The sequence below is a fragment of the Arvicanthis niloticus genome, chromosome 14 (genome assembly GCF_011762505.2).
Source record: "Arvicanthis niloticus isolate mArvNil1 chromosome 14, mArvNil1.pat.X, whole genome shotgun sequence".
Taxonomy (NCBI): Eukaryota; Metazoa; Chordata; class Mammalia; order Rodentia; family Muridae; genus Arvicanthis; species Arvicanthis niloticus.
In genome coordinates, this window is record NC_047671.1 from 12,525,631 (window position 1) to 12,802,500 (window position 276,870).

General features: G+C 41.5%; 5 protein-coding genes, 1 long non-coding RNA gene and 1 other non-coding gene across 34 annotated transcripts in view; 3 read left to right on the forward strand and 4 right to left on the reverse strand.

The window, feature by feature from the left end:
• Positions 1 to 6,768: 6,768 nt before the first annotated feature.
• Positions 6,769 to 85,589, reverse strand: Pias2 (protein inhibitor of activated STAT 2). Of its 20 annotated transcripts, none has more exons than XM_076912421.1 (15): positions 85,370 to 85,567; positions 60,014 to 60,033; positions 58,463 to 58,937; positions 47,958 to 48,042; positions 41,875 to 41,925; positions 41,675 to 41,765; positions 34,892 to 35,026; positions 32,790 to 32,895; positions 31,942 to 32,015; positions 28,762 to 28,922; positions 28,139 to 28,272; positions 26,394 to 26,565; positions 17,640 to 17,779; positions 12,504 to 12,541; positions 6,769 to 10,026 (listed from the first exon to the last, which is right to left on the reverse strand). In XM_076912421.1, exons 3-15 carry the CDS (start codon positions 58,932 to 58,934, stop codon positions 9,844 to 9,846), a joined length of 1,842 nt encoding a protein of 613 aa, XP_076768536.1. In that variant the 5' UTR covers positions 58,935 to 58,937; positions 60,014 to 60,033; positions 85,370 to 85,567; the 3' UTR covers positions 6,769 to 9,843. The 20 variants fall into 20 exon arrangements, with proteins under 20 accessions (XP_076768536.1, XP_076768534.1, XP_076768532.1 ...); XM_076912419.1 differs by having other exon boundaries at positions 60,003 to 60,033; XM_076912417.1 differs by lacking the exon at positions 60,014 to 60,033 and adding an exon at positions 69,189 to 69,297.
• A 19,685-nt stretch (positions 85,590 to 105,274) lies between these two features.
• Katnal2 (katanin catalytic subunit A1 like 2) lies at positions 105,275 to 173,694 on the forward strand. 8 transcript variants are annotated; one of them, XM_034518264.2, is made up of 16 exons: positions 105,275 to 105,412; positions 131,039 to 131,109; positions 132,014 to 132,180; positions 133,589 to 133,631; positions 138,439 to 138,553; positions 139,468 to 139,566; positions 143,055 to 143,153; positions 143,356 to 143,433; positions 146,376 to 146,474; positions 148,665 to 148,728; positions 148,891 to 149,009; positions 153,802 to 153,893; positions 156,970 to 157,080; positions 171,049 to 171,211; positions 172,512 to 172,614; positions 173,318 to 173,694. In XM_034518264.2, the coding sequence occupies exons 1-16, from the start codon at positions 105,362 to 105,364 to the stop codon at positions 173,455 to 173,457; spliced, it is 1,614 nt and encodes a 537-aa protein (XP_034374155.1). In that variant the 5' UTR covers positions 105,275 to 105,361; the 3' UTR covers positions 173,458 to 173,694. The 8 variants fall into 8 exon arrangements, with proteins under 8 accessions (XP_034374155.1, XP_076768546.1, XP_076768551.1 ...); XM_076912431.1 differs by having other exon boundaries at positions 133,592 to 133,631; XM_076912432.1 differs by lacking the exon at positions 105,275 to 105,412 and adding an exon at positions 106,830 to 107,130.
• A 6,661-nt stretch (positions 173,695 to 180,355) lies between these two features.
• On the reverse strand, positions 180,356 to 212,057 carry Hdhd2 (haloacid dehalogenase like hydrolase domain containing 2). Of its 2 annotated transcripts, XM_034518154.2 has the most exons (7): positions 211,952 to 212,057; positions 203,239 to 203,349; positions 199,259 to 199,467; positions 195,545 to 195,629; positions 186,397 to 186,613; positions 184,143 to 184,206; positions 180,356 to 181,187 (listed from the first exon to the last, which is right to left on the reverse strand). In XM_034518154.2, the coding sequence occupies exons 2-7, from the start codon at positions 203,337 to 203,339 to the stop codon at positions 181,084 to 181,086; spliced, it is 780 nt and encodes a 259-aa protein (XP_034374045.1). In that variant the 5' UTR covers positions 203,340 to 203,349; positions 211,952 to 212,057; the 3' UTR covers positions 180,356 to 181,083. The 2 variants fall into 2 exon arrangements, with proteins under 2 accessions (XP_034374045.1, XP_076768552.1); XM_076912437.1 differs by lacking the exon at positions 180,356 to 181,187 and having other exon boundaries at positions 184,142 to 184,319.
• LOC117720257 (small nucleolar RNA SNORA40) lies at positions 200,956 to 201,080 on the forward strand. The gene has a single exon (XR_004608279.1). It is a non-coding gene; the product is annotated as a small nucleolar RNA SNORA40 (small nucleolar RNA).
• On the forward strand, positions 211,972 to 213,759 carry LOC143434264 (uncharacterized). The gene is made up of 2 exons (XR_013103608.1): positions 211,972 to 212,111; positions 213,305 to 213,759. It is a non-coding gene; the product is annotated as an uncharacterized LOC143434264 (long non-coding RNA).
• Positions 213,760 to 215,945: 2,186 nt separating this feature from the next.
• Positions 215,946 to 226,858, reverse strand: Ier3ip1 (immediate early response 3 interacting protein 1). Its single transcript, XM_034518155.2, has 3 exons — positions 226,663 to 226,858; positions 217,133 to 217,234; positions 215,946 to 216,146 (listed from the first exon to the last, which is right to left on the reverse strand). Exons 1-3 carry the CDS (start codon positions 226,751 to 226,753, stop codon positions 216,091 to 216,093), a joined length of 249 nt encoding a protein of 82 aa, XP_034374046.1. The 5' UTR covers positions 226,754 to 226,858; the 3' UTR covers positions 215,946 to 216,090.
• An 18,684-nt stretch (positions 226,859 to 245,542) lies between these two features.
• The window catches only part of Skor2 (SKI family transcriptional corepressor 2), a 40,996-nt gene continuing 9,668 nt past the window's right edge, over positions 245,543 to 276,870 (reverse strand). Inside the window, exons 5-9 of the mRNA XM_034518419.2 lie at positions 266,381 to 266,446; positions 265,901 to 265,999; positions 259,194 to 259,261; positions 252,083 to 252,148; positions 245,543 to 246,147 (exon numbers count right to left, since the gene is read on the reverse strand). Of these exons, the coding sequence (XP_034374310.1) occupies positions 252,086 to 252,148; positions 259,194 to 259,261; positions 265,901 to 265,999; positions 266,381 to 266,446 (296 nt within the window). The 3' untranslated portion in view covers positions 245,543 to 246,147; positions 252,083 to 252,085. The remainder of the gene's footprint in view (positions 246,148 to 252,082; positions 252,149 to 259,193; positions 259,262 to 265,900; positions 266,000 to 266,380; positions 266,447 to 276,870) is intronic.

Genomic DNA, 276,870 nt, shown 5'->3' on the forward strand with positions numbered 1-276,870 from the left:
AAGAAACTTTTGTGTAAACACCTCACTAAATTTGATTTTTTTTTTTCTGTTTTAGAAAAGTTAGAGCAACTTAAAGAAGTAAGGATTTATTCTGGTTCTCATTTCCAGGGGTATGTCATCATTATCAGGTTAGGCATGGAGGCCAAACCAACTGCTGGTCACCCATCAGGAAATGAAGGATGACGAACGAATGCCGTTCTCAGCTTGCTTGCTCCGTTTCACTTGGTCTGGGATCTGAGCACATGGACTGGACTAGCTAAATGATTCCTAAGAAATGCCCCTGGCACTGTGATTTGTTTGCACACCAATTCTAAATCGTATCTTTCACTCCCACTCTCTGAGGAATAAAGGAAAAGCAATTGGTGGGGTTAACGTCAAGTTACTAAAACAAAGTGCAGTCGGGTTAAAATAAAAATTAGTAAAATGTAGTAAGTCTATTACCTGAAAAACATAAATTTATATTGAATCACACCAATAAGCAGTTTAAAACCAGGTTGCTTTTAAATTTGAGGTCCAAATAAATACAACTGACATGTACTTTGGTACACTGGATCTCTTATCAGCTTTTGCTGCCTCGCTGCTGTATCAGTTTAGATGCATTCATAGTCCTCATGAAAGTAGAAAATAATATTTGGGCTAAATTAAAGGACAGGTAAGTGAGCGCCATTTATTACAACCAAGACTCTAGAATCCATTATTTGTTAGCCACTTCTCCAAGAGAATAGCTTTTAATAGTTGCTGAATACTAACTTAGTATTTTTACATGTGTTTCCATTTCATTCTTAAAAATGACAAGGCCCCCTGTGCTGAACAGTTTTATGTCAGCTTGATACAAGCCATTGTCATGTGAGAAGAGGGAATCTCAATTAAGAAAATGCCTCAATAAGATCAGGCTGTAGGCCAGCCTGTAGGTTATTTTCTTAATTTGTGATTGATGAGAGAGGGCCCAGCCCATTGTGGATGCTGTAACCTCTGGGCTGGTAGTCCTGTGCTCTATAAGCAAGCAGGCTGAGCAAGCCATGAGGAGCAAGCCAGTAAGCAGCACCCCTCTATGACCTCTGCATCAGCTCCTGCCTCCAGGTTCTTTCCCTGCTTCAATTTCTGTCCTGACTTCCCTTGATGAACTGTGATGTGGAAGTGTAAGTTAAATAAACTCTTTCCTCCCCACAAGTTTCTTTGGTCACGGTGTTTTATCACAGCAATAGTAACCCTAACCAGAAACAAAGACTCTATAAACCCCACTTTACACAACGAACCTGAGTCACAGGGTAACTACCTTTGCAAATATCTCAAATGACAGAGGAATCCTTCAAACCCAGATAAGCTGGCAAAAAAGTATACACCACACCAATACCATATATTTTGAGGTATAGAACATATACTTTCAGTTTAGTTTATGAGTGAGTCTCTACCTCTTGTGCCTGTTCTTCAAGTTCTTTTTCTTCTGTTGGGTTGCTTTGTCTAGACTCAATGTGACGGTTTTGTTTTTTATCATATTTTATTCTGTTATGTTTGGCTTTTATTGCATAGAACTTTGTTCTTCTAATGCGAGACAGAAGAGGAGTAGATGGGGAAGAGGAAGTAAGGAGAGAGTAGAGAGAGTGAGGAGAAGAGGGGAAACTGTAATCAAGATATAAGGAAAGAATCTACTTTCAACAAACTAAAAAATTCAAAAAAGTTACCTCATGATGAATCAACTGCAAATTTAAGTTAAAATTATAAAATTCTTTCAAAAAATACAAATAATTTCATTATTATGCCACTTAGGGTTTCGATTGCTATAATAAACACTGATGATCAAGAGCAACGTGGGGAAGAAAGGTTTACTTCAGCTTACAGTACAGGTAACAAACCAAAGGTACAGGACAAGAGTCAAGGCAGGAAACCTGGGAACAGAAACTGAAACAGAATCCAAGAAGGAATGCTGCTACTGACATGCTATCCATGGTTTCCAGAGCCTGTTTTCTTATGAAACCCAGAACTACCTGCCCAGGAGTGACACCACTCACAATGGGTCAGGGTAGCCCACATAAATCACCAATCAAAAAAAAAAAAAAACAAAAAAACAAAACAACAACAACAACAAAAAAAAACAAAAACAAAACAAACAAAAAAAAAAACCAAAATAAAAACCAACTTGCCTACAGATCCTATCTTGCCTATAGATTCCTATATTGAGGAATTTTCTTGATTAAGGTTCCTTCATCCCAGATAACACTACCTTGTATCAAGAAGAGCTAGCCAGCAAAACTACCTTGGATGGAATCTTAACCATGAAACCAAAAACATAAGCAGCATGGGAAAGAAATAAACTAGACCCTGTCAAAATAACATGTATTTCAAGAGTATCAAGGAACTGAAAAGATTCCCCTTAGACAGGAAGAATGTATATGCAAATTAAAGTCTATTAAGGACTTGTATCAACAAACAGAACTTTTAAGACAAATAGCCCAATAAAAATGTGGGCAAAGGATCTGAATACATTTTCCCAAAATATATTTATACACACAACTGACTGGCTTATTAGACCTGATTACAATTCCCAGCATCCATGTAAAAAGCCAGATGATAGTGTGTGCTTATAATTCCAACACTGGGGAGGTGGCAGAAATGCAGGCAGTTTCTTAGGACTTTGCTGGCCAGCTGTCTTTGACTAATCCATGAGCCCAGGGTCCCAGTGGGAGACCCTGTATCAGAAAGGAGGGAGAGAGGAAGGAAAAAAAAAAAAAAAGGAAGAGAAGACAAGGGGGAAGAAGAGAAGAGAAAACAAGGTACACTGCTCCTATCCTCTGGTCTCCACAGATATAGGCACATATCAACCCAGTAGAACATGTCCACAATACTGTGTACATGAATGAGCCTAACATTATTCATAACAGCAAGCACAGGAGATAGCTCAAATGTCTATGAAGAGAAAATAGGGAAACAAACGCAGATACATGTAAGAAAGGAACAAAGCACATACACCTACTACAGCTAGGGTGATCCTTGAAGACCTAGGCTAAATTAAAGCTGCCATCAAACATCACATATTCTGATTCAATGTACACAAAAAGTTGAAACAGGGACCTGAGACAGGAGGTTAACAAGTTGGTTACCTAGAGCTTGGTGAGGGTTGTATAGTATGATGAAGGAATCAGGAGGGGTGCTATTGAGTACGGTGCCCTTTCAGCCTGTTTTATGACATGTCTATATCTTGTCTAATAATATCTAGGGCCATCAGGTTAACAAGCTTATTCTTGTTTCTATTTAAAGTCCTGAGTCTAACAGTGGGTCAGTTTCCAGCCTCAAGACTAAAAATAAATATTTATACATGCTACCTTCCTTCCAACTAACCACACCTCTACCACCCTCTCTAATATGTTTATCTTTTGAGTTATTTTTTTTCTTTTTGTACTTTTTTCTCCTGTAAGTGTCTGCTGCTACATGAATATTCAAAAAGTATTAGACTTCCATATTCAACACAGGTCAAATGCAAATGGTTATCATTGTTTGTTCATTAACAAATATGGAAATATCCACCATGCATGACATACTATTACTGTGAAATACAAGCAAAACCACCATGCTGTCATGGAGCTTGCAGTTTAGCAGAGGCTAACCAACAGCTTAACCACTATTGGCAGAATATAAACAGGATAAAGATATTAAGGACACGCTTACTTATTATGATGCGTAAATAGGAGTGTAAATGCTCAGAGACCCTGGGGTTTAAATTTATGCACTGGTGAGGGGGGAAAAAACCCAACCAAAATATGTAGCAAGGCCCCTGAACAGATGGATAAAAACCAACTCAGTACTTAGATATATGATATTGGAAAAGTCATTTTGACTATTTCCCTATGTGTTATATAGAAAAAAATGACATAAGTTTACAACAAATTGTTACTGTTCACTGTAGTTTGGAAAACTGTCTCCCTTAGGCTCACCTATTTGGATGTTAGTCTTCTGCTGTTGATGCTGGTGGAAAAGGTTAGAGAAGCCTTGAAGTGGAGCACTGCTGGAAAAAGAGCAATCACTGCCAGCTTTGAGGTTTCATACGCAGCCCAGCCCTATTTTCTGTGCTCAGATGAAATATGTCCATAACTTTTCGGCCATGATGACTGTTATTTCTTCTGTAACTTTAAAGAAAAATAAGTCCCTTCTTTCTTAACTTGCTTTTTGTTGGATGTATTTAACAAAACAACAGAAAGGAACTAATATACTCTGGATAGGAAGCTCTTCAGTGCTATTTCACAAGGCCATTCAGTTACTGCTCCTGCAGGCAGACTTTACAACAGCAGATCAGCAACTACCTCTTGAGTAAGCAGAATAGAAGACACTAGTGAATAAACTGTGAGGTTGAAGGACTCTAGGTGGTAATGCTTGGTACCATGAAGCAGTGAAGTGATTACAGGAACGAGAGATGTAGCAAGGCTGGTTAAGGAGAGAATGGGCAACTGTGACTGACTGGAACATACATGCTATAGAGGAAGGCAGTAGGTTTGACAAGGCAGTTCACACTCAACTGTCTCCTGTAAGTGACTTACCCTATGCCTGTCAATAGCAGCAAACATAATCTTCCCAATGACCAGAGGAGGATAAAACCTGGCACGTGCTTCAATTATTGTAGTCATCACCTGGAACCAGTTCTTGTCTACAGTTCCACCCTAGTTCCCTAAACACTACAAATTAGCATCACCTTAATTGAGAGGATTTTTTTCTTCAGTTGGTTTACATCAGACGCCCTAGGTCAGTATTCACCCTATGTCAGAAAGCATACAAATATTTGTCTTATTTGTCGAAAAATAAGATACTAGTTTAACTTTTAACACAACTACTATTACTAAGAATTCTTGATTATTCAAAACTGGATAATAAACTCTTTCAAGCCAGAGACTAGGTGTCTCAAAGAACTTCATGCCAAGTACACTTTATGATGATCAAAATAAAAGAAGTACATCACTCTAAATCAGCACCTTAAAAGTTCTGTTTTAGAAAAAGAGGAAGCTATAAAAGCCATTAACCAAAACATAGTCTGAGAGATAAAATGCATGCCTATTAAAACGCTATACCTTGACCATCTGAACACTATTAGCCTATTTGGTTTTAGTTTTACTATGTAGTTTGGGGCTGGCCTCAAACTTGAGATTCACCTGCCTTTGCTGGAGAGTGTAAGGATTATAGACATACCACATTGGCCCAGCATTATTCTTCCCCCTGTAGATAAAGGCTATTGGTCTTCTACCAGAATTTGAGTTGCAAGAGAAAAACAAAACAAAACAAAACATTGAAAGCTCATAAGTAAAGGATGTTTGAGATCCAATAAAACACCCTGAGCTTGATACCTGGTACTCACATGGTGGCAAGAAAACTGTCTCCTGTAGGTCGTTCTGACCTCCACACAACTATGGTGGCAGAGTAAGCAAATAAATACTTTAAAAATGCAAAGCGAAAGGCAGTTGTTCTACTGTTTTAGCATTACCATCTTCCAGTTTACGATGGACTGCTTTTACCCCAGCAAATCCTGTTGGCATAGTTCAGAAAGAATGGAACCTACAAGAGCAGAAGGCAGCTTAAGGGCTGGTCTTAGCACAAATGGTTTAAAACAAAAATCAAAATTTAGTCTGACAGGATAATGATATCTTCACAGGGCTGAGTAAAACCATGTAAATAAATAGCCAGATGGGTATCAGTCCATAAACAAAAGCTTGTCAGACAAGTAAGGCCAACTCTCCATGTCCATTTATCTTGTATCCACGAATCCAATTAACTGCAGAGGTCAACTGCCAGTGGGAGGGCTGAGAACAGAGTTCTATTCCCTAAATAGTACAGTGTACCACCTATTTACAAAACATTTGTATTAAGCATTAAAGATGACTTGAGAGTATAAATGTCTGTTTTATGAAAATACTATGTCATTTTGTAAGACTCAGGAATTTGTGAATTTTTGTATTGGAGAATTATAAAACCTCTTCCACACATACTGAGGCAACTCTGTATTTAATATTGAAAGGTTGGGTTGGAAAGGTAGCTCAGAGGTTAAGAGCAAATATTCCTCTGCGAGAGGATCTACATTCAGTTCAGTTCAGTTCCCACTACCCACATTAGTTGAGGGAAAACTTCTCGGTAGGCCCTCTTCTGGTCTTCACACAAATATGGACATAACCACACAAAGACATACTTAATCTTTTTTTTTTTTTTTTAATTTCAGGAAGCTTGAGAAATTCTCTATTAATTATTGCCTCATAGTACAATTCACTAGGGTAAGGGAATCTATATGCCAATATCCACAGAAACAATGTGTTCTTGGGGAAAAAGTAGCTATACAACTTTTCATGGTATCTGCTGGTGTGTATACTGTGTGTCCAAGAAATATTAGAGGTGGTTGTTTTTTTGTTTGTTTGTTTTTGGTTTTTGGTTTTCTCCTTTGTCTCAATTCTTGGCAATTAACATACACATTACTGTCAAACAAAAAAACAACAAAAATATTACTCAAGGCAGATAAGGAAGAATGGGTAAAAATTCTGATCTACCTGTATCTAATACTTTTCTAAATTATGATATAGCTGCTAACAAAAGGAAGACACAAAACGGTCACTTACCAAGAGCATTAGTCTCTGAAACACCAAGGAAACTCCTTACATCTTTCCCACAAGTTCCATCATAATGTAGAAAGTATATGAAGAAACATCCTGAGTCAGCTCCACAATCGATAGCCCTCGAAATGGCAACTCGAAACCCACATTACCTGAACCCAGAGCTATCAAAATTAATGTCAGACTCAAATTAAATGGGCACTGATTTTTATTTTTAAGATGAAAAAATGTGGAAAATAAATTATAATTTTCCATAGAACTGGAGACATACTTGCAAGAAAAAAATGTTACTAATAAAAACAGTTTTTTCCTTTTAAATAATCAAGCAAAGGTAACTGAAGAAAAGTATTTTATGAAAACCAACCCTACTTAAAAACACAAATGCAACTAATGAATATCTTTATTTGCAAAAGAAAAAGGTGAGTGTCCAGGACTGATTGAAGACACATTAAAAGTCAAAATAGACTGTCTATCTCCATTCAACATGACTGTTTAAAATTCAACACCTTCCCTTCAAACTCATTACTATACTCTAATGGAAGCTTGTTTGACATAAAAGGATATGACCAACTGGATTACATTCACTACCCCTTACCTATGCATCATGTTTTCATTAGTGTTCTAGAACAAACTAAACTCATCTGACCTATTTCATTAGCCTTTACAAATATCCTAGAACAGATAAAGTATTTATGCTTTGGGGCAGAAAAGGAAATAGAATCTGAAATTGACTCAGCTGAGGGTCAGAAAGCTAGCTAGTGAAAGCAATTTTCATGAGTAGAGTTCTGTACAGCAGCTACACTGCCTAGAATTAGTAAAACAAGAAAGACCTTCAGTGTCTATGGGGGAGGGGGAAGGAATACAGATTGGTCAAGTGACTGTAAGCATTATCCTTGAGTGTAGATATCTCAGATGTCAAGGTAGCTGCCATCTAAGTAACACCAAGATGACCGGAATTAGTCTACCTAGTTAAACAGAAATCTGCATTACAAAGACTCTGCTTATCAGGATCTTCGTAAAATGTGACATTAAGGAAAGCATGGCTTTGCAACAACCATGTAAATACACAGCCAAGTAAAGAAAAAAATACAGACCTTCAAAGACAGCTGCAAAGTAACCTCAATTTTAATATTAAAAACTTAAGTCTATTTTAAAGGTGCTAGTCACCTAAAGTGACTTATTTAGTAATTTCATAAACAGTTGACATGCAAAGTGACAAATGTAGTAACAACTACAAAAGCAGAGGCATGTTCTGGGAGCTAAGAAAGTAAATCTACTCCAACCTTCAGTATAGGACTTCAGTGATCCCTAGTGAAGAAGTCTTTGAGACTCTACAGGGTAAACAGAATGATGGTGACCGCATCACATCTTTATTAACACACCACACCACAGAAGCCAGGTTGTTTTGTCTGGTTACATAGGTAACAGAAACTGCATCTGTACATAAAGCAGCAACAACACAACACCCTACAGGAAAAAAAAATTTTTATATGAACTGGCTAAGGTCAAGCAAGCCAGGGGCCACAATGGAGTGACCACTGTGATCACAGGGGCTTGTTTGCTTTCCGAATCTTTGATGGCTCAAAAGTCCTATCAAAAGGAAAGATCATCAGACATCACCATGTCTGAAGGCAAAGTAGGAATCATGTGGACAACTATGTACGCATTTGTACAAAAGGCGCACAAAGGCCATGAAAGCTTGAGAAAATAAAACATCAGCCAGGGAAAAAGCAGCTCACTAGAGCTCCACCAATGCTTTGCTTAAGTGGAGAACATATCCCTGTTACAAGTGGAAGTAGAGTCATTATGTTAGAAGATATTTGAGAAATTAAGAGCAGCCACTTTAAAAAAGAAAAGCTTCAAGTCCATATAGCAAAGGTAGAGATCACTGGGCATCAGGAAACTACTAAATTTTAGGAAAACTAAAAATGAAGGAACCTAAATGAAGCAAGTGCTAAGTGGACCCAGCATAGCTACTTGAGAGGTGTGTTTTAAAGGCAGCATCAAGTGGGACTTTGGGCACTTTTCCTCACTTCATGTCAAATATCCCTGTTTATGTGTATAGGGGGAGGGGTTAACAAAAAACTTATTTAAAAAAAAAATTAAGGAAAATGAGATATAGTACCACCTCTATCATTTACCATCATTGACTTTTCTTTGAAAACTTGAAAGCCATTGCTGAAGTTAAATTTACATTGGTAAGAATTACGATCAGAGACCTTAAATATATTTTGTGTATTAGTGCCATTGAAATGTGAAGAGTACCAACCAAGACAGTATACTGTATTATCCTATAAAATATATGAAATCAATAAAATTCTTAGGGAGAATTCAGTTATTTCCACCTCTCCTAAGTATGTTCTGGTATTTCCCAACATTAAATATTTCTGAGTACTGTGAAGAAAATCCGACCAGTATTCTAGCCACATCTTAACTCAAGCACATTTCACTCAAAGGATGTATGTAGACTTTTTTGGGGAAAAAAAACAAAAAAACAAAAACAAAAAACAAACAAACAAGAAACCCAAGTCTCAAATCTGTAGAAAATTCTACAAGAATGTATAGTAACCCAAACTAACATTTTCTAGCAGAACAAGTCTGTGTAGCATTCTCAGACATAATCATTGTAAGGAGCGGAGGACCCCAGCCCTTTACTCTGCACATGTCAGCAACAGCATCAAAGTGTAAGTGACAAGAAAGAAATGCACGGTACAAACATCATTTGCTTTGATGGGATCATGAAGAACAGAAAACTGGAAGAAGAAAAGTAGAACCCAAGTTCTGGCCAGTTATTGAAACTTCATTACTTCAACAAAATAGAACAAATCTCCATAGAAAGTATTCATTCAGGAAACAAGACTTTTCCCATCTATTTATCCTTCATACTGGATTAAACAGAAGTTGCTGTTAGTCTGTATCACTGATTACATCTTTAATTAGAAAAGTTTAACTATTTACAGAACTTTATTGCTGTTTATTGTAACAAAAGATTAACTGGTGTGCAGAATCCATCCAGTAGCGTAGAAATTAAAATCAACTGTTCCAGAAGACATCGTTGTGAATGAAATATATCTGATACTCAGTGTACAGCGTAAGAAAAGTCCTTTCATGTCATCTGGTTCTTGCTGGAGTCATCTATGTTCATCTCTCAGAGAGCAAAGAATCCATTTGACATTTCAATAAATATTAAGTTGCAAAAATTAACTTCCATGGACTAGACATCCAAAGTTTGATGAATGATTCCCAGAATCAAGTATGTCCTCCTTTAGTCCAAAGAGATGACATCAGGAATGTTACTCCCACTGCTGGTTATGACCCCTGTCTCACTCCTGCTGCTGGATGAACTAACGTGAGTACTGCTTTCATGGGGGCTGGTGGTGGTGACAGACGTACTGCTTGCTGTTAAGGGTGAGGTGAGACTATCCAAAAACATAGGAGGACAGTACTGCTTGAAACAAACAATGATGCTGATGAGGAAGAGGCTACATTGGTTTTAAATAGAGACTAGAAATTGTTAGATATGTACAATTGACAGCCCAAAAGTCAAATCCTGGTGGGATTTGAAAATAGCAAATTTCCTAGTAAAGTGGGAGACAGAATGGACTTAGATATTTTACATTCTTTACTGAATGCCATACATTCTTAACTGTCTTGAATGTGTGGAACTTGTTTATTGACCATATACACAAGGAAAATGTCAGAAATAACTGAAATCATTTAATGTTAGATACTGACTCCCACCCACAAATTACAACTCAAATTAACCTCAAAAACTACTTCATAATTGAAACAAAATCAAGCAGTTTTTCAAAATTTAGACTCAAACAGACCCTCTGTGAGTAATATTAAAAGTAACAAGCTGAAAGATGGCATTAGATTCCTCTGTAAACAAATATAACAATACTTATAATAATGTCAACATTCATTCTGAATTGAGGGTATAATAAGGCAGCTAATTACCATGGGATTTTTCAGAGAATATCATAAACACAAATTTAATTTTTATAATGTTTCTTAAAATCCCTCTCCAAATACTCATATTTCAAGTCTAATTCCATCTGGGTGAGTCACATACAAATAGAAACCTGAGTGTAGTAATTTAAAAACAATAAGGCATTAATATAAAAGCTAAATGAAATTTTATGTTTCACTGTAGGATGTTTACATGAGACATAACTGCATTGACTTTAGGACATGTAATATCCAGTGCTACTAAATATATTCAGTTAGAATACAGAAAAAAAAAAATCAATAAGGACACCTAATGTTATCTACCCTATATCTCATTTAGATTCTTCTTAGAGAAGATGAATTCAAACCTGAGCTGTTCATATTACATGGTTTTCAGGGCACTTTAAAAGAAAGGAAACAGCTGGAAGATTGAGCTACTTTTTTATTGATTGGTTGGTTGGTTGACTTTAAAAAAAAAAAAAAGACAGGGTTATACTATGTAGACCTGGCTGTTCTGGAAGGTACTATGTAGACCAGGTTGACCTTGAATTCACCGAGATCTGCCTGCCTCTGCCTCTAAAGTGCTGGGATTAAAGGTGTGATCCACTCTGTCCAACTGAGGTTGACTTGTAACAAAGTTACTAGGTTTTTGAACCAGTTAATGCTACAAATAAAGAATTCAACAGACATTCATAAGAAACTCTGACAGTAAAATTGTGAAATGTTTAATTTTTTTTTTTTAATCTAAAATCAAGTCAACAATAGCAAAACTGAGGAAGGCCTAGATAATTCCATTTTAATCTGCTACCATCCATGCTTGGTTTTGCCTGTGACAACCCTAATCTGTAAAAAAAAAAAAAATGCTAAGTATTGCTAATGGACCCTGTGCTTACACTTGGGTTGCCACCATTTAATTTTACTCTAGACTCCTTGAGTATACATCTGCACAAGGTTAGTAGGGATTATGAAACAACAGGAAGATGCAGAGGAGAAATTTATGGAGTCTATAGTCAATAGAAGGCACCATTCTTAAACCTCTTACCAAGTGACCAAATAAATCAGCCTCCCTCTAAGCATGTTAAATAAAACTATGAAATAAAAACCATGGGTTCCAAGCATTGTTCACATGAAAGTATGTAATTCTCTTAAGCTTGAACAACTTACATTCTAGAAAAATATATAACTTCCCTATAAGGGCTCACTCATATAACGAAGTCAAGTTAGGGTGAGTAGAAAATGCTTAGTCCACACAGATCTTGGGCTCAAATTTCCTGTGCTCTTTGTGCAATCAGATGCCGATACTGAAATAGGAGGCTCACACTGACCCTGTGGTCAGTCAGTTCTGAAGCTGATGAGACAGGTCAGTTCTTCCACCTCTCCCTAGGTGCCACATCTGTGCCTCAAGTACTTTCTTTTGCTGCTCCACCTTGCCCCTGTCGCTTTCTGTGTTTTGCCTCTGCTGTTAAAGACTGTCACGAAATCCATGCTCACCACGCAGTCTTAAGGTTGGAACTCTGGGATACTCCTAGAATTTCTTTTCTTTGATTGAAAACAGCCAACACTGCAACTTTCAATCGAAGCCTTTTCAATGTTTGACTCTGACTGTCTTTCAAACAATGATCCAATCTCAGTCAGTGATCCAAACTGGATGAGCTTTGGTTGATGGTTTTATGTAAGTATTTTAGTGTGTAAAATCTTAAGTTCTATGCACTTAGTATTGCTTTCACTCATTCTAATCACTCAAATATTTGTAAGAAATGTCCCATAAAAATAGAAAGTTTACTAAGAGCAATAAATAATAAATTGAACAACAGTAACTTTATTCCTTAATTAAAACTATGATATTCATATAGTACTTCCTTTCTAGCCGCATGAGAATTTACTGTCCTGATTTTATGCAACTGGTCATTTTTAGTTAGTATGACATAATCAACAATCAAATACAAATTAGTTGCTTAAATTCAGGATACATACCTGGGGATCAACTGGAATAAGGGAAAGAAAATCCAAACCTAAAACAAAAATGCTTTGTTAATAGTTGTCTCATATTTTGGAGACAAATTATTTCCCAAGATCATTCTGCATTTATAAGCCAAGAGACATCTGTGGTAAACGCTCACTTCTCTGCCACAGTGAAGTTATATAATCATAGCTGGTTATATTTAACGCATCTAAAACCCAAAGATGGATACATTTTTTTTTGACCAAACAACTGGAAAAAACTGCTTCCCAGCAACTTAAAAGCAGCAGGCCAAAACTTTTCAGAGTTGGACTACTTCAACCAAATCTTTTTCTTTTGTCACTCAGAGTAAAAAGCAGTAAAAATCATAATTATCTTTGGACCACTAAGAAAACAACATACTTAGGTTCTTGAGTTATTTTATATTTATATTAAAGAAATACACATTAATCTAAAAATACCAATTTTTTAATAGATATTTACTTCATCGGGAGCTAGCTGTCTGCCCATTCGCACATGGAAGAGTCCTACAGAGCTCTGCACAAAGCAAGCACTTGGGAACTGCTATTCACCAACAAGCTATTTCAATAGTTAATAGGTTCTAAGACAATGCCCTAAAAAAAGAAACTCAAATTCTACAACTACATTTTGAAAATAGAAATGTGAAAAAGATTTTCTTCAAATAAGTACTAAAGTAACAATAAGGTGTACGAAAAAAAACCTCACATCTGAAACGTCTGGCAAAAATCCTTAAAGTCTACTTCTAAAGACTTCTCTGTGTGATGAAACGCTTTTAAATTATTTTAAGATATTTAAAAAAAAAAGAACCAAATATTAATTAATAGGCCATTAAATTAGGGCAATGTTGCACAGCATGTGGGATACAGAGACAGGCAGATCTCTATGAGTTCCAGGCCAGCCAGGGCTACACAGTGAGATCCTATTAAAAAACAAAACAACAACCAACCAACCTATTGTCTCTTTGATCCCATAAATTTTCATGTTTGCATACCTGGAACAACCTTATACCTGGATCATTTTATTCTCTTTCCAGTGCTTTGACAGGTTGGTTGGTTGGTTGGTTGGTTGGTTGGTTAGTTGGTGGTTGTTTTCTTGAGACAGGCTTACTCTGTGTAACCCTGGCCTGGGTGTCCTGAAACTCACTCTAGACCATGCTGGCCTTAACCCAAAGACCCACATCTCTCTGCTTCCCAAGTGCTGGGATTAAAGGTGTATACCATCACTGCCCTGCTCCCATGAACTTTTATATGCTGGCATTAAATACAGCTACCATGTGGGGTGACAGTCTAATACTATATCACTATGAAAATAGAGGTTAGTAAGAAAGATAATGGACACATTCAATAAAAACTATAAATAATTTAACTAAAAAATTTTAAATATCATTATTTCCTTATTTACAAATGAGAATATTTTAAACACTTATCATCATATAAGCTATAACCCCCACAATTTGGAAGAATTACAGAAACAATTTCTAAAGCATTTTTTAAAACTTGTTAGTATAATCTGTTACTAGCTACATGATATAGTAGTTTCGTCTGATGGACAAAGTAAATTATAATCCACTGTTTCAATCACTTACCGATTAAAATGGCAACCAGAAAGTAATGTATTTAAATAAACACTTTAAATTATTCAATCACACTGTCTGCTTTTACATAGCAATTCAAACCTGTCTAGCCTTTATATACCTTTTGAGAGTTTTATAGCTAGCTAATGGTTCCACCACTGATCAAGACATCAAGATTTATTGGAATATCATTTAATAAACTGGGTTGATTTTATTCATTGTTGTTTAACCCTATGTGGTGTAATATTTTTGTTCATTTTTACAAAAGGCTTCTACTTTTTAAAGACATTTTTAGTATACATGCATGTACGTGTACACTCAATGGACATGTGTACGGGCACACACAGTGATCAGAAGCAACAGCACTGGATACCACAGAGTTGCAGTTAAAGGTGCTGGTGAGCTCTCATGTGGGTAGAACACTATAAAATCAACTCAAGTCCTTTGTAGGAACAGAAAATGCTCTTAACTAGTGAGTCAAATGGTAGATTCAGCTCCTGCTTTTTAAGTCTTTGTTGTTGGTTTGATTTTGTCAAGCAGGACTTTACTCCATAGCACAAGATGGCACACTGAACTCAAAGACCTCCTACCCTGCTTCCTAAGTTCAGGGCTCATATGCAGAAATCACTATGTCTGGCTCACCACATATAGTGTTGGTTGCTCATTCTACTTTATAATAAAATAAATAAAAGCTAAAGAATGCATTACCATTTTAGAAGATGTACCACAAATTCAAACAACTCATTTGAGAATGGTCATTCGTCCCAATGTCCAAGCGCTGCCACGTCATGACTCTAAGTTTGACAAAATATCCCAACTGTTTCTACACTCTACTGTTACAGAATGTACACTGAGGGCCAAGGTCTTCCAATATAGGTTCTTCCAACCCAGCTTTGCAGATATACTGTGATTCGCTTTGCTAACTTCATGTGTCCCAGCAAATGTAAACTCTATTTAGAAAAGCTTTTAATTGTTTTTGATCTATTTGTTTTGCTATCTCACCCACAGATAACTATACATACTACTAATTACACAATAGCTTAATAAGATGTATAAACATTATTTTTAGATTGTATAAACATTATTTTAGATTGTCTTTCCAGCAGCTCACAAAATCCAATTTAAATGTGACTATTCCTTAATGAAAACATTTCCATGTGATTCAAAGTTATTCCTACTAATAAAAGATCAGACTACCATCAACATTTTTTGTCATTTAAGTACACTGTTTTGCTCATGAAATAGTTTCATCAATAGTGAAATTTTACTCCCTTGTTAGCAAAATTATTTGATCATCTTTCAATTGTAACAGTGTATTGATAGGGGTTATTTTTTGCCTTCAAGTATTTCAATTAAAAATGCTTTTTTTTCACTTTAAAAAAAAGTGCTGTTAGAAATCTAATAGAATCAGGTGTTTTAATTAACATAAATGAAGTTGTAACTTTTAAATTTATGATGCTCTGTTAATAAATTGGACCGATTATTTGCTTTTCATACCCACTGGCAACCACACAATTTGTCCTGACTTGAGCCATGAGCTTCACAAAGCATACATGCTACATAGTTAAATATATAAAGGTGTTAGCATTTTGAAATTTTAACCATACAACTTTTAAGCACCACTCATTCACACCTGAAAATATGGCACTAATAATAATAAGGCAGACATAAATTTTTCTTGAAAGAACCAAGCTCTTTTCCACTCCATAAATACAAATTATGTTTTATTTTGTTTTCAGTGTTGCACAGTATCAGAAGATGTTCCAAGCTGCACTTCATTATTAATATCATTTCTTCTTTGTTCTCCTGCAGATTCAGAAGATTCAGATTTATGATGTTTAAAACGAATGTTAGAATCTATGAAAACTGTCTTCTCTCCATTCTTGGTATTCTACTTAAAGTTTTACTATAAAACTATTTAACTTATCAATACCAAAACTATACATTATGACTACTTACATAAAAAATTACATACCCAAACTAGTTAACAAAAAGTGCATTACAGTAAAACAGAAGTAAAATCTAAACTTCTTAGGCAGCTAATTGCTACATAACTTTTAATATCTAGTAATTTTTTCTGAGAAAAACTGACTCTATTCTATTTATCAACTGATAAAAATGTTTTTCAGTATTTAACAACCAGATTATTGGTTTATATTGGCCATTTATGAGCCTTAAGTATAAATACGATTTCTATAAGCTTAAATTAATTGTATAAAATACAAAGTTCAGGCACAGTTAAGACCTACAACACGCAAAAAACAAAACAATACAAAAGAAAAAATCTTTCATTTATATTTAAATTCAGAATATTCTCCCAAATTAAAAAAGTACTCAGATTTTCATAATTTGCTAAGTAAAACTAGTGATTCATACTTTTTCTGAATCACTGCTAAATAGACACTTCAGTAAGAAGCACTGTTCACTACCTATATTTCCAAGACTTTTAATTGACAGTCTAAGAAATAAATCCTTTAGGATTATTATTTCTAACACACATGAAGATGATGATGATTTATCCAACAATTTAACCAAGGGCTCAACTCAGGATTGCTGAGGATTTTGTCCTCAGACAATGAGCCCTCGCTCGTGTCTCTCCTTCCAGAGCCCTTGTATACAATCAATATATATGATCGATGTGTTCTGACTGGTATTAGTTGGTTTCACAAAGAAGGTGAAAAATACAAAATCATAAATTCTACATGAAACAAACATGCTGTCTTAAATGTCTTTGGGTGTTTGTGTGTGTTTTAAGACATTTTCAGTGGATACTATTTTTAGTCTACTCTTTTCCACTACATTTTATTCACATAAAACTCAGTTCAAGAAGCAAGACTATACAGGGATAGGTAATACCAATTACTTTTATAAGTATTTATTTGATTCAAAACATAAGCCCCGTGCTTACAGTCTTAATACGGACAAAAATAAAAATAAGCTGCAGATCAAAAATCAACTTCCAGGAAACAGGAAGATGGTATATTAAAATAAAATGATTCATGGGTAGAAGTCGGGAATACATGATGTACTTTGCTCAGACTTGGACTGATGAAAAACATGAAAAGAGAAAGATTTCTGAGAAAACTGTCCCGTAGCAATGAAGCTTCCAAAAAACCTAAGTGTGGGCCCTGGAGAGATGGCTCAGTAGTTAAGAGCACTGGCTGCTCTTCCAGAGGACCTAAGTTCAATTCCCAGCAATCTCGTGGTGGCTCACAACCATCTGTAATGGGATCTGATGGCCTTTCTTGGTGTGTCTGAAAACAGCGAGTGTGTGTGTGTAGTGTGTGTATATATAGTGTGTACACACACACACATACATAATCTTTAAAAAGCCTAAGTGCAAATTCTCTATGATTCTATACAAATGCTCTACTATACTCCCGTATTCCCTAGTCTCAGAAATCTGTGGATTCTCGTTAATTACAACATAGAATAGGAAATGCTAAGACAGTACTACTTCTATATGAAGCCTTAAAATTTATTTTAGCATTTGCATTCAAAATTAAATATTAAGACTAAAAAGAGTGCAACTAAAATGAACAAAGTGCTCACATACCTGGCAAATCTGATGACATGCTTGACACTGGCGTGTGGTGGAATGGTACTGAGTAGTCTGTTAATGAAGGTGGGATAGCAGCAGGATCAACTGAAGTCACACTGGGCACCCTTACAGAAGATGGCTGATACATGAGAACCCTGTTTTAAATAGTACGGGAAATTACAAACAATCTGGCTGTTAGTTTACAGGAGAGAAGAGCTGAACCACAGGGCATTCTCAGTGCAAGTATATGGCAGCCATCCACTATACAACCTCTGTATCTAATCTTTCCTAACAGCCTTCTTTCAAACAGGAATACATTTGGCTTCAACACTAGCTGTCGGCAGAGGAGCAAGGTGGGTCTAAAATATATGGCAAAGCAGCAGTTCTCACCCTCTGGGTCGTGACACTTTCACAAGAGTCACCTAGCCACATATCCTGCACATCAGGTACTTGCATTATAATTCGTAACAGCAGTAAAACTACAGTTATTAACAAGCAACAAAATAATTTTACAGTTGTGGGAAGGGTCAGAGAATTAGCAAGATTGGGAACCACTGCTGTAAAGGAATACTTTAATTCACAATAGAAATGTACATTATTTATATTTTATATTTATAATGTACAAAGTATGTGTACACACACAAACACACACATATATGGATAATAATTTGTGTATAAAGAAATTTGAGACTAAAATAGAAGGCTGTTAAGGCTTAACTGCTGGGTCAGTGGCACACGCTGTTAATCGCAGCATTTCCTAACAGCATGATTTACATAGTGAGTTCCACTGCAGCCAACACTACATAGTTAAGATCCTACCTCAAGAAAAGAAACCATGAAATGGTTTTTAAATAAGACTATCTGTATGAAGCTACATACAGAGCCACACCAGCTCAGTCTATTCAATTACAAACCCAATTTGAAATAACAGAAATAATCTGAACAAAATTAACCTCAATCCTAAAGCTAGTCAGCCTAGTGATACAACAATACAATCAGAAATTAAGACAAGATAACCAGTCCTCAGGACTTAAAATCTTTATGGTATTCAGAAATAAAAATTCTAGCTACCATAACACGCTGCCTACTCTCTTAAGAAGGCTTATACCTTTGAAATACACTATTCAGGCTACTACAAATACAAATCAAACACACAGCAAATAAATACCTTAGAGTTTATTTCATATAAAAATATATGAATACTATGTAATTAAGACTATAATTCCAGAAGCAACATACCTAAAAACTGAGCATATGTTTAGAAGGGTAGGTTTAAAGAGAGGTTTCACACTCAATATTTTCCAGACATTTCCCTTAGCTTAGGGAGGCAACTAGTATGTTGTAAGATTAATATTTTCATGTATTTAAGGAACTAAGCATAATTCTCTGGGCCAGGGATGCACCACAGCTGGGAGAGAACCTGCCTGGCTTGGATAAGACCTTGACTTCAACCCCAACACTACACAAAACTAGACTTGGTGAAAAAGTCAACAATCCTAGTACTGGCAGCATCAGAGAGGCAGAGACCTAAGAAAAGTTCAAGGTCAATTCTTAACCAAACAAACAAAAGAACCAAGGGGGTGGGGGTGGATAAGGAGGTAGGGACAAAAGAAAGGGTCATGGAAAAGGAAAAGGGAAGTACAACTTCCTTAGAAACTCCCAGAAGCATGGTGGCAAGGCAGAACCAGGATGGTAATCAAGACATCTAAATATTATTTAGATGATATTTAGTTTAGATGATATTTCAGTTAGAGCTGAAACATGCTCTGTCATACCTGCATGGAATTCTGCAGTCTAAATTTAACAAATAAACATTTATATAATCTTGACTTAATGTTGAAATCTTAAGTAATCATAATCTAGTTAGGCTCAAGGGTCCTTCTAAAACTAGCTTGTGTTGTTATATGAAGACACTAAAAGAGGCCTAGCTGCTACTTTACATCATTTGTAAAAAACTAGGAAATACTAGAAATGTAGAAAACAAAGTTGTTTTCAGTATATGCATGACTATACTACCAATTAAGGTAATGCCAAAAAGTAAGTAATAAGATCAGGGTTCAGACATCTTTAGAAAAAAACTGGCCAAGGTAGGAAGTCTAGGAAATACGTTATACTTATGAAAACACATATGGAAACATATAAACCTGGTATGATGTCCACTTGACACAACTAGGGTGATCTGAGAGGAGAGATCCTCACCTAGGCCTCCATCACACTGTCTGTGGGACATTTTCTCCAGTGATGACTGATAAGGGTTGGACAAGCCCACTGTGGGTAAGTGATCCTGGGTTTTGTAAGAAAGCAAGCTGTTACTCATGGCTTATACCATGGGACATAAGGCAGTAAACAGTGCTCCTCTGTGGATTCCGCTTTATTTCTGTTCTCATCATTTTCTACAACAGACTGTATTAGAGAACTGCAAGCTGAAACAAGCCCTTATCTTCCCAAGTTACTTTTAGTCCTGGTGTTTTGTTACCAGGTACTGTGTTATTGCTGTGATAGACCAACCAGACCAGGCCATGTGTCGTTGGAAGAATTATGGAGACATTGGAACTCTGGGCTGGAAAACCCATTGCCAACTCAGAGTTTCAGTGGGCTGCTGCTGTATAGAAGCTCAGAAGACAAAAACATTAAGAATATGGATGATGGAAGCCTCGCTTGCAAAGTTTCAGAGGGAAGTTTCACAGTACCTGAAATCTACTATCAGGGCCATTCAATATGGTGAATTAAAAATCTGGGCTTCTGATGAGCTGGAGCTGAAGAATCAGCGGTGATTGGCAAGAGTTCAACACCAAGGAAATGAAATCTTTCCTGGAACAACTGATGCTGGTTTGCTAAAGCTGAGAAATTAACAGTGATTAAGAAGATACCAGCATCACCAAGAATCATAAATCTAGGAGTGCTTTCTCAGGATCAGCTGTTGTCCAGGCGGGTTGAGACTACATCTCATGCTTGCAGTTGAGCCTCACAGTCTACCCAGGTAGTATGGAAGGAAGGCAAGAAGGTACCATAGACAGCAGCTGAGGTTTGGCACCATTTGGCACGTTTGGAGTTACTGAAAGGGAGCCAGGCTGTTGAAGGCACAACCCAATTGCAATGCAAAGGTCCAGCATTTTGGAGATACTAGTACCATGCAACAATTGTCAAGAACAGCAGTGGGTGCGGAGTGGAGAGGCCTGAGTTTATGAAACAAGTTGTGTGTGCTGTAGAGGACAGAGCTGGAGAACTGAAGGCCTTTGGAGCCTAGATCATAAATCTCAGATGTCTGACACTGAGACTGGTTTTGTTTGATTTGAATGTAACTATGCCCTAGCTATTCCCTATTGTATGTCCCTATAGTAATACCTAATTACTGTAACCTAGTCCATTTCTCACACGCCAAAAAGATTGAGTTAAAATATAGAAAAATACGAAAATGGCGACCCATATTAGTAAGTCATTAAAATCTCATTAAAGATGGTTAATGGTAAAAAATTCAGTGCTGATTAATTCCTATGGCTCGACCTTTGTAACTACCATTATAAATCCAACTTGCTAGCTAGGCAGGATGGGATAGGCCTGCAGTCCTAAGAGTAAAAAGTCATTCTTGGCTAGTAATATATCAAGTTTGAAACAAAACTGTGTACTATATGAGACCCTGTATAAGAAAAAAGAAAAAAAAAAAAAAAGGAGAGCTATGTATTTATGGACATCAAGTAGAAATTCCACAGAGAAATGAAAATGGGTATGTCATCTTCAAGTAATGATGTTAAATTATGATACTAAAATTTAATAACTTTTAAAATGTGTTATTCAATTCCTTATAAGACTCATATATTCATATAAGAACATATTAAGCAAATGTACTTATTCTAAATTTTCATAAGTTTATATTATAACAATAAATTGCCAGAATGCTGCTCTAGTAAGCATTAGTACTTTAGATCATGTTGTATACCAGAAATAATATAGAAATCATACGTGGTCCAGACCTAGGTGTCTGAAAATGAGTTAGCAGTTATCATTCATATACTTGGAAGTTCATGCTGGGTTCCCGTTCTGATCATACAAGCAGAAAAGAAACTGGGACTGTCAGAAGCTCTTCCCTATTCCAACGGAGAGACAAACACATTTAATAGCTTTACTGTTGACTCCCTACTTTGGAACATCATCGACAACAAAGCAGCCACATAGGCTCTTAAGAGCTGGGAAGGAGCACAATATAAAGTTAGTTTTTGTAAGTCCTCTACATGCTTCTATGCTACAAGTTTCTTCAGACAGAAGTTATAAAGATGCAGTAAAAGGGCTCTGGTTCAGATTACTGTCAAAATGGTGACAGCAATTCTCTCTATTTGACAAGTGCTTTACTTGCTTCTTAGTTCTCTAAAAAATACTTATAATGTTTATTAAAACTAAAATACACCTCTTAAAATTTATTTAAATGGCTCATGTAATTCTTATTGTCTAAGTTACAGTAAGTTTCTTACTTACTAAACTTACTTACTAAATCAGTAAGTTTCTGATTTCTTGTTCTCTATTCTTCATTTGCTTACTCTCCCTTAAATCAGCAGTTAAAAACCTAAAAACCTAAAACTTCCAGACATTGTGATATAAGAAAAAAATAAATAATGAGTAAGAAAACACTAAAAGCAGAAGAGCCAGCTGGGAATAAGATATCAACCTCAGCAGAAGCTTCTGGCAGATGGGAGCTACTCTAACTTAATAGAAAAAGATTTAAGAAATTGTTTTTAAGAAATTATTTCAAATGTATGAGTGTGCTGCTTGCTTGCATTATAAATATACCACACGAGTGCCTGGTCCCCATGTGGGCCAGAAGAGGCCATCACAACAGCTGGAAGTGGAGTTATGGACAGTTGTGAGCCAACATGTGGGTGCTGGGAACAGAACCCAGGTCCTCTGTAACAGCAGTCACTAAGCCATTTCTCCAGCTCACAGAAAATGAGATTTTAACACAAAACATCAACTATCAGTGGTCAGTAAGTTTTCCCATTTATATTTCTTCTATTGGCCAAACTCTGTTAAATGTCATACAAAGGAAAAATACTCTGGCTGGATCATAGTAATTGTGAGAGTCTCTTTCTTTGCTTCATACCTTCAGACCGATACCCATCATCCATCACATTCTAAGCTTCACTACTCACTCTCCTGCTTCCTCCTCTTGGCTGTATTCCAAGGGCATTTCTCAATTATCAGCACTGACTAAAATACTAAATGCAGTCACATGCCCTAAATGGAACACACATGATATGGTCTGAGTGCTAGACACTAGGCTTCTCCTGAAACACTCTAATATGAACTTGTTTTAAGCAGTGAACCCACAATCACCATTTAGTGAATTCAAACATTTAAAAGACATTAAAATTTCTATCAGGAGAAATTTATTGAATACTTTCAAAGCATCTATTAAGAAACTAGATAAGTGTCCTTATAACAAAAATCAGTTTTATCAATGTAGTTTCCAATACTAAAGAACTCATAGAAGGAACTCTATATAACTATAGTGAATATCACTTTAATAATAATTGCTAACTTCCTAACATTGATCTTAGAATTCTCATTTATATCTCTATATGTTCATTTTTTGTTTTTTGTGCAAGTATGATTCAAGTATTAAGGATTATTTCAACTTTATAGAAACTGCTGGGTAGCTAAACTTTATGAAGACCTTTCTTTTTTTCTTTTTTTGGTTTTTGGTTTTTTTTTGTTTTGTTTTTGTTTTTTCGAGACAGGGTTTCTCTGTATAGCCTTGGCTGTCCTGGAACTCACTTTATAGACCAGGCTGGCCTCGAACTCAGAGATCCGCCTGCCTCTGCCTCCCAAGTACTGGGAATAAAGGCGTGCGCCACCACCGCCCGGCTATGAAGACCTTTCGAATAAAAACTTTCAAGTATTCTTGTTATCATTACAATTTCCACCTTATATTTAGCAGTGTAAATGTACATATAAACTCTATTCTTCTGCATGCTGTAGTCATTCTGAACTTTCGTCACATACTGTACGCGCCGCCACTCCTCCAGTTCTCCTCCTCACAGATTGGTCAGCATAGAGTGCAGAACACACATAGTAGACCTTGATCTCTAACACCTGCAACTCAACTTTCCTCATATTCTAAATGGGTTCTAGAACCATGGGTAATGTCCCTGATGGATAAACAAAAAAAGGTTCTGAGTAACAACTGAAATTTAATTTGTAATTTAATGCATAATGAATTCAAGGTGTTTTTGGCAACACTAACCCATGCTGCATCAGGTGTCTTCATTAAACCTCAGATCTTAACAGATGTGCACATTTTGCAATGCACATGTAGTTACACTATGCTAACTGATGCCACCCTCAACACCTTGGCTCAAACCCATCCCTACTGTGAACTGCTATGTTTCGACTGCACATATGTAACAGGAATATAGTATTTAATTAAGAAAAACAAAACTTCACTTTTATAGCACTATTCTTCAGTATATAAGTGTGAATTAAATCATCTTTGAATAGTATTGCATTACAATGTTTGACTACAAATAGTTCTTTTAAAATTGTTCATTTGAGGTGCATTAAAAAACATTAAATGGATGTTAAGAGTAAAATTAGGAAAACTTTCCAACAATTACTGGTGTTCTTTAACATACTTATATAATTTTGTATATGTATTTATTTGAATGGGCATTTTAGCACTGATATGTTCTATATCCAGCAATATCAAACACTTAACCAAACTTAATGTATATGTGCTCTCCTGTGTCAATGGAGGCCAGAAGTGGGCATCAAGGCATGTTTCTCAATCACCTTTCTATCTTCAGGCTCTTCCACTGAACCTTGAGCTCACTGATTCTGCTAGACTAGGTGGCCACCAAGCCTCTGGGATCTGCCTGTCTATTCCTCCAGAATCACCACTGAGGTCACAGATGCATGGATCAGACTTTTATATGGATGGTGGGGACTTAAATTCAGATGCTGAACACTCACTCTTGTAAGGGAAATCCATCTCCTTAGCCATCCGCTTAATTCTTTTTATGTAAAAATAGGCACAATTATTTCATTAGAATGCAATGTTTCCACTTTTAATAACAGTAAAGTTGTATGTATTATTAGTATACAACACTGTTTCTAAAAGTTAATAACTTATTGTTAGTAAACGTTCAATTTATATACTTAGTTCATATTCCTTGGATTACATAAAAATTTCTCAAAAACTGATCATTAATAGAAAAAGTGTGAAACTGTTGTAATTCTAAAACATTTAATTATATTTGAAATGATAAAGCAAAATCTAGAATATTTAAGCATCCACAGCCTTGATTCTACACTTCACTAAGCACTTCAAAAATTGTATCTTCATTTGTTCATCATTTCATTTTCAGAAGTAGTAAACAAACTGTCCCAATAATTGGCATGTAAGGGGAAAAAACCTAAAGTACTTTTCTCACTTTCTGGCACTAAAAATAAAAATTAATTCTAATAAAATAGGTAACAGGAAATATAATCCCATACTCATACTATGATATATAAATGAAACCTGGAATATATGAATACTTTATTTTACTTTTTTGTTGTTCTTTTGTTTTTCGGCAGAAGTCTAATGCTAGTCTAATACTCATTGAGATTACTTGTGTCAGCCTCTGAAGTACTGATATCGCAGGTATTACTGACCATATCCGGCTGAAAAGAGTGGGTGCCTTAATAGTTCAGAAAGTAGCTCATAAGTTTGAAGTCTAAAACATAGCAATTAAAACTTGTTTCAAAGTACCTATAAAGAATTATAAAAATTAATCTGAAGTAAACTAAGGATATAATTCATATATATATATACAATGTCCAGAACAGGAAATTCAGAAATGTAATAGAAAAGTTATGTTGACTACATCTAGGAGATGCAGAATAACAAATAAATAAGTGATTGTATGCATTTTTTTTTCATGTTGAAAATATGCTAAAACTGACTTGGAATGACGAACAAACAACTTTGTAATATGTACTTAAAATGGGTATTTTGTTTCATTAAAAAAGAATGCCTAAGAAAATACTAACTAGATTGAGGACAGAGAGGAGACTAACACATACAGTTTTCAGAATGTAATCATGGACTGTCACAACAATTCATGGGTGGCAAGATCTCTCTGTGAGAAGATCTGTCTGATCTGTCTCGTCATAAAGGTCCAGATGCCCCTGTATTAGTCATGGAAAGTACATGGTAAGTAAGATACACCCATCTACCTGCCCGTATTTTGCACTGTAAAGTGGAAAGGAGAGAAGATGGGTTTTCATTAAGGAACTAACACGTTCCTGACATGGTGGCCAAGCTGTTTTATAATCTCATGAAAACCTACCAGTGATCCATCCTATGAAGCAGGCATTAGTCTCCCTCATATTAACACAACAAAAAGTAGGTCAAAACCAAGAATTATAACCAAACTCACCTAACAAGTGTACGGAAGTGCCAGAAATAAATGGATTTGTCCTCAGAAGCCTCCTGCATCTACATTCCATTATACCAACTTCCTTACACTGGACTGAGATGCCAAGTCCATTGTGAACAGGTTCAAGAACGTAACACAAGGTAAAAACACTTAAAACTCCCACTTCCCAGACACGTTGAATATTTCAAGCAAAATTTGATCTCCTGTAAATAATGTGCTTACTTGAAAATATTTCAACTGTACCAAAGCAGATATAAATTGCTGTCTATAGTTACTTCTCACACAGGTATTTCAAAACCATTCCAAGAACAACTTTTTAAAAGTGCAGTTAACAGTAGTGAGCTATAAGTTGACAAACCCTTTGGTTGGACTGTTTTGTGTTTCCGACATAAAGATGCATTTCCTTTTGGCGGGAGGGTCTTCCTCTTCATCAGAAGAGCTCTCTATTGTTAGATCAATAACATCTATCTTCTTCTTGCTTGCATCACTGGCTACAGTCACTGAACAAGGTTTACTAAAAACACTTGAACCTGGATGTAGATAAACAGAAAAAAAAATATCACAGATATAACAAAAGCTAGCTATAGAAGTCTTAAATGTCTGGATCTGTATATGACAATACACAGCTAAGAAAACCATTTTTCTCTAGCAGGAACTAACTTGTCTGCTCAACATTAAGTGAGGACGGCCAGGGCTATTCCTGACAGAGGTCAGAGGTCAGAGGTCTCCTCCACAGCATGTTCTCTCCAGCTCAACAGTGGGTTAGTACAGAACATTTCAACTGTAGTAATCATCATATAGAAGTCCCAAATTGGTAAACTAAGTTACTATGACATGAATCATCCACTCATCACCCATTCAGTTTATACAGGCAATCACATCTGTCATATTATATAACATTATTCTCTATAATCTATTAAAAATGAATGCTATTTCATTGGGGAAAAACCATCAGACATTAATCAATAAAACTGTACCTGTCTACACTTTTTACACTTATGTGGGCAGCCCTGGCAATGTGAGGCCTAAGAATTCTGTGATGATCACAAGAGAACAAGTAGCATTCTGGAAAGTACTTTCCCTTCTTACTCAGAAAATCTGTTATTGCTTTTTTGAAATTCAACAAAGCCAGAAGAAAATCAAAGGCAATGAGTTCAGAGGTTGCATGTGTGCATGTATTTCAACTTAGCAAGCTCCTTTGGCATGTCCCTTCAGTGCAGATGAGTGCAAGGAGCTAAAACCAAGTACAGGCTGGATAACTACAGCTATAGAATCCCTCCACCAACAAATGGGAGAATTTGTTCAGTAACAGCTAATTCATGACCAGTCTCCACACTGATTAATAAATAATATATACAGTCTCTCCAACCACACTGGATCCTGTAAAGACATACAAAATAATTACTATTCTTTCTGTTTCAAAGGTGTGTTTATGTAATACACATCCATGTACAGACATGGGCATGCATCTGAAGGACAGGTTAATATTAAACATCTTCCTCAACTGCTCGCCACTTCAAGGTCTCACTGAACAGATTTTGTTAAGTCTAGTTTAGTGGTTCTAAACCTTCTTACTGCTGGGACACTTTAATATAATTCCTCATGTTATGGTGATTCCCACCCCCCAAACATAAAATTACCTTTGTTGCTACTTCCTAACTAATTTTACTGTGATTTGTAATTATCATATCTGTGTTCAAATATCATATCTGTGTTCACTGTGAAAAAGTTGTTCCACTCTCAAGGGCGTCAGCACCCACAGCCAGAGAACAGCGCGACCTAAGGATTGCTGTTTCTGCCTCTAGAGCCCCAGGATTACACAAAGGCCACCCATGGTCCCAGCCTTTCAAGGTAACTCAGAGCTGAACTCCAGGCTTCATGGTATCTATACCCATCCTCAAAGCCTCCTAACTTACTTGTTTTGTATATAAAACACCATTTAAAAGCTTGAAGGATGGTACAGAAATTAGCACATTCCTTAAGAAAATGAGGAAGGATGGATGGCCTAAGCTGGCAAACTAACTTCTGCATACAGTCCTAGTTGTTAGAGTTTATACTTCATAATTTGCACTTCTTTGAGTGCTCCTGACATTCAGTACATACTTTCAACTTTTGTACAGGGCTGGCTGGTTACTTTCATAGCTTCTTTCTTAGGTCTCATGGGACACCAAGAACCATCTTCCTGAAATTTGATCTCATCCACATCAGAACAGTCATTGAGAATTTCCATAAAAAGCCTGTAAAGTACATAAATATCATAAAAATCAAAGATGAAATAAAAAATTATACACTAAAAACAAAGTAACAGTGCTAGACTTTAAAAAGACCTGGTATACTTATGCACACATATATACACAGAATTAAAAATAAAATCTTTAATAAAAAGACCTAACTTATTAAATCAGTTCATACAATTTTCTCAATCCTAATATAAACAATGTAAGAAATCACACTTAGAACTTAACTCCAGAGCCAGAACAGCCTACACACTACAGCTTTAAACTTAGCACCTATGTAATATGACTGCATTTACAATGTACACACAACTACTTAATGCTTTGTAGAGTCTCACTATATCTATCCCTGACTAGCCTTAAGCTCAGATCTACCTCTGTCTCCTGAGTGATGGAAGTACAAATGTGCCCCACACACCAGCAGGTGCTCTGTTGGTTTTCCTCCACTTATTCTATTTCTTTGTCTAACTGCTTGCCCAGAGTTACACTTACCCATCTAATATCAGACTCTCATAGGCAGCCTTTTTGTCACACACAGGACAGATCCAGGTGGGTTTCTTCTCATTCATCTGAAGATAAAGAGCAGCATCAAAGCACTGCAGATGTGTACAAGTCACTGCACGACACGGGATTGTCAGCCTCATCTTTCCTAGCTAAAGAATAGAGAATACAACAGGAAATGAGTTAAAACAGGACAAAGAGCCCACAGGAGAAAAGAGGCACTCACTAGATAGTCTCAACAGTAAACCAAGATGTTCAAAATAAAAAGCTCCAGTCTAAATTTACTCCCATGAAGACTGTTTAATTTTTTATTTATAGGTGGTTTTAAGATTTTTGAAAGATCATTTCACTTCATTAATGTCTAAGTCCAAAGGGGCAGAGAAACACACACACACACACACACACACACACACACACACACACAAATTAATGATGCTTTGGGGAAAAAAAAGCTGCATAAAGGTAACTAAATAAAGGCCAGGCAATGGTGGTACACTCCCAGCATGTGGGAGGCAGAGGCAGGAGAATCTCTATGAATTCAAGAACAGCCTGGCCTACACAGTGAGTTCTAGACCTGGAACTCGAAGGCTACAGAGAAACAGTGTCTGGGAGAACTCCAGTAAAATAAAATAGCTAAACAGCAGGACTACTAAAATATTGATATTTTAGCCCAATCTGGCAGCAACTGCTGGAAACAAAATTGAACAACTATCAGAATAAAAAGCTTTATTCCTCTTATACTACTGACCCTGTGATTAGAGTTATCCAACCTCAGTTTCTTCATTTGCAAAACAAAAAACTCGGAGCTTGTCGAAACATTTATACATTATGAAAACTCAAAACTTATTTTCTTTCCAACCCCCCATATTACTTTCTATAAATTAAAAACAAAAGCACATTTCACACTGGTAGCAATCATCAAATGTCATCCAAAAATTCACTATTCATAGCTTTTCTCATAAAGTTCTCACTTTTAAAAGACTTTGTTCCACAAGCTAATTCAAAGAAACTTTCACACACACAAAAAAATATGGTGAATAATGTCCAGTTACAATGTAAATAAAAACAACAGCAATACTACAAGATAGAATGAAATTTAAGGGAAGAGTCATTAGTGGGAGCAAAGACCATTTCGTACTCAGAAAGGAAGCAGTTTTCAAGATGATGCAATTATAAAGTTTTAAGTATCTAACAACTTAAGTTTGATTATTTAACACAAATCTAACTCATGAAATTATGACAAATAACTTAATATCTATATTGGGAATTTAGATGAAATGTGCTGTTTCTAAATGTTTCTGTTTATGTTCCTGAAATAGAAACAGGCATAGAAGGACAGAAATAGATGTCAATAACCATCAAAGCAGGTACCACGGTCAGATGTTTTTATGAACAAGTTTTACCATATGTTCAGAGAAGACATAATCTCTCTCTAATCATAGAAACCATAAGTGCAGGTGAACAAAATACAGAGTGAACACCTGTTTACTTCCCTAACCCTAATTCCATGTGTTCTTTTCTCTAATAGAGATGAAGGTGAGATGTGAGATGCTAATGAGTGGCTTTCTACCTATGAGGTCACGAGGAGTTCCTGAAACCAAGAGTCAGGACAGACTTTAGTCACACAGTCCACATCTAAGAAATCAATTCTTCAATTCCTCAATTCCTAATCTCTCCATTTTAGAATAGAGAGACTTCGGCCTTTCCATGCCATGCTTAAGTTCCACTCTATCTTGTAGTATCGCTGTTGTTTTTATTTACATTATAGCTGGTCATGATTCACCCTATTTCTCCTGTGTGACCCTGTGTTTTTTCTCACAGATGGGTCTCTTTCAAACATACCACACCTGAGATTTTAAAATTAGAATTCATGAATCACTTAAATAATAAGTGAATTCAATTCTAGTTTCCTTTATATACTTTCTTTACATAAAATTAAATTAACTGAATTAAAATGTTTTGCTTTGCTTCTGGTGAGAGTTGGGGAGGACTCAACTTTCTTTAAGGAATTCCCTACTTGGGAGTTTGGACTGCTCCAATGAATGAGTCTGTGGTGCAGCACAAAGTGGACCTGGTAGTTTTGCGGAAGTACTCAAGGGTGGGAAGGTGGGTCTGGGAGGAATAAGAAGGGAGTGTGATTGGAGTACACTGTATGAATGTTAGAAAAAAATCGTTTGTTTCTGCTTCTATTACTTAATATAGATTAATGGTTATATCTTATTACCTAGCTACAACTAACATAAACTGACCAATCTTTAAATAGGCCAATTCATTTATGTGAAGAGTTTCTGTTGTGTGTAGTCATTTTTTTAGGTATGTGGAATAAATTACTGAATAAATAAAACAATAAATCCCTAAAACAAACAAACAAAAAAGACAGACAGAAACTTTCATCCACTCTTCATGACATCCCTCTACCCCTATCATTAGGTAGAGTCTGCCACTCTTTCATGGGTTGTGTTCTCTAACTAGATTGTCTATGTTCTCTCAGTTAGCTCAGTGCCAACCACAAATTACAGAGGGATATTAGATCTGCGAATGATTTCTCACCACATCGCTATGTAAGAATATATGAAATAAAAATTTTGTGTAATTAAAAGTACATTGCAATGACAGCCCATACATCATAACTCATTAGGCCAAAATCATTAATTAGCATTTATCAGACTCCAGTAAAGTTACTGCTATTTATAGTATTACATGTACTGGGATAAAAGCTCTTATTAAACTGCATTATTTCACAACATCAATTCACAACAGTTTTCTGAGCATAAGGCTTTCTACTCTTATATAACAATTCTGTACATTCTTTCCTCAGAACTGCTTAAATATAAAAAACCAAGCCAGGCGCAGTGGTACTGGCCTTTAATCCCAGCACTTGGGAGGCAGACGCAGGCAGATCTCTGTGAGCTCAAGGCCAAGTGAGTTCCAGGACAGCCAGAGCTGTTACACAGGGAAAACATGTCTTGAAAAAAAAACAAAACAAAACAAAAATAAACAAAAGAACACAAAAAACCCTTTCAACACTTACTCAAGATGGTATCTGAATGGAAAAGACAAACATTTAGAATGTTATCCCAATACTCTTCCATTCGCCCACCCTTACTCTTATATGACACTTAGTCACTTAAGAAAAGCAAAACTGGACCAAATGCTTGTCACTTTACTTACAGGGCACATCAAGGACACTCGAAGACTAGTTGTAGCAATTTCACTATCGGGATCTGCAGTAAGTTTTTCTTTAACTTTAAAAAGAACAAAATGGTAATAATAAACTTTAAAGTTAATGGTAGTATAGAGCAGAATTACAGACTATTTTAAAAGTTCCTACCCTCCTTTGAATAGGTGAAGAGACAAAAAATGTGAAATAATAATGTAGTAAACCACATTCCTATTATTAAAGAATTATCAACAAACTCTACATCACATATTTAATTGAAATTTTTAGATTTCTATTTAAAAATAAGGCCACTGAAAAAGAAGAGTTAAAAAAAATTGTTTCAGAATTTAACACAACAGTCGAGAGAGGAATATGGAATGAAAGGAACAAGGGACTAAGATTTCATGCATTTCTTCATACTGCCATTACATTTTTATTGGGGTACCCTGATTGTTTCTGATAGTATTAAATTTATAAATAGAAAAAAAAAAACATTCTTTATTTCCTCTGACAACAGAAAACAATGTGGCAAAGTACCTCAGATTTCTTCCACTAGGTAACAAATATAAATTTTGTTCCCCAGCTATTTATTTATATTTATATAATTATGAATTTTATAACAGTAAGCATATTGATCAAATGTTAATAATTATCAAGATAGTATTATAATACTATAAAATATGTTATCAATTACAAATTGAATAAATATGTGTATATGTACATATATAAAAGATGTACACATACATACATGTATGTAGTATACATGTGAGTGATTAAAATTATCATATATTGCTATATATGTAAGTAAGGATTTCCCTCCAAAGTGTATCATATGTTTAGTCTTACAAACATTACTTACTTAATGCTCTGGAATGATCAGGATTTCTAATACCTTTCATTTTTAATCTCTGTAATAACATGGCTGATGTAAGCTGTCGTACAAGATAGACAGACATGGAGTAATTCTACAAAGAAAGAAAAGCTGTTTTAAAGACAACATAGTGTTTTGTTTTGTTTTTTACTTATAGAAAATGTAGAGGGAAGAAACTCTAGGCTCTAAAAGTAACACTCAAATTCCAAAGGAGCCTTGGCAACTGCACAGGGACATCAACTAAGCATTTGAGAAAGAAAATGGTTTTCTCATTGTAAAATCATTTTCAATCACTTGTTATTTTTAAAACATGTTTGTATGGTAAATAAAGTGTGGACAAGTGCTTTTGTGATTATGTTTCTAATTTAGCCAAATGAGTAGCTTGGGGGGGTCACCATGAGAACATTCCCTGGTTTTAGTTACTGATGTAACAACACTTGCTTTCATAGTTTCATGTGAAAATGGTTCACACTGCACTAACCAAGTTCAAATAACACTGTTCTAAAATTAACACTTCAAATTTAGACAGCCAAGTTCTAATTCTTTCTGATCAGACTACCTGTTACACGGCCTAGAGCAAACCACACCAATAAAGCCTATACCAACTTTTTTTATCCTAAATAAGTACAATAAATTAATTTCATTTCCCGAGTGGAAGGACAACCAAAACACAAGAAACGAATTACAAAAATAAAAACCAAGGCCAGAAAGTGTCTACATCCAATTTCACACTTAGGTAGGTAGTACACAAAGGTACTGTTGACTATTCACAGAGGCACGCACGAGTGCAGAAATATTCTGTTCTACCTTTTCACTGCATATAGTCACTCAATTTCACAACAAAGAATTCATTTAATAATTGTCAAACCAAATCTTTTGAGTATCCAAATTCCAACAACACTGCCTAAATATTAGCTTTGTTGATTACCTTATTACCCAAACAAAAAAAAGAAAGAAAAAAAAAAAAGTATTTCTATTCTACAACACAACTAAGATCCTATGCAATGACCTTAACCCATTTATTTAGAAATGTAAGTTATTTCCAGATCTATAATTATCCTTGTGGTTAAAACAAATTTTAAAAATCCTACTATAAACATATACCTCGTTTTCGAACAGGATTATGTTTTACTTCCATAAAATAAGACTCTGACAGTTGATACTCAGAAATATTTCCATTATTTATTGGATAAAAAATGATTCTGCTTTAGTCAGTTCTGTAACTGTTATCTTTCATTTTAAGACCGAGCATCAGTAGAAAGTCATGTTAATCAACCTGAATATTTATAGAAGCAATTCTGACTGAGTATCTTATGAGATGCCCTGGATCTTATCTGAACCATGAGTTGTTTATTTAAAGGCAAAAACAAACTTGGTTTTTAAGGCTTCTGTTTGTTTTATTTTTTGAGACAGGCCTTGGTTGGTCTGGAATTTGCTTTCTAAATCAGACTAGAGACCTACCTCTGCCTCCTGAGTGATGGGAACAAGGGTATACACCACCACACCTGGCTAAGAACAGGTTATTAATAGATTTTTAATTACAACATGAGTACAGTTAACCATTTCCTACAAAGACCAATAGAGTGTTTTTTATCCTCTTCATGAATACTTGAGGTTTTCAGTTTATAAAAATACTACTTAAACACTAAAGCTAGACCACTATTTGAAGAAATGTAAACATACACATTTTTCCACTATGAAATAAAAACAAAATTCATGACAGATTAAAAGTAATGTCCCATTACCATCACCACATAGAAAACAACTGCTTTTTAGAGGTGACAATTAGGAAACTGAAGGACATAGTTTCAATGTTAAATATCCCTCACAGGCTCCTGTGTCTGAGGAACTGATCCCTAGGTGGCGACACTGTTTTGTTGAGATACAGAGCAAGCAGCTGCTTACCAGCATGCTCTCTCCATAACAGACTAAATATCACCTACAACTAGGAATTGAAATAAGCTGTTCTTCATTAAAGTAGCTTCTGTCAGGTATTCTCTCACAGCTCCACTACACAAAGCTACCAGCCTAAGAAAAGAAATCAATTCCCAATGAAGACACTTTCATACCACCCAGGATAAAATTCTTACCTTTCCAATTTCAGATGCCCAAGAAATAGAAATCTGATTTGGCACAGCTGAAGACAACCTAACTAAAGATGTGATATTCAAGGGGCGTCCAGGGCGCTTCTGTTCAATCCCATTTTTAGGTGGTGGTGCATAGCCCTATAATCAATCATAAAGATACATTTAAAGGCTTTATAGGATTTAAACATTTTTCTCCAAGATGTAAACATAATCTTGCCTAATTTTTGTTATACTGTTATTTCCATTTTATCTTAGATACAAATACATCAAAAAAATAAAATCTATTTATTCCACCATTTAAATTAATGTTGACATCTTATTATATTAGCAATGAATCTTTTTACAGAAAACAGATTTCTAAAGATAAACTGACAGCTCAATAAAAGCTCATCTTACGGAGGCCCCATCCGAAAAACATACACATGGATGAGTGGGAAGGAGCAGTGAACAACTTTTGGGAATTAAAGAGGGATTCATTAACAAGCTTTTAAGGGCTCATTAAAATCCTGTAAGTAGTTAAAAATGTTTTCAATTGCCTGATCGGAAAAACTATGATCATTAAAACCAGGCTAAGAACTGAAAAGATGGCCCAGTAGTTAAAGAGTGTTTGCTGCTCTCTTCCTGAGAATCTAAGTTGAATCCCACTAAACTAGACCAGGCAGCTCACAACCACGTGAAACATCAGCTTTAAAGCATTAGGTCGCCTTTTCTGGACTCTGCTGGCACCCACAGACAAATGTATGCATGTACATATACCCAAATCAAACAAAATATTAAAAATAAGGCCAAACAAAGCCATAAGCTTTTAAGAGGGAGATAGATCTCTGAGATTCCTCTGTATATAGTATACTCTGTATATATAGTTATCCTCTGTCTCAAAACAAAACCAAACAATAAAACTAAAAACAAAACAAAAACAAAAAAAACCACCTCAGGTTAATATGTTTTTTAAAAGATATTATTTCAGTAGGTATTAAATTGGCTTGACTTTAAGTAGGAAACAGTCACTTTTTATTTATAGTATATACAATTCTCAACTACCAAAAAAATGTGATCTTCAAAAGCAAAACAGTATATACCTTTTAGAAAATAAAACTTGCTTAGCTGCAGTAGGGCCTACATATTAAATACACAGTATGTTTCACTATGTATAGCAGCTGATGTACAATTTGGAACTTCCCTAAAACACGATTGTATTTTTACATACTACGGAAATACAAACACAGTGAATTGACTACTATATCCTTGCCCTCTTATGCCCAACCCAGTCTCTATTAATAGGCCTGGGTCCTGGAACTCATTGTGTAACCAGGCTGGCTTCCACTTCAGAGATCTGCCCTCTGCTACATGTTAGGATTAAAATGTGTGCACCACCATAGAAAGTGGAGCATATACTTTCAACAGAAAAATCTTCTGAAGAACTTTTCATTCCATTATTAGCACTTACTTTTTTATCCTTAAATATGGAAATGCTTTACAACACATCTTAAAACTATACCTCATTCCACTAACACACCTCAAATCCTTGAGGTCAAAGACAACCTTAATTGAGTGTGTTAATGCTAATACAGTCTGGGTTCTTCCAATAATTATAGGTGAAAGGTTTCCAAACAGCCAAGATCCATGCTTCCTTTGCAAAATGTCCTTAATTATCTGTTGGCTCAAAAGCTGAGGGTGCACAGCTACCCAGTCAGTCAGTAGAAATAGTATCAAAGTTAAACACATACAGGCAATGGCCAAACATCACAGCTAACACCTAATCATCAGCAAATGTAAAGACCCTAATAGATTTCAGCAATGTTCAACTATATACTTTACAAATGGTAAAATTCAGCACTGGTACATAAGCAGGGCTACAGAATACACCCAAGTCAACTAGCACTGGAGAATGTCCTGTCCGCTAGTCTCCTAAAGGGAGGATGTATTCAAATAATAATTTTTTATTATATAAGACTGTCAACAAAATTCCAAATATCCTCGGACACCTTAGGCATACATAAAGAATTTGCACGATAACATGGACAGGTGTGGTATGTGTTTATATGTTTAAGACAGGCATGACCATTTAAACAGGTCCACCTGAGGCACCTGAGAGGAAAGGAGAAACTCAAAAATAGATTCTCTTACTTTAGGAGTTTGGGAGATGGCTCAGTGAGGATATGAGGATCTGAACTCAACTCCCCAGCATCCACATTAAAAACTGAGCTAGAGGCAGGCAGCTCCAGTACCAGAGGCAGAGACAGGCGGGTCCCAAGAGCTGGATGGCCACCAGTTGGCCCGAGCAAAACAGCTTCCAATTCAGTTACGAGTCCTGTCCTCCAGCAGCAGGAGGAGAGTGATGACACTTGCGGAGCAGCATGCACAGGAATATTAGTGCCAGGACTTAAGCATTTATAAATGCAAACTTTTGGTTGTCTGCTTTGAACACTAAATGTAATTCTGCTTTGGCTTTATCTATTGGTAGGTTAACCAAATATGCTTGGGGTCTGCCAAAATTTAAAAAAAAAAAAAAAAAAAAAAAAACCCTCATGCCCTAGCTGAACGTCAACTGTAGTTGGAGTTTGAGTAGCAATGCATTTCAACAGTGTGGAAGAGACAACAACAGTAAATGTACTGGAGTGTTGAAGGCATTTACTCAGCATGAACAAGGCTGTGGCTTTCAATCACTCACTCTCTTCCACTGTGTATCAGGCTCACCTTTTATTTCCTTAATCTTTTTTCTTTTAAAATGTGTATGTGTCGAGCTGGGCGGTGGTGGCGCACGCCTTTAATCCCAGTACTTGGGAGGCAGAGGCAGGCGGATCTCTGAGTTCGAGGTCAGCCTGGTCTACAGAGTGAGTTCCAGGACAGCCAGGGCTACACAGAGAAACCCTGTCTCGAAAAAAAAACAAACAACAAAAAAAATGTGTATGTGTCTATGTGTGTGTGCACATACATACATGCAGAAGCAAGAAGAGGGTGTTGTAATCTGGAACTGGAGTTACAAGCCCTTATGAGTAAATGTAGAAAACTAAGCCCAGGTCCTCTGCAAGAGCATCAAGTGCCCCACCCACAAAGTCATCTCTCGAGCCCTTGGATTTTGGATTTTGAGAAATAAACATTTCATTGGGAATGCTGTGTCCTTTCTACAGTACCACATCTAGAAGCAAATGAAGGCTATATGCCTCATTTTCATAGACTGAACAATCCAAGGCCTTCTTCACTGTGCACTTTTCCACGATAAGGTTTCCTGCGAAGGGGAAATCTTGCCATTAAGTTGCTTTTATCAGAGTGTTTTATAACAGCAACAGGAAAAGAAACTAAGATCTTTGGTGAGTTTCAGGTTTAGCAAAAGACTGTCTTTAAAAAAAATTAAGAGAACAGAGGAAGATAACCCAACGTCAATCTTTGGCGTGCACCCAGCCCCCCACATACACACAATTTTAAAAATTCAAACATGTTGTCAGCTCAGTGGATAAAGCACTTGCTGTCAAAGTATGAAGACCAGAGTTCTGGAACCCAGACCAAAGGACAAAGCCAGGCTGGCATGGCAGCCTCCTATAATTCTAATGCTCAAGAAGCAGGACAAGATTTCCAGAGCAAACTGGATAGCTAGACTCGCAGGAACACAGGGCATTAACTTCAGGCCTCTACGTGCATACACAATACACATGCCAAAATGTGAACACAAAACACTACATACATGCACACGACATATATTTTAGAAAAACAAAAGGAAAGGAAAGGAAAATCATCTTGAAGTGGGTAAAATAAAGCTGGTTCTCATCACTTACTTGATGTATGGAAGTTCAAGGGCATACTACTGTCAAAGCAACTAATACTGTTTCCTATTCCAGTTACTTTGTGCATCCAATATAGTAGCCATCTGTAATGGGTCCACAATGAGTGGATTTTTAAATAGAGTCACACATAAAAGGACTTATGCTAGGTCAAAAACAAGTTATACTCAGATTTACCATGGGGGAGTCCATAATTACATGAAAATTTTATCTGTTTTCAGCAAACTGAGCTCATGGGCAAGAACAAGTTAAAATCCTGTGGCCTCTTAGTACATTTTTACAATTAGAATAAGGTCCCACTAGCTACAGAGGTCAATTCAACCCCTAAAGATCCACTGTATCTTTCTTGAGGCTATAGCATACTTATATGATTGTCATGAACCTCAAAATCCTGGTAGGTACAAATGAAGACAGCATATCTTATTATCCCAGTGACTAGTAACTGGGGGCCAACAGGTACTTTGAGAAGTCTTTCATCAGTGACATATGAGCTTATGCCGTCTGTTCTAGAAGATTCTCCAGGTATGACGGCACACATCTATAATACTCAAGCTCAGGAGACGGGCAAGAGGCCTGTAACTATGACAGCCAGGTCCATATAGCAAGTGTCAGGGCAGCCAGGTCTCAAAAATAACAAGAAAAAGTTTTCATAAGCTTTAAGTAAAAGGCCACTTTGTGGAGTTGATGCAAAATGGCAAGCCCCTTGCTTTCCATCTGTGAAGTATGTCTTTGCCTTTCTTTCTCCCAGCACTCACACTCTTCTTTATAACCAACCCTGTCTCAGGAGGGGGGAGAGTACCAGATTCCTAGGACAACGGATGCTTTATACAGAACTCATATCTTCACAGACAGCCAGATATAAGTACGAAAGGGTTCTCGGTGTTTTAGAGCAGAAACAAACATTGATTGTCTAGCAATGTCATGGAAGTACTCAAGTATCTCATCTTAAAATGTCTGGAAGAGTAACAAACTGAAACCTGTGTAACAGACTGCATCCATTAAAATACTAAATCAAAGCAAGGTACTGACAGTTATTTAGAGTTTTGTGGAACTCACAGACACAGCTATACAGCCTTCACAGTTACTGTAACAATATCAAAGAGTTTAGGATAAGTCTGGTACACTGCAAGCAAACTCCATCAATGGCAAAATCGTATTACATTGGACAGGTTGAAGGTGAATCTGTAACACACAAAAAGCCTCCACAGTTCTATCTTTCTTCAAGGACAGTAAAAGAAGTAAAGAGAAATGGAGTCAAATGAATCTTAGCACACATTAAGCAGGAAAGAAAAAAAAAAGTATAGGGGGGAAAAAAATCACATAAAGTATGCACAGAATCACTCATTTGATTTTGTTAGGCTTCTTTTTTCAAACATCAAACCCCCCACCCACCTAGCACTCTTCAATTCAAAGTACAAAACCTTCCTCCCCTGGTTCAGATGTTTGTACAATACACTCAGGAAAAGACAGCACTTTTGGCTCTTATTGCTGAAAGTCAGAAATCCAAGAGGCACAATGTCCTACCTGGTTTTTGAGACAGTATCACAACGTGGTCCAGACTGGCCTTGAAACTTAGATCCTTCTACCTCAGCCCGTCACATGCTGATATTCCAGGTGTGTTCCACTATGCCCAACTCAAAACGGCTTTTGAACATGTACATATCATGTAACGTAAGCAATCCTCACTGACCACACGGACGCAGACCCTCTCATCTTCCTTTCGGTCTTCCAAGGACTATCTATCTCAAACTTCAGTATCTCAAACATCTACTTCTAGAAGATCCAGTCAGTAAAAAACGAGTGTTTTTTACTAAACGAGTGTTTACACTCGTTGAGCAGGCCAGTAAAAGAATTCACTAACGTAAAGGAGCTTGCCATTCAAGACTAGTTATCAAAAGTTCAATCCCTAGAACCTATATAAAGATGAAGTGTTATTTTGAGTCCTCAAAATTGTCATCTGACTTCCACATGTTCATCATGGCACTTCTATGTATACACCACACACACACACACACACACACACACACTCATTTAAAAAAAAAAAAAAGCATATTTTAAAACTCATGGGATAAGTCATTTTTCAGGTTTCTAAGACCCATAGCCCATGAATAAACGATATGCCTAACAACAAAGGAAGGTCAGTTTCCACACTTATTAAGCACTCGGTTCTCAGAGAACCTAGATCAGTAGAATGCACTGTGTAACTTGTTCAGCTGCTCATATGTACTGCTCACATTCTGAGTCAAGTCTCAAGCCCAGCAAGAATACTAAACAGCTTCCCTGTTTCTAATAGCAGCTTTTGCTAAAATGGCAACTTGAAATACCAGGAGTCATGGAACGCTTCTATTACAACAAATATACAACCTCTGTTTTGTAATACTTAATAATAAATAGGCTTCTCTTCCACTTCTGAATTAAAATGCTGTTGGCTTCTACACAACCATACTAATTTAGTGAAGTATTCCAGACCTCATGGGAACTACTATATAGTACAGTTCAACAACTTAAGTGCTATTTTACAACCTAACAATTTGAGGATTCTAGTTATCTCAGGCCAGAAAAGGCTGACTATGTTCATACTATATAGATTCTAGGAGTTGCTTCCCTGTTAGACAACAAGCTGCCAACCAAATATCTGCTCCCGGGACCCCAAATGTGTGAATCATCAAGGCCAAAGTTAGAATCCTGGATTCTGTTGCTCTTTCAGTTTCCTTGATAAAATCAACAGGCCAAAACCAGCTAATTCAGAAATTGACCACAGCAGTTTTGTGCACTCAAGCACTCTAGTTCAGCTGATCCAAGAGTCAATCAAAACTTTGAATTCTTCAATAAAATGTTTCAGGTTCATCCTTTCTATCTTCCCCAAATCAGCCATTTATTTCTGAAAGAAGTTTCTATGCACCTCTGACTAAAATAATTCATCAATACTAAGTTGTTACTATTTCCACCCCTTGTCAGTGTTTATACTAAACTTAAACAAAAATCTGGTAAATACATAGCAACTTACAGGCAAAGGAAAGAGTTTCCCATTTACTTTTATACACAAACTATTGGGATAGTTATCTTCTTGAGGGCAACTGGTCTCTGCCAAGCAAAGTCTGTATTCAAAAACAGAAAAGAAAAAAGAAAAAAAGTTAGGGTGCCAAAACATGCTTACATGTTTTAAAGCTCAAATGTGCATAGCAAGTAGGAAAAGATCAAACTCACCTCAGCTGGACTTGGACTGTATAGTCTCTCCTGCCACCTGGCAAAAAATCCCTGTTGGCAAGGGGGTGGGGAAGAGGTAAGAAAGTACAATAAAAATTCACACAACAGGAGTTGAGGACATGACTCAATGGGTAATGATTCCAATCCGAAGCACCCTTGTAAAAGCTAGGTGCTGTTTAACAGTGAGCAACTACACCCCCACCCCAACCAACCCTTGGGCCCTGCAGAGAGCAGGATTGATGGAGACAGGGTAACTCCTGAGTTTTGCTACCCAGACAAACTAACTAGAATAACAACATCCAGGCTCACAGACCCTGTCTCAATGAACAAGGTAAAGACTAGACAGGAAGGTAACCAACACTGTCCTCAGGTCACCAATTCAGCATGTCATTGGTGAGGTCACAGGTGATCGTGTACACACACACAATTTTTTTAAATGTTAAATGACACTAACAAAAAAGAATTATAACCTCCACTCACTAAACTTTTAGTCATTCTTCATGTCAGTTTTGAGATTTTTTCAGTTCACAGGACTGTCAGTGATACAGTATTTGCTTTATACATAACAAATTTAGTTAACATGAAGAGGAGCATTCCAGGTTCCTAAGGAGTTTAATTAATTCTCATGCTTAGTTGTTCTTCACCTTGACTGAACATTCTAATCACTTAAAAGACGTTTTTGTTTAATACAAACTTTCTTCATCAGATAACTCTTATTGGTTTGAGTATAATGTCATAGTTTTTAGAGATGCACAGGTGATTTTTAACATAGAACCTACAATTTCAACATAATATGAGCCATTTCATAACATCTATTCAACTACAGACACAGAACCTTTTATGATTTCTAGGTGTATTTTTTTAGTCTCAAAACGGAGTCTACACTTAAGAAGAACTGTTATTTTTTTTTTTAGATGATTAAACATGCAGAATGTCAGCTCTTGTCCCAGATGTATACAATGAGAATCTGCATTTTAACAAGATCACCAGCAGCTGGAGAGATAAGTCAGTGGTTAACAGTTTGCACTGCTCTTCTGGAGGACCAGAGTTCAATTCCCAGCACCCATCTGAAGATCCAACTCCAGAGGATCCAAAATGCACATGCATGTTATTAACAAAAAGAAGAGAATAGAACAAAACCCGCAACTCCAGATCAAATGGATGCACATTACAATTCAAGAAGCATCTTCCTTGTAGGTATCTTAGGGCTTCTGCTACTACGATCAATCACCACAACCAAAAGCAATTTAGGGAGTAAAGCGTTTCTTTGATTTACATATCCTGAAGCATAGTCCACTGAGGGAAGTGAAGGCAGAAATTGAAACAGGGCAGGAACCTGCGGGCAGGAGCTGATGCAAAGACCAGGGAGGAGTGTCACTAATTAAGAAAATGCTCTACACACTTGTCTACAGCCTGATCGTATGAAGGCATTTTCTTCATTGAAGTCCCCTTCCCTCAGATGACTCTACTTTGTGTCAAATGACCAAACAAAAACAAACAAAAACACCACACCAACCTAGCCAGCACACATGGCAGTGTATGCCTGGAATCCCATCAGATAAAAATGCAAGATCACTCAAGCATTATTCTAAGTGTTGGAGTATACCAGAGAGTATATTACACAGTAGTCCTAACATGAGAAACCTGAAGAAGCAAGTTTACCCTTCACCTTGTTCACTGCTTCACACTCTGTAGTTCCCTGAAAGGCACAGGGGCTCTCTAATCCCAAATTCTATAACCTTTTGCAAATTACTCAACCTTTCTGGATTCAGTTCCTTTATGTGTTAAAGACATAATAAATACATCTACTTCATTGAGTTATTGTGATGATTAAACTGATCACTCAGATGCCTGGGTTTAAGATGTTCTTCCAGGAGCCTACATCCTTCTCAAGCATTTCTTCAAAATATTCCAATATCCCATATACTTCTGACGCTTTCTAAGCAGTTCTTTGATTAAGCCATTCAAACATTAAACTTATCCAAGTCAAACAATTCGGTTTGGCCCCTGGAGCTTCAAAGATACATGATACACAGTATTTTCCATAAAAACTCATGCTAGTAGTAGATACAAACAAAATAAAATGTGACAATTCTTACAAAAAGAAAAAAAAAAAAAAACAGAAATTTAACTTGTCTTAAAAGCTCAAGTCAGTTTCCACAAGCAAAATTAGAACATATGTTTGTACAACAGTAACTCTGTTTAGTGTTCCCCTGAGTGCAGGGATTCTCAACTAGATACACATCAGAACTTTGTTAGGTTGCAGAACAAATTTTGAAAAAAGTCAATCGGTGAGTCCAGAAGACAGAGTGTAGAGCTTCTAGAGAACAGGGCAGAAGCAGCCCTGCAACAGCAATGGGGAGGGTACAAACAACAGGTATGAGAACTAACAAATGACAAGATACAAATTCTACAAAGAAGTCCTACTGAACAGGTTTTTAAGCACAGAAGAAGAAAACAGATTTTAAAGATTACACGGTCACTGGGGAGTGAAGAGATAGCTCAGCAGTTTAGAATGCAGACTCCAGCTTGGTACCCAGAGACCACAGCAAGTGACTTGCTACAACTTTTACATAAGGAATCCATGGCTAGGCGGGAGGTGGTTAGGAACCTATTAGAAATGTGCAGACAAACATAAGGCCTTCACAAGAAACTTAAACATAAACAAACATTGGTGGGTGATTTTAGTAAAAATCTGGTAAGATCTGGGTTTGGAGAGATGGCTCAGCACTGGGTCCTGAGTTCATTTCCCTGCAACTACATGGTAACTCATCAACTATCTGTAATGAGATCTGATGCCCTCTTCTGTGTCTAAAGACTGCTACAGTGTACTCATATACATTTATAAATAAATAGCCGGGCAGTGGTGGCGCACGCCTTTAATCCCAGCACTTGGGGGGCAGAGGCAGGTGGATTTCTGAGTTTGAGGACAGCCTGGTCTACAGAGTGAGTTCCAGGACAGCCAGGACTACACAGAGAAACCCTGTCTCAAAAAAAAAAAAAAAAAAAAAAAAAAAAAAAACCACAAAATAAATAAATAAATAAAAAAGGATCGGGTAAGACCCAATGACTTCTGAGAATAGACGATGCAAATAAATAAGGGTGATTCCAGGATGGAGGTCAGGTTTCAGAAGTGCTCATGAATGGTTGGTGACACTAAGTCAGAGTTAAGGGAAGTATAACAGCTCTAAGTTACCCCATCCAATGGGGCAGCAACTATTATTCCAATTTTACATACAGGTTAAGTAAGAATCAAAGAGACTGAGTTACTTGCTCAGGGACATACATAAGTATGTTAAAAGTAGTATACTTTCCAACTAGAATGTTTCTGAACACTACAAATCTCAAAGGTAGAACTGCACAGTCAAGTTCTACATCTTGAAGTAAGGAAGAAAAGTCAATGATATACAGCAAACAGACATAAGGAGAATAATAGTACGAGGCCTTTGGTTAACAGACTCCAAAGCCATCATTGAAATTTTGAGGCCAGTTTATTTTTCAATTGTATATCTTTGTTACATTGAGTATTGTTTGAACTACAGCATAGTCAGTAAATATATGTTAAGTGAATAATGAATGGAAGGAAAAACAAAACTGGTGTGTTTGAAAAAAAAAACAAGTTCAATTTTAGACATAATCTGTCTTTTTTTTCTCCCCTTCCTTCCCTCCTTCCCCCCACTTCCTACTCTCCAGGATCCCTATGTTCAGGCTGTTCTGGAGATCACCATGGAGACCAGGCTGGCTTCATACAGAGATCCATCTACTGCTGCTGTGATTAAAGGTGTGTACCCCCTCTCCTGACTACCATTTCCATTTGTTTGTTTGAAAAGTCATGTTATGAAGCTAGAAAGATGATTCAGTGATTAAGAACACTGGTTCTTCTTCTTCCAGAGGAAGCATGACAGAGCATACATATGTCATCTTTCCGCTGTAACACTTGCCCCAGGGTACCAGCGCCCTCCTCTGATCTCCCTAGGTACACAATCCATAGCACACTGACATACACATTCAGGTACAACACCCATACACATAAAAGAAGGAAGGAGAATGAAACAAGTTCAAGGCCAGTGTGGACTATACAGTAAGACCCTATCTCAAAAAGGCCAAACACAAAACAAAATAAGAAAATAAAGTGCCATTAAGTAAGATAACAGCAGCAACAACAAGAAGTTTAAGGATTTAGGACCTAATCTGAAAGATAACTAAAATAAGTTAGAACAATTTGAACCATAAAATAAATTCCTATAGCACAAGATTAATTCCACAATTTCTCTATAAATCTACAGTTACACAAATAAATAAATGAAAGGAGGCCAGTTAACAAATTCTTTACAGAAGACTAACCTAAATAAAAACTGGAATGTGCAAGATTACACAGGGTTTGCAGGTTTGCAAGGGTTTAAGGAGATTGCAAGGGTTTAAGGGAAAAAAAATTATTTATACACATACACACACACACACACACACACACACACACACACCCCAAGTCTCATAGTATTTCCCCCCAAGATATTCACTAGCAACAATGGGGAAAGTAGATCAGGGACATTACAATATAACAGACAGATGAGCCAAATGATATGTCAGCATGACCAAAAGTAAAAACAAAAATATTATGTAGTGCACAATATTCTCTGAAAAGAACATATTAACAAGATATTTTGGAGAGACACACATAATCTAATCAAGGTTAAAAAAAAAAAAAAAAACAAAAAAACATCAAGGGCCAGCAAAACAACTTTGTATGTGCTGGCAAGCCTACCACTCTGAAAATGAGCCCAGGGTCCCACATGGTAGAAACAAGCAACCAACTCCTGCAAGTTGTTCTCTGACAGCTACTCTATTTTTTATTTTTAAAGATTGATTGATTGATTTAATGTATTCACCATTCCTCTCTTCAGACACACCAGAAGAGGACATCAGACCCCATTGCAGATGGTTGTAAACCACCATGTGGTTGCTGTGGAATTGAACTCAGGATCTCACTTAACCACTGAGCCATCTCTCCAGGCCCCTGGCAGCCACTCTAAAACAAAGAGTACGAACTGATGTATGAAATGATGGATTTCATGAAGAAACGAAGAAAACAGTTACTAAGTGAAAGAAAACTAAGATAGTTTCACAATTAAATATAATTTGGGACTGGATCCGAAATGAAGTGAATGTCAATTTCTTGGTTTTGATAACTATACAATGCTCATGATGGTTGCTAATATTAAAGGAAACTGAGCAAAGGGCATATGCATTATTTTTTACAACTTTTCTATAAATCAAAATTGCCTTAAAATGAGGTTTTAAAAAGCACAATAAGGGCTGGAAAGATTGGCAGTTAGAGCACCTACTGCTCCTGCAAAGATCCAGGCTGGGTTTCCAGCACCTGTGTTAGACAGCTTATGAGTTCCTAACTCCAGCTCCATGGGATCTGACACCCTCTTCTAGCCTCCTTGGACATGTGTATATGTACACACAGACACATATTCATAAATACAATTTTAAAAACAGTAACAAAGCTGGATGGTGGTGGCACACATGTTTAATCCCAGTGCTCTAGAAGCAAGGCAGAGGCAGGCAGATCTCTTTTGAGTTTGAGATCAGCCAGGCTACAAAGTAAGTTCCATACTTACTACATACACAATAGGAAGGCTACATACATAGAGGAAACCCTATCTCAAAGGAATGAATGAGTGAGAGGGAAGGAGGGAAGGAGGGAGGGATGGAGGGATGGAGGGATGGAGGGAGGGAGGGAGGGAGATTAGTTCAGCTGAATTGTAATTGTCTTATAGATTCAATTAAATTCTTAAAGAAATCCCTAAGTTAAGAGACATGGTTGTCAGGACAGTATCATACTGCATAGCTGGAACGCATTGCAATAGAAAAAAAGTCATGTGTGACACAGCAAATGTGTAAGCCATAAGAAAAGGCTTCAGGAGTAACCAAGCTTAACAACACCTTGATCTTAGAACTATCTAGAATTCTGAAAGTAAGTTTCTGTTTAAGTCACCTAGTCTATTATATTTTGTTATAACTCTATAAGGCAAACACATAACCTTCAAGGAAAAACATATTTGAAACATTCCTCTTACCTTGAAATGCATATCTCTCTAACTTGCTGAGGTGTCAAAGCAAAAATAAAAAACTTCTCTTGAAATCGCTGAATACTGCTTTGAACTGAGGAGGGAAAAAAATGTATTCAGTACCAAAGAAGCACCTGCAATAACAAGTAGTGTTTGCTAAACCCTGAAATGTTCAAGGTTAAATATAATACTCTAAAACTCTAAGATTGTATAAAACTGTATTAATCTACAATCTTGAGTATAGTTATCCAAATGAGCTTAATTTAAATAATCATTCAGTATTATAAAACATGAACTATACTGTGATATCACAATAAAACCATTCAAGATGACATTTCACTTCGGACTACGTCGTAAGTGTCGGAAACATTCCATCACAGCAGTGCCATCTACAAAATGCCTGTTTTCTGGGGACCAGAGACACGGCTCAGGGGCTAACAGCACTGGCAGCTCTTCCAGAGGACCCAGATTCAATAACCAGTACCCACAGGACAGTTCACTACTGTCTGTAACTCCAGTTCCAGGAGTTCTGACACCTTCACACAGATACACAAGCAGGTAAAACACCGATGAATATAAAATAATATAAAATAAAAAATAATAAAATAATATAAAATAAATACAAATTTTAAAACACATGTTCTTAGCATTTTTTATTTTAGCGCTTTATATTTAAGTACTCAGAGAATACAAAAGAAAGTCCAAAAATTTCAGAACTTTAGGTAAATTTGATAAGTAGTAATTATTGCCTATAAGAGATAACCTAGTTATAAAGAATTATCTGGTAAATTTATCCTGCTAAACTATATTATTAAAAACTAAAATGTATTGAAAACATCACAAAGAACTGTAACATATAACTGATGTTCTTCTAATGTTCATTACAGGAATTGTGGCAGAAGCCTATATTCTTCTCTCAAAAGGGTGAAGCAAGAGGACCATGAGTTCAAAACCAGCCTGGACTATATAATGAACTTAATGCTACAGAGATCTTGTTTCAAAAATAAGAGCCTACTGACAGACAGTGAGAGTAGACCATAAAGTACTGCAACATCACTCAAGAGCAAGCAAAAGTAACTCCTATATGTTATTGCTACAATTATCCAAGATCATGAACAAGATGATAGCTAAATGTCTAATATTAAAAGCCCTCTTTGTCAGTCACATCAAATCAAGAAAAATATTAACTCCAAAGCATGGGCACTTTATTGCAAAATGATGCTTCATAGAAATATACTAATTCATATTTTCTCAGACTATCTCTAAAATGAGAAAAAAGGGGGTGTTTAAGATGAAGACCTACACATGAAGCAGTTTTACATTACATGACAATTAATGGAACACAGAACAAAGTCTCTCCCCATCCTCAGCTCCTGCTTGTCCTTTTGTCCTTTCCCCTTGTATGGCTTCCTCGTTCCTTTGTCAATAACTAAGTTCACTCATGACAGTGTAACTATGAAACATAACACAACAGCCCATGCTGTGAGGGGACAAGTGAGCACTAAGTGGTGGGCTACATATGCTCAGCACTAGAAGACTGACACCACACCCTAGACCCAGTCTCTAGCACAAACCAAGCTACCAAGTGAATACAGTGTTTTCCATCTTATTTAATAGCATGAGCACTGTGTTTCTTTAGCCATAAATCTGAATATCTAACACAAGTACAGAGTGCCCCAAAAAGAACAAAGTAAAAATGAGCAACACACACACAAAATAAAATTGACATAAAACTTCTAAAGCTTTCTTTCTCAATTAATGTGGTAATACTTTTCTCTATTTTTTATGACAGTTAAGATATGTGAAAGCTTTCTGAAAACAGAAAATATACAGATATATTTTTAGTTCTGGTAGTCTGCATTTAAGTCCTTGTTAGGAAGGGAGGGAGGGGGGAGAAGGGAAGAGGGGGAGGGAGAAAAATGAGGATCTGAAAAGATGGTTCAGGAGTTCAGAGGGCTTTATGTTCCTACAGTGGACCAAAGTTAAACTTTAACACCTACAACAGATGACTGGCAACCACCTGTAGCTCCAGCTCCAGAAGGTCCAACATCTTTTGACTTTAAAGATACAAACATACACTCAAAAAAATTAAAATCTGGGCCAGGCATGACAGAACACACTTTCAATTGCAGCATTCAGAAGGCAGAAGCAGGCAGATCTCTGTGAGTTCAAGGCAAGCCTGGAAACAGTGCTACCAAGTAAGCCAGGGCTACACAGTAAGACCCTGTCTCAAAAATAATTAAGTAAAATAAATAAAGTATTTCAAGGAAAAAAGCTATAGTCTAATACATACATATTGCCACCTACTTGATAATAATGACTCTAGCTTGGTAAAATATTTAGGTAAAAAGTTGACATTTAACATGCCTTGTTAAATATTCTTAATAAAAATGAGGTCTGTTAAGCCATCCCCTCCATCCTCTGGAAGTATTATATTGACCTTGTAGTAACCTGGCTTCTATTTTGGTCAAGATTCCTCTCTACAAGTTGTACTCAGGTTGGAAGTGGTTTGTAAAGATGCAATGACTAGTATCATTGCAGGCTAGAGAGATGACTTTTCCAAAGGACCTGAGTTAAATTTCCAGCGCCTAAACAGAGGGTCACAACCATCTATAACTCCAATTCCAGGAGACTCAATGGCTTTTTCTGTCCACCATGAACAATAGAGATGAATGTGGTACAAAGACATGAAGACAAGGACTTATATACATAAATTAAACTTCTTTTTTAAAATGTAAAGTTGATTGATAGACTTGTGGCTCAATTTAGCCAACCTGATAATTCATAAAATTTACAGTGTGTGAACTGATTCATTACATTGCATCATCTAAGACTGTGCTTGGTTTCCATCCCCCATCAATCACTGCAATGCCATCTAGGAATACCCTCCTTTTATTCCGTATTACATTGTATCTCTAAATCAAAAGTAAATGGAAGCAAGGGAACAGAGGTGGGAAAGTCCTCCGAAAATTCAAAAAATAAAAAAATTTAAAGTAACCCAGTTCAAAACTGGGCAAACAATTTGTAAAGACTTCTCTCTAAACAATATACATAATGGCTAATGGTCACATGAAAAAGCAATCAATATAATTCATAATTAGGGAACTCCAAGGAAAACTCCAACTCATTATTACTTTATACTCACTAGGTTGACTACTATCCAAAATAAAGCACTATCCACAAAACCAGAACATTTTGGCATGGGTGTGGAAAAAATCTCATATAAAGCTGTGTATTGTTCATAGCAATATAAGATATTGCAGCTATTGTGGTAAACAGTATGATAGTTGCTTAAAAAATAAAAACAATCACTATCTGATCCAACAATTTTCCTTTTGATAAAGAGATATTTACATTCATGTTTACAGAAGCATTATTCATAAGGGCTACAATGTGAAAGCAGCCAAGTATCTAAAAAACAGACACATGGATAAGAAAAAGGCAAAAATACACAGTAATTTTCAGTTTTAAGAAGCAGGGGAAATGATGTGTACTATGCCAAGACAAGTATGGAGGATATTATGTTAACTGTAAAACAAGTCAAATAGAAAAAAGCTGTATTCTGTGATTTCATTTCCATGAGGTACTTAGCAGAGTCAATATCAAGAGACAGAAGATCAAACTGGGATTGCCAGAAGCTAGGAAGAAGAAATGGGAAGCCGGGCAATGGTGGCGCACGCCTTTGATCCCAGCACTTGGGAGGCAAAGGCAGGCGGATTTCTGAGTTTGAGGCCAGCCTGGTCTACAGAGTGAGTTCCAGGACAGCCAGGGCTACACAGAGAAACCCTGTCTCGAAAAAAAAAAAAAAAAAAGAAATGGGGAATTATAGTTTTATAGGCTCAGAGTTTCAGTTTTACAAAATGAAAGGAAACAGAGATAGACTGACAACAGAAATCTGTAGACAGTTTGATGTTACATGCATTTTATGACAGTAAAAATGAAATTGGGGGAAAATAAAAATGTCTCTTAAAATATGAGGAGATGTTAAAGCTTAAAAATTTTACAAAAATGTACAAAGGTTCATTTATATACAATTATATAAATTTTATATTATCAAATTAGTTCAATTTTGATTATTTGGTTAACACCCAATAGATATCATTATATTAATAATCCCCATTGCAAAAGTTAACTGAAGAGGTCAAAGAATTGAGACTTCTTGTATCTGAAAACTAGTGAGTTTAAATCAGAGTTAAGAAGAGGAAGATAGGGCTGGAGAGATGGCTCAGTGGTTAAAAGCACTGGCTGCTCTTCCAGAGGTCCTGAGTTCAATTCTCAGCAACCACATGGTGGCTCACAACCATCTGTAACTGGGTCCAATGCCCTCTTCTGGTGTATCTGTAGAGACAATGTTACTCATATATTTTATATATATGAAAGAAGAGGAAAATAGCTACCCCACAGTCCAATTGCTACAAGTCCTCTACCAAACTTCTGTGTTCTCTGACTTCCACATTGAGTCTGCTACCTAACAAACACCTTCTTCCCTGTCCCTGCTGCCATTCCATTCTAACTGACATCTGCTGACTATCTTCTCTGTCAACTTTCCGTAAGAACAAGTGTGGAGTTAGTCGTTTTCAGCATCCCTCCATCCCCATTCCTCTGCTACTGTGTCCCACATCTGAGTAAGGCAGCTCTAAATTCTGTTCTGCACAGTCCTCCATTAGCAATGGTCTTAGCTCTTTTCCTAGCAAACCTATACTTCTCTATTCAGTTCTTCACTATTTGGTCTTACAATTATACACTACAATTTCAACTTCTATGATTAATTAGAGCTTTCTCTTGACATAAATTCCAATAATCCCAAGTGTACATATTTGACATCCCAAGCTCCGGCAAGTCTCTATAAGAAAATGTAATTGAATTCCTCATTAATTAGGCTGATGTAACATCTGAGCACAATTTATAGTTCTTAATCATAACCACAGTCTCAGTTGTTATGCCCTGCCCCCTTTTCAGTTTCAGGGATTAAATTCAGTTCTAGGCCTCACACATGCTAAGAAAGGCCTGGAACGCTGAGCTAACAACCCAGGACCCTGCCCCAGTTTTGACAGCCTCTCTGAAGTGTCCTGCTATATACCCTAGGCTGACTTTTGAAGTCTCCATACTTCTGCCTCAGCCTCCCAAGTTATATATATGCACACTCTGCCCAGGTTTGTTTTTCTTCTTGTTTCCTATTAATAACACTTAAACTACATTAACATGCTCCCTAAAGCCATCTCATATTTCTTCTAGCTTCCCTACAAATAGAACACATGGCCACCTCCAAATTAATACTCATCTATTATCTGATTTAATTGAATTGTTTGAATTTATTCAAACAACTTAAAACAGTCTACTGTAATGGAGGTAACATGAGTCAGCACATCACTTTATACAGGTTCACTCATACTCAGGAGCTTACCGAGTATCCACCTAATACAAAGGACTTAAGGACATGAAAAGAATAAACCCTATTAACTCTATTATCATTGAGATTAGCAAGGATTACAAAACCAGTAATATAATATTCCTGAGGATGCAGGCAAAACAATATAATTATATGCTGAAGAGTATAAATTGATACAAAGCTGTCAAATGACACCAAATATCAAAATATTACATATTCATGCTCTTTGTTCCAATTTTTCAGCTAGGCATTTATCTTTCAAAAATATGTGCAGTTCTTCAAAAATATAAGTAAAGATGTTCACAGATGGTATGTATATAGGACGGTAGGAATGGTGCCTGACATTTGATATACCAAAATATTCTAAGTGAGTAAAAACTGAAAATGTACATGAGACTACTCATATGGTGCTAAGGTAACAGACCAACTATAATCTGAAAACACGTAATACACTTCCAAAGAACACTAAGATAGACTGTCCTAGTGAGACTCACTGCAACAGAAATAACCCTCTCTAACAGAAAGACCACACAGTGCCCCTGCAACTACAACAGTCTTTTCAAATGAAGAATAGGAAAAAAAAAGGGGGGGGGGCACGAAACATATAGAGATATCTTTGTTTGGAGGCATCTTTGAAGATATCTTTGAAATACCTCTGGCTGAACCAGAAATGGGTTCATGAAAGACCTTCCTGTTGTGTTTCTGATGTTTATCATCTGAGAACATATAAGAAAGTATCTATAAAAAACAGTGACAAGCAAGAATACTGAAGACCCTTCGGCTCTGAGGGCAGTTATAAAACAGGCTATATGCATTCTAGCATTACAATCTCAATTTATGAGCAAAATGCAGATCTCCTTAACTACTCTTTAAGATGAAATGTCTCTAGTTGAGCCTAGTGATGTATCCCTTTAATCCCAGCACCAGAAAGCAGAAGTGCTATGTGTTCAGCCTGGCCTACATAGCATGTTCTAGGACAGCCAGTGATACACACAAAGACCGCTTCAAAACAAAACAACAAAAACAAAAAAATAAAGTGCCAAAAATAAAAATATTAATTTTGTTATTATTTATTTATTTTATTACATTTATATTGGGAAAAAATTTTCACCTGGCAGTAGTGGTGTACACCTTTAATACCAATACTCAGGCAGAGGCAGAGAGAGGCAGAGAGAGAGAGAGGCAGAGAGAGGCAGAGAGGCAGAGGCAGGCAGTTCTCTGTGAGTTCAAGGCCAGCCTGGTCTATAGAGTTGAGTTCCAAGACAGCCAAACAAAACAAAAAATTATTTTCCTTTAGTTTTGCTGAAATTAGTAAAATAAATGCTACAAGGACAGTTAAAGAAAGACAATTTCTATTTCTGAACAAAGCAGTAAGGAAAGAAAATTATGAAGTTTCCAGAATTACCACCTACACTGTTGATGTTAATGAGCAAAGATACATTGCTGATTATCTCTTGGCCCTACCTTACAAGTGGTCAAACATTTCTAAAAAGCCATCCTACTGTAATCAATATCCTATAGACTCTGTTCTATAGACTTCTCTTCTGGACCATATTCCTGAGGGGTCCTCAAATCACACAGGCTTACTGAACTGTGCTAACTAAATAAGTTACTTGATAACTTATTTAGTTAGCACATTATTTAGTTAAATAAATTGATTCATGGTAAGTTCCTGAATCAATTCTAAAAAGAAAAGTTTCAGAATTTTAGTTTCATACCCTGACTGGTTAAACCTGTGGTGTCACATCACAATCATTAATACTAGAGCAAAACTGCTCACACACCGGTCAGGGAGGGATGGAGGAAGGATGCAAAGGAGAAAGATGAGGAAAGAGAGGAGAGCATGAGTGGATTGTGCATGCTCAATAACCTGAAGCCTGCCCACTGAAACCTCATCTTCTAACATGCCCAAATGGTATATACCAAACCTTTAACACATAAACAGTATTCAACATCTAAACTACACATGATTTTGCATTAATTCCCAAGGAAAAAAAAAATATGAGTCACAGAGCTGTGCACTGATATAACCAAAAACCAGAATAAAAAAGAAAAGATAATGTAAATTATTTTTTAAAGGAAGGGAGGGAGGGAGAAGAAAGGGAGAGAGAAAAAATAAATTATCTTAAGCAAATAAATGAAACTTGAAGGGGAAAAAAAAGGTTTAAAAAATGAGCCAGGAAAGGTGGAACACACATTAATGCCAACATTTGTGAGGCACAGGCAAGTGGATGACTGAAATTTTGTAGCTAGTCTTGTCTACACACCAAGCTCTAGGACTTACAGGGCTACACAGTGAGGCCTTGTTTTTGTATTGTTTAAAAAAAAATAAAATAAAAATAAAAGTACACCTATAAAGAAAAATAAATCTTAAGCTTTCTCAATGATTGTTCCTGCTATTATTTTGGTTGATTGGGCTTTTGATTGGTTGGTTTTTCAGGCTTAGGTTTAGAGTTTCTTTGTGTAACACTGTCTGCCTTGGAATTCACTTATGTAAACCAGGCTGGTCTCAAATTCAGAGATCTACCTGCATCTGCCTCCCAAGTGCTGAGATTAAAGGTGGGTGCCACTACCACCAGAATTTTTGTTTTGAGAGTGGGTCTTCAGCAACTCAAGTTGACCTGAGACTTTATAGCCAAGAGTGACTTTGTGTTCCTAATCATCCTTCCTTTACTTAGGAATAATACAAGCATGTGCCAATCATTGTACCCAACTTTCTGTTATGAAGAGTGTTTTAAGTTTGTTTTTATTGAGTGTACATGCAACAGAGAACATGTAGAGATCAGATGATAGCATGCATGCAGGAGGCAGTTCTCTCCATCCATCACCTGGATTATGAATATCAAACTCCTGTCTTCAAGTGCGATAACAACTGTCTTAGACCCACTGAGGCATATTGTCTTTCCCCTTAATATTTATTTCAAAATAAAGTTTAAACAATAAGCAAGTTTTCATATAAAAATTTTAAAAATGAGTTTTTGTGGTTAGATATTATTATTACTACATGTATTTGTATGTACACATCATACACAAACACACACACACAAGTCAGAAAACAATTTGTGCAAATCACACCTCTTCTACCATATAGGTTACCAAGTAGCCATCTTGGCTTGACAACAATCAGGCTATGCAAATCTCATCCCATCTGACAACTTTTTGAGTCAGAACAATATACTGTACCACCTACATATGCACAAAAGAATAAAGATATAATTAAAAATGTAAAGTTTATCAAACACCTTTTGCCATTAGAAAAAATATGCATGAGATATATTTTTAGGATTTACTCTTTAATGACGTGTACGTGCTATGTGGGAGTAGAGCTGGAGCTAAAGGCTCACAGCTTCCCTGACATGGGTGCTGGAAACTCAACTGGGTCTTCTGGGGGGGGGGGGGGAGGGAGGAGGGTGGGTGTGATGTGTGTACACATACAAATAGTAATGATATCTAACCACAAAAACTCCACATTTTAAAATTGTTTATATGAAAACCTTGCTTATTGTTTTAACTTCATTTTGAAATAAATATTAAGGGGAAAGACAATATGCCTCAGTGGGTCAAAGACAGTACTCTTCTCCAAAAGCAGTACTTCTTATTACTCACTGAGTCATCTCTTCAGCTGAGAAGGAAAGTAATTTAAAACTGTATTAAACAAAAGCTGGGACTCTGTAAAACTATCAAAATATGGTAGATATTAAGGCCTAAATTTATTCACAATTCATACAAAAGCAATCTGAGTCCTTAAGACATAAAAAGAATATGGGAGGCAGTTCTAGCCACAGGAATTAAAAGGTAGAAAAATGAAATAAAAGATACACAAATTTGAAGAAAAAAAAAAAAGCTAGCTAGGTGCTGGGATACATACACCTGTAATCTTAGCTCTTGGAGGGTTGAGGCAGAAAAAGAGCCTTCCAGTCTAGCCTGAGCTATACAATAAGACTACGAGAGAGAGAGAGAGAGAGAGAGAGAGAGAGAGAGAGAGAGAGAGAGAGAGAGAGAGAGAGGGGGGGGGGAGGGGGAGGAGAGGGGGAGGAGAGGGGGAAGAGAGGGGGAGGAGAGGGGGAGAGGGGGAGAGGGGGAGAGGGGGAGAGAGGAAGAGGGGGAGAGGAGTTTAAGTAAGTTTTATACTGTTTAGCAGTAATACCTTAAGTTTGTAGTTGTTTTTTTTGGTTTTGTTGTCTTGTTTTGCTTTTGAGAGAGGGTCTTCCTATGTAACCCTTGATGGCCCAGTATTATGTAGTCCAGTTTAGACCCAGATTCTCAGCAACCCTCTTGCCTCAGTTTCCCAAGTACTAGAACTATAGGCATAAGTCCTATAGGCACAAGTCATACCATACATGACTTGTTTTGTTTTGATTTTAAATCATGCACCCACATTCACCTGCCAATGCAGCCAGGAGCACGTAAGTTAGAACACAATGTCAGACATACGTGTGTGTTTGTGTGTTTGTGTGTGTGTGTGTGTGTGTGTGTGTGTGTGTGTGTCACTCGCGCACTAAACTTCCAGGGATTTTCTGTCTCCACTTCCTACCTCCCTGTAAGAACACTGAGTTTACATAGTATGTGTTACACAAGTCTAGGTTTACACGAATTCTAGATATTCAAACTCAGGTCCTCAGGCTTGCCACTTTTTATACATTAAAGCACTTCCCTAGCCCCTTAATTTTTTTGGGGGTTGGAGGTGTTTCTTTTGCTTTTGAAATAAGGACTCAATATGTAATCCAGGTCAGCCTCAAGTTTACTAGGTAGTCCAGGCTGGCCTCCCTATGATAACTTTACTAAGCCCACAGATCTCTTGAATTACTGCACAGCACACTTGGCTAACAATTTCTGACAAGTATTTTAACATTTATCTGTGGGATATGCATGCTGTGGTACATGTGTGCAAGAGCAGAGAATCTGCTCCAGGAACAGGTTCTCCGCTCTCAACATGGGGGTCTTGTAGACTGATTTCAGATTATCAGGTTTGACAACAAACATCTTTATTAGCCTCTGAGCCATCTTGCCAACCCTGGCTTTCAATGTTAAGGTATTAATAACAAATCACTAATCAATAGGTGAAGGTTATTTTATTCACTTCTAAAAATTTTTTAATTAAAAAGTAATTTTTCTTAGTACTTACCTAAACTCGTGGGCTTGATGAGAACATCAAGGACGTCATAGAAGGGCAGGTTTTTTAACTGCACATCGGGATGGACAGGAGGAATGGGAGGAGATGGTTGCTGCATCTCAAACGTGGGCTTAGTGTCTTGAAGCAGCACAGAACCAACAGGAGATGATGGTGAATGAGGTGTAATTGAAGTAGAAGGCAACGAGTGGATTCCAGCCACAGTCAAGTCAGGTTCTACTGGTGATGAACTACCATCCAAACTGAAAACTGATGATTTGATTGTGGATAGATCAGAAAGTCCTTCAAGTGTCCGTGGGTATCGGCGTCTATATAATTCTCGAATTTTAATCTGAACCGCAGGGCTGCAGCCACTCTTCAATAAATGCAACGCCCTCATCAGGAGGTCATGCTTGCGCCCACTTTTATTCCGTCCAGCAAAGCCCAGTAACACTTGTAATTCAGAAACCCTAAAACTAGAAACCATATTCTAAAAAAGGGGGAGGGAAAAAGACAAGTCATCATCAAGCATATTTTTAAAAAACTACTACCTAAAATATATTGTAAAATCAGATTTTTCCTGATAGTAATCAATATTATGTATACCACAACACACAGAACATAATATTCAGAAACTATCTTCTCTTGGAACTTCCATTTGAGTTATTAAATCAAATTTTGCTCTCCTCTTCATTTTAGAAACTAGTCTTGGTTCTTATTAGCCACTTTACTGTCAGATTATGCTCTAATACTAAATCCCTATTTGCTTCTTCACTACGAACTCTTTAACTAATGAAAATATTCTTTTCAAAACTAAGACCTCCCAATATACAACATAGCATGTTACAAAGCTGACACTAATTAAACAAATGAATTGAACTTTTTTCAAGGATTGATTTATTTATTTTTATTGCTATGAGTACACTGTCCACTGTCGCTGTCTTCAGACACCCCAGAAGACGGCATCGGATCCTATTACAGATGGTTGTGAGCCACCATGTGGTTGCTGGGAATTGAACTCAGGTCCTCAGGAAGAGCAGTCAGTGCTCTTAACAACTGAGCCATCTCTCCAGCCCAAGTTGAACTTTTATGTCACATGTTTAACTTCTAGTGCTGCTTAGTAAAATCTACAAAATCCAACTCTAACCCATATCTAAAGCCAATGCATTTTTTTAACCCCAACTCAAGCATTAAGGAACAAAATAATGTTTTAAAGATATTTAAAAATAAGACTAAGAATAAAATAAAACTAAGAATCACATATATCTTGTATTTAACAGCTCAACTTCAAAAATAATAAAGAAAAATATAGTTTAGTATCCAAGTGAGTATAGGAGCTCTACAGAGTAAGGAACATGGTTGTCACTATCGTTACAAATCAAGAGTCTCTCATGCCACTCTTATTGATTTATACTTACTAAGCAGTTCCTGCTCTACATATCTCATTTGCCTAGTCTATAACATCTAGTAAGTTCTTTACAGCACCTGCTGCCTTTTAAGTCTAGCTACCGAGTGATTTCCATTCAATTCTAAACATAAGAAGTAAACAACATACGTGAGATTTACCTATGCCACATGCAGATCATCTGCCAAGAGAAAGAAAGAGATATGGAGTCACCCATCAAAACCTACTCTCAGGAGACCCTCCTCTCCTTGTGACTTGGGGTTTCCCTATTCTATCTCATCAGTTAGGCATGTGGCACCCAGGATTCCTTTCCTCTAAGACTAAAGGTCTTAACTCCAGGGGAAAAAACAGGGAGTAGGGAGACATACTGTATACAAACTAAAAAGAAGATATACAGGCTTAGAAATAAGAATGTGGAATCACGGATTCTGACTTGTACAAGACATCATTTACATTGAAAATTCTGAAGACACCCAGTGGAAAACCTGGGACCCAAAATCTATATACAGGTGAGAGGTCAAACCCTGTCACCAAGACTCAGAACTCTGGGTGTTCTTAGAGATGGTTCAGCAACTAAGAACACTTGACTGTTCTTCCAGAGAATCAAGGTTCAATTCCCAGCATTCATATCAAGCAGCTCATAGATCTCTCTCTCTCTCTCTCTCTCTCTCTCTCTCTCTCTCTCTCTCTCTCGACTTCTGTAAAACACTTGCACTGGCATTCAGGTACACACACACATATCTGTGTAGTTAAAAGTAAGATATTTTAAACAAATGCTTTTTTTTTTTTTTTCCTAAATTCAGTTTTCTAACCAAATTTCAGCCAGGAAATTTCTTTCGAAAGAAAGTATAGTTAAGTCATCAGAATCCTTAAGGAGTAAGGCTAACCTGCTGTGACAACAGGGCAAGAGTGAATTTTGGTTATTTTCCTTCACCAATAGTTGATGTCTGTATCTTTAGTATCATCTTTTAAGCTGTTGTTTTGTTGTTATTCCCAATCCACTCTACTGGCTCCAAAATCTGGCATTCAGTATGTCTTTAACTTCTACTAGCTCTACACAGAAGAATTTCACTGCAAAAAATGTTGGTATGATTCTTAGATGCACGGGGTATCTCAACAGCAAGGTACTTTAAGTCTTATTCACAAGACCATAGCCTCAATTCCCAATGTTTAAAAAAAAAAAAAAAAAAGCAGAGGCAGGTACATTTCTATGAGTTCAAGGCCAGCCTGGTCTATTTAGTGAGTTCCAGGGCTATCTCAACCTTAAAAAACAAACAAACAAAACCAAATAACAAAAATAAAAAACCTACAATGAATTATAAAGTTAAAATTGGGGATACAATAGGAAAATATTCTAATTACATGTAAAAGCAATATACTGTTTTCTTGAAATTGCTTTTTAACCCTTAATTATGCATGAGATAGAAACAAAAAAGTCTGAAATGTAGGTAAAGTCTACTAGGTTAGAAATTGATAAATGTTGCTGACTTCTCCCATCTGTCATGATGTATGTAACAGGGCATGAGAGGCCACTTTGCTAATTACCAGGGAAACTGATAAACTGTATTGTTAAATGCTACCTGTTTTAGTTACTTGTGTATACATACATAATAAAAAAGTTAACAAAGTCAATATATATAGTAAAAAATACAGTAACATCCTAAGATAGTCTGTATGTCAAATTTTACAGATCTCTTAATTCCTAACCACTGTCTGTTTCAGAGGTCATGGAAAGCCTCATTCCTTATAAAAATCATTCCCTATAATTAAACCTACTTACTTGAGGGACTTTAAGTAGATCTCTTGCTCACAATAAAATATTTTAACTCATCTCAGGCCAATAAAAAACAAAATCAAATGTCATCTATTAAAAGAAGTACTAAAGAATATACAATAGAGGCTAGAAAGATGGCTCAATGATTATGAGTACTTTTTGCTCCTGCAGAAAACTCAGTTCAGTTCTCAATAGCCACATGGCAGCTCTCAACTACTTGTAACTCCAGTTCCAGTGGATCTGAGACCTTCTTATGGCTTCCACAGGCAGTGCATGGACATGATACATAAACATACATTCAAACAAAACACTCATACACATAAAGTACAAATGAATTTTTTTTTTTTCCGAGACAGGGTTTCTCTGTGTAGTCCTGGCTGTCCTGGAACTCACTCTGTAAACCAGGCAGGCCTCGAACTCAGAAATCCGCCTGCCTCTGCCTCCCAAGTGCTGGGATTAAAGGCATGTGCAACCACTGCCCGTAAAAATGAACTCTTAAAAAACCAACATACTAGATTTCAAAATCTATAAAACCCACAGTTCTTATTAAAAAAAAATAGTTCAAGAAACAAACAGTATCAAAAGCAACCAAAAGGGAAGAATTAAGGATAAAGCAAAAAAACATTAACTAGAAAGCACAATGAAGTCAAACTTAAAAACAGAAAAAGAAACAAATGCACAATGTTAATATTAATAAAGGCTAGGCACAGTGGCATACACCTTTATCACAGCATTCCAGAGCCTGGAGGATCTCTGTGAGTTCAAGGCCAGCCTAATCTACTTAACAACGTCCAGGAATACATAGAGAAACCTGATCTCCAAAAATAATCAATAATGATTAAAGAAACTGGGCGTGGTGGTACATACCTACTATTTCAGAGATCTATAGAATGAAGCAAAGGATGGCAAGTTTGAGAGCAGTGTGGGATATGAAAATCACTTTCTTGAAGGAGAAGGAGGAAGAAGTGGAAGAGGAAGAGGAGGAAGAGGAAGAAGAAGAGGAGGACACAAAGACTTTTTAAATATAGTGGATCACGTCTGAAACCTCAACATTGAGAAAGCTGAAGCAAGAATATCATCTCAATTCCCAAGGTAAGAATGTTATCCACTGAGTAAGCCCCTTGTATGTACATACATGCACACACAGAGAGAACACAGAGGCAAGCTAGGCATACAGCAATTGCTTACATGCATGCAGTCTGAAAGAGGGAGGAAAAAGATAAAAGTGCTTTCCTAAAAAAAGAAACGTTAAATTATGTCATTTGATTCAGAAGGAGATAGTAATAATTTGTCTCCCACCTCCATCTAAAACCACACTGCACAGACTAGTCAGTTTAGTGAACAAATCCTGCCAAACCTCAAAGGAAATGAAAAAATTCTATTCCCTGGACTGTTCAAGAGAATGTGAAGTTAATATTCAGCACATTTTAGCACACACAGTAATTATCTCATTCTTATAGGAATGGATATATGTCAGAGAGCCTCTGTATTTAAAAAAAAAAAAAAAAAAACATGGGAAAATGTTGAACTATGTAAATTGTTGTTACTCAAAACTTTAGCAAGCGGGGGTTGTTCTGTGAATACAACTTTTTCTGGAGCGACATCCACAGATGTCTACTCACCCCAGACAAGGATCCCATGACACAACAAAAGAGGTGGATGCCTAGTGAAAGGAAGTTAGGTCAGTAGGGTGTGAAGAAGGAGTGCACAGAACCCTGAAGAGACTACTAAAATTGGGGCCACTTCCTTCCAGCAGCTCGCTTTCCCACACATTCCCTGAAATGGTGATCTCCCTCACCCTACGACATAAGAACAATATCAACAAACCACAGACTGAAATCTCTGAAACTCTGAGCCAAAATAAATCTCTAACTTGACTACTTCCACTATTTTATTGCAGCAACAGAAAGCTAACATACAGCTGTAATATAAAGGGAGAAGATCACTGAGAAATCATTAGTATTTGTCTACTGCAGCTATAGTAAAACAAACTGCACCTTTATTCGTAACTGGAAAACAATGTATAAATATTAATACATCACTGTTACTGTGAGAAGTCCTAAATATGTCCCATATAGTTTAATTTAGGAACCTAAGAAGCTTTAACATATTTTAAGTGAATTACTTGGTTAAGATGCTATGCAGGGATGAAGACATTTCTCAGTACAATATCAACAAACCACAGGCTGAAATCTCTGAAACTCTGAGCCAAAATAAATGCTAGTACTAGTACTTTCCTAGTATATATAGGGGAAAAACAATGATCTTATTATTATAGTCAGCACTAAATATGCATGAAATATACAATAAGACAGATACATTCAAATAATTTGTAGAGAGTAAGTAAAGACATAAAAATAATTTCATCATCTTTGAAAAAGCAACAATCTTTCCCTACTTGATTAAGCACATCAAAGTTGTCAGAGATTATTAATCTCCAAACTTTGCTTCAAATCTAAATTTAAATAAATAAAAATATTAGTATGCTTCAAGGTAGAATAAAAATAGTTTTGGTAAAAATACCAATTCAAAACTTTTTAAAAATCCACATTCTTTATAGAGAAACATGGCTCATTATAGGCATTATAGACACTGGTTTAAAACTATACACGATGAACTTATAATATTTTATCATACTAAAACAACAAAGAAATTATAGAAAAGTACTGTGAGGTCTTATAAAAAACACAGAAAAAAAAAATCTAGGTCTCAGCCAGAGTGATATAATCTGAAAATTAGATAAGAATAATTACACTAGATTCAAATATAAAATAAAATTTGCTCATGACACTTAGAACACTCACTGATTTCCTTCAGAAAATGTAATGGTTTCCTTTAGAGTAACCAAACTATTATTCTGAAGTTTATGAAAAAAAAAAAAAAAGCCACTTTTTAAGAAAGATTTACTAGTTTAAGAAGAAAAGCCATAAGGTTTAGATAAATGACAGAAAAGCATCTAATAAAATTTTATTTTACTCAGATAAACTCAATTAGGTATAAAAACGTTGTCAACATGAAAAATGACATCAGAAATCAATAGCAAATATCCTATTAAAGATGAAACACTGGATCAGAAGTCTAACACCCATAAAATGTATACTGTTTTGTCATTAAACATTATTCCGAAGATTCTAGATAACAGAACAAAGCAATAGTCTTTGACGCAGGAGTTGGAATCAGAGCTGAGTGGTACAGTGTTTGCTTAGCATACATGATGCCCACTGAATGTCCCATCCCAGCACTGCATAGACTGGACGTGGTATCGCAGCTGTAATCTTCCCACTCAGGAAACTAAAGCTACAGGATTTAAGTTCACACCAGTCTGGGTTACAAAGCATGATCCTGCCTCAAAACAAAAACAGAAACATTTTCCAGTGATGAAAGAAAAATAATATTTACTAGGAGAACCTAAATAACACAAATACAAAAGACTAAATTTCAAAACTTTTCAAACACTAAAGCACAACTGGGAATGAGTAGTACCCACTCCTTTAATCCCAGCACATAGGAAGGCACAGAAAAATGGGCAATTCTCTGAGTTCAAGACCAGTCTAGTCTGCAGAGTCCCAGGCAATGCAGGACAGAAAAATGATACACTATCTCAAAAAACAAAAACAAAACACATGAAAAGTAAAAGAAATGCTAAATAAATTAAAGGCTAAAAATTGAAAGTAAAATTCTGTATTAAAGGTAAGATAATTCTTCCCAGCTAAAGTTACAAAAAGGATAAAATTCTACATTTCAAAAGAATGACTGACGGGTAACTGGAAATTTGACTAGATCCAAATTGGAATAATTAAAAAATGTTTATAAGTAGTGATGAATGAAGTAAATAAAGACAGGGAAGGGAGACAAAAAAGAAAGAGGATTTTCAATTTTAAAGGGAGAGTGAGTCACTGAAAAGATGTATGTCAATAAGGAGAAAAAGGCACATTCTATGGATATGCAAGGACACATATTCCAAAGCAAGACAAAAATAAAACACCCGAGAAAAACAAAACAAAACCAAAAAAAAAAAAAAAAAAAAGCTTTAGCACATCAGAGAGGTTGTCACCTCTGCTGAACTAAGATAAGCTGAAAGAATGAGCGTTCCAGCAGCTGGATGGCTGGGCTGCTAACAAAGCTCACTGCTAGTGTTTGCCGAGCAGAGAGTTTGATCATCATCAAAAACGAAGATCAGAACAATAAGCAGAGAAAATAACAAACCTGAGTTGAGGAGGATATTTATCCTAAATAAATATTTACTGTAGAAAAGAAAAAACTGTGTGAGGCTAAGCAAAGCGAGAAAAGGTAACAAGAAGCATATGAACACGCAGATGGAGATGATGAGCAGTCTAAAGTGTCTGCAGGTGAGAGAGCAAGAGGTTTTAGACTAACATCACATTTTCAAGATATCAAGAAAATATGAAGAGGCAAAAATGTATGTAACTTCACAAGTGGTAAAGTGAGGGAAGAAAACGACAAGGAGGGAAGAGAAATAAAACCAACCCCACAAATAAGCCCAGGCAGGCCAAATGTAAAGCCAAGAATCGCATAAAAGGAAAAGGATAAAATGGCAGGTTAAAAACAATAAAAATTTATTAATAACTCCCAAATAAAAAAATTAACTGTATTAAAAGCCAGATTAGGAAAATCAGTACAAAAACTGTATTAGAAAGGCAACCCAGAATTGGAAAGAACTCTACCTGTAAATGTGGCAATTTATAGAGAAAATGGACCCATTTCTTACAAAACAAATTATCAAAACAAATAATTTAAGTATCCTTCTAATTTTCCAAGAAATGTAATTGATTGCAGGGGATGGGAGTCACTGTGGAGCCTTGCTGGCCTGGCGCTCAACATGTAAGCTAGACTAGAGATCCTCTGCCTCCCCAAATGCTGGGATTAAAGGAGTGGCAGTACACCAAGTTTTTATATCATAACTTAAAAATTGCTCCCCCTCCCCAAATTATGAGGCCTATGAAGAACATCTGCATCTCTTAGAAAGGACTGAAGTTTTAGGCTCACAATCCACTATCACTCTAAGAGGAATCCCATCCCCTTCCAGTCTCAAGTACTACATGTATGTGGTGCATATACTCTGGCACATACATATACACTTTTTTTTTTTAAAGAAATTGAGGCCTCGATTTTACAGAATATTACAAAAAAAAAAAAAAGCCCTACAAACCAATAACAACAAATATAAACAAAAGTTTTATCAGAATAATATTAAAGTACAATAATATCTAGAAAAAATTATATATTACACTAAGTGAGGCAAGGCTGGGTTCAAGAAATTGTACAACACTTTAAAAAAACCCAGTCATATGACAATAATCAACACAGAGAAATATCAACAAATTCAAAACCCAATCATGATTTTAAGGAGGAAAAGGGTGTGTAGTGCATGCCTGTAATCAGTGCTACAGGCTGAAGCTGAGACAGGGAGATTGTTGCTAGCTCAAGGCAACTTGGATTATAGAGTATCAGGCCAGTCAAGGCTATCCAGCAAGACTCGGTCTTAAAAATAGGAATAGAAGCAAAGTCCTCATTTGACAAATAGTATCTACAAATGGCAGGGCCCTAATATTTTACATAATGGTAAAGTAAATACTTTCACCAAATATTAGAAATGAGACAAGAGTCTCAAGAGAAATGATACGGTTTGAATGAGAATGACCCCTGTAGGTTCTAGTTTGAATATTCATGTCCATTCCATGTGTGTCATTCATGTCCCCATCACTGTCTACACACACACACACAAAGAGACAGACAGACAGACAGACAGACAGACAGACAGACAGAGAGACAGACAGAGAGACAGAGAGAGAGAGAGAGAGAGAGAGAGAGAGAGAGAGAGAGAGAGAGAGAGAAACTGCTGTTTGGGAAGGATTAGGAGGTGTGGCCTTCTTCAAGAAAATGTATCACTCACTGGAAGTGGGCTTTGAGGTTTCAAAAGCCCAGGCCAATCTCATCTTATCTCATCTCCCCTCCCCTATTCCCTCTCCTCCTTCCCCCCTTCTTTTCTCTTTTCCCCCACCCCCTCTCTCTCTGCCTGCCACCAGTGGATCAGTATGTGAAGCTCCTAGCTACTTTTCTAGCACCATGCCTGCTTGCCTGCTTCCCACCATGATGATCATGGACTAATCCTCTGAAATTAAGCAAGCCCCCAAGTAAATGCTTCCTTTTGTAAACTGCCTTGGTCATGGTGTTTCCTCACAGCAACAGGATAGTAACTAAGACAAGTGATTATGCTCATTACCACTCAATATGTGCTGAAAGTTCTATCTAGTAGAGTAATACAAGAAAATAAAAGGCTGAATAAATAGGCTGAAATACTAAAATTGCATCTCTATAAACTAATAGCGAACAAGGGTAGCAACAAACAAACCAAAATAAAAAAACACCCACAGCCTTATAAACACTCCTAGAAAATTAAAATTATATGTAAAAATATAATAGGCATACTGAATTTATATGATAAAGCTATAAAAACTAGAGAAAAAAACCAAGATCAAAACAAATATATTCTTCATGTAGTTTTTTCTCAACCACTTTTCCCTAAACTATAGTAGATGTTGATATAGTGAACTATCTAAATCTCAGCAGGACATTTTGTAGACTCCTGTTGATATTATTCTAAACTGTACATAGAAGAGAAAAGAACACGCAGATGGAGATGATGAGCAGTCTAAAGTGTCTGCAGGTGAGAGAGCAAGAGGTTTTAGACTAACATCACATTTTCAAGATATCAAGAAAATATGAAGAGGCAAAAATGTATGTAACTTCACAAGTGGTAAAGTGAGGGAAGAAAACGACAAGGAGGGAAGAGAAAGAAATAAAACCAACCCCACAAATAAGCCCAGGCAGGCCAAATGTAAAGCCCAGAATCGCATAAAAGGAAAAGGATAAAATGGCAGGTTAAAAACAATAAAAATTTATTAATAACTCCCAAATAAAAAAATTAACTGTATTAAAAGCCAGATTAGGAAAATCAGTAAAACAGAACAGAAACCACAAATATAGAAACAGATCTGAACAGATATGCCCAACTAATATTTGACAAAGATGTAAAAGCTTAATAAAGTATGCTGAAGCAATCAGACATCTATAGCTTCAAATAGATCACATCTGTATTTGCAACAATAAAACCAGATGACTTTTTCTTTACAGGTGGGGAGGGGATTTTCAGTATCTAGTTTTGGAAGCTAAATACAACAGTAAAACCAAGAAACAGAAAGAAAAATGGCATGCTAGATGTTACCAAAAAAAGTAAAACTTACACCCTGCAAAAGACCCCTTTAAAACAAGGGAAAGGAAGGCTTCTCATCAGGCTTGGATACAATACATGCAAACTACAAAGCTAATAAGAGTCTACAATCCATCATATCCTTAACACCGTTATTGTTCAACGGGAAAAAAAAAAGGAAGAAACAATCCATTTAGAAAAAGGTCAAAAGACATGCAGAGACATTTCATTAATGAGAATATATAGGCAAACAGGCACATGAAAATTAATATAATCAGCCATCAGGGAAATGCAAATTAAAACCTCACTAACATATCACTTAGATACCTACCAGAATGGCTAAAATGAAAAACAGTGTTAACACCAAATGCTGGCAAGAAGGCAGAGAACCTGGATCAATCCATACATTGTTGGTAGGAAGGTAAAATGGGACAGCAACTCTGGAAAACAGTTTAGCAATTTCTTAAAAAAAAAAAAAAAAAAACCCACAACAACAAAAATCTTACAATAACCATAAGACCCATCAATTAATTATACTCCTGGGCAGAGAAATGAAAATTTATACATGCACAAACATGAACTATGAATGAATCTTTGAAAAACTTTTATTCATAAACAAAATTAACTCAGATATCCTAAAAAATTGCAGTAAATATGTACCCACAACTAATATTATCAACAATAAAAAGGAATAACTCATTTTTTCACATATTATGAAGAAGCAGGTGACAATCAGAAAATTAATTATGAACGGTCAACATGGGGACTGGGCAGATATGGCTCCACGGTAAGATGCTTTCCATACAGGTTTGAGGATCAGCAAAGCACAGACTCAAAGTGGGTACAGAATCCCCAGGAATCCCTAGCACAGGTTGCTGGCACATTGGCAGACTGGGTTTTATGAGACCCTGCCTCAATGAGTAAGCTTGAAAACAATTGAGAATGTTTCCTGACATCAACCTTAGGCTTCCATATACATATCACACATTGAGACTGATTGGCCAGTTTGATTTCCTGGATTCCTATGGAAGGAGAAACCAGACTCCTAGAACTCTTCTTCTGACCTCCACAAAAACACTGTAGTGTATGTGTATACATGCATACATACATGCATACATACACACACACACACACACATACACACAGAGAGCAAGATCATAAGATTGTAAATGTACATGGGATGTACCATTTCTTCCAAAATCAAGTGATTATATTAAAAGCAAAATCTAAAATTAAAAAGACTAAGACTAACACTAACATGCTAGATTTAAATCTTTAGATAGTATATGCATAAAAATTTTAAATTAAAATAAAACTGGAAATGTAGCTCAATGGCTGAGAACTTGAATACACTAGGTCCTGGGTTCAATCTTCAGCACAATGAAAATAAACACACACACAAAATGTAGAGGGAATTATCAAAATCAAGCAAGATGAAGAGCCAGTAGAAGAGATTTAAACTGTTATGTAATAATCATTATCTTAAATTTAAAAACAAAAACAATAGAATGTTAAGAAAACACTGAACAAGCAAGCCAGCGGTGGCGCAGCAGCTAAGGTATCCGGCTGCAGAGGGCAAGCCCATGCACTCTGCTGTCTCTCTCCCAGTTCGAATCCCGCTTTCCCCATGTGACTCTGCCCGAGTTTCATGGGAGAAAAAAAAAAAGAAAGGAAGGAAAAAAGAAAACACTGAACAGCCCCCCCCCCCCCCAAAAAAATCCAGGGAGAGTGGAATTTCTCAGGAAGTAGAACACTTGTTTAGCATGCACCAAACCCTAGGGTTGATTTCCAGACACTGCACAAAATTGGGCCTGGTGGCTGATGCATGCAATTCCAACATTCCAGAGGTGGGGGTAAAAGGATCAGCAATTCAAAGTCATCTTTGGTCACATGAATTCAAGGCCAGCCCTGGATACATGAGACATTGTTTTCCATAAATAAATCGTCCTGGCATAAGATAGGTATAATTTGGTCTTGGGGGGGGAGGGGGGGTTATAGCTGAGGAGATGGCTCAGTGGTTAAAAGCACTTGTTCTTGCAGAGAACCCTGGTTCCTGGCACCCACTACCAGCTTCTGACCTCTGTGAACACCAGGTGTGCACATACAGGTAAAATACTCATACACATAAAATAAATCTAAAGAAAAAAATTCTAAAAGCAAGATATGAACAACATAATTAACTAGCCAGATAGTCATTCCTAGTTAGCTCACTCTACCTTATGATCAAGATGTTAAGCTATCAGCTACTGACTCTATATAATGCCTGCCTGCCATTCTCGATGCTATTCTCCCTGCCATGATGGTCCCTGATTCTGACTCTGAAATTATAAGCACCCAATAAATACTCCCTTCTATAAACTGCCTTGGTCATAGTGTTTTATCAGAGCAATAAGACAAAATTAAAATATGTATTTTATCTTGATACAAACAAGTGTTTTAAAAGTGACCATTTGGGCACCTGGCTAATGGCACAGTTCCCAGCACTTAACAAGTTAAAAGTAGGGAGCTGCAATTTCAAACCACCCTAAGAAATAAAATCAAAATCGGCCTCAGAGCATGAGGGACTGGGTATACAGCCTAGTTACAGAGACTTCCCAAGCATGTGCAGGGCTCTGGAACACAATCTTTACTACTGGGGTTGAAGGGAAGAGAGATTTTTTTTTTAATTAACTAAATAATTTCAACAAATTTAAAAGAACTGTTATCTCATAGACCATGGTCACCTGCATAATGCAATTACAAATCAATAACCAAATTTAAAAGCCAAGTGTAGCATATACCTGTAATCCCAGCATTCAAGAGGCCGAGGCAGAAGCATCAAAAGTGAGCTTAAGACCAGCCTGGGCTATATAAAAGATCCTACCTCAAAAATACTTTGGGGAGAGGGAGAGCAGGAGCTCATGATGGCTAGAAAGATGGTTTAGTGGTTAAGAGAACTTGCTGCTCTTGCAGAAAACTGAGGTTCGATTTCCAGCACCTACACTGAGGCTCACAACCAACCCTGGTTCTAGTTCTAACAGATCTGAAGTCCTCTTCTGGCTTCCATGGATACTAAACACAAATGTGGTCCACAGATATACACATGAAGATAAAACATCCATACACATTACATAGATGGGTGGATTGATGGATAGACAGACAGGTTTGTGGGATGGGATGGGATGGGATGGGATGGGATGGGATGGGATGGGATGGGATGAGATAGGTAGGGTGGGTGAGTGAGTGAGTGAGTGAGTGAGTGATTTGTGAGATGGCTCAATCACTCAGTAAAGGCCTCCTGGCACAAGCATAAGAACTTGAGTTCAGAGTCCCAGCATCTACATAAAAAGTTGGGTACCAGTGCACACACCTGTAATCTCAATGCTGGGGAGGTGAGGACAGGAGGATCTCTGCAGCTCTAGGAAGCCAAACAGATAAGCTCCACATTCAATGAGATACAATCTCAAAATGAGTACTGTGGAAAGCAACTAAGGAAGATAAACCCATCCTCTGGCCTCCAAACATATGCGCATATACCTACTCAGACAGACAGACACACACACACCACATCCTATGGTCTTAAATGCCTATATTAATAAAATGCTAAAAAATGACAGACTCTCAACATAAGAAACTAGGAGGAAAAGAATATGTCCAGAGAACATAAAGTCAAAAACTAATATTCTGAAGTCTTAAAAGTTTACAAGCTTTTAAAAAAATAAAAAAATAAAAAAATCAGGAAATCTCTATGTAACCCTGGCTGTCCTGGAACTCATTGTGTAGACCAGACTGGCCTCAAATTCAGAGATATGCCAGCCTTTGACTCCCAAATACTGGGATTAAAAGTCACTGCTGCCAGGGTAGTTGACAAACGTAAATAATGAGGGTACTTTAAAAGGGAAGTCAAGAGAAGCCAAATGTAGTAGCACATGCCTTTAATCCCTGCATTCAGGAGACAGAGGTAGGTGTATCAAAAAGAAGAGAAAGAGGAGGAGGAAGAGGGGGAGAAGGGGAGGAGCAGAAGGAGGAGAAGGAAAAGAGGAAGAGGAAAAAGAGGAAGAGAAGGAGGAGAGAAGAAAGGGAGAAGGAAAAGAAGAGGAGAAGAAGGAAAAGAAAAAAGAAAAACAGCTGAACAAATTTCAGGGGTGGGGGTGAAATTACAATTATAAACAAAGTAACTGCAGCGATTGGTTATAAGCTAGTATCAATGAAAACACCTCCAACAATTTTACAGCAGACTTTATTAGGCATTTATGATACACATTATTCTAATGTTACATATACTCTTCTAGAAGAGGGAAGACATATATATTATGACCAAAGTGAAATTTGTACTTTGAATACAAAATTAATATTAATAATTAATATTATTAATTTAATTATTAATTAATGAATTAATAAATTAATATTAGAAATAATACAATATACCAATCCACGATGCTAAAATGATTACAAAACAGTGATTTTTCAAAAGACATAAGAAAGGCCTTTGCTAAAATTCAGCATCCATTCATAATTTTAAATAATTAACAAACCTAGAAACATTAACTTGGAAGGATTACCTACATAACAAGCCTATAGCAAACATCATACTTAACTGTAAAAATCTGAAAGTACTCCCTTAAAGTCAAAACAAGCTCAAGATGCCCCCCAACCTCATAACTGCTTCTATTCAAGATTGTATTGGAGATCTTAGCCAGCACATGTTAAAATAAGAAAATGAGAGAGAAAACGGGGCAAGCATAATAATCAGAAAAGTGGAAACAAAGATGTCATTAGATAACTATCTGCATACACAGACACACACATACACACACAAACAACAAAAAATCCAAAGGCAATCTATAAAGAATTTCAAAATTAGAAGTATTAAGATGCTACCCAGGAGCTAAGGGGTCGGCGGTAAAGATCACTGGCTGCTCTTCCAGAGGTACTGAGTTCAATTCCCAGCAACCAACTTGTCTTTTCCAGTTTTACATGCATATATATCTGTTGGGATTTTGATAGAAAATAAACTGAATATGTAAATTAGTTTGGAAAAATCCTGCTGTGGTGATGGTGGGCTGTGGTATATGGAGCATGCATGCGTGCATGAGTGTGGTGGCCACACAGCCTTTATTTAATCCTCAGGAGGTATGGAGGTATGACTCGCAACCACCTGTAATGGGATCCAATGCCCTCTTTCGGTGTGTCTGAAGACAGTATACTCCTATACAAAAATTAATCCAAAAAAAAAAAAAAAATGGCTACACAAAGTCAAATCAAAGGTAATTTTTTTTTGTTTTTGTTTTTTTGTTTTTCGAGACAGGGTTTCTCTGTATAGCCCTGGCTGTCCTGGAACTCACTCTGTAGACCAGGCTGGCCTCAAACTCAGAAATCCGCCTGCCTCTGCCTCCCAGTAAATATTTTTTAAAAGACAAAATAATGTACCTAGACCTAAAGTTAATTATTTGCAACAGTTTAATTTAAAATTGTAAAACATTATTGAAAAAACATTGCAGAAGACCTAAACAAATGAAGATACAATGTTAGTTGACAAGAATCAACAAAAAGTAGGAGTTTTTTGTTGTTTGTTACTCTCTAACATGGAATTCAGTATGCAGACCAGATAAGCTTCAAACTCAGAGATCAGCTTGCTTATATACCTCCCGAGTGCTAGGATTAAAGGCTGTGTGCTGGCACCACACTCACACACACATGCATGCATGCACCATATACCACACTCCGCCATCACCACAGCAGGATTTATTCTAAACTAATTTACATATTCAATTTATTTTCAACCAAAATCCCAACAGATATATATGTAAAACTTGAAAAGACAATTCTAAAATTATACACAGAAGCAAACAAGCAAGAAGTTCCTACAAAGACAGACTCAATGGTAATGACTCAATGATAATACCTTATTATCCCAGCACTCAGTCTAAATAAGAAGACTGCTTGTGATCTGGGGAGCACCTGGCTACAAAGTGAGACCCTGTTTCACAAAACCAAAACACAAAGAATCACTATAACGCCAGAAGGCTCTTGCAATTCTATATCCCTCAGTGATTGACCATACTGTTTAAAAAGACTAGAGTCTACAAAGTTGAGACTTTTGATGCCTTCTTTTCCCCAGAGATGTTCATTACTGGAGAATGGGGAATGGGGAATGGCGAAGTTGAGAAGTCAAGCATGCTAGCACATACCTTTAATCCCAACACTGAAGAGGCAGAAGAATCTGTGAGTCTGAGGCCATCTTAGTCTACAGAGCAAGATTTTGTTCTCAAAAAGCAAGCATGGAGCTGCAGCATTGGGGGGGTGGGGGGGGAAACAGAGTTTCCCTGTGTATCCTTGGCTGTCCTGCAATTCCCTCTGTGGACCAGGCTGTCCTCAAATTCAGAGATCCACCATTGCCTAGTGGACCTGGAATGGAGCCCAGAAAGAAGGTTGGGAGGGCAGGTGTAAGGGTCTTTTCCTAGGAAATGAAAGTGGCCCACTTGCTAGCTACTTCCTGAAGCTCCAACTCCTCCCAGCAAACAGCTCAGGAACTCACACTCCCTTCCTGTGTGTTTGGAGCTCTTTGAGGTCTCATACCTGGGATTCTCATTGGCCAATTCGCAGTAATGTGTGACTTCTTTCCAGGGGACATATACATATAAACAATGCCTACCAGTTTCCAAAGACAAGTGGAGGCGTGTTCCCACCAAAATTATAATGGAAACCAATGACTTTATTGGGTCATGTAGAACATAACTAAGGGGTTATTTAATTTACATGGGTACTGGTCCCTTTCCCCAGCAGGGATATCCTGTAGGATAGCCTATCCCTATTTCCAACCAGAGGGAGCTCCTCTCCCCTACTCTTCCCTGGCATGTATATGCAATTTAGGCAGAGCATTTAGATGGTGGGAAGCATCTGCCTCCCGAGTGCTAGGATTAGAGGTGTGCACCACCACCACCTAGCTCAGGCTCCAATTCTTAAGTGTCTGTTTCAAATGCTATATATCTAGAAATAGGATGACTTAAACATCTATGATTTACTTTGTCAGAGTAATTGAGGGTTTACTGGAGCCTCACAGTAGAATAAATAAGCTCTATACAGAAAGGATATAAATAAGTATTGCAAACAATACTTTCATGCCACCTACAAATCCTGAAAAAATTATCTCTAATAATGCCTAATACAACATAAACGCTATATAAAAAGTAGTCATACTACACTGTTCAGGCAAATAAACCAATAGAGCACTGGAGAGAAAACTCAGCAGCTGAGAAGAACACTGAGAGATCCCAGTTTGATTCCTAGTACCTCACATGGTGGCTTACAACCCCTGTAACTCCAGTCCTAGGGGATGTAACTCTTCTGACCTCCTCAAGCACTATACCCACAAGTGGGAGGTAGACAAAACACCCATACACATAAGGTAAATCAATTTTTTAAAAGTTTACTGCGAACAACACATCCTGTTATACCTGCAAGCAGTCTCATTAATCTCTTGCTTTGCCATGGTTTTTGTTTGTTTTTTGTTTTTTGTTTTTTTGGTTTTTTTTTTTTTTTTTTTTTTTTGGTTTTTCGAGACAGGGTTTTTCTGTGTAGCCCTGGCTGTCCTGGAACTCACTCTGTAGACCAGGCTGGCCTCGAACTCAGAAATCCGCCTGCCTCTGCCTCCCAAGTGCTGGAATTAAAAGGCGTGCACCACCACCGCCCAGCTGCCATGTTTTGTTTTGTTTTGTTTTTTAATTACTTCATTTTATTTTATACTTGATTTAATTATTATTTTGTCCATGGCCTTAGGAGCAATGGGCTATTTATGTAAATACTCACCACAAAGCCTAATTATATACTAGGCCATCCCACCTAGATTTATGTAAATATAGTATATAAGGCCAAATGTGGTGGCACACACCTGTAAGATCAGGAGCTCAGAACTATCTTTAGCTACACAGTGCTCAAGACCAACCCAAGCTACATGTGACTGTGCCTCAAAAAAAGAAAGAGGGGAGGGGAGGGAAGGGGGGAGGGGAGGGAGGGGAGGGAGGGAGTAGAGGGGAGCGAAGCTTCTATAGTTAAAAGCACTGTCTGCTCCTCCAGAAGACACAGGTCCAATTCCCAGAATCCACATGGTAGCTCACAACGGCTTGTAACTCTAGTTCCAGAATAACACCTTCCAGTGTCTGTGGGTTCAGAATTACATGCAGGTAAAACATACATACACATAAATAAAACAGATGAAAGAAAGAAAGAGAGAGGGAGGGAGGGAGGGAGGGAGGGAGGGAGGGAGGGAGGGAGGGAGGGAGAAAGAGAGAAAGAAACAGGAAGGAAGGAAAGAAGGAAGGAAGGAAAGAAGGAAGATAAAGATATACCCAAAACAACAACACCCTATGGTAATTGCACAAAACTGAAACTGCCTGTCAATATACTTATGAGAATGTGGTATTGGGTGATACCTGAGTATAATTCCATATCTGAGGGGAAAGGAAAAAAAAGAAGCCAAAAGTGGTAAACTATATGCCTGTAATCTCAATACTCAGGAACTAAAGGCAAGAGGACCAGGAGCTCAAGACCAGCCTGTGCTACTATATGAAATGCTGCATGAAAGAAAAAAAGAAAGAAAGAAAGAAAGAAAGAAAGAAAGAAAGAAAGAAAGAAAGAAAGAAAACCATAAAAGATTATGTATCAATTCCACTCCTAAATATCCACTCAAGAGAACTAAAAACCTATGACCAAATAAAACTTATGCTCACGTAGATCAACACTGATACTCCAATAAGTAGAAATAACCCAACGTCAGATAATGCATTTGTACAACAAAACAAAAAGGAATATATTACTGGTACTCAATACAACACAAATGAATCCGGAGGACACTATGCTAAATGAAAATGAGCCAGACATAAAAGGCCAGTGCTGTGTGATTCCATTGATAAGAAATGTTCATAACAGGAAAACCCACAGACAGAAAATAGACTAGTAGATGCTTTGGCTTGGGGAACAGATTATAAGGAGTGACTACTGAATATAGGACATTTTTTAGAATAAGAAAACTGTTCCTGAATTAGACAGTGATGAACTAGTGTTGGCGGTGTGAATAGTCTAAAGAGCACCATATTCAATACTTTCAGTGGCTTAATTTACAGTATGTAAATTATCTCAATTTAAAACTAAATAAAAAGACAGACATCAAACCAGGCGTGTTGGCACACACCATTAATCCCAGCACTCAAAGGGCAGAGGATCTCTGTAAGTTCCAGGACAGCCAAGACTTATTGCACTGAGAAATCCTATCTTGAAAAACAAAGAGAAGAGGGTGGGGGAGAGGAAGGAATATCAAACCCACAGAAACAAAAGCAAAAAATGCTGAGGAAAAAGAAGTGTTCTGATGATGTCAGGAACCTGGCACTTGATCATTAGAAAAGTTATTCATGTTTACTGGAGGGAACATACAGACCTACAAAGCAAACAAACACAGAAGTACCTACTTATATCCAAGAATATCATGGTTCATTGACAAATGAAAATTATCTATTTCATTTTAAGTTAACATATCACTTTGGCATTCCTTCATAAGTATTGAAATCTCCATTGTGCCTCCTAATAGCATTGAAAATACCATGGATTCTGTCACAGCATATACATTTAGTCTGTTTCCCCTGTTCAGTGGTTTGGTGGAGGGGTGATGAGGACTTATAACTTCAACATTTCATTAACTTCTCATTCTCCTTCTATCCTAGAGGTACCTAAGGTAAAACTGAAGATTCCTGGTTGGTGTAAAGGATCAAACAGTTCCATCTTCTAAGTGAAAATTACCTGTTACAGAATTACTTTAGTCTCTCAGTATCAAAGAACCACCTCTACTTTCCACACCCCACCGTCTACACTTCCATCAAGCCTAAGGCATGAAATATGCTAGGTAAACTCTACATAGCAATGAGCTATGTAGCAACCAGCCAAGCTAACAGATTTCAAATTATGATGCCACAAACTTTCCAGGTTCAAGTTTACCCACAACTATGATACACGTTCAAAGTCTCATATACATCTTCATTCTTTCTATAACATACACAGAAATGTGGCTCTCAATCCATGAAAGAAAGGTAATGAATAAAGGAGGGAAGTCCTTTTAAGAACATAAAAATAATGCCGGGTCGCACGCCTTTAATCCCAGCACTTGGGAGGCAGGGGCAGGCGGATTTCTGAGTTCGAGGCCAGCCTGGTCTACAGAGTTCCAGGACAGCCAGGCCTACACAGAGAAACCCTGTCTCGAAAAACCAAAAAAAAAAAAAAAAAAAAAGAACATAAAAATAAAATAAACAAAATTGTCACTACAAACAGATCCCCATCCACTGCTATGGAAAGAATGGAATGAATTGGCTAGATTGAACTGCTGCAAAAATTTAAGAATGACTGCCACCAGAAACCCAACACTAGAACTGTGTAACAAGCAAGGAAAAACAAGGGCAGAAAAAAAACTAGTGAATGGCTGACTAGATTAAATTAACTCCAGAAACCCAACTGTTCTACCTCCATGACTTCACCCAGTACTTAGCTCCTTGAGAGATCTTTGTGGTAGTTTGAATAAGAATGCTCCCCAGAGTATAATGTCCAAATACTTGGTTCCCAGTTGGTGAACTGTTTGAGAATGATTAGAAAGATTAGGAGGTGGAGCCTTGTTGGAGGAAGTGTGTGGCTGGGGGTGGGCTTTGAGATTTCAAAAGTCCAGGCCAGGGCTGGAGAGATGGCTCAGGGGTTAAGAGCACTGGCTGCTCTTCCAAAGTTCAATTCCCAGAAACTACATGGTGGCTCACAACCATCTGTAATTGGATCTAATGTCCTCTTCTGGTGTGTCTAAAGACAGTGACAGTATATGTGTGTGTGTTTCTTCTCAAAGAAACCCCGCTTCCTTTCCTTCAACCCACTAGAATGGCTTCCAAAATCAGGTTTGTACCATGATTTCAATACCCTGGAATTGGACAGTCCAGTAGATTCTGACCAAAGCTCTAGACTCATCATATTCTTTCTGAAGAATGGAAGAAAGCTAGACTAGTAATCTACTAGTCACTTGGGACTGAAAGGTAAAACACAGAGCAACCGTAGTATGTGGCCACACAGTATCTCCCTGTAACTTGCTCACATAGTGATGAAAAAAATCTTACTGAGCAACCCCTTAAGGTTCTTCTACAGGTACCGTTTTGTCTTAGGGCTTCCACTGCTGTGAAGAACCACTATAACCAAGGCAACTCTTATAAAAGACATTGGGGCTAGCTTACAGCATCAGAGGTTCAGTCCATTATCATCATGGTGGAAAGCATGGCAGCATCCAGGCAAACATGGTGCTAGAGGAGCCACGTCTTGATCTGAAGGCAACAGAAGGAGACTATATTCCATACCGATCAAAGTCTGATCATAGGAAACCTCAAAGCCCACCCCCACCATGACGCACTTCCTCCAACAAGACCACCTCTACTCCAACAGTACCAGACCTATTAGTGCCATTCCTTATGAGCCCAGCATTCAAACATAAATCTATTCAAACCGCCACATTCCACTCCCTAGACCCCACAGGCTTGTAACCACATCAAAAATGCAAAGTGCATTTAGTCCAACTTTGAAAGTCCCCAGAGTCTATCAGAGTTTCAAGGTTTAAGAGTTCAAAGTCGCCGGGCGGTGGTGGCGCTCGCTTTTAATCCCAGCACTTGGGAGGCAGAGGCAGGCGGATTTCTGAGTTCGAGGCCAGCCTGGTCTACAGGGTGAGTTCCAGGACAGCCAAGGCTATACAGAGAAACCCTGTCTCGAAAAACCAAAAAAAAAAAAAAAAGTTCAAAGTCTCTTAGGAGATTTATGCAATCTCTTAACTGTAACCCCCTATAAAATAAAAATGAAAAAGCAGATCTCATACTTCCAATATATCATGGCAGAGAATATACATTATTGTTTCAAAACAAATACTGAAGGAAAGCAAGACTGAAAACCAGCTGGGCAAACTCCAAACTCTGTATCCCCATGTCTGATGTCAAATACTCTTCAGATCTCCATCTCCTTTCAGCTTTGTTGATTTCAACACAATTCTTTCACTTGGGCTGGTTCCACTGCCTGTTAACAGCCTTCCTGGACAAGTATCCCACGATTCTGGCATCTCCAACATCTGAAGGTATCAAAGGCAATCCAGGCTTCACTTTCACAGCTTCACACAATGGTTTCTCTGGCCTCCATGCAGGGACTCTCCTGCCATACACCTGGCCTCAGCAATTTTCCTAGTTGTGGAAGGAGCCACAACTAAGTCAGAACTACGGTGGAAGATACCAAGTTCTGTTGTTTGCTGGGCCTCTTGTTCAATTACATCTTCACCAACTTTCTGTTTTCTATGGTTTCCTTTGATGCCTAAGCTTAGCTGTTCTATGACTTGTTCTATAGATCAGGCTGGCCCTGAACAAAGAAAGCTGATTGCCTGTCTCTTAATCTGTGCTGAGATTAAAGGTGTGTACCACCACACCCAGGCCTAAACTTTTCTCATTCTTTCTCATTATAGATCTTAGTAAGTATGGCTACTATGCCTCAAGATCTGAATTAAAGCTTGTGTTATTTCACCTCGTGAGCCTCATCAAAACCCTGGGTGGATTGTCCAAGCTCGAGATCAGGTGTGCCCTTGACTTCTGGATTGTAGTTCATTCCAGATATAGTCAAACTGACAAATGAAACAGCAAACACTCATCAACTTAACATATAATCATTACATATTATCTCCTTACATACAAATGAAAATAACCATGTCATAATAATGGTTGACATGATATAACTATCCCTCATACAACTGCAAACATGTTGTAAATTTACAATAGGTGGAAATGTCCCTTGGAAAACATTCTTTTCATAAAATGGAAGCTTAGCTGGGTGGGATTTCCCATGAGGCCACCACTCCCTTAATTCCAACTAATATCTTTAATGTGTTTATCTCCTTGAACACAAAATTTAGCTCCATTCCACTTCCTGATGCCCCTTTAATCCTTGAACCATACCTTTTGTATTTTTCTTTCTCAGCTTGCTATGTTTGATCAAAAGGCTCTTCATGAGACCGGGGCTTGAGTGGCAAACACTTTTAATCCCAGAACTCAGGAATGAGGCAGAGGCAGGCAGATCTCTGAGTTTGAGGTCAACCTGGTCTACAAAGCAAGTCCAGGACAGCCAGGGCTGGTTACACTGAAAAAACCCTATCTCAGAAAACCAGAGATGGGGAGGAGCTGGAGGATGAGGGGGAGGGGGAGGGGAAGGGGAGGGGGGGAGGGGGAGGGGAGGGGAGGGGAGGGGAGGGGAGGGGAGGGGAGGGGAGGGGAGGGGAGGGGAGGGGAGGGGAGGGGAGGGGAGGGGAGGGGAGGGGAGGGGAGGGGAGGGGAGGGGAGGAACTATAGTACAGAGTCTGTATTAGGCTGTTTAAAGGTTTCCCTTGCCAATGAAATTAGTCTGAATCTCTTTACCTTAGCCTCCTGCAGACTTCAAACGAGTAAAAAGCAGCCACATTCTTCACCAAAATATCACAAGAACAATCTTTAAGCAACATACTAAAATTCTTCTCCTCTGAAACCTCTTCAGCCAGGACCCCACAATTCAAATCACCCTCAGCACCAATGTCTTCCATGTGTGTATTTGTATGACCCATTAAGCCCTACTTAAAGTATTCCACCGTTTTCTTAACCAAAACTCAAAATCCATATTCCTCCAAACAAAAATGGTCAGGCCTATTCCAGAAATAACCCAATCTCTGGTACCAACTTCTGTCTTCTTCTGTCTTAGTTAGGGTTCCACTGATGAGATGAGATACCAAGACAACTCTTACCAAGGAAAACATTTAATTGAGACTGATTTACAGTTTCAGAGGTTTAGTCCATTATAATCCCAGTGGGAGGATGGCAGCGACCAGGCTGATATGGTACCTAGAGGAGCCAACATCATCTTGATCTGAAGGCAACCAAGAGAGCCTGTGTTCCATACTGGGCAGAGCCTGAGAATAGACCTCAAAGCCCACCCCAACAAGCACACTTCCAACAAGGTCACACCTATTCCAAGAAGGCCACACCTCCTAACAGTACCACTCCCTATAGGTCAAGCATTCAAATACATGAATCTATGGAGCCCACACCTATTCAAACCACACTTCCTTCTTTCCCCACCTACACCCCCACCAAGCCTAAAAAGTGAAAGAACATGGTAACTAAACTACAGTGGGGGGGTGGTCTTTCTCCAAAAGATCCTTCTAGAACAGACAGCACCAGCCATATACTGACTAATGCTACACTGATCCTCAACAGCTTAAACTTATAGAACCCAGATCAGTCTACCATTTCTTCCACTGCCAAGATAACCAGAAAGCTAATGTCTATAATTTTTCTCGGACTCTATAATTTAATTAAATGTCACTGTGATCATCTGAATACAATCTGTACCAGAAACCATCATTCTGAGTGTCCTGGATATTTCTTCCCCTTCTCTTTCTTTCCAATTCTTGGGTTTTGTTGTTGTTTTGGGGGTTTTGTTTGTTTGTTTTGGGGGGGGTTGCTTTTTGGGGGGAGGGCACTGTTTTTCTTCCACTTTTATAAATAGAGTAATTAGGAATCCCACCTAGTCCCAAAGACACATGAACAATGAAATCTAACATGGACTCAAGAACTCAAGACTGTGAAATCAGGTAACTAGTGTTTAAAGTTTTAGTGTTTCCCCTCTCAAACTATAATATAGGTGAAAGTTTATCTATGTTCATTTCCTTCATAGAATTGGGAGAATAACAATGTATATGCGAAGTATTTGAAGCAGAGTTTGGCATGTAATAAGGTTGATATTAAAATGAGTATGTGCCATCATCATCACTTTCTGCACTGCAGACTGGGATAAAGTTCTTTAAATATAAGCTAGCATGGGTCGGCCATGAGCAAAACATAGTGGATAATCCTTCCAGCATCTACTAAGCCTTCCTTCCTTTCCTCTGGAAACTCTGAGGTCAAGTCTCTGTTGGTCACTTACTATGAATGGAAAAGCCAACAATACTATCTTTTACCAAGCACAAGGAGATGCAAAACCCATTTAGGGAGGAGAAAATGAAGCTTGCCACAAAACAAAATGGAGAAAGCAGAAAGGGATTGCTTTCCAGGTCCTAGTTCCACTTCAGTCTGAGTATTGAAGTCCTTTTCCACCCTAAGATTAAGATTAAGGTTAATTCTTCCCTTTAACCAGTGACATTTCTAAAAGTCTAATAAAAGCCCTACAGAGGTTTTCAACAAACAAACAAACAAAAAAAAAAAGCTACGTTCCTTGGAAGAGGAAATACACATCTGTTACTTCAGGTAAAAAAATACCTCCAGTGTTCAGTTTACTGTAGTGAGGCTCGGGCCTGATTGTTTCAGGAGCTCCACTAAACATTCAGGACAGATACGGTTCAAGTATCCTTCTCACTCATGGTTCTCTGTATAAACTGATATGGGATACAACATGCATTGATATAATTGTTATTGGGAAAATCATTCTTTCCTGAAACAAGAGGGGAAACAGTAGGCCCTATGCAAGCTTTCACATTCACTCTTTTGTTGCGTGTCCAGCCAGCCAACATCCTCTTCCCACAAACAATAATAGTCTAACAAAGCAGAACCAGACTAAAGTAACCCAAACACCAAACGTGGCTAAGTTACCCCAACTGGTTGCAAGTTCATTTAACTTCAAATCCATACTTACGTTTCCACTTTAAAACACACAGAGACAAGATAGGCACAGGCACGGGCGCGCGCACACAGGCACGCACACAGGCACACACACACAGACACACTCTGAATATAATCTGTCAGGGTTCTATGTGATCAGTAATTCGGCCTTCAATGCAGCTCATCATACCTGGCTTAGTTTGGGATAAGGTTTCTGTGAAGATGATCTGTTTAGTGAACAAAAAAAAAAAAAAAATCTTTTTCCTTGTAACCTCCAACAGCCTCTCTGTTAGACCCCCGACTACAAAGGTACCAACAATAAAGTTCTGACCTTGTTCTCGTGCTAAGAAACAGTTTTTCCTCAAGAGCGCCAACTACATACATGACAACCAACCCGGACTTGGGAGATTTCTTACCATGGTTACAAACCAAGTCTCTGGGTCTAAGGCCGACTACGGCAGGCGGTGTTCCCAAAAGACCGCGCTTCTCCGCACACTCAGGGAGAAAGCACCGGTGGGAGGAAGGGGCCTCATCTCGTGACAGACCTGCCTAGACCACAGCGGGGGACGGGGAAAATTCCTAAAGGCAACTTCACGGTTCCGAAGGCGGTCGGTCTTGCACACAGTGCTCCGGGGTCGCCACCGTTGAGCGAACGCCGCCGCCGGTGCCCAGCCGAGTCAAGCCACCGGCCCGCCAGGTGTGCGGCCCACCGCCCGGGGCCATCCGCCCGCCCTCGCCGCTCGGTCCCTCCCCACGCCGCGCCCGACGACACGGCTCCGCCAACCGGCCGCACGCCTCGGCGGCGCCGCGCTGCTCCCGCCTCCCCTCCCCCCGCCCTGCGGCCTCCGCTCCCCCCCGCGACGCTCACCCTCAACTCCTCAAAATCCGCCATTTTATCCCGCCCGCGGGCGCCTCAGCCGTCACCGTTCCTCCGCCCGCTGCCGCCAACGACACCGCCGCCGTCTCCTGCAACATCCTGCACTGGGCGCCGCTCTAGACGCCGCGGCCGCCGCCGCCGCCGCGCCGCCACCTCCACCACCTCCACCGGGCCCCTCACGTGACCCGCGCGGGAGCCCCGCCCCCGGCGCGCGCAGGCCCCGCCCTTCGCGGCGCCCCCAGCCCAGCCCACCCCGCCGCGCGCGCGCGCGGTCTTCCGCCCGAGCGCCCCTCACGCGCTTCCGGTGGTGGCCTGTCCCCCTGCTGAGCCCAGTCTTGCTCGCGGCTTCCTGTCCCTGCTCCCTGTGGCCTGCACCGGAGCGCACACTGCTACCGAGGCTCTACCGGAACTGTGGCGTTCTCCCGGGACTTGGAGGACGGCCTTGGCTGAGGAAACGGCCAGGAGAAGAGAGTTGACAGGACTCACGGAAACACTCAGGACGATTCTCACAGTGCTCTACCCGAGGTGGCTGAGAACAGAGGAAGCAGCCTCAGTGCCATCCCCAGAGTAGCTGTGGTAGGATAATCAAGTATGGGTGATGTGGAAACCGTTGTTCCAAGCTAATGGTGATCGAGGATAAGACTTTTTTTTTTTTTTTTTTTTTTTTTTTTTTTTTTTAGTTTTTTTGTTTTTTGAAAAGATATATCTATAAAACCCAGGCCAGCTTGGAACTCTTTCGTGGACTGGTTTCCAACTCAAGAGATTCACCTGTCTCTTGAGTCTCTTGAGTGCTGGGATTAAAAGTGTGTGCCACCACACCCAGTTGGATAACACCTTTTAATTTGTGTCTTAACTTTTCACCTTGACTGATATTTTTCCTGACCTTGAAGGAAATGTCTATGGCCTGGACAGCAAAGTTTAAAGAATTGTGGGTAAAATTAGGAGAAAAGTGAAGTAAGAGCACCCTGGAGAACCCTGATGAAGGTGAAAAGTCAGGGAAATTCTGATAGCTGCAGAAAAAAATGAAGAGACAAAGAGACAAAAGAAAGATTGCTGATATTCCCAGACTCAATGAAAGAATGAAAAGAGAAGAAGAAATAAGCTGGATTTGAACTTGGGAGGTTGAAGCGGGAGGATCAGAAATTGTTATACAGCCAGGTGGAGGCCAGCCTGGAGTACAGTGTGAGAATGAAAAAACAAAACCATAACGACAGACAATGCAGAGTCAAACTGGCTGGTCACACACAGTTCAGATTGCATTGCTGAGACTGATGGAACCCCTACTTAATATTGCTCCTACCTAAGGCTTCTTTCCAGTTACAGCCATTCTGAGAACATTGCATTGTATGATTTTTTAAAGTGTTGGATCCATGGGCAAAGAAATCCTATTCTGCACATCCATCAGTTCTCACTAGCACATGAGGATCTTTCTTCAACATACTAATTCAAAAGCTTTGATACGGTTAGGCCATAGTTCAGTGGTAAGCTCTGGGCCAGACTCTGTTAGTCCCATCCCAAACATAGACAAAACTAAGCCCTAAAATGCCTCTCCTTAAACTCTTACCCAAGAGCTAACTGAAATAAGGTATACCATGTGTAATACATAATTGAACTTTAATGAGTGGATTGTGGACACCTGACTCAAATAAGGTTTAAAAACAAAATGCTGTGTCTTAGTCACAATGATTGTATTGTTGTGAAGAGACACTTAGGTCAAGACAACTATTATAAAAGAAAGCATTTAATTGGGACCTTGTGTACAGTTTCATTAGTTTAGTCTAATTATTGTGAGAAGTAAGACAGTATGCCGTCAGCTGCTGGAGCACTAACTGAGAGCTACAACCTCATGCTGAGAAGAGAGAGAAACTCTTGGCATGGGCTTTTGAAACCTCAAAGCCTCCTTCTGGTCTGGTCCTGAGCATTGAGCAGATCCCTGAAGGCAGCTCTGCCCCCAATCTCACAGAACCCAGAGGAAGCAGGCCTCCCAGGAGCTCTAACCCAGGCAGTATCTTAGGTAAAGGAAACAGCAATACTCACCACAAATAGGGAGTAACTGGGACCCACTAGGACCCAGGAAGTCACTCTTGGCCTGGAGCACTGAGCAGATCTTGGGCCCCAGTTGTAACCCCAGTAGTAACACCCACCCCACACAGTTCTGATACAACCAAGACAATAGAAAACACAGGCTCCAGTCAGAGACAGGGCAGATAGCACTAAGGAGATCCAGATGGTGAAAGGCAAACTCAAGAACATAAGCATTAGCAACCCAGGATACTTGGCATTATTAGAACCTAGTTCTCCCACACTAGAAAGTCCTGCATTCAGGCTGGGCAGTGGTGGCACATGCCTTTAATCCCAGCACTTGGGAAACAGAGGCAGGCAGATTTCTGAGCTGGAGGCCAGCCTGGTCTACACAGTGAATTCCAGGACAGCCAGGGCTACTCAGAGAAACCCTGTCTTCCAAAAAAAAAAAAAAAAAAAAAAAAAAAAAAAAAAAGGTCCTGAATTCCCCATATCACTAAGAAAGCAAGATTCAGATTTAAAAATCACTTCTAATGATAATGATAGAGGACTTTAAGAAGGACATAAATAACACTCTCAAAGAATTTGAGAACACAGGTAAACAGAAGCCCTTAAAGAGGAAACACAAAAATTCCTTAAAGAATTACAAGAGAACACAACCAAACAGGTGAAGGAATTGAACAAAACCATCCAGGACATAAAAATGGAAGTAGAAACAATAAAGAAATCACAAAGGGAGACTACTCTGAAGATAGAAAACCTAGGAAAGAAATCAGGAGTCATAGACGCAAGCATCACCAACAGAATACAAGAGATAGAAGAGAAAATCTCAGGTGCAGAAGATATCATAAAAGAAAAGATGTCAAAGAAAATGCAAAATGCAAAAAGTTTTTAACACAAAATATCCAGGAAATCCAGGACACAATGAGAAGACCAAACCTAAGGATAAGTATAGATGAGAATGAAGATTCCCAACTTAAAGGCCAATAAATATCTTCAACAAAATTATAGAAGAAAACTTCCCTAACCTAAAGAATGAGATGCCCATAAACATACAAGAAGCCTATAGAATGCCAAATAGACTAGACCAGAAATGAAATACCTCCCATCACATAATAATCAAAACACCAAGTGCACAAAACAAAGAAAGAATATTAAATGCAGTAAGGGAAAAAAATGCCAAGTAACATATGAAGGCAGACCTATCAGAATTACACCAGACTTCTCACCAGATACTATAAAAGCTAAAAGATAATGGACAAATGTCATACAAACCCTAAGAGAACACAAATGCCAGCCCAGGCTACTATACCCAGCAAAACTCTCAATTACCATACATGGAGAAACCAAGATATTCCACGAAAAACCCAAATTTACACAATATCTTTCCACAAACCCAGCATTACAAAGGATAATAACAGGAAAGCTCCAATACAAGGAGGGAAATAATACCCCAGAAAGAGCAAGAAAGTAATCCTCTTCCAACAAATCCAAAAGAAGACAGCCACACAAAGATAATTCCAAACCTCTAATAACAAAAATAACAGGAAGCAACAATCACTATTCCTTAATATCTCTTAACATCAATGGACTCAATTCCCCAATTAAAAGACATAGGCTAATTGACTGGATACGTAAACAGGACCCAGCATTTTGCTGCATACAGGAAACCCACCTCAGTGACAAAGACAGACTTTACCTTAGAGTAAAAGACTGGAAAACAATTTTTCAAGCAAATGGTCCTAAGAAACAAGCTGGAGTGTCGGGCCTTGGACAAGGTAACTCCATTTAACCCGCGACCTTCGGTCAGTCACGTAGCACACAGGTAGAGGGCATGATTAGCAAGTCTCCACCTCCAGAGATTAAAATATTAATGAGTTATCTAAAGGCCGGAAGGCGTAGCTAATTAAGTTATTCCCGCCACTTTTCCTCTCCCTATAAAAAGCCAGGCCCCCTTACTTTTTGCTGGGAGCATGCACCATCTACACCCACTCACCACAATAAAAGCTTTGGAAAACCAGATTCCACATGTCACCTGGGCCTTCCTGCACCTACCGCCAGATTCCCAGCCCTTGGAACCCTGAACCTTGCTGATGCAGCCACAGCGGCTGTGGTGGCTGTGTGAATGTGGGACCCTCTTCCGGCGATGTGGGAAGTCCCCTTGGGACCCCGCCGCCGGACTCCCCCCCCCCCACCCACCCCGCACGTGTTTTTCCCACACTGGAGTATTCTAAAATCTCCAGCCTGAGAACACAAAGGAAGGGACTCATGTCTCCACCGGTATAGGTGGTTGAGGGTGGCCTTGCCAGGCATCAGTGGAAGTGGAGGGCCTTGGTGCTTGAAAGTTTGGATTCCCTAGTGTTGGGGAATTTCGAGAGCAGGGAGGCAGGAATGGGAGGATGGTAGGAGCACACCCTCATAGTAATTGGAGGAGGGGGGATGGGGTAAGGGGTTAGGCATCAGTGGAAGTGGAGGGCCTTGGTGTCTGAAAGTTTGGGTTCCCTAGTGTTGGGAAATTCGAGAGCAGGGAGGCAGGAATGGGAGGATGGTGGGAGCACACCCTCATAGAAACTCCCAGAATTATATGGATTAGACATGACAGAGGCAGGCCGCCCAGAAGACTAGATTCCAGAATTCAAACAAAAAATTATCTTGATACTAAAATTTGTTTTGAGAATTGTATATTGCAGAATACACAGCCTTGGTGTATCTACTCATCAGGCAAGCTGAGCAGACCTGCTCGAACCTCTGATGTCCTGGAATTCCAGCTGGATGTAGTGAAGACACAGCATCAGAGGCTTATCAATTTACTCTTCCCCCTGCCCCTCTTCTAATATCTCAATGCCCAAAATCAGCTTGAAGAAGTTAATGAAGAGTTGGTGCCCCTATTCCCTGGGCTTGGGGAATGAGGTGGTTAATATTGGGCTGTCTTTCTAGGGAAAAGTGGTGGTTTTGTTGGAACAGAAAGAATTAGATAGGATTTATTGCATAACCATAACCTATTGGTAGAAATATATATAATTGTTATTAAGATGAAGTTATAATTTCTTAAATGGTACAAAATTTACTTTGATTTCAAATTTAAGGTTTTCATTGGTATGAGCTTCTTATTGATATAAAAGTGAGATTAATATTGTTACTTTCATAGGCATTGTACCTATATAACACATTTAGGAATACAAGTCTTAGACCCAGTCCTTCTTTAACTTTTCTAACTGATTTGAGATGGTTAGCCTGTGAGTTAAGGGCCTATAGCAAATTTATGGCTCTGAGTTTATTGTTAGGGTGTTTTCTATATTTTCTTTAGAAATAGCTGAGAGGAGTTAACAGTCAGCAGTCCAGATTGCCTTACATGGATAGTTTGTTTTCAAAACGGCAGAAGTCCACAGAATTGATGTTACAAACATTTCTGTATTAATGTTCATTTTTATTAGAGACCTGTCTGTTCCTGACAGCTTCCTGTCTTGGGTTCTAAGAATAAATTGAGCATTTTTGGAGTTACTCCAGTTGTGGTGAGACAACCACTAGGCAATAATTGCCTCTTTTCATCTACAGACAAATTACTGTCCAGAAAAGGACACACTTGCGGAATAGTCAACTGATTATATCTGCCAAGACAGTAATCAGCCCTTAATAATTCTGCATCACTAGGTCTGTCAGATGATCCTAGGCTAGAAGGCTGAAGATCAGATGCTCCAACGTTTTGTAGTATAGGGACTGTCCAGGTGTTCAGCGGTCTCTATAAATTGGCTAAGTTTTAGAGGCTATGCTTTGTGCTTCCCATAATTTCAGTTAACTCAGTCATTCTGGATTTCTGATGGGGTTGAAGACTTATAGTCTCATAGCCAATCCCGGCTATTTACTTTGAGAGAAAAAAATTGAGAGGATGGTTTTCAACTGACATTCATTCTAAAGCCGAGAAAAAAGCCAGGTTCAGAACTAAGTCTTTTAGTTAGGAGAGATGGCAGAAGTTCTGGTTAGTCAACAAAATGATGGACTGAGTATTAGGTCTATCTTGTACCTTACTGACACAAATTGGTATAGTTATGCTCTAATTGTATTTTGAGAGAAAAGTTTTATTTTAACAGGAAGGGTGATATGTAGAAGGAGCTAAGGTGGGAAGAGTAAGGAAAGGAAGAGGAAGAGTAAGGAGAGAAGGAGAGGAGGAGCTAGGTGACGAGAGTGGGGAACATGGAGGCAGATGTTCACATGTCTCCACCAGTCAAAGATAGTTGATATATCTAGGTTGGGTATTGGGTTACACTTCTGATTATATGGACATCTTGTTATTGAGCATTACCAAACTTATAAAGCCTTTGATTAACATTTAGAAAATTGTATAAAAGCAAAAAGGATACAGGGGGGTAAAATAGGGGTTCTCTAGGGAGGGGAAATGGGGAAAGGAGATGCCATCTGACATGTAAATAAGATATCCAATTAAAAAAAATAATTGAAAAAAAAAACCCTCAAAGCCTACCCTCACCAACATGCTTCCTCCAAGAAGGCCACACTTCCTAATCCTTCTAATCTTTTCAAATAGCTTCACTTCTAGTGACAAAACATTCAAATATGCTATGCCTATGGGAGTAGTTCAAACCATCACATTTTATTCACTGGCCTCCATAGTCCCTATACTCTGTCACAGTCTCAAAGTTCCTTAAAAATCCAAAGTTCTAAGTATCTTCTGAGAGTCAAGGCATCTGAAATCCCTGTAAAATCAAAATCAGATCAACTACTTTCAATATACAGCGGCACAGGATACACATCACCATTCCAAAAGGGAGGAAAGAGGGCACAGTGAGGAAATACTGGACCAAAGCAAGACCAAAACCCAGCAAACTCCAAATTTTGTATTTCCATTTCTGATATCAAAGTGCTCTCCAGATCTCCAGCTCCTTTCAGCGTTGTTGACTGTAACACTTCTCTCTACTGGGCTGTTTCTCACCCTCTTAGCAGCTCTCCTTGGCAGGTATCCCACCACTCTGGCATCTTCAATATTTTGGGGCCTCCAACACAATCCAGGCTTCACTTTTGCAGCCATACACAATGGCCTCTCTGGACTTCCATGTAGGGACACCCCTGACATATGCCTGGTATCAGCATCTTTCTTTAACCTGGGATGGAGATTCCGAAAGCCCCTTCTTGCATCCTTGGCTCTAAAGCCATAACCACATCACAGAAACTGCCAGGTTCTGCTGATTGCTGGAGCTGTTACTTGGTCCCCTCCTTCTATTACATTTTCACCAGCTTTCTGTCGCTGGTGGTTTCCTTTACTACTTAAGCTTTTCTCTAATTTCTTGCCACAAGTTGGAAGGTTAGCTGGGTAAGGTCTTGCTCTAAGGTTATAACTCTCTTTATTTCATTTAGGGTCAGGCTTTAAAAAAACAAACAAACAAACTTTGTATCTCCTTGAGCACAGGATTTAGCTCTATTACACTTCCTGGTGTTCCTTTTCTAATCAAACTACATTTGTTTGTACAGCTTCCTCCTTTTCATCATTGTAGATCTGCATAAGAATAATTACTAATAACCACAGGGCACAGTCAATACTGTGCTATCTTGAAATCTTTTCTGCCAAAGCCATTAATCCAAAACTCCATTTAGCAGCAGGCAGGTTTTTTTGTTTGTTTGTTTGTTTGTTTTGTTTGTTTGATTGTTTTGTTTGTTTTTTTTTTTTTTTTTTTTTTTGAGGCTTTCTCTGTGTAGCCTTGGCTGTCCCGGAACTCACTCTGTAGACCAGGCTGGCCTTGAACTCAGAAATTGGCCTGCCTCTGCTTCCCAAGTGCTGGGATTAAAGGCATGCGCCACCACCACCCGGGCTAGCAGGCAGATTTTTTAGGACAAGGGCAAAAAGCAGCCATATTTTTAGGTCAAAAAACATCAAGAATGGTCTCTAGGCCACTTGCTAATATCCTTCCTCCCCTGAAACCTCTTGAGCTAGGCTAGTCATAATCTACATTGGTCTTAGATCCACTGTCTGACATGTTCCTTCTAGGATGGGCCACTAAGCCCCACTTAAACAACTCAATTTCTTTCCTAAAGTCCCAAAATACACACTACCAACAAGCAGCATGGTCTGGCGGTCACAGCAATACAGTCAGGGTAGCAACTTCTGTCTTAGTCAGTGTCATGTTGCTGTGGAGACTCCCCGGCCAAGTCAACAGTTCTAAGAGAAAGCATTTGAATGGAGCCTGGCTTATACTTTTGGAAGTTTAGTCCATGATCATGACAGGGAGCATGGTGGCATGCAGGTAGTGCTGGAGCAATAGTTGAGAGCTACATCCTGATCATAGGCTGAGAGACTAAGGGCTTGAAACCTCAAAATGCACCCCCAGTGATACACTTCTTCCAACAAAGCCACACCTCCTAATCCTTTCAAATAGTGGGATTCCCTGGCCTTGAACTCAGAGATCCACCTGCCTTCTGCTAAGTGCTGGGATTAAAGGCTTGTACCAACACTGCCTGACAGAATATTTGTTCTTAATAAGGGATAAATCATCTTCCTATTTTTTTATCTTCTTTCTACGTCTCTTTTTACAGACCTTGAATGCATTCACTTGCAAATTTCTTCCTTTTCTCTAACTTATCAGTGCCATAAAATGGATAGATGTAAAGCCTGTGGGAATAGTGCTCTGCAGTATCTCCATTCCTGAGGGGTTTAGGGTGAAATGAGATGGACTCCACAGAGCTCAGGCACTTGAACATTTGCTTCCCAGTTGGTAGTACTGTTTGAGTAGGTTTAGGAGGTTTGGCCTTACCGGAAGAAGTACATCGTGGAGGGTTTGGTAGGAGTATGTGGGGTGTGGTTTTTAGCTTTCAAAAGACAAATGTTCTTAGGTTGCTTTCTGTTTCCTGTCTGTGGTTTGAGGTTTGAGCCCTCAGCTCTCAGCTCTCAGCTCCAGCTACTGCACTTCCCAGCTGTGATAGTGATGGATTCTTATCCCTCTGTAACCATGAGTTAAATCTATCCTTCTATAAGAAACTTTGGTTGTGGGGTTTTATCACAGCAATAGAAAAGTCACTAAGACAGATGTTAAGTACCAAGCCAGCCTGACCTTAAGAAGTCGTAAGAAGACCTTATTTCAAGCAGACCAAAAAAAAAAAAAAAAAAAAAAAGATTATGCATTTAAAAACCTAGATTTTAGAACCAAGATATTTTGGCATAGGTTCGGTAACATGATAGGATAAAAGTAAATCTGCTTTTAGGTAAAACTAAAGAGCCAATGGGCTGGAGAGATGGCTCAGTGGTTAAGAGCACTGACTGCTCTTCCAGAGGACCTGAGTTCAATTCCCAGCAACCACGTGATGGCTCACAGCCATCCGTAATGGAATCTGATGCCCTCTTCTGGTGTGTCTGAAGACAGCAATGGTGTACTCATATACATAAAATAAATAAATAAATCTTTAAAATAACATCAAAAAAGAAAAAAAAAGAAGAGCCAAAGAGTGAAGTGATAAAAATCAAAATAACACACAAACAAGGACGAAGTCATTTTGAGAGGACCATAGGTAATAGGCTAAGGTGCCAGCCAGCACACCTGGACACCTGCTTCAATCCCCAGGGTGATGAGCCTTGAACACCATTGACTGTGGAAAGGTTAGGGTATTGCAGGTCTAAAAGCTGACATCCTGTGACTATCAGGTGACACCTTTTGGAATATGTTAGCTCAGCAAACCATTGAATTGCACCAACTCACAGGCTAATAGTGTCGTCAGATGGTATCTAAGATCCACAGCAGAGGTTTCTCTGCTTGGCTATCACTTTTCTACCTGATGTCTTCAGCAGTGTATAATGTTGAGGCTTGCCCAGCTAGCATAGCTGTAGCCATTTTGTTCCATGCCTACCATCTATTCCATATTGTTGACAGAAATAAAGCTTGACTCAGAGCAGGACCATTCTGACCACATACCCTCTTAAGTTCTGTATGTTCTGAGGTTTGTTAATCTTTTTTTTTTTTTCCAAGACAGGGTTTCTCTGTGTAGTCCTGGCTCTCCTGGAACTCACTCTGTAGGCCAGGCTGGCCTCGAACTCAGAAATCCACCTGCCTCTGCCTCCCAAGTGCTGGGATTAAAGGCATGCACCACCACCGCCCGGCCATGTCTATCTTCTTACACTGCTTTATTTTCTTTATGAAATCAACTACTATCTTGAATCATATTAATTCATGGATTATGGGCATAATAATCCTAGCATCTGTTCCCTACTAGAACATAAGTTTCATGAAGGCAGACTTTGTCCAAATCTCTTTGTCAAAAACATTGATTTATAACAAGTATGAAACAAATTTTTTTCTAAATGAATGGACGAATGGATGCTTTTATTTTCACTTAAAAGGGGGGAAGGCAAAAGGCATGGCTTCCATCTGGAGCTCAAAACAGATGTGAGGAGGGAGGAAGAGAGAGAAGTGGGAGAAAGGAAGGTCACTGCAGTAGTAAATAAGGTACAGTCAAACAGGAAGGCTCAAACTATGGAGTATACCAGCTCAGTGCTGAGGTCCACTGACAGCTACGTGCTGGGCATTCCCAAGCGTTAGAGCTGGATACTTTTAGGTTTGGGTTGTTTTTCTTCCCATAGGCGCTTGCAGACTGGTTTCTATTATGAGATCATATACTATAGCCAGGGCTGATTCATTTGGGAAAAGAGCCCATCTGTCAGCCAGGAGAGAAACATTTTAGGCTTCTGAGTTTGGGAAGAGACTTTAAAGTGAGTCACACTAGATGGCAAGGACACTTCTGAGTGAAAAGGACAGCTGTTGAAGCTGCTCTGGTCACAGCCCGCTTTGAATTGTGTTATCCAGTGCTTTCTGGAATAACGATCCAAATAACCACACGTCCACACCCTCCACTGACATATATTCCTTTTTTTTTTTTTTTTAAGCCTGAGGACAATTTTATTAGTGGTTAAAAGAAAAACTTTAGGTCAGGCAAGCAGCCCAGAAGAGGAAGTCAGAGAAGAGAAAGAGAAAAAAACTACACCGTTTAAATTAAGCTGTCATGGGGGGCCAGCAACAGGGTGGACAAACACACATGGCATTGAGGGGGAGAGTTTTAGAGACAGAGAGAAATCCAGAGTATTAGGGAAAGCAGACATTAAAAGAAAGAAAGAAAAAAAAAAAAAAGCAGGTTGAGCATGATGCATGGTGGGTCCAGCCTCTAATCCCCAGACAGGGCAGGCAGAGGCAGGTGGGTCTCTATGAATTCAAGCCAGGCTAGTCTATATAGTGTGTTTCAGACCAGCCAGTCAAAGCTACAAAGTGAGACTTTGTCTCAAAAAAATAAAACATTTAAGGGGGAGGGGAAAAGGGGAGGGGAGAACAGAGGAAGATGTGCTTTCTGAATCAGGACTTGGAAAAGGGGGCAGACAAAACAGAGCAGGACAATCTGTTTTTATTTTCCATTTTTTTGTTTGTTTGGCTTGGTTTTGTGTTTTCAAGATAGGGTTTCTCTGTGTAACCTTGGCTGTCCTAAAACTCACTCTGTAGACCAGGTTGGCTTTGAACTCACAGATCCCACCTGCCTCTGGCACCTTGGACACCAGGATCAGAGGTATGCACCACCACACCGAGCAACTGCTTTTCTTACAATTTAGTAGCGGCTGGCCTTGAATTTAAGATCCTCCTACCTTAGCCTCTCTCCAGTGGTACTAAGATTATAGATTAAGAGCCACTATGCCTGACTAGCTGGCTCCCTTTTGTTTTCAGTGACGGAATTGAACCCAGGGCTAGAACATGCTCTCACTCTTCTGAGCTACACCCCCAGGCTGGTTTTTAAAGCTAATATAGCAAAGGTCATTTGTTTTGCTGATCAATCATTCTAATAATAATAATAATAACAATAACAACAATAATAATAATAATAAAATTTTTGGAGACAAGTTCTCTCTATGTAGTAGTCCTGGCTAACTGGAATTTACTATGTAGACCAGGCTGGCCGTGAACTCAGACCTCTGCCTGACTTTATTTCTTGAGTGCCAGGATGAAGGGTATATACCACAATGCCCATCCTAAGTCAATGTTTTGTTTGGTTGCTGCTGTTTTTTGAAACAGTTTCACTATATATCCTTGGCTGGTCTAGAACTAGCTAGGTCAACTAGGATGGTCTCGGAGTCATAGAAAGCCACCGTTCTCTGCTTTCCAAGTGCTGGGGTTTAAAGCATGTCACCCGTCCCAATACCAATCTTTAATGAGACTGGACTCTTGCCTGGTTCCATTTAGTTCTTGGCCAGCTGCAGATTTTACATAGGAAAGCCAGTGCCAGCATGTTTCCTAGAACGGGGCAGCGACAGGCAAGAGTCCAGCCCTGGCCCTGCATCTCTTTAGACAGGACTTCTGAAGCCCTACTCCGTGGGGTCCAGAAGTTGCCCCACAAACCACACGAACACTAATCTCACTCAGTCAGGGATGGATTATTGAATGCATACCCTATGGCTGATTGATAAGGGCTGTAGCTCAGTTTGGGGCTGAGGCTTATGGCCCTGAATATTTATCTATGTTAGTTTATAAAGGCTAAAACTGCAAAGACCACAATAAACTCATACACAGGTGCTGGACGTGCTGCCCGGTGGTCAGCCCTGACTCAAGCCATTTTAGATATAAGTTTATATAGACCTTTAGTTTGATGGGAACTACGTGAAGATTATAGTTGTGGAATTTAAGATTAACAAACCTCATAACATATAGAACATTAAGAGGGTGTGTGGTCAGCATGACCCTGCTCTGAGTTAAGTTATTTTTCTGCATCAATGACTGGCAGGAGTCAACAATATGAAATATCTGGTGGGCATGGAACACAATGGCTATAGTTGTGTTAGGGAGACAGGCCTCAACACCACTGATAGGTTTTCTCCTCTGATGAAATATTAGCCAATTCAAGCTGAATTAAAGCCAAGCAAGCAGACCCAGAGACAGAGAAGCAAGGGGGGTGGGGAGGGATGGGGGATAGAGGGAGGGAGGGAGGGAGGGAGGGAAGGAGGGAGGGAGGGAAAGAGAGGGAGGGAGGGAAAGAGAGGGAGGGGGAGAGGGAGAGGGAGAGGGAGAGGGAGAGGGAGAGGGAGAGGGAGAGGGAGAGGGAGAGGGAGAGAGAGAGAGAGAGAGAGAGAGAGAGAGAGAACCAAAATGTCTAGATTATATAGGAAAGAGCCAGAGCCAAGCTCAGAGTAGAGGATTGGATATGCCAGCCATGCCCTATAACAGGGAGGGACTGAGGGATGCTGGGAGAACCTGGAGGCAGATCCCTTGGTATGTTAAACAGGCACCTTGGCCTCTTGTCCAGAGTCTGAAACACAACACCTACCTCTATCTGAAGAGGCAATCCGGTTCTGTAGTTTAGGACACGTGGAAGTGAAGTGTGTTGGAGCACACCTGAGAGCCCATCTCTTGAGAGGTGGAGGCGGAGGGATTGGATTGCATACCAAATGTGAAGCTGGGTTTGGCTGCGTAAGAATGTTAAAATGGAAAAGGAAATTTAAGAGCAGGAGGAAGGAAGAGAAAGAGGACTGGGAAGGCCAAGAAGGAAAAAAAGCGCAGTAATGGCAAACCCAGCAAACCGGCAAGTGAATTTCACCTCATGGATCAGATCCACATTCTTCCACATCTACAACTGTGGACAGAGAGAGAGAGAGACATCAACTCAGAGAGTTTCAGACATTTGCCAGTTTTGAAAGCTGTTTTTAGCATCATAAAGACCAATTTTAATAACTTCTGCTTGGAGATGGCTTGCAGTTACCTGCCACAAGGTCTCCCTTTAGACAGGTGTAGTTCCTGTCCAGTGTGAGAACATCCTCTTCCTGCTTTCCTCAGGACACTGATTAAAGCAGTGTGACACAATCAAACATGGCTCCCACAGAGTCCCAAGTGGTCCCGTAGAGAGAAGGACATAGAAGTGAATAGTTGATGGATGGCTTCTTTTGTTTGTGTGTTTGTTTTTCCAGGCTAGGTCTCTCTGTGTAGCCTTAGCTGTCAGAGAACTTGTTCGATTGCTTCTGCCTCCTGAGTGCTGGGATTAAAGGTGTGTGCCACTACCACCACCACCACCAGGAAAATTATTTTTTTTTATTTTATATGCGTAATGTTTTGTCTGAATGTGTGTACACAATATGCATCTAGTACCCACTGAGGTCAGAAGAGGGTGTCAGGTCCCCCAGGAACTAGAGTTAGAGAGTTGTGTGCCACCCACATAACTAGGTATGCATGTGTTCACATGCATAAAGTAAAAATAATAAAATCCTTTTTTAAAAATACCCATGCTGTAGTCAAAAAAGTAAAAAACAGCAAGTAGAATAGCAGTCTTTTTTTTTTTCCTTTTGACATAGGATCTGTGTAGCCCTGGCTGTTCTGGAGCTCACTATGTAGACCAGACTGGCCTCAAAATCCACTGGCCTCTGCAAAGTTCTGGAATTAAAGATATGTGCAACTACGTCCAGGTTACTGGTTGACCTTTTGAAATGATGATGAGCTGCAGCTTTTCAATACTTTGTAATTTAAGGTGACTCAGGAACACAAGGCAGCTTTGCTTTCTGTTCCAAATAGATCTAAGGACCCAGAGGAGAAAGGTCAGTAAAGCCAAAGGCGGAGCACTTGGGAGGTGGAGGTAGGATTGTCCCAAATTCTAGGCTAGCCTGATCTTAAAAACAAACAAACAAACAAACAAGGGGGAGAAGACAAAAATGTCATTAATGCTCATAGAACATATAACTTTGTTTTGGTTTGGGGGATATTTTTATTATTTATGTTTTGGTGCTGTTGACTGATGGTGAGGGCATGGTAGGAGCGAGCTCTACCACAGAGCCCAACTCAGGCCTGAATAACCTTCTTAATTAGTTTGTTTATATTTAACAGGGCTCTTAACTGCTGACCCATTTCTCCAGTCCCTAAATATTCTTTTTTTTTTTTTTTTTTTTTTTAACATGAGGGTTCTAAGGAATGGAGAATGGATGAAAAAATGAATAAATAAATAAATAAATAAATAAGGAAGGCTATGACTGCTCCTGGGTATGCTGGAGGAATAGAAGATTTATTACAGATGTGTGGGGAGCATAGCAAGGAGTCAGAGACATCTAGGAGTAAGAGGTCTAAGAGGTCGATCAAGCTGAGCTGGGCCATGTGGGGAGTGCGGGGAGGGGAAGAGAGGGGAAAGGAAAGAGAGTGGAACCAGGAACAGCAGCTAAGAAAGGAAAAGGTAAAAAGGGTAAATCAATCAAAATGGCTTGGATATATAGGGAAGAGCCTCTGGAGGAAAGTAACCTAACCCCTTGGCTGGAGAATTCAGGGTAGAGGGTGGGGTACCTGGCCGTACCCTGTAATAGGGATGCTGGGAGAACCTGGAGGCCAACTCTCCTTTGATATGTTAAATAGGCACCTCAGCCATTTGTTCCAGATTTGAATCTTAACACAGAGATGGCTCATTGGTTAAAAGTACTGGCTGCTCTTCCAGAGAACCGGGGTTCTATTCTATGCATCCACATGGAGGTTAGCAACCATCCATAATTTCATTTCCAGGGATCTGACACCCTCTTATGGTCTCTTTTGCACACACATAGTGCAAAGATATACATGAAGGCATAACACCTACACATACAAAACGAATCAAAGCATTGGTTGCTATGGCGGCAAAACTACTGTGCAAACTATTGTGCTCAGTCAATCCTCCTGCCTCAGTCTTCTGGATAGCCAGGATGGCTTTCTTATATAAGAGGGGAATTCTTAATTTTTTTCTGTATTACTGGCTTATTAAGAAATAGACATTTTATGCAATTATATTTATCTTTATAAATTCTTTCATCCCCCCCGTCTCCTATGATTCTAGTCTAGGGGAAATATTGTCGCCAGTGGCCAATTGGCAAATATCTCACAGAGACAAAGTGAAGGAGGAGAGGTTTCTTTTGGCTCACAGTATCAGCCCATCATGGTGGGGAAGGCACTGGGGAGGTTCTGGCCACAGATGGTTATGTGAGGCAGCAGACCGGAAATGAAAACAGAGGCCAGAAGCGAGTTGGAGACAGAACACTCACAACAGGAGTCCAATGTTGGGGCTGTGTCTGGGGTCCATTTCTGATTCAGACCTTAACAGCCATGCCCTCAAGATGCTTTGGTTATTACAACTTGAGGGCAGGGGTTCTGGTGCCTAGTGGACAAAGGAGAAGGGAATTTTCTCCATGAACTGGACAAAGCCCAGTCCACAACAAAGAAAAATAGGACCCCAGATGTCAGCAGGGATGACACTGAGAGACACTACAACCAAACCTAACAAGTCCAGCACAGAAACCTTCCTGAGAGCGAACGAAGTGTATGATTCCTAAGTGCAATCCCCTGCATGTCTGAGTCAGAGACACAGCAGTCACAAGGTGAGTTCAAGGCCAGCCTGAGCTACATGGTGACATCCTGCCTCAAAATACAGAGGACTGAGGGTGTAGTGTGGTGGCAGCTCTTGCTGCCATGTGCAAGGCCCTCAGATCTCCATCACTACAAAATCCAACAAGACTGACTTCCCCACAGGAAAGGATACAATTTACTCTTTGCCTCTGCTTCTTTTTTCCAAAGTAGGTCCTAGTTAAAAGTAAATATATGTGTTTAAATGCATTTAAAATGCATTTTAGCAAGGATTGAGATAAGACTGGTATGCTGTTTACTCCATAAGGGGTGCAGTGGGGTCTAGGTGCTCTGGGACACCACAGCAGGATGTGCAAAGAGGAGCTGGTAAGATCTTACTCTACAACAACCAGGGCCTGTTTCCTCACCTCCTTCCTGATCTCCATCCTTTGGCATTTGCCCCTTCACAGTCCTTCAGTTGTTTTTATTCCTCTTCAAAAAAAATTTAAACTACTTATTATTGTGTAGTCTGGAAAGGCCTGAAACTCAAAATGTCACACAGGCTAGCCTCAGACTCAAGGGTCCTGCCTCAAGTACTCAACACTGCCCAGTGTTAGGACTGACGCCACGTGGAACCTCACCCCAGCTCCTGAGATTTACCTTTTACCTCTCCTTCACTCAGCCTCGGCTTTCTCCTCCCCCTACCCTCCTTATTGTATGCTATAATCTGGGCTGGATTTGAACTCATGGAGATCCTCCCTCCTGCTTCAACCTCCTGAATGTTAGGACTTTAGGCATGGGCCACCACACTCAGCTCATTAATGGTTTCTGGAATGGCAAACCCCACTAGCTTCATTTTGCTTTGCTCAGATCCTTACGATAAGGTGCTATGGAATCACTGTCTATGCCACTAGGGCCTTTACAACTTGAAAGAGTAAGTTACTCTTTGATCCATGGGCTGAAGACTACATGTTTGTTCAAAGATCTGAAAACAATGTTAGTCTTAGAGCACTTGGGTGACCACAGAAATTGTCGACAGACAATACTACTTTGAGAGTCTTTTCTTCTGATCCATAGTTCTGAACAGTACTTAAAAGAAGGATGAGACGCCGGGTGGTGGTGGCACACGCCTTTAATCCCAGCACTTGGGAGGTAGGGGCAGGTGGATTTCTGAGTTCAAGGCCAGCCTGGTCTACAGAGTGGAGTTCCAGGACAGCCAGGGCTACACAGAGAAACCCTGTCTCAAAAAACCAAAAAAAAAAAAAAAAAAAAAAAAAAAAAAAGAAGGATGAGACATGTTGTAGCCAGATGAATGAACAGTTATCCAAGCTTTGTTATTCCCTTTATAGGACACAGAGATTAAAGAATGTGATGAAGGCCCTAGGAGGTTTTGAATGGGAAGCGAGCAGCATTGCTGTCCTCTTCAGCCTCCAGTCCCATTAGCTCCTAGGAAGAAAAAAAGCCTGTCCTTTGACACTTTAGGCTAGGCATTGACTTCTTTCACCAAAGTCCTAGATGGTACCTTTTCCAATAAAAGTCTGTTTCATTTACACTGGTAACTGTCTTGTTGTTTGTCTAAAACGGGGCCACACACAGAACGAATGTCCTCTAACTCAGGGCTGAAGAGATGGCTCAGTGGCACATCCTGCTCTGCTGGGGACCCGAGTGGCTCCAGCACCCACAGCAGCAGTTCATAATCACCTGTAACTCGACCTTCAGGGGACTCGATGCTTCTGGCCTCTGCAGGTGCCATCCTCAGTCACAGGCGTATGCATATGCACTCACATATTTAAAAACGATAAATACTCACGTCACAGGACAACAAAATGCAGTGTAATAAGGTAGCACTCTAATTCGCATAGAACCTGTGTGCTATAAATGTTTAATGAATTATAGATGTTAGTACTTCTAAAGTAGTGGTCAGCAGTCTTTTTTTTTTTTTTTTTTTTTTTTAATGTATATGAGTACACTGTAGCTGTGTTCAGACACACCAGAATAGGGCATCAGATCCCATTACAGATGGCTGTGAGCCACCAAGTGGTTGCTGGGAACCTGGTTGCTGGGAACCAAACTCAGGACCTCTGGAAGACAGCAGTCAGTGCTCTCAATCGCTGAGCCACCCCTCCAACCCAATCTTAAACAGTGACAAATTTGAATAAGAAGGCTGGATGTGGTTTCTCTCAGGTCTGTAATGCCAGCACTCAGGAGGCTGAGACAGAAGGATTGCCACAAGCAAGACCCTGTTTCTCCTCCATCCCCCAAAAAGATATCGTGTAAAATAATGTTATTGAATTTCCCAAGTAGAAAAAAATTCAAAAGAACAGGGGAAGAACGTGTTGAGAAGCAAATGGGAAGTGAAGAGATTAAGACTAGTCCTTCCAGAATGCTCACAGTGACTGAGAGGCAACTTAGCCTAACAGGTAGAAGGTAATACTTTTTTTTTTTTTTTTTTTTTTTTTTTTTTTTAAAGATGGAGGATACTTAGTATTTTATATCTGGACTAGAAAAAGTGGATGAAGAAGGCAGACACTAATGATGACACACTAAAGCTTTGGCACAAGAAAGACATAGGGGGAAAAGATAACAGTATAGTGGCTCACACCTGTAAATCTCAGGACTATGTAGGCAGAGGCAGGAGGATCGCAGCCAAGTTAGAGAGGTCAGTCTAGTTCAAATAGCGAGTTCCGGGTCAGCCAGTGCTGCACGGTGAGATCCTGCCTCAGAAAGTTAGAAGCAAGAAAGAGTGGGCTGGGAAGATAAGTGTGTGGTCAAGAGTGCTTCTTGTTCTGCCAGAGGACCCTGCTCACAACTGCTTGTGACTCCAGCTCCAGAGGAACATGCCCTCTTCTGGCCTGTGTGGCCGTCTACACACAGGCACTCAAATTAAATCTTTTAAAAAAGGGAAAACACGCCGGGCGGTGGTGGTGCACGTCTTTAATCCCAGCACTTGGGAGGCAGAGGCAGGCGGATTTCTGAGTTCGAGGCCAGCCTGGTCTACAGAGTGAGTTCCAGGACAGCCAGGACTACACAGAGAAACCCTGTCTCGAAAAACCAAAAAAAAAAAAAAAAAAAAAAAAAAAAAAGGGAAAACACTTAAGTCATAAATGAGTTAATCAGAAAACGGAGGAGGAAATCCTAGAGACCACGTGTGTCCACTCCTAGCGGAAACTGGGCAAAAGCAAAGGCAGATGGAAAAGGGAAAGCCCCTGTCAGCCATAGTGTTGGTAGCCTTTCCGGCCGGGGCACGATTTCAAAGGAAATCTGCGGCTAATTCTCAAAACCTTTATCCTTTGACGTGGAGAAGGAGCGTCTAGGCATAGCCAAACCCTTCAACAACTGCCCAGACCCAGGGCCAAGTACAGTACGAATTAGGAGAACCCCAACACTTGCAAAGCCCATCTCCAACGGCTTTACTAACCATACCCTCTCAGCCTCTTGATTGACTGGGATCGCGCAGACGCTCTGGATCAAAGACTGAGAGTAACCTTGACTGACTCGTTGGAGAATCCGTCTGCGGCCTGTGATTGGTTAGGACGTCTGAGCCCTGGCCAATCCCGAATGGGGGCGGGCTGGTTAAGCGTCCGGTTTCCAGCAGACACAGGTCCGTTGGTGGCGGGCTACTCTTCTCTCTTCGTGGTCCCTGACTCAGTGTCTAATGGAGCTTTCTTACCAGACTCTCAAACTCACGCACCAGGCGCGGGAGGCGGTAAGGAAAGCTATCCCAAACAAGCAAAACCCAGGATTGTACCAGGAATTCTTGTTACAACAGACAGATTCGCGACTCTCTGGTTGCTATGGCGACAGAGGCGGCCGGCCCAAGTGGCGCAAGCGCAGTAGCTCTAGGTTTCCTTAGTGAAGGAGGCTGGTTTTGAAGTGGTGATCTCGATAGGGTACAACCATGGAGGGTTTGGGGATGACATTGAACTTTTTGAAACAGAGCTGCACGGTCGGTCTGTGACGTAAGGAAATTGGATTTTGAGGGTCAGATTAGATTACTTGTTGGTGTGTGTTTGAAGTGTGCAAAATGAGATTGTTGAGTTGGGCTGGTGATGAATGCCTTTAATGTCAGAATCAGGCTGCCCACTGTGAGTTCGAAATCAGCCTGGTCTACATAGCAAGTGCCAGGCCAGCCAGAGAGGATGCATAGTGAAACCCCGTTCTCAAAACAAAACAGAAAAACCAACAAACAAAAAATGAGATTGTTGAAAGGTCACTCCGCTATTAAGAAAGAAAACAAACTAACGAAGCATTGACCTGTAGGTAGAATTTTAAATTTAGGTTCTCAGTTGTTATTATCAAGGCTAGAGCTCATAGGCATTAAACCAGCCTTTCCCCCTTCAGAGTCTCCATTTGAAGTAAGAGAATTGACTGTGGTCCTTTTCAAACGAGGGCTTCGTGAATTTACAATACATCCCATGGCATCCTGTGGCGTGGGTCGTCTGCTACTGCCAGCAATATTTCCACAACAGTGAACATGAATTGAAAGCTTACCGTATTGCAGGCACCGAGCAGCAAGACAATACTGTGGGTACTGGGGGCGGGAGGGGGCGGGTACTGGAGAAAGATGAATAAAATTAAAGCCCAGGAAATATGGACATCTGGAGCCTCCTCAGGGATTCAGGGTGGGTCCTTTTTATTGATTTTTTTTTAAAGCTCCACAGGTGATGACTACATTGGATAGATAAGAATCACTACCATGATTAGTGTCTTTTACCTTAAAAAAAAACGGAATTATTTTGTGTGTATGAGTGTTTTATCTGTGTGTATGTTTGTGCACCACCTGCATTCAGTGCCTGCAGAGGCCAGAAGAATGCATCAGAGCCTGGGGACTGAAGTTACAGACGGTTGTTAGCAACAATGCATGTGCTGGAAATTGAGCCTAGACCCTCTTGGAAGAGCAGCCAGTGTTCTTAACTGCTGAACCATCTTTCTAGTTCTTCTACTGCTCTTTGAAGTGCCAATAATACCACATGCCCAAAATACACAACCTCGGGCCAGGGAATCCTCTCCACCTTCCCACCTCTGCAAGCTGCAGAAGGAGCAGGCTACTCTAGAAATTGCTACTTCCTCAATTCTGGCGTTAAGCCCCACTCGGTTCTGAGCTGGAACCACCTGCAGGTTCTGAGCCGGAACCACCTGCATGAGAATCAGAAGCACCGGCCTCATAATGAGAGCGGCCCTTTGGGCTCCAGTGGGACTTGGCTGAAACAAACTGGGATGGGCTTGTGAAAGTGGCTTCATAAACACACACCAAGCTTATAAAACACAGGCGGAAATGGTTTCACACATCTCCATGATTTCAATTCTATTCATATGTGGGAAAACCCCAAACGCCTCCTAGCCCACTCTGCTCAGTATGGGACCCTTGTCTCAGAAAGATGCTGTATGGAGGATACAGTGATTGCTGTCCACTCGACTTGGCCGGTAAGATCGCTTCAGCATCGTTGTCTTAGCTTGTTCAGTACCTCTTTTCAGCCTTCTCTGTCAACACCTATACCTTTCCCTTCTCCCTGACTCTGAGACAGTGCAGCAATATGCATCGTTATTAACATCAGAACTCCCAGGCGCTGACAGTTCCTTACAGAAGGAAAACATCAACAGGTGGTCTTTATTCTACTTCTGAAACGTATCTTTAATAGCTCATGTTACTGTCCCCATCCTGATGCCCCAGGAGTCTGCACCTGCCCCACCTCTATAGTCTTTTATCTATTCTTTGTTGAGGTTGCCTCTCTTCAGTCTTCACTGAACTTTTACTCGTTGGCTGTGATGTTTTTAATGGATTTCCATTGTACTTGGAAAAACAAATCCAGACTTTGAAAGGACCTATGGAACACTATAGTGAGACAGAAAAAGGTCTGTCCCAGAGTTTTTTCTTGCCACTCTCTACTTTGTCTCCCTCAGCAGCAATTACATTCTTTTTGATCTGGCGCTCTCCAGACTCCTAGAGTGTACATTAAAAGCTACTGTCTAACGGTAATTAATTATCTGTTGTCTGTATGTAACATAGTCTCAAGAAACGAATTCTCTGAAGCTTAAAAGACAAAGATCCAAGTCTTTTTTGTTTGTTTTTGTTTTAGGCCCTAGATGGCGCCAAAGCTGTGTGTAGCTGTGCTGAGTGTTACATGCAGTGGGTCTGTGCTTTCTAAAGCAATGTTTAGCTATGCTCAGGGTCACATTCGATGGGACTGCGTTGATTTGAGGTCCTGAGGAGGGGAAACGGTAGAGATGGAGGAGGTGACTGGTAAATTCATTGCAAAGAGAACTGGCTTTCCATAGGAATTGATTATCTAATTAAGATACTGTATTAAGACTTCCAGAATGTTTTCAAGTGTCTGGTGTGGCCCATTGTTGTCTCAGATTTGCCATAGGTTACTTAGATTAAAGAAATCCGTGCCCTCTGAAAAACAATGTAACATATTTTAAGATAATTTTCTCTTCTCCCCTCCTCTGCTTCACTCCTTTGCTTCCTCTCCCCTCCTTTAGGGAGAATTTATAATGGATACATAACCTAGAAATGACTCTGGGTATATGGGGGATTTGTATAGGTTATGTGTGAATACATTTTATGTAAGACATTGGAGATACACAGAGTCTGCCATCTGACACCCAGATGCCCCAGGACACCAAAGGATGCCTCACCCTCCACCCTACAGTGTGTGTGTGTGTGTATGTGCACACACACACATACTTGCACATATATGGCATATCTTACAAGTTTTGTCTTGCTGGAGAACCCTGATGAATACAGATTTGTGTCACAAGACTCTATGAAATACTGATGCTATTGGTGACTTTGGGTGGCAGATTTTCTTTTCCAATATTTTTAATTTAGTGTTTAATTAAAATTAGACTATATCTAGGGGCTGGGAATATAGATCAGTGGGTAGAGTATCTCTGTAGCATGTAGCCCTGAGTTCCATCTTCAGCACATCATAAGCTGGGTGTGGTGGCAAATGCTTGTGACTTAGGAGGCCGAGGTCAGAGGGTAGAGCTCAGGGTCAATGCCAGCCTGAGATGCTGGAATGAGACCCTGCTGAGAGAAAGAAAGAAAGAGAGAAAGAGAGAAAGAAAGAAAGGAAGAAAGAGAGCAAAAGAAAGAAAAAAGGAAGGAAAGAAAGAAAGAAACAATAAGGTTGTATCTAATTTGTATACCTCTGCTGGTTTTTTGTTTGTTTTTCAACTCAAATATAAGAACCTCTAAAATGCTCTGAAACCAGGCAGGTTGTAAGGAGCAGTAGCTTCAGTGTTTTAAATGTGAACACACAATTAGAAACAATCATAACAGGAATGGTTTCTGGAAAGCCTGAGCCACACTCTCTTGTATATACTACAGATTGAAAGATATAGAAAACTTATGAAAAATATAGAAAGTTTTTATGACCCCTAGACCTGAGCAAAAGAATGACTAGACCCAAGGAACTGAATGTAAGATTTCAGGCCTTCGCTGCCCCAAGATACATTCCCGGAGGAGTGCATTAACCCTGAGTCAGAGGACACTTACTGGATTAACATGCCTCAAGCCTCAGGGAAGAGAACCCACCTGTGGATGGGGAAGGCCCAAAGCAGGAAGACACATTCCTGACTACAAAGAAAGATGCAAGTCATCTGGGTGGTCCCAGGAACTGGCTGACTGCAAGATGAATGGTTGAGCAAGGTTACATCCTTACAAAAGATAAGTGTGTAAGATGTTTTCCGCATGACCCTGACTAAATTTGGATTGGGACCTTTTAAGACTTTCTCGGCTGTTTTTATGTTATGTTTCCTTGGTAGCCCCCTCATCCCCCCTTGGTTTGTGGTTCTACCCTATATAAGCCCTCCACTCCCAGCCACTGGGTCGACACTCCTCTGCCCCTGTGTGGGTCACGAGTCTCAGCCTCAGTCGACTGACCCTGAAATATATCTCATGCTGTTGCATCAAGAATGGTGTCTTGTGAGTTTTTGGGTGGCCGAGAATTCCTGAGGCTAAAGGGAGGTCCTCCCTTTGAGGGAGGGGGGGTCTTACACAGATAAGTGGGGCCCAAAGCCATTTTTCCTGTTTCTCACCCAGTCTCAGCTGTTCGGAAGAGGCTCTTCCTCTTTGGTGAGGACTATGCACTTTTTTTCATGAACTTTTTAAAAAGGTTTCTGCTTTGCCTATGGGTGAGCCTTTTGTATTAAAAATTATTTACTATGTGTTCAGCTAATTTATGAAGCAGTTGACTAACTTTTAAAATGAGTGTTAAATGCCTTAGCTTTTATTAATTGCGTGGATCTCTAAAAAAACCAAGTAATTGAAAATTTAATTACCTCAGTGTTTTCCTTCAAAGAACTGAGGCTTATTAAACTTTAAATGTTCAAAACATTTAAGCATCTATTGAAATGCCAATAGCTATAAACAATGTTCAGTTCTAAAGACTAATTAAACAAGTTCTAAATCACCATAAAGCTAAGCTGAATTTTAAGTAATGTGTGTTTTATGTTTTGCTTTGTTCTTACACAAGGAAGATTAACTAGGTCACCACTGACCACTACTGCCGCCTTGTGGGCATTTTTCAAATTGCTGTGGCTTTAAAAGCTACATGTTGTGATGCACTGGTATAATCCCACCACCCAGGAGGCAGGAGCAGGAGGTAGCTTATAAAGTAAGTTCCAGGTTAGCATGGGTTAAATAGTTAGCCCATGTTTTAAACCAAACAAAGTGAAACAAAAACCCAGAACATAAATGCATGAAACACTGTTGCTGAACCACATTCTTCTGGTTCAACCTGGACAAGACAGGGAGACCTCTCAGACAAGCTGAAATACTTTGACAGCATCAGGATGTAACCATGAAGATATATTACCACCACCAGGAATATCCAGATTTTGCATTAATAACGTATTTGCGGGGAGGGTTGAGATAGAGTTTTCACTACCAAACTCACTCTGTGGACTATACTGTTCTCTAATTTGCAATGATCCTCCTGCCTCTACCTCCCACATTCTAGAATTACCACCAGGAGCCACCATGACTGGTTAGGTTCTACTTTTAATATTTATTTATTTATTTATTTATTTATTTATTTAATATGAGTACACTGTAGCTGTCTTCAGACACACACCAGAAGAGTGCATTGGATCCCATTGCAGATGGTTGTAAGCCACCATGTGGTGGCTGGGAATTGAACTCAGGACGTTTGGAAGGGTAGTTAAGGGTGCTCTTAACCGCTGAGTCATCTTTCTAGCCCTAGGTTCTAATTTTAACCACAAAGAAATATAAATCTTATCAGCCAGGAATATCTTTTTGAGATTGTGTTTTTTGAGGCTTATTTTGTTTTTCATTATGTAAGTATGTGTGAGTGTGTGCATGGGTGAGGGCAGGTGTTCATGGAGTCCTCAGATCCCCTGGAGTGGCACTTACTGAGGTTCTGGGTGCTAGAAACTGAATGTAAGTCCTCCACAAAACCAGTAGATGCTCTTAACCATAGAGTCATATCTCTAGCCCTGGTTTTATTTTTATCTACATGTATATGTAACTGCCATGTGTGTGCAGATGCCTGCAGAGGCTAGAGGCACAGGATCTCTCAGAGATGGTGTTATACATAGTTGCTAGTTAAACAACCAGGGTGCTGAGAACTCAGGTCTTCTGGAAGAACAGTAAGTGTTCATAACTTCTGAGCCCCATCTCCAGCCTCACCTAGATATATCTGAAAAATACTTTTAAAATTGGTATAAGGCTGGGCCTAATGGCACACAGCTGTAATCTTAGCACCTGGGAGTCTGAGGCAGGTAAATCTCTGAATTCAAGGCCATCCTGGTCTACATAGAAAGTTCCAGGTCAGCCAGGGCTACAAAATGAAGAGAGACCTTAATTTTAAAAGTTGGTATAGCCTTCCACCTTAAACTTCGATAGCTGGTCCCAGAACTAGTTCTCTTGCTATAGAGACCTGAGTTTGCTCCATAGTACTCATAAAAAGAGAGAGGGGTATAGTGGTAGGTGCCTCTAATCCCAGAGCTAAGCAGGCAGAGACAGGGAATTTACTAAGCCTTGTTGGTCAGCCAGTCTAGCCAAATTGGCAAGCTTCAGATATAGTGAGAGAACCTGACCAAAAACAGACAGACAGACAGACTGAAGACCCCCATACTCGGGAGACCCTTCCTCAAGCCTCCGGAAATCTCGACCACCCAAAGATCACAAGAAACCATACCTGGATGCAATCAGCAGAGGCTTTATTAGGGGAGTAAGCCAGTGGTCAAGACGACAAGCTCTTCAGCTCCAAGAGCAGGGTTTTGGCCCCCGAGTCGTGGGTTAAAGGGTCTTTTATAGCATGGGGTCAGGGGAGGAATGCATTTTCGCGCGCTTACACATGAATGGTTGCATTTTCTCACGCTTACACATGAATGGTTGCATTTTTGCACGCTTACACATGATTGGTTGTTTTACAAATTTTGAACATAGCACTGGGAAGACCAAGGGAGGGGTAACCAAGAACAGTGGAACATTTCAGAGGAATCTAGCCCAAATGATCTAGAGTCATGTGAAATCACTCTGCACACTCATTCTTCTCAAAAATGTGGGTTTTTTCCATGTTATTGTGTCCTACCCTGCCATTTACCAACTATTTCAGGATTAACTATCTTCCTGCTATAGCCCCACCTAGGTGGCAGCATCTTTATCTGTAGTCAGGAATGTCTTCCTGCCTTGGGCCTCTCCCACCCATAGGTGGAAGAGGCTTGAGGAATGTAATCCAGCAAGTGTCCTTCACCTGGAATGTGAAGGCCTGAAATCTTATTTTCAGTTCCGCGTTCTGTAAGGCGAAAAATCTACACATATTTCATAAAATGGCCTCTATAATTTTTCACTCTACAAGATGAACAAACAAACACCAAAAAACTAAGTGCAGAAATGTTGAGGGAGATACCTGATGTAGTTGTATAGCATGCATGTGAGTGAGTGTACACGGATTAATTGCTTGCCAGCCTTGGCTTGAAGAGGGCTTCTGAGGAAGGGGTGTCTGGGAATGGTGAAACAGAAGACTCAAAGTCGATCGTAGGTCTAAGCTGGTGGCCTATATTCTGCTGGAGACAGCTTTCCAGCCTGCTCTCTCTCTGTCTCTGTCTCTGTCTGTCTCTCTCCCTCCCCCTCCTCCTCTGATCTGCTTTCTTTGGAGATCTCCAGACAGCTCTCTCCATGCTTCACTCTAGACAGTTCTCTAAGTAGTTCTCTCGCTATTCTAAAAAAACTCTCTGGGTAGCTCATCTCCTGCAGATCTTAAAGCCCAGTCTTTTATTTTACATATCAAACCAGTGATTTACTCCAGGTTCCCTTTGATTATCCTATGAATCATCAACTGGGAACTCACAGTTTCTTTCAACATTGCAAAAGGATTCGGAGATCTTCCTGCCTCTGTTAAGTACAGATGCTAAGATGGCTGGGTGGGACCCCTTCCTGAAATAACCATTTCTACCATGCCTGGCCCACCCTTCCTCTGTCCCAGACTGACCTTGAACTCAGGAATCTGCCTGCATTTGTGTCCGCCTGTTTTTGTATCTTTCTGACAAGCTGGCATATATATAATTTATATATTTATTTATATATTTATATAAATATTTATATATTAATATAAGTATATATAGTGTAGCAACCTCTGTCCCTTTATATTTGTGAAGCCCTTCATTCTTCATATTGCATCCTTATTTCTTGCAAAATTGAGAAATTATATATTTCCATGTGTTCAGAGATCTTTCCCACAGCCTTAAGACCTGTCCTGAAGGTCACAATGCTTACCTTTTTGCTGAAACATTAGCCACACCTGTGCCTGCTGGACTCCTGCTGCCTGATTATCATGGAGTCATTACATTAACCTGGAGGACTTTCTTTGAAGGAGGAATGTAAAATACGTACATTGTTATACAAACCAGCCTTATGTCCTTGGCAGCCTTTGACACTATTGGAGGCCTGTTCCTGGGGCAGTAACCGCAGCATTCTGTACCCACCACGCCTGTTTTGGAGGATCTAATGCCCTATTCTGGCTTCTGCTGGCCCCAGTCACAGACTTGGTACACAATCATAAATGCAGGTAAGACATACACATAAAGAAATATCCTGTCAAAATATACTTAGGGATTAGAAGGAAAACATGACCACAAGGAGGAGGTATAACAAGGGCAAAAGTGGGAAGCTGGAGTATCTCTCTCTCTCTCTCTCTCTCTCTCTCTCTCCCTCCCTCCCTCCCTCCCTCCCTCCCTCCCTCCTTCCTCAGTTTTTCTGTGTAGCCCTGGCTGTCCTGGAGACCAAGCTAGTCTCAAACTCAGAGATTTGCCTGCCCCCAACCCCTGCGCTTGGACTAAAAGTGTGTATCACCACCACTACCACCAGGCTAATCTCAGCATTTGGGGGGCAGGGGCAGTTGGATCTCTTTGAGTTCAAGGCCAGCCTGGTCTACATATTGAGACCACGTCTTAAAAACAAACAAACAGCAAACAAACAAGCAAAGAATAAAATGGGACTTCAGGAGTTGAAAACCATAGTACTGTTCCTGAGTGACAAGTTTCCTGGGCGGGATCAGAAGTAGATTACTGAAGAACTCCACACTAGAAATGACGGAAACTGAAGCACACAGAGAAAGTCTGACGGAAAAGAAGGAAGGACACAGCCCAGAGAAATTCAGTTCCTATCCAAGGATGAACTCAGGGAGGAGAAAAGTATATGAAGAGATTAGGCTGAATAAGGTCCTATAGATCGTAAGCGCCACCGCCCCCCGCCCCTCAGCCTCCAAACCGGAGACACACTCCCTGACTGTCAAAGCAAGCTGCTGTATTGTGAGCTGCTGCTTAGAAGCCAGTGTGGGAAGAGAGTGGAGGCAGCTTCCAGCCAACAGGCAACCAGAAATGACCCTGAGTCTAGTCCACAAGGAACTGGATTCTGCTATTAACCATCCAGGCAGAGGGGATATCTTATGATGATAGGAAGGTTCTAAATTTCAGGAGAGTATTTGTAGAGTGAAAAATTATAGAGGCCATTTTATGAAATATGTGTAGATTTTTCGCATTACAGAACGCGGAACTGAAAATAAGATTTCAGGCCTTCACATTCCAGGTGAAGGACACTTGCTGGATTACATTCCTCAAGCCTCTTCCACCTATGGGTGGGAGAGGCCCAAGGCAGGAAGACATTCCTGACTACAGATAAAGATGCTGCCACCTAGGGGGGGCTATAGCAGGAAAAAGTAAAGATAGTAATCTGTAATGGCAGGATAGGGCACAATGGCATGGTAAAAACCACATTTTTGAGAAGAATGCAGGGCGATTTCCACATGACACTAATCATTTAGGGTGAGTACCTCTGAATTGTTCTACTGTTTTCATGTTTTGTATCCTTGACAACCCCTCACCCCACTTCCCACTCCCCTGGTTTGTGGTTTTTCCCTTTAAAACCCTCCAAGGACTGGCCGAGGAGGTCGGACCTTGACTCCAGCGCGAGTACCTGGTCAGACCGCTGGCTACCAGCTCTTTCCCTAATAAACCTCTGCTGATTGCATCCAGGTATGGTTTCTTATGATCTTTGGGTGGCCGCAATGTCCTGAGGCTTGAGGAAGGGTCTCCAGAGTTTGGAGCTCTTCATATTGATTACCTATGTGTGTTTCTTAAACTCATTGATCTGGTCCCTTCCCCATTTTATGTGTTTACCTGAGTGGGAGAAGGTGCTCCCAGAAGCCAGAAGAGGGAGGCAGATACTGTGCTAGTTTGAATGAGGATCGCCCTATAGACTCATAGATTTGAACCTTTTGAGAGTGGCATTAGAGGTGTGGCCTTATTGGAGGAAGTATGTCACTGGGGGTGGGCTTTAAGGTTTCAAATACTCAAGCCAGGCCCATGGTGCACTCTCAGTTCCTGCAGCCTGCAGATTGAGATGTGGAACCCTCAGCTACCTCTTCAGCATGGTGCCTGCCTGTGTGCTGCCATGCTTCCCACCCTGATGACAATGGACTAGGTCTCTGAACCTCAAGCCAGCCCCACTTATAAGCATTTCAGGGATCATGGTGTCTCTTCACAGCAATTAGAAACTCTAGGATAGATACCCTGGAGTTGGAGATGCGGCAACTGTGAGCAGCTGGACATGGGTGTTGGGAACTGAAGCAAGGTTCTCTGCAAGAACAGCAAGTGCTCTCACCCCCTAGCTGTCTCTCCAGCCCTCTCTGTGCTCTTCAGTTGGATACATTTTTGCTATGTATAATATAGTACATTTAAAAAATGTGTGTGTGTGTGTGTGTGTGTGTGTGAGAGAGAGAGAGAGAGAGAGAGAGAGAGAGAGAATACCATGTGCATACACCAGGCAGTTGTGGTCCTCTGCAAGTATTTTTAATCATTAGCCATCTCTGCAGCCTCAATACAGTTTGATTTTTATAAAGACATCGAAGTGCAAACAGGCCTGGTGCAGTAACCACTTTTTAAATCCTGCGGCTCCTCAGGTTTAGGTAGAACAATCACTGAGTTCAAAGCTAGCAGGGCCAAACAATAGATTGTTTATAGAACATGTTGGCACATATCCACATGTCTGTAATACAGTCACTCAGGGACAGAAACATGGGAAACCTTGCAAGTTTGAGGGCAGCCTGGTCTACATCGCAAGTTCCAAGCTAGGGTTACATAGTAAGAGACCTTGTCTCAAAAACAAACAGAAAAGTGTACAATAAAAAGTCAATGCTACTTTTCCTACAATTGACTCCTGCCCAGTTTATTTCTTACCCTCTGTTATGTGACACTTTTCATAGGGAGGTACAGTGCAACACACATACATATACACACTCACCCCAGATAGGAAGCCCATGGCAGACCAAAGTAACGAGGAACCAAGTTCTTATAGGGGTTGCTGGAGGAATATGGGCAAGGAACTATTTACAGGGCCAGGGATGAGCCGAAAGCAGCTGTATCACTGCAAAGCCCACCCCAACAGGACTCCTGAAAGTGGCACATCTGGAGCTCTCAGCTCACATCTGGAGCACTCTGCACAGCTTGCAGGCAGTTCCCTGCAAATCGCAGGGAATACGCGAGTGATACTGTTTTTATGGTTCTGGCTTACTTTGTTTAAAGTGATGATCTCTGGCCCCACTCATTTCCCTGCAAATGACAGGTCAGAGCTGAGGCTCCGCTCCCAGCAGCTGAGCTGCCCAGCCTCCTGCACACAGCTGTCGCAGTGGAAAGGGTCCTCCCCCCCCCCCCCCCCCCCCCAGTGAATCTTGCAAGTTTCAGCTTTCCCCAGACTTGTGAAGTTTGTTGACCTCCTGAGTCTCACCAGCCCCAACCCCCTCCTGGAGAGAGTGTTGCAATATTGGAGAAACAACCATCAGTAATGTCCTAGCCCTTTACACGTCTAATAGCATATGACCTTTATATTTTTTTACACAGAAGAAAAATAATTTCTTCATCCAGTGTCCCCTTATTTTATTACCTACATTGAAAGTCTTTTTCTTTTTTATATATTAACGTTACAAGATAGTGGGCCTCAGTATAGCATGTCCATCCGTGAGCAGAATAAACTTTAAGTTTATTCCCACCCTGTGACCCTCTATCTCATCCCTTGTCTCTTTCCTGCCAGATTCTGTGCTCTCCCTAAATTGTCTCTTATTTATTTATTGAGTCAGGGTCTTGCTGTATAGCCTTCACTAGCCTGGCACTAGCTTTGTAGCCCAGGCTAGACTTGGCCATTCCATAATCTTATGGCTTCAGCACTCCAAGTGTCGGGCAATAGGCGTGCACTACTACCTTACTCTGCTTTAAAACAAAACAAAAAACAACCCAAAAAAACCACAAAAATACATAACCAACCTAGATTCTGCACATTGGAAAAAACATGTGGTATTCTCTTTCTGATACTGACGTATTTTGTTTAGCATGATAATCCCCAGTTTTATCCATTTTTCTACAAACAATATAAAAATTAGCATATTTATATTTTATATAAATATAAAATTTGTTCTTGGTATGTAGCTCTGTGAATTCTGACAAATACATCCAACAGACAGATGTAAAATGGATCTGTTATCACAAAAGAGGCCCTCAGGTCTTTGCTTCCACCTCAGAGACAATGCACTGGTATCCACTTTGTCCACTCCCCACTGTGGGCACCTGGACTAATTCCATGACTTGTGTGTGGTGAATTATGTCTCGGTAAACATGGGCATGAGTGCATCTTCTTGGGTGCTTGAGAGAATCCAAGTCAGCACCCAGGACTGGTGTAGCAGGGTCATATTACAGTTGAGTGTTTAATTGGATTTGTTTGTGTCTGAGACAGAGTCTCATTGTGTTCTTACCACACGTGTGTCCTATACCCTCCTTAACGTTGCCCCTAAATACTTGGGGAAAGTGTTCTTGGTTTTGTTTGTCCTTGTTATGAGACAATGTCACTGTAGTCCAGGTTGACTTCAAGCTCAACTGTTGCTGAAAATGACCTTGATTGACTCCAGTTCATAGTGTTGGAACAACAGGCATGCCCCTCTGCCTTGGTTACCTTGCTGTTGCTGTTGTGGTGGCTATTCTTAGTTGCCAACTTGATTACATCTGGAATAACTAAAACCAAATGGCTGAGCACACCTCTCAGAGATTCTTTTTTTCTGAATTAAATCTTTTGAAGTGGGAAGGCCCACTTCTAATCCGGATCTCTGAGGTGGCAGGATCCATCATTGATCTGAACTACATCTTTCATTGGCAGCCTAGATAAAGGACATGGAAGAAGGACGCTGTCTTTCTTGTTGCTTGCTTGCTCCTGATTTCTGCAGCAAGTCTATTTCTCCACTGGCATTACAGCGTGCTTCTTCAAGGTTCTGGCCTATACTGAAGACCAGATGAGATATCTACCCTCATGGACTGAACAACTACTGAATTCTTGGACCTTTTGTTGGTAGACAACCATTGTTGGACCACAGCCTGTAAACCACTCTAATGGATCCCCTTTCTTCTATATAGAGATTCATTCTATACGTTCTTTTTCTCTAGAGAACTCTAACAGCTGTGGAGAGACATCATGACCAAGGCAACTTGTTTTCTCTTCTCTTCTCTTCTCTTCTCTTCTCTTCTCTTCTCTTCTCTTCTCTTCTCTTTTCTTTTTGTGTATTTTGAGACAGGAATTCTCTATGTAACATCAGCTGTCCTGGAACTCACTTTATAGACCAAGCTGGCCCCAAACTCACAAACTGCCTGTGTCTTCTGGTGCTATGAGTAAAGGCATGGACCACCACTGCCTGGCGACCACGGCAATTTATAAAAGAAAATATTTAATTGGGGGGTTTGCTTATAGTTTCAGAGGATGTCTTAGTGTTCTATTGCTGTGAAGAGATACCATGACCTGTTGTGTCCCGCACTAGCCCCACGTTCGGGTGCCAAAAAATGTCGCGGCCGGAGCAAAATATTGAGGCCCAGGCTGCCCCGTGTTTGGTGGCCACTGTATCCCCATCCAAGCTGCTGCTCCGGTCCGAGGGTTGGGGTTCAGCAAGAGAGAGGGTGAGGGCAGACTCAAAGAATGGAGACCAGACAGAGTGTGTTTCAGTCCCGTTTATTCTTCAGTCTCTCTTCCTCTCTCCAAGTCCCAAGTCTTGAGTTCCTAGTTCCTAGTGCCTCCAAGTTCCAAGTTACCTCTTCCAAGTTCTCTCTCAAGTGCCTGCTTCTCTGTCTTCTCTGTCTGCTGTGTCTGTTCTGTCTTTGCCTTTTATATGTCTCACTTCTAAGCCATGCCTCTAAGTCACACCTATAATCATGCCCTTAGGTCTTGTCTCTAACTCTGATCTCTACACTTCTAAGTTACACACCTTTAATCTCACATACCTTTAATCTCTAAGGTATCTTTAATCTTTAAAGTATCCAAGGAGTGTGCTCAGCTGTTGTAGGCTATTGTAATCCAAGTCACATGTCAGGGTATATGGCCCAAGATGGCCGCAAAGCTGATAGCCGCTTTCTGCTAAAGTCGGCCCCCAACAATGACCATGTTAACTTTTATAAAGGAAAACATTTAATTGGGGCTAGCTTATAGTTCAGAAGTTTAGCATGGTGGGAAGCATGGTGACATTCAGGTAGATGTGGTACTGGAGAGTATCTGAGAGTTCTGCATCTGGCTCTACAGGCAGCAGGCAGAGACACTGGGCCTGGCTTGAGCATTTGAAACCCCAGACCCAACCCCAGTGACACACTTCCTCCAACAAGGCCACATCTTCTATTCTCTGTCAAGTAGTACCACTCAGTGATGACCAAGCATTCAAATACACGAGCCTATGGGAGCCATTCCTATTGAAACCACCACAGAGGGTCATTCTATGACTGTCATGCCTGGTAGCATGGCAGTAGACAGGTAGGCATGGCACCTGGAGCAATAGCTATGAGTTTAACATCTTTATCCAAAAGAGACTGGGACTGTCTTAGGCTTGTTTTCTTTACAATGCTTTCCATGTATTTTATGTTTATTATTGTCCTTATGTACTCACATTCATCAAGAAATGTGGTATAAATACACAAGGGAACAAACGATGCAGGGAAATGGGTGAAACCATCACAGTGCTTGACAGAAGCCAGATTCTTTTTTTTCTTTAAAAGAAGATAGTGTCGCCAGGCAGTGGTGGCACACGCCTTTAATCCCAGCACTTGGGAGGCAAAGGCAGGAAGATTTCTGAGTTCGAGGCCAGCCTGGTCTACAGAGTGAGTTCCAGGACAGCCAGGACTACACAGAGAAACTCTGTCTCAAAAAACAAAAACAAACAAAAAAACTGAATAATAAAACTAAAAAAGATAGTGTCTTGGCTAGTTTTATGCCAACTGGATACAAGCTAGAGCCATCTGAAAGGAAGGAGCTTCAATTGAGAAAATGCCTTCATAAGATCCTGCTGTAAAGCATTTTCTTAATTAGTGACTGATGGGAGTCCAGCTCACTGTGGATGGTGCCATCCCTGGGCTGGAGGTCCTGGGTCCAACAAGAAAGCAGGCTGAGCAAGCCATGGGAGCAAGCCAGTAAGCAGCACCCCTTCATGGCCTCTGCATCAGCTCCTGCATTTAGGTTCCAGCCCTGCTTGAGTTTATGTCCTGACTTCATTTGATGCACAAAGCCTTTTTTTCTCACAGCTTTCCTGTAGTAATGCACTTCCTCTGACAAAGCTATACCACCTAACCCTCCCCAGACAGCACCACTGTCTGGGACCACTGTTCAAGCACGTGAGACTACGGAGGGAGTTTCTCAGGCAGGCTGTTTAATCCTCATGACTATAAACGAGTCTCCCCGTTGCTGAACTTAGGACCTTAGGCATCCGAGGCAAGCGTTCGGCCACTGAGCTGCATCTTAGCGGTTTTGGGTTTTATTTGGACATAAGCTAAGTTGCCCAGGCTGGAGTCAAGGCAGGTCTTTACTTCCGGCCTGCTGCTTCAGCCTCCCCAGAAGCTGAAGTTACAGACCTTCGCACTACCAAGTCTACCTCAAAACTTGTTTTTATATTCAGGAACACAGTCGATCAGTTCTGGCTCTGTATTAAATACAATAGTCTCTTTTCTGGATTCTGGAACTTTCTATTTCTAGTTTTAGAACTAGAACATATAGTTCTAGAGTTCTTTTCGGTTGTACAGCCTTTGAAATATAGGACTTTTTTTTTTTTAGTAGAATCAGGAATAACCAGAAAACAAACAAAAGCTGATGAGAACCGAACCTATAGGCGCCTCTACAGAAGCCTTTAGGGGAGTATTAGATTTGAGGACTGTAGACTAGAACTGTAATAAAAAGCATTCGAAACAAGAGGCGTCTCCTTCCTAACTTTGTTTTTGAGATGGAAAGCTCAGTGCAAAATTTAGATCTTATTACAGAAATTGAAACGAGCTCATGCAAATTAATCTCCACTGCACCCGTAAAAGGAGATTGAGAGCCGTGATGTTGCCTGTGGTGCACATACAGTACCATTTCCTGAATGTCTTTGGGGTCTGAAACTGGGAATGACACTCAATGCTTCTTTTTCCTCGGGCTACAGTATCATAGGATTCAATTTTGAATCTGATAATGGAAGCATTTTTGTGGCACAATAGCCCACAAAGGAAATGAAGGAGGAGATAAACAGCCAGATCATTGAAACAGACAAACAAGACCCTAGATTAGATGTTTACTCCTGGGCTGCTTTTCATTGGTAGACAGAAATTAATTGAGCATCTAATTGTGTCCATTTCTGGGGCACACCCTCACTTAGACTTTCTATTGACCATTTGTCAGTGGCTCATTCTTAGTTTTTAATTCAGAAGATGATTTTCTATGCTAATTTGAAGGGCATGAGCAGAAAGATATTGTAGGTCTGGCAGGCTTTACACCATTAATGTAAAATTTTGTGAGTCAGGCATGGTGGCTCAGGCTCATAGGCTAAGGCAGGATTGGCAGTTCAAGGCCAGCCTGAGATAGAACAAGTTCCAGGCTAGCCTGGGCTACAGAGTGAGAGCTTGTTTCGAACAATAAAAGAAAACAAATGGGGAATCATATGATCAAGATGAATTGTTGGCATGTATAAAACTATCAAAGAATTAAAGTTATTCTATTAAAAACCCACAAAGAGGGCTGGAGAGATGGCTCAGCGGTTAAGAGCACCGGCTGTTTGCTCTTCCAGAGGTCCTGAGTTTAATTCCCAGCAACCACATGGTGGGTCACAACCATCTGTAATGGGATCCAATGCCCTCTTATGATGTGTCTGAAGATAGCTACAGTGTACTCATTTAAATTAAATAAATACATCTTTAAAAAAAAAAAACAAACAAACTCCACAAACAATTCTGTAAGACCAATGTGCTGGTTAGTCTGTCACACCCTGGAGTCACCTGGGAAGCACCTCAACTGAGGAATTATTTCATCAGATTGACATGTGGACCTATCTCCTAGAGATTGTCTTGGTTGCCTTAGTTGGTGTGTGGGGACCCAGCCACTGTGGGTGGCACTATCCCCTAGGCAGAGGCCCTGAACTTTATAAGAAGGAAGAAAACTAGCAAGGGCAGGCAAGCAAGCAGCACACTTAACATCCGTTTTCTCTCCACCCTTGATTATAGATGGTGACCAGCTGCTGCAAGCTCCTGCATCTGTGACTTCTCTGCTGGGATGAACTTTAACATGGACTTGGAAGCCAAATACATTCTTTTCTAAGTTGCTTTTGACAGGGTATTTATAACAGCAACAGATATAAAACCAGAACAGCCACATTCTGTGTTGGACAGAAGCTTATCTTAAATATTTCCCATTAGCTTTTTCTGTATCTCCACTGTACTAAATGGTGACTTTGTATCTATCTTGGCTTAAAGGAAAAGTTACTTTATTTTAAAGCCAGTGACTCCAACTGTAAGTTGCTCCACAGTACAGGTAGCACAGAAGCTCCACCCTCTCCTCCTGGTTTGGAGAATCAACGAAGGCCTCTTGTATTTTACCGTTGAGTTATACCTTTGGAAGCCATTTTTAAATTGTCTCCTATCTCAAATAGAATTCTACTCAACCAAACTAAAGGGTATTCTGTAATCTGTACCTCTGCCACAGAGGACAGGACTGTGGAACTGTGAGGTTAGTAAGTGAGAAACAGACAAAAGGAAGTATTTTTAATAGAGTTAGAATGGCTACCAGGAATGCAATGAAAACTGCACGTGTCTTTCTGATAGGCTATTCCCCTCCCCCCCAACCCCGTTTCTGCTTTTGAGACAGGATCTCACTGTGAAGCAATGGGTGGCCTTTATCTTGGCATTCTCCTGCTTCTGCCCCCTGGGATTGTAGGCATGTGCCATTGTGCCAGGCTTTTTGAGAAACTAAACAGAATTCAGATCAGCACAGGACCTAGAATTCCCTCCATCTCAAGAGTTAGGGTTTCTTGTTTTAGTTAGAGTTTTCATCTTCTTGTCCATCCTGATCAAGTATTTTCCAAGGTTGGAGGTTCAGTGTTCCAAGATTCTCCACAGGTTTGGAAAGAGCTTAACGGTTATGATTCAGACATACTGTGAAGTCCAATCTCCTTTCTGCTCTTCTAGAGAGCATTGATGAACGCAATGAACATATTTATTCTTCTCTTCAGCCCGAAGAATTCCTTCTAGTGCTCACTGTGGAGCTGGCTTAGTACTCATCAATTCCTTTAGCTTGCCTTTATCACAGACAGTTTCAGTTCCTCCATCAGTTATGACAGCTAGGTATAGTAGTACTCTGGTTCTCAGAATTTAAAATGTATCATTCCTTGCCCTACCAGCTTTTAAAGTTTCTGTTGTGAAATCCGCCATTATTCTCATAGGCCTGCCTCTATACACAACTGCATGTTTCTCTCTTGCATGCTGCAGTGTACTTTCTGTTCTGTATATTTAGTTTTAACTATAGAATGACGTGGGGAGTTCCTTTTCAGGTCCCATCTAGTTAGTGTTCTATACATGCCTCTTGTAGTAGAGAGGCCTTTCCCAGGACTCAGAAATTTTCTGCTATGGCGTTATTGAAAATATTTTCTATGCCTTTGGCATGAAGTTGTCCGTCTTTTGTGCTCACAATTTGTAGATTTTATCTTTTCGTGATGTCCCAAAGATCTTGACTGCTCTGTTCTGACCCTAAAAACAACCTGGGGAGGAAAGAAATCATTTGGCTTACATTTCCAGGTCACAATCCATCACGGAGGGAAGTTGAGGCCAGAACCCTAATAGGAACCGAAGCAGAGAGCCTGGAGGAGCTGCCGTCTGGCTCGCTCCTCTGCTTCACTTTCAGCCTGCTTTCTTAAACAACCCAGGACCACCAACCCCGGTGGAGCACCACCCACCATATGCTCCATATGCTATGCCCTCCCACACCAATCAACACTCAAGACAATTCCTCACAGACATGGCCACAGCTGATTTCATCTTGGCAGTTTCTCTATTGAGACTTCTTCCTCTTCTGTCGTGACTCTTGACTGGATCCAGTTGACAATAAGAAATATGAGGCTATCTATGCCTTGCCAACCTGATGCACAAAACACATCACTACTAAACCATAACTTTTTTTTCTTTTTCCCCAAATCTCATGTTAGCACCATAATATAAAATATAAATATAACCTTAAAAGTTTTACAATCTAAACATTCAAATGCTTTAAAAGTCCATGTCTCTCAACTGCATGGGCCTAGAAAACAAAACAAAGAATACATGTTTTTATTTCAAGAGGGAAGAAGCAGGCCTTAGTTACAATCAGATCAAAGCAAACCACAAAGCCAATAGTATAAATAGTATAAGAAGTTCAGAGTCCTACATCTGGAATTTACTCCTGATCTTTTGGGTTCCAAAAGCTGGGGTACCCCACTTCTCCAGCTTTGCTCTCTGCAGCACGCACAGCTTGTCCTCAGGCTCAGTGCAGCCTCACTCTGCACTGCTGCTGTCCTGGCAGGTCCCTCATGCTCTTGGCATTGCCAGTGTCCTGGGGTCTCCATTACAGCTGAGGCTTCACCTTCATCCATGGCCCCTCTGGGCTTTTCTTCAGGGCTCCTGCCACATAGTGCCAAGCCTCAGCTGCTCTCCATGACCCCTTCATGTCTTCAAACCAGCACTGTGTAGGAGATCCTTAGGGATTGTTTGCCCTCTGTGACCTTAGACCACAGCTTTCACGTACTGACACTGAGGAAATACTTCCCCAAGTATTTCACCTCATTGGTGCCTCTTGTTAATGACAGCTGATTCTTCAGTGCCAAATGACTAACATTGTTGCTGTAGTAACACAGAAAGCTTCATTCACTTCTATGGACTTTCAGATATGTCACATGAGCGGCCCAATAGTGTCATTGATTCCTTCTGAAACTTCACAAGCCAGGCTCCCATGGTCTTTATTTCTCTGATAATAATAATAATAATAATAATAATAATAATAATAATAATAACAACAACAACAACAACAACAACAACATGTGATATTATTATTATTCATCTCGTCTTCCAGGCTCCTGGAACAGCCCAGTAAGCCCTGAGCAGTAATTGGCTTTTCCAGTTTAAAGTCTCCAAATCCTCCATTGCCACCCATAACAAAGCACAGCATAAAGGCCACACGGTCAGGTCAGGTTGACCACAGTAACATCCTACTCGATACCAATTCTTTTCTAGTTTGGTTTCTGCTGCTGTGATAAACACCATGACTGAAAGCAACCTGGGGAGGAAAGAGTTTTTATTTCAGCTAATAGGCTACAGTCCATCATGGAGAGAAGCTACGTCAGGAACTCGAAAGCAGGAGCTTGAGACAGAAACCACAGAGGAGTGCTGCTTACTGGCTTGTTCCAATATTCACGGGACTGGGCTGAGTGAGAAAGCAACCCTGTCTTAGTCAGGGTTTCTGGTGCTGTGGTGAAAGACCACAATCAAGAGAAAGCTGGGGAGGAAAGGGTTTACTCAGCTCACCGTTCCACATTGCACTGTATCGTTGAGAGAATTCGGGACAGGGTCTCAACAAGGGAGGAACCTGGAGGCAGGAGCTGATGCAAAGGCTACAGAGAGGGGATGCTGACTGGCTTGCTCAATATGCTTTGCTCACCCTGTTTTCTTATAGAACGCAGGACCAGGAGTCCAGGGATTACACCACCCACAATAGGCTGGGTCCTCCTCCATCAGTCACCAATTAAGGAAATGTCCTATGGTTTGTACATCACCTGATCTTATGGAGGCATCTTAATTGGGGCTCTCTCCTCTCAGATGACTTTAGCTTATGGCAAGTTGACATAAAACTATCAGCTACCTGTCTTATTCAGTGGGCGGGGCCTATCAATCAACAATTGAGTCAGTTTTCAACAGTTTACCACACATGCTGCTTTGGGGTGGGGGGTGGTGGGGGGAAGAGGGTTAGAAAGATGGCTCAGAGTTCAAAAGCACACAGTACTTTTCCAGAGAACTTAAGTTAGATTCCCAGCACCTAGATCAGATATCTCACAAGCACATATAATTTCAGATGTGATACCTCTGGCCTTTGCGTGCAACTGCATTTAAGAGCACATACGCACACATGGACACATATACATAATTAAAAATAGTAAAAATTTAAAAAGAACTTGTCACTGAAGAGACAAGTTTCTGGGCATGTCTATGAGGGATTATCTAGATTAGATAACCATGGTGGGAAGACTTTGTACATGTGGGAGTCATAGACCGAATAAAAGAGACTATGTGGTTGTGACTATGGCCACAGTGTTGTATATGAGTACACTGTAGCTGTTTTCAGACACACCAGAAGAGGGCGTCAGTTCCAGAAGATGGTTGTGAGCCACCATGTGGTTGCTGGGAATTGAACTCAGGACCTATGCAAGAGCAGATAGTGCTCTTAACTGCTGAGCCATCTCTCGAGCCCCTAAGAAGTTTTATAAAAAGAGAAAGGACAGGACACATTGCAAAGGACCAGCAGCCTACTTGGAGTGCCCAAGACCATCAGCTTTTGCCTGATGCTCCTTTCATGGGGTCCAAGACTAGGAGTCAGTTGCTAAGGGATGCAGTGTGGGTGGTTCTCTGTTTTGATTGATAGGCTTGAGCTGTTGGGTACCTTTCCCTACTACACAGGTCCTTTCCAATGATATCAAATTGGGAGTAGGCATAAGATAATAAGTAAATAGGGGATCTTCCCAGTAAGTTCAGTCAGATGCGGTTTGTTTTAATGGATCCAAAACCAGTCAAGGCTGGATGGGCCCATTGTCCACAGTTCCCAGATGTATCCCAGTATGTATTTAGCAACAAAAGGCAGGCAGTAATCACAAATTTGCTTTAAAAAAAAAAAAAAAGAGTGACCTATTACATTGTTGGAAGCAGGATGTGCGTGCAACTTGATGCAAGTGAGGGTCTGTCATGGCCCGGGGCATTGGTAGGATAGGAGTGTGGGTATAACCCAGGACACATGGAGTTTTAGGTTCTAAGCTCTCCCTGAGCTTGCCTGCCTCAGATGTGCCTGGAGGAAAGCCATGGGGTGAGGGGACGCATGTGGTAGACTTCCTCTCTAATGTGTTCCACGGTGAGGAACAGAATGTGACAGTTTTGGGTATCTGATAAGTGTATTAAGTTACTTTTCTATTGCTATGATAAGACGTCATGACCAAGGCATCTCATAGGAGAGTTTATTTGGGACGGACCTGAGGTAGTAGGCAGCAGGTGCTGGAGCACAGCTGAGAGCTCACATCTCAACAGCCCCGCCCCCGTGACACGCCTTCTCCAGCATGGCCACACCTCCTCTTTTTCAAAAAGTTCTACCAACTAGGGATCAAGTAGTTAAACATACGAGCCTATGGGAGCCATTCTTATTCAAACCACCACAATAAGAAATAAGTATGTTGAAAACTAATCTAATAAAATGAACGGTAACTATTAATTACAATAAAAAAAAATTGTCATAGAACAATAACCATAGTAGCTTGTGGTCCAGTTGGGGACAGTATTTACATGTCCTAACAGTACAGTCACTGGATACTGACATGACCTTGGGGGAGGAGCCAGGGAGGGTGTGATATGCTTAATTCTCACTTCGCTTCATAGGGCAGTCATATTTCATGAACCTGATATATTAATCAGAGGCATGGAACATAATGTTCGGTTAGCTAAAGCAGTTGATTTTCCTCCACAGAGGGCGAGTTTGGGGTAAGGACAGTAGAATTTGGCATAAGACTATTTTATAAAGGTAAAAAACTAAAAGTTTTATAATAGTATATTATTTTCAATTTTTAAAAAGTTATGGCTGGAGAGATGACTCGGTGGTTAAGACTGCTGGCTACTCTTGAAATGTACTACTCACACGGTGGCTTACACGTCTGTAACGCCAGTCTCAGGAGATCCCATGCCCTCTTCTGGCCTCCACAGGCAAACATGTACACAAAGATTGATGATTACTTTTAAAAGTTATACTTATTGAGTGTGTGTGTGTGTATGTGTGCACATGCACATGTATGTGCATAAGAATATGTGCTGTGGAGATCAGAGGAGTCAGTTCTCCAGTGCCTCTGCCCACTGAACTGTCTCACTAGCTCTAGTTTACAGTTTTAGAAGAAAGGAAAGTTTGATACAGGCTACAAAGGGTGAACCTTGAAGACCTGAACTAAGTAAAGTTTATCAAACACAAAAGGACAAATACATGTAATTCTCCCTGCGTGGGGGTCCCAGGGTAGGCAAGGTCATAGAAGCCAAGTTCAGATGCTGGTTGTGGGGACTGGGGAGAAGACGAAAGGCGCTGTGTGTAATGAGGGAGAGGAAAGCTTTCTGAAGATGGGCGGCAGGATGAGAGTGCGTTCAGTGCCTCTCACCTGAACACGTATGTATGTTTTAATACAGTAGGAAGTAATGTAAAGAAAAACGAGGGTGACGGGCATGGTGGTCCCTGCCTGCAACTCTGGCACTGGGGGATTGGAGGCAGGAGGATCAGAGTTGAAGGTCATCCTCAAGTACATGGCAAGACTGAAGCCAGCCTGGGCTGTGTACTCAAGAAAGAAAAAAAGTACTATTGTTTTTTTTTGAATATTTAATTATGTACACTTTTTAAAATTTTATGACAACGTTAGTTTTTAGAAAACTATGACCATCACATGTGTCATGAGCATTTGCATATAAATTTAATTTTTGAGACAGAGTTTTCTACAGCCCAGACTAGCCTCAAACTCCCTATGTCACTGGGGATGACCTTGAACTTATGATCCTCCTGTGTCCATCTTTCAATTACAGGGATTACAGGCAGGTACCATGTCATCCAGTTCTAGGTTTAAGGCAGTGCTGGAGTTGGGTCCAAGGCTTTGTGCATGCTAAGTAAGGATCTTACTAATGGCGCTCCATCACTAGCCCGTGTACATAGACTTTATGATATAATTTGGACTACACAGAGACCATTTACCCCTCCCCCCACATACTTCTCACCTTTAGTCTCTTTAGACAAGGATAGTTACTCTCAATTAGAAGAAGTGCTGTAGATATTTAGAGAATTTGAAATCCCAGAATACTAAATGTGCACATCAGCATTGTGAGTAAAGGCACACTGTTCACATCTAGCTTGGAGAATGCCGTCACCGTGCTGGAATATCCCTGTCCTGACCCTGCCCATCTCAGTGGTCAGACTGAGGACTCCGTGTGTGATCACCTCTGAATGGCTTGGGGAACCTGTCACTGAGTTGATCCATGAACTGGGTTGGACTCTGAGTAAATTAATGATATATTATCACATGAACATATGTTGTCACTGGTGAGCTGTAGATCACAAGTTTATCTTATTTTTAAAAATTGTCTCTTTTTTGTTGATCTCACTTTTTTTTGTTGTTGTTGGGTTTTTTTTGTTGTTTTTTTTTTTTTGTTTTTTGTTTTTTGTTTTTTTGTTTTTTGTTTTTTGTTTTTCGAGACAGGGTTTCTCTGTATAGCCTTTGGCTGTCCTGGAACTAACTCGGTAGACCAGGCTGGCCTCGAACTCAGAAATCCGCCTGCCTCTGCCTCCCAAGTGCTGGGATTAAAGGCGTGCGCCACCACCGCCCGGCGATCTCACTTTTTAAAAATATTATTTACTTATTTTTCTTGTTTCATAGATTACATCCTGAGTGCAGTGGGTCCTCCCTCCTCCCCTCCCAGTCTCCTACCTCCCCTGTCCCCATAGATCCATTCCTCCTTTTGTTTCCCTTCAGAAAAAAGCAGGCTGCCAGAGATATTAACCAAACATGGCATAACAAGTTATAATAAGATTAGACATAAACCTCATATCAAGGCTGGATGAGGCAACCTAGTAGGAGACAAAGGGACCCAGAAGCAGGCAAAAGAGTCAGAGACAGCCCCCCAGGTCCTCTTTGTATATGTTATGATGGTGTAACTTGGTGTTCTTGTGGGACTCCTAGCAGTGTGAATGGGCTGTCTTTAAAAAGTATCTTACTGTTTTATTTGTATGGGAATCTTGCCTGCCTGTCTGTGCACCAAGTACATGCAGTACCCGTGGAGGCCAGAAGAGGGCACTAGATCTTCTGGGATTAGAGTTTATAGCTGCCATACAGGTGGTACCAGGAATCAGACACTGGTCCTCTGCAAGAGCCATTTCTCCAGCCCCCACAAGTTTTTCTTATAACCACCTCTTTAACCTGGTATAAAGAGCAGAAGGATGTATGTATATTTATTTCTTCCTGGTCTTAGGCACTAACAGGCTAGCTTGCTTGCCAGTAAGTTCAACTTGTCATGTGCAGCCCTAATTCAAGTCAGGGTCTCCTGCACTTACTGAGGAGGAGCTGGACTGAAGAAGAAAGAGACGCTAGAAAACAACTCTGTGCATCCTCTGAGACCACTGAGGCTGGCCAGCCTCTAAGCTGGGCTGCTCCGTTTTGACAGATGGCCTTTCCCTCGACGCCTTTATTGCTACGTTGTAGAGCACTGCTGTATCTTGTTGTCCCTTCTAAAATTTCCTCTTTGTTCACAGTACGAGATGAGAACAGAAGCACGGAGAAAAAATCTTCTCATTTTGATTTTGCATTATTTAACACAAGAAGGGTATGTTTTCATGTGTTTATGACGATGCCCCTCCTCTCTGACCCTTCAAAAGCAGTCTACTTTTAGAGCGGTTTCATGGTTACAGACAAATGAGCAGAAAGTACAGTGAACTCCTTCTCCCCACCCATTTCCTATATTACTATTAATAACATTGCTTTATATTATTATTATTAGTGCTGGTGGCAGATCCCAGGCAAGCACTCTACAACTGAGCTCTAGGGAAGTCCCTTACTATTAATATTTCTCATTATAACATTTGTTATAACTGGTGAGCCCTTGCTGATAAGTGATATACTCCACAGCAACAAAAAAGTAATCAGTACAGCAGCCACACCCATATTTGGCTAAAAGCAAGGAAAGGCAATCAAATACGTAAGTCCTTATTTGATTTAAGCACTTTTAAAATTGTTTTGGATAATGGGAACATCACCAGATGTCAGTAGAAACAGGTAGCTTTCAGACGCAAGTATTGCAGTTGACAGTATTGAGATGTATTTAATATGCAGTTAAGTTACATGTCTGTCTATGATCTCACTGCTCAGAGGCTGGCACAGGAGGATCATGAATCCTAAGAAAGCTGGAGCTGTGGATTGAAACCTTATCCCTAAAACAACCAACCTGAAAACAAATCACAAAACCAACAACAACCAAAAAGACCCAACTCATTCAACAGCATTAAATAACCCAAACCAGAAAACCAAAACCAAGAAAACAAAATCCAAAACAAACCAAAAAGTCATACGGAATGTTCCTTATTGCGGAAAAGTCTCCTACACAGTTTTCTCTATAACGTGCTGCTTAATGTCGACTTGCTCTTTGTAGCGAGGCCTCTTGATTTGCAACTCCTGTCTGCTTTTATTTCTTAAACCCAGACCTAATCTCCTCTCTCCTGTAAACCTGCCAGCTATATGGATGCAGCTAACGCTTTGGAGGAGGAAACTAAACTGGGATTACGGCGCTTCGAAGTTTGTGACAACGTTGACCTGGAAACTATTTTGATGGAATACGAGAGCTATTATTTTGTAAAGTTCCAGAAGTATCCCAAGGTGGTTAAGAAGGCATCAGACCCAGGTACATAGGTTTGTGCTGGAAATAATGCTTTGTCCCGTTGTTAAGAATGGTGTTTCCAGTGGCCACATCTGTACTCCCAATGTCAGGGAAGTGGGGGGTCTGAAGACGAAAGTTGGCCTGTCCCTCTTCCTGCAGAAAGTGTTCCTAGGCTTATGGTTGGATGGTTCCCTTCTATGCCTGGAAGAGTAGACCAGAAGGATCTGGAGCCTAGCTCAGACCCAGGACTGACCATTCAAACAGGATTGCCTGGATTTTTTTGACATCCTCCTGTCTTGTTGGCCTTTGTTTGAGGAGCGTTTGTTAGGGCAATGAAAGCAGAGCCCCAGTGTATTGCAGGTGCTCTTCAGAAGGGCAGCATTAACTCCTGGAGTGATGGAGAGGGCTGTTGGAAGACTATAAATGACCAAAGACTGTTTCTTGTTAGGAAGCCCTATTATCTATCTTGAAAATAACATGGAAATGAGTATTGGTGAAGCTAATAGCTCATGTATAGATAATGAAATGCTTTTGAAAGCCATCAATCCAGATGGTGATCAATAGAATGCGAAGATCAGTGTAGGTCAGCAGTCACGAAGGCTGGCTAGAGGGAGGAGCCAAAGCCAAGGCCTAGGTTTTGTAGTAAGATTGACTTACAAGTCTGTAAGTAGGGGAAGTAATTATAAACCAAGGGGGATCATTGTCCTGTTTACAAGGCGCTTGTTAAGCCACAGAGTTTAACATTTCATGTAGGGACCAGGAAACAGAGGAACGTCAATTAAAACCAGCCAGGGCCAAGCCCAGAGGTGGAGGAGGCCTGAGGTTCTAGTGTTTGTTTCTCTTTACTCTGAGCTTTCTTCCAGTGAAGGACTCAGAACTCAACTCACTGGGCCAGTTGGTCGTTTTGAGCTGGGCCCTGGCTCCTCACACAGAGAGTCGAGCAGTGTTCCCAGCAGGGACTGAATTCTAGATGTCCCGGCCTCATCTGGCTTGGCACCCATTTTCCCCTGTGATTTGGACTCAGTATCTTCATTCTAGAGGTCAGTTGGCAGAATTTGACTCAGTATATGTTCCTGTCAGTCTCATGGGATTCTGGCATGCTCTGTGACCCAGAAAAACAGTGGCAAATTTATGAAAACTCATCATACCAAGCCATTCAGCCAGCCTGTGTGGGGGTATTGTCCCCAATGTGGGGTCTGCTACACATTCCCTAGACCTAGGTGTCTTTCTCTGTGTGACTCATAATGCCTGAAAAGCTAGGACTTGCTTCTCTTCTCTGGTCCCTTCACTTCTCATTAGACGAGCCAGCTGTCTGTGGTCTGGAAGCACATAGTTGTAATTGTAAGGACACTGGACGAGAATGTTCATGGAAGTTTGCTTTCTCTCTTAAAACTAAACGCTTCCCTTTCTCTCAATGTTTGTTTTTCCACAGTAGAAAATAATTTACCATCAAGAAGTGGAGGGAAGAACAAAAGGTAAAGTGATTCATTTGATCAACTTAACTCTTGCTTTCTTTTTATTTTTTATTTTTGAGACAGAGCTTCCTGTACACCACCCTCTGGAGTTCCCGGAACTCACTGTGTAGACCAGGCTGACCTTGAACTCACAGACATCCACCTGCCTCTGCCTGCTGGGTACTAGGATTAAAGATATGTACTTATATGCCAGGCCTGACTGTTTCAACCCTTAAGAGTGTGGGATCTCTTTCCTGTAGAATCTCAGTGCAACCCTGTGACTATCTGCCCCCAATGCCAGGCTGTAGCTATGTGACTTTGGAGTTCCCCCTTGTCACCACTGGCTTGACTTAAGCCAGTGTCTTTAGGTTCTCCTAGGTCACTGAAATTATGTTCAATGATATCCTGCCTTTCTTGTCCATGTGGCCTGGAACATCTGGATCTTCCAAGTTGAATGATTGACACCTAGTTCCCACCACCTATTTTTATAAACATGGAGCACGCCTCTGGAATATGCTGTGTTGGCTGCTTAGGGCAGCAGGGATTGTAGGGCTTTGCTAGTATAAAAAAGCCAAAAGCCCATGGACAGGTGAAAGTGTGGTTCCGGAAAGAACTGTACTACACATCCAGGGCAGTGAAAAAAAAATCCAGACTGTGCTAGAGAAAACCTAGATTGACATAATAAGCAATTTATTAGGTCTTAGAAGTGTGCATTCTGTATATTTCCCCCTGCCCCCACCCAGTGCTTCAGTTTTGTGAATTCAGTTCTTCCATCCAGCCAGAGAAGGAAGGACCCAGAGACCTCAAAGGGCCTCTTGGCCTCACCTGTAACAATGGCTGGATGGGACTCATGCTTTCTTCACAATAGTGACTCCAGAGCTCTTCTGCCCAAGGGCAACACTGCCTCTCACTGTCTTTCCAGAACAGTTTCAGTGAGTAGATGGAGATGCTACTGTTTTATTAACAGTTTCTGTAAAGCTGTTCAGCCTCTGGTGAGGGCCTTTTAAGAGGAATGTCCTTGGGATCTGGTTGTTTTCATTACCTGCTATGCCCTCAGGTAATTTACCTAGTACATACTTGATGAGTGAACACTGGACAGCAACATGTAAAAGCAAAGGGAGGGAGGTACAAACATGTGTAGCCACTTAGGGTTTCTGCAGTTCTTCTGAGTTGATGTCTAAACATGGCATGCACAAAGGTTTAACACCAAGTGGTTGGTCAGGAAGGAGAACCAGGAAAGTAATGGGCAGTGTTTCTGGGCATTGTGGGCTTTTAAACAAAAAGATTTATTTATTTATTTATTTATTTATTTATTTATTTATTTATTTTCAAGACAGGGTTTTTCTGTGTAGCCCTGGCTGTCCTGGAGCTCACTCTGTAGACCAGGCTGGCCTTGAACTCAGAAATCCGCCTGCCTCTGCCTCCCAAGTGCTGGGATTAAAGGCGTGCACCACCACTGCCGGGCCTAAAGTTTTTTTTTTAAATCTGAGTGCTCTGTCTGACTGTACACCTGCATGAGAGAAGAGGGCATCATATCCCTCTATAGATGGCTGTGAGCCACCATTTGGTTGCTGGGAATTGAGCTCAGGAACTCTGAAAGAGCGGCCAGTGCTCTTAACCACTGAGCCATCGTCATCTCTCCAGCCCTAAAGATTTATTTTATGTGTATGAGTACACTGTTGCTGTCTTCAGACACACCAGAAGAGGGCATCAGATCCCATTGCAGATGGTTGTGAGCCACCATGTGGTTGCTGGGAATTGAACTCAGAACCTCTGGAAGAGCAGTCAGTGCTCTTAACTGCTGAGCCATCAGCCATTTCTCCAGGCTAAACAAAAAGATTTTATTTTTATTTATGTGTGTGTGTGTGTGTGTGTGTGTGTGTGTGTGTGTGTGTGTGTGTTTTAACCACAAGTAAGTATGTGCACCACATCTGTGGAGAGCCCAGAGTCCAGAAGAGAGCGTTAGGTCTCCTGGAACTAGAGTTATAGGCAGTCATGGTCTCCCCAACATGGGTGCTTGAATTGAACTCAGGTTCCAAGATCAACACGTGTTCTTAGTCCCTTTGCTGCTTCTCTAGCTGTGCTGGGCACTGTTTTCTGCTGAGATAGTTGCTTGGTAACAGGGTGTGGCCTCTGGTTGTCTATCAGTCACCCAAGGGTTCTTTCCTAATGCTGTTCGTCACACCAGAGACTGCTCGCAGTTACAGATTGGCTGATGATCCAAGGGAGGGGAGGTATCTGAGACAGAAGACAGATTGGGGTTCAAAGGCTTGAAAAATTGTGGGATGGGCCTAAGATAATGAAGTTTGATGGAATAAGATTCAGGCTCCAACAGGTAGCTTCCCTGCAGCAAAAATCAGAAACCTAGAAATCATGTTCACAGTAGGACATTGCCCAAGGCAACACCGCTTCTGTGAAGTGTGATTTCAGATGTGGTTGTGTCGGTAGAAGACACTGGAGCAACCAGGGGTTTTGGCTGTAATGCAGACCCAGCTCCTTCCCCTCCTCAGGGTTATGTTAGTTGCTTTTCTCACCACTGTGTTTGTGTGATCTATAACCTCATTTAAACCACCCTAATTAGGAGAGTGTTCATGTATAAAATGCTTGGTATTCATTTCATAATTATTTCGTTTTTGTGCCAGCAGAAGGCCTGAAGCATAGTTTTCTAATCTCATGTTAGAGATGAGAAAAGATGCCCTAGATATGGCCCATGCCCACTTGCCATGAGTTCACCACCAGTGTGTGGACACTGGTGCTATTATGGACTTGGGTTATTTTGTTGGTCAGGTAGTTATATTAGGGATGGACAACTTTTCTCTTCCATAATGAACTGGAACCGAGGCAGAAGCTAAGATCATTTAGAACATGAGAGTCATTGTTCTAGTGACCCTCCTGCAGATACTTGCAAAGAGCTGAGGGAAGGGAGAAATTAAGACATGCGAACTCATGTTTGCCTCCTGAGACAGTCCTGCCTGTCTCTGACATTGTCTTCCATTACAACATCCCCATACGAGTTGTGTGTGTGTGTGTGTGTACGAATGAGGACGTACTGAACAAATTAGTCCTGCCCTTGTAATGATGAGTGTAACACATAAACTCAAATACTTGTGTTGTGATTGTCATGTACAGCCCACCAGCAGGCTCCCTTTGTCCCTTCTTTCAATGCAAATGCCATCTTTCCCAGAGTTGCTACTCTTCTGACATCAGTCCCATTAGTTTTTTTTTTTCCAGAAATGAACTGTACTGATGAGAAATCATTTTTCAAAGATGAATGACATGTGTCAGTAGAGATGGCTTAAGTTTTGCTGTCTTCCCATAAGCTCACCCCCCAAAGTATTTTATTATTTATTTAATTATGTGTTTTTGTGTGTATCTATGTGTGGTTGGTTGTCTGTAAAGGCCAGAAGAGGGTATAAAACCCCTTGGAGCTGGAGTTACAAGCTCCTGGTGAGCTGCCTGGTGTACTGGCAGGCACTGGGAACAAAACTCGGGTCCTCTGGAAGAGCAGCAAGTGCTCTTGACCACAGAGCCATCGCTCCAGCCTAAAAGCCTATTTTGATATTTACTGTGTGTAACATGCTAAGTAAGAGATGTCTTACCTAGAGGAAGTATGCTGAATATTCCTCTAGGTAAAAGTACATCCAGTATACTAAAGTATACTTTAGTATACTGGGTTACAATACTTTAGTATACTGGGTTACAATACTTCAGTATACTGGATTACAATACTTTGGTATACTGGATTACAATACTTTAGTATACTGGGTTATACTAAAGAACTTTAGTATACTGGGTTACAATACTTTAGTATACTGGGTTACAATACTTTAGTATACTGGGTTACAATACTTCAGTATACTGGATTACAATACTTTGGTATACTGGATTACAATACTTTAGTATACTGGGTTATACTAAAGAACTTTAGTATACTGGGTTACAATACTTTAGTATACTGGGTTACAATACTTTAGTATACTGGGTTACAATACTTCAGTATACTGGATTACAATACTTTGGTATACTGGATTACAATACTTTAGTATACTGGGTTATACTAAAGAACTTTAGTATACTGGGTTACAACCCAGACAGACCCGAGTCTTCTGATGCTTCATAACTTGAGTTGGGGGGGGGGGGTCTGTTTCCTCCTTCCACCCAGACATCTTCCCTGGTCTGATGCTCATAATGAGGTTGATGAGAGATGTTAACAGTGGGAGTATTCTTCTAAAACAGCTCTTCTCAACCTTCCGAATGCCTTTAATAATGTTGTGGTGACCCCAGCCATAGAATTAGTTTCATAATGTAGCTACTGTTATGAATCATAATGTAAATATCTGACATTCGGGCTATCTGATATGTGACCCCTGTGAAAGGGTCATTTGATACCCAAAGGGGTCTCAACCCACAGGTTGAAAACCACTGTTCTAAAGCAATGTTTGTTGTTGTTGGGTTTTTTGTTTGTTTGTTTTTGTCTTTTAGATTAATTTTTTTTTTCATATGGTGGGTTTTTGAAAACTAAAGCAACTTGCCAAAGTGTGGAAGCTTTGTGGCGTGGAGGAGGGTGAGGGGGTCCTAGGAGGAGGTGAGGAAGTGAGGAGTGAGCTCCAGCTCAGTTGGGAGGAGCCCAGAGGGCATGGAGCCAGGTCAGCTAAGGCAGAAAGTGCAGGTGGAAGAGCCTCACTGTGGTGCAGGCATGTGGCTTTCAGGAACTTGCTTTAACAAGTTTTAATAAAAGTGTTAAAATAAATATGCTCTACTAGTTACTTACTTACCTTGAATTAAATGCGTAGGATACTTTCCTGGAGGTTTTTGTTCCCTTCCTTAGGCTGACGAATGACAATTGTCAAAATCTCCCCAAGATATATCACCAGAAGTCACGACCCAGAACTACAGCAGTGAAGACAGGGGACACCAAGTCTGTCAAAGAACACCCTAAACAGGTCAGGATAGCACACCTGTGAATGGCCTCAAGAAAATACCTCATATCTTTGTGTGTGTGTAGTTTTTTGAGGTTCCCTGTTTAAAAATTGCTGTATGGTTTAATTAAATTGTAGAAGTCCCTGAATACTGGTGATATTTTAGTATGCTGGAGCAGAAAATGGACTAATTCCTAGATTTGCCAGCTCCTTCTCTAGTTTCAGCATAGAGTAAGGGTACTGGAAGGGGTTGGGCTGGCTGGTAAGATTTGGCATCTCCTTCTGGGCTTTTGCAAAGCACATAGTATTAGTCCATACCTTATATCTCAACTAGGCTTTCTAGAAGAGAAGGCAGCAAGAGAAATAGGCCCATCTAGAACCTTCTTATCTAGAACAAAATATTCCAGATTTTTATGTGAAAGGACCAGTAGAAACTGAGAAAAGGGACAGAAAGTTAGTGCTGAAGACTAGTGGGACAGAGAGAAATAACCACGGAATTCTGTTGGTTTGAAGAGGGTCTTTGGCTGTCCCCAAGGTAGAAGGGAGGTAATATGGGACAGTTGAGTCCCACAGGAGGTTGGATGACTCTGCTGAATCCCCAGATTCACCAGCCTTGGTCAGAGGAGAAAAGACAAGCCAGTGGGTGGAGATGGACTGCAGATGGGTATTTTTCCATGAGCAGGCAGCTTTAAAAGCCATAGCCTGAGTCTCCTCAGCTCCGGGAATAGCTCCTTCCTTATAGGCACAGAGACATCAATGAAATCAATGGGAAATCAGCGAGCCATTGATTCATGGTCCTGTAAATCTGAGAAAACTTGGCCATTATATAGAAGTGGTATCCAGCATCCATTGGCTTTTGTGTGGAGGATGGGCAGTTAGAGCCAGAGTCTCAGCTGCTTCCACAGCTAAGCCATTCACACATCTTCCTTCTTTTCCAGGAGACTGTCACTAATGCTCAAGCAGAGAGCACTGACTTTGGCCTAAACATATCAAAAATCCACAAAGATAACCCAGAGGAAAAGGCCCACCCACGAAGAGTAAGTGGAGCTCGGGTCCTAGGAGAGAAGGGGGAGTTTGTTTCTAGAAAAAGGAAATAAAGCACACGACTTTGTGAAACATGAAAGTGAAGACAGAAGCATTAAAGACTGGCTGGGAGAGGAGCTGAGAGGAACTTCCCATGAGGAGCAGAACCCCAGATTCTGGTCCCCTCTCCTTTCTGGGAGGACGGTCTAGAGTGATCCTTCTCTAGGGATTAGTCTCCTCATTTGCAAACGGAAGTGTTCAGAAGAGAGAGCATCCTATGTTCCTTTCCGCTTCAAAATCCTGTGATTAGCTGGGCTGTAATCAGGTGCTAGAGTGTTTGCCTGCCATTCACAAAACTCTGTGCTTGTTCCCTGGCATCAGAGATGATCAAGAAAACACAAAGAATTCCATGATTACCACGATAAACATTGGTGAGCTGCACTGTTTACTGAGCCATGGTCCTGTACTTATCTGTTTGTGTCCCTGCCAAGGGTAACTGAGCCATGGTACTGTAGTTATTTGTTCATGTCCCTGCCAAGGGTAGTTGTTTAATGCCCCTCTGCTTGGAAGTGTGGCTCCAGACTTTGTTGCAGCCTGCTCTGCTCTGCCTGGCTAGAGACAAAAGACTTAACAATGCCTGAATAGTTACTATAACAAAAATGTTGCGACCTGCTCAGCTCTGCCTGGCTTGGCCTCTCAAGTGCTGGGATTAAAGGCGTGCGCCACCACTGCTCAAACTGCCGCGCCGTCTTTCTAGAGAGAGAGAGAGTGGGGATAAGGGGAAAGTGATGCACAGAATGGAGACAAGACAGAGGTTCTGATCAAGTCTCATTTATTGAAGGGAAATCTGGGGTATTTATACGCTTTTGCCATGTGCCTTGTAGGCACGTGGATATGACGTAAGCCTTACAGGCATGGATAGCACGTGCACCGTGTGCCTTGCAGGCATGTATGGCGTGGACAGCATGTGGATAGCTGCTTTCTAGCCGCTTTCTGCTGAAAGTCGGCTCCCAACAAGACTTAAGAGGAATTATTTGTGAACTATGGAAGGTTAGTTGGTTTAGGACTGATTCTGTGCTTAATAGATATTGCTTCACTCCCATTCCTCCTCCCCCTCCTCCTCCATCTTCTTCTTCCCTTCCTCTTCCCCCTCATCCCCATCCTCCTCTCTCCCCTCTTCTTCCTCTTTCCCCTTCTCTTCTTCCTCCTCCTCCATCTTGGTTTATTTGTTTGTTTGTTTGCTTGCTTGCTTGTTTTAAGACAGTCTCATTGGTGGCATGGAACTCACTATATAGACTAGGTTGGCTTCAGACTCACCACCTGCCTCTGCCTCCTGTGTGCTGGGCTTAAAGATTTGCACCATAGGCTATTTCTGCCTTTTTTTTTTCTGATGAAATTCAGGTCTGACTTTGTAAATAATAGTTTCTTCAGGAGAAGAGGCCCAGATGGAAGGATGTGACAAAGGCAGGGATAGTGGACCCTTTTGCAAGGAGGAGTGCATGCTCCTGATGAGGGCCCTCCAGCTGTCCTTAACTCCTCTCCTTCAGTGAAGCTGTTGAACCATGGGCTGCTGGGTTAGCTCTGGTCTGCCCTGTAGACAAACTGATAGCTGACGTGTGTGCTGGAAGGGCTTCCAGGCCCACTGAGCTCCACAACACAGGCAGCTGCATGGCCTCTGAGAACAGACTGCTGCAGGAGACAATGCGTCTGCCTCTCACTGAAAGATGGTCCCTTGTTAGTCCTCATTGCCTTGTCACAGTCTTAGTCCCCTGTGATGTACATGGCAATTTTGTGGCTTTAGTCTCTTGTGAATGCTCGCACTCATATAAACAGGTGCCTCTGATTGGGTCACAAGGAAGAAACTATTTAACCCAGCACTTAACCTTTGAAAGATTCTGGCTATAAATTCCGTTTCTAGCAGAAATGGCTTTGAGGTAAAATGTATATAGAGCCCCCACCCCCACCCCCACCCTCCACATAGATTTTCAAATGTTCATGGTCTGAGTGACAGGGCCTAGGGGCTTTCCTCTAAGAGGGGTCTCTCTATCACCATGTTAGGGACTCTAGCCTTGGATTCTGGTGCCTTGCTGAAAATGTTAAAAGTGTGTTGTTCTCTGGAGCACCGGCTTGGGAGTCAGTCTGTCGAGTCCATAGTGGGTCAGGTTGTTCGGCACCATCATCCGAGCCTTCTGTGTTGTTTCGTAATCTGTAAAATGGAGACCATCACATCACCTGCTGTATTGGAGAAGGAAAGGGAACACCCCATCTCTGCCTGCCACATAACAAGCACTCAGTAAACACCGGTGATTGCTCCATCACCTGCCTACCCTGCTAATCTCCTTCCCAAAGGGAACAGAACCAGGAGCCTGGAAGATCATCTCAGTTACACTTTGTATTGTGATCAGCGCTTGACTTAAGGGAGGAGGGAGTTGGCTCCCTGCTTCACAGCAGGCAGAGCACGGTGGTGTGGCTTCAGTCTGTGGTAGTGCGAGCTTTTAGTTGAGTCTCCTTCTGTGACAGCCAGCCAGGAACTAGAAAGCTAGACTAGAGTCAGAGGTAAGAATAACTTCACAGGGCTGCTCTTAGCAGCCAGTGTGTGCCAGGCAGGCACCATGTTACAAAGGTTCTATAACCTCTGAACAGACCGTCACCGGTGCCTCTTAGGGCACACATTCAGAGACACGACCCTATGGAGGATGTTTCAGAAGCAAACAAAATAGCAAATATCTGGGTTTGAGTCCTGGCTTCAGGCCTTTGTTAGTCTTGTGGCCCTGGGCAAATTGTTTAACGCCTCTGGCATCCCTCCACAGAAACAAAATTAAAACACCACTCACCACTAGCAGGCATGATCATGAGCTGAGAACCTTGTATACCTGGTCTGTCCCAGGCCTTCTCTGAATGCGGCCTGCTAATGCAGTGAGCACAGAGAATTATCTCTGTCCATGTCCCAGTGGGCTCTTCCTGCCTGTATAATGTTTTAAAAGGATGTGGTCAGACAGGGCAAGTAGCCATATAAGAGAGCAGATCAGTGTCAGCAATGCGAAATGCCCATGGATTTTATTAATCTAACTCCAATCTAAAGAATAATTTAGTTTTCATTTTTACTGAGTCCTGATATCTTATTCATCAGTAGTTCATCTCTCTCTCTCTCTCTCTCTCTCTCTGTGTGTGTGTGTGTGTGTGTGTGTCTGTCTGTCTCTCAGAATTATATATATATATATATATATATATATATATATATATATATCCACACTGTCACTGTCCTCAGACACACCAGAAAAGGGCATCAGAACCTATGGTTGCTGGGAATTGAACTTGGGACCTCTGGAAGAACAGTCAGTGCTCCTAACCGCTGAGCCATCTCTTCAGTCCCCAGCTTTTTCTTAAGACTTGAAGTTTGCCTGCCATGCAAGGATAGGCACATGCAGCTACTAAAGTTACCGAGGTTACCCTGCTCTGCTCTCATGTGTTCATGGCTTAAATAACCATTGCTCCCTTTTAGGGGCAAATCATTGACTTCCGAGGACTGCTCACAGACGCTATCAAAGGAGCCACCAGTGAATTTGCCTTGAACACCTTTGAATGTAACCCAGACCCTTCAGTAAGTGACCAAGATATGTGCCTCCCCTTTTACACTGCCCAGATCTAGTGGGACTTCCAGAAGTATCCTTCTGAGTCCAGAGAACTTTGAGATCTAGTCAAAGGTCATAGCAACCAGGCACCATTTGTTTCGCCAAGACCCTGTTTTTCTTCCTAAATTATGAAGCAGTTTTGTAATGCTAGCCTTCTGCTCCTCTCACCAGGAGCGATTGCTGAAACCTCTGAGTGCATTTATTGGCATGAACAGTGAGATGCGAGAACTGGCAGCGGTGGTGAGCCGGGTAAGATCTGCTATTCAATTCACAAATTTATGGAGGCAGACCAGGGCTCCTGGAGCATTGTGGGCTGCTTCTTTTATTAATAACAATAAATATGATCATTTATTTATAAAGTGCCCCCACTTGCAGAGGCACTCATATTGTTTAGAGGCACAATAATGCATGATAAATAAATTATAGAATCATAAAATTACAATAGAAAAAGCCCACCATCCTACTATAGGGGCCAAGAAAACAGACAGCAAAAAAGATGCAGAAAGGAAAGGACAGGTGAAAGGCTTTCTAGCAGGCCCCAGAGCCGAGGAAAAAGGCTTCTAAGAAAAGCAAGGAGCGCAGGTGCATTTTATTTAAAGAGCCACAGTCTGGAAATACAGGGGTCTGGGTGCGTGATGACCTCAGACTTGGAAATTTCCATGAATATAACACGATTTGTAAGAAAGATTTTTAGCACCAGGCTATAGCTACTTCCAGCTTGTCCCCTGGAACCTGGCAGTGAAAATTAAGGGACAATGACATATCCTTGAAGTCAGATGACCTTTGCTTTCTAGAGCCTTCTCTTTCTAGCTATATGGTTTAAGGCAAGCTTCTTGGAGTAAGAGAAGATTATTTGACTACAGAAGACTTTTCTAATTTCCACTGATCTCAATTTAATTGAATACTGAAACTGAGGTAGACTCAAGAAAATGCTTTAAAATCATCCAGAAAGTTCAGCTGGAAACAACCAAGGGTGACTCTGATCTCTCTCCAGACAGTAGATACACACTGCATAACCACAGCAGGCATGTAGAGGACCTGTGGACGGAGGGGAGTGACACAGTCCCAGGCCTTACCTCAAGAGACTGTCTGCATAGATGAGTGCATCCAGACAGCATGAAGAAAAGGATGTAAGAAAAAGTGGAAGAGAAGAGGGAGCTGGAAGGCACTTGGAATAAAGGTGGGGTGGAGAGAGGGGCAGGGTTGTAGAGGAGGAATCCCGAGTATCCAGGACGGAGAATTGGGTAGAGAGATAAGAAAGTCAGAATAGTAACCCTCTGTGGTGTAGGTCATCCTGTATGCTGACAGATCGCTTGTTCAGTGAGGTAGATGGAGAAGAGAGGTCAGCTCTGAGGTTTTCACCAGTGGAGGGTAAAGACTAAGCTGGGTCAGGATACACAAGGAAGCAGACGACAGCTCTTTTCATGCCCACAGAAATCTGTCGTCTCCTTTCTGTTTTTGCAAGAGGATAACCTGACGGAAGTTCAAGGTAGGGGCTCCACACTGCCAGGGGAAGCCACCATTCAGCTTCTCGAATGCATCCAGTGAGGGCGAGATTACTAGCTCCTGAGTCACACCTGTTGAGTTGTGGCAGCTAACTTTGGATATACATAAGGAAGAACTGGGAAATTAAACACTTGTTAAACTCAATATTGACTCCAGATCATGGAGAGAAATATAGTTATCTATGGATGGCAACTATCAGAGTAGATGTATCTTCACTGTGTGCCAAGCTTTTCTAAGAAAAGCCTCAATCAGAGATGCATGTTCTTCCCAAGGTTTGAAAGCCTGGAGTCAGGTGTGACATAATCCCTGTCACCCCAGTACTTGAGGTTGAAGCAGGAGGACCCCTGCCACACAGTGAATTCCAGGCCAGGGGTACAGAGTGAGACCCTGTCTCAAAACACAAAGTCTTAGGCCATTTTTTGGGTTTTTATTTTGTTTTTGTTTTTTTTTTTTTGGTTTTTTTGTTGTTGTTGTTTTTGTTTGTTTGTTTTTTTCGAGACAGGGTTTCTCTGTGTAGCTCTGGCTGTCCTGGAACTCACTCTGTAGACCAGGCTGGCCTTGAACTCAAAAATCCGCCTGCCTCTGCCTCCCAAGTGCTGGGATTAAAGGCGTGAGCCACCACCGCCCGGCAGGCCATTTTTAAAACATACTTTTAGCCGGGCAGAGGCAGAGGCAGGCGGATTTCTGAGTTCAAGGCCAGCCTGGTCTACAGAGTAAGTTCCAGGACAGCCGGGGCTACACAGAGAAACCATGTCCTGAAAAACAAAAACAAACAAACAAACAAACAAAAAAATAAACCAAAAAAAAAAAAAAATCCCCAACCCCCCCCCATACTTTTATATTTTTGAAACATGTGCACATATCATTAAGTTTAAAAAAAAAAAAGTAGCTGAAGAAACATTTTCCAGACTTGTTCTTAGTCAGCATGGCATAGACAAGAGCCTTTAAGGAAGGAGCTGCCCTAGACACTGTTAGCCTGAAACAGCTCCTGTGGAGAAAGGCCCCTGAGTGACTGTTCAGAGGCGTCTTGTGAAATTGAAATTGGGAAACTGTAAATTAGTTATCAGTAAAAGCTACTTAATTGATTACCCTAGGGTGGTTGCTACAAGGCTCTCCTGAAGAGGGGAAACGCTTAGTTCTTGGCCTTCTTGAATGCCTGCAGAAGCAATCACTCCAGCTGGAAGGAGGGAACGCTCCCTAGGGGAAATGGAAATTGGTTTCAGGGGAGCGTAGGAGCAGTATGTCTTTTACACAACAAATTAAGAAAGTGTTTGCCAGATCACAAAGCTAGACGACACCCAGCGTAGGCGAGGATCCGTTTTTCACTAAAAGCTAGTATAATTTGAAGGTATTTGTTGACTGTGGCATGAGTTGATGGAAGGCAGGCATAGCTCACTGTTAGGTCTCCTCCCCCACTCCTCAGCTCCTAAAAGTACCTTATTATACTATCAATACCCTCTTCAGGGAACGTCATTGAATACTTGCATGCCATCTCTTTGCTGAACTAACCCCAAATTATAATGTATGATTAGTGTACATTATAATACTTGTGAAACACTTTTTTTTTTTTTTTTTTACCACCAGCACGTTATATACTATTAAGTCAACTGTTCTGCCCCGCATTGTTTATTTCAGAAGTGGAAGAGAACATTAGTTTTAACAGAATAATCCCATGCACATTGCAGGACATTTATCTCCATAATCCCAACATAAAGTGGAATGACATTATTGGACTGGACGCAGCCAAGCAGCTCGTCAAAGAAGCCGTTGTGTACCCAATAAGGGTAAGTATGGAAGCCATGTTCCTAATCACTGTCAACTGGACAAGCGGTTTCCAGAAAAGAAAGCATGGTGATTCACCTGTCTACGAGTTAGCCTTCTGATTGGGCCACGCTAGGTCAGTGCACGCAAGCTCAGTCTATTCTGTAGCTCTTCACATCTCATCCTACCTACAGCCCTTGCAGAGAACCCGGTTAGGTGCCCAGCACCCACATCAGGTGGCTCATAAGTACCTGTAGCAGGGAATCAAATGCCTTCTTCTGGTCTCCTTAAGCACATAAAATAAAAATAAATCCTCCTTAAAAATCCCCTTCTATATTGGTTCAAATCAAGTGTCTGCACAAAGCTAGTGTGGAAATATATTTTTTCAGATACTGAGTACTGGCCCATTAGTTTGCCTTCCTAGCAGTCCGCTAAGTGTAGTTTAGACAGACGTCCCAGGAGAGAAGCCTCTCACTGTTTGTATAGATTCCCACATATCCCTAACCCCCAGTCCCCACCAGGAGCTTTGCTTTAGCTTCTCTTGAAGACTCAGAGGCAGTCCCTTCCAGAGCCATGGCCAGCAGGGCAAAGGTGCTGTTGTCATCACTTCTGACTGTTCTCTACATCTCTCACAGAGCAGTTGGGCAAATGGAAAAGGTGGTCCTCTTCAAGAGGGGAGAGGGGGTAGTCAGAGTATTGCATAGTGTTTGCTGTCTAGCAGAGTGCCCTGTCACTCAGGGCTTTAAAATAACAATCATCTGTCCTTCTGTGAGTGGGCAGTCTGGGCTTGATCCAGCTAGATTCAAATGATAGCCACATGATATTGTTTGCCTGGCTCTATCCCATGTGCAGGGCATCAGCCAAAGTGGCTGGGGGATTGGGTTGGAGCTGGGGTACATGTGCAGCCAAGCCCTTTCCATGTGCCTTGTCCTGTGACAAGCAAGTCCATCTTGTTCACATGGCTCTTAGAAAGAGGGAAGGAAGATCAAGTCCTACTGTGAGAGCTTTCTCATAGCTTCCCTCTCATTTACTCACCTGATGTTTTCAAATTGCCTTTTATGTTTCCCAGCATCCTATTGGGCTGGAAAAGGTCAGAGGGCCAGGCCCAAGTGAAAGTGGTGGAGAAACACTCTACCTTCTTCCACTGGGAGCAGCTATACAGAATTTGGGGCTAGCAACTATACTCATAAGAAAACAGACAACCTACAGCTGCATATTACTACTTACTGACTCCATGAAGCTCTTGATTTTGGGGTACTTTAATTCTAAGGGAACAAAGCCTATTACATCATATTATCTTTCCTCCCTCTTTCTTCTGCTAAGATAGGAGTAAGAAATATATTGGTATCAGAACTAGGAGAGAAAACAGCATAGAACATTTAAAAGGACAGAACATTTTATTGGCACTCTGGATATGTTTTTGTTTTTCATTATTCTGGGGAACAAACCTTTGACATGTGGACAAGAGATCTACCACAGGGCTACAGCCTTCCCCCTTTCTAGATGTGTTACTTTCATGGTAGTATGCCCCTCCCCCTTAATCGGTAGTATCAATTTCCCAGCAGCACTAGCGAGCCAGTAAGCCCACGTAGTAGTTTCACTACTGTTTCCCTTTCCCTGTCTGCTGTGAGTTGAGTTCTGTCCAGCTTCTAGAAGGTTTGAACTTGAACTAATGGAAGAGACTCTGAAATCTGTGCTGAAATCTGTGCACGTCCTCTGGGAGTGAGTGTCCCCAGTCTCCACAGTAGGCTTTGTCATAGCTCCCCATGGGCAGACACCCTCATAAGTTGGTTCTGGGATTCAACCTGGATTTGTGTCTGCTTAGCAGTTTTAAAAAGGAGCTAAATGTTCCTTAAAGAACTTAGAGAGAAAGGAAATTATATGCAAAAGAAATAACTATTGTCACAGAGAAGACAATAGCTGCATATACCTTTCCTTTCTCTCTCTCTCTTTTTCTCTCTTTTTCTTTCTTCCTTCTTTTCTTTCTGCCTTTTTTTTCTCTTTCTGCCTTTCTTTCTCTTAAGAAGCCACAAAAATTAAGTTTCAAAAAATTAATTCAAACATTTTACCCACTGTGAAAATGCCATTGGGACAAACAAAATACGGGAAGAGTCATAGGGCGGCCACTGTGTACTAACATTCTTGTCCGGCTGCTAAGGCTGTGCCGACCACTGTGTTCACTGTGTTCATGCCCCTCTTCTTTGTTCTCCAAGTACCCACAGCTATTCACGGGAATTCTCTCCCCGTGGAAAGGACTACTGCTTTATGGGCCCCCAGGTAAATACACCTTCTGTTGTAGTCCTGGCAGTGTGTGTGTTGTGAATGTGCTGCCCTCTGTCTCTGCCTGAGGATGGGGCGAAGGATGCCTGTGGGAGACCGGGCTCTGCCTGTCACTGAGGCAAGGAGCACCTGTTCATGCTTACGCTCATGTTTCCCTAGGCACTGGGAAGACTTTGCTGGCCAAAGCAGTGGCCACTGAATGCAAAACGACCTTCTTTAACATTTCCGCATCCACCATTGTCAGCAAATGGAGAGGAGATTCCGAAAAACTGGTCCGGGTAGGAACTCTTAATATTCTTAAAAGTCAGTGTTCCGGAATACTAAAAAACAAAATTATGTTCGAGCAAATTTGTTTTAAGGTGATATATATCTTAGATACCACTTGGATTATGACTACCAAAAGCCTAGGAAATGGGTTGATTATTACATATGGATATTAGTCATATCGTCGTCAGCAAAGCATGGACTTCCTTCTTTGGAATTTTACCAACTGTTCTTTTCTTGATTCATGCACTTTAGGAATAAAAGCTAGGATAAAAGTCTCTAAAGTGGCCTAGTGTTTTCGCCACTCAAGAAACATTCATTATTAAGCGTGTACAGTATATCCAGTTAACATTTAGTGAGAGGCTGCTGCTGGGTGCCAGAGCCTACACTAAGTACTGTGTGGAGGAATTGAGAGACTTAAAACTTAATTATCTTTCGATGTTCTGAGCAACTTTTCTGCCATGGTGCTCAATGTCTACGCAGTGCATACTCTTTCCCTGAAAGGCTGTTTCCATCTCTACAACATCTCATTCCTGGCCCATGGCCCTGTCACATTTTGCTGTATCTTCCTGTTACCTTAAGAGAACAGCTGCTTGTGATGTATACCTCCCTATCAAGGGGGAGCCTTGCCAGACATCCCGTTAGACTGTTGCCTGCAGTAGGACAATAAGTAATCAATCCCAAGCGAATGTAAAATATTCTTTCTGAATTATTCTAAAATACTGCTCTGGAATTGTGCTCCCTCATAAATACTAATTTCCAAGTGATTATAGACTGCTTAGGAGATGTAATAGAATATTTTTAAAAAGTTGGTTTTAAAAAAATAAAACCCTACCTATTATTTATTACGTTCACTATTTATTTATTCATTCATTTTCTGGGGATTAAATGCAGGCCTTGTGCATGCCAGGCAAGTGCTGTAACACTAATTTAGAGCCTTAGCCCTTCGATATTGTTTTCAAGTTGAATTTTTTAATGAATTTTTATTACCCCTTCAACACTGATTTTCTGTCCTGTTGTTATTTTGTTTATTGTAGTGGTAGTGTTTTGAGGCAAGGTCTTTTTGTAGGTGTAGCTCAGGTTGGTCTTGAACTCATGATCCTCTGCTGGGATTACCTCATTCTCCTAGGTAATGGGATTATAGGCATATACTGCCATGCTAACTCAGGTCACATCCACAGGACTCCTGCTCGTCTGCTTCTACATGTATGGATCCCTGGGGTTCTGGTTAACCCTATTCTAGAGGGCTGAGATTCAGTTAATTATGGTCATTATCAGCCTAAAACTCTTTGTGATGTCTGTTTAACTTCTGTGGGCTGAGTAACAATAAAACAGCTCACAAAAGACTCCCTACCCTGAATAGATAGATCCATGTCCTAACATGGAAAGTGTTTTGAACCAAGAGCACAAGACATGAAAAAGTGGAAATATCCCAGACTTCCTAGACAAGCCTTAGGTGGACACACACATTCTGTCTTTTCTCTCTCTCTCTCTCTCTCTCTCTCTCTCTCTCTCTCCTCTCTCTCTCACACACATTCTCTCTCTCTCTCTCTCTCTCTCTCTCTCTCTCTCTCTCACACACACACACACACACTCAGATATTTCATGAATATCCTCAACAGAGATGGAGACAAGATGGTTTTGTGTTTAGTATTAAATGACTAGAAATGCCAAATCACAAGATTGCCCCCCTCTCTGTGAGCATTGTTTAGTTCAGAGTCGTTAGTTTGTTTTTTCTGCTTTAGTATTTGTGTCTTGTCAGAATCCTAGGAGCAAGGCAATGATTCCTCTACTTTTCCATCCCCTTGACCATATATTTAAAGAAACTAGCTTTATGAGAAACGCATGAAAGCATATCTTTCTTTGATTTGGAATCTGTGATCTCATCCTCACGTCCCCACGGGAAGAACTTTACTGACCCAGCCATCTCCCAGGCTCTGGCAGGAGTGTTTTACAAATTACTTTAGAAGATACTTATATGTCTTTCTTTTTCTTATGAAAAGCACATTTTAATTTAAGTATTTGAAAAATATTCAAGAAGAATCTGGAATCCTCTGCCAGTCTTGAAGGATCTCATTTCTTATTTCTGTCTTAGTTCCTTCTGGAAGTTATTTTTTCCCTTGCTTTTGAGATGTGGGGAAGATCCTCACCTGGAGAACTTCCTTCATTCTGTCAACTCCTTCCTGTAAAGGATGTTAGAGAAAGCAAACCCTTCAGGACCTGCTCCTAAATCAGAAGAGTGTTTTCTCTCATTTGTTTCTTTTTCTACTCCAATTAAGGAGTTATTTATAGGGAGCCTTGGGGCTGTGACCCTCCCTCCTCGCCTAATGTTCCTGCCCCTTAGGAGCTAAGTTGAGTGATCTCTTTAGCAAATGCACTCACCTGTTGATGACTGCATCTCCCCCCACCCCCGCCCCGCCATGTGATTTAACTTCCTCTAAGCACCCCTGTACATTTTAGACTAATGCTTCTAGAAGCACTTACCAGGATTCTATTTATTCTCTGGGAATGGAATCTGGAGACCTAAGCCCTGAGTGCAGTCAGTTCTTCCAACTTCATGTGTAGGAGAGGCTCCCATACCTCAGTGAGCTCCTTAAACTGTGCGCGGGTCTGATCTCGGGATCCACTAACCTCTCTTTCATTGGGTAGATTAGTGGCTATTGTAATCACCTTTAACATCAAGTACAATCAGGCTTCTCTTTCTGACAAGGAAGAAAAGTTACTTGCTCCTAATTGGCTGGGCTCCCCTGTGTCAGAGAGGTGCGAGTGATGAGTCCCCCAGCCTTGCCCTGTGCCATGACTTCTGCTGGGGAGGTGTGAACAAATGAGTATCCACCCAGGTAGGGTACTGGTAACACACCAAATATGGGATTCTACTCAAGTCTGACCTATTCAACCAGTGGGTTTATTGGGGTATGGTGATCACAGACATGAAAACATCTATAGCCCACGAGATCCACTCAACATAGGGGTAATTCGTGGAAGCTGCAACTCAGTAGAGAGGGTGTTTCATGGAAGCTCCAACCCAACATAGGGATGATTCACCGAAGCTGCATCCCTGCTGTTCCCTGAACAACTTTCAGGAAGCTCCACCAATCACTCCCAATCACCAATCACCAATCACCAACTCACCAATCACCTCCCGAACCAGTTGTTCATGCTTTTATAACCATGGGATCAGCCTTGTGACACAATCTTGTATTTCAGGAGCTCTCTGAGCCTTGTAAGTTCTCTTATTTCCATAGCCTGTAACTTCCCTTTATTCTCTGAGCCTTGCAAGTTCCCTTTACTCCATGAACCTTTTAAATTCCCTGTGCTCCTTGGGTCTTGTAGGTTCCCTTTACTTCCTGAGCCTTGTAAGTTCCCTGTACTTCCTAAACCTCTTAACTCCCTTTTCTCCCCCGAGTCTTGTAAATTCCCTTTATTCTCTGAGCTTGGTAAGTTCTAAGTTCCCTTTATTTCTTGAGTCTCTTTAGCTTCCCTCCTTTGTCCAGGAGGGTATAAATGAAAGGATGTTGCTAAGCACCACCCTTCTCTCTATTTATGAGAAGGAGCCAGGTCCTCTGAGTCAGGATTCTGTGAAAGGGAAGTACTGACCCATCACCTTGAACTCACCATACCCTGAGTCACACAGGTGAGGGAGTTCCTCCTCAGTGACAGGGGGTTCTCAGAGAGATACCCTGCTGCTGCTGCTCCTGAAAGCCAAACTCTAGCCTTCTCCTTCTTCCTTCTCCTGTGATGCTTTCCTAGTACCAAGTAACACAGAGATGAAATCCCCCATGGCAACAGAAGAATCGCTGCTCTTCCCCGAATCTCTGCTTCATTCTTCAGTCAAGAGTGAAGAATTGTATACGGTGCTCAAGAGATCAGTTGCAGGATTCAAAAAAAAAAAAAAAAAAAAAAAAAAAAAAAAAAGATTTAGGTCTTTATGCCGTTTATATCTCCCCATGGAGTTCTTGATTTCATTTTTTTTTATGTCTGTTCTTTTGCTGGCTGCCTTCTTGTTCAGTCTATAATATTTTACTCTGGAACAGAACATCTTATTCAATCAAGAATTGCTTTTGAGAATTGGATCCTTTAGGATTTGGGAGGCGGGGCAGGAAGATCACCTTGGGTTCATTGGCTAACCTGAGCTATATTTATTGTGAGTTCCAGCCTAGCTTATGCTGTCTCAAAGTAACCATAAAAACCCACCAGCAATAACAAAAATAACAAACAAACAAAAGGGAAAGGGTACAAAGGACCTGCTCCTAGCAGGCAGTGTTGAGGTGGGTGAAGACCCTGGGAGTCGGTGGAGAACAGAAAGGACGCCTTCTGCTTCTTACCCAGGACCGTTCTGTTTCTGCACTGTCTCCTCCTGAGCATAATCCTGCTGTCCCCAGAGACGAAAGGGGAAAAGTCACTACGCGATCTTATATGTTCTAAGGATGTTTGTGTCCCTGTGGAACATGTTATTGGCAGCATTTCCCCAGGTGGTAACCAGGCAACCGGAAACCGAGGACCTGAGTTTTATCTTCAGTCCTCACAGTTATCATTTATAACCTTGAACTAAGCTACCTACTCTGTCTGGCTCTAATTTCATCAAATGATAAATGGAAATATTGGACTACAGCCAACCCCCTAGGATGGAACTAGGGAGAAATAATGATGATGTTTGTAAGGCTGCCTCCTAGTTCTGGTGTAGGATGTATTAGCGCAATTCTAGCCTCCTAATCTGGGAGCATTTGAAGACTAAAGTTTAAGAGTATGACGAGGACTAACTTAAGAATATAAATTTGAACTTGCCCCTGCTTTTTCCCCACTCAGGTGCTATTTGAACTTGCTCGATATCATGCCCCCTCCACGATCTTCCTGGACGAGCTGGAGTCGGTGATGAGTCAGAGAGGCATGATTCCTGGGTAACAGACAGGCTTGTGTTGTGTTGTGTTGTGTTGCTGTCATCATTTCTCCCCTCCTTGTAAGTGTGTGTGACGGTTGGAAGCCCATCAACATTTACCAGCAGAATGAGCCTACTAATAAGCCCCCAGATTTTCTGGAGGCACATGGAAAGGTCTTTCTTTAAATTAGATCCTGTTAACCGAGTAGCTGATTTAAACAGTTTTTATAACTGGAGGTGATATCATCCTCCTTCCCCCCTCCCCACAGAGTGGCTTTTAGGCCTGGAGATCACCCAGCTGCAGGATCCTAGGCTGCCATGATGGCCTGGCTGCCTCAGAATAACCTCCTCTGGAGCCAGAGAGCTGCCAGTGGGGACCCAGATTCACCCATGAAGCATCAGGGCGGGCTGCTTCTGCATTTCATTCTCTGGAGGCGGTCCTCGAGGCCAGGGAAACTGGCGATTCTTTGACATTATTTCTAAAGTGTCAGAAAATGTTCCTAGCAGGAAGGAGAAGCTCTTGGTTATAAATGCTTTTGGGTTATGCTTTCAAAAGGCCAAGTAGCGTTGTTTGCTTGCCTGCTTGCTTGGTTTTGTGAGTGTATGTGGCATGTATTATGTGTGTACATATGTGTGTGCAAGTGCATGTAACATGTTTGTGTGTGTATGCATGAATGTGTATGTGAGTGTGTGTGTGTATGTATATGTGTGAAATAGTAGGCTTCCATATAGCTTTCTCAAACATCCTTCGTGTTCTCATGTATCCGAGGCTGGCTCAGAACTTACTATACAGCTTAGGATAACCTTGAACTTGTGATTCTCCTGTCTCTACTTCCCAAGTGTGGGACTGCAGGTGTGATTACATAGTGCTGGGACTGGAACCCAGGGCTTTGGGTTTGCTACGAAAGCACTTTATCAACCTGATTGATTTGTTATGATCAATGATTTGTAAAAATAACTTTTTATTAAATTTGGCATCACTAACTGGAGACATAAAAACAGGTGTCTGGAAAGATCTTTGTATTTGTCAATACAAAGCCAGTGGTACTAGAAAGCAAAGAAGTTGCTTGTTGGAAATATAAAAATAGAACTGGAGAATAGTGTGTGCAGTTGTACTCACTGGAAAGCATTTTCCCATGCAATGAGGAAGATGCAGCCAAGATGATGGGGGTGTCACTGAAGTGGGACACTGACTGAGCCTCACTAAACTGTGCCTTGTCAGACCCAAGCTGTAGCCTGTAGCCCTCTGCCTTGCTACAGCAGCCTGACAGGAGCGACCAGCTACGGGCAAGCAGGACCCCTGGCCTCTCTCTCTCTCTCTCTCTCTCTCTCTCTCTCTCTCTCTCTCTCTCTCTCTCTCTGCAAGGACAGGCCTCTTGGGCCTGCCTAACTTCAGTGGTGGCCTTTTGCCTGCCTGGTAGGTTATTCTTCCTAGAGTTTTCTGAAGCCTACATGTCACTAACTGTTTTTCCTCCACCATCCCTGATTGCAAGCATTTCATCCATGTTCTCCCTAAGTTTCAGCATCCCTGTCTGGGATTTGAAGATCCCAGTTTAAGAAATTAGGGCAACTAAGCCGACCATGATCACACACGCTTTAATCTAGCAATTGAGAGGCAGAAGCAGGCAAATCTTTGTGAGTTTGATGCCAGGCTGGTTTACATAGTGAAGTCCAGGCCAGCCAAGGCCACACAGTGAGACCATATCTGAAAAAAGATTAAAAAAAAAAAAAAAAAGCAGATAAAAACCAAGGGCAACTGTCTTGAAGTCATATACTGGGCTATAGCGTGCTAATTGTGCAAAAGTATGGACAGTTACCCTAAAATTAGCACATGCACACATGCCATGCATAACTATGGGCAAAGGCCATATGAACATGTAACTGTACAGTGGGAGTCTTTTCTCTTAGACAATGAGGGGTGCAGACTCTACAAGCCACATATAAGTAGATAGAGCACCCCCAATGAGAAAATGCAGGGTCTGAACTGACCCATTCTGAGCCATCTTTAGCTGGCAGATAAAGGAAATCCCTCCCCAATGAAGTTCATTTCATATGTGAAGATATAAAATATCATATAAATTACCTTCATGCTACATGAAAATACATATGCTATGTGAAAACACAAATAAATTTCATACTTAGGTTTGGGGTTTATCCCCAATATGACTCTTTAAATGTATGCAAACATTTCAGAATTCACAAAAATCTGAAACGCTGCTGGTCCCCAGCATCTGGGATGAAGACTACATCATCCAAACCTAACATAGTTGCTTCCAAACACGTGCACAACAGGTTGAACGCTGTGCTGAGAAAGACATATTGTTGTTTTAACTGACTCTATGTGATTGCGGGAGAGTCTGCCGAGTGTGTTCTGGGTTTAAGTCCTGTTGTTCTGCTCTCCATGGCGTGCTCTTTCTTGATGGAGGGGATTCAGGCAGTGCTAATGGTGACCGAGAGCTAGGATCTGTACAGAAAACAGACTCTAATCTATGTTGTTATGCATCTCATTAGGAGAGAGTGAAGCAAATTCAGTGTAGGGATTTTATAAATATACAAATGTGTACACACACACACACACACACTAAGAAACATGAAAATTATATTATACCTGCTCTATAAATTAAGGGATTATTCTCAATGATGTCATTTCAATTAATTAATTAAATTTACTTTTTAAAGCCCAAGCTAACCTGAAACTATGTAGCCCAGGCTAGCCTCAAACCTATGACAGTTCTCTTGCTTCAGCATCACAAGTGCCAGTCCACCACCATACCTGGCAGTTATGACATTTAAATGGTTAAATAATGGAGCCTGTAGATACTGGGTTATGTTTAATCTAACCTTGCAGTTATTTATTTATTTATTTATTTTTAGTTTTCTGTCAGCCTTTGCTTTTCTTTTAAACTTCATCATGGCATTATTTACTTTTTTAAAATTACTTTTCATGTAAAACTAAAATACGGAAATGCCCATTCTCTTGAACCCGTTTGCTGTCAGAGTGGAGCCTGTTCTGCAGTCACAGGGCCATTTGCTGTGAGCGCCACTCCTGTCATAAGGGCAAAGGCTCTGCCATGAGAGGGATCTCCTTGTCTCTGTAGGGGAGAACACGAAGGGAGCCTTCGGATGAAGACGGAGCTGCTGGTGCAGATGGATGGCTTAGCGCGCTCGGAGGACCTCGTGTTTGTCTTAGCAGCCTCGAACCTGCCATGGTAAGACATCAAGAGAACATGCTGCACACAGTTTCACAACCCACTAAATGGATTTCAGTGGCGTAAGAGCTACAGGAGGAAATATGGAAGCTCTACACAAACTGAATCTGCAGTGGGTGAAGGTGTGAACAGGAACCAATCGCCTTTGGATATGAAGACCTAGCATAAAAGTGGGCAGGGCCACTCCCTGGGGTTGGGTTCTAAACTGTGAGAGTAGAGGAGTTGAGATGACCAAGGGGCGTTGTTCGTTCGTTTCTCTCTGCTCTTGACCGTGGGTCCTTTCCCACCACGATGGACTCTAACCTGGAATTGTGAGCTAAAATAAACCATCTCTCCCTTAAGCTGCCTTTGTCAGGCTTTATTTCTTTTATATTATTATTAAAGCAACAGAAATGAAATTGGGACATAAGGACTGACTATACCATGTTTTTAAAAATCAAGCAGAGGTTTTGCACAGAACTCTAAGAGCTTAATATCTCTAGTTCTCAAAGAACATTCCAGAAATAATGTTTTGGTTTTATTGGTATTAAAATTAAACTTTCTTAAGTTAGTAGAAAAATTCTTTCTTTAATACCATATAGTAAATAGAAAACTAAATAATCTCTAATTGAAAATATAATCTACTCTCAGAGTCTTTTATTCAAACCATGTCCCAGAGTGCTTTAGGAACCATTCTAGAAGAAGAATTGGGAAATAAGAAATGTTGACTAGGGGAAAACAATATCTATTTGGAGAATATATTTTAAAAATGTTACAATCTTCTTACAGTTCTCCAAACATTTTCCCATTATTATGTTTTATGTCCTGGATAGGGAAGGAGATGCTGGGGGAAACATTCTTAGAGGACATCCAGGGTCAATAGAGGCAGATCAGCTGTGCTCAGCAGCCATGAGCAGAGCTGGGCTTCTCACCCACCCACATCTCCTCCTCCACATCTTGAGGCAGACAGAAAGCTCGTCTGTAGTACTTGCTGATCATCTGGGGTCCCAAACAAGAAGACACCAAGACAAATTTTAGGCAGTTTATGTGTTAAATACATTCATAATCTAAGCCTGGCTCCACCCCCTTATACACTTGTAAGACTTGTTTGATTATGCTTAGATAATCAGCATTTTACATTTGAAGATATATTTATAGATAACGTAAAGTGGAGTCCAATCGAGAATCACTATTCCTGTTTAAGTAAACATTATTAGAAGCCATCATATGGGGCTAAGCTTCTGTATGACATTGTAATGGCTAAAGTCATGGTGGGCCCACCCATGATAAATTCCTTTAAGCCACACAGTTGTTATTTAATTCTAAGATATTAAACAGGCCAAGGTCACATAAATGCCTGGCTCTGGGTGTTCCCTTTGTACTTGTCACGGCAACACAATAGCCTGGCTTTAGAAAGTGGATCTTGTTTTGTTTTGTCTTCTGCTGTTTTGTGTCTTTGTTTCCCATTTTCCAAGGCTCTTTACTTTGAACCTTGTTCTTTATTCCACTGTCTGGTCATGGGTGTTCACCAGGTGGGCAGAAGCTGTTAAGCTTCTAACATGAATACGGCAGGTCTGTGCCTTGAGAGACGTAAAAACACCTTTTCCAAAAGAGTGGAGAGCCCTTGCCTCTGTGTGTGCATCAAGTAGTTCCGGCTGTGCTGCGCTGTGCGTGTTCATTGACCAGGCTCAGCTGTGGTCTTGCCAGTGTCTTCTTACTGCTGTGAGTGCTCTAGGCTGAAACTGAGGCTGGTGACTCAGTTCAGCAGGTTTTGTTTTGTTCCTTAAAATTTTGACTCAGTGTTGGGAGCATCACACTGCATCACATCCTGAGGTGGGCGACGTCTTGTTTGCTCATGTTTGCTGATGCTAAGATTGATCTGTGGGTCGGGGTGTATTTGGTCTGGTTCCTCTACGGTACATCTCTCTTGATTGTAGCATCCCCTGATCCAGGTTGCCTCAGTACTTAAGAGCTCTTGTTGCTCTTGCAGAGGACCCAGGATCGATTCCCAGCACCCATGTGGGAACTTCACAATCACCTGAAACTCCAGTCCCAGGGGATCTGATGTCCTCTTTTGATGTTTTCAAGCACCAGGCATGCATGTGGTTGATAGACACACATGCAGGCAAAACACTCATGCACATAAAAAAAAATAATAATAGTAATGAAACTTCAAAGCTGTTCTTTGGTTTTCTGTGAAAACTCTCTGAAGAGGAAGCATGTGGCCTAGAACCATAAACTAGCATGTTTAGAAATGTGTACCTTACCAAGTATACTCAGAAGTGTGCCTGCCCCTAAGCGTGCTTTCCTACCTGAGTGTGTAGGAAACCTTCCTGTTTGCTTAGGAAGAGTATAGCTTAGGAAAAACCTTGTTATGTTCTTGCTCTTCCTCAGCTGCAAGATGACCTCTTTCCCTGACCTTTCACCTTCTGTTCCTTCTGGCTTGGCGCTCATCATGATGTGACCCATCCCTGGAGGTTATGGTCCTGTCAGTGCTTCTGGCTGACAGCTCTCTCTCTATAAGCTGTCAGTTAGGATCACTCAAGGGTTTCTCTCACCCAATGGGCTTGCTTGATTACCCTGATATCTAGAAAATGAGGCGACACACCAGCAGTGAGCAAGCCCCCTCCCTCACTTCTCCAAACTGAGAAATATACTTTAGAACTTTCTACCTGTTCCACAAGTTCTAGGCTTGTTTCATATAATACCATTAGGTTTTGTCAATGATTTTAGTTCTGGGTTTTGTTGGGTTGGTTGGATCTCAGCATGTACTGGAGCTGACCTTGAGTTCCGCACCTTCCTGCCTCTGTCTCCTGGCTCTTGTGATTACAGGAGTGCAATACTCACCCTGGTGAGTTTGTAAGTTTTAAAGAAACTCTCTTGAGCTATCAGCCACATGGTGCAGAGCTCATGACCAATGCTTTTAGGTAGTCATGCCGTTTGTTGGGCTGCATATTTTTGCTGTATTATTATTTCAGCTGTTGGCTGCATTGTGTGGGGATTAAAGCCAGGTCCTTGTGTATCTTGTATTATATTTCTCTAGAGGGATGGAACCAACAAAGTGTGTGTGTATTATCAAGCAGGATTTGTACTGGGCCTGGTTGAACACACCTTTTATCCCATCTGTCCTGAGGCAGAAGCAGGCATAACTGTGAATTCGAGCCAGCCTGCTTTACATGGTGAGTTCCAGGATAGCCAGGACTCCATAGTGAGACTCTGTCTGATAAACAAATCAAAAGGAGATGTTTACTAGAACTGATGGGTAGTCCACCCATGGCCATCGGCATGCTGGGATGGCCGAGAGTCTGGTAGCTGCTCAGATCCTAAGCCTTAGCTTTCCCTGTGTGTGCCGGAAGGCCTTGGAAGATCCTGGAAATCATCATTTTCTGTCCGCTCTGGAAGGCCAGACAAGCTAGGTTCTGATGTTAGTTAGGCACGGTTCAGCAGCAGCATGGACATGGTGTTGACACACTCACCAGCAAGGTCTTTCCTAGACCTTTTTTATATCTAGGCAGTACAATCTTTTTTTTTTTTTTTTTTTTTTTTTCAAGACAGGGTTTCTCTGTGTAGCCCTGGCTGTCCTGGAACTCACTTTGTAGACCAGGCTGGACTTGAACTCAGAAATCCGCCTGTCTCTGCCTCCCAAGTGCTGGGATTAAAGGCGTGCCCCACCACTGGGCTAGGCAGTACAATCTTGAAGAGAGTCTTCTATCTCAACTAATCCTTCCTCACAGACCTGTTCAGAGGACCCTTTAGTTGACTGCTGAGATTCCCCATCACACAGGAGTGCAAACCTAGATGATGTAAGTCTCCCACTCAATGTAGCCTCCGGATGCAATCAAGAAATGCAGTACCAGCCTGACAGTGGTAGCACAGGCAGATAATCATTGTTGGTCATTGTTGGCTGCATGGTGATTTTGAAGTCAGTCTCATCTTCATGAGGAGTTGGGGTTGGAGAGAACATTTGTCCTAAAATTGCTTGTGGTGCTAATTGTGTAATCTTGTTAACGTACTGAAGCCATGCACTACATGCCTCAGGCGATGATGGGCTGCTTTTCCAACAATGGTCTCCCCAGTGAGATAATAATGGAGCCACAGAGACTCCACATCACAGAGTGTGAACACATTGCTCACAAGTCTGTTGATGCTGGTGTCAATAAACCTACTGAAATGTTATCAAAGTGTAGCATACACAATACAGTGCATAACACTGAGAATGAACAATGGTTACTGATTTACACGCTTTAGTGGGCATCTTTATGACTCTAGCTTTTTATTATCTTAAAATCTACAACTTCCAGTTATTTAAAAAGTTTTACTATAAACAGCACTCCATGTTTTATAGGCAGCAGCCTCACACAGCTTGTGTTTATCTCATACACAAAAGGTGGCAATACCACAACAGGGTGTATATCTGGAATGTATCCAGTCAGTCACCCAGTGATGACAACAGGGCTGCTCTTGCTATTACAGATGGCAATGCAGTAAGGAGTGGGCTTCTCTATACTACTTCTGTGTTCTGCCAGTGCAGCTCTGGGATAGGTTTCTGGAAGGAAACCCACGGGGTCAAAGGGTAATGGGCATGGAATCATGGGATAGCCTGCCAAGTTTCCCTCCATAGAGGTTGTACTAGTCTGCAATCCCACTAGTGTCTTGTGTTCATTACTTAACATTATAGTGAGAACATTTCCAATGTCATTAACTAGTCCTTGAAAATTGGATTTGGTAATGGCTGCCCAGAAATTTCCCCACATGGACTATACCATAATTTAATCATTCCTTCCCATTGAGCACATATGGCGTTCCCGGACATTCCCTATTAATAACTAACATTGAAACGAACGTCCTTGCACTAAAAGCCTTTGTAAACAGGACAGGGAGAGAGCTCAGAACAGTGCTTGTAATCCCAGCTTCGGGGAGGCTGAGGCAGGTGAATTCCTGGGGCTTACTGGCCAGCCAGCCTAGTCCATGTAATGAGCTCCAGGCCGGTGAAAGGCTCTTTCAAAGAAGTGGGGGTGGTGGTGGGGCTGGCACCTGAAGAATGACACCCAGTGATTGTCCTCTTCTCTCTACACATACATGTGAACATGCATACACACACACACACACACACACACACACACACACACACACGGAAATGTGCATACATAAACCAGTATGCACACATACACAAAGTAAAATACCTTTGGGTACAGTTCTGGTCCTTAGGAAAGATACCTGGAAGCAGGGTTACTGAATAGAAGGGTTTTGTATTTTAACCCCCTGTGATATATTGACAAACCCTTTTATAAGGAAAGATTCTCTGAAGAAGGAGTATTTTTTTATTTTTTTAAAGATTTATTTATTTATTTATTTTATGTGTACGAGTACACTGTGTCTGTCTTCAGACACATCAGTAGAGGGCATCAGATCTCATTACAGTTGGTTGTGAGCCACCATGTGGTTGCTGGGAATTGAACTCAGGACCTCTGGAAGAGCAGCCAGTGCTCTTAACCGCTGAGCCATCTCTCCAGCCCAGGAGTACTGTTAATGAATAAGACTTTCCTTGGTCTCAGGATCCCATGTGAGGAATGGTGCTTATCTACTTCAAGCATTCTATCCCAGAGAAAAACTAATTCAGAACAAGTATGTGAAGACTCGGTCCTAAAATATCAAATCCCTTATAATTGGGGCAGTTCTCATCTAAAGCATCCTTCAGGCACGGGGGCCTCCTTTACCACTGTCTCAGCAGTGAGGTGGCTGACAGGTTTTGCTCACTTGCCATGGCTGGTCTATACCACGAGAGAAAACAAGAAGGAGCCACTTCTCTGTGTCATCGGATGTGTAAGTGAGCAGTGAGAGGCACAAACAATGTCGCACATTTAATATTACCACTTACTGTAATGGCGACATGAGACGCTCAGCGAGTATAATTAGGGCGAATTTGACCTGCCTTGATTGCTGCATACTTGCAGGCTCAGGCCCGGCAGCCCAGAGGGAATCAACGGGGCCATGAAGGCAAATTCCATCTAGAGATGTCTACTTAACTCTACGGTAGCTTGTACCAACGAAGTGTGGGGGCTGTAAGTGAGCGACAGGCCAACACTCATCTTCCCTGCTGCCTGCCAAACAGCTAGACATTCCAGGAACCCTTGACAAAAGCAGGTACTGACATAGCCAAGCTGCAGGCTAAAACTACCAGGAGACAACTTTCCTCTAATATTCAAAAGAAGGCATAAGAGCCAAGAAACCCCTGCTCTGCAAATGAGTCTGTCCTGGCTGGTTTAGGGGACACCAGCAGTGGCTCTCACGGGCCACCCCCTTGGAGCTGTCCTTCCATTTTCTACAGGATTTAAACCATTCCTTGGGCAGCGGCCAGCCCAGCTGCCTTTCTACTGCTTGTGTAAATAGATGTCTTCCCATATGGACTCTCCTTCCTGGTGTGGTGTTCCTATAGAAACGCACGCTTGTAAATGGAAAAGATCAGTTAACATAATCCCGGTCCTTTTGCACAGTAACCACCAGTGTTCTGAACTTGGGGGAGGAGAATGATCTTTGAGGCTCTGTCTTTCAACTCTGGGCTTTGACCAGGTCTACATTTTCCTAATGTGGTCTCCCACAGGTCAGTACGCATTGCGCAAAAAGCAGGATCTAGCTGGGAAAGCAGTGCTTGCCTAGCGTGTATGACCATGGCCTTGGGGTCCATCCGGCACAGCAAACCAACAAAGTGGAAACAAGATGTGGACATATCATGTGCTCAGCCCCTGCACAGGGTGCACAGATGGTGGCGGAATGGGACTGTCCTGTGCGTGGAATCGCATTACTCTATAGCCCCTGTGCGTTCCAGGCTTGCTGTACTGTGCTCACCTTTGCAAACTTGCTTCATTCTGTAAACAGTTCCATTATGTTAGTGGTCCATCATTCCCTTGGCTTTTCTTTTGGGGAAGTACCTTTGTTTGTTTATGTTTCCCACTGTTTCCTCCTTGCCACTCCCAGTCCTTCGGTGGGAGGGGTATCTTCTGCAGTGCTTGGCTGGATTAGAACAGATACTATCAGAAAGGTTTCTGTCTTATAAGTCTCCTTTTTCTGATCCTGTGGCTGGGGAGAGCAAACTTTTCTTGGTGTTTTGTCTGTGTAGGTTTGAGTTATGGGTATCTCTGGTGAACCATCAGGACAGATGAGAAGCAAGCAAGCTCAGGGCCCTCGGTGCCATGGCAGTTCTAAGTCCCGAGGTCCCCAGCTATTCGACCTTCTCTTCCGGCCTTCCAGAATCCTTTTGGTTATTTATTGTAGGAAAGCCAGTGGTCTCAGTCATCAGAAGTGACACATGCAAGTCTCTTGCTCATATTTTTGATCCACCCTTTTCTTTCTTTATCAGTTTTAAACATTATTCTCTGGCCAATGGCGTGTATTTTCATTGTTAGGTTTTTTTTTTTTCTGACTTTCATGGTGGTTGTAACATGTTTTGTGATTTTATTAATATGGAAGTCACATAATGGGATCTTGTAGCAATAATTTATTTGACCATTTCAGATTTTGGACCATTTTGACTTAAATTTTCTTCTCAGGTTAAGATATCTGAGACTGTGACAATAAAGCCAATAGTCTTGAACTATCCATGAAGACTTTCCCTCCCCTAAGTGCAGTACAGAGACTCATTTTCCTATGGCGTCCATTTCTAATGGGAGACATCCTAACCTACGTTATCCTGATGGGCATGTGCTCTTCGGCCATATAGGGATTTTCTTGATGTTGCAAGCCTTGACTCTCCCTCTATGGAACATTTAAAATGCAATCCATTGTTACCAAGAGGCAAATCCATTGTTACATCTTTATCTAGTCTTGGTTTTGAGCTTTTTTTTCTTTTTGCCACTTGAGAACTTCACCCCTGCCTCCAAGGGCATTCCATGGTACACTCAAAAAAGTATTTTTTGAAATAATCAATTAAGTTTTTAAAGGGGCCTTAAGATGAGATTTCTGATCTCATTCATCCTTTTGCTGTGGTCAGAGCCATTATATTTTCCCCCCTCGGTTATTGGTATCGTATTTTGCGATGGGGTAATCAATAGATAATGCACGATTTTTCACTGCATTAAAGTGATACTTAGAGCTCACACATGAATAGAGCAATGACTCACTCTGCTAAGGCTCCCTTTCTGGATTCTCTGGCCTCTCTGATGAGAGGAGAGGTCCCAGACACGCATCTCTTGAGTCGTCCTCAGAAGCGCTGCCAGGTGAGCCTGGCAGGTCACCCTGAGGCTCACAGTTTCCATGGTTTTCACTGAGAGTGAAAGTACAGCGCTTCGTTCTCATCCTTCAGGTCCATGCAGCTTCTCCCCACTAATCTAAGCTAATGATGGCTATAGTGTACTAATACAGGCATGCACACACATGCACACATGCACACATAGATGCTTGAAACTTAGGACATGGATAGTACCAAGCATATTCCCCTTAGTAAATAACTCAGGGAGTTTAAGAGAGCAGGCCATCTTATACAAAGCCACTATCTCTGCACGCACAGTCCATTCATGCACCCAGCAGAGTGGGATTCACTGGAAACTTTTCAATACTCTGCAAGAAGGATGAAGCAGGGATCCAAGACATATTGTCCGTTTATGCACTGAGGATGCACTCAGCACCACGCGAGCTGTGCAGACAGAAAAGAGTAGCATTTGGTTTTCATTTTGTCTCTCAAGACACACTCTTGCTATGTAGCTGAGTGCATGGCTCAGGTTCATCTCCACCTGATGCTCTGCCCACCTCATCTCACAGGTGTTGGAATTACAGGTGTGCACCACCATGCCTGCTGTAATAAGTATTTTTTTTACAATAGATATTAAAGCAAACAAAAAGCATTTACTGCATACAGAGCACTCGCTCCGGGTTTGACAAAGTGGAGGGTACACATGAGGAAAATGACATGAAGATACCCGTGGCAGCACTGTAGTTACTGCCCCACCCTCCTCCATGCAGGGTACCCAATAAACCACACATGCACACACATCAGAACTAGAATGGAAATTGGGTTCAAGGACAGCAAGTGTATCCGTCTGGGAAGTGTGTAAGTAGACAGCCTGCCATGTGGGCTCACTATAGAAGACAGCACTCGAGTCTCTGGCTCCCTGATATCTGTCAAAGACAGCTCAGTCTGCTCTTCCAGGATGGTCTTGTCATGACCATCCACTTTATGGTGGCTATGGTTGGACTGCAAAGACTTTGTCTACAGCATAGTGGTTGGCTCTTCTGTTAGCATACTGAAATAGATAAAACTTGAAGTACTGGAACTCTTGAAGGAACGAACTTGAATCGTGCTTGGTTTCTACATGCTGGGAATTGTGGACTGATCTCAGGTCCAGGGTGATGCAGTACAGTGGGAACGATGGGCAGAGGAGGGTACCCGCAGGTCTGATGCAGACACTTAGGCTGTCTGGTCCAAGGCATTGTGGCCCAAGGGAGCACTCAGGATGCCCTGGGGTGTATAGTGCTTTGTATCTAGAGGAGGCAGAGGTCTGAGAGCCTTGCTGGGTTTCATGTCTTATATGCCTCATGCTTATTGGTTTATTTGACCACTGATGGGAGAGAAGTACTAAGTAACCAGGAAGAAGGAGTCATAGCAACAAAAATAACTAGTGTAAAATCTATGTGCAAGAGCCAGGAGGATCCTTCTCTGGTGGCCACAAGTTACATTTTTGTATATATAAATATATTGACATAAAGAATGATTTCTGGGTACATTCCATTTGTCCTTTGTTTCCTCTCTCATATGATTATATGATTATTGATGTCATTAAGACTACATTCATCAGGCCTGGCTGTCAGAGAGTTGCACTTATTTTGTACCCACAAGCAGTTTTGAGGTAAATCTCTCACTTTAGGGCATTAGTTTATCAATACAGACATCTATAGTGAGGGATTGCTTCCCCACCCCTCTATGTGATTCTGTTGTCTTGATCGTCTTATAAAGAAGCCACCCAGGATGAGATGGGGACAAGAATTAAGTACTGTCCAAATCAATACTTGCTTGATACTCTTAGCTAGACCATTCTGTCAAGTTCTTCTCTTTGCAGATACACGTCTTCCCCAACCTTTAAACCCGGTCCAAACTGAATCGCTTGTCTGCAGCGACCCTGAGCTCTTGCCTTGCCACCCTGTGATTTCCTTTCTTCTGTGTCAGTGTCTCTGGTGGTTGGATCCCGCCAGCTTTGGCCTGTTTTATTGTTTAGGCTTCACACATTGAAATTATCTGTACTGCCGATCCATATAGTTTGACCAAGCTATATTTTTTTCTTTATTAGAAATTATTTTCTTCCTTAGAATTTAAAAGTCTCATGTTGCTATGGATAAAATTTGTTGTTTGATTACACGTGATCTAACTCTGCTGCCTTAAACTGGCTCAGAACTCGCTGTGTAGCCCATGTTTATCTTGAACACTTGATCCTCTTCCATTGGCTTCCCAAGCTCTAGAATTACAAGTATGGATTGCCATGGGTGGCTTGAGAAGTGTTACGTTTAACACATTGTATGTGACCTGTTGTTTCTCTCGGGAAACTTCTCATCCTTTCTTGGTGCCCTAAAATCTCTCCACGATGCAACTTAAGAATCAGTGGGCACTGAGCCATGCTAACCTCAGCACGGCACCTGGCACCTCTCCCAAGTCATTCTGGGTGTCACCCTGAGTTACTTTATTTTTTTTAAGCCTTTTGGTTTTTTGTCTTCAAAATGCAAGCAACAATAGCACAGCATCAGGAGGTTGCTGTAAAAACTAAATATATTAGCATCTACAAAATACTTGAAATGTGTCTGTCATTTAGTAAATGCTGTTTAAACTTTAGGTCTCCTTAACATTTGAAATATTGAAACCCTGTTACTAGCAATCTGGAACATTCTCTGGAGTTGTCTTCTTCATGAGACTCCTCTGTTCTTTTTCCTGGAACTCCTGGTATTGATCTGCTGGCCTTCTAGACTAATGCTCTCATTAAGAAAGAACCTTCCCTTCATGGAGTATGATGGAGCCAGGAAACCAAGGGAAATCTGTGAAATTGGCGCAGTCAGAGGATTCTGTGAAGGGCTGTAGAACAAAGACATGTGGGCCTACTGGTGCAAGACAGAATTCAGATAAAGGGCTGCTCCTACAGGCAACATTAAACGGAAACACGAGGCTTCAGAGTTTTTGAAGGGTTTCTAGGTGCATCAGGGCACTCATGTTTGACCACTGTCACTGTTCTAGGTACTGACACAATTTTTAAAAAACTTGTATATTTATGTGTTTTGTTTGAATGTTTGTCTATGAACTATGTATGTGCCTGGTACCTGTGAAGGTCAGGAGAGGGCATCAGATCGCCTGAGATGGGAGTTACAGATGGTTGGGAACTGCCCGTCTCTGGGTAGGAAGCTGGCGCCTCACTGTTGAATGAGGGCTGCTGGGTGTTTCTCAGCAGAGACCCTCCACTGTGTCCCTGCCAGGTGTGGCAGGCAGAGGCAGGCCCTTCCCATAGGATGCAGGGAAGAAATTGTGACCTGTTTCTTAAACACATTTAAAGCCAGTCTCCCTTCCCCATCGGTCTTCACCTCAGCCCCAAAGGAAAGGGACGCTGCCAGCCCCCAGTGTCCTTGCGGGGAGGGCTGTGTGTGTGTGGTTCGGATCAGCTTGTTTCTTGGTTTTCCTTACTGCTTGGTTAGTAAGAAGCTTCTCAGGTTTTGCAAATTGGTTGTCCTCAAAAAGTATGCTTTCCAGCTTGACAATTCTGTTGTTGTTACCAGTTCTCCTGTTCTATTCACTTTTGTAGGTTTATGGCAATTATTAACCCTTTCTAGGGTGTTACAGGAAGAAATGGGGTGACTATCCCCTCTCAAGTTTAATAGCATCTTAGTTAAAGTCTTCCTCTCACCTCTCCTTCCTCCCTCCCCTATATGAGAAAAGGTTTCTCTATGTAGCTCAGGCTGGCCGCCAGCCCTCAGTCCTCCTCAGCCTCCTGAGTGTGGGATTACAGTCCACTCTCTTGTTACTTCTTATCAGAAGTTAAGGTGGATGAACATACAAGCATTTCCTCATTTCATAGAAAGTTAAACGTTTCTACACTTTTCGGAGTTTGAAAATTTAACATATGAAGAGCTCACAGGTCACACACAAAATAACCATTAATAATCGAAATGGTAACCCACAGTAACCAAGCTGCTCTACCATAGAGAGGAAGAAAGCTTCCCTTTGCAAAGCAGTGCTACAGAATGCCACGGCCCTTCCTAGTAAAATATCTGGGATAAAAACAATTTTAAATCCCTATATGAAAGCATATACGAACAATAATTCCTTCAAATAGAGGTCACTAACAGTTTCTATAACTACTAATGGAGAGAAGATGGGGGATCCATGGGGTGTCAAAGGCTTTTACACATAATGTTTAATACTTACTTTAAGATGTATCTTTTATGATGGAGAGTTATGTCATCAGATGATCTCAGAAAGTGACACCATGTCACTGATGGTGAGACACACACAAACACATCCTGATGCGCTGTCATGTACAAACACATCGGCAGAGAAACTCTCAGGAGTGAGCACCCTGGGCCCAGTCAAGCCTCATCCCAGCTTTCATCTGGAGCTGAGTAACAGAAGGATGTATCACACAGTTAGGATGTGGGGCATTCACAAGGAGCCTTGTTCCTTTTTAAGAGGCTGGGGCAGAGAGGCTGGCTTTGAGTAATGGATTTAGGAGATATGGCTGTGCACAATCCACCGTCATTGGATTTGGTTGGGAAGCCCTGAAGAGAGATTTTTGCCATCACTGGAGAAGCTGAACCTGGGCTGAGCAGTGGGGACGCTACAAGTCGGTCTCTACTGTGTCAGGTGTCACAGTGGTAACCATGAAAGAAAGTGTCCCTTTCCTCAGAAGTATGTGGATGTTAGAGATGGGGTTAGTGATGCAGTTTATTCAGAAAAGCTGACTAAGACTGCATGGGAAGCCACACGAGGCAGGTGTGGACAAGTGTTCCCTGCTGTTCACTCAGGATGGCAGGTAGATGGGTGGATGGCATTCTGTTATTCTGCCTTTTCTGTTTACTTGAAGTATCCACATTAAGAGGTTTGGGAAGAGGCTGGAGAGATGGCTCACTGGTTAGGAGCACTGGCAGCTCTTCCAGAGGGCCTGAGGTTTTATTCCCAGCAACAAGGTAGTGACCCACAAGCCAATCCCCTCTTCTGGATGAACACTCATATACATTAAAAAATATTTTTAAAAACCCAGCTATACCTTTAGAAAAGGAAGATTAGGAAACTGAAGTTATGTGAAGTTGCAAAAACCTGGTCTGGCAGAAGCAGGGGCGAGAGTTCCAGAAGGCCACATTGGTGCGGGCACTCAGCACGGAGGTACTGGTGCTGAGTTCACCAGCTCTGGAGTAAGGCGGTTATTCACTCCAGCAGGGATGAATGGTCGACTGGCTGGCAAGATGGAGTCCAGCAATTGACGTTAAAGTCTCAGTGAAGTACTCATATGCTCAGTTGTTGTGAGTTGTCCTATCCCATTGTCACTGAAAGGACCTCTATGTGAGGAGTCTGGAAGGTGCTGTCTCTTTTCTCCCTTCTTCTCCTTTTCACATATGTAAAAGAAAAACCTCTTTTTTTCAAGCAACATGGAATAACTGCAGTAACCACTCAGTTATAGCTACACAGTGACAGTTAATATACAGAATTGCTTCTTGTAAAGCTAAAAACACTTAGACTATAGTTACTGGGGCCAGTGAGATGGCTCCCTAAGTACAGGCAACTGCCGCCAAGCATGATGACCTCAGGTTGATCCTCAGGACCCTCAGGGTAGAAAGAGAGAACCAACTTCCAAACTCTGTTTTCTGATCTCCACTCATGTGCGCGCGCGCGCGCACACGCACACGCACACGCACACGCACACGCACACGCACACGCACACGCACACGCACACGCACACACACACAAGAAGTCTGTGTATCTGAAGCACTGGTTGCTGCTCCATCCATTTCTGTTTTCTTGTGACACAGGGAGCTGGACTGTGCCATGTTACGGCGCCTGGAGAAGAGGATTCTGGTTGGTCTCCCCAGCCGGGAGGCCAGACAGGCCATGATCTACCACTGGCTGCCCCCTGTGAGCAAGAACCATGCCCTGGAGCTGCACACAGAGCTGGAGTACAGCGTGCTGAGCCAGGTGGGCAGTCTGCAGGGCAGGCGCAGGTTATGGGTGCAACAGACACCAATCTATGACTCTTAGAAAAGGTCCGGGCTGCCCAGCAGTGTGGTGGAACCCGGCTCTGTGAACAGCGGACTCCAGGAGTCCAGCTACAGAGATGCAGAGAACCAGAGAACAGGAGCTGCAGGGAGAAGTGCAGGGTTCTGGTTCAGGGAGCTTATAGTCAAATCCTGGCCCTGTGAGATCTTAGGGATGTGATTTTACTCTCTGAGCCTCAGCTACTCCATTTCTCAAATGGACAGCAGAGAGTCCACAGAGGGTTACTGTGGTTAACGAATTGATGAATCCTTTGCAAAGAAAAACTCAAGGTACGTATCTGTTAATCCTCATTGGGTATTGTACTAATAAGGGTTCTTCTGTAGGGGAGCAGAGCTTATAAAACAAATACACATGTTCAACACATGTGTGCACACAAGCATACACACACACACACACACACACACACGGGGGGGGGGGGATTTATTAGAGTGGTTTACAGGCTGTGGTTCAGCTTGTCCAAAAATGGTTGTCTACCAAAGTAAGGTCCAAGAATCCAGTAGTTGTTCAGTCCATGAGGCTGGATGTCTCAGCTGGTCTTCAGTATACTCCAGAATTGCTCTCTAATGGCAGTGAAGGAATCAACTTGCCAGTGAGAGAGAGAACAAGCAGGCAGAGAGCAGCTTCCTTCTTCCATGATCTTTGGATAGGCTACCAGCAGAAGTTGTGGGCCAGATTAAAGGTGGCTCTTCCCACCTCAAAGAACCACATGAAAAGTAGGTCTTCTGACTTTAAATGATTTAATTAAGTTAATATCCCTCACAGATATACCCAGCTTGGATTTTAGTTAATTCCTAATGTAGTCAAGTTGACAACCAAGAATCGCCACCACAGGTATCCATTCCTAGGATATCTGTCTAGGTAGACATTTAAACCTAATGTTTTCTAAAGGCTCTCAAAAGCAGAAATGGCTTTATTTAACACAAGAACAACATACTCTCATTTGGCCATCTTGGATTTAGGATTAGGGGCCCATGAGGCAACGCTGAGTGGTTCAGTCCTCCACTGGCGTCTCACAGCGCATCTGATGGTATGAGGGAGCTATCACCCAGATGGCCAGGTTAGCTGGACTTGTTAGCACCTTCTCTCCCTCCAGTATTGCTAACCCAGGGATGTTGGTGTAGTAAACAGGGCTGACAAAACTCTAAGCTAGATCCTGCCTATAAGAATGAAGAGGACGCCAGCATTCTGCCTGCTGAGCCTGGCTTTGAAACTGTTTCAGGAAACAGAGGGCTACTCAGGCTCTGACATTAAGCTGGTCTGCAGGGAGGCAGCCATGCGGCCTGTGCGAAAGATCTTCAGTGTGCTTGAAAACCACCAGTCAGGTACGGCTGGCCTCTCAGTGCTGGGGCCTTGGGAGGGAAATTTGTCCTAACTCTCGGCAGGATGTGGAGGTACAGGCTTGATTTCCTGGCCACTTAGGAACAAAGGTGGGAACAAATTTAAGGCCAACCTGGATTATATTCTGAGCAGAAGGCTAACCTGGGCAACTTATCCAGACTCTGTCTCAAAATACATATTACTAAAATGGGCTCAAGACTTGGCTGAATGGCAGAGCATTTGCTTTTCGTACAAAAGTCCTGCCTCCTCTCACCAGCAGATGGAGCCCGGTGCCTGGTTTTTTTAGGCTCTGAGGTGTTTACATTTGTGTGCTCTGATCAAATTGTCATCCTCAGTGCACTCTGCTGCAAGATTCAATGGCTGGCTGATGATCTAGCTTCTCAGAGTTTGGGCTTTTATTTTTCTGGCACATGCTAATGTGGGGCTGGATCCATCTGAGGCACTATACAAATAGTAAATAATACTTTGTTAATATATTTAATTCCCTTTTGGCGGCAGAATGGTGGGGGTGGGTGGGGTGTCACAGCTTTAAGCCCCATCACCCCGTAACCCTCTTCAGATGTTTGAGCTGAATTAGTCATCAAAGATGGGATGTCTGCGCTCTCTGCAGACCTGGCCCTAGCCTTCCAAGAACACCAGCCCCTCCAAGGTGCAGCGCCATGTTTTGACTGTTGTCTTTCTGTCTAGAGAGCAGCAATTTACCTGGGATCCAGCTGGACACTGTGACCACGGAGGACTTTTTGGATGTGTTGGCTCACACCAAGCCTTCAGCAAAGAATCTGACTGAGAGATACTTGGCCTGGCAAGAGAAATTTGAGTCTGTCTAAAGCTGTGCCCAGCCTGACCTGGCCAGAGGCAGCCAAGAGCCTCCTCAGTGTGACTGGGATGGAAGGGAGGAAATTAGCCTTGAACCTGGACTAATTTGGACAACCGTGTTACTTTGGAAACATGAGCTCTTGTGTCATGGATGTCAGCAAAGTGAAGATTTCAGTTGTGAGTGTGTGCTGTTGGGTCAGGCAATAGAGGTTTTTCTCACAATTCGACTATAAAATTTTGAAGAAGTTTCCTGTGTTTCTCCTCATTTGTGAACTGAGATCTTCATTTTGAAGAAAAATATCTTCTTAGTCTCTATTCTTAATTTCTTTCTTGTAAAACATTCTCAAGCCTCCCTCCCTCCTTCACTCTCTCTTCCTCTCCCTACTCCCTCCCTCCCTCCCTCCCTCCCTCCCTCCCTCCCTCCTTCCTTCCTTTTCTTCTTTCCTTCCAAGACAGGGTTTCATTGTGTAGTGCCTGCTTGCCTGGAACTCACATTGTGGACCTGACCAGCCTTGATTTCACAGAGATTCATCTGCCTCTGCTGGTGCTAAAAGTGCTGGGGAGATGGATATATATATATATATATATATATATATATATATATATATATATATATAGAGAGAGAGAGAGAGAGAGAGGGGGGGGGGGTTTCTCTGTGTAGCCCTGGCTGTCCTGGAACTCACTCTGTAGACCAGGCTGGCCTTGAACTCAGAAATCCTCCTGTCTCTGCCTCCCAAGTGCTGAGATTAAAGGCGTGCGCCACCAACTGCCTGGCTGGGCTGTATACTTTTTAACTGGCTGAATGCTTCCTGTAACTCTCTGTTCTCCCCACTGCCTGCTCCAGGAAAAGGAGATCACCATAGAACCATGTCCACCCTCTCCTTTCAGTCCATCTTACCCTAGCTGACCACCACGATCACTGTCTTGCCCCCATACATACTGTCCTCAAGGCCTTAACTGCTGCTTTCCCAGAGGATAAAGGAAAACCTCCATTCTTCCTGGCTACTGGGGTTCCAGAGTCGAGCTAGTTTGTCAGCTAATTTTCAGCCACTTGGCCTTCAGTCTTGCCTTACATTTCCCTCTACACAGTTCCTCAAAGACTCCAGTCTTGGAGGGAGTTCTGAAGGACAGAATACATATGTAGTTTGTTTGGTTTTGCCTTTGATGCCCAGTTTGGTTATTAGCACTCCACTTCGCATCTCCCAGTGTTACAGCTTCTCACCTGCATCCTCTTACTGGCTGATCCTGTGGGCTTATGACCTCTCTACTTCCTTCATTTTAGTGGGGTTTTGAGAAAGGAGATCAACTCATACACAAATTTACTGTAGACTATCTACAGTTACTTGTTATTTGTGTGAGTGAATGTCACATGTGTACAGATGCCACAGAGGCCAGAAGACTGTGTCAGATCAGATCAGATCAGATCAGATCTCTGGATCACCTATAGCTGGAGTTACAGGCAGCTGCAACCTGCTGTATACCAAACTCAGGTCCTCTAAAAGAATGCAAATGCTCTTAACCACCAGTCGTCTTTCCTGCCTCTGCTTATTAATTAAATGTATTCCTTGACAGTTTCCTATGTATGTATAATGCACGCTGGCTGCTCTCACCCTGCCCTGTCTTCCCTCCCTCCCACTCCCATCACATCTTTCTTCTTTCCCTTGATAATGTCTTTGTGACTCACTGAGTTTAATCAAGGCACGACCATGTATATGGAACTGTCCATTGGAACTGGTGGGCTCCTCAGAGGGTGTACGGCTCAATATAATGACCCCTCCTCCCTCAGCACCCATCAGTAAGCAGTAGCTCCCCAAGGAAGCATAAAGGATTCACGAACCCCCCCAATCCACGACTGACTCTTGACAGTAGTCTTGTGCAGGCTTGGTACGGGTAACGGCAGCTTCTGTGAGTTCACGACTGTAAAGCTGTCAATCTAGCAGAGGGTGTTTTGTAGCTCATCTCGTCACCCAACTCTTATATTTTCTTCTGTTCCCCTTTCTGAGATTTCTCTGAACTATAGAGGGAGGGGTCTGTCATTATTTTTTTTTAGGACAATAGCTCTGTTGGTTTGCCTTAAAATTTGAAACCTGAGTTTGATCCCTAACATCCACATAAAAGTGCAGGTCTAGTGCTGCATGCTTGTAACCCCAGTGTTGGGGAGATAGCAGAGCCAGGAAGAACCCCTGGCTCACTGGCTAGGCAGGTTAGCCTAATTGGTAAGCTCCAGGCCAATAAATCCTGTCTCAAAGAAGGTGGATGGTATTTCTGAGGGTGATACTTAAGGTTGTCCTCTGGTCTCTAGAACATGCACATATGTGTACTTTATATAATCTTTACACACACACACACAAACACACACACACACACACACACACACACTAGTTTTTTGAGACAGGGTTTCTCTGTGTAGCCCTGGCTGTCCTGGAACTCATTCTGTAGACCAGGCTGGCCTCGAACTCAGAAATCTGCCTGCCTCTGCCTCCCAAGTGCTGGGATTAAAGGGATGCACCACCACTGCCTGGCTATATTTTTTTATATTATATATGCTATATAAATTATATAAATTATGACATGTAGCTATTAATATATAAAACTATATAATTTATAATTATATATCATAGTCTATAACTATATAGATATATATCTACATAGATTATGTACATAGATTATATTATATATAGGTGGATTATATGTATATAATATATATTTACTATATAGATAATTGTATAAGGCATTGACTTCTTCATAGTTGGGATAAATAAAATTTATCTTAACACGTGGGAATTTTGTCGACTTATTATTTTTTTTATAAGTTGTTTACTGAACACTTCCTTTATGCCAGGCACGACTCTACACACTTCAATGTTTAATTATTTGTTTTCTATGATTTATGTTGTGCAGGGCCAGAGATGTATCTTTCTTTCTTATTTATTTATTTATTTATTTATTTATTTATTTATTTATTTATTTATATGAGTACACCACTGCTCTCTTTGGATATACCAGAAGAGGGCATCGGACACCATTACAGATGGTTGTGAGCCACCATGTGGTTGCTGGGAATTGAACTCAGGACCTCTGGAAGAGCAGTCAGTGCTCTTAACCACTGAGCCACCTCTCCAGCCCCTTGACGACTTATTTTAAATTAGAGTCTACAACTGAAATGCCCACAGCAGCACAGAAAGTGATGCCACATGCGTAGCGTGCTAGGTAGAAGTCATTTGCCTGGAGCCACATCTACATTATCGTGTTTAATTATCATAAATCAGAATGGCCTTTCCCCACACAAATTCATGGGGGGGGGTTGTGTTTGCTGGCTTTTTATGATAGCAGCCATCAAGACCTACTAACTAGAAGTACAGGCATCAGATCAAGATTCATAGACTGCACAGGCAGAAGTGGGGAGGGCGATGAACTGGTGAGAGCCAGAGACTCTCTGAAAGATACAGTCATGACTCAGCCCAGTTCAACATGGAAATTTAGTGTAATATTGCCAGATCTCCTGATCTTCCTAGAAACAGCAGCAACTGACTTGCACCTGAACATCATTTTCAAACTCTGGTGACTAGGGTTAGCAACCCCTTCCTCCTGTATCATTTGCATCCTTTTTGTCTATCTGGTTGACCACACTTACCTCCATCCAATACAGCCTTACTGTTAATGGTTGTCTTCATCACTTACCAGACACTCAAACTGTATTAGGCAGTTGTGTGTTTGATTCATTGTTTGTCTTCCTCAGATGTAAGCTCCATGGTTTGAGGTCCCTTTTTTTCACTCTTACCAAATGAATGAATCGTTCTTTATAACAGTATAGGCCAGTGGCTACCTGAGCTCCAGGAGTTATGAATACTGTTCCCAAGCTCTCAGCTTACTGCACTCTATATAGGAAGTCTATGATTATTTTGAATTGTCAGAGCCCTTTGTATCGGTAGGTCTGTTTCTGTATGCCTCAATGCACAGACTAGAAGATACACGTCTTAAGCGACAGAGCAGGGCCTGCTGTCTTCCTGTGCTTTGGCCACAGTAAGCATTTAATAAATACAAAGTTCTCAGGCACGTCAGCCATGGAAACAGTTCCAATGTATACAACACAAGAATGAGCACTGGAAGATACTCGGAGTTGTCAGCGACCTGCAGTTTGTATGATTTTTGATCCACTGCCTCTTAAAGACAGAAATGTGCTTCTGGCTAGTAGGTCTTGATGGCCTTGCAAAAAGCCAGCAAAGCCCTCATGAGCGTATATGGAAAGGCCTTTGTGATTTATGACAGATAAACATGATAATGTAAGCACGGCTCCATGCAAATGACTGTAGTGAGAAAAAGGGATTCATTCTCCCACTCACGGTGGAGTGTTTTGGTCAACTAGATTAATGCAGTTTTAAAAATTTTTTATTGCAGGTGCCTAAGGACTTTAATTTCATGTTACTGGAGCCATTGATCCAAAGCTAACTGAACATAATAAATACAGGAATGTTTCCACCTTCCCCACCCTCCAGGATACTGGAGTTTTAAAGTGTGGGATTAAGGGTGAAATGACAGCACCATCATTCCAAGGTGGTATCTGACATCATACCTGGGGACATTTGTAGAGCCATCACAGTGAGGTGGTCCCTTGTCTATGCCTTGTCATTATGATAGGCTCTGTTAGATGTGGTGTGGCAGGCAGGTAGAGCTGCCCGCAACCTGCAGCTGTGGGTGGTGTGATGGAAACACATCTGGCCACCAATGGGTTGGCTCTACATCTTACCAGTGTTCACTGCTCCCAATACCCATCATTCCCCATTGCACCCACGGGCCTTCCTACTCCCAAAGTATTGTTCAGTCCCTTTTCTGACCAAGGAGACGATAACTGTGAAACTAATGTGAATAGTCTTTCACATCAGCACAACCCTTTGCTTACAGGGTGGCCTGTGCCATGGTCAGTGCTGTTCCGAAATAATCTAGAATCACTCTGGGCTCCTTACAGGGGATTCTCTTGATTTTGCTGAGGTGGTGAGAACTGTGTGCTCTGGGTGGCACCACTTCCTGGTGGAGATCCTGGACTGCAGAAAATGGAGAAAGGCCCCAAGCAATGAGTGGGGGTGTGGCCTGGACAGTTGTTTCTGCTGACTTGAATTCCCCACCATGAAGGACTTGTACTGTAAACTAGAAGTTAAAATAAATTTCCCCCTCAAGTTTCTTTTATCAAGGCACTTTGTCACAACAAGAAAAGAAACTAAGACAGCTGGTAAAGGAAGCTCCCTAGACCCTTGGATTACATTTCCTCAGGAGGTCAAGATGACCAACCAGATGAGGTTACTGGAGTGTTTCTTATTTTAGCCAAGTCTAAGATAAACTTCTGAGTTATCCTCCTGGACCTCTCTGTGGACAGGCCAGTTAACAAGCCCTAATGTATGTTAAATACGTTAAAGAAATACCTCGGACTAAGATTGCCATGGTTCTCAGGGACACTGGAGCCGGCTGCTACTCCAGGCTGGATGCCTGCTTGAGGTCTTCCATCCTGTGAGCATGATACACCTGGACCATCAGCAGCTTTCCTTGCTTTAGCTCTGTCCTGTTTCTAGAGCATTAGCTCTTCTGTCTGCTAATATCGAATGAGCCTTCCCTCTAGGCATCTGTGACAGAACACTGAGACTGAAATGTTTCCTCTCCATCCTCACGTATGCCTATTAGCATTGACTTCCTGTGATACTGAGTTCATTTCCATTGCTTTAGTTGCCTGTGTGGCAGCAGACATAAAAAATTCAGTCTGGTCCAGTGAGGAGATGTGGGACCTCCTGGGGGCACTGTTACTAGTGCCACCTGGGCAGGAAAGTATGGCGCCTCATTCCACCCTGGAGGAGGAGGTCAGCAGAGATGACGTGGACTCGAGTCTTCCTAGTGACCTTCAGCCCTGTGTCCTTAGCTCCTCAACTAGAGGCAGAAGCCCCCTGCAATGACCAGGGCCAGCACGGCAGTTAGTCCACACAGCTTCAGAGTGTCTGCAATTCCTGAACAACGAACAACTGACCTTGGCACTAAAATCCCAGAGTGCAGATGAATGTGGCCCCTTCCCCAGGCTCCAGAGCAGGGTGCTTCCCTTCAGGCTGAGCTTTTATCAAATTGCAGCTCTCCAAGACCAATCCTCATCAAGCCTGCCCCTTTCAGGTTTCCTAGGCTAAGTATTTAGTATGGGTTCCTACATTCCATGCTCACAGCAATACTGTGTGCAAAGGCGTGAGGTGACTTACTTGCTCTCTAGTCAGAGGGCTTTGGGCTCACCAGGCACCAGAAGCTCTGCCCTCAGCCATTCCAACTCTATGGTCATATCACACTGTCATCATCTGTCCTTGCCAGTGTGTAAGGACGAAGTTGGGGCATCTGCAAAACCAAGACCAGAGCACTCAGTAAAACACCACTTCTCTGGCTTTGTTCCCTTCCGTCTAAGATGGGGCTGATCTCTAAACAAGCGTAAGAGCCGAAGCTCATTAACATCAGTGTGTGCCTCAATAAGGTGAGCACTGCAATGATGCACAATTACACTCTAATAATTCAGTGCCCAAGAGCCCTGTAAAACAACTGCCACGGCCTTGGATTAGCACAGCATGCAAACGCACCAGGAAAATCATTACCTACTTAGTCTCCTTCATTTGGGTGGGTTTAACATGAGAAGAATAATCCAGGCACCGAGACGAGATCTCATTTTACAACTGTAGTAAGAAGTACATAAAAGCTTGAATCTGTCCCAATAGTTCCTAAAAGATTTCTCCCATAGTGTCAGAGGCAAAAATAATGAAATCTTGCAAATGTACAGTTAATAGGTCCCTAGTGGACACTAACTTCAAAAATGCACGGTCTATAAGACATTAAAGGCTTGATTTTGGTTTCTGCACTGTTCCTGTTAATAACAATGTCTAATTAAAACATCTGTAAAATACTGATAGTTTTAATTTTACATAAAATTTCCAAAACAACTGTTACACAGTATAATAGGTATCTGCAATGAATAGGTTATTAATGGAAATATTATTTTAAATTAAATCCGGGTTCTAAATTTAAATTAGTCATCTCTGGCTAATGAAGAGAAAAAAGTCATCTGCGCTGGGAATACAGTGGAAGATCTGGCTTTCCACATCTGTTAAAGCAACTTCACGGGATCTCAGCTGCTGTCTCTTGCTTCTCCGTGGTTTGTCTGCTGGGCTCCACAGCTGAACTCTGGCATCTTGATGGCAGCCTAATGCACCTCTCAGTGCATCTCTGTGAGCCAGTCATCTGCACAGAGGACCCCTCATCTCCATCCCATCTCTCAGTGCATCTCTGTGAGCCAGTCATCTGCACAGAGGACCCCTCATCTCCATCATAGAGAAATGGAGAACTACTGTTCCTTTATGGCAGCAGGAGTGTCTCCTCCCAGCCCAGTGAACCTGATGCACATTTTAACAGAATGGCACACAATCTCAGCTCCCCCTTTCTTCAGATCTCATCTTCTTTTATAAAACAAAAGAGATTAGCAAGGTTTAGGGCTGGCTGCAGTTCAATACCCCTCTTTCTAATTAATGCACAATGAAAGGGTTAAAAGGGTCAGCACTGGATGGTGCAGCCTACTGATGCCACCTTGTCAGAAAGGGATCCATCCAGTCCAGACAACACATGCTGGTTCACAGGAGATGCTGCAGAATGTGGTCCACAGCGTGAGGGAAGCTCTCGCAAGTTAAGTAGGGAGGTGGATTAATTTTTTCTTCATCTGCTGCTTTGTATTTCCCTGAAATGAAGGTAAAGCCAGTGAACAAAAGCTACGGTAGAATGCCAAGTTCACCACACCCAGGAGCACCCACCACCCAAGTTCACCACACCCAGGAGCACCCCATCACCCAAGTTCACCACAGCAGGAGCACCCCATCACCCAAGTTCACCACAGCAGGAGCACCCCACCACCCAAGTTCACCACAGCAGGAGCACCACCCAAGTTCACCACACACAGGAGCACCCCACCACTCAAGTTCACCACACCAAGGAGCACCCCACCACCCAAGTTCACCATACCCAGGAGCACCCCACCACCCAAGTTCACCACAGCAGGAGCACCACCCAAGTTCACCACACATAGGAGCACCCCACCACTCAAGTTCACCACACCAAGGAGCACCCCATCACCCAAGTTAACCATACCAGGAGCACCCCACAAGTTCACCACACACAGGAGCACCCCACCACTCAAGTTCACCACACCAAGGAGCACACCATCACCCAAGCTCACCATACCAGGAGCACCCCACAAGTTCACCACACACAGGAGCACCCCACCACTCAAGTTCACCACACCAAGGAGCACCCCATCACCCAAGCTCACCACACCCAGGAGCACCCCATCACCCAAGTTCACCACATCCAGGAGCACCCCATCACCCAAGTTCACCACACACAGGAGCACCCCATCACCCAAGTTCACCACACCCAGGAGCACCCCATCACCCAAGTTCACCACACCCAGGAGCGCCACCCCTCGCCCAGAGTCAAGGCTCCACCTCTCCCCAAAGCACCTTTTCCTGAGACCTTAGTAGGCAAAAGAGCAATCCAAACAACTGTGACATTTCACCTTCCCAGGCCCTCTGGTCTTTTACAATGAATAGTTCTAGGAACAGTCACCTCACAGTTAAGGTTTCCTTCAAGTCATGGAAGCATTCTCTCCCTGACCTTCAGTACTGAGGGTAGACAGGTAATTTAAATCAATGCTTTTTAAAACAGAAGACTAGACATAAGCCAGATGCCAAGTGCTGCCTAATTTGTGACTCAGGAATTTGTGGGCCTGGTACACAATTCAGCACATCAGCCCAGAGAGAAGAGGAACCAATTTGTGCAGGACTGGAGAGGTTTTACATTTGTACAGGAGGCAGCAAGGTCCCCTTTCATCACCCTTACTGGGCCCAATGCATTTCTGAATGTCCTCTTTCTCTCTGAGCATCCAGTTCCCTCTCTAGTATTGGTAATTTGTAGCTATCTGTTTGCTTGTTTTACAGCTATGGAGACTGTAAGTTTCTGTGAACAGGGACTGTCTCCTTTACACACTAACGGATTCCTAGTACCTAACACGATGGGCACATCACACGCAGTCCCTCGATATGTCTAAAAAATGATTGGGAAGGAGGACGGGGAGGTAGCCAGGCTCCAGGCTCAGCGAGAGGAGGGTGCATTTGCCTGTGGCCTGCAGGGCTTTGCTTTTGCTTTCTTTCTTCTCCTCCTCCCTTTCTATGACCCTCATTCATTGTTCAGCTTTATCAGGTTTCCTTTCCTAAATTTAGCTTCCCTGACAAACCAGAATGATTGTTTTCTGCAACTCCCTCTTGCAGAAGATGGTTCCTGTTCTGTCCTACTGGAGCTCTTCCAGTGAAGGAACAGCGTCAGAAGTCTGGGGCCATTAACACACACTGCACCCACCCTCATATCCTCAAGGTGCAGTTCCACCCAGCAAACTCTACTGCCTAAATCTTAAATCCTATTACGAGCAAATCAGTAGTCAGGGCTTCTACTCAGCATGTCAAAGGCTGACTACTGCTGTTCCACCTACTTTCTAGATCTAGTGGTGTAGGCCACAAATAAATGTCTAAGCCAGGGGCTTCTGGAGCGCTTCTGCTAGACCAGAGACAAAGAAGGATTTCTACAAGGCTCAAAAGACACAGTGTTCAGCTGCATGTCTAATTGTTGCCCACATCATGGTGTCTGGCTCAAAGCAGGTGCCCAACAGTGCTGACTGAATGAATGAAGCACCTCTGGCTAATTCACCCAGGAAGTCACTGGGTCAGTAAGGATGAGGACAGAGAAAGCCAGGAAGCTGTGTTGACGCTGTAAGAAGAAGAGCCGTGTCATTGTTCTCTGGATCAGTATTTCATGTGCTGAACAGAAACAGATTCTGGCTAGGACAAATCCTGAATCTTTCAACCAACTGCTGAACATAGGAACACTGCTCACTTGACCACATGCTCCCACTGAGACACAAAACTGCTCAGGATGGTCCACGAAAGTACTTATCACTGAATATGAATCTACATGTCCAGAGTCATTTTAACTGCTGGAATAATTTGTAAACTCTCAGGGCCTTGTATAGACAAGCATTCTTCCCCTGAGCTATAATCTCAGACCTCTGAATGTGTGATCACCAAACCCAAAGTTAAGAGAAAAGAAAAATGTTTTTTGCATGTAAATTAAAAATGCAAATGAACATGCAGGATAAAGGCATTAGCAGGCATTCCTAACGATGGACTTCCTCATCGTGCAGCCCACACAAAGTGAGTTCTTTTCAGAGCTCCACGACTCAGGCCTCCTGCTTACTGTGATTCTAGGACGTCCTGCAAGGGTGAACTGTCCACTGTGTTATCTCTGGGGAGAGTTCCCGTGCCTCTGGCCTGCTCCAGCTCTGCAGGGCACAGCACCTGTCACTGTCACTGCTCTTTGCTGGAGTCTGAACTCATTTCCCGCTGGCTTGTGGTAGAGAGAGAACGAGAGTGCTAAAACCCTGCCCCTTCTACAAAGGCTGCTCTTCTGGCCACTCTGGGTTTCAGGGAGACAGTGTTTCCTGGCTGGCCAGGAAAGGCTACATAGGCCAGACCGGTACAAACTTATGGCACTCCTCCACTCAGCTTCCCAAGTGCTAGGTTAAAGATGCACCAGCATGCCTCACTCCATCTGCATCTTAGAAAAGGTCCACACAGGAAATACATACCAGTTTTAACTAAGATGCCCAGCATGCCGATGCTCTGAGCCCCGCCAACGTCATCCCTGCAATCCTGGAAAACACAGACACGGAGTCCAGAGTCTTCACTCAGCCTGCCAACCAACTCTACCAACGGCTGACTGGGCTGCACTGGCTACACCAAATTCCCTGCTTTTCTTCTTCATTCTTAAAATGCAGGAAGAGAACATGTGAACAAAGAGTTAAGTAACTCTGTGTAAACATTCTTGAGGAGGAACCCATGCTGGCAGCATCATCAGGGCAGAAGGGGAGCATTAGAGCAGGAGCCCCAGTAACAGAACACAGAGCACAGTGCTGAATCTCTGTGGTTTTGTACACCTGTCTATCCCTTTAAAAAAGATCATGAGAACCTGCATCCTTGTGGAAGTCCACCCAACCAGAGAGAATCAAGTCAAGCAGCATGCACAAGCAGACTGTCTGCATTCACGTCATACTTGGGAATCACAGCAACCTGGAGGGAGCTCCTTGGACTGAGATGAATATGCTGAGTGGAGCTGGGAGTGGGGCACATGCCTGCGGTCCCAATACTCAGGAAGCTGAGACAGGACAATTGAGTGAGCTTAAAAGTCTGAGGCTGTCTGGGCAGCACAGTGAAATTCCATTTTGAAAAACATCCCCAAACCAGAAACACAGCCACCATATACTTGGTTAATGTTGACAATGGTTGTGGGGTAAATAAAAAGTCAAGGCCTGGAAGAAGCATCAGAGCAGTCGACCTTGCCAATTCATGTTTGAAAGCACACTCACTTAGATCATGCCTGAAGATAATTTCTTTCTAGAAAAAAAATGGTTCCTATTATTAAACAATAGTTATTGGAGATGATTTTCCCAAATGCCAAAATCTTCCTTTGAAGTCCACCAAAGACCTTCTATGTTATCACAGCTAAATCCTCCCTGTTGAGGGAACAGGGATGGGGACATAGAGGAGAGGACCTACCTCTCTCCTGGACATCAGCAACTGCACACAGCTGAGCACATGGCTTGCAGCTCCCCACCCTCCCTTGCCTGCCAGCCCCAGATAGTTAACTTGTCACACACATCTGTCTGGGGAAATCAGGCAGAATGCTAAGAGAAAAAGGTGGAACAAAAACCATAGTTTCTCAAACTACAACCAAGTTCCATGAGCATTCTATCGGCATTAGTAGATGATTCCAGAAGCAGAAGACAGCACCAGGAGAACTGTGAGTCTCACCACTTGTTGGAAGCCGACTTTAAGCAGAAAGCGGCTAGAAAGCAGCTATCAACTGCAGCCATCTGGAACCATATACCCTGATAGAGACTTGTTTTTCAATAGCCTACAACAGCTGAAGCACACTCTGACAAACATCTTGTTTATCCCACATAGCTTGTTTTGCTGTTTAGTGACCTCAGCTGTATGGTGCACGTGGTGGTAAAGTGTTTTCACCTGTGTTCTCCTGCTTGTGCTTATAAATACCCAGGATTTCCTTGTAATAGGATATAGGCGTGGTGGTAGCCAGTAGGAGGTGTGAATATAGTCTGTGGGAGACAGTAAAGGAGACTTAACTACAGATCCTCTGGCTTGTCTCTATTCTTTGCGTCTCTTCCCCTTCTTCCCCCTACCCTCTCTCTTGCTAGACCCTGACCTGCGGAACAGAGCAGGCCGTTACAACCACCATGGACTAAGAAAGAGGGGGAGTCTAAACCCTGTGGTCTACATTCAGCTGTGCTAGGTAGGAGACTCACCTCTCCAGGCCTCAGTTTCCTAATGTGTAAAATAAGGGTTGGGCCAGACAATCTCAGTGGGTGCTTCATCTACCAAGCTGTCACACAGAGCTAAAAGAAACCATTCATACCAACTTCCCACACATGGCACACACAGGAAATAACAGCAGCTCATTCACATGGACAAAAGCAAGGCGCTCATCACCACAGGTGACTATTAAGGGTCTCCACTCATTCCAGGCTGCACCTCACTATGAAAAGAGCTAAAGTGGCCAGTATCCCTAACTACTGGACACACTGATTGGGTAATTCTTTCATAAATATATGCTAAAAAAGGCAAAAATGGTAGAATTCTTTTGTTTTCTATATTAATAAGCTATATTTATATATTCTCTATGGAGACATGTTAGACACAACATCTCTATTTTTACAAGAATACACTGACCATATACAGGAAAGCTGCTACAGGAAGCAGGGGTTTGAAGCTGTCTCTCCAAGCACCTCAGACAAGTCAGGACATCTCTTTGGGTCTTGTACTTACATCTCCTATCATGATGGCCTCCTCGGGTGCACAGTCAGTGTCTCTCAATGCTTCCAGAAAGAATGTCTTCTCTGGTTTCCCCACTACTACAGCTTTCGTGTCTGTGGCATACTCTAAGGCAGTCACAAATGGTCCTGGTCCCAGGGCTAAGCCATCTTTTCTCTTGTAGTACCTGGCCTTGTGGATAGCTATCAGAGGGGCTCCATCCAGGAGTAGCCTAGAGGGATGGAGAAAATGTAGACAGGCTAAGAGCAAGTCTTTTATGACTGAGAAAAAAATGTCAGATTTACCAAGTGGTTGTACTCACACTCACAGAAACAAATAGCTTCTTATTAACTTTTAATGACTTGCTGTCTCCTAATGAATTCACAAAGAACTGTTGGGAATTACACACAGATACACTAAAGGTGATAGATTATTAAATTTGGGATTGCTTCAACCTTTTACCTTTAGTGATTTCACACACTTTACCCAAATCACCAGGGAAAGAGAATTAAGAGAACTAAAGCTAAATAAGGCACTGGAGGGAAGAACTGAACTTAATGAGACGAGTTGTTTCCCTTCCCTAATGGGAAGCAGGAGGCTCCCAGGCCTCCAAAGACGCACGGGTTGTTGCTGCAGTGACTGAGCAGCACGCTTGCAGAGTGCTCAAACTTCTGTCTCCTCTACTTCACAGCCTAAGTTTTTTACTTTAGAAGTTTAATGGAGAATTTTCTAGTTTCTCCTTGTAATTTTACCGTGTCATACAGCCTTCTGATTGCTCTCCGCACTGCAAGCCAGGCAGGCCAGCATCCTGAAGTACTCACTAGCGGAAGCTTAAAGGCGAGTCTTACACAGGACAAACTATACTCTTACCTCGATGTCAGGACTTCTCAACAGTGTGAGAAACACACTCCACACGTAGTAACTAGGGAGCTTTAATGACTCAGGCAAAAGCATTGCCAATCTCTACAAACTTCATGCCCCCTCAAGTCTGCCACCTACTTCAGCAATGCAGCTTTAGTCAAACAGAGGAAGTCACACTTGGATTACTGTCAAGTGGAATTTGAGACAGGATAATATTACTTAATCTGATTTTAACCAATGTAATAAATGACCTCACTAGCTTAATTGACTTGAAGTCATCTTAGTCACTTAGTTAAAATATTTAGTAAGTCCGTGGAGGAAGAATTCATCACATCTTACCCCTCACAATTATGAGTAATTAATCGCTTAGCTATGAAGCTGCTAAATTATTCTTGTCAGTGGGCACAGAAATAACTTCCTGTGGGAGATGCAGAATTCAGACATTTATGATTAAATATTTTATTAAGTAAAAGCCAATACCGGACTGTTCCAGGGGTTTGCTGTTAGTTACTACAAATGACTCAGGGCACCGGCCAGAGCCTGCCTAGCCCCTCTGCTGGTCTTCATAAGCAGTGACTTAGTGCAGCACAGGACAACTCACCTAGCCCGTCTCCCAGAAGCAAATAAATGGTATTTGCTTCTGCACCACAGAACGGGAATACTTTATTAACAGACCTCAAAGTTGTTTTCCACTTACATAGCTAAACTAAGAACTCATTTGACTTAGCTTGGTTAATATTTGATTATATATTAGCTAGGGATGAGAATTATCATCTTGATGGATGTGTGTACTTAATTTCGAGTGTCTTCCCTGGAAGGGTGGAACCTGTGGGTTCTCTCCGTCTGTCTAGGCTGGAGCTGGCCCCGTGGAGGCTGGGATGGAGGCTCTTGCTACAATGTTCTCTGTTCAGCATGAGCGTCACTGGGCCTTGCAAGGGTTGAAGCACACTTAAGTAAATGTTTCCTAGGGTACCGACAAATGTCTTTTGTGGTTTGATATTTTTCAGAAAATATGAAAATAGGGTCAGGCCTGGTAGCACACACCTGTATTCCCAGAATTCCCTCTGTGGAGGCAGAGGCAGGAGGATCTCAAGTTCAAGGCTACCTTGATGCACAGTGAAATGGCTGTGTCAAGAAAAATGATGCATGCATTAGAAGTAGCTCATTCTAGACCATGCTCCTATATCCAGCAAGTAGGTAACAAAGGGTGGCTTCCTACTTGTTACTAGAAATAACTTGCTGGCAGGAAATCTAAAATGTTCTAACTATATGGCTACTGTGGCATTAGAAACAAAGGGAAAAGATAAAAGCACCTGACACCAAAGCCTCTGGCTGGCAAAGAAAAGAATTGAGAAGATCCTGGCTGGGGAGCACAGCCACAACAGAAAACCCACGGCGATACAGCCAGGGAGAAGGTGCCTGGAGCAGACAGGATAAGTACAGCTGGAAGCTGTGGTGCATGTTAGTTACATCAAGTCCAGTTCGCCTTGTTTGGAGAGCCAGAACCAGGGTCAGAAGCTGGAATTCTTGAGCACTCTCTTAGATACAATCTTTTCAAATAATTCTCCAAGGCCATTACCAGTCTGCCACCATTCCCACTGAAGACAGGCTATAGCTTGAGACTGTCACACCCCAGCACCTAAAAGCCAGTCTCCCCCACCTTAGTCCCTCAAAAAAACTCACTCACCAGTGACTCAAGCCAGGAACCAGAATTACCTGGATCTCTCAGTCTCTCCTCATCTCCATGTTCTGATCCACTACCCTCATTCAAAACAAAAGTCATAGTATCTCAAAGAATCCTTCTTTCACCTGAAGGTGACACAACAGCCTTCTAACATGCCATATCCCACAAGTGACACTGTCTTTCTGCATGCTTCTCTGGCCCTAGTACTCTAACCCACTGCACAGGCCACAGGAAGGGCTCTGTTCCCTCCTCCTAAGATCAGTAATAAGTTCTCATGAAGGTGGGCTGTAAGGAATGCAGGTCACACAGCTCCCAGGACTTCCCTTACCTTGAACAGTCACTTCTCCAGCCACCTTCCCAAGTATGGATGGTGTTCAGACACCAGCTGCTCTCAATTCCAGGGAAAACTCTTTAGAACTCTGTCCTGTCTCACAGACTCCATGTTCCTGCCACCTGAACAGTATGGGATTGTTCACAGCTTTCTCTTGCCCATCTGACAGATCTGAGTTTAAGTGTCAGAACATCAGAGAGAGCATTCACAATGTCCTCTTTGGACTAAATGGGCTTCTTTTCCACTTGCCATGGTAATTCTGTCCATCTGTGTTTGGAATATATTCCTCGTTGGAATATAATCCCCAAATGCCTGTCAGTTTTACTCCTCTCTGCGTTTTTGGTTTAAAAGAAAGGCCTGGCATGCCTCACAAAATGGTTCTGAGCAAAACTCTTAAATAAATAAAAATACACTTTATGTTTATAGACTGGAGGATGTATTACTATTTAGATGCAAATCCATATATTTAAGCACCAGTGGATGCTAGGGAGCTCCTAAAAGGGAAACTAACAAGCTGATTCTAAAATTTATATGGATGTGCAAAGGATGGAGCCTTTGGAACACCGGATGAGAGCCAAGGCCATCACACAGTAGTCATGGCAGTGTGAAGATGGAGAATCCAGAAACAAGCAATGTATATTGTCACTTGTTTATGTCAAGGAATTCCCTGGGGGAAAGAGCAAGTCTCTACGATGTTTCTGGAACAAGTAAATACATATGAAGATATGAACTCTTCTCTGGGCATGAAGATGAACACTCATAAGCCAGCTCTGGGGCGGCTGAGGTAGGAGATCACAAGTTCAATACCAGGCTAGGGTGTGTAGGAATCCCCTATCTCAAGCCTCTCTCTGCCACTCATTCTTATCTCATATGAGTCATAAAGACTCAAAAAGACCCCATGTCTAATTGTTAAAGGCAAAACAACAGCTTACAGAAGAAAACATAGCATTTCATGTCCTTGGGGCATTATGTATTTGTTAAATAGAACAGAAGAAAACACTGACAAACTGAATTCCATCAAAATTAAGAACTTTGCACTCTTATATTAATTGGAAAGCAAAAATGCAAATGCAGTCCAGGCTGAAATATCTGCAGTACCCTATGGAAACTACGACTGGTGTATACAATACATACAAACGCCTCTTACACATCAATACAAAAAATAACTCAGCCAGAACAGCAAAAGGTGTGGACAGGTATATCATAAGAAAAGCTATCTGATATTCCAATAATACATTAGAAGTTTTCCAATATGACTCATTAGAGAAATAAACTTATTAAGAAGCTACCATGGAGACCACATGGACAGCCACACTTCCACAGACTGCAAAAGACTGGTAGGAATGTGGGCTGGGTGGAACTGGCAGATTGTGTGACATGGGCTAGCACTGAGTGAACTGGCAACACTGACCAGGCTAAAGCTGTTACCTACACCACTATCTGGCAACTCCACTCCTAAATCCATACCCAAGAGAACAATGTGTGTGTCCCCACAGACATGCAGAAGAATGTTCCAGCAAGACTGAAATGAAGCAAGAGCTCAGGAACAGCACACAAAGAGGCCTGGGAAGCTCATCCCACAGGCCACACTACACAAGGCAGGAAGAGAAAAGGAAAAGTGAGGGCCCACTGCCTGTCACACATGACACAGTGACAGAAACCAGAGCAGGGTTACATGGGGAGCAGCACTGTCTGGCAAAGGGTGCAGGAAGTTCTTTACTGTGAGCACATTCAGCTTACACAGGTGTCTAGAATCTTCTGGGTTGTATTTTCTACGTTTCTCATGTCCACAGCTTTGGCTTCTGGTTTGAGCTTGCAGGGGTAGGTTCTCTCCTTCCACATGGGCTCCAGAGATGGTGCTCAGGTCACTGGCCAGCAAGCGCCTTTATCCTTTGTCCTTTATCAGGTGTCTTGCTGACCCTTTTTGGACTTTAATTAGGACTGCATAGCTGACAGCCATCTCACAAAGGAAGAGTCCCACAAAGAAAGTTTCTAATTTGACCTCAGTACCACACTATTGTGAAATTTCTCCTGTCCAGGTTCTAAATACTTAGACTCAAGTGTTCTAGGCAAACAGTCCTCAGAGGCTGTCACTGGTCTTCTCTTGTCCCTGTTGTTTTCTCCTGGTTCATAATTAAATACATTACAATACTTAAACCTGACTTTGTTGCTATTAAAAAAGATATGCCCCTAAGTGAAGCAATCCTCCATTAAACAACAACTGTAAGAATTTCCTCCACATCCTGTTGGAAAGGGTTTCAGTGGGAGAGGGAAGAAGATGAGAAAAAAGAATGAGAAGGAAAAATTCTGAATGTCTTTACTAAATGTCTTTATATAAATGTATGGAACTATAAAAATTAAAAATTATTTATAAGTATGAATGTTTTGCCTCTGTGCCTGCATCCAGTACTCTTGATGGCTGAGCCATCTCTTAGTCCACCCCCAAGTATTTAATTAAGAAAGAAAGAAAGAAAGAAAGAAAGAAAGAAAGAAAGAAAACCTCTCCAATCCAAAAAGTACCAAAATCTGCACAGCGCTGACCTTAGAAGAGTGCTCAGAGCCTGTAACAGGAAAGAGAATTACAGAAGAGAGGTCCTCAGTGAAGCTTTAAAGCTGCCTCTCAGACAGGACTCCCTTAGGGAGCTTGTGATGCCCTCCATCTTTGTGAGTTGTGACATTCCAGTATATACAAAAATGTGCACAGAAACCAATAAATAAGCTAGCTAGCTATGTGCTCAAATACCGATTATGATTCTCTTCAGGTGGCAGAAGCAGGTAACTTTTAGTTTATTCTCTTGTGGGTTTTCCAGAATTAAAACATGCTGTTTCCATGATCACGTACTCTTTAGTGTTTATTAATGCTGGGTTCATGATAGATTATTAAGTAATCTATTTACCTGTGTAGTCTTCCTTCCAATTGGTCCATTACATAAAGGTTCAAACACTGGGCTTCTAGTTAAGATAAACAGGCCTTGAGCTAATGTAGTTATACTGCTGTAGATTAAAAAATAGTACCTCATTCATATTAATGAATCATACAGTATTTCTACGGAAAAAGGGTGAGTATTAAAAAATAAAAAATGAATACTTTCTATCATTTAGGGAGAGCTACATATATGCTACTGATTAAGAAATACATGAAAATAAGAGCATCAAATTCATGGTTCTAATATTACAGTCATTACCAAGGAGGGTGGGGAAGGTATCTGTAGGGGGTAGCAAATGCACTGATATTTCTACTTGTTAAATTAGTGGAGAAGTACAGCAACATTGATTATTCCTGTACAGTGTGCAGTAAGCGGAGAGGAAAAAAGTTACCACAGGTTCTTAGGATCTGAATGTTTTAGACAAAACAAACCCAGATCATACCTTCATACCTGCTTTTTTTGTTTGTTTGTTTGTTTTGTTTTGTTTTTTTTAAAGAGCTGATTTACATCGTTTCCCCAAACCAATTCTTTAAAATCATTCTCAATTTAGCTGAGGCAGGTAAGATATATGTATGTGCCATGCATTTTAGAGAGGCCAGTTCATTAAAAACATAATAGGGATGAAGCAGTGTAATATGAAATTTGATGCATCTGTCTTGATGCATAATGCCTGTGAAGGCAGTTATGCAATGGGCTTGAACATCCAATGTTTATTCTCATTATCAACGTGAATAGTAATTTAATCGGTGGTTCATTTGAGATGCCTGTATTTGCCACATATAATCCAAACAGCTGCAGTCACTGGGTGGAAGGCACAGTCTCTGTGGGAACATCAATATGCAAACAAGGCCAAGACCTAGAATCTTTGTAAACTCTCCCTCCAGCTGTTAAGTGCATCTGTGAAATTAGAGCTGACCTATGAGCACACTATAATGCTCTAAAATGTGGTGTTTGGAAAAATCAATATGGTTAGGAAAGTGTACTAATTAGACAGCATCCGAGCAATTATGAAGCCAGTATTATGTCAACATACATTTTTATTACCCTGAGTCTCGTATTCATTTAAAAGAGACCTCCCAACTTCCTATTAAATGTGTCCTTCCCAAATTACCAGCTGAAGTCAATCAATAGCTGCTTCTTCAAACTGTGGCTAGAGGAGTGCATGAAAAGGAATGGAAGAAGAACAAAGTGGGCTTCTCTTTCAAGTAAACACTGACTTTGATATCGCTGGAGGCAGACCATTTCCCAAGAAACTAAAGCAGGACAATTAAAGTATGTGAAACATAGGGTTTTTTTTTATTATCAATCTTTTTTACAGTCATATATTGGGAAGTGCATTCTCAAGCCACTTGGTAGTGACTAGATGAATTTTTAAATAAGGCCTGAGCATCACGGCGACCGTGAGAGCTGCAGACGATGGCTGTTCCACTAACCAAGCCCCCTCAGTGACCATGCACACAGTAAAGCACACTTGACCTCAAACTGCAATTTCTGCTCATTCAGATTTTACATGAGGATGGTCATTTTCTAAAAGTGGCAGCAAACAATGTGGGTGGATGTGTAAACCTGCGTAATGAGGGTTTCCTACAGGGCACACACAGTGAGATACATTCCATTACGTGTGCATTAGGGTGACTCTTGTTTGTTCTCATCCTGCTAGGAAAAATAAAAAGCAGTCTTCTTCTAGTTTTGACAGACATCTCTCAGGCCATTGTTTGGTTGGTTATTTTGGCTGTCGTTTGGAGATACGAGCATCTTGCTCTCCAGACTAACCTTGAACTCTATGTAGCTGAGGATGACTGAACATCTGATCCTTCTGCCTCCATCTTGAGTGCAGGGATTACACATGCGCACAACAGCACCCCACTTTATGTGGAGTTGGGGACTGAACTAGGGGCTTTGTGCATGGAAGGCAAGCACTATACACTCCACTTCTCTGTCAAACCATTCTTTCGTAAATTAATTCAATATATCTTTCTGTAACATTTTAAAGTATTCTCCTGTCATAAATACAAAGGCAAATTACACTGTTTAGTTTGACAAGTCATAAAAAGCAAGATGAGGAAACAAAAACTTTCAGAAAAAAAATAACAGTCTCTTTCTCCAGATCAGATCTGTGAGTAAATTTTGTCCCACTTATTTGGGGAGTAGGAGAGCATGTTCATAGTTTCCCTTTTAGAAGTTGTAGGAGTTGGTGCAGGCTAAACGCACACATGCACTGGATTTATAGCTTTGGCATGTAATGTGCCTGCCAATACCACTGGAGTCTCTCCGCCTGGCTGTCTCAGGGGTCTAATGTCTCCACCCACTCCTGACTCCTAAAGAGAGCCTCTTATCTACATGCAGAGGCTGGGATCTAACGTTCTTCTGGGGATTCTGTAAGTCACGTGGACACTTGCTGACTCTGTCTTTCCAGCCACTTGCTGGGGCAGTCCTTCATTAGCTATCAGTCTTAGTCACTTTGAAAATATGGTCAAAGGCCTCACTCTTTGTTCGTAGCCTGGCCACTCAGTAAGCGGAATCACCCTCATAGTTTTCAGTTGATTAGCTGGATACTATTTTCTCTCAGTGACCAGCACTGCTGGTGAAAAATGCCAAAGTAATAAAATGATAATAATAACCGCAAAACCCTACTTCCTTTCCAGTTGCAATTTTATTGTGAATTCCTGTTCTAGAATATTGATTCTCTAGATAGGAGGAAAAACCACCATCACATATTAATACAGATGAGTAGAAAAACAAACACAGAATGAAATGATGAAGGCAAAACTGCTTGCATTAAGCCTGAGACTAAACTTGATCCTCAGGACCCACACGGTGAAAGGAGAGAGCCAATTTCTGAAAGCTGACCTCTGACCTCCACTCAGTGACAGCTGTGTAAGCATGCACAAACACACGCATGTGAACACACATGCCACACACTCGTGCACGCACACACAGCACAAAAATAAGTGTAATTCAAAAATTAAAAACAAGGCTGGGTATAGTGGTGCACACCTTTAATCCCAGAACTCAGGACACAGAAACAGATGGCTCTTTGTGAGTTCAAGGCCAACCTGATCTACATAGAGATTTCCAGAAGAGCCAGAGGTACATAGAGAGATCATGTCTCAAATACACACATTACAACACACACACACACACACACACACACACACACACACACACACACACACACACGTGCGCGCACGCATGTCAAGATAGTTACTATTATTTGATGTTGACACTAAAGTGACTTTGAAGACGTTTATCCTAATGTGTAATCTAGGTAGTCAGAAATTAAAACACAAAATCTTATGTGCCAAAATATAAAGAAGAATCGAGGGAGAACTTTTGGTCAGATGAGAGGCAGCAGCTTACCGGAATGCTTGATTCAGAAGCTGGTAATGAAAGTGCTCTGGTGCCAGTCCTACAACCACAGCGTTGGGATCGTGGGTCTGAACTCCTGGCAATGGAAGAAATGTAAGAGTTTCAAGCTGTCAGTCACACTGTGTAAGACAATGTCCCACATGTTCACATTTTGCTATCATCATAATCTGAAGTACATTTTGGAAGTCTAAGAGGCGAGAGGAAAAGAGAGAGGGGTAGGTGGGAGAGGAGGGAGAAGAGAGAGGCATTAATATTTTTCCATGTTCTTCATAGATGTTTTTATAGCTAGAATATCTGAATTGAGAATTGCATCCTGATATTTGTGAGTGACTTCTGATTTCAAAATGCTTTATTGATTACAACCAAGAGAACATTTATGAGTTTTATCAGAGCAACTGATGAGGGAATGGAGTTCTAAGAGGCAAGGGAATTAGAGTTCTAATTGACACATGCATGACAAACATGAAAAGCACCACCGTGTAAAATCCTACAGTTTTATAACCATTTCCTGATGTATGTCTGGTTTCACTCATATTAAAGCATGTTTTAAGAGCCTGGTATCTAATACTAGGACTTCAGATATGACAAACCAGACAAAGTTGTGCACCTCTGTTGTCTGATCACGAGGTCTGTGAAATATGTGTAGCTAAGTCCCGTTTGCCTTTCACTGTGCTCAGAAACCCATTTTCAAGTTTCTTTCTTATTAATTGCCATGAGTATTGAGTAACTTGTTAAAGTTTGTTGAGGGAAGAATCTAATTGCCTACAGTGAGAACTGAATGTTTGTAGTGTTATTTCTTTTTATTACATCAACTACTGAAGCAGATTTTGGCAAAGATATTTTCATTTTCTTCAAATATTCACATATATTGGTTATTTTCATAGAGATAAACATGCTCTAAGAGGTACAGTTCACCACTGAGTGACAGGTCTCTTCCAGTCCTGACCAGATAGCCTGCTTCTACATCCCAGTTCTAGCATACTGCTACTACATTATTACTTAAAAAAAAAAAAGCTAGAGTTTTAATATTGTTTTACTACAGTCAGAAAGGAAATAGCAGATTCAAAGATTGCTTTGCTATCCTTCAGCTTGCTCAGAAACAACGATGTTGATTACAGAATGGACTCAGCTTCTGCATCCCATTGTAATTGCAGAACTCCCTGGCTCTTGTGGCATCCTAAGGGTAGAGGCAGAGAATACCAGGATACCAGGTTTCCTTGCAGCTAAGGAGACTGGCCAAAGATTTAGCTCTGTTGGTCATAAGCCCCACTCAGAGCTTTGAACTGGGAACTTAAAACACAGGAAGTAGGAAGTTGCTCCTGCATTAAGTGGCTACCAACCCTATGAGGTTCCATATGTAGTGCCTGGTGGAGCCACAGGTCTGGCAGAGATCATTCAGCAGGGACATCAGTGGAACTTGCTTAGTTCTATGGGTGCTGCACACTGCTTCTGGGTGTACAACCCTCAATACTTACTCTCCAGCTTCCTTGACAATTCTGTAGGCTACCACTGGCCTGTCACAATCTTACATTTTAAGTGTGTGTGTGTATGTGTGTGTGTGTAGGTCAGAGGACAACTTGCAAGAGTTGGTTCTCTCCTTTGACAATATGAGTCCCCTTGGATCAAACCCACATTGTCAGACTTACGGCAAGTGCCTTTATCTACTGAGACATTTTATTAGCCCATGACCTTTCTTGTTATGGAAATATCCATAAATACAAAAAAGCAGAGCGCCTAGTGACGAGCCTGGATAGATTCACCATGCAGCTTTTCTCAACCATCAACACTCTGCCAGTCCGCTTTAACATGGGGCATGTCAACTGGCAGCCAGCAAGGCCATGCTGCCTTTGACTGAGTCTCAGTCTCACTTTGTAAGTTCACTGCGACTCTTCCTTGGTGTAATTAGACATTAACCCTGGAGAAGCCAAACTGTCTGCATTTGGCTGGTTCTGTAGTAGCATTTAAGTTGTCTCTCTACCCTATTCTTCCTGTACCCAGGGCATTAGACTGGGAGTCTGAATAGGCTCACATCCAACTTACAATTTCATAGATTATAAACTTCTTACTGTTTTATATGAAACAAGGTTCTGGTCCCTCCACTTGTAGCGGTGTGGAGACTGAGCAGTGGTGTTGAGGAACTGTTATGAGACCCCTCCAGTTTGAAGGTCATATCATCCTTGTAGCTAATGCTTCAAAATCTATTGATATTCTTGCCTGTTTCTTGGGGGCTTATCAAGTGGTGATGGTTAATTCTCCCATTTCGATCTGTGATTCCTCTAAAAGAACTTAATTTTATCAAATATTTTGTTATTCTAAAGTATAGTTTAATTGAGAAAAGTAAGCTAAGTGCTCGGTGCACTCTTCAGAGTCAGGAGCTAGGCCCGCCTAATCTCCAGTCACAGCCAATCAACAGTGTGGCTGAGCATCACGGGGATTTTGTCTATGTGGCATGTTGTAAACCACACCATTTTTTTCAATATTCAAATTATCCCTTCTAGTTGGTTCTACTGTTCTTGGGACATGCCCTTATCATGAGGTCTTCAGTAAATTCCCTTCCTAGCATAATGCATTGGGCTATAACTGCTCAAAGGCACAGCCAGAGGCAGACCTACACACCCTATCAACTTCCAGGGATGGCAATACATTTATTTTTCAGCTGAATGCAGTCAAAGTTGATTCTGTTTCTTAGAAGTAATAATTCTAATTGACATACTGGTATATTTCCTACTAGCACAGGTTTGGAGGTCCTGGCCAACCTGTTAAGCTATTGCATGGCATAATGAAAATAGTCACATCTATTTTTGCATATTGCATCATTTCACACAGTATCATCTATAACAACAATGTAGCAAAGCTTCATATAACTAGGACATTTTTCTATAGTCACTTTTTCCAAAGTGAAAATAATTTATTCTTTATTGAAAAATATGTCACAATCATTATGGACTAGCTGTACTACCTAGAATGGCATCTATTTTTAAGAAGTCCCTGATTTATCTCATTTAACCAAGTTAAGAGAGCACATCCTGGATTAAGAGTTATAATACTCAAAAGAATTCTTTTAAACCATGGCTCATGATTCAGGAATAAAGTACTAATTTGGAATGATCTACGTACCATTATAAATCAAACAACCCAAACAGATAATGTAGCATATCCCACAAAGTGAGTATAGTATTTAACACATAGAAATACACCACACACACACACACACACACACACACACACACACACACACGCTTCACTATACACTGAGTCTCTTTTACTGTAGATGGTGGTCAAAAAGGTTTGAGAAACATCAACTCAGATTCAAACTCTATAAACACAGCAGGGGACTTGGGAAAGTCAAATTCTGGGTGCAGAGGCAGGTCTTACCTCCTAGTCTACAGCAGCAGCTAATGAGGTACAGCTGACCAGCTAAGGGTTAGAGGGTAAGCACTGTGCTGCTATGGACAAGGTGGGGTAGAACCGACCAGCTAAGGGTTAGAGGGTAAGCACTGTGCTGCTGTGGACAAGGTGGGGTAGAACCGACCAGCTAAGGGTTAGAGGGTAAGCACTGTGCTGCTGTGGACAAGGCTGTTTTTGTTCTGTCTGTCTGTTTTGTGGACCATTTCAGTAACAGGAAGACCTGTTCATGCCTCTTCTGCATGATTTCAGGGATCACTATGTGAAGAGGTTGTTTTCAACATCTTCCAAATCTCTCACCTGTGAACTCAGGCAGTGCACGATCATCAACCAGTAGCATGGGCCTGACTTGTTTCTGCTCTATTAAGTTTCGGGCTGCTGTCAGAGAAGTAAATATTTCATCTTCGGAGATATCAAACTCCAGTTTTTTCAGTCTTTCCAGCAGGTCTTTCTTGCTCTCTTTAGTTGTATTGGTCACAAAGCGAACCATCACAGAAGCGGCACGCAACCTGGAAAAGTCAGACTCAGAAGTGCACCTTTCACCTCCTAGTCCATAAAGCCTGCTAAGCTGGCTAGGTGTTAGTGCGTGAGCACATGTCTCTGTGCTGTTCTAGACAAAGATTAGTTTGCTTTTAATCTACTCAGAATGCTGACAAATGATCTACACCCTGTGGACAGTGTCTCACCTCCAAAGGCTGGAATGTCAAACTTCAAAAGCCATCTCCACTTTGTGGACGTTAGCTGCCCTTGGCTGGCTGAGGAGTTTCATAAGGACATGAAAGGCCACTGTTCTCACAGGGTCTAGAAGTGAACTATCTTAAGGATCATCCCCTGATGTAACATGACAAAACTGAGACTCATGGCAGCAAGCAACTTTGCAGCTCCATTCTGCTAGCAGTGGAGCCACGGCAAGGCTCTGTGTTCTGGCAGTGTGTTCTTGCTCTTACTAGAAGGACCGAGGACGCCACAGTTATAGAGACTTGTGAAAGGGACTGGAAGAGGGTAACAAAAAAGACCAAACTGAGATGTTAGCAGAGATAGCTACATACCAGGGAGTTGCTGTGCTTTTAAAGAGACTCCTTGGACAGCTCAGAGAGATGCTCAGAACTCATTTTCTTGTCAGACCCAGCATCTTGGAGAAGAATGGAAAGTTCGAAGCTGCCTGAGCCGTACAGGGAATTCAAGGCTACCAAGTAGGCCACTCTGGTCTACACAGCAAGTGTGTAAGTACTATTAATATACAGGACTGATTTGATTCCAATGATCTGGTTTTGAATAATAAATTGATTTCAGAGAAAGAATTTGTGAATCTAGCCTTCTTTAGAAATACTTTTCTTGGTTCAATATGTTGAACACTGTTTCAACATAAAATCTAAAGGTAATTATAATTTAGCTATAATTTAGAATTCATATTAATAGCCTGTTGCTTTTAATGTCTTCCCCAGAAAGCTACAAGGCATAAAAGTGCTTGACATAATTTAAAACAAGCAAATAAAACAGAAGAGAGTTTTAAGAATGCACTCAAAGAACATTAAGTAAATTTATATGATTAAATAATCCATTGTAATCATGATTTCCTCTGTAATATTGGTATGTCAGCTTTTCAGTAGAACACATTACATTTGGTAGTTTATCCCGCAGAAGAAATTACTACTTCAACATGGCTATTATCCTTAAAATGAGCATCACTGTAGAATAACCATGTCAGTTTTAATGAGTTTTGTTTAAAAAACAAAACAAAACAAAACTTTTTATGTAATTAGTCCTTCACCGTCCCTTGTCTGTTTCTATAGAAACCACAGTGGCAGTGGCAGTGGCAGTGCAGGGATTCTGACACAGAACCCTCCAGTGCCCCCCAAAGTTCAACAGACGGTCTCCTGCCTGGCAGAGTGGCAGGCTCAAAGGTTACACAGATCAGAGGTGTCACTGTTCACCAGAGATGGAGAATTTTCTTTCAATCTAAGCAAAAAGACCATCTTCAAAGCAATGAGATCTAGGACAGAGGTGTGGCTTCGCTGAACTTGTGGACAAAGATTTAAAGACAGGTGGGAAAATAAGTTCTTTCTTTCCACCTAGAACTCATTGTTCAGTGTGGGTTTTGATATACATATAAAGGAATAGGATACTTAAGACAATTAAAAGTAATGAAGGTACTGACAATAGGTTTTCATCTTGAACACGAGGTCTGTAGTTGAAGTTATGTATCTTACTGTGAATGAGTGGTGTTTGTTTCACCAAAGCTTTGGCATATCCCACAGAGATGCAGTCCTCAGTGTGGCCAACAGCTTATGGGTGAATATTATCTGGGCTCACTCATGTTAAGAGAGCTGGAAGTGTCCATTCTAACAAGGACTCTGAAGCACACTGCTTCTAGGAATTAATGTTTATAATCTTAGCAGGTAACACTGACACTGCATCAGTGTTCATAATTCAAGTGTAGATCAAAGAAAATCAGAGAAAAGAACTATGGGCTGGGAGGGCAGCTGGAGTGAACACCAGCTCGCTCTGACTAGCAGAAGGCCATCTGGAAGAGAGCTCGAGCTCTGACTTTGGGGGAGTTCTGGTGACTTAGACAAGTGGTAGTGGAATCACAAAGGAAATCCCTTAGACAAAAAACTAAAGAGTTTAAATAATTCTGCCCAATTTTACATATTTTTATAAACCCTCTTTTACACTTTGTACAAAGTCAGCATGAATTTTTGGCTCAGTTTCTCTAGTGTTTTCTATGGAGGAAATAAAAATTAAATTTAGCTGTTAAAAAATAAATAGAACTGGGGATGTAGCTCAGTTGGAAGAGTGCCTGCCTAGTGTGTACAAAAACCCCTAGGTTCTACTCCAGACTGCTTGAGCTGGGGGTGGTGGCACACACCTGCAATTCCAGCCCCTGAGACATTCAAGTGGGAGGTTCAGACCGGCAAGGCCACCTTTGGATAAATTTTGAGTTCAAGGCCAGCCTGAGATACTAGAAAAAGCAAGAAAGCAAGCACTAGAATGTCTATTCACAGAAGCTCACAGTTCAGCGGACACCCATCCTGGCCCTAGAAGGCCTGGCTGAGACAGAGGCTCAGGTTTTGTTTGTTTGTTTGAAATAAAGCCCATCATCCCTCCAATTACAAAATTAACATCCTAACTCCAAATGTAAATGAGAGCTGTACCCAGGGAGCACAGGTACACTGGCTTTTATGTCTGGCTCTCTGAGTGGACAGTACATACTGGAGAGAGGATGGAGCCTGTATTGCTGTTGCCCTCATACAACAGTGCTGAGGCTCGTTACCAGATTTTCTTATGGACAGTACACAGTGGACATCCTGGAGTTTGAAAATGACAAATTCCAAATTTTATACCATTGATTTTGAAAACCTCTAACTTTTTTCAGGATGAATACACTTAATAGTAAATTTTTTTTCGTGATACCCAGAAGCAAACATCCGTACCTGGCTCACATACATGTGTATGCACACGTGTGTTAATGCATATGGCCAGAGGACTGCCTCAGACGTTAGTGCTTTGGCACTGTCTACCTCTTTTGAGACAAGGTGTCCCATTAGCCTAAGGCTTGTGGATCTGGCTAGGCTGGCCAGTCAGGAAGCCCCAGGGAGCCACCACGCCTGGCTTTAAGTGGGTGTTGGGGCCCTCAGGTTTGCAGAGCCACCCTTTACTTAATGACCACCTCTAGCACGCTTTTATCATGTAGTCTCTGCTTGTTTCTAGACTTGTTTAGTATTGTACTTAGTGAATCAGAAATATAGTCTTTAATCTTTGAAAGTATTAAATGAAGTTGACAGAAATCTTTCAAAAATTCCAAGTCTTTCAACCAAGCATTACTTTTTACAGTTGTAAACTCAGTATGAGATCTCAGGTGATCAGGAGGCAGAGTCTGTCTGTTTGCTTAGAGATGCATTTCAGTTCAATCCTAGGACTCGTGATTTTTTTCCCCAGTGCTATTGATTCCGTAGTTTTAGAGTTAAATTACTATTTTAGTTTCTTGAGTTTTCATCTTCAAATTTACATTATCGGTCTTAAAAAACCAGAGTGGCGGGTGGGGCGGGGGAGGAGAGAACAAAAAGACTAGAGCAAAAGGCCGAACCTAATAAAGCAGGGACAATGCTGGGAGGAGGATATTACAACGCATACGTCTTCTAGCTAGAGCCAAAGCGGCTCTGCCATGGACGGTAAGCTGGTGAAATGCCATCTTCAGGCCATCCATTTAGCTAATGATCCGCCTTGCTAAAGCGGCACTTAAAAACGTATTTGTCATCTGAACCTGGAGGATAGCTTGCCTTTTAAGAGCTTCCTGTGCGCCTGGCACAGCTGCATCTTCAATGTGAAGTGTACCATTGAGATCTACCAAAACAGCTTTTAACACACGGCGCGCTGCCATCCTTCATTCCCTAGGAGAGAACAAATGAAATTAAAAATACAGTTTAACAAACAATGGACAATTAAAAACTGGTAAGCAATCAAAAATACCACTCACTTCCAGATATTGTTTAGCATTAAGCTGCTTCTCTTTTAGAAAAAAATAATATTTAAAAAAAAATCAAAACCCAACAGTTAAGGCATGAAACTTTTATAATGCTTAGGTTTTTATATATTTTCTTTTTAATCGAGTTAAAACTTGGAAAGAAAGTGTTTGAATGAGAAGCTATGGCTTATTTTCAGGTTTCTCAGAGTAACCGGTGAGTAACGCGGGTTTTAAGTATGAGAATGATGAATACATACAGGAGCACTGCATCAGAAAGGTCTTCCAGCCTCGGCTGTGGACAATTAAAACACTCTAATTGCCACTGCTATGTTCTCAGCTGGTATGTGTGGCCAAGTAGCTGCCTGTATTCACAGGTAACCTATAAATTCCTATAAATAACTTACAAGTTGAGGGGAAAATCAAGTTGTATTGTAAAAACAAGGTCTCTCTCTCTCTCTCTCTCTCTCTCTCTCTCTCTCTCTCGTGTGTGTGTGTGTGTGTGTGTGTGTGTGTGTGTGTACTTCATGCACACAAGGCAGGCATGCTAAGCTGCACCTCTAGGTCCATGCTGCAAATTGTAAAGATCATATCCTCACTTTCTAACGTGTGCAACTTTACTTTGCAAATTTTCCCCTCAAGCACTTGTTAAATACTTCTCTGTTTAAATTATTTGACAAGGTCTTGTCTACAATTAGTCCAGTCTAACCTTGAATTCATAATCCTCCTGCCTCCTAAGAGCTGGGGTTACAGTCCTGTGCTACCATATCTGACTTCTTTAATCTTTATTGTGAGTTGTAACACACGAGGATAAATTTGGTTTATAGATCATTAGTAACGGGGGCTTAAAATATAGATGCTTAAGAAAAGGAATGAGATTTAATTGAGACTTAGGGTTTATTTTGTTTTGAGACAGGGTCTCACTATGTAGCCCTATCTGACCTGAGCACTCTGTAGCCCAGGCTGGCTCTAGTATTACAACAGTCCTGCCTGACCTGAGCACTCTGTAGCCCAGGTTGGCTCTAGTATTACAACAGCCCTGCTTCTGTATCCCAAGGCCTGCATTATATGCATTTGCCACCATGCTTGGTGATTTATAGGTTTTTTTTTTTTCTTTTTTTAAGTTAGGGAATTAATTTATTAGTCACCTTTTCCATTTGTTTCTTATCTTTACAAGGTGTCTTAGGGTTACTACTGCAACATGACCAAAGACACTTGGGGAGGAAAGGGTTTATTCAGCTTACACTCCCACAGCACAGTTTATCAGTAAAGGAAGTCAGGAGAGGAACTCTCACAGGGCAGGATCCTAGAGACAGGAGCTGATGCAGGCCGTGGAGGGAGCTCTTTGTTCTGGGGAGCCTTCGGATTCAGAAATGTCCTTTCCAACAGTCTCCTCAACCACCACCGTTTGACCCCAGACTATCACGTGGGACACTGTGTCATATGTCACCTCAAGGCTGAGAGACGGGCAACACAGAGTCTAAACCTAACCGTCAGTCACCTGGGGTGCCTGCTACCAAAATTTTCCAAAACACCTTTGTTCTATGGCCTGGCTTCAATAAATGGCCACCAGAGAGCATTCTGAATGTCTTAATGTTAATATCCTCCATGATCTTAAAATTCCTGCTGATACATGAGCAAATGGTCTGAACTGCCTTCTGCCCAGGTTTGTTGGGAACTACACTCTCCTCCCTCCTCTGTGGCCAATATTCTAAGGTTCAGGTCCTACGAGTAAGGATGATCATTCCAGCAGACCCCTTACCTCCAAGGACTCAGATCGCAAACTGGAATCCTCCTCCCTTGAGCAAGCCCTGCCTTTCCCTGACTTCTTCCTCTCCAAACCAGGCTGCTAATCTAATCCTCCTTAGGTATGCACGGAACACTTGTCTGTGAATTTGATTCTAAATTTCAGAGCCTGATTCAGCCTGCTATGTCCTTCACATGGCCCTGGCTCTTGCAACACCCCCTCCCCTCTTCCTTTCAGTTTGCCTGAGGTCCAGGAAAGCTCCAGCTGCCCTCCTCCTCCTGGTAATCCCCCCTTTTCCTCACCTATTGGGCAAGGCCACACTCATTCCCATGACAGATCCGCCTACTCTGCATAGTGCAGCCTGGCCTGGCAGGGAGCCCTCAAGGCTCAGTACTGAGCACACCAGCCTTTCCTACACTCTTGTCCCTCCAAACCTACAGCTTCCTTTCCTTAAGCCTATGGCTGGGCCACAGCAACCATTCTCCCCTCCCCCCAAGATCTGCCCCCCTCTGCAGTCCTGGGTCCCTAAACTTGTTTCAACTGCACCAACAGTCCCACCTCCTCACTGAATTGGCTCCAAAAAAGCCCCTCCTTTCAGCCAAATGCACTCCCCTTCCCCTTTCTTAAAGCTAAATTCTACACTGGTGATAACCAAATAAGCTACAATACAATTTATGATTCTGTGATAACAGTTTCTGCAGCCAAGGTCCTAAAAGCAAAAAACGGCCATTTTTTTTTCTCAAGGTCATTAACCCTTTCCTGTCCTAACAACTGAAGTTTAAACATATTCAAGCACTGTTAAACATAATTAAAACATACAATTATCAATTACCTCATAATCATACTCTTCAGTATGTTCATAACTATACTTATAATTACACAAGTAAGATTTATTCAGCTTCCTATAGTTTCAAAGTCAAAACAATAACTAAATAGCCAAAAACCAAATGTTTGTCTATTTATACTTTAAACAAATGGTCCTCAAACACTTCAAAGACATACAGAATATGGTATTTAAAATGTTTAATAAAAAGGCTCTTTGTAATAGAGACACACAGGCTCCTGACAGCACCTTTGATCTCCAAAGATGGGCACAGAAGAGCCTCCACCTAAAGCTTGCTTTAAATGTGACAACGATAGATTCTGGGCTATAAACTGCCCTTTGCTTTGACTGCTGACAGCATACTGTCCAAACTGGCAAGCAAGACACTGGGAAGTTGACCGACAAGCTTTGCCTAGACAAAGCAGGTCAGTCCTTCTTTACAATTCTGCTTCACAAAAATGTCTGGCAGATTTTCTGGGCCTGATGGCCAAAATGGATGTCCACTGCCCACAGAAGAACCCTGGATGACTGACTATCCAGGTAGCCCAGTGTCTGTGTCATTTTTAAGACTTGGAAGCTGTTTGCTCAGTTAAAATTTATCCTTCTAGGGTCTCTGATGGGTTTGAAGATCAATTTAAGGACAAAAACCACGCTTCAGCTGCCTTCTCAGTCCTCTTCATGTGTAAAAATCAGGCCTCAAGCCTCACTCTCCTAGAGCTGCCACTACTAGGTCTAGACACAATTTACCTTGTTACTAAAACAAACAAACAAACAAATCAATATAACTCTTTGCTATTCCTTTATCTAAAGAAGCTTGCTTTGCAATGGCTATGCCCAATGGTCAGCCACCTGTGTCTAGTGGTAAATAGCTAGATAAAAGGAGGTAAGGTCTTTTATATAAAAAAGAGGTAAGACCTTTAGGTAAGGTCTGAGGATATGAAAGCTTCTAAGAAAATGTTTGAGGGTCTGGGAAGGTGTTTTGAGGTTGGTAAATGAAGTCATGAAGGTTGGAGGATATGAAAAAAAAACTTAGTTGGTGACAGGAAAGCAATATAAAGTATATATGAGAAATGAAAAATGCTTCAGATTCTTCCCTTGCTATGTCACTGTTGTATTAAGACCTCAAAGTTCAGGGCTTTAATATTAATCAGATTTTAATTGTTTTCCAAACCTCTACTATGATACAAAGATATGACTCTATTGCCTTTTCCATAATATGGGTTTCAGTACAGATTACAAACAATGATAATGCTGGCATGTTTAAAATGTATTTCTTCTTCTTTTTTTAAATCTTAGTAAGATTCTCATAAGTTTCAATGGCCTTATAAAACTAGAGGGCCCTTAACCTCTTCATGACTGATAAGTGTGACACCTGTTCAGGGAGAAAAGTGAGTCTGGCATGGTGGAGACCCAGATCAAGTCACTCCACCACTACAACCAGGCCACATCTCCATTTCATGCTTTTTAACAGTCTTAACTCTCCACATGGCTAGCTGTTCTTAGGGCTTTCTCCTAGCATCTTGCCCTCTCCTCTTCCTCCAGGAGTACAATTTCCCAGTAACAGTCAACCAAATGCTCCTACACCCATACCTCCTGATGACCAGGATCCCACCTACTCCCATGCTCTCACCCCATGCTGCCCCTCTTCAGAAGTAGCGAGATCTGAATTGGCACCCCTATACCCAAAGAGGTCAGGATGTTAGGCTGGAACCCTGGCTCATCCCTTGCATAAGCTAGAAAATTCTCCAGCCCCTAACCTTGTCTGCAGAGAAAACTCCCGTCTGTTTTGAGAAAACTCAGGGCTAACAAGTCATCACTCCTCATCACTGTGTTTTTGTTAACCCACCCAAGAGTGTCCACTCAGGGGCTCAGTTCTTGACCATGTATGAACATCATTCCAGGTCCTAGTTGGCATGCCATCACTCTTCGCCTAAGCTCTATAAAACCCCTTGCTTTAGTCTGGATGCGTGACTGCATTGGCCTCTACCTATGAAATCAGTGAAACCACCCTAGAGCTGCCTCCTAACAAACCTGCCTTTATCTTTAATCTGGTCTAATCTGGCCTATATCTGTGTCACTGAGGAAGAGAAAATGCCTATCAGTGTGTACACTTAGCAATTTCCCTATTATAATAGATGTATGTAGGTTACTATAGGTAGGTCTAGACATTCATTTTTACTACTGTATTCTATTATATAAATGCACTATAATTATGTTCTCATAAGCATAAATAATTGTAGTTTTACAATTTTATTACACCACAAAGCACACCTATCCACAAATTTGCATGTTTCCTTGTGGACACCTATAAGCACGTCTGTGGGGTCTTGCTGGGTCTGAAGGTGTACAGTCAGCCTACCCTTATAAAATATTGTCAAGTTGCAATCATGGTCATTTTATAAACTCAGCATAAAACTCTGAACAAGAATTTGTTGGGAAAAATGCTGGGTGTGGCAGCCCAGGCCTATTATACTAGCTCCATAGTTCAACAGCATCCTCAGTTAGCTATTGAATTTGAGGCCAGCCTGGGCTACATGACAACCATAGCCCCATCCCACCAACCCTAAAAAAGGGAAAAATGCATTCTGCTTGTCTTTGCCAAATATCTACTGGGAAAGAGTGCAGAGACCAACAAATAAAAAGATATTAAGAGCTGTAGAGATGGCTCAGTAAAGACTGTTCTTGCACAGAACAGGGTTCAGTTCCCAACATCCACAGGGCAGTAACTGCCTGTTCTAAGTAACTCCAGTTCCAAGGGGGTGACATTTTCTTCTGACCTTCTTGGCTCCTGCCTGCACACAGATACACTCAGCCATACATGCACATAATTAAAAAGAAAGCTGCAGTCAATCAAGTCTCACATGAAAAATCCTTCCTTTTATGAGTGTTCTTGATATTCTATGGTGATCCTTTGTGACCTTTAAGATGAAGATGTGTTGTGTATGCCTGGGAGGCTGCAGCAGGATCGCAGTAAGAGGCCAGTCTGGGCTGCATATCAACATCATGGTCTACGTGATCTATTTAGCAAAACTTTGTCCCATAACTAAAAGGAACAGAAGACTAGAAAAACATCATCAGAAAGAACAGTACTGTTAAATAACTGTCCAGCTAGTGCCAGGGAATAATCATAAAACTACTGCTGTTAATCCCTCCAGAAGCACCCGAAGGTGTAACGTTAATTTAAAAGCCTACATTAAAAAAAAATCACTGCCATAGAACATACCTTACTTTTTTGGAGCTTCACACATGTGAGAGGAAAGGAGACAGAAGTTAGATGTTCCAGTCAAACTTTAAATCTCACTTCGTCAGACAGCCCTATGAAGCCTTGGTCAGATCTGTCAGGTTCCCTATTCTCTTTACAATTCCTGTTAGCTGAACCATAAACCAGTATTTGACAAAAGGAAAACCCGGTATCCACGGACTTGGTCCTAAGAGCCCCTAGAGGTGCCAAAGCTCCAAAGTCCTTTTTCTAAAGCAGTACAGTACTTATGTACGGCCATCCCCTTCCTAGTAGATGACTGGAGTCATCTTTCTTTCTTTCTTTCTTTCTTTCTTTTTTTTTTTTTTTTGGTTTTTCGAGACAGGGTTTTTCTGTGTAGCCCTGGCTGTTCTGGAACTCACTCTGTAGAACAGGCTGGCCTCGAACTCAGAAATCCGCCTGCCTCTGCCTCCCAAGTGCTGGGATTAAAGGCGTGCACCACCACTGCCCAGCTGGAGTCGTCTTTCAATACAGTACTTAAAACAATGAAACAGTACTTTAAAAAATGAACTTAAAACAATACAGTACTTAAAACATCCTGTGCACGGTTGTCATACTGAATCCTTTAGGGAATAATGACAAGAACTTCATCTTGTTTAGCATAAACAAACTTTTATTTCTCCTTTAGAATATTTCTTACCCTCGTTCCCTCTCTCCCCTTTTCCTTCCTTTCTGGCATTTTTACTCGTGAATCTGTCTCCTGAGTGATGGAATTGCTGGTGCCTACCACTGCATCTGGCTTTTTTGGAGTAGTTCTGATCTGTGGTTGATTGGATGTATGGAGACATGAAGGGCTAAATTAGAACCTAGATAAAATATTAAGGCTTAGAAAGACTTATATTAATATTACTTAATATTAATATTAAGGCCTAGGTAACTGTTACCTGTCTAACCTGCCATTGTAAGGAAACTTTGTAATGCCAAGATTAACTACATATTGTCATATTCTTGGAAACCAATCATGATAGAAGTCAGTAGAACTATTTTGTATAGTTACCCACAATAACTAACCTTGAACCTGAACAAACCACCCAACAGCACTTCCTGCACCTATGTATAAGCTTTTATGGTATATAAGAAACTATTTAGAATAAGATTTCCATTTTGAGTAGTGGTTTAGTAAAGTTTAAGTTCCCAAGACCTCCCTGGGAACTGACATTCTACGTGGCAGAAAGAGACACGTATGTGGATAACTGACATCCTGGTTTAAAAGTTAAGAGATGAATATTAGATAAGGTAAGTCCCCTGCCACAGTTGGATACCCCAGCCAATGGGAACAGGATAAAGGTACAACAAAGACATGTTCCTAAGGAAATCCCCAATCCCTAAATCTTGATTGGTGGAATTAACTTGCACAAATGTTTGTGGATTTTAGGCTTAAAAACCCTGTAGAATCCTCACTCAGTTCCAGATTCTGGACCATGTCTGCAGTTGGCCAGTCCTGGGGTGTATGCTTGATAAACGATCCCTGTCTGACTGAGATCAGTGTTCTTGTGGTTTGTGAGGCAATTCTTGGACCCCAACAGTAAATGAGTATTAACATGGAAAGAAATAATAAGGACTTCAAAGGGAGTCCACGGTAATGTTCTAATCTGGAACCAACATTGACCATTACCCCTAGTTTGAACAAATTACACACTAATTTCTCTTGGAAGAGTTATAAACAGCTCAATCTCTGAGGCAGGATGAGGGAGGGGCACAAACCAACCAAACCAACCAACCAAACCAACCAAACCAACCAACCAACCAACCAACCAAACCAACCAACCTACCAACCAAACCAACCAACCAACCAACCAACCAAACCAAGAAAAACCATGGATTGACTTTTAGACCAAGCAGAACTGACCCAAATACTCAGAAGTACAGGTGCCCTCCCAGCCAAAAATCACTGGGGGCAGTTCAGTCTTTACTTGAAAGTTGTCTTTTCTTTGAAACCCTCAAAGTTAAGTACGAACAATGAACAGTGGTATACAATGTGGTGTCCTCCACCTCTTCAACTGGTTTAACTTCACTCCCACACCAGCTCGCTCAGTCTTTGAAGACTTCTGCTTCCCTCAGGGGTGCTGTGTGAAACTGCCCCTATCCCTCCCCATCCTCCTCCACCTCCTTCAGTGCTCAGTCTCAGGTATCACTTCTGGTTAACTTCAACTTTCTCTCAGCGTCTGAGCATCCCCAGTGTAAAGACTCCCACCCTGTCCCACTGCTTGCCTCTCCCACTAAACTGCAGAGCTCTGTAAGTGGAAGAGCCATTGCTTTTTCCTCTGTGGACGCGCTAAAGAGAGCGTCCACTTAAATCAACTAAACTCATCCACTTAGCTCTGGGCTGGGAAGACTTAAAACTAGACTGCAATGGCTTCCACCTCTCGAGGATGGCTTCCGCATTCTGCCCTAACTCGAGTTCCAGTGTCTGGGGAGGCTGGCGTCCACATTATACAGGGCCAGACGGTAGACATGATGACCAGAGTAATCACCCGCCCGGGGAAACTGAGCCCAGACCCCGGGAGAACAGTTCTGCGCGTGCGCAAGCCGCAGAGGGCCGGGCGCCACAAGGACGCGGGGAGGCCAGGCGGGTGAAGCGCGATTCTCTAGGCAAGTGCAGGCCTTTCCCCAACCCGCTCCACAGCAGATGCCGCCTCCGGCAGGAGCGCGGCCGCCATTCCCAAGCCCTCCGCCTCTTGGTTGCGCGAGCGGATCCTCACCCTCGCAGCCCCGCTGTCCTCTGGAAAGGCCCGCGCGCCTCCGAGCACACCTCCCGACCCGGATGCAGTCCTGACGCGCCGGAAGTCCCGCCCAGCGTCCCAGCGCAGTCCCGGGTTTCCGATGGGCCACAGGAGATGTGGATGCTTCTGCCTTGGATCAGTATAGAACCGCATACCGTAGCACCATTGCTCAAACGTTGCCTCCTCCCTCCTTCGCTTCCCTATTTCTTGTCATTTTCAGAGGCCTTCATAGTCCTTTAACACCCTATGCCCCAATTTTGTTACTTAAACAGCGTTGGCATTTACATCTGGGTCCTTTTAACTTCAGGCAACAACATCGTCCCAACAGCTTTCCTAGACTTTTTTTTTTTTTTTTTCCCATGATTGCTCCCACGGGCCTTACCCGTGTTTAGATGGGGAAGATCTTGGTCTACTTGCCTCAGCCTTCCTTCCTTACCATCCTTTTCTGCACGTTAATAGTCACTGCTTGTCTGCTTTTGATCGAAATACATTTCGTGTAGGCATAGGCTTCCTTATATGTACACTGTGTGTGAGGGTTAATTTTCTTTCGTTCTTTCTTTCTTTCTTTTTTTTTTTCGAGACAGGGTTTCTCTGTATAGCCTTGTCTGTCCTGGAACTCACTCTGTAGACCAGGCTGGCCTCGAACTCAGAAATCCGCCTGCCTTTGCCTCCCAAGTGCTGGGATTAAAGGTGTGCGCCACCACTGCCCAGCGAGGGTTAATTTTCATTGTCAACTTGACTATGTTTGAAATCACCTAATGACACACCTTTGGATATGCTTGTGGAGGTGCTTCCAGAATTTGCCCTAGGGAAGGACCCATCCTTAATGTGGGCTTAATGTACCATCGTATGGACCAAGGTCCTAGGCTGACAAAGGGGTTCGGGAGAAGCCAGATGAGTGTCGATATTCATCTCTGCTTCTTGTGGATGAATATGATCAGCAGCCTCATGTTTCTGCTGCCATGCTTTTCCCCCACTATGATGGACCATATCCTTAAACCATAAGCCAAAATTAATCCATTTTAAGTTATTTTTGTCACAGCAGTGAGAGTACACTTGAAAATGAGTTAACTTTCTGGAGCAGTGTGACAGGACAGAATAGTTTACATGCTTGGAACCTCTTGTGTGAGATCGCTGCTGACTCTGACCAAGAAACCATAGCTATTAGAGTACCATCTAACAGTCTCTACCCAGCGTTGCAGTCTGCAGTGTTACTGAGACAGAAGAGGGAGACCAGACCCACCTCTCCTTGAGGCATAGGGCAGATAGGTGGTGTTAACGCACTTTTCAGATCTGTTAAGATCACTTTGTGTATTAACGTTTTTACTGTAGGCATTGCTCTACAATCAGAGAAGACACTGTAGAACAGGCTGCTGGCACATTCAACCTTGTGGCCCTGCTGCTTTGAGCAAAAAGACTGAAACAGCCACCCTGACTTCTCTATGCCTGCATTCGTCATCCAGGACACTCCACAGAGACTGTAGTGGCTTGAATGACAATACAACAAGCTCACGTTTGCATGCTTAGTTATCAGTTGGTGAACTGTTTGGAAGGGGTTAGTTGTGTCCTTGTTGGGGGAAGTGTATCACTGCTGGATGGGTTCTGAGGTTCCAAAAGCTGCCTGGCCCTGTTTTGTCTTTTGTCATCTGGAGATCAGGATGTAAAACTCTCACATACTGCTCCAGCACCAAGTGTGGCACCATTATGTGCTACCATAATCATGATGGTTAAGTCTGATCCTCTGAAACTGTAAGCAAGCACCCAATTAAATGCTTTTTTAAAAATGAGTTGTCTTGGTCATGGTCTCGTCACAGCAGTAAAACAGTGACTAGGACCTGTGTCTTTAGATGATATCTCTGATAGCTATTCTTGGTTGTCAAGTTGACTATAACTGGAACTAACTAAAACCCTCACTTGGGGACACCTATGAGGAATTTCTTTTTATTGCCCTCTCCACCCCCCCCCCCCTTTTTTTTGAGACAGGGTTTCTGTGTGCACTCCTGGCTGTCCTAGAACTGAAGACCATAATGACGGAATTGTTTTCCCAATTAAATCATTCGAAGTGGGAAGACCTACCTTTAATCTGGGCCATACCTTCTGCTATAGAAAGGACATGGAAGAAGAAAGCTTGTACTCTCTACATGCTTGCCCTCGCCCTGCTAGCAATTCCATTCCTTCACTGGCATCAGAGCCCATTTCTTCTGTATTCTAGCATATACTGAAGACTGGCTATCCACCCTTGTGGACTGAACAACTACTGGACTCTTGGACTGTTCATTGGTAGACAGCCATTGTAAACCACTCTAATAAATCATATACATGTGTGTGTGTTCATCCTATCAGTTTAGTTCCTGTAGAGAACCCTAATACTACTACACCCCATTACTGCCGAATACCCTACAGTCTGAAGGTGCAACCTAAGGCAGGTCTAGATCAAACAGTTTGTATCAGGCATTTTGTTAACAAGCCTCATACAATAAGTTTCAGACTTGAACACTATTCCAAATTAAATTAACAGAAAGGTGTTTTTATTTCTTACATGGGCAATGAGGTAGGAACAAAATATACTGTATGACCCAGTCTGTAGAAACAGGAATACCCTGAATTGACTGCATTTTAAAGATTTGATTTGAGGCTCAAACTTGGATATAATCATCTTCGACAATTTAAGAAAATTAAATGAGGTGTGAGTCACCAAGACTAGTCTGTTAGTTCTGAGGCCCGAGGAACATCCTAGAACCAAGTTCCTCACAGGGGCCAAGGATTTGAGGACATTTTCTTGGTCCAGCTGACAGCTCGTAAGTCCAAATGAAAGATCCACTTTCTCCAATTGAGACATTATCAGGAGATCTCCAATACCTGTTCCAGTTAGAAGTAACTTAAAAGTTATTCAAGGATCCTCTTGATTTATGTCAACAATTCAGTTAATTTAATGAAGAACCAAAGATTATGAATATTAACATTCATTACATTTCTACTCAGCAATTTTATAGTAAAGAACAAAACAGAGATCAACAAATTCATAATGCCAGGTCTATACAAAAGCATAAATCAGAATTTAAAGTGGAAAGTCAATTTTATTTATAAAAGTTTTCTATACAAAAAGATGCCATCCCACCCCTTTAAATTACTGTAACTGAAACATTTCACACAATATTTGCATGGTTTAAATCTACCTATATAAAACTGAACAACAGTATTATGGGATGAGCAAAGAACCCCACAGAGTTGGCCTAAGACATTAACAAAGACATAAGACAGACAAAAGCTACCTGGCATTAATGATCTACTGACAGGCAGAATGAGAAACTAAGAATCACACCTACAGCATGCTACTCCACCAAGAGATGCCTGGGAGAGACAAACGCTTCACAATAAACTAGAGCAGGTTAGGTTGTGACTATATGGGCTGATTTTGCCAACTAACAGTTACACTGATTTCATAAAACAAATCCTTGTAAGACAGGGGATACTTCCTACCAAGGAAAATATGGTAAATGGTCTGGTCTCGCTGTTCAGGTCAGTTAATAAACAATGGCGTAAAAAGAACTTAAAACAACAGATAACTGGTTTCCAGAATTAGAGTTCTCTCTGAAATCAGGGTATTGCCCTGTATAGTTACCTATAAATTTCTTTATAGCAGAAATGATGTAGACTAGTTAACCAAAGAGTTCAAAATAAATTACCCAAAGACCAATTTGTCAGTTAGATATAACTGTTACTTTAAAAAACTCTTAAGTTTATATAGGAAGTTAACACTCAGGTCGTATCTAAATGGTTAGGTATTCCAAAGCTTTGGAGAAAATCCATCCCTGAGTTGTGAGAGAGCTGTGTGGAATGGCACAGGCAGCAGTCCTATGCCCTTTCATAGCCTTTACCTATTTTAGCCAAAACAAGTATGCTCCAATCCTGGAGTGTTTCAGCCTCTGAAGATCTGATCTACAGGTACAACTACAATTAAAAAAAAATCAGATAAATGAAAACTCTGCTTTTATTGTCAACTTTACATTTTTTGTCAACTGCAAGATGAGCCTGGTGAAACACGAATATTCCAGTCACAACAGAAACAGTAACTTCTGGGCTTTTCTTCTTCTGAGTCTCTGATTTCCCAATGATGTTCAGCCAAATAACAAAAGCAATACAATAGTAATTGAGTTTACTATTATCAATGGCACTGAAAGGAAAAAAAAATGTCTGTTAGTATAAAAAATAAAAACAGAAAAATTAAACAGCAATAAGTAGCTTCCAAGGAACATGGAAGTATCTAACAGTATGCGTCATAATCATACAGTAATAGTAATGACAGACAAGTACACCATCATAAAACTGGAGACATTTTCTTTTGGTGGTGAACCAGGGATGCCTCTGTACCCCTCCCACGGGATGGGACCGCAGGTTTGGACCACCATGCCCTGCCCCACTGCACGTCTGGATGTGTGGGGCAGCACTGGATGTTTCTGGGACTGCAGGTCTGGACCAGCATGCCCCCCCGCCCCCCCGCCCCACTGCACATCTGGATGTGTGGGGCAGCACTGGATGGTTCTCGGACTGCAGGTCTGGACCACCATGCCCTGCCCCACTGCATGTCTGGATGTGTGGGGCACTACTGGATGGTTCTGGTGCAGCTCTGGGAACAGAGGACCAGACAGATCCGCACAGCTGCACACTTGAGAAGAAATACAGTTCAAAGAAGGTTCTGCAGGTTCAACAAAGAATCCAATTATTAACAATGAATCCTAAGTTATGATTAAGACATGAAAAGTTTCTTATCCCAACGAATAAATACAAGGTGTCTGAACTCTTTCTTGATTGAAGAGTTGCTCCAAAGTGTTTTTCAATACAATGGCACATATAGAACCTTCATTTCACTCTTGGAAAACCTGCATGATTCTACATTAGAGGTGGAAGCCACAGTTTTTAAGCAGTAAAGACACCATTTTGTCTTTCTGCCCTGACAGGAAACACGCGGAGTGTTCTAGTAACATTGCATTTCCTACAAGGTACAACAGAAGAAAGAGGCCAGCAACTTTGAAGCAGTAAATCTAGGTTACAGAAGTCCATGTTCCCACTACACAGAGAACCTGACAGCTCCCACTCTCCATGCTTTGTGTCTGAAATCCGACCACGAACTGTAACTTAAAATGCCCTCTAAGTTCTTACCTCTCATCACGGTCCTTACAGAGCGAATAAGGTTCATTAGTTGAGATTTAATTCCTGGCTCCTCTCCAAATCCACCAATCCCCTGGTCTGTTCCCCAGCCAACTGTGCAAGATAAAGATGGTTAGCTGAGTTAAATGTATTATGCACTCCACTTGTTCCCTCATTAGTCATCTTGTAAAAATTAGTTTAAGCCCTGAGAAGATATTTAGTATAAAGTCATACATCTTAGAGTCAAAATACTGAGTTCAATGGTTTTTTTTTTTCTTTTGATAGTGGCAATAACCATATTTTCTTCATTCCACTATGGTTTTATAAAATCTACAGTTCAAATGATTCCATAGTGTTCAATTCAGTAAAGATGGCAACTGTCACAACCTGACTTTTTCTTTCTTCAAAATTATCAAAGGAACCTTTTGTCAATGCAGAACCAAAATAATAATAATAATAATAATAATAATAATAATAATAATATAATAATAATAATAATAATAATAATAATAATAATAATAATGCTAGGGTAATAATAACTATTAATTCAATTTAAAAGTTCTATTACCTAACAAAGTACCAATATGAAAATGCCTGTGTGTGCCAATGTTAAGGTGTGGTTTAGGTAGGCCTCTGGAGCACAGCTTTTCCCTGACTGCCCTTCTCTTCTGCATTCCGACTGTGCTCTGCACCAGTCCCTTACCTCCTACCATTGGTCATTTCCTGTTACAAACCACTTTTAGCCGGTATATGCTGGTTCTTTAAAGTGTCTGTCACTTCTTTTAAAGAGTGCCCACCTCAGGTTCTCTTTCCACTCTCCCATGACTAGAGTTTAATTAATTCCTGGCATGCTAACCTCTAATTGTGACGAATGAGAACAAGTCTCTTTTATACATGAAAGAACCGAGCACCCAGCAACACTCACTTGTCGGGCTTTTGATTGGGTTTACTGGATTAAATAATGGCTGCCTGCATTTGTGTCATGCTGTGGCATGACACTAATTTAAACGTCAACTTCACAAGGAGCCGACTTTAAGCTGACACCCCACCACCCCAAGCCTGGCTGAGGGTCTGCTTCTAGCCCTTCAGCTTCAAGGGTGTTAGTGGTTTTTGTCTTTCACAGCTGTTCACCACAGCCAGTCAAGTTAGATGTCTCTTAAATTTCACTGCTTCAATCCCTTTACATTTTTCCCTTAGAGTTAGGACTTTCTATTTCAGAATTGGGTGATGATGTTCACTGGACTGCGAACCCCTTAAACTGGCATTCTAGAATGTGCTAACTACCAATAATCAGCTTTGGCATCTATGGGATAGGTAAACTGAGGCAGTCAGTGTTTAGAACCACGACGGGGAGTTGGTCCAGATACTGATGGGGCTGTTGCCTATAGCAGCCAGTGACTAGAGATTACTCAGTAGACTTTTCTCTGAGGAGCAAAGCTTGGTTTCCTGGGGCTGGCACTCCCTCTGGCCAGTGAAAAACTCTGAACTCTTTTAAATCCTTGGGGCCAGTGAGAAAGAAAAGGAAAGAGAAAATTCATACACAAACATACATACACACCAAGTAAATGAAGCAAAAGGCAAACTCCAGTAACTTCATACATACAAATACACATATACATGCATACAGACAGACATATACATATTCACACACAGAATGGACAGAGCAAAGCTCCAGCAAGTGGACTCCAAGCATTTCTCACATACACACATGTACATATACATATATGTACACATACACATATACCTGGTGGGTGAATGGAACAAAGTTCCAACAAGCAGGCTCCAAACATCACACACACACACACACACACACACACACACACACACACACACACACACACGGTACATGGAGCAAGGCCCAACACACACACAGACAAGCTTTACATTATATACATAAATACATATTTGATGGATAGAACAAAGCTCCAACACACTCTCACACAAACTTTACACATATATATACATACACACATACACACATACATACATACATGGTTGGAGGGTGGGAGGAACAAAGTTCCAACATATTCTCACACAAACTTTACATAGATACATAAATACATACATACATATAGTTGATGGATGGAAGGAACAATGGTCTAACAACTTTATTCTTTCTCCCATGGCTTATACATCCCAGCAAAATCTTTCAAGCAGTATAAAACTACAATGTAATTATGTTCTAGTTTTCTTCTAGTGAATGACTATGAAAAACAAAACAAAAAACAAAAACAAAAACAAAAAAAAACCAGTATAGTCCCTAATACCTTTATAAGAAATAACATTACATAGTACAGGTAAAGAAAACCAATATTCCCAAGAACCCATGTATATCTGTAATGAAGCAACTTGTTATAGATTAACAAAGTATAAGCAAGCAAGGGAGTTTTCTCAGCCAGTTTTTTTTTTTTTTTTTTTTTTTTTTTTTTTTTTTTTTTTTTTTTTTTTTTTTTTTTTTTTACTGGTAGGCAGCAATTTGCAGTTACAAAGAAGGGATTAATTATATTAAGTATTTATCTTTAAATGTAAGCTTATGAGAATCAGCAATCTGAACTTTCCTATAAAGATCAGTCATATCTACTTTATACCTCACAATGCATATATGGACTCATCAGCAATTCTTCTTAAATCATGTAGGAAGCTGAGGGCAAACATGGGTATAAGAAATCAATCATCCCCAGTCCAGCCTCAGTGAGAGTCACGTCAGCCAGTGCTGCCACTGTTCTTGTTCCCTGACCCTGGCTTAACCAATAACAGAGCCTTTCTGAACTTCAAAGTGTTCACTAATATTTTCTACATCAGAGTCAGTAGCAAAACCAGCTCAAGCTAGTTTCACTAACAATTTTTCTTTTTCCAAATGTTTTCTAAGGGTGGTGGTCATTGCTGACCATCTATCTACATCTCTAAGTTCTTTCCTAGTGTGGTGATAGAATCATTCATCTGCCCCACCAGCAATACCTGAAAGAGATCAAGCACTATTATTGTGAGTGCCAGAGATACTGTCCAGAGTAGGGCTGGAAACCCCTTCGAGTTTTCATACAGTTCTTAGATTAAGAGAGATGTGAGGGCAGCAAGCAGAGCAGAACTCCACAACAGCGTGCCGTCCTCAGGACGTGTAGTCCTGGGGACATGCCTGTCCAAGGCATATCCATCGTGGCTGTACTAACTGATGGGCCACATTCCATGAGTCCTAAAGCTGTTCGTTTGTTGTTTCTCCTCATGACCCGTGGCAGTTAATGTGAGCTGGAACCCAGCTCCCGCAAACACTAAGGGACAATGACACAGCTAATTACCATCTGCTGTTAGAGCTGGCTGGTCTGTAACATCTGGACTTTCCTAATGTGCCCAGGTCACAGTAAACCTTCCTTCTCTTTATTCCTCAAATCCCGTCTATTGTAGAGACTCTTCCCCTGGGTTAGCGGGGTTTCAAGCATTTCCCATTTGATACAGATTCCTGGAGGACAGGGACTCCAACTCAGTCATCTGTCTTATGTTTCCACTCTCCCCCACACCACAGCCTTCAAGTACTCAGCAAATGGTTGTGGAACTGAACTGAATTACAGTGGACTGAGTTAATCTGGAAAAATTGAACACAAGATGAATTCTTGGCTGTGGAATTGAACTGAATTATAGTAGACTGAGTTAATACTGAGATAAGGGAAGATACTGGGAATTATAGGATCATAAATTTCTGAATAACCCTATTTATATTACACATGAATTATAAAATGAACAAATCTTGTAACAGCTTTTGGGTCTGGGGAAAAAGTTCCCCGGGTAAAGACTTGCTGTGTAACCACAAAGACCAGAGTTCAAATCCCTGTGCCCACATAAAGACAGTTGAAGGAGCATACACACACACACACACACACACACACACACACACACACACACACACCTAGTAATGCTCGTGTTCCTGTGGAGAAATGAGAGGGGAATCCCCGGAAGCTTGAGGGCCAGCAACCACCTCTCTCAGAAATCTTTTTTCATTATGTTTGTTTTTAAAAGATGCTTATACAAATTTTTAATATGAAAGGAGTAATTCCCAGGGGGGAAAAAACCCATTTTTTAACATTAAGCTATTCTTCAACAAAACAAGCAAAGCCCAGGCATCAGTAGAGGTCACCAGAAGACAGTCATCAGCACTGAAATAGCTGGCAGAAGCTCTTGGCTTACTGTATCCCAGCTGCCACTGCCAGAATGAAAACAGGCAGAAGTTTGGGTAAAGAGGAAACAATCTGTGCAGATACTCCGCAAACACAAATGTGACAGGTGAAGGGCCAGGGAAAGAGATGTTTATCAGTTTCCCTCTAACTGCTACTCAGGGCTTCTCAACTGTTGTTGTCCAAGAAACTGATGTGTGTTTGTGTAGGGTGTTCGTGCACCTGTGTGCATGGAGACCAGTCATCTGCTGTCCTTGACTTCTCTCCACTTACATATTAAGGTAAGTCTCTAGCTGAACCTGAGCTCACAGGTTTGACCAGACTAGCTAGCAAGCTTGCTCAGGCATCCATTGTCTCCACCTCTGGAGTGCCAGGGTTACATGCTCACCTAGCATTTATGTGGACGGCAGGGATTCAAATTCAAGTTCTCAGGCTTCTATGGGAGGCTTACCAAGTTAGCCATCACTCCAGACCCTAGCAACTGCTTTTTATATGTTTTCTTGTGTCCCACAACCATATTAAGCTTGTTATTAGCCTCATGGCTTCCTAAAGAGTTTTCAGGATCCTCCATATACACAAGAATGTATTATCGGAAACAGTTTTGAAACAACGTAGATCTCTTTTATTTCTTGCTTATTATCAAATTTCCATAGCCCGAATCTCCAGCACACTGTTAAACAGAAACAGGAGAGGACTTCCATGTCTTATTCTTAATCAGGGAAAGCATTCAGACTTTCCCTGATAAGTATGATGTTAACTGGGACATTTTCATAGGTGATGTATGGCTGTCTGAGGTATTTCCTCTTATTTCCAGTTTGATACGTATATGTCTGTTTTGTGTGTGCACGTACATGTGTATGCATTGGCTAGAGGTTAAAATCAGGTGTCTTCCTAAATCACGCCCCACCTTATTTTTTGAGACAGATTCTCTCACTGAACTTGTACTTTTCGGATTACACTGGACTAAGCTGCACGCCCCAGACACCATCCTGTCTCTGCCTCGCCAGAGTGTGATTCTGGGCACAAGGCACACCTGGCCTTAGTGATGGTGCTGTGATTAAACTCACATCTTCTTGCTTTTGCAGCAAACACTACCAACCGAGTCATCTCCCCAGGCCTGATGAATACTAATGCTTTTCCTGTGTCTAGTGTATTGGCCATTGATTTCTGTCATCAATATGATGGAATGTTGAACCAATCTTGCAATTCTGGGTAAATCCAGATCATGATGAATGGTGTTTTAATACATTGGTGGATTTTTAATATAAATATCCATAACAAAGTTATAAATATTTTATTTGTATGAGTATGTGTGTATGCCTGCTTGATTTATGTGTACCACATGCATGCAGAAGCCAGAAGAGGGCACTGTGAGCCATGGTGGGAACCCAAGCCAGGTCCTTTAACTGCTTGCTGTTTTACTGAGATTGAATATGTTCTCTCAAAAACAAATGCTCCTCCATTTGATGCGTGCGTGCTCAAGAGGACTCAGAAGCGTCTGATTCTTACAGAATCACCACTAATCACAGCTGCTGTGCTAGAAGGTAAGTTCAGGAGCCATCTGGAGCTCTCTCCGTTGGGAGTACTGCTTCCAGATCCTGATGTGGTTCAGTGGGAGAGCATCTGCCTCGTGTGTATGAGGCCCTGGGTTCAAAAAAAGGTTTTCTACCTTAAAAACAAAACAAAACTTTTATGTGTATGGATGTTTTATCTGTATGTCCATGTAACACATGCATGCCTGGTGCCTTCAGAGGCTTGAAGAGGGCATCAGATGTCTTGGAACTGGAGCCACAGGTGCTTGTGAGCACCATGTAGGTGGTGAGAATTGAACCCCGGGTCATCTGGAAGAGCAGCCAATGCTCTTAACTGCTGAGCCATCTCTCCAATCCCTTTTTTTTTTTCACATTTTAAAATAATCACCTAAGTATATACAATGTCTCTTTGTATGCTCTTTAAGGGAACGTTTGTGTTCTTTCAGAAGTCTGGCTTCCCTGTCGGGGCCTTTTAGCTTGCTTCTGTGAAAGCCTGCCTGTTGGGCAGTCAAATCAGGCCAGGGTCTACTGGCAGATTTCCTGGCCTGTTGACCATGGACTGGTAAGAGGGGATACACTTGAAGTTCAAGGCGAGGGGCTGAATGTTCTGTTAATCTTGGAGGAAGCAACAAGGGGGAATACGGAGGCCTCAAGATGGGTAGAGATATTGAATGTACATCAGCCATTGTCTCTGTTGGCTTGTGACTTTGTTTCCCACGATACTGTACAGTATATAAAGCCTAAGAGAATTAAACTTGGGGCTGCCGCAGTACTGACTGGCTAGGCCTCCCACTTTCTAACGTATGTCTCTGAGTCTTTTCCTATAATCCTCACTCCCCCTCAGAGGACTGGACTTCGCACCAGCCATCCTGGTACACTTCCCCATTCTCGCTTAGACCCTCTGTGCTCTTCCAACTGGCTTGGGTGTTTGATATGATAGGTCAAGACTCAATCATTCCTTCAAACCTGCTGTTCTGTATAATTAGTATGTTGTTATACAGTCATTATTTCTTTTTGGAAAATCCTTTCTTAGTTGGGATGGGGAGGGAGTTCTCTTGCTTGGTTTTTGTTGTTCCTGAGACAAGGTCTCCAAAGCCAGCCTCCAACTCCTACGCAGCTGAAGATGCCGATGACCTCTGACCCTCTGCCTTCACCAAGTGCTGGGTTGTAGGAACATGTCACTGTGACCAGTTTTATGTAAGGAATCAAGGCCAGGGCTTTCTGCATCCTAGACATGGTCTCTACCAACTGAACTATACCTCCAGCTGACAATCATTCGCTGACAGGACCATCCTTCAAGAAACAAAACTACAACAAAACCTGGGTGCCAATACTTTGTATTCTGTGCTGGGACTAAAAGCACGTGCCACTCCTGCCCAGCTGAAAACTGTCATTTTAATGAACCTCCACTGTCTAGGTCTTCTGATTGGTCCAGTATGTTTTCCGGCCAGCTGTTCTACCTCCACTTAACATTACATGCCAGAGGAGCTCTGCGGTCCCGGGAGTCAGTTCTGTGTGCTCCCTTCTGCTACACTCTATTTGCCTCTCTGTACCTGTGTGCAGTGCCTGCAGATCTCTGAAGGGATGCCAGAATCCCTGGAACTGGAGTTACAGGTAGCTGTGAACCATCATGTGGGTGCTGGGAACCAAAGCTAACTGCTCTGCTGGAGTAACAAGTGCTCTTAACCACTAAGTCAAGTCTCCAGCCCCTTTTTCTAGTAATTTTATCTTCTCACACAGCTTCATTTACTATCCGTACTTAAAACAACTAACAACTATTCTGTATCTATTTGCACATCCCACAGAAATCTTAAAGAGGGCATGCCCAGGCTTATTCCATGATCGTTTTACTTTCTAACACCACGATCTGATTTTCCTCCAAGCTTTTCCTAACACCTAAAGGTATTTCACTCAGTGGCTTCAGCCAGAAAACCAGGAAAAGTTTTTGGCCTCATCTATTTTCCCTCATCGCCAGTGGCCAGCATACTCTTTGTGTGTGGCTGGGGGCAGCAGGGACTAAACCTAGGGGCTTATGCACCAGAGGCAAACACTCTACCAAGAGCTTATGTCCACCCTCCCTCTGGCTTTCTGAGACAGGGTCTCACTAAGATGCTCAAAATTTTAAACTCACTTTTTAGCTCAGTTTGGCCTTATAATTTTAAGCCTCTCTAACAACAGGTTGTCTTGTTTTCTGGTCTGTATTAGTCTCTTGGGGCTGCCTGACTAAAGCAACACGAACTAATGCTTAATACAATAGAAATCACTTTCCTACAGTTTTAGAGCCCAAGTCCAAAATCAAGCAGAATCTACTCCTTCTGGCAACCGAGGGGTAATCCTGCCCACGCTGCCAATAACATCTGTCTGGTAGATGCTGGAGTTCCTGGCGGCTTCCTTCGCTTGAAGCCCAGCCACTCCAACCTCTGCCTCTGAGATCCCACTCCCTTCTTCCTGAAGTGTGTGTCTGTGTGCCTCTGTGTCTCTCTCTCCTTGTAAGGACACCAATGATTAGATCTAAGGCCTACTACCTAATCCAGTTATGTAGAGATCAATTTAATTATAAACTTTCGAAGATAGTGTTTCTAAATAAGGTAACAGCCATAGGTACCACAGAGTTAGAACACAATTCAACTCATCACATGATCACAAAGAGTTTTCTGTATAGTCAGTCCAGAGGTAAAGAACTGGACTCTGGAGTCAGTATGTTCAGCTGTGCTACCTTCTACCCATGTGATCCTACAAGTTACCCATCACTTCCTGTTTCAGACTCCTTACCTGTAAAGCTGGGCACACACACAAAACACCTAACACAAATCCTGCACACATTAAGGTCATACTCCTCTACCACCCTGAGGTAGCCCTTTCCAAACCCACTCCTCTCCTTTCCCTTCCCTTCTCCACAGCGAACCTGAACAGGGGCTCAGTTACATAAATCTGGCTAGGTCCTTGTTCACAACTATTTCACCTGCCTTGGTTTTCATGCCAGGGTGACATTGCACAAGGCTTCGGCCTCCAGACTTTTCCCAATCCTTTTCTTCACCTAGTTAATATTTATTCACATTATCAGACTTCAGGTCAGACTCACTTCCTCCAGGTCTTTACGGATTCTCATTTTCCTTTATATAGCGCCACATCTTTCTAATATTTAGCATATCTGTTACTCATCTTAAATTAAACTCCATTTTAAAGGCAGATGATTGGTGTAACCAGCTTCTGTTACACAGGTCTGGTACATTTTTGTATTCATCTCTTCCTAAGTAATAAATAAAACGCATCATTCTTCCTTGTGGGTTTGGGGACACAGTTGGTAAACTTCAACCAATCACTCTCATCATGCAGTCCTGTCTCAGTTTTGCCCTATACAGCATGAAGCAATTGGACCAGAATGGCATGAAGATTTGATTGGCAAGTCGCAGAAACCATAACGTGTGCAAGCCTTCGTTTTTGTATTCTTTGATTCCAGTCTTTGGTACACTGTAGGCACCCAATGGGGCGTGCGTCTTGGATGGCTGGAGACCCTGCTACCTCCTGTTCCCATTAACCCAACTCCTACCAACTTCTACTGCTCTCCATCATTCATTCTCCCAGTCAATCATTCCAACAATGAGCACTCTGAAAAAAGCCATGTCCACTCACAGCATTTAAGTCAAAACTCACATGCTAGCTTTTCCTTCTGTAACTCGGCAACAAGAGAATGCAAGTAAATGACTAAGCGAAATTCAAGGCGGGCACAATAGAGTCCGAGTCCCTCTGCCACTGGCCCCAGACCCCGACATCCACCCCAGCTCGCCACGCTGGGACGCCCCTCTCCTGGCCCGCCGGGTTCCCAGAGCCCCGCCGGGGCACTCACTGTTCTTGAGGAAGCGCTCCTCGTGCAGCACGGCGATGGCGTTCACGCACAGCAGAGCCGCCTGCAGCAGGGAGTATAGCGTGAAGGCCATGGTTACTTCAAACTGTCCCCAGGCCCGACTTACTTCTTCCCGGACACCGCCCGGGACGTGGCGCCGCCACCTACCGCGTCCCCGCTACGGAAGCCCGCCCGGTCCGAAACGCGCTCACGGAGCAGCCCCGCCCCCATTGGCATAGCCCCGCCCCACGCTTAGTCTCAGCCGAGTCTCAGAATCTGCATTGGAGAGTGGACCACAGGAGTCTGGAACACAATACAGTAGTCATTCTTCAAGGACAGGGGTTGAGGAAATCACATGTAGAGTGTTGTATAATTTAAAAATGTTCTTTACATATTGAAGTAAATGTTTTTCTAATTTTTTTTCTGCCTACTTTTGCTGGTTTGTTTACTATGGCAGTAAGATCCGAACTACCCTTGAGGCTTGTATTGTGCTTCTGTTGGACACCGCTGCCCCACGTTTCCAAGACTGTGTGAAAAGTCTGTATTCAGATTTTACCCCTGAAGATGTGAAGACCGTCAAAATGTTTAAAATTTACAAGATAACATCTTAACATTTATAGAGAAGCATTCTCTCCTTGATTCTCTCAGACTCTATCCAGTTCTTTCACCCATGGCCGCATGGGAATACATTAACGTTTCTCGCAGTGATGGCTGAAGCCCTAGGAAGATGATGACCCAGCTCTCTCGACAAGTTCGCCCAGTGCTTTGTTGTAGGAACAGGAAACCAACAGAAACAGGAAGTGATTGCAGACTATGAGTGGATGGAACGGAAGCTGGAGCATGCAGCCATACACTAACCGATTCTCTTACCATCATAAAAACCAGGTTAATCACTCTGGGCTTCTGTCACTTACATTTGTAAAGTTAGGTGGTAATCATCACTGAGGCCCTTTCCGGTCCAAAAAATCTAGCAAAAGTAGCTTAAAATATAAGATAGTGGACCAGGCAGTGGTGGTGCATCCAGCACTCAGGAAGCAGAGGCAGGTAGATAGCTGAGTTCAGTCTGGTCTATTGAGTGAGTTCCAGGACAGCCAGAGCTACACAGAGAAACCCTGCCTTGAAAAACCAAAATAGCAAACAAACAAACAAACAAACATGAAAAATTTTTACAAAGAGGCTGAAGACATGGCTCAGCAGTTAAGAGCACTGGCTGCTCTTCCAGAGGTCCTGAGTTCAATTCCAAACATCCACATGGTGGCTCATGACCATCTATAAATGGATCTGATGCTCTCTCTGGCATGCAGTTGTACATGCAGCAGTGCATTCATATATAAGATAGTATACATGTTCCACTGTTGTATTATTTAATTCATTATTTCTCAAAAATCCAGGCTTGTATCCCAAGCAGTTAATAGCAGATTATATCTTTTAAGACAACTGTTGCTCTATTTTCAAAGAAATTTAAAAGTCTACAAATTCTATTATATATATATATATTTAAAAAGTAGAGGTTATAGTTAATTTACTTACCTTGAGAGAGGTTTTCACTGTCTAGTGCTGGCTGGCCTGACATTCTCTGTAGACCAGGCTGGTCTAGAACACACAAAGATCTACCTGCTTCTGCCTCCTTAGTGCTGGCATTAAAGGCTTGGGCCACTATGCCAGCCCAAATTGTTACAGTTTTAAAAAAATCTCTCAAAGTACCTGGGTATGGTGACTCATGCCTTTAATCATAGCACAAGGGAGGCGGAGGCAGAGGCGGAGGGAGAGGTGGATCTTTGAGTCTGAGGTCAGCCTGGTCTACACAGGGAGTTCCAGGACTTCCTAGGATACACAGAAAAACCCTGTCTCAAACAAAACAAAACCATATAAAACAAACAAACAAACAAATATCTTTCAAACAACAACAGTAGGTAAAGACATGTGTTAGCATGCACTTTTGAAGGTTGATTGTTGTAAAACTTGATGTGGTTTGGTGCTGAATTTCTGAAGGATGTTTGAGAAGGTTTTATGTATTCCTGTAATCACCTTATCAGGTTTTTTTGCTGGAGGTGGGACTTTGTTTTTACAAGGTCAGACAGTGATAATTTTTCATCATTTTCTTTAAGGTGCTTTGTTTATTCTCTCTGGGCTAAGAGATAACAGTTTGTTTTCATACAATACTTTATCATAGACTTTCTTTATAACTACTAATTTGGAGTCTGTTTTTATTTGTTTAACAAGAATCTAAGAATTGAGGTCTTCAATAACCACTTTGTTCCTTCCTGCAAGGGAAAGCAGTAGTTAAAAGTATATATGGGATAGGGCTGGAGAGATGGCTCAGTTGGTTAAGAACACTTGCAGAGGACTGGGTTTGGTTCAGATCACTCCCGAGGCCACTAGCATCTATAATGCCGGTTCCAAGGGATCCAACACCCTCTTCTGGCCTGTTCTGGAATTGCACATATGAATTGCATCAATATACATCCAGGCAAAACTACCCATACCCACAAAATAAAAATAAATGAATCTTTTAAAAATAGGCTATGTATGTCTAGAATAATCTTCATATTTGGTTTGAATAATGAATAAATGAATTTGGATAAAGGATAAATGGAGGTTTTTGTAGAAGAAGGAAGTTATGAGGTTCAAACTTGACTGTTATATGTGATTTTTATAAGTGATTTTTTCTTTATCCCAGCTAGCTCTCAAATAAAGAAGGCTGTGGCTATTAGATTTATTTAATCAAGCTTTACAGTACAATATCTGAATAATTATTAATCTATTCTAATTCTGTAAAATAATGTGGCTACCTCTCAGCCAAAAAATCGCCAAGATACTTGCATTTTAGTGTTGATCTGGCTGCTCTGCTCCAGGTGTGTTCCTGTGCAGTCTCTTGGACCTTCTCCTCTTGGTAAAGCTTCTCTTCCTCCCTCTCTCTTCCCCTCCCCTTACTGAGATCGAAAGTCCGGCCCTATTCACTGCCCTGCTCAGCCATTGGCTGATCAGCTTTTATTAACAAATCAGAGAATAAATGGGGAGCAGTGTTTACACAATATTGACATACAGAAATCAGTATTTGAATAATAATGATAATTTTTACACCATGCATAATAGCAATATGCCTATACTGGACATTTGAGCTATGTTCCAGGACTTGGTCCTTATACACATGAGAGACTGCATTTACTGAGCCCACTTTTCTTCTCTCTCTCTTCCTCTCCTTCTCCCTCTCAACCTCTCTCTCTCCCCCTCTCCTTCTTCCTCTCCCTTCCCCTCCCTCTCCCCTCCCTATTCCCTTCTCCCTCCCTCTTCCACTCCTTCTCCCGTCCCTCTCCCCTTCTCCCTCCATCTCTCCCCTCCCTCCCCTTCCCTTGTATGGATGCCTTTAATTTAGAGTTGTCTGATCTTTAACTCAAGGTTCCAGCTTTGGCTAAGACTGAGGAGAAAGCGATAGTGTGCCTGCTTTGAGATCGTCCTCAAGAGATCGTCCGTATGCCTGCTTTCTTTTCTATGCTCTCATATTATTAAAAACAAACAACAACCACCACTTGGATGAATGCCACAGAACAGGGTCACAGCCGAGACCCCCTAATCAGTCACTGTCTGTCCAATCTCAGACCCCTGAGAATGAGTGCTGGTAGCTGTAAGTCACTAAATCTTAGGATTGCTTGTTCTATGGTACTTGTAACACAGTAGACTTCTGGGTCTACATATGCTTACTTTGTTCTAATGGCCCCAATACAGCAATACTTCCTGAAGTCTCACATTTACCTCACCCATTCCGAACACACTCATCAACTCTAGGCTGATAATTTAGCTGACTACCCACCTCCCCCTTGGGTGTCTGTTAGATATTTCAAATTTACCTTGCTCCAAACAGAAATCGACTTTTCTTCTCAAAGTGACTTATGTGTCAACTCATTTGAGTGAATGGCAACTGCAGATTTGAAAGGAAATTTTTAGCATCATTACTGACTCTCTCTTTTACTTATATGACCCAGCAGTAGCTCCTGGTAACTTTAACTTCAATAAGTACTGTGGTTTAAATGTTCTCTCCAAAATTCAAGCTGAAATGTAATCGACTTTGTAACCCACCATGTGTGTGTTTGTGTGTGTCTGCGTGTGTGATATGTATACGTTGTGGGTGTGCATGAGTTAGCAGGTATAGATGCCCACGCTTATGCAACTAAAGCCAGAGGAAGAGGTTGGGTGTCTTCTATCGTTCTCTGCTTTATTCCCTTGACACAGACTCTCATTGCACATGAAGCTCAGCTAGGCTGGCTGGCCAGTGAGCTCCCAGGCTGAGTGTCTCCACCTTCAACCTGAGGTTGCAGGCACAGGCAGGCACAGGCAGGCACAGGCAGGCACAGGCAGGCACAGGCGGGCACAGGCAGGCACAGGCAGGCACAGGCAGCTTTTTACATGGGTGCAGAGGATTAGACTGACTGCAGCTCCTCATGTTTGCACAGCAAGCTCTCTTACCTGATGAGCGTCTTCACATCTGTGGTGATTTGAATGAGAGTGGCCATCACAGCCATATTTGAATACCCAGTTCCCAGTTGGTGGAACTGTTTGGGAAGGATTAAGATGCCCTATTGGAGAAGATGTGTCCTTGGAGGTGGGCTTTGAGGTTTTAAAAGCTGATGCCATCCTGAATTATCCCTCTCAGCTTCATGCTTATGCATGAGCTCCCAGTCTCTGCTTCAGCACCACGCCTGCCTGCCTGCCTGCTGCCATGCTCCCTGCCATGATGGTTGTACTGGCTAGTCTTGTGTCAGCTTGATACATAAGCTAGAGTTATCTCAATTGAGATATGTCTGAATTGAGAAAATGTCTCAATAAGATCTGGCTGAAAGGTTTTTTTTTTTTAAATTAGTGACTGATGGAGGAGGGCCCAGCCCATTGTAGGTGGTTCCATCTCTGGGCTGGTGGTCCTTGGTTCTATAAGATAGCATGCTGGGTAAGCCATGGGGAGCAAGCCAGTAAGCAGCACCCCTCCATGTCCTCAGCATCAGTTTCTAACTCTAGGATCCTGTCCTATTTGAGTTCCTGCCCTGACTTCTTATAATGATGAACAATGATGTGGAAGTGTAAACCTAAGTTTTTTTTTTAAAAAAAAAAAAAACAAAACCTTTCCTCCCCAACTGGTTTTTGGTCATGGTGTTTTGCCACAGCAATAGAAACCCTAAGAGGATAGTCACGGACTCACTTCTGAAACAACAAGCCTCAGGGAGTGCTTTCTTCTGTAAGTTGTGTTGCCACTGTGGTAGAAAAGTGATTAAGACACTGGTACTATGACCCAGGTTTTCAGTATAAGTCTAGGCCTGTGTACTTGCCTCCTGAATGCCGATTAAAGTAAGAGCCAAGAGACTTAGTCAGTGGGGCTACACTCAGAAGAGGAACAAGTGAAAGGCTCTAATGACTCCCAAGACCATATCTGAGGGCACTGATGGGAGGTGTAGGTTTAAGTAAAAGACAACAACTGAGTATAAGTAAGCATCCGACTGAAGGAATTTCCCCGCCGGTCACTGACCTGTCATTGTTGTCTCCCTCTGGTCCCTGTTGCCAGGTGCCCTGACAGCCTCTCTAGAATGGTGTGAAGTCTCTTCCTGTCAGACAAGTTCCTCTTCAGGCTGACAGGAACACTTGGGTCATTTCTTTATTTTAATTCTTTGGAGGCCAGTTTTTCAATCATCTGATAGACAAAGAGAGAGCCATGTGTGTCTTTTTCCAGTATCTCCTTTCCCACCAGGATGGGTACAGGGCCATTAAGAAACAATTATGTTGGAAGACTCTGCTCCTGAGCAGGCTGTTGCTGCTATTTCAAAAGCCAGTTCATCATCATAGGGCAGGCTCGTGTCTATAATAGGGCAGGCTCGTGTCTTCAACAGAAGTTCCTTAGTCTTGTGCATTCTGGCTCCCAGAACCTTGAGCCAATCTGTTTCTTCTCATAATGGCAAAGTGTGGGGTAAGGTATTCTAATGGCAACCCACCTTCTCATCAGCTGATCTCAGCTCCCATCACTTCTTGTGTATTCCTGAGAGGTTGACTTCTGTTTTTTGTTTGTTTGTTTGGTTGGTTGGTTTTTGTTTTGTTTTGTTTTTTTGAGACAGGGTTTCTCTGTGTAGCCCTGGCTGTCCTGGAACTCACTCTGTAGACCAGGCTGGCCTCTAACTCAAAAATTCACCTGCCTCTGCCTCCCAAGTGCTGGAATTAAAGATGTGTGCCACCACTGCCGGGCGAGGTTGACTTCTGAACAAGCTTGTGTGTCCTGGGAAAGTTTTTCTCAATTAAATTTTCCTAGAGTATCCCAAGATTTTTTTCTGAAACAGAATAAAGAAAACAGGTTCTTTGTTGGGAGAATCTGAGTATCTGTCTCCTAGAACTCCTCACACTTCATAGGACCATGGGGTCCCGTCTGAGCCAAATCATGGAAGAAAAATGAAAATGCTGACTGAGCAACGAGAGCACCGCCCTCTTCCGCTGCCTGAGACCTTCACTTGCTCGAAGTGAAGACGATGAGGGTTATGGGAATTTTTTTCAAAGGTTAGATCTTAGAAGTTTTTTTTTTCCCAAAAACTTACTAACTTGGCCCTTTCTCTTCCTACTTTTAAAATTCAGCATCTCTATTCTCGCAGTCATTAAAAAAAAATAGTCCATGGAGATACATATTATGTGTTACTTATTAAAAATTTAGACTCAGGTTGAAGTCTGACAAAAATGGATCATGTCCTTTTTTAAACCTTCTTCTTCTTTTTTTTTTTTTTGGTCGTGGTAATACATTTAGTAGGTATTTTTATTTTCTTATCTATGTCTGCAATGGGAATCAATGATGAATGAAGTTTGCCTTTAATCCTGTTGTTTACAGCAGTAGCCCCGAGTGTAAACGGGCTTACGGCAGCAGAATTCACCCAAATGGCTTCTATTTGGAGTCAGCATTGGACCAAAATAGAAAAATCCCACAAGTGAGTTCCATTCATGATTGTGGACATGTACAAGCTATTTCTGCTACAAGACTCAAAATGAAGCCATTTGCAAGCTGAAAGCTTGCGCATTATAAAGTGTTTCTGGAAATAGAGTCTAAAAATGGAAAGTTTCTCAAAAAAAAAAAAAAAACAAAAAAACAAAAAAACAAAAAAAACTAGTCACTGTACCTAATTTAAAATGGTACTAATCCTAAGTAGCCACACTGATCTAATTTTATTTCAAAAAGTACCAGTAGAGTGGATAAAATCAGAATTAAAAAAAAAAAAAAACCTCTAGAAACTACTTAAATGTGCATCATTTATTCAACCATTCATGCTTTTGTTCACTATTCTTCATTCATCAAGAATTTATTGAACTTTAGGAAATAGGAGGTTTAGAAGCTAAGAGGGCTTGCTTGCTATTCTTGCAGACGATCTGGCTTTGGTTCCCAGCATCCACGTGGTGGTGCGCAAACATCTGTAACTCCAGTTCCAGGGCATCTGGTGCCCTCTTCTGACCTGTGAGGGCACCAGGCCCACATGCACACAGACATACATGAAGGCACTCACACATATAAAATAAATAAATCTAAAAATAATTTAAAGGCATCTATTGAACTTTGAAGAACTACCTTACATCATGCAAGGGGTTGGGCAAGGTGCAGTAGGGTGAGCACAGATAATCGGGCGTGTTTCTTTTGCTGGGGTGGGGAGAGGTTGCTGACTAAGAAAAATGTTATAGGCTGCACACAGTTACAAAGCAGCAGACATTCGGTGCTGAGTAGAATGTGAAACAAGAGAACCGTGTAAGACTGAGCATCGGGATCACCGAAGGCTTTAACATACGTGTAACTTTCTTGTCAAGGTGGCACATGAAACAAGTCGGGGTGGGATATCATGGGCCCCTCTTTTGCTCCATGCTTGGATAGCTTGCTTCTGAACAGGTCCTGTGCATGCAGGCACAGCTGCTGTGAGTTCATGTGTGTTAGGGCTGTCATCCCTGAAGACATGATTTCACTGCAGATGATGGCTCTTAACAATCTTCCCTCCTTGTCTGCAGTGATCCATGTGCTGTGCTGCTCTCCCTCCCTCCTTCACTCCCTCTCTCCTTCTCTCTCTCCCTCCCCCTTCCCTCCCTCCCCCCCCCCGTGTGTGTGTGTGTGTGTGTGTGTGTGTGTGTGTGTGTGTGTAAGACATAGCTTTTCCATTTAGAGCAGGATGCTCCAGTTCCTTATTCTCTGCATGTTGACCAGCTGTGGGTCTCTGTTTTAATCACCAACTACTTCGGAAAGAAGACTCCTTGATGCGGGCTTCGAGAAACACTATTATATGTATGTATGAAATCCTCAAATAGTAAAGAGAGATTCTAAAAAAAAAAAAATAAATAAAAGGAAATACCAACTACCACCAAATGTAGAATGCAAAGGCATACTTGTTTCATTATTTTGGAAGAAAATCTTATATCCAATTAAACGGTCTGCTATCTACCAATATCCACATAATTTAAAATGACAATTTTAAAAAGAAAAACAAAAAGTAAAATAAGGGATAAAAGGTTTTTTTTTTTTTAAAAAGGAAAATCTAATATTCTCCAGGCAAAAGATATTTTAAAAAAAACTTTTTAAAAAAGATGTATTTTATTTATGAGTACACTGTAGCTGTCTTCAGACACACCAGAAGAGGGCATCAGATCCCATTACAGATGGTTGTGAGCCTCCATGTGGTTGCTGGGAATTGAACTCAGAACCTCTGGAAGAGCAGTCAGTGCTCTTAACTGCTGAGCCATCTCCCCAACACCCCCCAAATCTCTTAAATGTGTTCATGACTTAAAATATTTTTTACTAACTTAATATTTCTTTTGATATTTTTCAATAATCATAACACAGTACTAAGAATGGTGGAGCTGTGTCTTTTAGGAAACTTACCGTGAAGACAGGTTTTCACATATCCTCTTTGAGAATGTTATTTGAAGATGTACTCCAGGAACACATTGATTTAAAAACGGAGAAACAGAGGACTGGAAAGAAAAGTTGTAAGAAATGGCAAGCTAGTAAGAGGGTACGAGAGGGGGCAGGGGTAAACAGTACCAAAATATATACATGTACAAAGCTGTCAAAAATAGATTAAAATATATATATTTTAAAATGACAACTGAAAGTAAGCAGTCAGGAGGCAGAATCGTAAAGGACAGTAATCCCACAAAGCTTGGTTCAGATTAGAGCAGTAAGTAAGTCAGTGTGCTCTGTAAAGATCTGACAGCGATGACCCAGTCAGAAGCATCTTGGCTGCACAAACATGGGGACCTGAGTCTGGATTTCAGCATTCCTGTAAAGAGCTAGGTGTGGCATCTTGCAACTGTAACTTCAGTGCCAGATGTGCCAGAAGAAGGAGGAGGAAGAGGGGGAGGGGGAAGAGAAGGGAGGGAAGAGGAGGAGGAGGAGGAGGAAGAGGAGAAGGAAGAGAAGAAGAAGAAGAAGAAGAAGAAGAAGAAGAAGAAGAAGAAGAAGAAGAAGAAGAAGAAGAAGAAGAAGAAGAAGAAGACAAGAAGAAGAAGAAGACAAGAAGAAGAAGAAGAAGAAGAAGAAGAAGAGGAGGAGGAGGAGGAGGAGGAGGAGGAGGGAGGAGGAGGAAGAGAAGAAGAAGAGGAGGAGGAGGAGGAGGAGGAGGAGGAGGAGGGAGGAGGAGGAGGAAGAGAAGAAGAAGAAGAAGAAGAAGAAGAAGAAGAAGAAGAAGAAGAAGAAGAAGAAGAAGAAGAAGAAGTCTCCTCCATGTGAACAGAGCCAGAAACACAAGTCAGACAGCATTAGTATGGTGCTGGCTAACTGAAGCCTTCACAGGGACACAGATGTTTCCACTTGTCCTGTGTTCCCCACAGTTAGGAAAGACTGTGCATAGAATTCTGTCCAATAGAATGCAAGATTCATTTTGAGGTCAAGGGGTCAATAATGAATCTTCTCGGCAATCTCTATTTTCTTTTCTGGACAGATGGAGAAAGCCCATGAAGAGCTGGGACCATCCCAGGATTGTCAGTCATAGCAGGGAAGAACCTTTACATTAGATAATCAGGCTTTTGTCTGCTACTTAACTTTGTCATTGGGCATTTCTTAATCTACCCATGCTAAAACATGCTCTTAAAGAAGGATGCACAAAAAAAAAAAAAAAAAAAAAAGGATTGAAGAAGCTGTGATTCCCCATGGTGGGCCCCAGAAGACATGTGGAGTCCATGGGTTTAAGAGATTTATTTTCATGATGGATGGTAGTTGAGTCTGGATGTGAAACACCACCGTCCCCTGTGAAACTCAGGGCAGACCTGAGTTAAAAAATAGGGAGAGGAAGGCGGGGAGGGTCTGGGGAAGAATGCTTAATTGTCTCTCTAGGGTCTGAGGCCTGTAGTCACGCCCTCTACCTGTGCTCTTTGGGTAAGGCTGCATTGCCCTGAACATGACTGAACTGTGCAAGTCAATGGAGTTCCACAGAGTCTTAAGGAGCCTTCCCTCAGGACAAAAGACTTCAGTTAAGGGGAAATGGGCACAGAAGAGTCATCCGTAGGACAGCTGCTACACACGTGCAGATGGAGGGCAGCTTGGCTCACTTAGCAGTGAGCACTGGCAAAGTCTCACTGGCCTCAGGTTCAAATTCTTGCTTTGTTATTTAGTAATTTAATATCTTAGCCCCAAGGTTCAACTCGATAGACCCCACTTCTTAGGGTTGTTGAGGGGGTTATATAAATTAGTGGATCGAGACATTCAGCACGGTGTTCAGCTTATAGTAAAAGCTCAACTGATGTTGGCCGCTGTTACTCTGATTGGCTGCCAAGTAATTGGATGGTCTCGATGCTTACACAGAGAGATGAGAAAACAAGGACATTTAAAATCGCAGCATCACCGGTGATGGTTAATGCTGAAGGCAAGCAGTATTTAACCATGTTTTTAAAGTACACAATTCGGGGGAAATGTTGAGCCTTTGAAAAAGTCAATCTCCAGAGAGCTGTAAAAGCTATTTTAATCACTACAACTAATTACAAGGAAGTACAAATCAATAAACTTTGCTAAATGGTCTAAAATATAATAAAGAAAGCCATCATTAACAGTCATCCAGGAAGCCGCTGTCCTTAATAGATGATGTAAAAGTTGGAGGGGAGGGACGAGTTTTAGCATGTGAAAACCCCAGGCATTGCTTTCAGGGAAGGCCTTGCTGTAGTGTGGAGTTAGGGGGCTACTCACTGTGGAGAATGTAAAAGTACTATTTCTAAATTACACATGCATTAGTCCGAGAATAGGAAAATGTGGCTGTCTGTAGAGAGGTGTTTAACAAGCAACTGTCTCTCAGTCCCCTTTGACATTCTCCTTAAGACTGCACTTCTGTTTCAGAACACGAATGAACCCAGGCCAAAAGTATGGACAGAGAGTCTCAGCTCCTTTCCCAGGGCATGCATGGCAGTTCCTGGCTGAAATTTAGGTATCCCAAGGCTGTGGCCTGAGTTAACAAACTCTCCCCTGCTACTCTGCTGTCTAGGAGAACCCCTACCATGTGAGGCTTGTTTCTTGCCACCCTGGTTTTTCCTCAGTGTTCTTTTTATGCAAAGGTGGAGATCTGCCCACAAATGTCACATGAACAGCAGGACTCCATTATTGTGAGTGATGATTGACAATCTCCTACTCATGAATTGGCCTGTTCCGGGGAAGCTCCTGCCTTGTTGGCCAACACCGTTGCTTCTGTCACCTTGAACTTGTGAAGACATTGCAGAGCATACCCTTCCATCTCAGTTTCTGTCCTAGCCTAGGGAGCAGACCACATTCAGTCCTCTGGTCTCTATTGTTTTAAATGGATGTTTTACTTGTATGAATGTCTGTGCAACATGTAAGTGCAGTGCCCACATAGACCAGGAGAGGGCGTTGTATCCCTTCAAACTGGATTTATAATCATAAGCCATGATGTCTGTGTAGACAATGAAAATGAAACCTGGGGCCTCTAGAAGAGCACCAGTGTTCTTGACAGCTAAGCCAGTTCAGACCAGTTCCTCCACTCCCTATATTAATCTTCCTATTTGCAATGAGAAATGCCAAGAATGTTACGGACAGGCTCAGCGCTGTAGGGAGGCCAAGAAAATGACAAGAAAGCTTGTCATGAAAATAACTGGGTTTGGGTTTACTCTGTAACTAGCTAACCTTTATACTCAATGGCCCAATCAAAGGGTAATATGTTCACTGATGATATAAACAGCATAAATATCCCCTAGAATGTTACCAGTTGTACACAAGCCCTCCTGCCGGCTGAGCCAAGACCCTAAATTGAATGCTTTCTTCCTTTCTGTGTTGGTTTGAGAGAGTGCCTTTCTGTGTTGGTTTGAGAGAGTGCTATTGAGAGGTGTAGCCTTGTTGGAATGGGTGTGGCCTTGTGGGTGTGGCCTTTAATACCCTCATCCTAGCTGCCTGGGAGCCAGTATTCTGCTAGCAGCCTTCAGATATAGACAAAGAATGTGGATTTGGGGACTTTGGATTTGGAAAGCAGTGGAATGCTTTAAATGGAGCTTAAAGAGCTATCCTAGTAGGAATATGGAAGATTTTTGTTACTGAGTGTGATTTGAATTGTGTGGATCTGGCCCAAGAGGTTTCAGTGGAGAATTTCAGTGGCCTAGAGATGATTTTTGTGGTATTTTGGAAAAGAATGTAGCTACATTTTGCCCTTGTCTGAAGAGACTGCCTGAGGCTAAGGTGAAGAGACTCAGATTAACTGCATTGACAAAGGAATTTCCAGAAACGCCCATCATAGACTTTGTTCTCTGGTTATGTCTCATGAAGAGCATTTTAAACAAGCGTAGCAAGCTGAGAAAGAAAAAAATATAAAATATATGTTCAAGTATTAAAGGGCCACTAGGAAGTAAAATGGAACTGAATCCTATGTTCCAGAGATAGCAGATGAAGGAAGTAGGACTTTGGGGCAGGATCCCACCCAGCTAACTTTAAATCCAGGTATGGTGGTACACACCTTTATTTCCCAGAGATAAAGCCAAGCAGATCTCTGAGTTCAAGGCCAGCCTGGGACAGAGCAAGTTCTAGGTGAAGAAAAACTTAAATCCAGGCTTGGTAGGGCACATCTTTAATCCCAGTGTTCAAGAGACAGGCATGTAGATCTCTGAGTTCAAAGTCAGTCTACACAGCAAGTTATAGAACAGCCAAGCTTAGGCAGTGAAGGAGTCGGAAAACAGAAAGCTGATGATGATGTAATAGAACAAGGGGCCATGTTCCAGCCTCAGCAAGTAGCAGAACTCAGCAGCTTTGGCCATGTCACTCTGACTTTAGAGGTCAGAATAAAAGGGGCTATTGGGACAATTAGTGCTGGTTAGATGGGGCTAAGAAACTAGTGGTGAGCAAGAAGAGGCCAACATCACTGAGGTGAAGTCTTCTGGAAAGTGTTTTCTGAGAGCACAAAGAAGCTGTGTTCCTGAGATAGACAAGATTGTACCTTGCACTGCAGCTGTACTTGGAAATGTGTAAGAGTCACCCAGGTGGTACTGGTTTTGAAGGCATGAAGGGGTCATGAGGAGCAGCTGAGGCTTGGCACTGTGAGAGGCCATGGAAGGCCACTGGTGAAGGTGCAGCCTCAGTTGCAATTGATGGCCCAGGATTGAAGGGTTATGCAAGAGAGTTGAGGCTTGGCACCATGATGAGAGCCTATGAGAGGCTATTTGTGAAGCCTAGTTGCAGTATATTGGATATTCCAGTACCATGGGATGGTCACCAAGAACAGCAGCAGCAGTGGAGTGGATCATGTGTGGATCCCAGACATTGAAACAAGAAGCTGTTACATCGAAGTTGCCTTGGAGACTCCAAGATTCTCAAGATTCCAGACCCATAGGATACCTGCTGAGGAAAGCTGGTAACAGGGAGTGGAACCAGCCCAGGAAAAGAAGTTTGTTGCCATCAACAAAGATGAAAAAGGAGTTGGAGATCTGAAAATTGCTTTGTTATCAGACACGGAGATGCAGAGTTTGGAGTTTGCCCAGCTGGTTTCCTTTCTTGCTTTGGGGATTATAGTTAAGTGATTGGATAAATCTCAGAAGAGATTTGGACTTTTGACATTGTTGATACTGCTATAGCCTATTCGGACTTTGGAAGTTGGACTAAATGCACTTTTTAAATTATTCTATGGCTAGATATGGCCCCCATAGACTCCCGTGTTTGAGCAAACCTATGAGGGTCAGGGAGTGGAATGTGTTGGCTTGTATATGCTTGGCCCAGGGAGTGGCATTGTTAAGAGGTACAACACTGGGCAGACATGCTTAAATAACTATTCTATGGTTCAAAGGACCCCTGAGTGAGTGAGAGGCAGCTGACGAGGGAACACATAAAACACATTTAGCACGTTGCCTTTCTTTGATGACTGCATTTCCAACCTTATCACTTCCATTTTAAAATCTGCAGTAACGGCAAAGCTTTGCAGTTTCAGGTATGCACATCTGATTGGCGGAAATGTTTTAAAATCAGTTAGAGTGAATCTTGGGAACAGACATGACCTAGCAGGATAAGGACTCTTGGAGAAACAAAAGGCAGTATCACTGCAAGTGGCCTCCTCATAGCCTGGCTCTGGGGGCAGTTCCAGAAAGAACTTGAGCATGAACAATAACTCCGAGCTAGGTAAACCCATCTCAACGGGACTTATCAGAAGGACTATGCTCATTTGAATGGACAAAAAGTTAGCATGCTAATTTTCTGCATTTTTAAAACTGTGGTAAGGTTATGTGATTTAAAAAAAAAACATAACTGGGGAGAATATCTGATAACATTATTCTAATATAAAATGAATGTAACCTCCTTTTCCTTATCTATTTCTGATATTAAAACCATCTGGAGACAGGAAGCCCAGAGTTGGAATGGTGACTCAGAAGTTGCCAAGGACTTAAGCTTCTGTTACCTTTCTGTATCTATTAGTGTATTGTTTCCAGCTTCAAAATCACCACATTGCTTCAAATGGCTGCTGCCATAGCTTCCATCACATTATAGACTTCAAGGAAAAGGGGTCCAACAAGACTGGCTCAGCATGCAAAGTACTTGTCATACGAGCCTGATGGTCTGAGTTCAAACTCCTGGACACGGCAAGGTAGAGTCTCTACTCTGGATTTATCTCTCTAGCTTCTGCATGTGCATCATGGCATGTGTGCATGTCCTTCCCCTTCTCTCTCTTACACACACACACACACACACACACACACACACACACACACACCACAGTTCCTTTTCTGTTGCTATGCTTGAATACCGAGTCCAAAAAAAAAAAAAAATGGCTTAGAGGAGAAAGTTTATTTTGGCTTACAGTTCCAGAGATAGATAGAGTCCACTGTGGAGAGGGAGGCTGACTTCATAGTGAGAAAGCAGAGCAAGACCAGGAAGGGGGGTCAGACTTCAAAACCTCAAAGTCTGCCCCTCCCACTGATGTGCTTGCTCTAGCAAGGCTCGACTTTTCAAACATAACCTTCCCAAATAGTGTTACCAAGGGCTCAAACACATGAGCTTATGGGGGACATTTCATACTCAGATCACAATAACACATATACAATTCAGGACTCAAACCCAGGGAATGGTGCTGCTCATAGTGGGCCTTGGATTTTCCCATTTCAAAGAACAGAACCAAGACAATCTTCACAGTCATGCTTACAGCTCAACCTGACCTAGACAATCCCTCATTGTAACTTCTCAGGTGATTCTAGATTGTATCAAATTGGCAAAGTCACTGTTGAACAAACTTTCCACACTGTTGGCCAATGCCTTCTTTACTTCTTAAAGGACAGAACTCTTCTCTGATTGATCATGTCTCTTGGAGCTAAGAGAGAGTTCTCCCTTTGTTTGCTACACTTAACTGCTCCATGTAAGGAAATTGGGATGTGAAACCCTTTCTCCTTGCCTGCAGCAAACTGAGGAGCGATTATCTGGGCATTCTGAGGTCTGGAAGCAGCAGGTTAGCAGGAGATGCTTTATGAATTGGGCTAAAAGCTTTGTTACTTTGTTACAGTCTTTTTTGATCATATAATTTAATTGGACATTAAAATAGAGAACATTATTTGTATCTCTGTCATCTTCATTAGCTAGCATCTGGGTTGACCTTGGATGATGACATGATAAAACAGTGAGAGAAAAGGGTGACATTCTTCTGCTGTCATTTTGGAGACCCAAGGATTCTTATTTGTCCTCCCAAAGAGTGGCTTTATTTTTAGCCCCCTTCAGTGCTGCAGATAGATGTCCTGTCAGCTTCTATAAGGCAGCTCAGACAACCCAGGCATATCCAGTTATAGCAAGAAATTCTTTTTGCACTGGCTTAAAAGCACCACATACTACCTCATTGAGGATGAGGTGTTCTCTGTCTTAGTGAGGAACCTTGTGGGGTAAATGACATGTTTCCACAGTACGTGCTGGATTCCTTGGTGCTTTTTTTATGGAGGCATTTGGGTTCTGCTGAGTTGCTTTATGCTTGTGTGGAGGACCATTGGGCTCTAGTGTTTAAAGGGAAAAGAGACTTAGATAAAAATACCTTTAGAAATGAGGCCCTGGGGCTGGGAGAGGCAAGGATGTCACAGCACTTGGGTGAGCTGTACAGTGGAGTCTGGGGTTCACGAGAAAGGGAAGACCCCAGTGTAGCTTTCCATTCTCAAATGCAGAGGCCGGTGCACTCTGCACTAGCTGTGCTCGTCAAGACAGTTCGGAGCTTTGCTAGGGCTGTGACTTGGACATAGGTTTTGAATTTCTCCTTTACTTTATAACCATTTGCTGGCATTTGTGCAACAATAACTGAGACATTTGAAGCTACAATTAGAAATAAAAGGATGATGTTTCACCTTGGGTTCTCTCCTGCCCAGACCCATCCTTAAGGGAACATTCTTCATGACAGCATCTCCATCCTTTTCCTCAGGAGCCTGCAGGAACCTTATTTCCCATTGCCTCTCACATGGCCTCTCATTCTTCATGAGCCTTGAGCCGAGAAAGAAGGTACACATGAGTAGGCTTCTTCTGATTTCAAGCCTGTGGTGCTACTGGCTGTGATGGGTGGGACCTTGGAAAGCAGAGCCTTGTGGGAGGAAGTGAGGTCATTAGAGGTGTAGCTTTGAGTGGAATATTGGAAACCTGGTCCTCCCTATTTTGTCTCTTGGCATCCTGGTGCCTCTGTATGCTTTCATCACAGTGTGATGTCTTATCAGCAGCCCAAAGTCTGTAAGATCAACTGACCACGGGCTGAAACCTGTGAGGCAAAGTAAATCTTTTATTCTTCAGTTTTCAACACCTCTTCTCTTTGTGTGTGTGTGTGTGTATGTGTGTGTGTGTGTGTGTGTGTGTGTGTGTGATGTTTACATGTATGAATGCAGTTGTGTGCATGTCACAGTGCGTATGTGGATGTTAAAGAAAAACCTCCAGCATTGGTCCCTATCTTCTTTCTACCTTGGTTTTAGATACAGTCTCATCTGTGCTGCATATACCAGGCTAGCGAACCCATGAGCATCTAGAGATTCTCCTGCCAATGCCTCCTGTTCATCTTAGGAACACCGAGATCATAGGTGAATGCTATCAATCCAGGTTTTATTTGGGTTCTGGAGGTCCAAATTCAGTTCTTCATTACTTCTGAGGCAAGTGCTTTACCCTCTGAGACATCTCCCAATCCTCCTTTAAATTTTTTTTAAAAGTGTATTGCTGGGCAGTGGTGGCTCACGCCTTTAATCCCAGCACTTGGGAGGCAGAGGCAGGCAGATTTCTGAGTTCGAGGCCAGCCTGGTCTACAGAGTGAGTTCCAGGACAGCCAGGGCTACACAGAGAAACCCTGTATCAACAAACAAACAAACAAACAACAAACAAACAAACAAACAAACAAGTGTATGTGTGTGTAGGCCTGAACATATGTGTACCATACATGCAGTGTCCAATGAGGCCAGAAGAAAGCACCATATACCCTGGAACTGGAGGTGCAGAGTATTATGAGCCCCCTGTCATGAGTGCTGAGAACTGAATCCAGATCCTCTGCAAGAAGACCAAGCGTTCTTAGCCTCTGAGGCATTTCTCCAGCCCCAACTTTTTATTTTTTATACATCCCTGTATTTCAGGTGTTTGTTACAACATCAGAAAACTGACATTATGTTTCAGCACAGATAAGAACATTTATCTATCAGGAGAAAGTGCATGATAATAGAGCTGGTGTGTAAAAGTATTAAATATCATAAGTATACACTTTTAAAAATTTCATTTTCCTCCTCATCCTTTTCTTTGTGTACGTGTGTATATCACATGAATGTGGAGATGCCCACATAGGCATCAGACCCCTGGGGCTGGACAGGCGGTTGTGAGTCTATGGATGTAGGTGTTGGGATCTAAATTTGGGTCCTCTGCATTAGCAGCGACTGTTGTTTCTCCAGCCTCATGGTGATGCCTTTTAAATATCTTTTAAAGTCTGCCAAGGGATGCCAATAGTGGGCAGTATCCAGTTAAGATAGTCTTTGGCAACTTCAAGCTAGGAAGTCATTCATGGTGGACCCAGAACTACCTTAGAAATTATTACTGCAAAGGGTCTCATTTTGCCTCTTCTGTTTATTGCCTCTAAAAGGCATCTTTTGGCATAAAACTATCATATGGATTTGGATTTAATATCACAGTGAAAAGGAAGTCATGGCGCTAACCCCATCCATCACCAAGTCTGTCAGAAGACCTGACAGGAACTGGAAAGACTCTAAGGTTATGAATTGGTCCTAAGATGCTAAGGGTCTCCAAGACTAGCCTAACCTTTAATAATCATCTGTGAAGGAAATCTGTCTTCAAAAATAATTTATTCAAATACTTTATGCCAAAATAACTCTAAAAAGCATTAGTTTCTGAGTTGCCGCCAAGCAAATATACACTTAACTACAGGAACACATCTATTACTTCATAGTTTTTTTTATTATAGACTTTTTATCCACATGAATGTTAAAGAAACTACAACAGAGTTAAATACCATTTTTGATAACATGATTATATTCTTAATTACACTCAATATTAAACTGTAAAATATTTCCAGAGGAATACAATCTTCATACAGCAGGCAAAGTACCAGAGAGGAAGGGGGTCAGGTGTGTCTGTCCAGCTTGCTATGAAAAGCAGGCTTGTCTAAACATAAGTCCCCGTTCCCAGGATTGTTCTTCTGTCTTCTTTCCACTATGAATCACTTCTGGAAAAGCAAAGGACAATCGTATGGCGCTGCAGAGACCACACGAACATTTCCCCACTCAGCACTTCCTCTCCTCTGGGATCAGGTATGCTTTCAAAACACAAATACTCAAACTTTGGTTCCACCAAAGATGTGACAAGCATCTGCTCTGGTTGGCTCCCCCCTCCCCCCTCCTTGTGAATGGCCGCCACGGTTTATTTTACATGGTTGCCCATGCTAACACGAGGTCACTTGTCCTTGGCTTCTCTCGAACCTGGTTCTGATGCCCAAGCCCTTTCAGTTTGCAGTTCTTCTTTCCACAGGTCCGAAGTGCTCAGTGGTAGGCTGTATCTTACAGCACAAGAGTAAGTGGGTCTGTCACCTGGGGTGAAACAAAAGCACAAGACAACCTAAGAAAACAAGAATACTTAAAGTGATAGAGAAGATATTTTTTATTACAGTTTTAATACATTTCAAATGTGTGTGCGTATATTGTATATGCACGTGTTATAGGTTGTTGTGTATGCATGCACACTGGAGTACATTCGTGTCTATGAGTATGTATGTGGAAGTCACGGGTCAATGTCGGTGTCGTCCTATATCACTTTCCACTCTAGTTTTTGAGGCAGGGTCTCTCACTGAACCTGGGGTTCCTGATTTGGCTAGGCTGGATGGCCAGTGAGATCTGGGGATACCCCTGTCTCTGCTCTACCAGTGCTGGGGTTTCAGAAACACATAGCTGCATGATTGATTGGCATCCATACTTAGACCCGTATGTTTGTAAAGCAAACACTTTGCAGACCCTGGATACATTTTTTTTTAAATGTAAGTATGCTTGGTATCTTTGTACATATTTGTGTGCTATGTTAGAACTCTGCTGACTTTGAAACAAACTAGAACTGTTAGTGTGCTGCTTTGCCTTGCCTGCTACACAGGAAAGGTGAATGACTGGACTGAGAAACTCCAGTTTGTTGTTGGGCAAGAATTAAGCCAGCCTGCCATGAAAGAACAGACACAGTTCATGTTCCCTCGCCTGCTGGTTTTGGTTGGATGCCCTAAGACATGCTATTTTGATTATCTATATTATTATTTTGTCTTATGATGTCAGCGAAACTGTAGAAAAAGCCTAAAGGATTTGTAATTCAAAGTCAACAAGAGTATCAGTCCGTCACACTCATAACTGACGACAAGAGGTGAAGCAGGCCACAGCTTCAGGTCAGAGATCAGAGAAGCACAGATAAAGTTCAGAGTCTCGGGCCACACAGCAGATAGTGTGCTCATGTCTCTGCTCATCATGAAGGATGGAGAAGCAGCTGGCTGCATCTCAGTGGGTGACTTAGGATTAAATAAGACAATTGACATAAGGTGTTGAGGGCAGTGGGGGCCCATGGCTATTCTCAGTACAGGTTCTAAGACCCTTTGTCCTCCACCCTCTGATAAGCACCTTCCTCTCTCCTCTACCTTTCAACATCCTTCTGCAATGCTTTTTCTCATTGTTTTTAAAGTTCTTTCTTTCTCTTTCTTTTTTTCCAAGTGAAGTAGGAAACACTAGGGATTTAGCAGAGATGTGAGGGCAGAAGTCACATTTTCAAACCCTCGAGAAATGCCTCAAGGAGCAGTTGGAGACAGAAAGAATGCAAACAGAGGCAAAAACAGGTGGGTCATCTTCTGAGCCTTGGTTACACATGCTTGCGGTTTGGTTTTAATAAAAGTAGCTTCGGGGGCTGAGAGCCAGCTTAGTGGTAAACATGCACTGCTCTTGTGATTCCCAGCAGCCCGTGACTCCAGCTCCAGGGGGATCTGACACCTTCCTCTGGGTTCTGTGGACACCTGTACTCATGTTTACCCTGCCCCCTCATAATTCCCCACATAATTCAAAATAAAATAAAACTTAAAAAAAAAATAAAAGCAGCCTTTTAGGGTAGGAGAAAGAATGCAGCAGCAGCCTGGGGTTTAAGAGTGACCCTCAGGGCTGCAGAACAGGAAGAGACCTCGCCCCTTTATAGTAGATAACAGCAAAGCCAGAGCTGCTGTGTGGGATTACATCGTGTAATGTTTAGAGTCCTGTCTGCTCCTCAGCAGCTCTAGTGTCCAAGGAAGTCAAACAGACTGTAAATCCTGCTATCAGTTGCCAGCTATGTGGCCTCCCTAAGCTTCAGCGTTCGAATCTATGAAATGGGTGCTGAAATGGGATCTACTGTGAAGACTTACAACATCTACCTTACAGAGCTGTGAACCACAAAGGTAACAGAGCAAAATCCATTTGGTTCTGGATCTGGCACAGTTACTGCTAAAGTAAACTGCAAACGAGCCATTCTACGATGCATTTCCCACTTAGGTAAAACAACTTAATTATTTCCTAGTAAAGACATGGGTGTTTTAGCCAGTTACCTGAATGACACTTGGAAAAGTATGAAGGTAATTTAAAAACAAGTGATAATTAGATCAACGTTGACATTGTAACATTTTCTATTTGCATTTTCTATTTTTATTTCTATTTTCTAATATTTCTATGCTGAGGTGTGTAGACAGTAGCTGGTCAGAGCAATAATTACAGACAAGGAAGAATACCAGAAAGTGATTCTGAGGCTAAAAAATGGGCCCAGAGGCTAGAGAGATGGGCTCAGTGGTTGAGAGCACTTAACTGCTCATCCAGAGGACAGGGTTCACTTTCTAACAGTGAGAAAGCTCATAACCATCTGTAACTCCAATTCCAGGATGACACTTTGACCTCTGTGAACTTCTGCACGTACATGGTACACATACATACAAGATACACTTTCTCTCTCTCTCTCTCTCTCTCTCTCTCTCTCTCTCTCTCTCTCTCTCTTTCTCTCTCAAATAAAGTAGGAAATATTTAGAAGGGCCCAGGTAAGTATCCACATGTAACCCTTGGATATGTTTCTTAACTCTTTCTCATTGCTTTCCTGAGCTTGCAATACAACAGACCAGCCAAGCAGAACAACGTCTAATCTAATGGGGCTTGTTTTAGTAGATGCTTTAGAGATAAATAAACGAAACTACCCTGTACACAGCTGGTTTCTAAACAAATAGAATTCATTGTCCCAAAGGGGACTGTGCCTAGGTTGAAGAAAGACTTTAAATAAACCCACTGATAACGGATATACAAAGGGTGAGTCAAGAGTGTTCAGTGCGCGTGTTTTAATTGCGAGGTTGATGTTAACAGGACTATGTTGTCTTTTCCGGTGAAATTACAGTTACTGGGCCGGCCTGGGTAGATGCTTTAATTTGACACACCATGGAATTTCTTACGTTCAGAGGGCCAAAGAAGATTTGTGGAGCAGTGATATGTGGCAGTACTTGCTGAGCTTATTAAATGGATTGCCTGTGGTTTTGAAAAGCTTCCTCCCCTCAATACTCATATTGGAATCCACTGGGTGGTATGAACACTGCCTTAAGGGTCACTCTTGCATAAGATGCTAATGCATCAGGCCCTAATTTGGAAACCTGTGGTCACTCAGGAAGACAGAACCGTCTCTCTCTCTTGGTGTAACGATTTTTATCTTGTAATCTCTCTTGGGGTAACTCCTCTCAGGCTCTGCACACTGAAAGCCTGAGACCGCCTCTAACAACATGGTCATGATTCTCTGCTTGGCTGAGTTAGCTAAGCAGTTAAGTAACCGCTAATCTTCCCAAAGCACCGGGGTCTACTTAGAGAAATCCCTGTTGTCTGCAAGGATGGAAACAAAATCAGCGTGGGGGAAGCATTAGTTACTGAGCATAAATCAATCTCGTTCGCCACAGTGACACAGCCATGTGCTAGGCGGCTGGCAGAGATTTGACGACGATGAGTGTCACTGGGTAGGTGCAAGGTGGGCTTTTGTGACAAGCAGGGAAGATGGGATGGGAGGGAAAGGAAGAAAGACTCGTTGAAGTTCCTACACTTGTAGCAAGCCACCCTCTAATGGATGAATCTCACAAGCACTGAGTCAAACGTTCAATGCAGTATCTTTTATGAGGGGCTCACAAATATGCAACATTAACTCATATTGGGGTCAGGACACGGGAGAAACTGGCTCGGAGCAAAGCAAGACTGTCATCAAATGCTGGAAACTTAAAAGCAAACTTATCCTGTAAATACTGACACCGGTTTGACTGCAGACTTCACCATAACTTATTTGATATCATAATTTGTAGGCTTTTGCCAAATGACTGTTACCCAAAGGTTGTTTTTAAACACTCACACTAATATTTTTTTTTCATGATTTGAAGAAAATTAGTTTGGCATTTTCAATACTTACTACCCCACTCATTTGGGTTGTTCTTGTCTTGATTACCTTGATACCCTGATTTAAGATGGAATCTGAGCAACATAAAAAAAAAAAATCTCATTCACAGCCGGGCGGTGGTGGCACACACCTTTAATCCCAGCACTTGGGAGGCAGAGGCAGGCAGATTTCTGAGTTCGAGGCCAGCCTGGTCTACAGAGTGAGTTCCAGGACAGTCAGGACTACACAAAGAAACCCTGTCTCGAAAAAAAAATTCTCATTCACTTTAGTAGCAACTTTCTCTACCACAATATGGATAAAATCACTAAATTAACATCAGACTTAGTAAAAATACTTCAGCTGAGAGCTGACCTCACACAAGTGTTTGAGTTTAGCTTTGTGGAGATAGCATAGGATACTTTGCTCTGATTTCTACTGAGAACAAGATGTTCAGGATGGGGTAGACGACACTGTGTCTAAGGTTGTGTACCTTGGCACCTCTTCCTAGCTTGGCAACACAGACACAAAATGTCACATCTCCCCTCTCTGTATTTCATTTTTCATACAAAATGAAGAGACAGCATAGGAGCGTTTCACAGGATTTGGAGAGACAGATGAAGTGCGGCACTATCATCACCAAAGCAAATACTGAAATACACTCCTGGTAGAGATGGCGGCAAGGCCAGTCATGCGCACATGGTAGATACACAAGGTCCTCCTGTCTTCACCGAGAGCACTTCACGCATGCACCGATCCATCCCCCAAGCCTCCGGGTAGCATTTCCTCCTGCTCATGGGCAAGATGGCGGGCGAGAGAAAGGACAATGGACCTCCTTTGTAAGAGTGTCCCTCCCAAATAGACTCCAGCTAGTTAAAAACAGGATTCTGAGGGGGGACTCCTCACATCTTCTGAAGGGAATGGATAAAGTGCACCTCTTGCCCACAAGCCGGAGGAAATGCTATCCGGAGGCTTGGGGGATGGCTCAGTGCGTGAAGTGCTCACTGTGAAGACAGAAGGACCTGAGCTGGGATCCTCGGTACCTGGAGAAAACCTGGGTCTGGTGGCCCATGTCTGTAACTCAAGCGCTGGGGTGAGGGGATGGTAGAGACTGGTGGATCATGGTGGCTTGCTGCCCTGACTAGCTGACATGGTGACCTCTAGTTCCAGTGAAGATACCGCAAATGAAAAAGTAAGATGGGGTGCAATATAGGAAGACAACCCAGCATTGACTTCACGCTTCCACACTCTGCATGGACAAGTGTTCCTGCATACATACATGCACACACATATGTGTGCACCCACACACGCAAGGGCACGCACACACAGACACGACTGCACGCACGCATATCCTGGACTTGCCCTGATTCAGAAATTCTGACCCTTAGGTCATCCTAACCTATTTTCTTAGAAACAATCTGTTTTAGTTTTTTTTGCAGTCTTACAATTCTAATTAACAAGTGTGTCTTCCTCAGAAGGCTTCAAAGGCTGCTTCTGAGATTCTTAGTCATGCTTTGACTATAATCAGAGAGTTCTCACTGTCAGCTTTCCCTTAAGCTTAGATTTTTGTCTTTTAAATTGTTGCTAATGTGACCTTGAAGCAGGTTTCATTTGAAAGAATTATTTTGGTTTAGGGAGAGGCGGGCTCACTAGTCCCTGGACAGAAAGTCTCCATAGTCTGTATTACTCCTCAGTTCATGTCACCATGGGTAGTGAGTCACTCACCGAGAGTCAGACTCTGGGAGACTTTGGGCAACATCAGTGAGAGATGACACATTGCCATTGTTTCAGAGGGGCAGATAGCCCCCCACCCCCGGGAGAAAAAAAGGTCAGAATAGAATGATTCTTGTTTCTAAAGACTGGATAGAGATGTTTTCACATGTAGAAGTTTGCCATGGCATTTCTAGGGAGCCTTTAGCCATTCATTTAGGAACTCAGAGCCTGGGATTAAACACGTTTGGTATACTGACTTAAACACTGGATACAACTTTCACAATCCCTTGATCTATTACAAACACCTCAATAATGAACACCCCAGCACTGGCAGGAAGGATTAATGAGAAAACCAGTCATCTCTGCTGGCGATCTCACCTTTTAGCTTTTGCTGAGATGGGCACCAAGCTTCTCTTTCCTGATCAAACTTGCTGCATAGGGGATCTGTAAGACAGAAACAAGCGAGGTCATCAAGCTGGAGACAGATGCTTAGTGGAGGCTCTCCAACCCCTTAATAATGCCAGTGGATCTTCCCTGCAGAGAAGAAAGCTCCCTCTGCCCAGCAGTGTGAGGCTGCTGGGGTACAGCATCGGAAAGGCTACCTATAGGCAGTCACAAGCCCGATTGTTGCTACAGATAATCATTGAGGTTAATATGAAGCATTTTATTTTTAAAAGGTATTAACAGTATGGTATTATTATTATTTGAAAAGTGAATTACAGTGTTGAAATAGGTCCAAGCTCACAAAAGATGAATGTGATTACAAACTAGCTCAAGGTAATCAGTTTAATTAGAGTGTTTTCTTTATAAAACATGCTGTCATTGTGAATCACAAAGAAGACTAAGCATAAATTATTACTGTGGGTAAATTCTCAATTACTGATGAGAAGAACTAGAAATAACCACAGTGAATGGGAGATATGGTCCATTCTATCTGGAGAGACTTGAGAGTGAATCTGGATAGTGGGTTGTGAATGGAAGCCCATCACATTTGATATGCAACTTTTCATTAGAAAATCCAAACGGCTGAGAGCAGACACATACATTATTTACATTTGCTTTTATGCTGACCCGGGTCAAGCGACTCTGTCATTGTGTTATTCTAACCCTGGTCAAGCAACTCAGTCATTGTGTTACCTGCCGGCATCATTATGAGGTTAAATGTAGGACTCTAAATTTGTATCTATGTTACATTTGAGGAAACAATATATCCGGCCCTTTTTTTGATATCTTATTTATTATTATTTTGTATGCATGATTGTTTGGCCTGCATGTATGTGTGTATATCAGCTTCATACAGTGCTGTGGAAGGCAGGCGGGGGTGTCAGATTCCATGGGAATAGTTTTAGACTATATTGTAAGCTACCATGTGGGTGCTGAGAATTGAACCTGGGTCCTTTGGAAGAGCAGCCAGTGATCTTAACAGCTGAGACATCTCTCCAGCCTCAATACTCAGCATTTTAGAATGTAATCCAAAATATGGCTGTTACATACAAGTAGTAACAGGAAAAATACAATCATTTTCCTTCACTTAGATAATACTTTTCTCCCCCTTCATCTTCCTTCCTTCTTTTCTTTATAGCTCAGGCTGAATTAAACTTGTGATCCTCCTGCCTCAGCCTCCCAAGTATTAGAATTATAGGTGTGCACCACTGTGCTTAGCTATGGAATATTTTGATATTTCGTTAATGTATCTCTTCACTCCCAGCCTTTTATTGGGTATTGGTTTTACTCTCTCCATTCACTCATTGGTCCACACATGAACCCTTTATCAATGGAAAGAGACTATGAGATGACAAGGCTGAGGTGACTAAGATAAGCAGGGCCATCTTGCTATAAAACTGGTCACTTGAATCAGGCAGTGCTCTAGTGGACAAAAAGAAGATTAAAAACAAGCGCCTCACCATTTTGAAACACAAACACATCAGAAGAAGTGCAAGCACCAGCGTTGAAATTAGTGAATCACACAACAGCATAAAGTGTTCAGTGCTCCAATATGAATATGGGCTGAGATCATCTAGGTAGCTATGACAAGGACGGGCAGTTAGGTGGGGGCCTACGCAAGTCACCTCTTCTCATGGGAGGTTATGTCATACCTGCTATTCAGAGACACCCTTGAATGGAGGCTTCCCATTCTGGTGTAGGCTGTAAATACCAAAGAACGTGGTGATCTCTCTTATAAGCTGCATAATGTGAGAGTCTTGAATGGAATTTTATCATTTAGGATGGTGAGATCTCACATAAACCTTCAAGTGAGATAAGTTAACAATAAGATGTGCTCATTCCATTTTCCTGTTTACAAAGGGTATTTAAAATGATGACAAATACTACAGGACTTTGTAGGTGTGTGTTATGTGCCGGGCAGAGTAGGAGAGAAACTCATAGCACCCTGGACCACTCACCAACGTGAGTAAGCCACATGCTAACCCAGAGAAAACTGCAGGAATGATGCCACTGTCAGCCAAGTCTCATCTCTCCCTGTTCACTTCCCCTCCTCTCTACTCTCCTCCTTTCCCTCCCTTGCTCACATTTATTTAGCTAGGAAAGAGGGGGCCTATCTCCACATAACAGCATCAGAGTCTCAGAGCACCAGGTTAGAACTTAAATGGCCAGAGAGAGTTGTCCTCATACAAATGCAGGGTTTCATGTCTGCGTCTTTGGAACAAGGATAAAATAAAAGCCAGGCAATGCAAGGACAAAGAGCAAGCACGACTGGCCCTGAATCATAAATAATTAATAAAGATTATTACATAGCGTACTTGTTCCCTAAAACTAGACTAGTTTACAGAGTCCACGACACACTTTACCCTGAACATTTTTACATCTCTGAAATTGGATGTATGATGATTGATGGTATATTAGAATTATAGTTGGAAGCTGTTTTTCTCTATGAATCATTAGGCAATGGTACCTTGTTCAGCTGGTGTTTTCTCAGACTCTATAGAATGCAATACTGGATTTACAGATGTCGGCAAACATTCCTGACTTGGGATCTTCGTATTCTAGAGGATCTGTTTAAGCTACTTAGTCCCATGGCAGCCTGCTGTAGGACTTACAGAAGCTCTCTTTTCATTCTGGTCAGTGTGGAAATCACGAGGCTTGGATAGAGAACTTTGAAATGTTATATGACTTATATCTTATCCAGTTGACCCTAAGAGGTCAAAAAGCATTGGTATCTCACCAAAAAAAGATAGCTTTCTAGTTTGTGCCAAGGGACAGTTGGTTTGAGCTCAGACACTCGGGTGAGTCATTGTCTCGAAGCTAGAAAAAACAAGAGCCGAATGCTCCAGGATGGAGGGACAACAGAGTCGTTGTTAAGACACAGGGCACTTGATCACTAGTGGAAGAAGATGCATAATGGTCAAAGTCTGTCTATTGCTATAGAGTCTTAAGGAAGCTTCTATGAAAATTCAGATTTTCATCCAGCCCAAAGGCTTACAGGGACCTCCTTAACACATACACTTAGCCACAAAAGCCAAGCTTCTTAATGTCTCCGGGAATCTTTTTTTCTTTTTTTGAAAAATAAAAGACAGGAACAGTTCTATCTGTCTTTTATGGAAATTGGGTCAAGCTCTCCTCCCAAAGAATAGTAGACAATATCCAAGTAAAGATGGCTGTCGTTGAGAGGCTGCGTTCTCACCCAGGAGCTGGCTCAGAAATGCTTATGGTTCCGCAGTAAAGAGCTACCATGTTCCCATCTCAGGGAAGTGGTAAGCTGATCTTACAAGTTTACCACGAATGAAACATCAGTACTAAATTTATTGCTTGAATGTTATTTTAATTGAAGGCTTTCAGTGGCGGTACTTCTGTTTCCCTAGCTGCGTGTGGCTGCAGCTTTCTAGAACAACAGCAGAGGGCGCTTCAAGACTGGCACATGTGTTGTATCTCTAAGCCTGGTAGTAGTTGTCAGGCAGGTTCAGAGGCTAAGTCTGTGTCTAGCCCTGGATTGATGGGGGGCTCTGAACTGGTGGTTGACAGCATCCTTCAAGATCTCAGGGTTTGAAGAGCACACCTTAGGCAAACCTACAGTGATTGCTTATATAAATGTACTTTCTTAAAGAACAATTGTCAAATTAACAATAAAATGAAATCTCATCAAGTTCTTGCTATAAATTATTACAATTTTCCAGGACTTGTCTATGTCAATTAAAAGGTTATGTACTGAGTAAAACATCTTCACTTTGTTTCCAACCCTAATAGACAATGTTTTTTTTTACTTTTTAAAATTGAACACATTTTCCTGGAGGTCCTGTGTCTTTTATTATGCTAAACACTCAACATTTTCACAAATTTGCTAAATTTTAAGAGTTTTGCATTCGGTTCATAAGTAGAGAAATGTCTGCTTTTTGTAGAAATAAATCTGGCTTCATGAAGAAAACTCAGAACAGGGATGGCAGGGTGGTTTTTTTTTTCCCCACACAAGTAATAGAAAACTCAAATTTTAAGTTTTATTTTAAGAGTTAATTTGCGGCCATTTATAAATGTTAAGTAACCTAATTCTGCATGTCTTCAACTCTAGCATCACAGTATGCATACATTGATTTATAAATGCACAAGGAGACTCATCGTTCGACTGTATAGCCATTATAAACTTGTATTCAACAAAACTGGAATAAGAAGGCACAAAAATTATAGTCAGCAGAGGATCGAAAAATGTAGGAACCAAAGAAATTCATAATTTTCTTTTTATGGCAATGATACCCAAGATGCTTTCCATGGAAGTTTTGAATAGGAACACCGTGTAACAATACAGAAGAAACGAGCTGTGCATCTACAGGAACCATTACCAGATACGATGGTTTTAATATATTTTTAATTCTCCAGGATTGCAAGATAGGCTAGGTTTTACTTCATCTGAAGCAAAGAATGTGTATTCTGTGATTCTATGGTACGGAGACGTTGAATACAAAATGGCCGCAGTGGTTTACTTTGTTACCAGGAGGCAAAGTTCGAAATCTTATTTACAGACAGAGAGACCATTCCACTAAAACCGGGAGAACAAATGAAAGTATGACACTTGTCACTCCTTGATAATCTTCAGAGATTCTCTGAAGACATTCTCTCAGGTGCTTTACAGATACATAAAGCCGAATGAGGAACCAGATAAGTTACTGTGCAAACAACATCGAGCCTGTTGTCTCGTTTCTAAAGTAGGTAAAAGAATTCCAAAAATGGGTCCTTCCTGTGCCAAATCAACTCTGACACCAGACTTATTCTGTTTCACTATAGCAGGCATTATTTTGAGAAGGGCCATTCTGCTGGTCACTCTTACTGGTGAAACACCACACGGTTTCTGGGTGCATTCATGTTTATTCTTCATGTCACTGTGGATTATAATATTCCTGCCGGTTCAGCCTTACAGAAACTCCTTTTTTAGAGGAGAACTGACATTCATGGGATGGGCTTTGGGTCCAAGTTGGTAGACCTTACAGTGTGTCTGCTAGTTACAGGGAAGTAATAGCACTGGAGCTCCCCTTAATTCACCAGTGTGCCGTCCTGTACTAGTGTGAGAGAACACGTGGGGACATCAGGACCGACCCGGGGAAAAATGAGAAAGAATAAAAAAGACTGGGTGCATTGTATGGGGTTTGGGTAGTGCTTGGGGTGATTGGTGCATCAAAATGTTTGTTTAACATGTTAAAGGCTATACATGGTGCTGGGTTCTGGGGGCAGCTTGATAGCTCCGGGTGTCTTATTGTAGGGGACCCACAGAGAGGAAGAAGGAAAAACAAGCCATGTTTGTTTTGTTGATTTTTATGTTGTTTGCCTGTAAATGTCTGTAAATTTCAGGAATTATACTGTATCTAAAGAGGTGTGTGTGTGTGTGTGTGTGTGTGTGTGTGTTGGGAGATTGTGTCTTAGCTCTCCAAGACTGTTTCATTCACCCTAGGAGCACTTTACTACCTAGTGGGGTGTGAGGTAATAACACTTGCTGTGTTTAGTAATACCGACTTGTATCTTTCATGTATCTAGAAAGACCCAGGACACTGTCTCTTCTAGCAACAGCTCATGCTATTATATGGAAACACCATTCTTTCCACTGTTACTAAAGAATCTGTCAAAGGAAATTAAGATGTTAAAATTAAGCAACTAGCTTTAGAAGCCACCCTGCAATGAATGCCCAACTCCTTTCTATAGCCCATTTTGTTCTATTTGTGGTCACCTGGAAATCTCAGTTCTTGTTTGTTTCTTGGATTCACTGTAAGGAATTTTAGGTCTTACCGGCTGAAATCAAAGGCTGAGAAGAGTCAATAAGTTCGTTTTCCCTCTCTGTATGCAATGTCTTATTGATCAATTAAGAATATCCTCAGCTTCCCAGTGAATTTAGATATAAACAAAACAACCCCCCCCCCCACACACCACCATCAACAACAACAACAACAACAAAACCCTCCACAAGAACAACAGTCTGAGCAAAATCTGGTATAAAGGTTTTCTAATCCTGTAGTTATTAGTGAACACCTGAGACCAGAAAAGTCACAGTGATAATGTCACAGTTCTTATAAACTCCACTTTTTGCCCAGACCCCCAAGCAGAAGATGTTGTGAATCCAAGATTGCTTTAACCACTCTCAGGAATCTCTGTGAACATGGGCATGCTTCCTTCATCCACACAAAGAAAACATTAGCAACCATCTTTCTCAAATAATCCTGACAGAGAACTACTACATATTTGGCTCTTAAGAAAAGACACTTGAGACAACTAAAATCAACTAAAAACAATATCAAATAACCAAAATTATGACAACTGTGTTTCCAAAATAAATCACCATAAATCTTTATCCAGATGCTTAAAAATAATCTCAAAAATATTGAGTATAAATTATTTTCCCTATCGTTTGCTCTTTGGAAAATGAAGACACTTAGGAGACCGATTAAAAACCTATGGCTTATTCCAGTTGTGTCTGCACAAGGTAGAATGGTGAAACATTCAGAAAACAAAACTTCAAAACAAGATCCTTCTGTCTATCTGCATCCTCCTGACTGCTGCGTCCTTTTAAAGGGATCACTTTGAGGCTAGGATAGAGAAGAATGCTTCCTATGGAAATGATGTGCTTCTTTTCATCAACCCTCTAGTGCCTGTAATTGGTTAATTGTGTGTATACTCTGTTCTATTGACTGCGGAGGGCCTGGCTGGTGAAGGGTGCAGAGCGCAAGAGCTAGTGTCCCCTTCCATGAATTCCTGTCTCTTCCCTGCATGGTGCCTGTGAATTTACGCCAGGAAAGAAAGCTGGGTACCTCTGGTTTGCCCACAGAGGCAATGCACACATCTGTGTATTAACACATGGGAGGTAGTTACAGTCAGAAGAAACACACTGACACATCTGTTTACTCTGAGCCTACGTAAATCCCTTGGTAATTAGCATCTCAACCAGCTGAGAGGTAAGTGGACCAAAGGATTGCTGGCAAAACACAGTGGGGCATGCACTGAGGGCTTTGAAAACAAATCAGGGATGTTGCTTGCATTTATAAACAGAGATACATCTTACGATTTGTAACTGTTGCACCATCTCTTCTCGGTAAGCCAGTTCCCTTTTCATCTGATCTTGAAAGTTATCTGGGGAAGAAAGAAGCAAAAGGAAACTGATGAAGGTGCAAAATCCAGGTTTAGGGTGTATTTGGCCCTCCAAATTCTAGACTTTTAGTATGAGGGTTGAACCAACCTTAGAACATCAACAACATGACCCTGAACCTGTAATAAACAAAATGGAGTGTCTTCCGCCCACACAGCAGTGTCTATCTGTATCAGCGAGAGAGCAGAGCTTCTGAAACTCTTACTACTCAAGAACTGGTTTCATTTGAGGAACATTTGTGTGGCCCAGGTATGTAGGTATATAAAATAGGTATACAAGACAAACATTGATTGATATATCAATTATAAAGGAGTTTGTTTTAGAACAGTTCTCTAGCGTACTCAGGTGGCTATGCTGAACTTAACTTTACGTAAAGAGTTAAATGTTGGCAGACTATTTGATACTACAGGCTATCTTCAGCATTTGTTGGAGCTGATTGATAGTCTGATCTTGTAATTATCAGTACCGAGAATGTGGTTTTGCATAGATGTGTATCATAAAATGGCATTAGTATGCTTAGGGCCATTTCTAAGATTGTTGGAAATTATATTCTAATCCAAAACCAAAATTAATTTATTTATTCTTTTAGAAAAACTCCAGTCAACAGCTCAAACAGCAATTAAACAAACAAACAAACAAACAAACAAAACGAGCACTCTAAGGCAATATAGTTAAAAGATAAACTAAGTTGATTTTTTTTTTTTTTTTGAGACAGGATTTCTCTGTGTAATAGCCCAGGATGTCATGGACGTGCTTTGAGACCAGGCTGGCCTAGAACTCACAGAGATCCACCTGCCTCTGCCTCCCGAGTGATGGGATTAAAGGTGTGTGCCACCACAACTGGCTAAACTGATCCTTATATGCTGAAGAGTGATGATAGGGAGATAGATATAAATAATAGGTGCCCGGCTCCTTGAGAGGTGTCACAAGAACTAGCTGAAAGGAAAACAGAATAGAAAAGATGCTGCATGTGTTGCCAAGGACAGGAATGCTTGAAGCTGGATATTAGGAGATTTTCAATAACACAAAGAGACAATAATAGTCCTGGGCAAAGACTTGGCTGCGATGCTGCCCTTGTCTGGAACTCTAGACAAGGCTTGGTGTCCAACTTGCTTATTTCCCATTCTTTTAAAAAAAAAACATACACACTGTTTAAAAATTTCACTTATGTGCACTGTATTTATACCATTTCCCCTCTAATTCCTCCACACAGCCCCATTACCTCTCAAATTCTTTAATACATACATATATATATATATAATATATATATATATATATATATATATATTCTTCAATAGTTTTCTCAGTATGTATATTTTTCTTTATGAATATTTAACATGTATACACACTTTCTTTAATATATCTTTAACACACACATAAATGGATGGATACATGAAAACAACCTGGTGACTCTGTTTTGTGTGTCTCACCTGTATATGGTTTTAGGGCTGGCCATTTAGTAATAACTAATTAGTGGGTTCATCTTAAAAAGATATTTCTATATTTTTAGTAGAAACACCGAAATACTAAAATGTCAATTCCCAAACACGGACAGTTCAAAAGTCTCCAAAGATGCTTGCAATCAGTGATGGAATGATATCGGTGAACCACATGACTACTGCTCTGTGAGTAGGACCTCTGTGAGCCAGACATCCCAGTAGGGTGTTCTTACTCATGGTCCCAGGAATGCATGCTGTACACTGTTGCTGTCTGGGAAAGTGTGCTTTCAAAGTCTTCTCAACTGCCATGCGGAGCCCTACCGCCATGTTGGCTGGCAGGTTGCTCTGCAATCTTAAATGTCTTTTTGGGGGGTTGGCTATGTAACAAGATTATGAGTGACTTCCTCTCTTCCCTTTGTATTTTTGTCTCCATTGTTCTGTGATAAATATGCGGATGACTTTTGAGATCAAAAGACTACCAATTCAAAAATGAAAAAAGCATTTTTAATTTTTTTGCTATACTCAATCACTGGTGAGGGTATAACTGGAGATGAAGAAGGCTCACCAGGTTCACTCCTCTAATGAGAGGCAACTGAGGAAGGTGCTGCAGAGCAATTGGTGAGAACCAAGAAAGACCCTGTCTCAAAGGAGAGAGCTTTCCTGAGGAATTACCCCAGACTGTCTTCTGGTTTCCACGGCATGTATCTACGTGCGTGTGCATGTGCTCCTGTATACACATTTGTCCACTTCTGACAAACATACACATAAAAAAAGAACAATAAGTAACCAGAAAATACATCTGAAGAGTGATATTTTATGAGAATCAGAACTGAGGGCTCTGTAGATGAATTCTCACATTCACAGAGCTCTGCTCATTAACACACTCCTATGTGACTGACTAGCCTGTCCACTTTCCGAAAGGCTACAGGTTTCTCTTCAAACCCACAGAATCCAAGACTAACTCATTAACTCCGCAGAGCCTTTGCTGATCCGATATCATCCTTCATAGTCGATATTAATTTCAAATACAACATCAACACACATGTCAAACACTTTGTAAGAGCAGTCTGTACCCATAATGTACCAGAGTTGAAGGTGACCACAGAGCAGTGTTTGGGAGGGGGACAGCAGCATGATTGGGTGGAAGTCATCACAGAACACTAGAGAGAAACATCCAGGTGTACTCTACAAAAAGGGTGTCAGTGGGGAGGGCTCCGGGTGGTGGAGACACTTGAACGGTGTCACAGATCAGGGAGGAGGACCTGAGCAGGGGGGCCAGAGGAACTAGAGGGACAGGAAAGGAAGAGAAAAGGTGGTCTCTGCGGCCACCAGAGCAGAGAGAGGAAGAGGTGAAAATGTTCAGAGGCAGAGGGTGCCGGGTGAAGGCTTTCACTAGACAGGAGTTAATGTAGACATTTAAATAAGCCGAGGGCAAGTGGGCCGAAAACAGATTCCCGGATGCAGAACTTGATGTTAAAGGTGGCGTTTTAGGGGGATAGTGTGTGCCAGAACAGAGAAGAGTGGGGGTGGACACTGTAGCTTCCATTGACTGCTGTACACTTGGAAAAGAGGCCCTGGAATGTGCCTCCTGCAAGCAAGGGTGCATGCTGATGGCAAACCTGCAGGCCTCCCTCGAACCCCTAGTCTCAGCCTGCCTTCCTGCCTGGTGCTGGGGTCCTGTCCTCCTCCTGTGTTTCTCCAGCAGGGGCAGGCAGGCATACTCATGAATTTTAGTTCTGGAAAACCTTTCAACACAGGTAGAGGTTAGCTGGCTCCACCACCCCCAGACTTCTGCCTTCTACTAAGGACAAGGGCTCCTCCCCCCACCCCCGTTCACTTCTTTCTTCTTCACCTTTATTTGCTTCTCTCATCTCCTTCCTCCCGCTCTTTCTCCCTGTGTTCTTCTCCTCCTCTCTCCTTCACCCTCATATTACACCTGCTTGCTATCTGTGTCCAGAACTCATTTCTGTGACTCTGCTCAGCCCCCAGAACCACACAAAGACGCCACAGTCCAATGTTTCCTTGCAGCTCAGAGCTAAGTCTTCCCTCCTCATTCCTACATCATCTGTCAGACTACAGATGACAGCTATTGAAAATCTAACTTAAACCGAGTTCACGAACAGCGTTTTGCATGGATTGTGTCACTTCGTGCCTCCATCCTGAGAGACAGGAATTATCTGCCCCAGTTGGCAGTTTCCAGGTCAGGCAACTAGGGGGAAGAAGCTTGCTCAGGTCTGATGGATTTTAAACTTGGATCCCTAATGGCCACACCCTATAGTTCTGCACCTGTGTGCCAGTGAGTGCTCTAAAATCCCTGACTTTTGCCTGAGACTGTGAAGGTCTGTCCACCTATGTAAAAAGTTTTTCAGACCTCTTGGAGTCCCCTGGGATTCTTCCAGGTGTGGCTTTCCAGAGTTCAGGTTTTCTCTTCCCATGAGGGAAGGCTGAGTCTGCATAATGTGTATTTACTAGTTTCATCGTGTGAAACTGTCTTTTTTGGTATGTCTAAACCAAGCATTATTCAAAGTTGGGTATAAGTACACCACTTCCCTGGCAGGTGGATGGAGCAGGTTGCAGATTTCCAAAACTGGAAAATGTTGTTTATTGAAATATTTCATATGTGTGGCAGTCAAGGGCTGGCTCATGCCAACTCAGGTCAAAGAGACTACTAGGTTCTAGTTTTGTTTGTTGCAGTGTTTTCATTTACTGTGCGGCGGTGGGGACTGAACTCAGGACTGAGTTATGTCCTAGCCTAGTCTAACACTGTTTTAATGTACATGATTTATGTTAGAGTGAGGACAATGTGTGAGTATATGCATTACTGTGAATTACTTGATCCCTTAAATGACTATTAATTAGCCGTTACTATTAGAACAAATTATGACCACACTGGCCTACAGGGAATCGAGAAGGCTCTCTGGGCTAACTGGACTAGAACCCACCCTGCTAGATCTAAACGCAGAGTGATCCCTCAACTTCACAATCAGATCCGCTTAGCTACATGGAAAGAAATCATTTGTTCCTCTCTGCTGTGAGACTGCCCGTCACATTCTTCCTGAGGCTGGAGCTTCATGAAGCTCAGGTTTTGTGATGTGCAGATTACATGACACATGCCAGCATTCTAAAGTAGTGTCTCAGAAAAAAATTAAATTTACATTGTTTAAAAAATACTGGGGTTGGAGAGACTGCTCAGTGGTTAAGCGTACGTACTGCTCATGCAGAGGACCAGAGTTTGATTCCCAGTACCCATCTTGGGCAGCTTACAACTGTCCATTAACACCAACTCCAGGACATCTCTGGCTTTCTTGGGTACCTGCATTCAAGTGCACATACCCACACACAGACGCACACAGACACAGACACACACACACTCATACACACTCACACACACACTCATACACACATACACACTCACTCACTCACACTCACACACTCAAACACATACACACTCACACACAGATACACTCTCATACACATACACACACACTCACACACATACACACACTCACACACACACTCAAACACACACACACTCACACACATACACACACTCACACACACACTCAAACACACACACACTCACACACAGATACACTCTCATACACACACACACTCAAACACATACACACTCACACACACCCTCACATACAGAAAGACACACACACTCATACACTCACACACTCACACACACATCCACACACTCAAACACATTCACACACTCAAACTCAAACACACCCTCACACACAGATAGACACACATATATACACACTCACATACATACTCTCTCACACACAGATAAACACACACACATACACACGTATACATCACACACACATACAATGCATGCACATATACACATGCACAATTTAAAATAAAATAAATCTTAAAAATTTATTTGCATGCTATTTCCTTGGTCACTTTCATTTTTCTGAAGAGTAAAATACAGCAAAATGAACCTCCTAGAAGCCTGAGAAACACTCCCATGATGCATTTGTTCCTGTGCTATCCCACCATGGCAGGTGAATTTTGCAATTTTACATGGACACCTACCATGAAGCCCTTCTGAAATTCTATGACCCTGGGAGCAAAGTGATAACCTGGTTTCCTGCTTCACCTTGGAGTGAAATGTCACATTAAAATAGATTGAGGGTATAAAATTATCAAAATTAAATAGATTTAATTATGGTAGTGCCCCTTAGCTCTGAGTTTTGATTTCTTTGATTCTGTTAATATGAGGTCAAGTGTAGCCTAACAACGTTAGGTAAAAAAAATTCTAGAAACAAGCAATTCATAAATTTTAAATAAGGTTTATTATAATATAGATGGTTATAATTGTTCTGTTTTTGTCCTTGACAGCTATTACTAATCTCTCAGATTGAACTTTATTGTATGAATGTGAGTAGAGAGGAAAAAGCGTGCAGGGGGCGGGGCTTGAAACTGTCTGCAAGTTTGGTGCACCCACTGGGTGCTGCCTGCCTTATCTCCTCAAGATAAGGGGAAGCTACGGTAATCAGATAGATTCTTGGGCACCAGCCTGTTTAAATCTTCCTGCTGATACATCTCTCCCACATCAGTAGCTAACCAGAGCTATCTAAGAATAAAGGGTACCTGTACCTTTGTTTTTCTTACTTCAGAAACTAATAAATACCAAGGAATTATTGTATATTAAAATATATAATCTGGACATACTTCAATATGTGAACACATTTCATACTGAGTTGTGTGTTTTCACACATATTTTAAAATGCACATATACATATAAATAGATATGTATAACACATATAAATCCATATATTAGAACATAACTAGTAAATGCTCTTGTGAGAAATCTTATCTTTGTTTTGTTTTGTTTTTTGTTTTTCCAGACAGGGTTTCTCTGTGTAGCCCAGGCTGTCCTGGAACTCACTCTGTAGACCAGGCTGGCCTCCAACTCAGAAATCCGCCTGCCTCTGCCTCCCAAGTGCTGGGATTAAAGGCGTGCGCCACCATTGCCCGGCTGAGAAATCCTGTCTTTGAGTTAATTTGGAGCACAGATAAGGGATTCACATGTATGATTACTTCAGCGGGGCGTGGGCAGGCTGTGTGGGCTTTGTACTTAGCCGCTTCCGGTTTAAACTCACTCTTGAACCTAACAATAGAGATTCTAACAAACATCACGCGGGAACGAATGAAAGGGCTCCTTACTGAAAACGGGGAAGGACGCGTTTCCTTTTAACACTTGGAATTCTTGCTCCAGTCGCCGCCGCAAATCTATTTGCTCAAACAAAACCTTCTGAAGTTCCTCTAATGGGGGGGAAAAAAGAAGAGCCGTTTTACTAATCTTTACAAATAACTCTCTAGAGAACTGTTATATCTGGCAATTTGTTATTATAAGACAAAATATTTTACCAGTTTAAAAAGTCTTGCATAGACATAGGATAGATTTTGTGCAGAAATCCATGAATATAAATCAATGTAATATATTATTTTAAAGTATTATATTACAGTGTCATGTATTGATTGATATGTATGCATTAATCTCAATTATATCCACCCAATGGTCCATATATTATTCATACGTTGCTTGTCAAGCTTAAAATATGGTGCAGAACAAAAATATCTTCTTATTATCTCTTTATTCTTTAAAAGCCAAGAGAAGTATACAGATTCCAAACTTGTCTTTACCTTTCCCCATGTTTTCTACATCCTTTTTGAGTGAATGAGGTGAATTGGTTTCTTGTGTGTGTTCACCTTAAAAAAAATAAAGGAAAAATATTAGTTTGCATGGATTATTATCCCCGAGTTTTTCATTTTTTTCACAACTAGAAAAGGAAGTTATTATTTAACGTAAGTGGACGTTAGAAATCTGCAGCACTCCATGCTGTTCTTGAGAATGGGTACCACGCCTTCAAATCACAGAAGTACTCTAGAACACGAGGTTAGAGCCTGTCTGGCCCTAGAACAGCAGCATCACTCAAGAGAGGAGGCCTGCTCTCCCTGGAAGGCCCTTCAGACTGCCAGAGAGAAGAGTTTCCTAAACTTTTGGTATCCCCAAAATCCGTAATGGTGAAAAAGGAAGGAGGTCTTGTCTTAGGGTAACAGTCATGTCTGCAGGATCTCCCCGCCATTGATAGCCAGCTGAAAGAGGTGTATTCTACAACAGAGATGGTGGTCTGTTAGTTTGTAGATATTTACTTACTCAGCAATACTTTTTAACTTCTCATCTGAAATAACCCATCACGATAACTCACCCCCACCCATAAAATTGACCGTAAGAACAGAGGTTGGAGCCCAGGAGCTAAGCACAGCGTTGCAAGCACCAGGCCTCTGCCTCAACCCTAGCACCCAAACTGAACTAAATAATCCAGCTGTCTATATTAAGAATAAAGGTTAGACTGTTGCCCCTGTTTCGCTACATGCTAACTGGAACAATGGCAAATGAAATGACATATTCATCTACGGTAAATTATGTCTTGGTGAACCGGAAAGCCCAAACACATCAAAGGTTTAACCCATTCATTCAACTAACTAGATGATTGCGTTTTCAAATCTCAAGTTAGTTTCTGCAACAGCCACGTGGAGTGATCAAGCTTCTGTTTTTGTCTAAAGAGATGAGGTAATACAGGTAATGGCTCCGAGAAGGATTTATGGATTCCCCCATTGGCTCCCAGAGGTAGCACAGGGCCTTGCCTCCTCTTCTTCACTGACTAGGTCAGCCACTGCTGGAGGCAAGGGCCTGTCTCTTCTCTACATCCATCCAGCACCTCACGGGGCTGGACATACAACAAGCCCCCAGTAGAGTGTCTTCTGTTGTTACTGAAGGAACCCCAGGAGGACATAAATCCTAAGTCGTGGTTCCAGCCAGACTATATCACTTCAATTCTTCACTTGCTATTTATTCATATCCCTCAGAAAGAAAGAGTGCAATAGCCCCCAGGCAAGTGTTGGAATACGGGGAGACCTCACAGCCAAGCTAAAATTTCTATAAATAAAGAAACAGGATTTCTTCCCAAAGCATCAACCTGTACTATGGACAGACGTCTGTATTCCACATGCTGATTGTCTGGAGTGTGTGAAAGATGCACACGAATGTACACTCTTCTCTTTAAGGACTTACATGTAACATACATACATTCAAATTTCCTAAATATATGCATACTTGGGGGCGGGGCCTAATCTATCCTTCACCCTCCATGTTCCTTACTGGCAGGCATTCTCTAACAAGTCGAGCACATTCGCACGGCTTCATTTGGCTACATCTTGAACTTGACTTCTCTCTATAGTCTCAATGCACTCTTGGACCACGACAGTGAGGTTTTCTTTTCCTTACAGTGAGGAAAATGCCTGTGAAGTATCCCAATTGTGGACCTCGGTAGAACCCCTAAGGAATTTGATCCTCTACTAGGAGAGTAACAGGTTGGTAACCAATCATTAATATGCAAAACCTTGCGTGGTGATGTCTTGAAGATGTGTGGTGAGTGCAGGTCTGCCTATGTAACGTCCGCTGACCAGTACAGAAGTTTCCTACTGATGTAATACTGAATCCCAACAGAGAAGGGCAAGCAGGTAGGTCCATGCCTTGGAGCATCCTCACAGGTGGCGAGAGGCTTTCTCAATCTAACATTCAGAGGATGACATAGAGGAGACCTGAGAGTGCTTCCAGGAGCCCTCTTACCATGTTGTGGACCAGACTTTTTGACTCATTGATACATCTTGAGAACTGTCTATTTTGCATTACATTTCAATTGGACGAATAGATTTTAAAGTTAAGATACATAAAACTATGTTCCTTTCCCCTTCATAATTACTAACATTATATGCATAGCGTACCCTTAAAACAGTAGCTAATGAATGGAAACGGGTGGGCTGCAGAGAAGTCTACTGGGGACGTTAACAATGCGCTGTTGTTTCCATCAACTCCAGAGGTTTTATTAACATTTTGCGTTAGTGTCTATGACAAATAGACATTTCACTACCATTTCTGAGCGGAAAAAAAAATGGCCAATGTAGAGCTTAAAAGATATAAATGTCCCCTTTACACTGAGTTTTTTTTTTTTTTTTTTTTTTTTTTTTTTTTTTTAAAGTTTCTAGGTGTCAGGTAAATAAGGACACAGAAGTAGTTTCAGCTGTGCTTTGTGTATCTCTCACTGGACTTCCACTTTCTGCATTCTTGCTAATCTGTGGGACCCAGATTGTTAATGGTGATTAAAAATGACCTCTGGGAGCCTGGATGTTTGTTCAGTATTACTGCTAATGTTTTCCATCTGGTTTTTTTTTTTAAGGCAGTCTAATACTAGATGAAATAGATGTGATTTAGTTGACAATGAGCTTCCAATTTTTATAAATATGCCATCAGGTTAGATGCTTTTCGCTTCTCAAAATGAAAAAGAACAGCTTTGGAGGCATCCCCAAATTGAAGCGCTCACCTTCGTTCCATTATATTCTTCTTTTAAAACATTTTTACAAGCAGAGAGGGTGGGGGAAACTTAGAGATCTCGGTGGCTTAGAGGCAGAAAACAGCGTTACACACACGGAAGGAGGAATGTCTTTCCTAGAGGTCTGGCCTCTAACACATCGGAAGGTAGAAGGAAAATAGAAGTGGTTTGAAGTGGGAAATGAATGAATAATCCGAGTATAAATGCATTGGCGGGGAGATGAGACTCAATGCTGATGCTTAGGGGTGCATCACCTTCTCACGGAACCCTCATGATCCATGAACCCCGCTCACCCCAGTGGTAGAGGCAGCAGTGTGCCACGCAGAACAAAGCTCAGAGCAACCAGATGCAACCAAAAGCCAAGGCCTGGCCACATGCTTTTGCTTTCCCATTCTCTCTGGGTCCTCCCGCCCAGGTGGCCTCACGTTCCAGATGTCCCATGGCACCCTTGGTTTGCTCATGTTCAGCCATCAGAAAACGGACAAAAGGGATGGATATGAGAATGTACCATGCTATGGCATACATAAGTAGTAAGCATCAAGCAAGCAGGAACTAAAATTTATGAACACACAAAGAATCAGTCAGTGAATTCCCAAGCATAACCTTTATAGGCTTAAGACGGATCACTTTCCCTTAACTATTGTGGCATGCTCTTGTTCAATAACCTGGAATGGATTCCCTGGTCTTCACAGGAAAAGAGAATCCATTCTACTTTCCTTTGGAGTTTCCAGGTCTTCTAACCTGGGTTCCTGCTGCCTTGTCCCCTGGCTCATCTGTCTTTACTGACAACACAAATCCTTCAGTGTTCATGCCTGTTTCTCACTGTGGATTGTTTTGCCTTGTATTGTCTGCCTTGCCTGGGGTACCTGACCCTCTCCCCACTTTCTATTCCATTTGAGACATCCAGTGGCATTCCAAAACTCCATTTCAGTCTTTTTGGCATGGACCGGGCATTTCTAAAGCTCCAATCTTTATTTATTGAAGCCCTATTCTTTGAGATAAGGGTTCCAGGCAGTTTAGCCAATGGGGTTGATTGGGTCTTCAGGATGGAGCCCTTATGCATGGGGTCAGTGCCATGGGTGGGGTTTGGTTCCATCATGTCCTGTATAGCCAGGAAACAGCTGCCTACGCATCTCCTAAGAAGCTGCCATCAAATGCCGAGTCTGCTGCTATGTTGATCTTGGACTTCACAGCTTCCAGAGCTTGGAGAAATAAATACTGTCAGGTGTTTTTGTTCTAGCATCCTAAAAGGACTAAGACACGGATGGCTTCCATGAATCAGTCTCAGTTTCTGCAAGTGCCAATGATTACCCACTTCCTGGGCTAAAGTTTCCTTTCCTTTACCCCTTTGCTTCCTGCCTAGGAGATTTGCTTTCTGAAGACAGCATCAACGCCACCCTACCCCAAGGAAGGTACAAATACATCCCACAAATGCCTGCTGTACTAATTGACTCTAGTTTGTGAAAGAAACACCAACCACTGCTATTGTAAATCTTCAGTTGTCATGAGGGCCTTTAAACTCAGTCTTACAGTTAAACTCTTATATGTGAAAAAGTACATTTCAATTTGTTTTATAATCAGATGAAATCAGGCTAACTATATTTTCTGTCTACTGGGAAGTTTGTGATGTGTCAATAAAAAAAATTAAGTTTTTGTTTCTTGTCTGAGATTTTCAAAGTTTCCATGTAAAAACACTTAGTCTAAATTCTACCTAAAACACGGGAAAATATTAACTAATATATATGTCTGCCATGGCTTCCGGTAAAAATATCACCTATATTAGGATTCACTTATTTTATTACAATAATAGTTTTATTATAAAATGTTCATTTTTCTATATATGTTAATGATTTGTTTCTATTTTACTTGCTAGAGATGAAACCTAGGGCCACACTCATGTTAGGCAGGCTCGTTTCCCCAGGTTAATGACATCAGTGATGCGAGCCACACAAATAGATGAGATGGTGATAGGACAGGGAAATAATAAAATCATGAAATAGATGTCACTGGAGCCCTCCCTGGCAGCTAGCTTCCACGGTGTTAGAAGGGGGACATTTCATCAGTGGTCTTACCCACATTGGATTCACGTGGCCACACTGGCCAAGATGTCCCTACTGGTGTAGTAGTGACAAGACTTTACAGAGGCAGCAGATGGCTCTCTTTATTGGACTTGGGGCCTGCTTCACAGGCAAGAATTCAAGCTTGGTATAAATGCGGTCTAAACCTATGTCTAGGGAACTTGTTGGCCCCAGGGGAAGAACGTATTGGGGTTGTCATGTTGTCAACTCTCTTCTAAACACTTATGCTTATGTCCATAGATTTGTGCTGCTTCTAGCCTTAGTCGGAGAAGCTTCTTACTGAATCGGGTGGTGTGATCTCCAAACCTTCTCAAATGGTAGGTGCTCATCCAGAGATGGGGCCCTGCCTGCATCAGACACACCCATAGATGGACACTACTTGCATCAAACACACCCATAGATAGAACACTGCCCACATCGAACATTCTCCACACTCAAGCCCCTAAGAACATTGAGCAGTAGGAGCGGGGTAGAATATTGAGAGCCGGAGGACTCGGAAGGAGTGCCGTCTCCTGGAGGTGACATGCCGATTGCACACGCAAGCTCACAGTAGCTGTGGTTATCTGAGCAAGATCGGTGTGAGATCAAGCCAGTTAAAAGCTCCAGCATGGGTTGGGGAGGGGATCCCAAGTTCCCACCCTACCTGAGTAGATATTGGCAGTTAATGGCCGTGGGTAAGGAAGAGTCACATTCCTTTAGGAGTGTAGCTACCGGTCAGTTCCCCAAGCCCCAGTGGATGATCCTACTGAACTCACTGGGTTAAAAATAGCAACAAGCAAGTAAATAATCATAAAAAGAGGACATGAAGTTGGAAGCAGGGGCACATATGCTGGAAGATTCTAGAAGGGGGTTATGAGGAGCGGATATAGTTAAGGAACATTATACATATGGAAAATTTCAGAGAATAAGTTTGAATTCAATAAATAAGATTTAAATACTAGAACCTTGGTGTTCAGACTATGTACACTAGAATGCAGGCTGTCTTATCTGCATGGGGCACAATATCAAACGCCAAGTCTTAAAGTAAGGAGTAAGAGATGGCTTTCATCTATCCTTCCCTACTGAAAGGCCTCCCCCACTCCTTGGTGTCCTATTCCTTGGCTTAGCTCTCTCCTCAAATTCTTCCTCGAGCCACACACAGCAGTGCTCACAGGGTCAGTCTGCCAGGCAGCCGCCCCAGCAGCTAGCACATCGCTCCTGCCAATACTGTTACTGAGAACACTTGGTAGAAATCTTTTGGAGAACACATTTGCTTGTGCAGAAAGAAAGCATGCATCCCCCCCCCCCCGAAGGTCACTTCCGAATAGATAAACATATTTTGATTTGGTTCAGTGTCAGCATATGAGATCCATGTGTACTCTCACATTCAGATGACGGTTTGGTAGACAAATGCTTCAATAGCCCTGGGGGACTGACGCACTCCTGACTGGGTTCTGCTTCAGGGGGGCAGGCATCTAACACACTCAGAGGTGCAGCTGGACCCTGTATGTTATTTCAAGCACACTGCCACAGCCTCTCCGGCTGGATAGAGACTCTACCTTCTTGCCTCCTGGAACCCTAATGGAGCGGGTTGGCATTAACCAAACAGGCCTGTTGAATTCTTTAAAACACTGTATTTTGATAACTGGCCTTAGCTTTGTAATCTAGCTTAGTGCTTTTCTGCGCCTTTTCTTTTTTCCTTATAATGTATAATGTGTGCAAGTTAGACTGAGTCAAAATTAGTCTACAACTGGAATGATCAAAAATTTAGCACTTGTGGCATATAGGGTTTTTAAAGAACACTTTGCGTCCAGGCATAAGAAATCAATTTATGCAGGGCAGTGGTAGCACACGCCTTTAATCCCAGCACTTGGGAGGCAGAGGCAGGTGGATTTCTGAGTTCGAGGCCAGCCTGGTCTACAGAGTGAGTTCCAGGACAGCCAGGGCTACACAGAGAAACCCTGTCTCAGAAAAAAAAAAAGAAGAAAGAAAGAAAGAAAGGAAGGAAGGAAGAAAGGAAGGAAGGAAGGAAGGAAGGAAGGAAGAAAGAAAGGAAGGAAGAAGAAAGAAATCGATTACAGAGGCTAGGGTGATCACTTAACAAGTGAACTATGAAGACTGGAGTTTGAGTCCCATGCATCCACTTAAACAGGTAGATGTCATGGCCTGCCTGTATCCCAAGACATAGAAGAGATTCCTTGAACCCACGGGCTAGCTGGACTCACTGCTAAAGAAGCCTGTTTGGGGTTCAGATGAGAATGAGATCCTGCTACCTTGTTTAAGACAGACAAGGATTGAGGGAGATGCTCAGGGTTGATGTCTAGTCTACACATGCACATACACGCATGTGCACCCACATGTACAAGGACATAGATACTCACACACAAACTTCACAACAGATACTGCAAAATCAATGACAGAGGAAGCAAAGTTAAACAACGTCCTTCTCTGTCAGTGGGATAGAGTCCCGCTTGTTTCTTGGCATTGCATCTACACTAAACTACTTCTCTGTGATGCTTGACAGAAACAGAGGCAAAAAGGTCACCAAAGAGGGAATGCTACAGAACAGGCTGGATGAGCGCTCTCCCCATTAATGAAAACAAAGAGAAACTGCTAGAGTCTGTGATGCCAGGGAGGTTACAATGAGAACCAGTAATGGCACACTTCCTAATTGATCCCCAAAATGTAGTGTTTGAGCTGGCTACACATGTGTGTAGACCCCAGCACTCAGGAGGCGAAGTTAGGAGGACCAAGAGTTTGAGGATAGCCTGACTATATAGTGAGAACTTGGCTCAAAGAACAAATGTATATATATATATTTGATTAACGGCTCTGGAGTCCGTTCAAGGTTTCTCTTGAGTTTTAGAATTGAGTTAATGCTATGTGAGTTAATGCTATGTAATATTTTTTGCTTCCTTTACATTTATTTACTTATTTATTATTTTGTGTATGTACATGTGAGTGGTTGCGAGCACGTGTGAATATGACACATACATATGGAGATTGGTGAACAACTTGCAGAAGTTGGTTTTCTCTGGCTACCATCTTGATAGCCCTACTTTTTTTTGTCTAGAAAGCTTTTCATTGTTTTCTATCTCATTGAGTTTCATATAAAAATTTTAAAAATTATTAGCACAAAGAGAAAACTTTTCATAAATAGAAAGTAGACGTCTGAAATACAGGGATAACTCAATTCTGGGTGCACATATTGAATGGCTTCAAGGTATGTTATCTGAAAGTAATGTTCATAATAAATTAGAGGTTTTATCAAATTCTACAGGCAGATCAACTTAGATACAGACTTACCCAAAGTTCCCTTAAAGTAAGAGAATTAAAACTCACGCCCACTATTCTGGCTTTTAAGAATTTCTCTTCTTTTGCTTTTTTTTTTTTTTTTTTTAAATCATAAGCATGTTCTAAAATCGAATGGAATAATAAATCAGAACGCTTCATCTGCTATATATTCATGAGAAGTGTAACTGCTTCTTACTATTCTTGGAAATCCATCCACAGCATATTAAGTACACTAGAGAATCATACCCGTGGAAATCAAATTGATTTTAAAACTTCTATACATCTAACAAGATGCAGCCATGCTCGGAGTCCGCAGGTGCAGGCTGCATTTCTGCGAGGGATTGGAAGGCAGATGACACCTCTTTCCCTCATTTCCTTGACCTGTGATAGCTCTGAGCTGTCTCACCAGCTTACCCCGTTGCATTCAATTTCAAATCACTTAACTTCACGGAAGTTATTCAAAGTGGAGATGCGAAGCCCACTCTGGGATTGCAAGTTAAATCCTGTTATCTACAGTTTTGAGTTGGTAATATTTCTACCAAGCCACTACCCATTTAATTCTATGTGGCTTGGCAGACTTTTGAAGTTCTGCTGCTTTCGGGGGAATTTTGGTTGCTGAAGACTATCTTGCTTGGCCCCTCGAATTATACACAGTACGACATCTACTGTGCATAGTGCTTTTCCAGACAGGATTTAAAAACCTCAGTTATAAATGTCAACAAATAGCTTATCAATAAGCCTGGAAGCTTGGAATAAAGGTGGTACTGAACCAAATAAGTAACAACTACTCCACAGAAATAACTGCAGTGGAAAACCAGACATTATATTAAGGACCAGTTAATGCAGTAACTGCCACCAAGGATAGGCATGTCTGTATCTATACATAACTACTGAAACTTCCTGGTTATTATATTTGTGATTACCATGAAAGTGAAAAATTCATATAAAAGCAAAAAATGTCCATCTGACTTACCAGGGAGTTAAAAAAAAAAAAAAGCTGTTTTATTCTGCCTATGCGAAGGAATTAAATATTGTAATGTCAGTCTTCAAAGAAATCATGATTGAGCTAAGTGCAGGCTGAAGGAACATAGCTTTGTAAGCCCCACTAGATGGTGTTATGTTTTTTTACTTGGGTTTTGTTTTGAGGCAAGTTCTCACTATACAGCTGTGGGCTGGGTTGAAATTTCTGGTCCTCCTGTCTCAGCATCCTAAGTACTAGGATTATAGGTGTGGCTTGTGGGGCAGGGTCAGAGGCAGTGTTGACTTGTTCTTGTGAGGCAATGCCCTGTATTCTAGTCTATCACTTGCATTATTCTGCATCCATATATGTTCCAATCATATATGTGATGCAGTCTGGCTAGTTTGTCACCCGCTCTTCATCGGCAGTAACCAAAGGTCAGAGACTGGCCTTGCTTTTTATCTCAGAACCTCCAGAGTTTAAGCGAACAACCTAGCATGCGGTGGGCGTCCTCAGCTAAGTGAGGAGCAAATGACTAAAGCATATGGACTTGTGTAGTCAGGAAAGTCAACAGTTCTTATGTGGGGAGAAATCTCTGCAGGGAGGAGGAGGAGGCTGGGGGCTACCACAGCAGCAAGCCACATGTGTTCATGATCTCCCTGACTCGGTTTACCCTTTGACGCTGCTAAGTGAATAGAATCTGGTAACGGTTAAATAAATTAGAAAGTAATAAAACACAGGTGCCCATTCTGGGACTTTCCTCAATTGCCTTTCAGTAGGAAGACCACAGGCTAATCTGTTTTTATACAAGTACTGGACAGCTGAAGGCATAGCCTGCTAAGTGCCATAAACCTCAACCTCTTCAACCCTCTGAGGTTTTAAACTACACATACAAAGTCGGGAGCAGCGGTGCCCACTGCTGTAGTATCCACAATTCAGGAAGTTGAGGCAGGTGGCTTGCTTGAGCCCATGGATTTGAGATCAATCTGGGCAATATAGGGAGACTTCATCTCAAGACGGATTAAGTGATTGATGGGATGAAGTACACTTTCAAAGGAATTACAAAGATGGACGTCTTGGGGCCCGATGTTCTAGCATCAATTCAACCACGTTCATGAAATGTCGCATATTCTATAGTGTTTCCATTCTTCCCACATTCTTCCCGCTCTCCCATTCAGTACAAGATAATATCATGTGACCTACTGCCTCCATACATCCCTGAATAATGTGAGGCAGAGATTCCGATATGGAAAATCCATACGGAGCAAACTTCTCTGGGAATCTGTATCAGATTAATAATTCTGAGAAAGAGAGTAATGCTGTATCAACAGCACGCACAGGTGTTATCACCACCATAACTATTGATGCTACCCTGAGCTCTGGGTATCACTGAATGCTTACGTGGACGTGGCTCCTGTCTGCACCACTGAA

Excerpts from the sequence above, each read along its gene's own strand:
- Pias2 (XM_076912415.1), bottom strand. The coding sequence starts at position 85,393 with ATGGCGGATTTTGAGGAGTTGAGG. Across the intron at positions 41,766-41,874 it reads ACAGTCCAAGTCCAGCTGAG|ACTTTGCTTGGCAGAGACCA; the intron begins GTGAGTTTGATC and ends TTTTGAATACAG. Across the intron at positions 10,027-12,503 it reads TTATTCCAGTTGATCCCCAG|CAGTACTGTCCTCCTATGTT; the intron begins GTATGTATCCTG and ends GTTTGTTTCAAG.
- Katnal2 (XM_076912432.1), top strand. The coding sequence starts at position 107,020 with ATGTGGGAAAACCCCAAACGCCTCCTAGCCCACTCTGCTCAGTATGGG. Across the intron at positions 107,131-131,038 it reads CTGTCCACTCGACTTGGCCG|TACGAGATGAGAACAGAAGC; the intron begins GTAAGATCGCTT and ends CTTTGTTCACAG. Across the intron at positions 172,615-173,317 it reads GCTTGAAAACCACCAGTCAG|AGAGCAGCAATTTACCTGGG; the intron begins GTACGGCTGGCC and ends CTTTCTGTCTAG.
- Hdhd2 (XM_034518154.2), bottom strand. The coding sequence starts at position 203,339 with ATGGCAGCGCGCCGTGTGTTAAAAGCTGTTTTGGTAGATCTCAATGGT. Across the intron at positions 199,468-203,238 it reads GCACAGGAAGCTCTTAAAAG|GTTGCGTGCCGCTTCTGTGA; the intron begins GCAAGCTATCCT and ends TGACTTTTCCAG. Across the intron at positions 195,630-199,258 it reads TGCACTGCCTGAGTTCACAG|GAGTTCAGACCCACGATCCC; the intron begins GTGAGAGATTTG and ends TTCCATTGCCAG.
- Ier3ip1 (XM_034518155.2), bottom strand. The coding sequence starts at position 226,753 with ATGGCCTTCACGCTATACTCCCTGCTGCAGGCGGCTCTGCTGTGCGTG. Across the intron at positions 217,235-226,662 it reads GGAGCGCTTCCTCAAGAACA|TTGGCTGGGGAACAGACCAG; the intron begins GTGAGTGCCCCG and ends TATCTTGCACAG. Across the intron at positions 216,147-217,132 it reads TGTAAGGACCGTGATGAGAG|TGCCATTGATAATAGTAAAC; the intron begins GTAAGAACTTAG and ends TTTTCCTTTCAG.